Here is a 288,358-nt window from a genome sequence, read left to right on the forward strand (position 1 = left end):
GAAGACCAAAATGGACTAAAAGGAACTACAGAAGGAACTGGCATGATTGAGTGAACAGGCAACTAAATGGCAGATGAAATTCAACATAGATAAATGTAAAAGGATGAGCCAGGGAAGAATAAACACAACAATAACTACAGTATGATAGGCCCTGCATTAGCTGTTACCAAACAGAAAACAGATCTGGGGGTCATTGTAGACAGTTCAGTAAAAACACTGGCTTAGTACTCAGCAGCTGTCAAAAAGGCAAACAAAAAGTTAGCGATTATTCAGAAGGGAATTGTGAACAAAACAGATTCTAGCAGTCAACCGGAGCCCAGCAGCACTCAGCCCCAGTGGCCCCAGCTCCCAGACAGCACATGGCATTCTGCCAAGCCGTGCTGCACCCACACCATGTGGCAGCTGCCACGCAGGTGCCAGGAGGAGGGGTGATCCCCACTGCCCCCCCACTATCCCACACTACATTGGGAGGGGGTTCTGCCACGAGCCTGCTGAGGCCCTGATCACTGCTCCTGCAGCCGGTGAGTGCCGGGCTTTTTTTTTTTTTAAGTGCCAGGAAGCTGGGACTGAGCGGGGGATGGGGCCGGGCAGGGCAGGGCAGCCCTGGGGGCTTCTCGCATGGCTCCCCTCCATTGGGGAAGAGGCAGGCATGGCCAGAGGAGCTGCAGAGAACCTGCAGCCATCCAGCTGTGCCTGCCTCTCCCCAACTGAACCGAATCTGTGCCGAATCTCCGATTCTGATTCAGCCAGATCGAAATGGGATTCGATTTGAATCGCTGAATCAAATCACTGTCTTCTGAATTGGGAATTGGCCGAATCTGACTCAAATACTTTCCTCTTCACACAGGCCTAGTATCAGTAGCTATTGAGCATGGGAGCTAGGGATACAGCCTCTGAATTAGAACTTCCTAGACCTTAAATGCTGGAGGCTGCAAGTGAGAGAGGAACAGTGTAGGGAAAAAAACCCTGGTCATACCCAGTTCACTCTCTCAACATCCACTCTCTGCCACTGTGTAAAACAGGATACTGGGCAAGATAGACATTCTTATGTTCTTATAAGGCCACATTTTAATCTGGTTGATACTGCAGAATCTGAGAATGATAGTTTGGCATCTCCCAGGTTAAGTACTCACACCTCTTTGCCCAGTTGTGCTTAAAATCTTTTGGCTTCAAGGCAGCAGTACACAGTTGTTACGAATATGAGAAGCAGACAGAGGCTCCCAAATCCTGAAAGAATTAAACAGAGAGAATTGTTTTAGTAAGCATGCAGATATTTGCCTACAGGCCCAATCCTGAGAAGTGCTGAGTGCCCTTAACTCCCACAAGAGCCAACACATCTGTAACTAAACCCATCAGTAAATTTCACTTAAAGCTGCCGTAATATTTTAAACCTCTCTCTCTACAGTTCTTATGCCATTTCTTTATGAAGCCCTTAAGAATGCTCAGTTTAGTGGGACACAAGGGCACTCAGCACCTCCAAAAAGAAGGGCTCTCATAACTTAAACTCACCATCCAACAGACCCTCTGCAATGCACTGGGCTTCTTTGCTGCTAGGTGTGTATCACTGCCGTTTTCCCAGGTTTCTCTAGAGAAAGAAAACAAGAGAAAAGTTCATTGTTTCCCTGACAATTTGCAAGAATATCTGAATTAAAAATGGAAGTTCTGTCATTTGCATGGCAAAGAGAGAGGGGAAGAGAGGAAGTATTGTTAGGTGTTGGTAATGTAAAAACATAAGTATGCTGTTATTTATGTAATTAGTTATTGCTTTCATTATGGGTGCAGTCTTAATGGTTATAGTATTTATGTATAATTACCTTAATATTCACTGAAATTTCCAAGTAGCTCCCTAATTAACTGTCTCAAATATATAATTACATTGAATCTTTACGCAAGACTTGCCTAATTAATGTAGTTACACCACTTCTTTTGTGAATGTGCATTATTAAATGCTCTTTGCATCATTCTTCTGACTTCTTGTAATTCACGCTTTACAAAAATTAAGACCCTGAATTAGAAACCTTCATGAGCAACCAACTCCAAAAGCAAGCGCCAGATGACATCTTTTCTTGGAAAAAACAAAATCTTACTCATCCTCATTACCACTCCTCCCCCTCCCCTCCCTTTAGAAAAGCTTTCCATCTGGGGCTGAAAGAAATCCCAGGTACCATTGTCTTTCAAGAGGAGAGAAGATGAGCTTACTGCCAGCAATGGCTACAGACTTCTAAAGGGCTGGCCTCCTCTGCCAAACCCATCTGTTGTGGGAGGGAATAAACTTATAACCTAGCAGCGCCCCAATTACTTAGCAATATCAGGAGATGTGGGGGGAGGGGTGTTCAAAACCATCTAAGTGACTTAGGAGCACAAGTCCTATGGAAAGTGACTAGTCTGCCTCAATTGTGTAAGACCTAGGGCTAGCAGCTCTAGAGGACAGGGAACTCACTACTGCTAGTGAAGAGGGGAAAGAACAAAAGCTCCATGTAGAGGTGTCATTAATTCTCCCTCCCCTGAAGATTTTAGAAGAGATGATGCTGAGGCAACTCTCTAATGAGAGGCAAGGGCACAGAGGTCCCTTTGCAGAAGTTGCAAAGTGTAGCAACAGAGCTGAGTGAACTCCCATGAGACAATAACACTGAATTCACTATAACTGCATTCAGTGGTAGAACCTATCATAGGAGCAAGCAGCCCTTTGCCAAGGCACAAGAAATAAACCTGCCTGAGTGCACTCCCAGACTCTGAAACCCCACTAGTTAAATGACACCAACCCATGTGTAAGGTGTGGTGTTGTGGGGAAAGGAGGAAGTGAAAAATAAGAGGGGCATTTGCTTATCAAATGTTCGCACTGACAGGTAGGGAACTAAGTTAAAGAACTATTGCCTGAATGCAAGCGTGTTTTATTTATATTATTTAATTTACACACACACACACACACACACACACATACACACACACACACACACACGCACACACATAATATAAAACACCCTTGTTCTGGAGCAGTAGTCCTTTAACTTCGTTCCTCATCTGTTAGGGCTTCGGTAGCTGATTTGATTCGGAGGAGATTCAGCCCAATTCGGGGACCAAATCTCCAAATCCAAATTGAATTGGGAGACCAATTAAAAGCTCTGAATCGATTTGAAACATCCAAATCAATTCAGAAAAGCTTCGGAAAAGGTTTGGCCACTTCAGAGATTTGGTCATAAACTAAACAGGCAGCTGACACAGCTGCCTCCAGCTGGTAAGTCTGTTGGGGCTGGGGGAGGGAGGGATTGGGGCTGGGGCTGGGACAAGCTGCCCAGCCGGGGCAGGGGGTGTGCGTTACTCAGGGAGGGAGGGAGGGAGGGAGGGAGGGGGGCACAGGATGTGGGTGCAGCAGTGCTGGGAGCAGAGGCTCTGCCCTGCTGCTGCTTGCCCAGCCATGGCAGGGAGGTGGGATGTGGACACAGCTCACTCCAGGCAGAAGGGGGCAAGCAACAGCAGGGCATAGCCCCCACTCCCAGACCTGTTGTGCCTGCATCCCATGTCCCTCCACACCAGGTGACAAGCAGCAACAGGGCAGAGTCCCCACTCCCAGCGCTGATGCGAGAGTGGCAGCACTGGGAGTGGGGGCATATTTAAGTTATGAGAGCCCTTCTTTTTGGAGGTGCTGAGTGCCCTTGTGTCCCACTAAACTGAGCATTCTTAAGGGCTTCATAAAGAAATGACATAAGAACTGTAGAGAGAGAGGTTTAAAATATTACGGCAGCTTTAAGTGAAATTTACTGATGGGTTTAGTTACAGATGTGTTGGCTCTTGTGGGAGTTAAGGGCACTCAGCACTTCTCAGGATTGGGCCTGTAGGCAAATATGCCTTGCTGCCACCCAAAGCAATCCATACCTGCATCAGCGCCCACCCTCTCCTGCACTGGCCAGGCAAGTGGCAGCAGGGCATAGCCTCTGTGGCTCCCCCAACTGCGGCAGAGGCAGGCACAGCTGGAGGAGCCACCAGAGAAGCCCCCATAGCTCCCCTGCCTGGCCCCATCCCGCACTCGGCCCAGGCTCCTAGCACTTAAAAAAAAAACAAAAAAGCCCTGCACTCACTAGCTGCATCAGTGTCTACTGGGGCCTCTGGGAGCTTGTGGAAGAGCCACTCCATGCAGTGCGGGGCAGCAGGGATCACCAGTCCAGACTTGGCACCCACACAGCAGGTGCACTGCAGTGCACCTCAGCAGGATGCTGTGCACTGTCTGGAAGCTGGGGCAGCTCCACATGTCAGCTGGAGCCTGGCAACACTCAGCCCCAGTGGCTGCAGTTCCCAGACAGCGTGCAGCGGCTTGCTGAGCCATGCCAAGCAAGGGGGGTGAACCCTGCTGCCCCCCAGTGCTCCATGCTACATGGGGGGGCTATGCCATGAGCACCCAGCGGTCCCAATCACCGCTGCTATAGCTGGTGAGTGGAGGGCTTTTTTTTTAAAGCTCCACACTCATTGCTGCTGCAGCAGCAGCAACTGGGGCCTCTGGGTGCTTGTGGCAGAGCCCCCCTATGCAGCACAGAGCAGTGGGGGGCAGAGGGGATAGCCCCCCCTGCCTGGCACCGACACAGCAGCTGCCCCATGGCAGATCTCAGGAGCTTCTCTAATTAAAGCACCTGCAGAGTCTTATATATTTAGCATCCCACACTTCAAAATGGCAGTAGGGGTGCTGTGACTAAAGTTCAATGAGCTTTAGTTAAAATACTCTTGCCACCATTTTGAAGCACAGGGACATAGAATACATGAGAAGCCGAGGGTGCTGGAGCATGCTAATTAGCACCTTCCATCAGACTTGATTAATCAAGTCTGCTCTGACGTGTGCCAATTAGCATGCGTCAGAGCAGGTGTCAGGCACAGGTTTAGGTGCCTTAAGGCAGGGGTATTCAACCTTTTTTAACAAGTGTACCCCTTTGGTCTCAAAGTTTCAGCTCATGTACCCCTTTATATATATATATATATATATATATTTTTTTTTTTTTTTTTTTTTTTTTTTAATGGCATGGTGGGGAGACAGAGACCCCCATGCTGAGGGAGGAAGTGGGGCTGGGGCAGGCACTGCATAGATGGAGGAAGAAAAAGTTATTTGGAGGGGGCTGAATGCATGTGTGTGCACCTCCCAGCAGGTAAGTCTGTGGGGGAAAGAGAAAGGGCCATGGGGGGAAAGCAGATCAAGGCCCCCACAGTGAGGGAGGGAGTGGGGCACAGGAAGAAGCAGGGGCTGGGGTGTGTGTGGCTCCAGACAGGCCAGATGGTGCATCCCGGGCCTCCACTTGTCTCACCACCGGCCCGACCAGGCCCCATTCACCCTAGCCTCTGCTCCTAGCCCACTCCCTCCTTCACTGCAGGGACTCGATCTGCCCCCCTCTATGGTAGTGAGGGAAGGAGTGGGGCTGAGAATCAAGCCCCCCACAGCGCAGGAGAGAATGGGACAAGGGCAGGGGCAGGGCCGAATCATTCACCCCTGCCCCACTCCCTCCTGCACTGTGGAGATTGTCCCACAACCTGGCCCAGCCAGGACCCCGTTCATAGAGAATGAGGTCCTGGCTGGGATGGGTCATGGGACAATTGGAGCTCAGTGGCTCATCCAGGGGCACAACATAGGGAGTCATGTGCCCCCCCCTCCGCCAACTACCCTGTGGTATGCGCAGCGGTGGAAGCTGCCCACCTGTGCCCCTTGATGAGCCACTGGGCTCCGACTGTCCCATGGCCCAGCACCCCCACCCTCCCCAAGCCCAGTCACAAGCCCAGGCTGGGGGGTGGCTGCACTGGGAGGGGGCTACAGGAGGGGCTGCAGCCACCCCAAAATTTATCATAGTCCAGCCAACCCCCTCCCAGCACAGCCTGCCCCAACACCCCCATCAGGAACAGCCCAGCGCTGTCCTGACCCCAGCCCACAGCGGCCCACAGCCCGCCCTGCTCCATGTGCTGATGCAGGGGCACATGCCCCCCCTGCCCTCCCAGGGGTGCACCTAGTGGCAGCACTGAAAAGGGGGGTCAAATGAGGGGGAGGGCTCACATGCAGTGGCCACCACCACTGCCCTATTTGGCCGTGCACTGTGCCACTTTGCCATGGCCAGTTGCGTCTCCACGGGCTGCTGACTGACCTCACGCCTGACCTATCACATGCCGCCAGGGGTGGACACAACCACCCCCCACCCCCACCCCCCTGCCATTCAGACCCTCACAGCTCTGCTACAGGAGTAGCGGCCAATCAGGAGAGTGAGCTAGGGTGGGGGGTGGGGAGATGCTGCAGTGTGCTGTGCAGGGCCAGCATCTTTCCCCCTGGTAGGAGGTGAACATGCCAGGGAGATACCACTGCCATGCCCCAAGGAGCACTCCATCCCCACCCACCCACATGTACCCCCTACCTTTCTAAGTACCCCTAGGGGTACGCATACCCCCAGTCAACTACTCCTACCCTAAGGTACTATGCCTCGCTGCCTTCTGCCTTAATTTGAAGAGGAACCCTTGGATATTTTAACCTAGACATTTTGTTGCTACTGGGCAGGTCTACATGAGATGGTTTACTGCACAATAGACCAATCTACTGCACAGTAAATTGTCACCGTCTACACATGTGCACCACTTACTGTGCAGTAAATTAGTCTACTGTGCAGTTAGCTACTACCTAAAAATACAGGTAGTAAACTAACTGCACAGTAAATACTGTGCAGCAACAGTCATGTAGATACTGACTGGGAACATATATGAAACAAGGGGCCACACACACAGGGAGCTCTGTCTCCATTCCTGACATTGCTCAGCTCCTTTGCTTCCCCCAGGAGATGGAAGCTGATCAGTGCTGAGACTGGGGAGCTCTCTGCCCCCTGTTCCAGCTCCCAGCATGAAGCTGGATGCTCTGGAAAATGAACAGTGTCTGGGAATCCAGCCTCCACCTGTCCCTAGGAGCAGCTCCATGTGGCACAGAGCTGGCTGCTCCAGGATCCCCGCTCTGCTCCCCAGCAGTAAGCTTATTGTGAATTAATAGCATGTGTAGGCATGCCCATTGACACTTTGTTACTGAAGTAAGGGTTACAACTCAACAAGTCATTTTTTGTATTCAGCTGTCAATAGAAGCTAGTTATATTTAAACCAAGTTACCAAACTGCATTACAGATCCATAAAGATATAATCCTTCATTTTGAACAATGTGGTTGTGCAGATAGGCCCTTATCAGGTCCTCCTTCCTGTTTGGTGATAGGCCAAATTTCATTTTAGTGACTATTTTTATCTGTGAACAACAACAAGATTTCAAAGTTGTGCTTGTGCTAAAGACATGACATGCTTGAAGGAAGAGAACTAGGAGGCTGATTTATCTAATTCAGTCACTTATCATACTTTAGTGCTCACTCTTCAACCCCCTTCCTCTCCACAGCTTGCTCATCCTCTTCTCAGGGTCTTACTTTTGTTGCTGCCATGCTCTATCACAGGGGTGGGCAAAATATGGCCCACGGGCCAGATTCGGCCCACAAGGCCATTCTATCTGGCCTGCAGGGCCCCTAAAAAAATGTAGAAAATTAATATTTCTCTGCCCTTGATTCCTGTCAAAAATGCAGGAAGCAAGGGCAGTAGGACCCAGCAGAAGTCCGGCGGGCTCCAACAACAGCAGGGCCCGCCTGGCCCCACCCCCCAGCCGGAAGCACCAGCTGGGGTTTCTGGGTTGGGAGCATGTGGCTGCCCCAGCGCGGGAAGCTCAGGTAAGTGGGGGGGGACCCCGGGCAGGGAACGAGTGCTGGGGGGAAGCAGACTCTCCCTGCCCCACACCCGGTACCCCACGCTGCAGCTGCTTGCAACCCATGTGGGGCTGCCTGTGCCTGCTCCGGACAGCCCCATGCAGGCTGCAAGTGCCTGCAGGGTGGGGCACCAGGAATGGGAGGGGCTGCTTCCCCCCCCCGTGCTCAACTTTTCCCCAGGCTCCTTCCCTGCACAGAGAAAAGCGGCCCCTCACCCGCCCCATGGTTGGCACTCCCTGCCGCAGCCACTTGCAGCCCACACAGGGCTGTCTGGAGCAGGCACAGGCAGCCCCAGGCTGCCCTACAAGCTGCCCTATGAGCGGCTGCAGTGTGGGGCGCCGGGCACGGGGCAGGCAGGGGGCTGCTTTCTTCGCCCCCTGCACTCAGCACCACCTTGTAACCTGGCCCCACTGCCAGGGGGCGGGTTACAAGCTGGTGCTGAGCATGGGGAAAAGGGGCCCCTTGCCAGCCCCATGGCCAGTGCCTGCATGAGGCTGCCTGTGCCTGCTCCAGACAACCCCGCATGGTCTACGAGCACCTGCAGCAGAGAGTGCCGACCATGGGGCGGGTGAGGGGCTGCTGTTCCTCGTGCTCAGCACCAGCTTCTTCACTGCCGGCGAGCAGGGGGTCAGGGCTGTGCGTTGCCCCCTGCCTGTACCACGGGGCTGAGGGGCACTGAGTGTGAGCAGGCAGGGATCCAGTGGGAGCCTGGGGCCTGCACTGATGTCCCAGAACCAGTGCCAGTGGGGCCCAGAGCAGGGTAGCAGGAGCGTGGGGTCCTGGCTGGCAGGGGCTCTATGGAGCCAGGCCAGCACCCCCCTCTCCCTGCTGGTGCAACCCAACCCAGCTCCACAGACTCCTGCCAGCCTGCGCCTCACTCTGGGCCCCACCGGTGCTGGCCCTGGGACATTGGTCCCAAGATGGTTACCAGGGGGCGGGGCATCTGTCAAGGGGTGCGGCAGCTGTCAAGGGGTGGGGCTACCCATGCAGCCCTCCACAGCCTGCCAAAACTAGGTAAGCGGCCCTCCACCTAAAATAATTGACTGCCCCTGGTCTATCACCTCACCTCTCAGCCTTGGGTCCTCAGAAAGGCTGTTCATAAACTATTACATAAGTCAGTACAGAATCCTATGAAAGGCACATAATCTATGGATTCCAGCTCTTGGGATGGTTCTAGATACATAGGGGCTCTACAACATAGGTGATCCATAGGACAGGGGAAAGCCTGGGCTACATTCAGAGTCCAGCAGCTTAAAATACCAAAGATTTGAGCAGCTGGGCCACCTGACAGCATTCAGCTAAGTGACCAGTAGGAGGTCTTGGTGAGATTCTATCACAGGGGCTAATTTCTTGATACGGTTCAGAAGCTAAACCCCAGATTATGAAATATCTAGCTATTGCTCCCAGTTAAACCTTCTACTCCCATCCTCTTCCATCAATCAATTTGGAGTCCACTTGATTCTTTCCTTCCCATTCTTTCTTTATATTAACAATATATTCCTGGAATTAAATTTTGAGTTTTGCATTGTCATAACAGATAAATCTCAAAGGCAAAGTGTGGTTGGCCTTGGAATAGGAGTAAATATTGAGGGCACAGATTTATTGTACTTTTAGGTTTACGAAGTGTGTAGCAACTAGCTGTTAAATATAGGGAATATAGGAAAAGAGATTAACCAAAGAAAGATGTCAAAATATATATAAGTAGGCCAATACTTAAAAAGAGAAGGATCCTGAAGTTAGTCACCTAATTAACCTGATTTTCAGAAGTGCTGAGCATTAAGAACTCTGACCTTATTGTGATACTTGGAAAAAATGCTAAGTATATGGATTTACTGGACAAACTACTGAAGCATTAACTATAGACATAATTAATTGTATTGAAGTTGACTGTAAAACTTGCACTGACTTCAATTGGCGCAGAGTTAAGCCAATGCCAAGAACTTTTGCAAATCCCACCTAATTTTAGGAATCCTTTTTCTAAAATCTTGGCCAGATCGCATTGCCCGCAATGTGGACAACAGCAGCCAATGGCCATCACAAAAAAATAATTCTCTTAAAATCAGAGTTCAAGTTTTTTTAATTAGTAGCATGAAACTATATGTAATAAAAGGGTCATTTTTCTCTACTAATATATCTTCATTATTAGGTAAATAGTTTGTTATACTCTAGGTTCAAGCACACAATAAATATTAATAGTTTGCAAGAACACCAATGTTAACAAAGTATTCTTTGTTACAACAACCTTTTGTCCCTTAAAATACTAAATACTAACTTACATGTTGAGTGCACACATTAATAAATACTTCAGTTAGTTCTCAATTCATTTATGCTTTAATGTGATTAAGCAATGGCCAGTGCTGCAATAGTTTAGACAGGCACATTTAAAATATTGTTGAAATGTGTTTTATCCAACCTGTGACACGTGCCTAGACTTTCTCCAGTATGGGGTTTTTCCATTACTTTTTTTTTTTTCAATACTATAGTACGCAAAAGAGTTACTGAAATAGCCAGCCATACAACATCTGGGAGACAAAACACACACAGGAAAATACAGCAGAAGAGGAAGATTCATGAAAACAGGAAACATTAAGAGGAGAATGAAAATATGTCAAAACAAAGGAGGTAATAGACTGTCAGGGCAAATAAGTTCACCAATCAGCAGAAGTTCCTCAAGAGCCTTCAGAGACCGGTAAGGTGACGTACCCCATTCCCTGCACAAAAGAACAGCAACCTTTTTAACCTCCATTTTTCACACACTCTATGGTGGTCTCCCTATAAACATGCCAGTTTTGCCCTAGAGAGATCAATTATTTTACCTCCGTTTCTGCAGCATGTCCTACAAGACAATAGGAAACACACGTATTTAAAAAATATGTTTACTATCGAAGCAATATGACTTTGTTTGTTGTTCAATGCTTGTTTAGAACTAGGCAAATACTTCACAGAAAGACATTCACAAATGCCCAAATTTCTCATGTCTAATTCAACTGTGTCCATAGCCAGCTCATCAATGTCTGCACGAATATATGGGAAATGGCTATTTTTTTCTGCATTGCCCTTACATTCACGTGTGGGTGAGGATATTCATTTTGTATCATTTGCCTTTCCTCATTTTATTGTTCTGAATGGTTCAGTTATCCAATCAGAGAGCTGAAACAGTATGCTGTGACTTGGTAACCAGTCATACATCCTAATAAGAAATAGCAAATATTCAAAACAAATACTTTGTAAACAACCCATGGGCAGAACTCTGTTACCCAAACTGGTCAGTTAATACCTCACAATGACTAAAACATTTGCAGAAATCAGGACATAGTGCAACATGAGGAGCTGTGAAAGCAAAGATCATTCTGCAAGAGATTACATAGGCTTTACAGCCTGTTAAAGCAAAGGTTCAGCCTGCCTTTCGAGCAATAGAGGAAGCCTTCAGACAGAAGAAACCTTTGTCAAACGTTGTCTACTCTTGCATCTTTAGCCTGAAAAGAAGCTAGGTATCCTTTGTACAAAAAGAAACTCCTTGTGTGACTTTTGTCCCCTCGGTCTTATCCTTACAAAAAAACCATCCAGCAGGATTTGATTAAAAGAGTTAGGAATCTCATTGCTGTTTAACCAACCAAAATCCTGCTCATGAAATATGAATAATTTGGAGGCGATTTAAATAATAATACTTCAGTGGAACTTCACCAGTACTTTAACATTCATACCAAAAAAGATCAGTTGTTCCCACTTCTCAGCATAGAATTTCTTAGATGCCAAGGACAGTTAGACACCTTAGGTAAGAAACTTAATGCCATTTGTGCCTAAGGAAATCTTCCCCTATTAGTACAGGGATAAAATGTCATCTTTAATTACTAAGACTTTGGGGCTTTTAAAATTATTTCATCTATACAATAAAGTATATTTACAGGTGCACTGGAAAGTATCAACTAATTAAAATCCAATGTACATGTCAGAAATGAAAGAAATATGTAGTGACACAATTTTATTTTTGCTTTTCTATTGTATTCCAAACACACTCATAGTTATTAGGTTATGACAGCAAGGGTTTATTAAGTCAAGCAAATATTCTATGATCAATGACCTCAAGAGACATGACCAAAAGGCAGAAGTGAAGAAAGGACATCCAAACCTGGTAGACTGTGTGCGTGTGTATAACAAGCAGTCTTTATGCCCTGGGCTGCATCAGCAGCCACCAACTTTGCACGTCCTGCAAGTCAGCCGCCAAAGCTGGTGCACCACTCACCCCTACTTAAACACTAATGGGGTTTCTATACCACTTACACAGCTTGCAAAGAATCCAAATTATATGAAAAGCAGACAAACAAGTAACTGGGATGGAAAGTATAAATGAAAAGTTAGAGGGCCTACAAAGGTAATTCTTTGTTGCAAAATCCTTTACAGTACATCTGTGTGACCTGGACTATAAGTGGTTATGGCACTAGCCTTAGAGGAGACAAATAATCTCCAACATTTTACAATGGGATCTGGTTTAACTGGTTAGTGAATGAATATTTTATCTATGTCCAACCCACCACTTCTTTAATACAAGTTAATTTTTAATTCCATTTATTGGTGGGTTTTAATTACAGTGCAAAGGTTAGTTTGTGCTGTGCCATGGAATTAATGCATCCAACTCTTTGAAGAGCTCCTGTATATTGGGACTGTGCCTAGCTACCCTGGACTTGGAACATCCTCAAAGGAGCCTGGTAGACAGTCATCATCCTTAGATTATTTGAAAGAACTGGCCTTACAGTCCCTTTGATAATAAAGGATAAGGGTGCTTAGTGCCTTGGAAATTGCCCTTGGAACTAGAGAGAGAATCTTGAGCAGCCTCCAACAGTCAGCAACAATCATTTGCCAAACCTGCAACTCCTCTTCCCCTAGGCCCACAAAAAATGCTATATTAACAACTGTCCCCCTCAGGACCTAGCAACAAAGTTTTCATTTCGAAAGCACGCCATATACACACCAACTGCTGCAGCTTCCTTAGCCTGACAAAGGGTTTTTGAACCCGAAAGCTTGCTTAATAACTATTCTCCAACCATTTGGGTTGGTCTAATAAAAGATATCAAATTCACCCAAGGAACCTTGTCTGCCATATACACACACATTCATCAACATGTATCCTTTGAAGGAGGAGCACCCCACGCTTTCTGAAATGGTCACCATTCTCCTGGTTGAGTGCAGATTATTTTTAGCCTCAAAGCACTGTAAATCCTGGGTATTTTACATGCTTCCTCATCCCAGGGAATGCTGAGGGAACACTTCATTCAGCATTCTGCAGTTTGGATGCTTTGTGATAGAGGCATATCCATTTGGAACATGACGTCCTGTCATTCTCTCAGGTATACCATTTTGCTTTACAGTGGTAAGGCATCTGGTATACTGAGACTTTTAATTAATTGAGCTCCATGGTGACAGGATCATACACAGTTTTACTTTGATATCAAAGTAAAGTGGCATTCATTGACTTCTGTCAGGTTCCAAATAAATATGGACCTTTCAAACTGATTCTAGTCCAGGGCCAGCTACATCATCATTATCATATTACACACAGGCTAGTCCATCTCTGAATGAAGATCCTCACTATAATCCACAAAACAAGGAACAACCCCTTCCCAAACCAAAAGTCCAGTGTTAGTTGCAAAAGCTCTGCCCTGAATTCACATACACACACACATATGCGTGCACACACACACACACACACACACACACACACACACACACTCTTCAGATGTAAAAATCCAAAGTATGCATGACCACTCTGATCAGTATAACTGAATTGTAAAGTAGAGCAATATTTTACTTGTGTTCTGACTGGACTGTGGGTGAATTGGATCCCTGGCCAAAAATATAATTTATAAAATGTTAGTTGCAACCACTACCTGAAAGGTTTTTCTAGCATAAAGCATTGATCATTCCCCCCCAAAAACAGAGAGAGAGGTTTGCAAAAAATAAGAATAATAATAATACTTGCCTAATTACATACAGTGCTGCATGACTTCACAGGGCAAAGCCTTTCTTTAAGATCTTAAGACCACCCACCAGCATAACACATGGCCTGGAACCTGAAGTGAATATCTGAACAGGGGTCTCAGCATAAGGATGGGAGGCTGACAGTTTTGCCTGGGCATATGCAAACGTTTGTTTCTACAGGAATCAAAGAAAAATTAACTCTTTGTTTTGTCTGATTAGTTAATCATTTGTGCAAGTTGAGGCTTAGTTGGTAAAATATAAAGAAATAAATCTTAAAAACCTGTAGCATAGGACTATTTTTTTCACTGTGCAAGCCTGGTTCAGTAATCACGTTTTTGGTGTTTTATGTATGGATGTCGCTCAAGAATAGGACAACAAGGGCTTTGTTCAACTTGATCATCTCATCAAACAAGGCAAAAAGAATAAAAGTTGGGATGCAAGACTAAATGGATATGATCTGAATGCATATTTGTGTTACATCTAATACAACCAGCATCATAGATGAACAAGATCAAATAAATGGTAAAACCTGACAAAGAGAAGAATAGATGGTATGTGGAGCCATCTGTTTTGGAGGACACCCAAATCTGTCTGAATCTGCAAGGCCAAACTACCAGCTATTCTAAGATCCTCCATTCCAAGAGTGGCCTAATACGCATCTACACAATCAGCTTCTCTCACCATCACTTTGGCTGCAACTTTTTTGTGCAATTAAGTAATTTATTCCTTTCTTCATCCTCCTGATTCTAATGAATCCAAGCCACAAACAAGCCCCAGTTGCTCCTATTCAAGGAGTCTGATTGCATCTGGCAGTAATTGCTGAAAATCCTGAAGAGGAAACAGGGAAGGAAAGCATATTGTTTGTGGGGGTAATAGGTGAAGACCTGCCTCTCTTGACCTATAATACATTAGTGTCAGTGAACATTTGGCAGCCTTCAGATGATTAGCAATGAAGATGAATCAAGCAAAAAAGAGGTAGAAATCTGCCTCATCTGAATCGCCAGAACTGCATAAATTTGCATGTTGATTAGCTGTTCTTTTGTCTGTGTTCCTAATTATTATGACACATTATGTCTTCATCATGCAAGATTCTGATCTGTCTTGTTCAAAATGCATGTAGAAAAAAGTGCTGTTTATTGATTCAACATGTAACTTTAATTTTTATGTTTGCTTTAATTAAATACATATTTGATTGCCTTTGACTGGTGTCTCAGATTTTTTTAACTCATATTTACTTCATCTTGTTGACAAACAAACAGGTAACCTTTCTTTATTCTCAGATCACTTGCTGATTAAAATCCCCCCTCCTTTCTCTCACACCAACCTTTGCTTCCTTGTAGAGCAAGGATTACCAAAAAAAAAAAAAAATCATTATATAACAAACGAGGCGCACAGCATTCATGGTATCTACAGGGCTAAGAAGAAATGTGAGGACCGTAACAATGTTATGATAGCAAAACAATATTTGTATTACAATGTCAAGGTAATTTTCTTATACCATAGATTCATTAGCAAGAAGGCTAAAAAAAAAGTCCCTGGATACAAAGACAATTTGTTTTGCAGGCTTACCTACTAAGGGGTTAGATCCTACTTTGTTTAAGGCAATTTATTTTTTGCCATTGGTTTCGGTGATAGCAAGATTACGCTCAAAGGGCCTGATACAAAAGCATGTGAAGCACTCACAACCCCACTGATTTGCCTGCATGGTTCCAATATTCAGCTGGTTTTATAATTTTGTTCCTAGTCACTAAGAAGTTTGCATTGGAATCTATTCCTGACTATAGTCATGCAAAGGAGTGGTTTTTTCCAGTTTTGTGGCCAAATAAAAATTATAATTTAGCATTGATATAAAACAACATTTTCAAAATCTTTTCAGTGGATGCTTCTACACATGCCACCATGGCACTGCTGTTACTGCACCTAAATGACAGCGCAGTACCAACCCGTATTGTGCCATGCCAGCGGCGCATGGTTATTTTTAGCTGCTACGTCACCGTAGCAACATGCTATACTGCGGGAGCATGTTGCTACGACAACATAGCTGCGGTGTCATGGTTTGTGCCTGCCAGTGCTACATCCTCATAGCGCATTGCTACAGTAATGTAGCTTCACATGTAGACACGCCCAATGACTCAAAAAATATTTCGGGTTGAATGAAATATTTTGTGCAAGCAAAAATATTATGCCAGATGTTATATCACTTGGTTATAAAAGTAAAGTAAATTTAGAAATTAAACCTTGTTTGAACTGAACCATCAAAATGTTTCATTTTGAAAATGTTGTAGCAAAACATGTAGCTTTTTTGGAATTTTTCCAGGTTCTTCAACTAGAACAATTCACCTTAATGTTTCATTTGACTCAAAACTACATAATAAATGGGGAAAAAAGTTTGGGACACAAAATTTTCCCAGCTGTATTCTCTAGTAAGTAAGATTAGTTTGTCTTCATGAGTTGCTTGGTTAGTTGTGGGCCTAGTTACTGAGTCCTGGATTGCTGGTGATGGGGGACACTGGATTCCCATAGATTTTTTTGTTTGTTTAAATGAAAATCACCATACTGCCTGAGGCAATTTTGGGAACACCTACATGTTTTCTTAAAGCTTAAAAATAGCTATTTAGTAAGCTGGTCATTTATTTTTACCATAAATCGCGACCAAGTCCCTTTCCATTTAAAACAGCGCATGAAAACTATTAATTTTCTAAAATCTACCCCTTGTGAAAATAAGTCTGTAACCTATCAATATTTCTCTAATGCTGGACATATGATAGTCAGTATACAAACGCACATTAAAAGATTCTAGAAGAAAGAAACACTGTATATTCAAGCAACTGATTTAGTCTTTATTTTTAACCATTTCACTGTTGTAAATCCAACTGAGATTTGAAGCAACAATGCCTACAGTTATTCACAGATCATGGCGCATGATTGGCTAGAGGCATAATCAGCTGCTTAGAACCCAGTAATCATCTTGAAAGTCAGGTAAATATAAATCCATATTCAGAGATGATGATCAAAATGTTTACTAAATATGTAAATATCTGACCACTGCCAGTAAGTTTGTCATATAAAACATAGCCATAGGGATAGATGGCAACACGCAACCTCCTAGTTGAGTATAAATTATAAGAAGCACTGTTGACCACTCACACTATGTGGACTTCAGGCAAACAGGGAAGCTGATAGATCTAAAATAGTCATACCTCTGATTTCCATTCATCCCTGGAATTAACTTGTTTGAACTATGAAACTAATGTGATCTCCATACTTCATACCACAACAAATGGTGAGCCAAGGAAGTGTGAAGATGACAGATGTTGCCAGACATTTTCATACAAAACTGTTTCAGTAAAGAGATCAAATCCTGAGTGGGAGCAGGTGGGGTGTTAAGGAAGAATTTCTATAAAAGTCTAAAATGTACTGTCTTTAAAAAAGCTGGTCTTCAAAAAAGTGATGGAAAGCATCACTACAAGAACCTATTTATAAGATTCTACTAACAAGCAAAGACATGGTTTTAACTCACATATGTAATGTAACTCAGCACCATTAAGAAACATCAACTGCAAATCAAGAGAAGACCCTATATTTTTGTCCCCTTCAGTAATGTTTTCCCACAAAAGGAACAAGAGCCCTATCTTTATCTTCAAACTGCCATTAAAATCCTTCTGAAAGAGGGTTATATATAAATTGCACTAAATAGAAATGAAAGTATTCACTAGGGATGTGCGAAACAGGCCCTATTCAATTCAGATTTGGCCTAAATCAGGGACAGACATTCAATTCATTGATTCAGATCACTGTCCCCGATTTGATTCGGCCGAATCTGAATCTGAAGGTTCGATGCCAATTCGGAGAATCAGCGATTCGGCCATAGACACAGCTTTAAATGTTTTTTCTACATACCTCAAGGTACCAGGTGTGGCTCATGAATGCTGCGAAGCTGTGGCAGATGGAGAGTCCCACAGGAGCATGGGGGGGGCGGGTCTCCCCGTTTGCTCAGTGGCGAACCCGGAAGTGGACCGGAAGTACTTCTGGTCCACTTCTGGGTCTGTCGGGGAGTGCATGGGGGGCCCTCCACATGTTCCCCGGTGAACTCAGAAGTGGCCCAGAAGTGCCCCTGGTCCACTTCCAGTTCTGCTGCCGAGAGCACTGGGGAGCTCCCCCACACTCCTGTGGGACGCTCCATCCTCCCCACAACTGCAGCATTCATGAGCCGTCTGCTACCTTGAGGTATGTAGAAAAAACATTTAAAGCTGTGTCTATGTCCGAATCTCCAAATCAATTCAGAGGGTTCCAATTCGATTTGGAGAGACTAAAGGGTCTCCTGATTTGATTCAGATTCATAGATTTGGCCACCAAATCAGGCTGAATTTCCACCAAATTGAATCAGCGACTAAAGCTTTGCACAGCCCTAGTATTCACCAGTAGGTTTGCTGATCAGGATTTCTAATCCATGGCTGAAACAGAACCTTTTACCTTTGAAAACCTAGTTGTTGTGGCTAGAACTAATAGCACGGTGTCTTCCTCACACTTCTCTCTATCACAACTCCAGCATCCAGATCATCCATGAGAATTAAATCAGGAAAGAGAGTGCTCAGAGACACCATACCTTCACCAAAATAGCTAACAGTTCAGTCAGGGAATACCTTTCCTCTACAAATATGTAACAGCCTACCCCTAAAGAAACCCACCAAGAATATATTGGTTCACCCCAACTGCTACTATTTCCAGTCCTCCTGTTCCTAAGTAAGCTCATGAAGAAACTAGCCAAGACAACTACAGTCTCGCATAATTTTAGATGTGGTACAATCTGGTCTAATTAATACCAGGACATGGATCTGAAATCACATCTCTTAGGGATTTGAAAGTTCTATCCTATCCTGGTGATGATGACCTTGCCTTAGGTCATGCTTTTTGTCATTTCTCAAGTGGACTACAGTAATATGATACATTTAAGCATGGAGCCTTCCAGACTTAGGAAACTCCTTCTAATAGAGAATGCTGTGTACACCTTCTTTGTGAGAAAGGAATGCACAAGTGCACTAAACCTGACCTCCACTCCCTATACTAGGTGTCCATAGCATTTTTAATCAAGTTCAAGATCTTCATTGCTAGCTTCAAGAAGCTTCATGGACTGGGCCCAGGATAGGTCTAAAATATTGTTTCAAACTCCCAGGTGAAATATGTGCTCAACAACTATGCTCCTCTAGCACCAGAGAATTCCCTACCATTGGAGTAAATCTCATCTGTGCAGGGGCCTTTTTTCAGAGGCCAATCTAAGACAGTCAAAAGTATTGTCCCCAAAATTAGGGCCCAACGCAAGCCCCAGTACCTTCCACTCCAAACATAAGTGCATTTCTTTGACCTTCTCTATATAAAACACATTGCACACTTTTTTTAGAACAATCAAACACCTAAAAAACTTACTAAATATAGAGACCCTACAGAACACATTTCTCCCACTGGAGAGAAAGCAATAGTCATATCACTTAATACATTATTGAAAGGGGCTTCAATACTGTAATGACTAGCATGGCAAAAGAAGATTAGACAACTATTCTGGGCCCCTGGCCCATGATGGAGATGGAGACAGAGATGGAGCCCAGGGCCTGCTAACCAGCCCTAGTCCCTTGAACAGACTAGTAATAGCAAAGGAGGTCTTAAATAAAATAGCTACCCACCACAGGTGCAGGTGGTGATTTACAGGCCTGGGGCAGAAGTAGAGGGCCAGGTGACAAATTAGGAACTCAGAGTCAGGCTCTAGCACAGAAGGGGTAGTCTGGCTGTAGGAGATGCAAGAGGCAGAGCTCCAGGGAGGAGCTGGTCCAAGCTGCCTACAGAGGGATGACTTTGTGCCACAGAAGAGTGGAAGAAACCCAGCACCTCAAACAACAAGAGGTATGTACCTCAAGCCTTTGTGTTGGGACTACCACAATATGAGATTAACCCTGACTGGAGAGCCTTTTGTTTTGGGAATGGCACTCATGCTGTGATCTATGTTTATGCTGGAGGAATGGAGACTACTGGGTGCTGCAGGAGTACCCAGCACAGGGCACTTTCAGGGCCTGAAGCCCAGTGGGTAGTGTGAGGCAGAAACCCAAACACTGCAGAAAAAGGACTGCTGTGTGCTGCAGGACTAAACATCTGGTGGCAGAGACTGGTAGGCAGGGGGAGGAGGTGCAAGCCCAGAGCCCTGCAGGGTGCTTAGGGGCATAGAGCCCAAGGGGGAAGCTGGGTCTGGAAGTCTGGGTTTCTAGTGCAGTGGACCTTGAACAGAAAATCCCAGCTAGATTAAAGTGGACCAAAGTCAGAGGGGACCTCAGCCCAGACAAGGATCTACCTCCAAAATCCACTCCTGCCTCCTAGGGGCAGCTTTCCTATAAAATTATAACATCATGGCATAGCAGGCCAGATAACAATGGGAGACAGGGCCTGAGAGGCCAGAGGGGATAACTAGGTAGTGAGCCAGGAAGAAGACCTTGCTGCTCCAATGCTGGGCATGTTACACCACATATTAATATAAACTGTATTATTTTCATTTTGTCTTGCTATGTTCAATCTCCAGCTCAACCTACAAACACATGCCAGAGGCTCACACAATTAATCCTTGAGGACCCCTTCCAGGAGTGCCTACCCACCCCACCTTCACCCTGTCCTCCTCAAGCTTCCCATCATCCTCCCCATTTAAAAAGCCTCCTTTCCCTAACCAATTAGGGAATTTATTTATTTTGAGAATCTCTCTCTGCCACAGGACAGTATGTATGACAACAAAAAGGGGTCCATTTGTTGCTTGCCTTGCATTGCCTCACTCTGCCTACATACCAGCTGCATACAGTGCAGCAGAAGTTTCATTCTGCAAACCTAGGCAAGCAGTAGTGCCATCTAGAGTAGAGATGATACTAGTCCAGCAAGACCCTCTAGTAGCTTGCTGAAGTCTAAGTGCTAAGCACAAGATGGCTGGGCAGAATAGAGTTATTATGGCTGTAGTCAAGGCACAGCCCACACTTAACCTGGACCTGACTAGCACATATGGAAATCTGCATAGATATAATGGTCTATTCAGGCTCTTCATTGTCCCTATGTACATTATGTCTATTTAAATAAAGAATCTGCATACAATCTGTAGCACCCAAGCTTTTCAGCATAGATATTACGTTATCATTTAAATTGTGATTTTTTTTTTTTTTTTATACATTATACTCAGTGTATTAAATGAGCTTTAAAAAGGATGATGACAAGCCGTTTGGCCTTTAAAATTGTATATTCTTGTCTGGAATGTGATCCCTAATCCAACTAAGGCATTTTTTTTAAATTGATCCTTCAAGCACTGATTTTTTGATTTTTTGATTTTTTTAAGAAGCACTTAATGTAAATCCTATATCCAAATACTGAGCCAAGCAGAGCACACTAAGCTTGTGAGATCTGACAGGATCACAGCAGAAGTTGGTAAGGCTGTAGGCCACACTTCAAGGAAGCATATGGAAACCAGCTACCATAGAAAAAACATGTAATATAATGAACAGCAATATTAAGTACTCTGCTGAGGAGCAATGTTCACTGAAATTCACACTAATTAAATTAATATGGCAAAAGTCACTTGTTAGAAAAGCTCCCCCCTCCCCAGGATAGGGTCCTTAGTAATGCCAGGCTATGACCATTATTAAATATCCCCATAGAATTGAGGTGAGTCTGACAGCTGTGGGGTTTGTTTGCTTGCTTGTAATTTAGTAACTGTAATAAACTACTATATTTTTACATTTAGGAGAGGTAAAGCCCTAATTTGTATAAGCCTACACAAAGATTTTGTATTATATGACTGTCAAGTAGGAAGGGAGTATTCTTAAAATAATATCAGTATATTGGCACAACCCCAAGTTGTACACAGTGTGCAACTGTGTGTACACAGTTATATTGGTATGACAAAGGTACTTTATAAATTATTAAGGTAATTGCCTGGCACAGGAATGCATGTTATACATGTATAACTGTATCACACTAAACAAATCATTCCACATGAACTATGCCACTATTGTTAAAGCAGTACAAGTCTTGTACAGGAACTACCTGCTACCAATGTTTCTTCTTGGCTAGGGACAGAAGTTACACATTAACCGGTTTAAGTCTTCAGAAACCGGTTTAAACCTGTAACAGAACAGAAGTTCAGTGCACATAAACCAGTTTCAAAATGGCTGAAACTGTTTTAAGATGAACCTGGTTGACCAAAATCAATTAAGTCTGATACTACATTCAAACCAGTATATGATACTTCTGTCCCAGACCCCTTCCTGATTCAAGTTAAATCAGAGTCCCTCAGCATCCCAGCATAGACTGTATGTTCACTTCCTCTTCCTGCGGCCCCCAAGGTTTCTGGGATTTGCAGTCCAAACCCACAGTAGCTCAACTCTGCAGGGCTGCTCATTACTTCATCTTCACGGTTTCAGGTGCCTCTCAGATTTGTAGTCCATGATCATAGCCAGCAGGACTCCACAGGGTTGTTCCCTTCTGTTCAATACATGCTCTCTTCAGAGAAAGGACTATTCTTGTTCAAGCTTTTATGAATTCAATGCCATTACTTTTTTCCTTCACTCACCTCCTCAGCCTGGCAGGAGCTGCCCCCACCCAGGCAGACTGAATTGATTCAGACTCAGGCTTTTTGACTATGTGTACTTACTATGTGTACTTAGTCCTTGAGGGAGACTATGGAAATTTGTTGCAACTACAACCTCCTATAGTGCTTGTAGGGGTGTCTTCACTGTATTCCCAACTGGCATCCCTTTATTACCCCCTCAGTCCCAACCACACCTCTGTACTTTTGACTCAAAAACAGTTGACCCTGTTTTTCATTTGGCCTCCCTCTTTGAGGAGGTGGCCATTTTTTGATGTGTGGATTATTTTGGACACTTTTCATCCCCCCCTGGCAGGTCAACCAGGTTAACACCTTTTATGAAGGGGCAAGAGCAAGCATGGATGCAACGAGAGAGAGTGGAGAGCGTCATTTCTGGAGCTGTTGCCATATAAGGATCGACACTCCGAGAGAGAAGGGGAGCAGTGGGACATGAGGTCTGGGAGATAAGGGAGAAGGGGAAAAAAAGAGAAGAGAAAGGAATGATGAAGGACCCATTGGAGAATCAGTGGAGAAACTAAAGTTGGTAGCTGTGGGAGCGAGAAGGAACTAAGTGAGGGGCAGATCCCCAGGAGGACTCCGAGGGACGTGGAACATCCATCCGCAATAGTAAAAAAAAAAAAGGATTTTTATAGCAAACTCTCCTCCTTTGGTAAAGACTGGTTCTGTTTAGTCACCAAGAGGATTCAAGTTTACAAGTTAAAAAAGAAGACTAATTAGTGACTCTGACATAAAAAAAAAGAGAAACAGATTGCATGCAGGGAGGCCTGAAAAAATAAGATTGCTCTTAAAATTGGGAGACATTGAACCAAATAAAAGAAAAAGAAGAAGATCCTAGGGAAGAGTTAGCCCATTAATGCCAAGTTCAGTTCAGTCGTGTTTTAACTGTTAAAGGGTAGAGTCACTCCCAGTAAGAAGAGTTACAAAGTTAAAACTTTAAGGGATGCAATGAATATCCTCAGTTTGACAGGTGTGGAACTTAAATGAATGTTGTAAGAGAAAAATAAAGAAAAGTCAATGATTTAAACAGACTGTGCTTGGATATCTAACTTCAAGCTCGGTCGTATATACGAATGAGCGGATCAGCTGATATATAGCTCTTGCACGCAATCACCATTAAAAGGTTATAATAAGGGCAAGCTAAAAAAAAATAACCCTCCTGACTAATAATATTTACAATTAATATTGATATTAATAATAATAATATCAAAGACATGGTAGGCCGGAAAGTCGGGGCATACTGACAGTTCATGACACAGCGGCAACCGCAGGTAAAGGCACCATAAGCAAAATCCCGACACCTTTCATCAGCGATCTATCCACAGTGTTTTATTTTTAAAGAAGAATTTCATGGCTTTAGGTGCATTCTGTCATTAAAAGATTTGCAGACATATCAGAGCTGCACAAAACTCAACAACTTTCATTTTAAAAATAGACTATAGTTGGAGGTAAAAAGCTTTGATATCTGTGAAGCAAAATGCTTCAAAAAGAAAAAAAACTCAATGTTTTGGAAATACATATTAAGTAAAGGCGTTTTGTTTTTTGCATGTGTTTGTGGTATATTTTTTTTTTTATTGGGCACAAATCTCTGAGCCTGGATCTCCACCTCTGGAGAACATTACTTCCACAGTCCAGATAATTGTTCTTCCTTCCAAAAGGTTAGGAGATAGTAAGTAGCTCCACCATTACAGCACTCAGGTAATGAAAGGTTTAGTTGTCTCTAGAAAGAATGCCTCTTTTAGTCACAGATTATTGTTTGTCATATTCCTTTGTTTGCCATTGTAATCTCTGTAGTCATTCCCATTGATAAACAAACAAGTAAAAAGATGCAATGAGGTGTAAGAATAGATTTGCACAGGGCAGACAACTGAACATTTAATTTATTTACCTCTCCTAACAGATACCTGGGGTGACATTTATTAATAAACGGCATTATCAGGTGTCTGATATGTAGCTTACAGAAATTAATTACCCAGCCCATGGTAAAACCATAACAAGCCTGCAGTGCTGTAACATTTGTGCTAATTGAAAATGAGATAAGTGCTGTGGGTGCAATTTGCATTCAATGCAGTGTATTAATTATCTTCAGTTCTCTTCATGATAAATATACCTGACTGAAACACTCTGCTAATTTACAGGGTAATAGAGTCATAAGTGGATTCCCTTAGGTGACCAACTAAAGGCATCGGGCTCTTTGCAACATCAAGGCCTTAGTCTTTTCCAAGCACTTAAATTGGCTAGCAAATGTTATATGATTTTCTTCAGACTGAGTTGAAAGTACACAGCAGCAAACTCTTATTATGACCTATTCTATATTCAATATGAAATTAGAAAAAAATAACACTTTTCCATTTCATAAAGTTAAACTAGATACATTTCAATCCCATTAATGACACACCACAAAGCTTGATGTTATCCCCACAAAGGGACCCGTTTTTTCCCCTCATTCATTTCAGTGTCATATTATCTTGCAATTTAATTACATTTTTTGTGTGGAATATAAATTAATTTACTCTTATAATACCAGTAATGATGAGGAAAATACAGATTTAAAGATACTGTGTAGTTCCAGAAGATTAAAGCACTAACTGTTCCACTCTCACTGACTATGATTTATACGGGGATCAGGTTACAAAACCAATATGTGCTCAGGTCAAAGCTCCGTGGTACTACCGTACAATTAGGAATAATGCTTTTATAAATGGGCCCAATAATGCAAAAGCTCTTCGCTAATCCTGGCCTCTTTAAACCAGAGTTCATGCATTGTCTAAAGGCAACTGCTTACATTGTACACAGTCATTGTCTTTCAATCATCTTCGTCCTAGTTACTTGTGATAGCCTGAATTTATCACTAACATTGGAGGTGCTGTTAATAATTTAACAATGAATTATATAAAGATTTGCCATGAATAATGAGGAGCACTTTCCTGTGCTGCTCTTGTAACAGAATGGGCCCTTACGTGCTCAAGTCTTTTTTTGGCCCAAAGACGGTGATCCAAATGGCCCTTGCTCAAACTATCTAGACCTGGAGGTGCCAAAACTCACTTAGGCCTTTCATTTTGAGCTGAAAGTTTTGTAGGCACCTGGATTGCAATTCTGTGCATGCTCTGGACTCTCTGGCCTAAACAGATCAGCACTTAACTGTGACATAAAAGCTGGAGTCCAGAAACCAGGTAGAGCAGCATGGAAGTCTCATAAGGGGCTTGATCAGGCATACTCAGAGCAAATTTAAGCCACTCCAACAGGATCAGGCCCCTGACAAAAAGCAATCACAGGTGGCTTCTTTTTAAATGCAGCTCGAGGAGGAAACAGAACTTTTATAGTGGTGAGAGGACTCTCCCAGGAAGTGGGACACCTGGGTTAAATGTCCTTCTGTGTCTGAGGGTATTCAAACAGGCATCTCTACCTCCCAGAAGTGCACCCTAATCACCTGGCTATAGCCGATTGTGAGTGAAAGGCACCCTTTCAATCCTTCCTGTTGAAGAGGTGCCCCTGGGCAGAAAGAAATCCAGATTCCTTTCAGAAGTACAAACAAGATACAGTCTGGCTTATTAACCCTTATTAACCTACTGATTAGTGCAGTGACCTATGAGGAAGCAGTTCTGGAGAAGCAGCTCTAGTTGCTGGTGCCTAGCTGGTTCCAGTCACTGCTCTCAGGATAGCATTTTATATTATATATACATGGGTAAGGAAAAAAATACTGCTGGTTGAGTGCTCTAATCATAAGAGTATTACATTAGAAGTGGCTGGAGGCAGTACCTCCTCCTCCTCTTCCTCCTTCTATGGCTGCACTTTGAAAGAAAGAAAACTCTCAGGAGAGGTTTCTGGGCTCTGGTTCTTTAGTGGCTGGAAGAGCCCCCTTGCAGCCCGGAGTCAGGAGTTGATATTCTGGAGAGGAGCAAGAATTCAGATACATCCCTGTCTTAGAATTTCCTATCAGGTAATTCTAGGCATCTCTCCACATAATGGGCAGGTTTTTTTGGATCCCATGCTGAGGTTCCTAATTCACCCCACACAGGGAGCTGGGACACTTAATTCAGAGCTATGATTGAGTCCGCTCTGTGAACCAGATGCCCAGAAGTTGGGTTTTTCAGAGCCTAATCTGTAAGCAGTGAAGTTCTTTATGGACCTAGACTACAGTGCCTTATGCTCCTATACACTTTCTGCCACCACAAAAATCAAGCCAGCTTTATAGTTATTGTAGAACAGGGATTTTAAAAAACTCACAAAGGTGTTTAAGGGACTCATATGCCAGCCAAGGGGCAGTCAGGACCAATTTGTAACAGAGGCTGAGAGAGAGATGCTAAAGATTTAATTTGGTTCAGGAGGAATATAAAACAATCCTTTTAAACACATTATCTCTGATGGCAGCACAGGCAAAGGGATCCTGCACATATTCTAAGAGAGATCACCTTTCTGTGTGCTTTTTAAAAGAACAGTTAATATGGAGAGAAAACCCTTGAAGCTGTTATTGTGTCTCTTTAACACACATCATCCAGAAACATGTTTCTTTTGAAAACTTTTTTGCCTCAAAGCCAATAATCATTTTGTCAAATTAATATAAAAATTCAGTTCAATAAGAACATAAAAGAGTGACATTTCAAAGCTATTTTTGTTTGTGATTCACTAACATCTACCCTGTCATCTATTATATCATTCAGATCATTTTCTTGCTCTCTGTTAATGAATGTTTAAAAGAAAAAAAAAATCTATTGTTCCTCACAGCACCTCAGAGTTTACTTGACTGAAGTGTTTTCTTCATACAATCATCTTGACCAGTAGTGAATTTTCTGGCACCCCACACTTCATATTCAGTATCTAGTGCAAGAGAAAGAAATTGGTCATATAGTTAAGGTCCCTGTGTGCCAGTACAAAAGTTTGTTGACACTGATGTACCTATGGGAGGATCACCTTGGTGCCAAGTTTACCCCCAGCTAGTATAAAGCCAAATCAGCGGGTTCTGCATCATACTGTGCTTTTGTATTTCAATAGCTGCCTCTGAGGCCATGGGTGTCCCACACAGTTTAGAGCAGGTCTTAGGCTGTCTTGCCAGGGAATGGGCTCACACACACACACACACACATGCATGCATGCATGCTTGCATGTGTGTGCACCCACATACACATTTGCACGCACACACGTGCACATGCACACACACACATAGGCCCTCAGGAGTATTCTGGTTACTATACATATAACCTACTCTCTAGCCATATGCTTTTCAACGATAGCCAAATATATTCATTAAACAAATATAAATACCCGTGTGAAAACGGGAACTTCTCAAAACACCTCTGTGTAAAACTTTCCACATGAGGTACATGAACTTTCAAATAATGCAGACTGGGTTTTCCTCCCCTATATTTTCACAGGGCTAAACAGGACAACATTATTGGCAACTACAACTCTAATTAGTTAATTTCCTCCAACCACCTTACAGATTACACTTAAGTAATAACACTTAACAAATATAGGCATGGCAAATTTTGATAGGGATTCATTTGCAGTTGATGCGCTTCCAGAAATAGACCTGATTTTGCTGGAATTGTAGTTCAGAAGAAAATTTTACAAAAATTCTGACCAGCTTGAAGTTTTGTGTTTTGAATTTTTTTAAAACATTTTTTTATACTCACAATCAACCAAAATGATTTTTAGCCAGAATTTCCTTTTAAGAATTTAGAAACTTTTTGGTTTTGTTCTAATTCAAAATGAAGCCAAATTTTGAAGTCTTAAAACCCTACATAAGATGCAATTTCCATCCTCTAAACAGCTCTAAAACATACAAGTAATAACAGCAACAACTAGCTTTTATACAGAATGCTTCCTTGGTAGACCTTAAAGTGCCTTATACAAGAGGCTAGTCTCCTTATCCCCATTTTACAAATAAGTAGTCTGAGGCATTAGAAGATGGAAGTGACTTGCCCAAGATTACCCAAGAGGTCAGACAGTAGTTGTAGAACTGTACACTCCAGAATCCCAGCTCAGTGTTCTGAGGCAACACTTTCTTCTTTATAATGTCTCTTTACATTTTTACCTCAACTAAAGCAGGACACCCAGTGTGATGATGGAAAAAAAATATTAACAAAACCTTAACTTTTAGTATGAAGCACACATTTGTTAAATAGACATCCTAATGGCATTATTGTAGCTAAAAACAGAGACTTGAAAATGCTGTATACATTATTACTCTCATTATCTACCAACTGCAAGAATGCTGTACTAAACTAACTCAAAACACCTCAGGTAAGGTAATTGCTACTAATGGATTTGAAGTGTCTAAAATTGAGCGTTATTACCCAGTCATCACATTCTGGAATCGGTAAAGCCGTTGGATATTGCAGTTACTAGGCTCGCTCACCTCCCAATCATAGGAGAAATTTGAGAAAAGGGGCTAGCTCTCTTTCATCCTGCATTGGAAGAAAAATACAACAACGACACAATATTGAAGCAGCCTGTTTGTACTTCTCTAGTTAAGAAGGGGTCAGTACTTGCTTTATAAGCCACTGTTTTCAGTTTGGAAAACAAGTACAAAAGTTTGCTCTAGAATAGAAGCTCACATAGAAGATCCAGGCCTAAGGCTTACAAATTTTCTCACTATTTTTACATTTAAATAAAAGAATCATTCAGGCCTTCAAAATTAAATAAAGATGAATACAAGCCTGCGAGATGTATTCAGACACTAGGCTAGGTCTACTCCACTCCAGCAAACTTCCAGTCCAGCAAACTTCATCATTTCTGAGCCCCTGTGGCAATCAGAATTACTGTTACTTGTGCTCTATATTATTTAGAAGACTGATACAAAAATCAGTTTACAGAGCTGGGGCATGGATCTGAGCTTTTTTCAAAGTTCATGGGTAACTGAAGTAGGGCATCTTGGCTTCTCTCATAAAAATGTAATAAAATAAAATTTTATTACACCAAGCTGAGAGGGGTTGCAAGCATTTTGAGAACAAAAAGATGTGGAGAAATTCAAGAGATGGTTTTAAATCAACAAGATAATTCAATAATGATACATACAAAGTGCCTCACTTATGACAGCGAAATCAAATACACCAATGCAAATACCATATTTATTCAAATACAATATAAGGTTTTTCCTCCCAGTTAGCATGGGAGGAAAAGCCCCTCATCTCATATTTACATACAAAGAAACCTCTTTAAAAACACTGTCTATCATTAAACTGCTGCCAAAAGCAGCATGTGCTCAGTAATGGAAACTAACTATGATCTGATTAAATGCAGCCAGTACTTAGCGTGACTATAAAACATATGGGCTATATTGGGTAAACACGCTGATGGGAACCTACCACAAAGACAGATTAATGAAGCCTATCTGAATGAGATATATATGGCAGTGCCCATTGCATGCCGTTTGCTTACTGCTGACTCATTTTCAAGTCATGGTGAGCCACTACACTTCCTCTTCATTCCCATAGCTAAGCTGCACCTTTCTTTCCCATTTCCAGTGGTTCCCATTTCTTCAACAGCCTGAAATATCTAGCAAACATCACAAAGTGAGGCACCAAACACTTTACCCAAAATCCCTCTGTCACCCCCTTTCTCGGCGTATTGCACATGATTAATGTGGCCTTGCCCTCCATGAGATGAAACTAGATCAGGTTGCCCTGTGCCTCATCTGCATATAAATTTTTGGAGGATCCCAAGACTCGTGAAAAGAACACCTGGTTCTAGTTAGTCATGGGTAGGGGACTAATTAGCACATGGATACTTTGTGGGCAACATTTGGAGTACACACACATACTGAGCAGTGCTGAGCTGTGGAGTCATCATGGCTTGAAATGCTATCGACTCTGCTGGGGTCCAGCCCAATGAACTATATGCTAAAACATGAGCCTTTTGGCTTTGAACTAATAACATGCATAGTTTGTAGGGGTGCGCTGATAGAGATATTTTGGGTCAATACTGATAGCCACTTTGCAACAAGCCATATCAGCCAATACCAATCCAATTGCCGATATGCAGCAGGGCAGTTTGCAGAGCAGTGTCCAGCTGGCAAGTCTGTTGTAGAGGAAGGAGTGGGGGGGGTAGATCGAGGCCCCTATGGTGAGGGAGGGGGGCTGGGGCTGGGGCTGCACAGCCAAGTGGGGCATAGGACAGGCTCATCCAGAGGCCACGGGGGGGTGGGCATCTTCCACCACTGCACATATCCCAGGAGGGCAGGGGGAAGGCGTGTGGCCCTGGATCAGCATGTGGGGTGAGGGCAGGCTGCTGCTGCAGGCTGGGGCCAGGGTTGTGCTGGGCTGTTCCCAGTGGAGGGCTGAGCTGGGCTGCACTTGGGGTGGGCAGTGGTGGTGCTGGGAAAGGAGATATTGGGCAGGGGCTACAGCCACCCCAAAATTCACTGTAGATCTCCCAACCCCTGTTTCTAGTGCCGCTGTTGCCGCCCACCCTAAGCACTGCCCCAGCCCAGTCACCTGCCAGGAAGAGCCAAGTGCTTCCCTGGCCCCGGCCTGCAGCAGCAGCCCGCCCTTGCCCCGCAAACAGATCTGGCAGCACTCACCCCCCATGGTTCCCCTGAGGTGTGTGTAGTGGTGACAGTTGCCCCCCACTCTCCACACCCACCAGAAAAGCTGCTCACAGCTCCGTCCCACACTCTGCCCCAGTTTTGTAGCACCTGCCCCTGCCCCACTCCCTCCCTCACCATGGGGTCCTCAACCTGCCCCCCCACCACCACCGCTTCCTTCCCAACAGACTTACCAGCCAGACCCAGCTGCTCCACGCTGCCAGGCTGCATTCATGTTGGCCAAAATAATATAGTTTTCCAGTGGGGGGGACCCTATAAACCAAAAATATCTAGATTTTGATTTTAATTTTTAATTTAATCTCTATCTTTCATCCCCCTTTTCCCTTGGTGAAAAAAATTAAAAATGGGAAAAGATGGGGAAGGCCAGAAACTTCAAAGCATTCCAGATTTCAGGAATCAAAACATGTAGACTTTTTCAAATGCCTGAAAAACTCTGCAATAGTGCACCTAAATGAAAGTATATGTGCCATTGAGAAATGTTCATAAAAATTATTGATACTTTCCAAACATACTCCATAGTCAAAGTCCAAAGAACTTCAGTGACTATAGAAAAACTGAGGTATGTGTATGCTTGGCATAATGCCTTTCCAGTGTGATGGATAAAAAATAAAATTGAATACGATGCATAGGTTATGAGAGAACAAATGACAGGAAAGTACCTTGGAGAGGCAGATTCCCTTATGGAAATCTGTCTTCAACAGGACAAAAGAAAGATCGTTCACTCCATCCTTTCTAAGTGGCAGAGAAAGAAGAATATTGTGCTAATTTTACACCCCCTCCTTTTTTCAAAAGATTAAGTAGGCCACATTTTCAATAAATTGTGATGTGAAATACTGAAAAGTCTTGACATTAAACACCTGAATAACAATTTTGAACTCTCTGAGATGCCAAGTACTCACAGCCCCTACTAGAGTCAATGGGAATCTTGTGCTTTCAGCCCCTCAGACAGTAGGCCATTTTATTTAGATGCCTACATGTAAATCTAGGTGCTTGCATTCAGAAAGTACTTTACAAATTATGACTAAAGTACCAAAATAAGAGAAAGCAATAAGCAGGTTTACTAACAAAGAGAAAGCAAGTATTGTAGCATGCAAGAATGGGGTTTTTTTTAGCCGAGCATGAACTGCACTTTTAAATTCAAGCAATTAATTTCAAGTTTCAGAAATTGATCCAAAGTCTTTTGAAGTCAAATTTTTAAAAAATTCTTCCATGGTTTCAGTCTTTTTTTAAAAACTAGGCCCTTAAGAATACTGAATTATCCTAGCTCATACCTCTGTATGCTCTACAAATCAATTTACAGAGGAAGAAGTTTAAGCATGCCTGTTTTTTTAACTATAAAAAGAGGATGTTTCTAGAGTATTAGCTAGCTCATAGTTTGAGTTGTGAATAGCATAAATAGCACTTAGAAAAGGGGTGGGCAAAATACAGCCCGTGGGCCAGATCCTACTTGCCAAGCTATTCTATCCGGCCCATAGGGCTCCTAAAAAATTTTTACAAATTCATATTTCTCTGCCCCTGGCTGCCTGTCAAAGATGACAGGAGTCAGCAGCAGTAGGTCCCAGCGGCAGCAGTAGCAAGTGCCACCAGCATCACCTCACCACCAGCCCCTCTGTCCCCAGCCTTAGCAAAAGCTTCTGGCCTGGGAGTCTGGAGCTGTTCCCTCCACCTAAGAAGGAAATTCAGGTAAGAATGGGCAGAGGGCAGGGAAGATCACCAGTGCAGCAAGAGCCAGCTGGGTCCAGCTGGCACCATGTAGTTCCCAGCTGGCAACCACACGGTTCTCCCGCTGCATTGCATCGTCCTGGCCCTGCAGCAGGAACCATGTGGTGCCAGAGCTGTGGGTGGTGAGCGGCAGGCAGTGGGAGGAGTGGTCGGGGTGGATGGGGAGGGAAGGAAAGTGGTGGGGGAAAGGCAGTGGGGGCAGGCATGGGGTGGGGAAGTGGCATCAGGTGCGAGCACGGGGCCACAGGTGTCAGGGCCCACAGCAGCAGGAGCCAGCTGGGAACCATGAGGCTGAGCTGGCTCCTGCTGCATTCTGCAGTCCCAGCATTGCAGGCAGGAACAACACGCTGCTGGGAGGTGCCCAGCCCTGCTGCACCGTGCCGCTTGGTTTCCCAGCTGCAATGCCAGGATCACAGAATGCAGCAGGAGCCAGCCCGATCCCCATGGTTCCCACCTTGCTTCTGATGCCACCTCTACCGTGGTATGCCTACAGCTCCTGCACTCGCAGCAGTGAAAGCCCCATGCTGGAGCCCACTGCCTTCCCCATCCCTTGCTAAGCAGATCTCTGGACTCCACCTGGGGTGGACAGAGCCTGTCCCTCACTTCCCTGCAGAGTCCAACACGGGGCTTCCCCATGCAAGGTCGGGAGCTGCAGGCACACGATGCGGAGCCTCCATGATAGAGGCAGCTGGGCAGGCTGCGCTTCTTGTCCCCATGCGCAGCACTGCCCAGAGCCGCACCCCACCAAGTACCAGTGCCTGCACCAGGCACAAGCTCCCTGAGCCCCCCCACCTTCCACCTGCTGGTGCTGCCGGCAGCAGGGGCGATGTACCATGTGGGGGGGGGGCCTGCACCCCACAAATCTCACATACCCACACCTGGCCCCCACTGACATATACACACACCCAACATACCCTGTGCCCCCCCACACACACCCCAACATACACTCACCCCACACACCCCCACACACACAATATAAGAGTGAGACTACACCAGAGTTTATTCCTCCTGGGTACAGCGTTTACACTTATGCTTGGGACTGCAACACGTTGAGCCAGAGTGGTGCAGCCCTGGCTGGCAGGGGCCCCCAGGGGTCAGCCTGCCAGCCCAGAGCTGCTTCACCCTGGCTCAGTGTGCTGTGGATGGTCTAGCTGGGGCACAAGAGTGCTACAGTGTGGAGCTAGCTGAGAGGCAACCCCAGCACTGTAGCACCTCTCATGCCCTAGCCAGCCCCAGTCACCATTTACATGTGCATTGCAGTGGAGTAAATAATTCTGCCATAGGATAGTACTTGTGTCAGGAAGTACTAACCTATGACAAAATTAATTAGTTTACTCTAGCCTAATAGCTCCGCATGTGTAGATGGTGATGCTTTACTGTGGAGCTAATTAGGCAACTCCACAGTAACCTTCTCATGTAGATGTCCCCAGTATTTGAAGTATGGCAAAAAAGCAGATAGTGATAGAGTGGAATGAAACAAATAAATATAAAAGTATTCTTAATTTCAAGAAGTCACATATTCCTGACAGAACGGTCTTGTCTGTGCAAGCAAAGCATCCCATCTCTGACAGCAGGCAGCAGTAACAGGTGCAGCTGAATCAAAACCAAGCACAGATTAATGGCAGGTGTTGTGCAGGGCAGACCATACTTAGCACCATTTCAGGAACAATTGTTAAAAATAGAACTGGTCAAAACTTTTACTCCAAAGCATTCTTTAAATCAAAAAATCTTCTATGAAAGCAAAGAGGTTTTTTTTTAAACAAGCTCTTCTTTTCTCACAATGATTCAGCTTTTGTTCAAACTAATAATTCCTGGGGAGGAGGGGGGTTTCCACTCCTCTTTGTCCTCTGGTGCTCTAAAATAGAAAAGACAATTTTTCCAAGTGAAACTAAAGCCTGGGGTGTTTCTCCAGTGTTCCATATGGATAGAACATGGTAACAGAGAGACCTTGAGACTCAGATACAAGATTGCTTGATTCTGCTCCTGACAGTTCCACTGATGCACAGGCATGTTTGACACATGACTGTGTCTCTCTGTGCCTATAAATTTGCCCTTTTGAAAACAGGGCTAATACATACCTGTCTCTCAAGCATGTATGAGGTTCCAGTCATGTTTGTGAAGCCGTCCAGAAGCAAAAAAGCATAATAGTGTCAGTGTGTTCCACAGAACTGTTGAATCCAGAAATGACACAATAGCCAACTGCCTGACCAAAAGATTTAACATGTCAACAGGTGTTATGTTATGCATCAGCAAGGTGTAGATCACTCGAATCTAAAGAAGAGCCATGCCATCAGTTCAGTTATCAACTAAAACAACATAGCCATAAAATCCTAGAGCCTCATGCAGTTGTTACAAATAGTTTTATTCATTGACATGGTCAAATTAACAGGCAGCAATATTTTTTTATGATAGTCTTAGTGAAAAACTTAATCCCAGCATTCATTTAGTAGTAGTTTGTTATGGGCATTTAGTTGTGTTAATATTTATTTTAAAATCATGAAGCTTTAATCCAGGTGACTCAATCAAGTGAAAAACGTAAGTCCTTTGCAGTTATACTTCTTTTTTTACTGTATTTCCAAATGACGTAGAACTAGCTGCAGCAGTGAAGATAGATAAAATCTCAGGGCAACTAGTGCACACTCAACTACATGCCTGACCTCTGCATTAATGTAGTTGGAGAGAGAGAGAAAGGACTATTTTGAGTCATAAGAACCAGCATAAAGCCCTAATGATGCAAAAAAAAACCCCATTGCTACCTGCAAGGGGTGAAGAATGATTGACTCATGACTTGCTGGCAACAGAATTGACTGGTCAGGATGTTTGTATTTCCCACCTCAGAACAATAACCAATCTTCACAACATGTGCAAATGTCTACATCCTAACTGGCACTTCAGCATATTGAGGATGCAATGTAGACATTTATCTTGATTATCTTAGCAGTCAGCCAATGACAGTTTATGCCCATCCTCTTGTCATTTTGCCTCTCCTGCCTCACTGATGCCAGGCTTTACTGTCCATCTGTCCACTCCACACTTTCTTCCCTACTGCTGCTTCTGCCTTCATTAAACCACTGTAGTAAAATGATCCGTTCTTACCCTCTGGACTCCTTTACCTTCAGCTGATCTCTCTGCTCCCCCCTAACCCTCCAAGACCTACTTCTTCTATAATATCTATAAAACATCTACCTTTAATCTACAAGATGCTGGCTAGGCTGAGAGGAATTGGTGGGCACAGAAGGGAATTGGTGAGGTTTTATTCACCAAGGCGCCCCCAGGGGTTACAAGAAATAATGGCCACAAGCTAGCAGAGAGCAGATTTAGACTGGACATTAGGAAGAACTTCTTCACAGTTCGAGTGGCCAAGGTCTGGAATGGGCTCCCAAGGGAGGTGGTGCTCTCCCCTACCCTGGGGGTCTTCAAGAGGAGGTTGGATATTCATCTAGCTGGGGTCATCTAGACCCAGCACTCTTTCCTGCCTATGCAGGGGGTCGGACTCGATGATTTATTGAGGTCCCTTCCGACCCTAATATCTATGAATCTATGAATAGACTATAGTATTTTATCTATGCAAGATTTCAAAAACAAGTGTATAAAAAGTTGTTGCTATCTTTTGTCCTTCTCCTCTTCGTTATCTGAAATGCATATTTTGCATTAGAAATGGTCTCTGCCACCAAGAATTTACAATATATAGATACAATATCTAGCAGAGTAAGGCCCCAAATGTAGCTACGGTTCCTTGACATTTCTATAATATAAACATTTAATATATAAAATAAGCAGGTAGTATGTCATCTGTTCTTCAAAGTATTTATGGATAGCTTTCCAGATATTATTGGTATTTATTTGAAATCTTCTAGTATTCAGAGGCCTCAGTTTAGAATCTGTTTATCCCTAGGGCCCACTTTGTAGTAGTAAACAGTTTTGGGGTGGAGGGAGGAGGTAGACAGATCTTGCCCCAAAGAGCACCACATCTAGGATAGAATAATAGACAAGCTGGTGACAGATGCAGACAACTTAGAGAAATAGGCTCACACAGGATGGTGTGATAGCGCAGCAAATGTTACAGCATTGCAGCCATTCCAAAGTGTAGGTAATAAACATTGACGTTTTGGTGAATGAGGTTTGTTGCCCCTCAAGATATAAATGCTGATGTATACAATGTGCCCTTCACAAACAAAGCATTTTGCTGAATTACAAACTTTAGCTATACGGATTGATGCCCCTTGCCACAGTGGGGCACTGCCTCCACCGAAGTTGGTGAGATGCAGCAGCTACAGTGCACAGCCATTATATAATGGCGGCAGCCACAGTGCACAGCCTCTATGGGCCACAGTTAAACAATATCTCATCCCATTAATGGAAAGGGAATGTAGGTAGCCATTTAGCCATTGGTCTTGGGAGACCATGGGGATTGCACCCTTGGTAGGTTACTGCATACCACCACAGCTTCTTGAGTGGCTGAGGAGTCCGATGCGTAACAGGCAAACCCTCCGGCAAGATGCACATCAACTCGAGCTTGCACTGGCATGCCGAGTACCATTTTGTCTACCCTGCCTCTAACACCACTTCTCTAGCTCATCATCGACCCTCTCCATCTCGAAGCCATGTAGGCCCTTGCTTCACAGTGGCTTTCCACTTGCAGCAATCTGAAACAACTGATTCCTAGCATTCCCATTTAGTGAGATACATGAAAAAAAAAAAGGTCTAGCTGTAGAAATGTGTGGAGAAATTGGCATATTAGGCAAACACTTTTAATAAATATGAATAAATAATAGTTGGTTTGGGTTTGTTTCAATAAAACTATTGGGAGCCAAGTATGTTTCAAAAGAAAATCATCACTTCAGGTATCTAGATGTTAACTGAATTTGGGCATCTTTTTAAAAGTTGTCCACTCTTAAAATTCCTGGTCTGTGGATTTTGACTGGGATGGTTTGATTTAGTCAGAGATGAGCCTGCCTTGAGCAGGGAACTGCATTAGATGACCCCATGAGGTCCCTTCCAGCCCTACTTTCCTGCGATCCTATATTAGAGCATTCTGAATTCTGTGAAGAAAACACTTCATAGTAACTACTCTGTAATATGTGAGCAAACAAGCTACTAGAGTGGGCAGTACAGCATACATTTCTGCATAAATTATTATAACATGCTGTGCATGCTTCCTCTCTCATGTAATGTCATTTTCAAAGTCCCATTTTCAGAGTCATAAGCTCATGAATCACTTTTGAAAATTCTGGTAGTCTCATTTAGGCACTTTGAAAATTTTGAATATAGTTCAGCTTGGAAACCTGAGCAGATGGATAATACCTTTCTTGGGGATCCTTTGAATCATTTATGTTTGTCTGAGCATGTATATACCCCCTTCCTGCCCCCACCATACAACATAGATATATAAAGGAACATGAAAAACACAAAATAAGCAAACACAGTTTTCATTTATTTCAGGAACTAGTGTCCTTACAGCTCAGAAATTTTACCTGAGAAGTTTCACGTGGTCAAGTCACTGTTTTAAGATAAAACAGTAAAGTAAAAATAGGATTTAAACTAATGAAGGTAAAACTTAGACAACACTTAATAAAGGTAGGGCCATGCATGCTTGCACATGAATGAATGGAACAAGGGCAAGTAATGCACTTAAGCAGTTTAGTAGTGTCTAAAGTAACTTTGATATGATGCCATATAATTGTCTCTAAAATGCCATCTGATCCTTACTAAGTCAGGATGCATTTTTTGCTTCTATAGCCTTTCTTCAAGTGATAGTAATATGAGAGGGGCAAAAAGGGAAAAAGCGGTTTTCAATGTTTGTCATTATTATAGGTTATATATACAGAAAGAAAGTTAATTAAGCTTTAAAAAATCCATCACACATCAATGGCTGCATTTTAATGAGTACAAAAAGTTGAGGTGTTTACTGCCAATTAAAGTGGTTTTTAAATAAGCATTAATTAACACAGAAATTCAGAAGAAAGTTATACCTTGTCAAAGCAAGGCCAGTGCAGGCTGTGCCCACTTCTGCTCCCATTCATATTCAGATAGTAATTACCACCAACCCTATATTTTCCATAATAATGAGGAGAGGCTGTCATGTCTGTCAAACAAAAACAAAACAAAAAAAAGTAGTGGGCTCAGAAATATTCTCAACCTGAAGTAAACTTTTAGAATTTTGCTGGCAAGAGCTCCCCCCGCTACACCATAGGAAACTGCATTTTTAGAGCAAGGAAACAAGTGAGGCCATAAGGGAGTTGCATTAAAAACCCTGGGACCTTATCCTCAGAGTCAGCAAGTGCTGAGTGATTGGGGGCCAAGCTGGTTGTACATCACTTTTGCTCCCGCCCCCTGCCTCCACCTGGGCCATTTGAGCCCAGCATAACAGAGGCATCTCAGCTCTCTTCCGATATACACCTGGTTGTGACAGCCCCCAAAGCCTGCTCCACCAGACTGAGATCAGTGGATCCCAAGGACACTGTGGTCACTCTCCTGTATTGGAGATTGGGTGGGCCAAGGGAAAACATTACCTAGCTGTGCCAAATCTGTACAGTCTGGGGAAGGCCATGTGCCAAGGGAAACCTCAGCTTTGATTGCTCAAATCAATCCCACAGTCTTTGACTCTGCTGGAATAATGCAAAATGCCTAAATCAGGGCCAAGGGTAAAGCAGTCATCTTGTTCCAGCACCTAACATCATAGGCTGAGGTGGTATCAATGGGAAATAACAAATCAGTCACTCATGGCCCACCTGAGCCGAAATAGCCCTGAACAGATAGCACTGTTAAGCTACACCAATGTCCTTAGAGACAAAGGAGTAATGTGGCTAGCATTCATGTCTGGTTGCCTCTGACCCACCACCCTGAATGACTAGGTACCCATTTACAGCTGGGTCAGCTGGGGAGAGCCTTCAGCACAAGTTCAGATTGAGGCACATACCTCAGGAACTGTCATGAGACATCTTAACCACTTGTTCATCCCATCCCCAAAAGAGAAATTAAGATACATTATCAAATGTAGGTAGACAGGCATCTTACTTCCTTAAATCAGTTAGAAGTAACTTGCTTAAAGACTTTCTAAAAGCAAAATCAGGGGCATTCTTGCTTTCCTAGGATGCAAAAAGAGTCTCTAAAAGGGGGTTTTGTTGTTGGTTTTCTTTTCCTTAAGATATTTTGTAATAGTCCCCCGTATTGCAAATACTGGGAACATCAATGCTGGCATTCCCTGACATTCCTAGAAAGCTTCTTTGATGGGAGGAAATGAGAAGGAGAGGAACAGAAATTTAAGAGTTGCTTTTTGTGAACACTTATACTCGAATGCTAGGGGGTGGGAGGGGCTGTATTTTTCCACAAAATATTCCTTTCACTGAGAAAGTTTGTTATTCACTGGAGGTAAATATATGCTTTAAGAAAATAACAGGCTGATTATTTTTCCCCCCATTGTTTAGCTTTCTGCCCCCAATTATTAGAAGCACAACAGCCAGGGTCTGGACTCTGGGTGGCAGCAGAGGCCAGGACAGCTTTGGTGGCCGGGCGGGCAGCTGAGATGGCTGCATTTCTTGCTCTCTGTCTAAGTGAGTGCCTGGGGCTGGTGCTCCGGTTACCACCCCCCCAATCCCTTGTTACACTACTGCCAATTATATACAAACTTCACTAGCTTTCCTGCTGTCAAGCCAAACAAGATCCAACAGAAAAACAAGCACTTTCAGGCCTTCTTCGTAGATCATTTTATAAAGAAAAGACCCCATCCCCATTACCAGCCCTTATCAGGTCATCTTTAAGAGTTATTTAATTAAAAATAGAGCACAATTATTAAGTACATTACTTTATCTATATCTAGATGCCTTTCTCCAGTACTTTTTACTCTGACGAAGTATGAGAAGTTTGTCTGGCTGAGGAATGCTGAACTGGGCCCTAGAATATTGCACTAGTTTTTCCTATAACCATAGTACATTTGAAAGAGATGGAGGATTACTTTATTGCTAGAAATAGTTGAGTGATTACTTCAGAGAAAGAACGGACGTAACACAAAGGAGTTTCCACGTACTGACAGGAAAGAGTGTTGCACATTTTAAATTCCACATTAAGCAGTACAATAATAATAAAAGCCCCAGCAACCCTTGTGATGTCTGAACTTGCTGACACTGATATATGGAGTGGACAACAGAGGAGGAAAAAAGAAATACAGCCCAAAACAAACGCTCAGGGATGCTTAAGAGCATGATACAGAAACCGACTGCCAGAAATGGACTCTTTGTTTGTAGTGAAAGTTTTCCACTCAAGGCAAGTATATTTAATAGTTTACATCTGGTTATGACTGTAGTGGATAAGAGGCAGTATCACACTACCCATGACATTTGAGGTAGATTAAAGAGAACTTCAGCTAAGAACCAATTTTAGTTTAATATGAAACCCATCAGCATACATGTGTGTATTTATATGTCGCTTGGCCAATCTCTGACTGAGGGTTTCTACAATAGATCTGTCCATGTATACACACACTGTAGAAACTAAACTTCTTTAATGACAGGCAGGTATAGTTCATCGGAGGAAAATGCTCATCCCTTGAGTGCTGGAAGTTCCAGGTACAACCGTAAGCTAAAAAAAAGCTGATAAATCACTGGCTATAGGCACTGAGAGGGGTTTAAGTGGACTCACAAAGATGACAGGCAGGCTGGGCATTTTCCCCCAGTCCTCCCCTTCCCCTGAGCTTGGCATTTTCTCTCCCCAAGGCTTGGCAGTACCCTCCTTTCCGGCTCCCAGCAGGGTTTTACCCAAGGTGCAGGCATTGCTAGTTACGCCTCTGCAATTGATGACTAAACAGAACAGGGTTTGTTCTTGTTGGTACTGACCACAAAGACCCAGCAAATGTTGCATCAATTGACTTTTCTCAATTAGTTGCAGTGTGGACTGGCACAGGGATGGTGGCTACCAACAAACCCTTTATCTGGAGAACAGCAGGTATGAAAAGTGGGGAAAAATTGCAGTGTGAGGATGTTCAGGGACCTACCGCTTGCCCCTCAGTTCCTGAGCCCCTCCCTTTGCCCCAAATCTGGGGAGAAAAATGTGAACAAACATGGCATTAGAGGAAAAAAACAGGCATAAATCATCTACACCTTATTTGTAAAATGAATATGCAGCTGATTTGAGAAGCATATGGCCTAAGCAAAAAGCACTTAAGAAATGGAAGAAATAATCATTCTATCTGTACTCAGACAATCTGGCCCTGGAATAATAATCCTAGCATGGGACTTTATGGTTTCAGCTAGATTTGTCCAGCCCTTCTGAGGTAAGATTATTTGAATATTAAATTCTGTTTCCGCCTTTATGTTTGCAGACTGCCTGGAGCATTTTGGGTGCCACTAGAAATTGACTGTAAAATAAACTATATTTTTCTAAGTTTGAAGTAGTAGGCCTTTTTATTTCATCCACAACCTGTACTGCTTCGCCTTTTTCTGAGGCAGCCTTCAATACCTACCAAATGAGTTTGCATGCCACTGACCTTTTCCTGAATTCATTACCAAAAGCATGAAAAGTGGAAGAATTTCTCGCTCAAGCTCACTGTTCACCACCACATGCATGCAGTATGTTTATTCTCTGTATTACACTCATGTTGAACATTTGGGGTCAGATCCTAATCCACCTATTATGCAGCTAAGCGGTAGCTAGACATCTGGGCTAGGCACAGACATCCCAAAACCCGAGGCAGAATCGATCTAAATTACGCGGTTTTCTGTAAGCAGCGTAGTTTAGTTCAGTAGCAAACAGAACACACATTTACTCTTTGGTGGGGGGAAAATCTTTCACCAAGTTCTGCCATTTTAAACCAGTCTATGTATGGTGAACTTCTATCCTGTTACAGTTATAGACCAGTTTCCAATCACTTATAGAAGTGTAATGTCTGTACCTGGTTCAAAGGCCTAGATTCCATGCCACAGTGTTGTACCAATTCAGTACAGATGCAATTTTATACTTGTTCAGTTGTATCAGTACAGTATGCATGTACACTCTTAAATAAACTTAAAAGCTCACTTTTATTTGTTAAATGTGCCCTGTAAATTTGAAGGGGCAAACGTGCTGGATATAATCAGCTTTAAACCAATAATGTATTTCTGCCTATAGGTCTGCAAGCATAACAGTCTAAACATAGCCATTAATACTAATTAGAAACTACACTTTTGCTGCATCATTAATGGTTTAAAATGAAAATGGCACCTTTTCTGCTTTATGGAGGATTTTAAAAGATTTCCTAAATCAGTGCCAACACTAGTTCAACCCACCAGTAATATCAACCCTACTGGAAAACAGCTTCAGAACTGCCAATACTATTTTAAGCATGTGACCAATTAGGTCTCTTTATGAGTGGGACTTCAGCTCCATTTACTGAGTGGACATAAAGGTACAATGACCAGTATCTTTTAAGATCGGTGCTTGGAAAATTCACCGTAAAATGTATATTATTTAGATGGATAAAAGCATATTTAGGGTAGGGTATTTAGGGTATTATCTTTTGATTACCTTTAGGCAGTTCACCTTTATATTTAAAAATATACCACTTGATAAAAAGTAAGAGAAGATATTATAGATAGACAGGATTTGTAAAAAGTCTCAAATAACACTTCCATTCTCCCCAGTTAACTTGGCTAGAATGAAGCCCTTAGTTTTCATCTACCTCTCCCCATTTTAGTGACAAGGGTCAGTTAAAATTTTTCAAAATGAAAATAAATCTTTAATTTTAGATACTATAGTTTCAAAGATCATGCCGACAATGTAACAAGATAGCACTCTAGCACTAATGCTGATGCTGTTGTAAAACAGCAGGGAGGTCAAAAGCCATCCCCTGAGGTGTGGACACGAGGAGATTGAGCAGCCCAGATTCCACATACCATGCCAGAAAAGCCAAACCAAAACATACAGAAAATCACGTGCCCACGTGCACATGCTGTAACTCAACGGGTATAACTCCTCCAGGGACCATCACCACTGCTGGTAACGTATCACAGGCACATAGCACTACAGCTGCCAAAACCCAACACTGATCTATATTTTAAAGCAAAAGCAAGGTTTGTAAACTAAAAAAAAAAAGCAACAACAAGTGGCACATGCTAGCAAAAGAAAGCTAGCATTAGGGAATAATATTGCAGTACTATAGTTTAACAGGTTTGTTTAAAGAAGCTGAATTGAAAGTACTCTGTGTGTTTACTTATATAAGTGTAAATAAAATTGCACGTTCATTATAGCTCATATTATGAAGGAGTAGCTTATTGTGCATCTGATTTGTGAAACATGAAACAGCATACTAATCATTTAAAAGTCTGGGTTTTACTGTATTGCCCTGCCTAGGAATCTATCCCCACAGTCTCAGTATTTGTGCAAGTAGAATTTACTGTATGATTCAAGCAGCTGACTATTGAGAAAGATACTCCCTTTCTGTTGTGGAAACACAACAACACAGATCTGGCATAAATCTTACAGACCTTTTTAAGATGAATTTCTTCCCATCCCCTTTGTCCTGTCCTTCACCAATAAGCTCTGAAATATAATAATAATAATAATAATAATAATAATAATAATAATACCAGTAGCGGTAGTAGTAACACTAATAACAGAAGTAGTAATAATAGTAATATCCCACAAGAATCTTCACTATATTAAGAGAGACTTAATCTTAGGCAAGACTGTCTACACGTGTGAGCATGAACAAAAATTGAGTTAAGGAAAGCAGCTTTGATTCTTGGAACGTAAAAGGCTACAAGCAATTCTTTTCAATAGAGCTTGCATCATTAACACAGGCTAAGTCCAATATGAGACACCCAGTAGGGACAAAGAAGGTTACACGCATGTATTTCAAGGAAGATGATATTCCCTGAACCCAGAAGCTGTTTTCATTACAAACATCTAATATATAAGAAGACAGTGAAGAGCTTAGTTTTTAAAATGCATTTTTTATTATTCAGCCTTCAGTGAAAATGTCACCTTTCTAAAGCAAGCTGTTATCATGTGTTTCCCATGCCAAACACATGGCCTCTAAGGAGAGGATTTTATCTCTACATTTTAGTGATTTGTATTTCTCTTTCAAGGAGCTCCATGCCTTAAGGCACCTGAAACACTAACAGCACAAGAAGGTAAGGTTACACGAGTCACTGCCGAATAGGACATAAAACAGGGCCTGGAGTCAGTAGAGCTTCAAACTCCAGTCACCTTACCCAATAAATTCATGTCCTTTTGTAAGCTTAATTATTACTAGTTTCCTTGGTTGGGACCATAGTCTCAAAGAAACACTGCGCCCATCAACAGACTAAGCCACATAACAGGCTCGGGAGCAGCCAGCACAACTGCCCGTGATGCCTGCCAACGAGCCAGATGCTGCCACATATTGGCATCTGGGGCCTGGAATAGCAACCACGATCTCGCTTTGGCTATGGATTCTGACCCTGATTGCTGAAGGAGACAAAAGGAGACGGGAAGGGAGGGGGAAGAGGAAGCATTGCCTAATAATTACCTAGGTAAAGATTTAAACCAAAACCCAATTATTTAAACTACTCTACAAAGAAAGGCATTGAAATGCAAAGCATTGCCTATTCCGGGCTAAATGTTGCAGGAGGCCAGTTTGTAATGAGTAGAGATTTAAAAACAGAAGCCAGCAGAAAACCCAGAGTTTCTCTTTCTCAGCCCTCTTCGTTCCCATGTGCCCATGTATACAAGCAGATAATATAGAGCACTGACCTGAAAGGTTTCTCATTTTCAAAATGCACTACAAATGTGAATTAACCACCTCCATGAGTTAGCCTAGTTCACCCCATGTTTTAGAACTAGACAAATTGCCCAAGCACACGCAAGTCTGTAGAAGGGCAAGAATTGGGGCCAAAGCAATTCTGTGTCACACTATGCAGAGCCCACACCCAGCAGCATAGGCCACGTATGGAGGGGGCACATGATCTCTGCACCAACAGCAGGGTGTGGGGTGCAAAGGCCCAGCAGCAGCAGGGGTGGTGGTTGTGGTGTGATTTCTGTGCTGACAGTGGGGTACAGGGCTGCATCCTGGCTGGAGCCAGCACCTGGTAGCAGTGGGGGCAGAGGTGTGGAGTTGTGCCTCCCCACTGTCAACACTTACGCATCATCTATGACCAGCAGGCCATATTGAGTGCTTTAATCTAGCATTTTAGAAAACAGTTTTGCTGATCTTGTGCTGGAATGGAATTTTAGAATAGCATATCAAAGCAAATGTAGCTGCCTGGGTTTGTTTTTGGAGAGCTGACCCCCTCCCCTCCTACCCCATGCTATTCAAGAGAGAGAAATCCTGGCCCTTTGGGTGTCAAGGGCTTTGTTAGCTATTACCCCTGAGCTCAATGGAGTATCCCAGAAGAAAAGTAACTTGGAGAATCAGTGATGCTAAAACTAATACCTGCTGCTATAATAGTGAGAAGGGTGAAGGCAGAAACCATACAGTGAAACTTGCTGCCCCAGGCTGTGCATTGTGACCTGGAGGTTACCTGTTTTCAGAGGACGGGCAAAGTTGATGATCATAAAAAAGTGGAGTCTACCAAAAAAAAAAAGTACTTAGCCATTAGTCTGCATCACTGAATTTAGTTGTTATACATGCCTGTGTGACTTCACAAATGTCACCCTGGGCCACAAAGATAACAGCAGAGTTAGCTAGCAACCCGCTCTAAATCATGACACTGCATTGGCCCTTTTTAACATTCAGCTTCTTGCATGCTACTCCAGCAATGTGCAGGGCACTGTGAAATGTGTGCGACTTGCTTGCTCTGGACGCACATGACTGACTCACTCTTTTATGACTTACCTGAAACACTCATCTGTGTTCATTTTGTGGAACTAATCCTCTTCATTTCCACTGTTACCTGGAGACCATGGCTGCATCTGACAAGCCAGTTCTGAGTTCTAGTTCAGGTATGATATTTAAAAAGTGAAGATGCAAATTGGGCAAGAAAGCCTGCCACCACTGTCGTAGGATACAACATACAAATTAAAGGAGTTGAATGTAGAGAGACTAAAAGACTATGAGGGGGAAGGGTGGAGCATAATCTATAAAACACCCTGAAGATAAATAACCTGACCAAGGAAGGGAATTCCAAAAAGTGATAGAATAGGGGACAATGGTTTGCTGCTGAGGATGCAGGGTGGAGGTGGGGGTGGAGGGAAATCTAGGTTACTTCAAAAGGGACAAGAGATCTCAACAGCAGTGAAGTGGGAATACCAAATGTGAATAAAGGTTTCTTTACTACACAGGTTAGGTAACAGGGGAGACAAGGTAGACAATAGCACCTACAAGAGTAGACTGTGTCATTTTGCTAGCAGCCATTCATATTGCATCTGTAAAGAATTGGGTGTGACCTTGTCTTTTGTCTCCTAGTGCTGCTTTCACAACTCTTCCTTTTGCATAGAAAGTGCTGCATGTTAAGACAGTGAGCGATAGAGGTCTCTAGATGTCTTGCATTTCATTAGATCCTGTCCTGCGTATATTTAAATTTCTATCTCTGTCTTTTGATCACATTTCAGGGTAGAAAGTTCTTAAGTCAAAGTCAACTCAAAACAAAAAAAACTGTCCAGATGGACAATGCTGACTACAAGTCAAATCACAAAGAGGGTAGCACAGTTTTATTGAAGAGGACGTACTGACCAAGACAGCATCTGTTATTTTTCCTGACTGGCCTCCTTTATTCAGTCCCATTATTTGCCAACTGGCTTGCCTGGTTTATCACCCCCAGAAGGACTTTTCCCAGACCAGCCAAACTTAGGATCGCAGCAGCAAAGAATCAAGGCTATTGTGCAAACCATCACAAGAGCATACTAATTCCTTGCTGCCCTCCATTAACATAGCTCCACCAATGTTCCTGCCCATCACAATGCCACAAGAGCCCTCCAGCAGGAGAGCTCTAATCCCTTCTGACAGCTCCCTTGGCCAAGAAGATGGAGGAGGAGTCTGCCAACAGCCAGTAAGTGCTGCTGGATCAGTGCATTAAACCATCACCCACCCCCCGGAGTTATGAGCATTATCCCTGCTGTGCTCCGATTAGCCTCCTTTGTCCTACTAGCAAGGACACAGGAAATTTATCTCAAGCAATGGAATAACACACTTGCCCAGATCTACTTCAATTTCTTTTACATCAGTTCTCAGAGTACCATTGCTTTTCCTCTGCCTACTTCCCCGGGCATTTGAATCAGTTACCTGGAAGTCTCTGACTAATATAGGATTGCAACCAATCAGACCATGTTGACAGGAGTCCTGCAGTACCTGTATAAAATGCTACAACTAAATATCAGCCACTCCAAATACTTTACCCATACTCCATGTAGTCTTTAGCAGGCATCTACAGGCTCTGCATCCACAGCCAGAACAAGACCAATTGCTATCTCATCTCATTACTACCTATCCCAAACTCCACAAATTCCATAAGCCAGTTGATCTCTTTACACATTCCTCCTGCTCCCTACATTCGCATTTACCACATTGACTAAATAGAGATAGTCAAGAAGCCCAAGGCTGAACTGATTTAATCTTTGCAGTTTAGTCTAAACTGCATAGATTGAACTGATAAGCAACTGAACAGACTTTCACTCTTGATTCCAGAAATGCAGCCATATACCTACACTGGCCCAGGCAAGAAGCCTGGGGGTGCTACAGCACGTCTCCCTACTCGGCTGGAGCAGACAGCTCTGTCCAAGGCTAGCTCACCCACCCTGAAAAGAGGGGGCAGGCAGGGAGGTGAAAAGTATCCTGGGATGCTGGGGAACTGAGAGTTAACTTAAATTTAGAGGGGATCTGGGACAGAAGTTCAATAAACTGATTTAACCTAAATCAGTTAATTCCGATATTATGTCCATCCAGTTTATCTTAAACAGGTTTCAGCCTTTTAGAAAGTGGTTTATGTGCACTGAACTTCTGTTGTGTTACAGATTTGAACTGGTTTCCGATCACTTATACCGGTTTTGTCCCTAGCCACTGAGCCCACATGCACTTATCTCTGTCCTCAAGTCACTTTTGCTCCAAAGTCACTCAACAAAGTCATACAAGCAGAGAACATGATTCATAGATTCATAGATGCTAGGGTCAGAAGGGACCTCAACAGATTGAGTCCAACCCCCTGCATAGGCAGGAAAGAGTGCTGGGATCAGATGACCCAACCAGATGCCTATCCAGCCTTCTCTTAAAGACTGCCAAGGTAGGGGGGAAAGCACCACCTCCCTTGGAAGCCCATTCCAAATTTTGGCCACCCTTACCGTGAAGAAGTTTTTTCTGATATCTAGCCTAAATCTGCTCTCTGTCAGTTTGTGACTACTGTTCCTTGTTACCCCAAGAGGCGCCCTGCTGAACAGAGCATCTCCAATCCCTTGCTGTGTCCCCCTAATTAATTTGTAGGCAGCCACAAGATCACCTCTCAGGCTTCTCTTCTGGAGGCTGAAGAGGTCCACGTCCCTCAGTCTCTCCTCATAGGGCTTGTCCTGTAAGCCCTAACCGTACGAGTGGCCCTTCTCTGGACCCTCTTGAGTCTGTCAACATCCTTCTTGAAGTACGGCACCCAAAATTGGATGCACTACTCCAACTGCGGTCTGACTAACGCCGCATCAAGGGGAAGTATGAGGAAACATGGAAACTACATAATGCGTACCTTGCTCCTTTAACAACCCTAAAACCTCACAGACATACTCTTCCTCACCACTGCTCTTTCATTTCACATATAATCAACCTAGTATCATAGACTAAACCAAGGACCAGCAATATTTTTGGCTGGAGTGCCAAAAACACCACAACTCTCCCCCATGCCTCAATTTGACAGGCTGGGGCAGACTGCAGGGGAGCCATGAGGGGCCTGATCCTCATTGCTGGTGACAGCTACATGCATTCATGTAGGTGAATAACAGGCCCAAGGCACACATACAGTCAGCACCAGCATGGAGCCAGTGCCAGGGCTCCAGAACCTGGTGCAGCTGTTTGCAGCTTCTTGGCTGCCTCCACAGCTGGCCTGGGCTCTGGGCAGCTGTAGCAGGTGGTTGGCAGGCTGCAAACAACTGCACTAGGCTCTAGAGCACCACCTCCATGTGGACAGTGGGGAAGGGGCCAGGGTTGCACTGCCCAGGTCCCTCCCTCACCATCCACCCAGAGGCACATAATGTAGCAAATGCCACCACAGAGCCCAGCTAAGCCTCCAGAGCCTGGTGCTGCTGTGTGCAGCCTCCTGGCTGCAGCCAGGATGGGCTCTGGGCAGCTGCTGCCAACCACAGAGCGCATCCACTGGAATCTTTCCAATTTCTTGAAGTACGGTGACTTAAACTGGATGCAGTGCTCTAAGTGAGGCCTCAGTGTTGAAGAGAGTGGAAGAATCACTTCCTATTACCTGCATGCCAGCCTCCTGCTAATACAATCCAGCATGCTATCGACTATTTTTCCAACAATACTACACTGTTGACTCACAGTCAGCTTGCAGTCCACTATAATAACCCTCAGGTCCTTTTCTGCGATTCTGCAGCTTAGTCAGGTGCTCCTCAGTTTGTATGTGTGTAGCAGATTGACAGAAGTGCAGCACAAGAAATCCTGGCAGCAGAAAGTTTAGGGAAGCACCAGAAAATTTGGAAATCCATTTGGGAATAGACATGCAACACAATCCCTTCTGATTTCCTCTCAGCTCATGCCAAAAAGATAAAGGGTTTTGATCAGAAAACACCCATAGCACAGAAAGTCTAAGTCACCAGATTTCAGTGGTACTCAGCACCTGCAGAAGTTGTTGACATCAACTGGAGTTGTGGGTGCCCAGCAATTAAAAGATAACGGGCCGTGTGAGAGAAACAGATTTCCAGATTACATATCCTAGTGGGGTGGGGGGGCATAGCTTCTCCTATCACAGTGCCTATTACATCAGTTTTAGGGAGCAAAAAACTTAATATAGTATTAAGGGCAAGTTGTATTGCCAAGCGACAGCTTTCTTACACTTAATCAAATTTTTGCCCTGTCAAATTGCTGAAGCCTTAACATTTGCCTTGAATGAGAATTTCCATGTCAATCATGAAAGTAAGTGCCGTCCACTAAAAAATAAGTAGCTATTTAGTCCCTTCTAAATTAATGCTTTCTTTTTTTAATATGGATTCCTCCAGGCTATGCTTGCATACTATTCCGTATTGCCCGTGGTCACAAATGGCACTCGAGCCTAAGTGGTTAGAACAAGACAACATTTAAAAGGTCAAGATAACATGAAAATGTTTTTAGGTTATTGGCAAAACTACTGTATGTGGATGGGTCGGCAGACTGACAATAGTTATCTGGTGGCGTCCTACAGAAAGAACCCAAGGGATCAAGTCAGGTGGTTGAGGGAAGGGAGGATTCACTTGATCGATGAGCTTTCCCCCCCAAAGTCACAGCTAGGGCACTGCTGGAAGGAAGCTCTGCAGCAGCTTGGACTGAGCATTAGAGATTTCCTACCAGCTCGGCACAGGAAGTTGTTCCTGTGGCTCACCTGAGGGAGTTCCTGTTATGAAGCCAACGGGTGGTAGGTTGAAATGCAATTTCTGAGAGTGATGTAATCCTGGACACCACTCCATAGGCAATGATACTGGTGACCTGGTTACAACCTGCACTGTTGTTGTAGCCCCTCTGCTGGAGTTTTGATCACAAGAAAGAGAAGAAAAAAAAGAGAGAGTGGAATAATTTAAAAGGGGGAAAAAAAGGTTTCCAGATTTCCTTTGTTTAAGTGAAGTGTTTTCCTTTTCCACTTTATTTTAATACAGCAACCTAGTGCCTAACAGATGGAGACAGGACAGATGCACTACTGGGAGTGCCCATAAAACAGGTTGCTAAAATACAAATGGGGTAATTCTTTTTTTTTTTTTTTTAATAAAGTAACCATTGTTGAAACCTCCCTTTACCAAAAGAATTTGCCCTTTGGTCTCCGGATAAAGCTGGGGGGAAAGAAAAGAGGACAGTAAAAAAAAAAAATCAAATACATTATCTGTACAAGAAAATCCCATTGTACTGTATTCATGCATGTCAGGAGCACAGACTGGCATGGTGGAATAGCAGAAATAGGTGTATATTTCAAGAGTTTTTAAAATTTGATGATAACTTCTCTGCATTTCTTAGGACTCTTCTCCCACTTCCCTCCCTCAAGTCTACTACAATACAGGTCACAAAATTTTCTCTCCTTCAGTTCCCAATCCTCAGGAGTTGTTTAGAGTTAAACTTCCCAAATGAGTGACAAGTGGGGCTTCCAGCATACAGTACCTTAACATGGAGCTAGTGAGTGATACAAGCCATTCTTGTGTAGCCATTCTTGCGATCATCAAGAAACAAACAGAAAAATTCAGGGGATTCATCAGAAAAAGGGCATGAAGAGAGGGGGGTCTCCAGAAGGGAGTGGATATCGGTAAAACACACAGAGAAAATAAAAGGTTTGTTATGTGAAACACTGGTAACTGCAATTAAGAGAGAAAAGCCTCATTTCCATATCCATACATTTATTTAGCATCTTGTTTTCTTGGTCCTTATTACATTACTAAAGTAATATTTATCTGGCTAAGGAAGAGAGTTCCCTTTTTGTAGTGACAAACACATAACTTATTCAACGTTATGGAGCCAGAGTTCACTGCCAACCAACAAAGCACAATGTTGATAGAGTTGTTTGGTTTTTATAAGCTCTTTTCACCATTTGAAATGATACGCAACCACTTTCAAGATACATTCCACGGTATTATTAACAGCTTTCCTAATTTGTAATGGATACATAGTTTTAGTTTTACATGTCAAGTTTTGCATGAAGCATTTTATTATTTCATTCAGCATATGCCACTTATAAATAATTTGATCTTTTTCCCCCGGAGCTGCCTCTAGCATAGGGAAATAGCCTACTGACACTATAAAAGACCCTACCTTCCACTGGTATACATACCCTTCCATCAGCAGACAAAACACATAGACCGTGTGCCTGGCCCTATTTAATTCACAAATTGGCAGTTATAAACGTGCTACCCAGAATTTTCAATATAGACTGCACCTTTGATGAAAGGGTTTCACACAGCAGCCACTTGCAATAAAACATAAGCTAGCACCCTGTCCAGTTAGTGATTTGTGTTAGAAATGCTTGCTTTTGGCATGATTACTCCAGTATCCTTTATTCATGTGGTCCAAGTGAGTTGGTGGTCCTTAGACTAGCGAGTCAGGGTGCCTCTGTGCCAGAGATACTTGTCCATGAGAAGACCTGAGCATGTTCAGAGGACCAGTTCCTTTCATCCCACCAGATCTGCCCAATTTACAGGTGCAAAAAAAGGGTGAGATTTGATGTCTTCAGCACCAGCTGCTCCAGCCCCAAGACGCTCCACAGGGTTAAACTGCAAAAGCTTAAAAGATCCACAAAATTTAAAATCAGTAAGAATGAGGACTATTGCTTAAAAAGATCTAAGAATTAGATACATCACTGCCCGATCACATAGGCAACTTTTCAAGAGCTCAAAGCACAATACATAAATATCTGTAAGATCCAGGAGACAGAATACATCACCTTCTTGGGAATTATTTCTTTATTTCAAAGGCATGCACTTACACTCTGCTAACACTACATATTCTACCATACAATCCTCTGGAAAACTGTATGCTTGGACTTCTATTCTCCAGAAGCTGTAACCTTATTTTAAAAGACAGACTCAACACCATAGCTGGCATTGTAGAACTGGGTGTGCTGACTTCAGGATACAGTCACCCTTTCATTACCATCACAGTTAGGTAATACCACAGATGATGGACTTTAACTGTTCTCTGCTTGAAGTTTCATGAAAAGGTCACTGCAGTACTAGAATACTGTACCGTGGTGCAAACAGCTTTTATTTTCTGAAGTGCTTCTATAGCGCTTTTCTACAGAATCTTTAAAGTCTTATAGCAAATGTAAAAGCAAGATCTTGGTGAAAATTGGTACAATAGCTTAATGGAAATTTGTTAAAATTAAGCAGCTTGTTTGCTTTTTACTGTTTATCTAAAAACCATACAGCATACTCACAAAGGCTCAATTCACGAGGAAGGAAAGTCTAGTATCTTTAGTTGTTTGATTGGTCTCTTTAAAGGGATTGTAAAGGAAATCATGCAAACAGTCTAATAAAGAGCCAGCCAATTTTTTCTAGTCTTAGATGCTTGGGGTTTTTTTTTGGGGGGGGGGGGGGGGGGCAGGGGTGTTTAAATAATATTTATTTTTCCTTTCAGTCAGAATGTTTCAGATCAAAAGTCAATCATACAGCTTCTTCTCCTAGATGTCATGATGAGGTAGTCTGCCTTCTCATTTCAATGCATGCCAATGTGTAAATCTGAGAGTAAAAAAGACTATATACCCATATGCATTTTAATCAGCACTGTTGGCTCTACCATTTAAACAAATAATGTCACTGTTACAAGTAACTGTGTTACTTGGATGTTTTACACTGGCCAGCAAATGCACTTGCAATCACTGTCATTCTGTTGTCTGCTGAAATAGAATAAGTGATAGCAGTTGAAAAAGTGAACATGAATAATTTTTTATTTTAAAGTTTTGTGTTCCAGGACAAAAACTTTTAACCTTGGAAAGTAAGTGGCATCAGCAACTACTCTAGGTACCTATGTTATCTATTTCAACATTTTCTGTGCTTAGATGGCAAAATCTTGAAGCAACACACAACTTTGGTTGTATACAAAATACCAACCACAATAAAGAAATGTAGTTAATTCTTTTGGCAAAAGATATAAAATACAATTAAAAGAGATCTTTGCTTTCCCTTTAGTGAAAAACACTTAAGTTAGCTAGATGAAGAAGTTAGTTACAGTGGAAGCTATGTGCCACAAGACAAAGTTTAGCATGGTCTTCCATGTAGCTGAACACTGATCCCTGCAAGTTATTTTGTAATGTTATGACCTGCATAACCTATGCGGGGGTGGAAGAGGAAAGTCAAAATGACAAATTGCTAACCATGCCAGGAGACCCTTTCTTCCTTTTCCTGACAAAGCTTCCTCAACAATGAATGGTAGTTTCCTTGGACAGTGACACAACAGAAATTTGATTTACTAACCTATGGAGCTGAACCTCTATCCGCTAAGTTACCAGACAGTACTTGAGGGCTTAACCTGATCTGACACACTTCCTAATGGACATAGTGGTGACTGCTTTCTTTACACATAGGACCTTATTATCTATATGAAATGAAATTGGGCAGCTGCCTCAAAGCAAAGGAGTACTCTATCAGTCTGCGACCTCAAACTGTGAGTGGTAAGAAGTCTGTTGATTGGAATAGTTAAAAGTAGACCAAATGATACTTTAGTTTACAACTGAGACTAATCTAAGAAGTGGACTAGAGGATTTATAGTTTTACAGCTACAGGAGTGTATGTGAGCCATTTCCTTCATTGCATATTGTTCAACTGTTACACTCTTGGGTGATGTTACACACATTGGTGCTACACTAGCACTCAATTTGGTGGCATATTGCAGCATGAAGTACGCTGGATTTATCTAACTTCTAAATCTGCTTCCATCCTTCAATAGAGGATATGCTAAAAAAGATATCTACCTGTTGCAAAAAACAGATTATTTACTATTTAAAACAGGAGTTATATTCTTAACAAAGGATGCCATGAATATTTCTCCTTTCTTGAAGAGTAGTGACACATTCTCAATTATAGCAATGTCACAAGGAATGGTTAACATATAGCAGCAAGCTACAGTTTAAGTGGAGCCAAATGGCTTCGCTATTTTTTGTACTGAATTAAATCCATCCAAACAATCTCTTTTAACATTTACGGAAAAAATCCTACAATAGTTGCACGACACCTCTGAGATTTTCAAAAAAACGTCAACTTTAGCTTACCTGTTCTCACCTTGAAGTCAATTCTTAATCTTTTACAAGGTGTTTGGCATTTAAAAAACCAGATTATTCCAGAACAATACATTCATGCAAAATTCATTAGTGCTGGCAGGACAGGTACCGACATCCCAACAACCAGCTGTCTGTAGTTATATTTATTTTACCACTTCATTAGTTAGAAAAATGTTTGCACATATAGGCTTGCTTACATGTATAGGATAAATTCTCAGTTAAATTACCTGCTGAATGAGTGATCTGGCCTCCTCTGATATGTGATCTGGTACATTCAGAGAAGTGTGAGTGTTTATTCCTGCTGGATGACATTCAACCAGTGTCTGAAACAATCAATCAGGAACACTTTTTAACCCACCTCATGTTGTTATGTTATGCTTGGTTACATGATAATATATGTGACCATTAAAGGACTATAATTTTAAATACAGTGTTAGCTTTTATCTGGGTTCTGGATTCTGGGACTAAATGATTCCTTGCAAACAACTTAAAGTCCACAAAGAAAGACACCCATCTCCCATAGCCTCAATATAAAGCAAAAGTCAGAGGAGTGTATAAAGGTACTTGAACTCTTCCTGAAAGTATACGAGTTCTACTGTAATCTGCTTGTAGCCACATCCTTCTCCTACTTCTGCTACATTACAATGGCCTTCTCCGTTGTTACAATCCTTTTGAACCATATAAACTACATTTTCTTCAAATCTAAACTATTAGGGCTATACAATAAATCAACTGATTGGATGTGGCCAAATACTAATTATTTTAGAATATCAATTAACATTCCTGATAAGCAGTATTTTTCTTTTGACCTGTTTGAGTATTTGCCAAATATCATCATAGAAGCATATTAGCCACATACATTCACTTTTAAAATAATGGATTATGCTATATGCCTGCATTAGTTCAGACATTAGACTGCCTCATATGAGAAGACAAAATAGGAGGAGAGGAGATTAAATCCACTTTGCTCATTGGGTGGTAAATACTTACAATAATTGATTGATGAAATATAGGTATCTCAACTATGGACCCAGCTCTTATCTGGTTATACACTGCACCATCTCCTACCTTCCCTGTGAGAAGTTCAAACAGAATGGCACCCAGACTCCACCAGTCACAGGCTTCTGTCTCTTCCAGGATAGCTCCAACCTCTGAATACAAGCCATTTAGATGGTATGAAAAAGATCAATTACACATTCAAAATGAACATATATATTTACAAACCTAATAGTAAACATTGACTGAACATACACTAAATAATACATAGCTTTCAAATTACTTAGCTCTGTAGTGTCCTATTAAAGATTCATTTTAAGGGCACCTACACAGTATCCTTAATACATGACTTGCACAATATGGATAGTTTCAAGCCTAGCAAGCATTCAAGTTAGGGTTCTTCTACACTGGATTTCAATTTTGCCTTGTAAAATGAAGTTTGAGAGAGATAGATTGATCATTCTTCTGAAAGAACTCCACTCATCTACAAAATAGGGAACTGGCAAAAACAGTCAGCTAATGTCCTAGAGAGTGAAAACATAACTCAGTTAGCTATCTCTTGGCCAAAGGGCAAGGAGGAGATGAACATAGTTTGTCCATGGGGAACTGGACTGAGATCATAGAATGCATTTCATATAGGCTACTCAAAGTCATCAGATGGTAGTAACTAAAAGTTACTGATTTGATTAAATTCAAATCAACTAACTTGTTATAGGAAGTTCCCATCCCTAATCTCCAGCAGCCACCCAGAACTTTTTTCATTATTCTTTATCCTCAGAAAATTGCAGACAGCAAGGGAACAGCAAGACTGATGTACACGCCCATTATATGCATTCACATGCCCAGAGTTGTGGAAAACAGAGAGCATCTGGCCTTGACAGACAGTCTCATTTAAAAAACACAAGTCTGCCCTAAAATATGGAGTATAAGAAATCGCAGGGAAGATAAAATTTTAATTCTAACGGTCAAATATTCAATAGCTATACTAAAATTGCTTTTGTATCAAAATCCACATCAGATTCCAAGCAGAGCACATTGATTAGTATTTAGTTATGTAGCAGTTGCTATGAAACACATTATGTCAGTTTAGAAAACGCTTGTGTATCTTTTTATGGTGACAAACATGTGGATGACAGCAAAGGAACTACAAATGCGTCAAATCATTGTAGCAGGGAATAGAAAAACAGTGACTACAGTTCCCCAGCTGACCGAAACACTGCCAGCCCAGTCACTCATGGAACCATGAGCACTGCCACTTCTATTAGCTACAATGAAAGTTGATGTTCAACACCTTGATGATTGCACTTTAACACAGTGGTTACAAGACAGCAGAAAAAGAAAAAGATTTGCCACGCATAGGGTATGGACATACATAATTTAAATGTTTCCCTCGCTTTACGTGGGCTCTGTATGTGCGAATTCACTCTTTTGCAATGACCCTTTTTATACCAAAAATTTGTTATTTGCAAAGTAAATTTACTTTTATGCACTCGGTGTGGTGGAAGCCCACAGCCAGCTGCTTTGTGCAGTGCGCTGTGGGAGTGACTCCATAGGAGGAGGAAGAAAAAATTATTTGAGTTGGGTGGAGGTGCCCCAGCCAGGCTGCAGCACCAGCCCCTGCAGCCTGGCCTGGTCTGGCCGCATCAGTGCAGCACCCCAAGAGCTGTGAGCCGTGAAGCTGCCTGGCAGTAGCACCCGTGTCTGCCGCTCAGGGTAGCTGGTGCCCATGCTTCTGAAGATGTAGCTGTTCTGGGAGCGTCGCAACACCATGTCCGTACAGTCGATCTGGTTAGTACAGTTGAAGTCTTGGAATGTACCCTTACTTGTTACATTGTAAAGTGGGTTCCCTTTATGCAAATTGGTGTTATGCACCATTTTCCAGGAACGTGTACAGCATAAAGCGAGGGAAACCTGTATACTAGTATTCAACTACACCGCTATAAGCTGTTCCAATATAATTATGTACTGTCTGCTCCCCTATACAGCTTTAAGTAGAGCTAAACCTCTGTAACTTTAAACCTAAATCAAACAATGTTAAAGTTCTTTTTTAGCTTATTTATACCCGTATAGGAATGGACAGACCTAACAGTAAAACCAAAGTGCTTGAGACATGCCTCTTCCCTTCTTAAAACAGTTTAAAATTACATCTGTCCATATCCATAAGGCAGGGGGTTTTTTTCCTTTTTTAAAATTAAGACTGTATCTAGTTAAAAAAGAAAGTTTACTGGTATAAGGAACTTTTCATACTGGTATAATTGAGTACTTGGGCTTCTTTGAGTATATACCTCCTGTTAAAAAAAAAAAGAAAGAAAGAAAAAAAGAAAAACATCACACCCCAGCTAACACAGCTCCACCAATATAAAGTCTGTATGTCTACAGGTCTGCACTATACAGTGCCAGATACAGAACTGCATCAGAATCATAAGCACATCTTTTCTAAAAAGCCATTTCTCTTTTCAACGAGAGAGACCTTCTAGTTGCATCCCTTTAAAAAACCCAGGCCATTCTACTTGCAGTTTGTAGAGTCCCAAAACATCTTAACACAAACTCCTTTGCATGGGAATGCCCTTTACCGTTTCCTGTAGAAAATGAGCTTTCTGCTAAAAATTTCCACTAGAAACGATTCCAGGAGACAGAGCAGTACAGGCATTGAAGCTTTCATCTGCCCCCTCTCCCTTGCTCTTTGCACTGATCCCTGCCTGGGGAAAAGCATGGGGAACAGAGGCTGCTCCAGTCCTCCCATTCCTGAGAGGACAGGAGCAGTGGGGAAAAGCTCTGTGCCCATGCCTCAGACCAAGCACTCTAGTCTAGGAAGTGGGCAAGGAGCACCAGGACTATCCTCTAGTCGGCTCCCAGTGCCTGGGAGCTAAGTGGAGTAGCAGCCTGGCAAACTTCCCTCCCCTACTCTTCTCCCTTCAGAGAGGGGACTCCAGTCCAGGGAGTGGGCAGGGAGCTGCGGGGGAAGGGGTGCTGATCTGTTCAGCTCCTGGCACCCCCACAGCTGGATGGCAGGGGCAGCTGGGACAGCCTCCCCAAACCCAGTTTCCAGATTTTGCAAGCCTACCCCAGCTGGGTGGTGGAGGTGGCATTTAAAGCCCAGGGTACCAGGAACCAGGCAGGGAATAGTTTACCCAGTTCCAGTTCTGGGCCTGGGAGCTTTCCAATCCCTACCCCTATTGGCCAGGTAGGTGGTTTGGGTGGCAAGAAGAAGCCAAAGGAGCTAGCAAGTTGCCCAGCCTCTTCCACAAACTAAGCGTAAGAAGAGGCAGGGGAGCAGTGGCTGCTGATCCCCACCTCTCCCATCCATGTCACACACTAGGGTCCCTGGTGTGAGAAGTGGGCAAGGGGCTTGCAGTGCTGCTCCCTGCCCTTGGCTCCCAGGAGCCAAACAAACTAATCAGCACCACAAAACCCCTGCCTTCTCCTCACACCAGAGACCTCAACATGTGGGAAGCAGCTGGCAGCTGCCCCTCCCCTCCCCTCTCCTCCCCTCTCCATCTATGGGAAGGGCAGGAGCAACTGCCCCCTGGTGCATTCTCTAGACCAAGGCGAGCCCAGTCTCCAGAAAGTAAAGGAAACCTTTCCCCACAGCATAATCCCCTCCTGGTCCTTAGGAGGAGTTAAGCTACAGGGAGGTGTAGAAACATTCATTTTCCTGGGAGAAACTCACCAGAAGCCATTTCTACTGGGTTGGAGTCAGGCTATTTTTCTCCCGGAACCACCATTTTTGGTCCAGGACAAACAACATGAATGCTTGCACACTTGTTGTTTCTATTACGAGAACAGGGATTCTCTCAGTAGAAACATAACGCTTGTATGTAGCCCTAAAGCGAACCGTACACTTTGATTATAGTTCATTAAAACCAAGGCAGCATGAATGGAAAATAGGATTTAACAAAACACTTTGGACTCCTCTACACAGGCAGTTATTTTAGAACAGTCTTATCTGATTAACTCCCTGTGTGGATGTTCTTACTCCAGATTAAACATAATGGAAAGCTGAACAATTTACTATTAGATGAAGAGAGCGGGATTTTTCCACACATCAACCACCCTGTGATAACTGCCGGTGTACACATTGTAACCCTTCATTATGTGGAAGCTAAACCACAGCTGTTTAACTCCTAATAAAACAGGGATAAATTACCAAGATTTAGCTTTGACTTAGCAAAGAGTGTGTGCAGCTACAAAAGATGTTTACTGCACAGCTGCCTAATTAGCGCCATGCTAAATTTGCAGCATCTACATGTGTAGCCCTATTACCCCACAGGAAACTAATTAACTTCACCAGATCACTTGTGTAAACACAAGTACGATCCTATGGCGGCGTTTTTCAGTGTGCAGCAACACACGTGTAGACACTGACAGGGCTGGCTGGGGCATGAGCGTGCTTCAGTGCAGCGGCTGTCTGCCGGCCAGCCCCACAGGAGCAACCTCACGCCCCTGCCAGACCCTCTGCGGCACACTGAGCCAGGTCGGAGCAGCCCCAGGCTGGCAGGCTGACCCTCCAGGCCTCCTGCCAGCCAGGGCTGCTCCAAACCAGTTCAACATGCTTCGGTCCCAGAAGCAGGTATAAACACAGCAGCTGGGAGCAACAAACTCCAGCACAGTATGCACCAGAGTTTACTGCATCGCATTATTTTCATGTGCAGACACACCCAGTATGTACATGCCCATAGGCGGTTACAACAGAACAAGTAACACAGAGTAAATCTGTGACCTATATTACCCTCTGATAAACTGTTTTTCAGCCCATCCCCTAAGAGTGCCTTGTTCTGAACTAGTTGATTATTAAAATTATTATTAGAATTTCAACTTAGAATTATAAATAAACTGTATTCTGAAATAAGAGCATCCACACAGGAAGTTAATCAGAATTAACCATTCTGCTTTAAATTTACCCCTTTCCTTAACACAAATCTACTTATGTGGATAACTAACCCCTTATAACATGATAGCGCCATACAACACAGATAATCTAGTCCCTAAAGACATGGAGGGGTGGGGGAAGAAATCCAAAAATAATGGTTAGTACACAATGATCTTCTCAATTCATTGACACATTCTGTTTAATAAAAACAAATTCCCTGAGGTCAGAAATCTGACAGGACTGGTCCAAGGTAAAGAAGGAGATTATAGAAAAGCTTATTCTAAACAACGATATTATTCCGTTATTTTGCTTTGATGGGACTCAGTGGTGACCAGTTCACTGAAGAATCAACCCCCCAACACCTTCAACCAGAGAATCGCAAAGCTATTTGTTACAAGAGGTTGGTAAATATTACCTCAATTTACAGATTGGCAAAATGAGGCGCACAGATATTAACAGACAGAGGACACTAAAGCCCAGCTCACCTGGCTTTAAGGTCAAATCTAACCATACAAATACTGGTAACTTACGACATAAGAAGAGTTGTATCAGTACAGGTCACTTTCCCTATATTGACACATCTCCCAAACACCAAAATGAGATAAAAAGCCACTCAACAAAGGATTCAACTTATTTTTTAATGGAGGCATGGCAATACCATAAGCAACAGTAACAGACTCCAAATGATCAGTACCAAACTGAGACAATTTTTTTTCTCTTAAAAGTCATGTAGGTGAAGTATCCATTAAAGTTAGCTTCACTTTTCTCCCAAACTACCCAGTGCTTCCTCTTCTGCTCCTATGCCTTCATCAGGCCCACTCTTTTCATTTACAGAGAATAAGACATTTTCTTTTTTTTTTTTTTAAAGTCACTGAAAATATGTAAACATGTACTGTTTACATTCCCTTACTTTGAACAGGTCACATTACTTTTGAGGTTATATATTGACAGTAATAAATGCAGAATGCTACATCAATGTTACTGCATTTTATCTCAAATTCACATCATAGGAAAATTTAGAAACTATAGATTATTAAGTGTTTTCAAGTGATACAAAAGTAGCTAGCTAATGTAATATGCCACACAGTGCATATGCTTTTTTTAAAGCTTTAATAATGCAATAAATCTAAACCACAATATCTGCCTTCATGAAGAAAACATTTTCAACTCTATCCATCAGCAAAGTAAATTAGACAATAAATGGTAGTGACCTATAAGCTTAAGTGAATAACATGGGGATAGTTGTGCCAGTCCTTTATAAACCTTGAAATCAAGGACCCTATTCACATTCATATACATATAAGCAACAATGCTGGGATTTCTAGAAATAACTGTACAAACTTATGGGAAAATTCTACAAAGGATCTTGTAAGCACAAGAGCCTTTCAACTGGAAAAAGATGCTAAGGTGAACAAATCAGGAATTTTTTCAACTTTTACACAAGCTAAGGAGAAGAGCTATTTTCTCTCCATCCTCCAATCCTCATCCATGGGACAAGCTGTATTAACTAATGCAAAGCAACAAAAGTGCTACATCCCTGTACAAAAGTATCGGTAACCCTTACTGCTAATTGAAAATAGCTAGTTTTGTGAAATGCTCATCAAGTTCACTTATGTCTATAAATGATACGGATAAACAGTTTCTGTAGAGAAAGCCAAAACTACTCTTCTAGTATACCTGCTGGCCTTGACTGAAACACTACTTTTATGTTTTCCATATTTATCTGAATATTTATGTCATAAATAGCAATATTTTGTTTTCTATGCCACAAATAATGTTGTGTATTTTAAAAATAAATTTTAAAAGCCAAGTCTAGAGAAGAAAGTAGAGCTTAATCTAAGCTATTTTAGAAGTAAAAATGTTATCCTTTATTAATATTATATCCAAGATGCATTCTTTTGTCCTCTTTTAAAAGTATATAATCATGGTACAATACCTCAAACAGAAATATCAACCTTTATGCAAAAAAGGTATACGTGTGTGCACACACACATGTGTAAACCTTTTACTTACTGCAGACAAGAAGCTTTTCTCCCTCATCTAACTTCTGTTGGATAAAGACCTGTTATAAACAACACACAGCAACAGTATCCAATCTTTAGTTCGAAAGATACTAGGTTCAAGGCCAGATGAGTAGATGTGAAGCTCACTGTGCAACTTAGGAGAGGTCGCCTTTTCTTTCAGTTCATCTGGAACAAAAATCAAGCAAGTTTTCCACAGGAAAGCTCTGAATTAGGAAAAAGACTTCAAGGAAGCATATAAGAAAATATTTTTAATGCTAGTGGAAGTAAAATACCACTTAGTATCTAAGACAGTAAAATCACTGGCTCTAAAATTTTGCATTGGTATGTTTTTCATGAGATTAAAAAAAAAAAAAAAAACTATTTGACTCATGACTGGTTATAATTTCAACTAGTGATGTGTCCCTTTCACTTGTTCTGCATTTTTAGTGGCAATAACTTAACATCAAGCATAGTTTCCCATCAATAACAACCCAAAAACAGCAGTCTGAATTATAGTCAGGTGCCACAGCATTATCCAACTAAGACAATTACGGAGAACTGATAGGGGGGCAAGAGCTACTACAAAATCCTGAAAATAAAATACAGGGTTTTCCACTTTCTTTTGCTACTCAGAATACAGAGTACTACATGAACAGCCATTAGACTTGCTTCAGAAATTCTATTTTCCTTACAGTCATTTAAATTTTAAAGCTTAGCATTTTAACTTATCTTAATATTTATAAATGTAAAGAAGCATTTGCAAAGAGCTATATAAAATAAATCCAAGCCAATTTACTCTATACATATTTAGTCAGCCAAGATCTCCTAAGATACAGTAACTAAATAGTACATCACAAGTGATTTGGCCATAATAAAGTGCTCTGGCAATTTATAAAACACAGTACTGAACCAGAGTTAAGTATCAAAAATATAGCATGGTCTTTACACAATAAAGTAGTGAAGCAAGTCAAATGAATATCTGCCATGATCAAATGGAGTATGCAAATAGGAAGCATCCTATTTAAGATATTTTAAATACATGAGCATGAATGTTCCTTTTTAGAAAGAATTTCCTCATGTCACTTAAGGAAAAAGTAACCTTTTTCCTTAAGTGACAAGGAAATTCTTTCAAAAAAGAAAAAGAAGTAGAGGAGATTTTTTTTCTTCCTTTTAACAACTCAGGGTAAAATTTAAACTTCCTCAAACAATCTGGTGACATAACAGACAAAAAGCCTGTACTTCTCTGTTATCAAAAGAAGGCAAACACTTTTTAACCTTTCAGCTCTGTCTGCTCACATTAAAAGCAAATCCTTCTGCACTAACTTCAGGTTCTATGCCCAACTTGAAGAAGAATGTCTTGCATCTAAAAGCTTGTCTAACTATCCCAACTCCATAGTTGGTTCACTAAAATATATCATCATAAGAAATCCTTGCCCCTCTCTCATACTTTCTGGACCATGATGGCTATAACATCACTCTTACATAAACTAATGCACAAGCACTTTGGGAATTATGCCTTCTCCTGGAATGTTAACTGGATTCTGCTCTGAACAAACTATAAAGCAAGTGACTGTGAAGTCAACAGTGTTTAACACATCTCATTGCTTACAACACTTATCATATCCAAAAAAAATACAGTATAAGAACTTATGAAAGGAGTTACTTAAAAACAAGCCTGGGGCGGATCCAGGATTTGGCAAAGGGGAGTGCAGGAGCTGCACCCTGCCCCCCATTGCAGAGGTAGCTGCACCCCTGTTTCCCAGCCTGCCCCGCTCCCCACACTGATAGGACATACCCCACCCACTGTGTGTGTGTGGCGGGGGGGAAGAAACATCCTATCATGTACACCACTGTAGCAGCCTACAATGACTTTTTTTAAAGTCCCTGAAGTACACAAGAATCCCCGCCTTCCCCTCCATGCTTAGAGGCACATACTGTTCCTTTCCCTTCTCTCCCTCCCTGTCTGCTTCTACGGCTCTCCCTGCTGACCTAGGGGTGGGAAAAGCTTCAAAGCCCCTCCTGCTGTTTCAGCTAGGCTGCACAGGGGTTGGGAAGAGTGACAGCAGTAGCAGCCCAGATGAGAGATGGATTCCCTCATCCTGCCGGGTCCCCCTGGAAGCAGGCATGGGAAGGGCAGAACCGCCCTGCCCACCGCTCTCCTGCTGTCACTGTTCCCAGCTCAGCCCAGCCCCTGCACACCCCAGTGGAGCAGGTGGGAGCAGCTTTGAAGTTTCCAGTACTCCCCTAGACCACAGGGAAAGCAGAAGAGGGGAAACAGGAAGATTTTAAGTGCTTTGGGAACTTTAAAAAATCCCCAGAGACTTCCAGCTGGATCCAATCTGAAAGGGGGGGGAGATACCACTGCACTGCCCCTGAACAATCCTTACAGGCAACTCGCATACATTATTTGTGGAAAGTTTTTATAACTCCTTGTAAACTATTTTCTTCACGAGCATCTGTATGCATGACATTTTGCCATTTTGGATTGGAGAACAGGGGCCTTTGAAGAACTCTAAAACATTTTATTCCCCCTCTTGACATCAATCATCTTTTGTCCACATGTCTAGATTTTTCACCTGTATTTGGCTCATCTAAATTATATTCAAGGTGCTCTACAGACTTGTTTCCCATTTTCACTGTTCCTTAAATCAAACTACCCATCGCTTCTATCATTGCTACTCATACTATCTTTATCCTGCCTTTCTTTTGTTTTCTTTGCATTTAAAATCAAAGTGATATACTTGGGACATGTAGGAAAACAAGAATAGAACCAAAGAGATCTGTCTCTCACTACAACCATTAGACCAATTCTTCCCTTGACTTTTAGGGGTCAGTGAAATTTTAATCTGCCACAGCTTCTCCAAATCTTAAACAATCTGCTTCAAGAAAAAATCACTACAGTATAGAACATAATTTAATGAGACTCTGTAATCTCAATCCAAAAATGATGTACACAAATACCAAGGGCTTCTACCTTAAGGTATTAATTTAATAAATTGGTGCAGGCTTCATTTTTCTTCCCCAATTAAAATTATGACATAAAACCTAATGTGGCTGGCATTTCTGGCAAAATATTTTTTAATGTTGTATGCTTCAAAACATCAGCTGCACATTACTACCTGACATGAAACTGTGTAACAACAAAAGTCAAGCTGGTTTTTGGAACCAAAGCAATGAGGTTATGGTGTGAAAAATTTGGGGCTCTTTTGATTTTTAACAAATAAAGCCTTTGATTCTTGAAGGCTTCCTGTGGCATGCAGTAAAAATTGGCTTAGACCAAACCATATATATGATGTCTTTGCATGCACACTTATACAGAGAATGTGGACAATGTCCTGATCACATCTAAGTAGGTTGTGGAATTATCAGAACACTAGCACGTGATTATCCTGTCTATTTCCTCCAGCTACCTTCCAGATCATGCAGCAGAAAATATAGGAATTATGTGGACAGATGCCCTTGTTGACTTGAAATCTCAGCCAGTGTGCATTTCTGCACATTCATTTTGCTGAAAGTTCACTACTGAGGACAAAAACCATACACATACAGACACAAAAGAGCTGGTGGGGAAAATGGAAGTTCAGAATTCCTCTGTTAGCTCATTATCACTGTATTATCCAAGTTCCAGGTTTCACAGATGTGAAACCATTTCAATGGTAGGTGGTAGAATAATAGCAGAGATCATTCCTCCAATCATAATTTTATTTAAAATTAAACTGCTTTTCTGTGATAAAAATGATATAAGTGATCTTTGATTTTATTTATTTATAAAAGGCCATTGCATTTCACATCAAAAGGGTAACAGCACTGAAATACAGCCTTCTGATAATATCACAGTCATGAAGTAGAACTTCTCTTTAATTGGTAGGAGTATTTAGATGTGTTACATATACAGTGTGCGGGGGAAAAGATACTGGTTCACAGATTGTATCAACACGTTATGTTAAAACAGTAAGTCTTCTCTAGAGCATGGTGCTTCATAATGTAGGTATAAAAATAACACGTGGATTTGTTTTTGCTTTATCAACAAGACCTAATCCTGATAAATTATGCCCTAAAATGCTCTTGATTAGGCTACAGCTGCTGCTATTTATATTTTGGCTTTTTCATAGGTATAAACAAACTTAACTATGACTAGGCTGCTAAAAGACTTCCCATTTTTAATTTTACAAAAGTTGAGGCCTACTGTGTAATACAATTATTGCCTTATTTAAATAGGAATTACTTTAAAACTAAGATCATAAAGTTGGCAACAACTATACTTAAATAACAGAAGGTGATCATTTGCATTTCAAAATTTATCTAGTTTGCTTTCCCCTCAATTAGACCAAAACATGTTGATTCACAGGTTTGTGTGTGTGTTTGTTTCTTTTTTAAACTTATTTATAGAGCAGAATAATGGCCCCCCTGCTAACTTGGCATTTGCTCAAGTTTCTGTCCATGTAAATTGAATCTGTTACTGGAATTTTCCCCCCCTCAGAATACCAAGGCACATTAACCAAGAGATAAAAAGATACATTACCGATATTATCAAGCACAGGGCAGGTGGATTATGTGTGGGTTTTTCCTTCTTGCTTTTGGACAAATATGTGATAAAGGTTCTCAGAGGGCACTGAGAGCAAAGGGCTGTTTAAACAAAAGTGAATCATTCTCATCGTGTTCTGATGACAACTTTACTTTTTATTCAAACAGCACCTGCTTAGCACTCTTTAATATTATTTAGAAAGCAAAAAAAAATTAAAAGCAGGATGGTAAACAAACAGAAAGCACTTCAAATAATATTAAGATAGCAACAATTCTCATCTATGAGGTTTCCAATATTTTCTTAAAATATGGTAGTGTTCTTCACCAAAAAAAAGAATATTACTCTTAATGGTGTTGAATTTAGGGTGAATGATTTATAAATCATCATTTCTCTTGTGGTTTAGAGAAACAAAATCTGACTTATCATGGGTGGCCAGCAAAGATATGGTTTGGCTATTTATCAAAGTATAACACACACACTATTTTTAAGTATCTGCAGATAACTCTTATCACATTATATGTTTCAATATGAACTTTCTTTTTAATAGAGCAGATCTATCTAGGGTGCTAAGGTACCTTATGCTTTTACTGATGTTAGTACTACTTTTACTCTACAACTCAAAACTTGAAAGTTCCTTTCTTGCTACACAAATAATTACAACAAAGCTCTCCCTCAATCTACAGCTCCTGTCAAAAGTTAGGCAAAGAGTGCCAGCCAGTTCAAGAGCAGAAATCCATTAATGGTACAATGCCACCTGCTGTCAATTCTGAGAAATGTAACTTCTGTTTAAGATTATATCCCTGATGAAAGAGGCTTCTAATTTATTAAACATACAAGACTGTGTGGCGGTTCGACATAACTGTGTTTACGCAGTCATAAGGATATGCTAGGCAGCTTTTTAAAACTTTATTTTTTCCCCATTTCTTTGATACTTGACCATTTGTAAGGAGCACTTTTGTTTTATAATATAAATGATATGAGAAGAATACATACCTAGTCATATTTCTTCTCTGCTCGATGGTTTATGGAGAGCCTAGCGACTCCTTATCTTTCAGAATCTGAAGGTTATAATGACTATTTCTATTATAGTCTTAAAACACGTCTACTCTAAAACGGCATAGTGATAGACAACTTATTAATGGACACCCTAACTCCACCCAACCCCCCTGAAAATTAAGCTTAGAAAAGGACCCCATCTTGAAATATAGACAATCAAATACAGATATATAAAAGAAGCTGTTTCAAGTAGTACACTTAAGCCAATTTTCCTTTCAATAATTATGCAATCAATTTATTCTTTTTAAAACTCTTTCATCCTCTGTCCCCACAGCTCTGAAAGTCCAACACAATAAATCCAAGAAATTAAAAATCAAAACTGTACACTGAAAATAAATCCACTAAACAGATTTCTTCTGCAGAGCTCTTTCATTTCTAGTTATTTTTGTTGTTACTTGTAAACAGTAGTAATAAAAAAAATAACTTTTATGCTAGCAAGATTTTAAATTTGTGACATCCTGCTACCAATAGCTGCCTTTTGTTGCTCTGAAACCTACTCCAAAAATTGATGCAAATATAGTACTGCACCCAACTGTATTCTTTATTGCATTTGAGGGCAGGTGCCAGAGATTATTTTAGATATGCTCTGTTCACACATTTTCTATAGCATCTTCTACTGCCACTGTCAAAGACAAGATAGAGGACTAGACTGGCCATTGGTCTGATCCAGTGTGGCACTGTTTATGTTTTTATTCATAATAGCTGGCTCTAGAAAGCCAAGTTTGTATACAGTCACTCTCTTCATATTGCAAAAAAAAATAATTAAACATCCCAATAATAGGGCTGGCCAAAATGTAGGAAGCCTGTTTCATGAACAATTTCAAAACTTCTAGTTTGTCCCAAGATGGGAGGAAAGTGTAAAATTCCAAAATTATTCCAACCCAATTCTTGTAGCAGGGAAGGAATAGGGGGAAGGTTAAGTGTCCCTAGAGCAGGGGCGGACAACTGTTTTGGGTGGAGGGCTGCTTACTGAGTTTTGGAAAGCCATCGAGGGCCACATGACAGGCAGCCAGGAACAGATAAATATTAATTTTCTAAATTTTTTAGGGGCCCCACAGGTCAGATAGAATGACCTGGCAGGCTGCATCTGGCCCGTGGGCTGCATTTTGCCCACCCCTGCCCTAGAGAGAGCAAAATAACAGAGTGCAGGGAAAATTAGATCTAAGCCAGGACCATTCAAAATAAAGTGAATTAAAATATCAGGTATTATTGCAGTTGTTCTAGGAATTGTTTTATGAAAAGAATGGTCAAATTCAACACAATATTGTGGTTATTTCTTTTTTGTGCAAAAATAATGTTTGGCAGCTCCTATACTTTGGAAGAGTCTCTCACAGCAAACTGAGTGAAACCCAACCTGTATTTAAAAAAATAAGCCACACAAAGAACAGGGTGAGGAAGATGCTATTATACTGATATGGGAACTTGAGTTCAGGAACACTCCTACAGTACTAAATAGAATGCTAATCACTCAAGTACCATTTACTTCCCCATATCTTGGGAGTGTTCCCCAACTTGTAGGAAGCCCACTAAAATTAACTGCCTGAAGTTGAGGAAGTGGTATAGAACAGAATTAAAAAACAGGAGCCCTAAAGAACCAGACTGGACTGAGTAGCACGGGTTATTACTAGCACAAGTATGAAACTGTTACTTGATATAAGCTGCCAGTCCACTCAAAGCAACATTGTATTAATTTACTGCAAGCATTTATATAAATATGCAAAGTTAAATGCTGAAAGCAACATTTATACCAGGTTAAACTGCACAAATATGAAAAAATGAGAGTATGCTGATAAAAATCCTTTTGCTGTACTTCAGACAGGCTGACCTCAGTCACCTTGCATGTGCGAGCCCCGACCTGGTAAGTGGAAGTGTGCAAATGCACGCTTACACCCATGAAAGCATTGCAATAAGCTCTAGGAGACTCCAGCAATCATGGTGGCTTGTCCACATCAACTGAATTGCAGGACTGGCAACTTAATCTAAACAACTCCAGCAGACTTACATATATGCAGTGAGGCCAATGTGTGAACGGTGCAGGAAACCTTAACCCTGAATTCTATGTATTTTAAATCTATTTCAACTCTGCTCTGACCGTGGGGCAGTGGTGCAGGACTTGCTTGTTTGGAACTTAATGGGGCAGAAAGGTCTCCTGTCTATATCATAATTTGCATGGCTAAAGTCAGGCTCTGAAGTCCAGACCTCACTACAGTGACAAGGTGGGAAAAAGGCTCATGTTTCTATCTTTGCTATCACTACTCTTTGGCTGCAGAAAGCTTCCCAACAAAGCTAAGTTAACAAGACAGCAACACATCTATTTGCATTATGAAAGATGTACTCTGGCAACAAAGACTTTTCTCCTCCTTTTCAAAAGCAGTAACAATTACTGGAAATCTGAAGTGAAGGGACTTATAGGCAGTCATGTTCCTGGAGTTAATGCAGTGCAATATTTCGTTTGTTTTTAAACATAAAAGTATTTAACTGTGTTTCTCTGAGACATTTATAATCTCCCTCATGCAAACTGACCCAGCAGCAGCCTACGTGCCAGTCAGGCTCAGCAGAGAGAATGTGCAGTTTCACAATGGGGGTCAAAATTCAAGTCTTAGCAGCTGCTAATGGATCATATTCTGCCACCTTTATTTCTAACGAGTCACTCCTTACCATATTTCCTTTTAATGGGACTAACTCCTAGAATAACTACTCAGTGCTAAGTTTAGTTCAAAATACTTTTTTTTTTTTTTTTTTTTTTTAAACAGGCTCATAAAACCATTCTTCAACCAACCTTTGTCAAACTCGGTCAGAGACTATACACATGGCTTGGTTATACCATACCTAGAGGCCACGTTTCAGAGTTCCATCGATCCAGGAATTCAGCCAGAAAAGAGTTATGGCAGTTTAAATTTTAAAGTGAGAAAGATTTCACTTTTCTCAGACAACTGAACTACTTGAATGGATTTTGCTCAAACATCTTGAAACAGTCCTCTTTGAACTTTTGCAAGTTGAAACAGAACCCACGCATGAAAAATCCTAGCCCCAGAGTTTGTTTTTTTTAACTAAATATAAAATTTTGAAAACAAGAGGTTATAAGTGGAAACTCTTTAGTCACCCCTTTCCAGACAGTCACTATCATCTGACAACTATAACATCACAAAATTAAAATGAGGATTTTTCAGTTTCAAGCATATTTGTCACCATAAAAATTTCTGAGATACCTATCTGGCAACCTTGCGATTAATAGCAATAGTTCTAAGAAAAGAAATCTCTACACTACTTCAAAGTCCATTTAGTTCATCATATTCCATTATGTTTCTTACATTTTCAGATCTAAAGGAAGTCAATGCTTATTTTTCTATTATTGTTGCATAGTTATGAAGCCTGCCATTTAAAAGCTCATTGTGACACTTGATCAATCTGAACTGCCCTCTTTTCTTTCACTGTTCTAGTCAATGCTCACTGAAACAGCAAATAGCTAAGTTAAACAAAGTGTTTCTTAAAGTGTCTTAGAAACTACAATTTCAGTACAACGACATTTGGTACAGGTTCTATAATATATCAGACTACAATACAGCTCAAGAATGATACCGTTACCTGCTCTTTCAGATTCTAAGACAGTCAGAAAAAGTCCTATCAGATACTGCATGAACTTCAGCTCCCAATGAGAAGTATGTTATATAGGCTCCATGAGAAAATGAAGACTGCTAATCTATTTTCCAAGTGAAACATTTTAGGTGATTGCTCTAACCTGGGGCACAGTACATTCTCTCTATGGCATCGTTGTCACAGGAATCTTCAACCTCACTCCACCTGCTAAAATACGTTAGCTGAATGTGTCCTAAAAACAAAACGACAGGAGAAATCAAAACATTTTTCCCTTCCATTTTCTGCAGAAGTGAACTGTAATTACTCCTTTTGTAGCTAAAAACAGTATCATTAAGAATAATGGCATCATTAAGTACTAGAAGCTATTACTGGGGGTGAATTTGCTGCACTGATAATGAAGCTCTAGACAGGAAATGAAGATACTAATTACAAGATAAAACGCCTACTCAGTTAATTGGAAGCAACAGCGAATAAAAAGAAATGCATTTGCAAAAGTTCCTGACCTCTATCATTCAATAAGATGTTGTTTGGGTTCAAATCGCGGCACACAATTCCTTGTCTGTGCAAAGCATCAAGGGCTACAACCATTTCAGCTGCCCATCTTTGAATGCAGTCCTCTGGGATGTGAAACCTGGAGGTTAGTGCCAGTCTGTTGTCAAGGTCCTGAAAAATTTGATGTATTTCCATCTCTCCTTCTGTTGCTCTTTCACTCTTGTCCTTTGACGCTGTTTCTTCACTTTCAACCTTTGGTAATAAAACAGGGTTTGCGTCCTCGTTTCCAAAATCTTCAGTTTGATCAGAAAACAGTAACACTGCTTCACCTTCTACAGCATCTCCATCTATGCTATGCTCTTTAGCACCTGAGAGTGGGTTAGAAATAAATAGGAAACTTTCCTCTGTGTTCGCTGCGTTTAACGATGTGGAAGAGTTTGCTCCAAGTCCTTGAAACTGAGCCACATCTTCTGAGCTCCCTAGATCAAAATCAGATCTAAATAGTGTCTTAACTTCCTGAGTGACAACACAGTGCCCTTCTGACTCTTTCCTAGAAGAGTGGCCTAGTTCAGGCACCTCATGATTTAACTTGTGATCAAATGTTTTGCATTGTTCTGTTGTATTATTCAATTGTAAGACATCAGGGGTTTCTAACAGTTTGCTTTCTAAAATATCTATATCAGTCTTTGTAAACTTTGTTGGCCTAACTTCTGCTGCTGCTTCTGTTTGCTCTGACATACCAGGCAGATTTATTAGCAGATCCGGCCTTCCTTCATCAACACTACTAACATCATCCACAGCAGCATCCTTAAAAGAAATAACCGGCACAGAGTCATTTGAACCCCTGCTTATGGTGTCATGAGCTCTAAAGCCCACTCTGCTTTCTATGGCATCAAGACTTCTGTCACGATCTGGTACAGAAAAAAATGGCTTTAAAGGTTCTGATTTTAAGCTAAATAATTTATCTCCAAAATCAAGCCCCAGTAGTTCACTGGTGCTATCTTTACTGTCTATTCTGAAGAGTTCCATGGGGCTGTTCTTTGATCTATTTAATGAATCTGATATCCTAGTAGGACTAATGATTTCTGGGTCAGCATCTTCTGTGAAAATCTTTACTTCCTGAGACATGACCTGAGAGCTGAAGCTATCATTGCCAACTACAGTATTTGCCTGTAAGCATTCTAAGTCTTTGGTATTAAGACCTCCTCCCTCTATTTTCAGCACAGGTTCCTCATTTAAAGAGCTAGGATCAATTTTTTCTTGTCCATACTCATTGCACAATGTTAAATAGCTACTAGTGCATTCTTCTTCTGAACTTGACCCAGAATCCATCCATTTGGGAGAACTTTCTTGGCCATCTTCCTGATTACTACTATCATCTTGAGAACTTGGGGTAAGACTGCTCTTCAGTGGTATAACTTTTAGCATGTTCTCCCCATCACTTGCTCCAGAGCAAACACTGCTACTGATTTCCTTAGGGCTTGGAGACGGCTGTTGCAGGTAAATCTTAGTAGAACTGGATCTTTTGAGCTCAGGGATTTCAAAACTTTCTTCAGGGCTTCTGTTTAAGAACTTACTGATGTAAGACCACAGTTTGCCTCCTATGAAAAAGAAAGAACATCTCAGAATGTAAATCAGAACAGACTCTGCTTCATTATGAAATATAAAATACATAACTCAGGAAACTACTTCCTGATGCAAATCATAGCAGGTTGGATGTGCTAGTTCAACAGGGAATATGTCAACTAGGCTTATGGCTTCAAATAAATGTATTAATGCATTTATGAGTGGCACCCTCTTAGATTAAAATAGAAAGAATATTTAAAAACCTATTTGATGACATGCCCCAAGTTGCCTTCATGTCATGAGATAGCAACACCAGAGAAAGTAAAATAGATTCCTATCCCATCACCATTCTGCTTGTCCTGAGATGTTTCTGGAGAACAGCTCCAAGCTTCCTATCTGAAAGTAACATCAGGGGAAGGAAGAATCATTACCCAGTTCTTCAGCCTTTGCTTCTTCACAATTGTGTGCATGCAGGTGGTAAGTGCTCCATGTTCATAGGATAAATATATATTTTCTTGCTTCTGGAAGGTATCTTACCTGCCCATTCTATTAGTCTTTCTACTCCCCACCCCCCCCCTTTTTTTTTTTTTAGGTTTCTTCTTTCACCTCTTGCTGTATTATGTAGCATTTATCAGTGCTCCTTACATGCTCATTGTAAACAGAGATCAGCATCTCTCTCTCAAAGGAAAGAACTGCCTGCCCCATTTCTGGCTCAGTTCACTCATTCTGGAGATTCATAACAATCTATAGCTCTAAGTGAAGCCATTGCTTTGGCTTCATTTAAAACTGTGAAAATAATAAAACTGGATTGTTAGTCTTCAAAAACCTGAACATAAAAACTGCCATTAACAAGATCAGACCATAGATCCATCTTGTCCAGTATCCTGTGTCACACAGTGGCAAAGAGTGGATGCTGAAAGAGTGAACTCGGTATGACCAGAGAGGTTCCCCCCACCCCGCACACTGGTCCTCTCTCACTTGCAACCTCCAGCATTTAAGGTCTACGAAATTCCAATTTAGAGGGTGTATCCCTAGCTCCCATGCTCAATAGCTACTAATGCCCTTTCCTCCAAGCACTTGTCCAATCCCTTTTTGAACCTGCCATTAAACAGTCATCTTCCACAACATCTGGTGGCAATGAGTTCCACACATTGATTGTATGCTATATAAAAAGGAACTTCCTTTTGTTAGTTTTAAAACCTACTACCTTACTACTAGTTTCATTCTGTGACCCCTAGTTCTTATATTGTGAGAGATAATAAATAATACTACCCCTACTTACTTTCTCTTTACTATTTCATATTTTCTAAACCCTTATGATGTCCCCTCCCTCAAATGTTGCTTTTCTGAACAGAACAGGCCTAGCCTTTTCACTCTCTCTCTCACATTTCTTGTGAAGAATTATAACTCATGAGTACAAAGTACAGAGTTGGACAAAAATTAAGCTGGAAAATATCTGATATCTTGGCTTGCTTTGGCCAAGGAACTGTAGGTTCAAGAAGTCCTCATTTAAAAGAAGAGAAATTCCTGAAAGCATAGGTGACTCAATGGGATCTTTGTTAGAAGGAAAATTTATACCACCCATCAGTTTATCGTGACCTGTATCATTGGGTTCCAGAATTTTAAAATTAATAGTTTTGTTTTGTTTTTACTTTTCTTTTTTTTAGAAGGAAGCTCTATTTCTTGAAAAGTTACACTGAAAGAAACAGTTACTTTTCCCTGTGTGGAACCAGGTTTCCAGGTGCTAAAAAAAAAGAAGAATTTATCAAATGCATTAATTAGAAAGTAAAAATGAAAAACAAGGCTTAGAGAAGAGGTGTCAAACATCTGTCTTCCTAGACTAGATAGGCCCGTGGAGCTCCTAGGAGGACCAGGAATTCAGAGGCAGGGCTTGCCACCCAATTCCAGGTGACAAATCCCTATTGGGGGTGCATTTTGGTGATCACAGCGGGGCATGCAAAGCCTCTGCTAATACCCCACCCCCAACTCCCTCAAGCTGTTCACACTACTGCCAGAGGCATCTCCGAATCCAGCCTCCAAGGAGATCCACTGTCCAGATCTGGGCCAAGGGATCAAACAAGCTTGATATGCCTGTTGCTGGAGGAACCTTCCTCCTTTTCCCCCCGGCTGGGATAGGAGTTGTTTTGAATAGGAAAACATTCTTTTCACTAGCTATGATGAACAAAGTGCATCAAAGAGTATTAGAGCATTTTAGTGGGTTGAATCTACGGTAAGAATGACAACCTGGATCTTTAATGTGCATGCTTTCAACCAACAAGTTTGAAATGAACTGGTAACAACCCATCCTTCCAATATAGCTATATATGAAAGAGGCTCACCAATTCAACAGGAAAAAAAATAGGAGAGATCCTGATATAAAAAAGGTGAAGAATCACTTTATCAAACAATTCATTAAAACATAATAAAGAGTTACTGGTTTTAAGATATATTCACAATATTCATTAATGTCTTTGTCTTTATAGAAGTCAGATCAATGTTAACTGATTTTTTTTTTTTATTAAAAACACAGATTTACAGCTGGTCAAACTGGGGACAGTTGAAGTTGGTGAAAAGTTTGAGATGTGTTAATTTTCTTGTATATATTTTTACACAAAATAATTAAAAATTATTTTTTCTTTTAAATTACAAGTAGTCTAGGGTAGACAGGAGGAGGAAATAAGTAGAAGTCATAAACAAGAGAAAGCATGGGGGAGCAACCACATTCCTTCGTGCCTCCTCCCCAATTTCTCCCAGTGAAGAGATGAGCAACAGATAAAGAGTGAAAGTGAAAAAACTAAAAGTAATAGAATGGAAGTGGGATTCTTATCTCAACATTTTGAATGAAAAAGTAAATAAATGACCAGCTCTTTTACAATATATGTAAATATTCTCTTATACTAATAACACCACACATACCAATCCTCCCTGATCTATGTCATTATAAAAATATAGGTATGGGGGGGGAGGGGGAAAGGAGTATCAAACACTTTTATTTTATGTAACTTTTAAGTGGCCACATATCACACATCTGTTTTTAAGAAAATTCCCCTTCTAAGGTTTCAGATGGTTTCCCCAATAGTATGTACAAAAACTGGAACTGGTCTGTAAGTCCAGCTCTTACACAATGGGCCACTACCTGCAGACATCACTGTAATAAAAATATTAGTACTGCTTAGCCTTCACTACATACTGGAAGGGAAAAAAATCTAGAAAAAGAAGAGCCAGGATTGCTTGGCCAATAAGAAGAGTGAAGAAGTTCCTATCCCCATGGCTTCCCCTCCTGGAGAAACTGGCCGGCTGTCTTCACAACTCTCTTCCTCCTCTGCCCCTACTTCCTGAAGCTTCTTGAAGCCAGTTGTAAGGGCTGGAGTATCTTCAGCTATACAGGAAGTAGACTCAGAAGGGAGGAGGATGAACAATGTGTTGATATGATCTCCATGCCCCAAAGAAATCTCTCTGCACTAGTTAACACAATTTAGGCTATATTATGTTCTGAACACAATTTCTCGCACATATGTGAATGATGAACTGCAATGGAGTTTCCATACAAGTGTAGCTGTCTTCCTACAGTGAAGAGGTGCTGGAATTAGAGCTGAACTTCTACATGCCATCCTAAAACCCAATAAACCACCAGAGGATCTAAAAAGCTACTGACCTATCTCACTACTCTGTATTACATACAAACTCAAGAAGCACATAATCCTGAATAAAATAGAGAACATAATTGATCCCCAGCTCCCAAAAGAACAAGCTGGCTTTTGGAAAAAAGTGGTGTATTACTGACCAAGTTATAATACTTACATCCAACACAATAACCAGATTTGAAATGAGGCAGAAAACAGGCATGGTCTTCATCAATCTTATAGCCACCTATCACACTGTATGGTATCAAGGTCTCAAATATAAACTGCACTCACTCCATGATACCCAACTACAAACCATGTGCTTTCATCCCAAACATGATCTCTAGCAGATCATTCAAACTCACTACCAGCCAAAAAGAAAAGGGGAGAATACGAACCCAGAAAAATGGAAGAATGGAGTCCCCCAAGGGTTAGTGCTAGCATCAATAAATAAAGTTGTGCATCAATAAACCAGTATCATTACTCTTCCACCTGGACAATCATCAAGCCAAGAGCACAGTGAACATCAGTGTAGGCAACTACATCCTTCCCAATGAACATAACCCAACCTACCTGGGAGTCGCATTAAACCGTTCCCTCACCTATAAACACCACATTCAAGTTAGGGGAAGACATTACACATAAAACTTTTTAAGTGATCAGAAACTGGTTTACACCTGTAACAGAACAGACATTCAGTGCACATAAGCCAGACTGAAAATGGGTGAAACCGGTCTGAGATAAACCTGGTTCAATGTAGTATCAGACTTAACTGATCTGGGTCAAACTAGTTTATACAATGTCTGTCCCAGACCAAAGTCCCCCAAACAACCTAGATGCTTTGCAGCCCTGGGCAGGGCTCTCTTCTCCATAGCAGGGCTGGCCCCTCCTCTCTGCTCCCTGGCTGGTGCTCCAGCAGAGACCTGAAGAAACAGCAGGGTCTGCCTTGCTTCCCCCTAACCCATCCCCCTCAACACTCGCTGCTCAAACAGGGATCCCTCCCTCCCCCCTCCCACAGCACAGATAGTACCCAGCCTGTGGTGAGCTAGCTAACAGGGGTGTGCAAAACGGGCCATATTCAATTCGTATTCAGCTCAAAATCAGGGACAGTGATTCATTGATTCGGATCACTGTCCCCGATTAGATTCGGCCAAATCCAAATCTGAAGATTCGATGCTGATTCGGAGAATCACTGATTCGGTCACAGACACAGCTTTAAATATTTTTTCTACATACCTCGAGGTACTAGGCAGCTTGTGAATGCTGCGATTCTGGGGAGGATGGAGCGTCCCACAGGACCGTGGGAGGGCCCCCCTGCATGCTCACTGGCAAAGTTAAAACTGGACAGGAAGTATTTCCGGTTCACTTCCAGGTCCTCTGGGGGGCCTCCCCACCTTGGCGATCAGCTGCGGGGGGACCCCGGGTGCCCCCCCCGACCCAGAAAGCACCAGTTGCCAAGCCAGGGGGTGCTGAGGGACCCCCCCCAGCATGCTCCCCGACAGACCTGGAAGTGGACTGGAAGTGCTTCTGGTCCACTTCCGGGTCTTCTGCCAAACATGCTGGAGAGCCCCTTGCACTCCTGTGTGACACTCCATCTGCCCCAGCATCTCAGCATTCAGGAGCTGCCTGGTACCTTGAGATATGTAGAAAAAACATTTAAAGCTGTATCTGTCCGAATCATCAAATCTATAAGGGTCTCTGGATTTGATTTGGATTTGGAGATTCAGCCACTGAATCTAGCTGAATCTCCCCCGAATCGAATCAAAGACTGAAGCTTCGCACAGCCCTACTGGCTAATGCTGAGAGATGTCTGTGTAAGGCAGACAGGACAGTGTTCACTTAGGGCTTTTTTGGAGCTAATCAACATGTCAGCTGGTAATGTCCCTCCATTCCTTCCTTGGAAAAAGTTAAGAAGAGCTTGAACTAATGAGAGAGGCTTTTTTTTTGCTGATGGGTTGATAAACCCCATGTAACTCCGTTCCATGTAAGTAAATGCTGTGTAACTCCCTGCTGGCTCCATTGCTGGTCAGAAGAGCAGTGGGGGAAGTGGGGCCACCCTAATCAGAGTGTACTGCAGGGGCCTGGCCATGCCCTTTGCACAGCTCAGCACTATTGAAGGGAAGGGAGGGATGATCTAGTCGTCCCCCCCCCCCCCGGCTTCTAGCCTGAGCCACTGCAGGCATGTGCCTGCATTCCCTCAGTCCAGAGGGGATGTCTGTACAGTTACCAACTGATTCAGCCTAGCCAGGTTAGACTAACCTGCAAAAATTGAATCAATTCAGGCTCAGGCCTTTTGAATGTTTGTCCCTAGCTTCAGAAAGTCTGCAGTAAAGTCTCTGCAATAAAGGCAGCTGCCTTAAGATGTTTAGCCAGCACAACACATGGTGCCAATGTCAAAGTGCTCAGAACCACCACACTTGCAATGGTAAATGCTCCAGCAAAATATTGTGCTCCTGTATGGTCTAGAAATTGTCACACTCAAAAGCTTGATATTGTACTTAACAGTGTACCGAGACTCATAATAGGCTGCACAACTTATACACACATAGATGTACTTCCTGCACTCTCTGGCATTAGACCAAGTAACACAAGAAGACAGGCCCTAACATCATTACTGGCAATAGAGGCAAAAGATGATGAAAACCACTTGTTCCATCAACAGGTAACTGAAGACCCAAACAGATGGAAGCTTAAAAGTTGTAAACCATTTCTACATGAAGCCCACAAGCTCCTGGAAGAGACTGGGGATGCTAAACCAAACCTATGGACAGCAATGGAGTGGACCAACCATTGGGAAAGGTCAGACCTATTCCTACAGCTTTTTATACCAACACCAAACAAGTTTCCCATTGAATAAGATCTTGACAGAGAAGCATGGGTCAAGCTGAACAGACTGAAATCTTCAAAACAACACTTCACAAGATGAACATCTTGAACAGCCCCCTGTGTAAACGTGGAATCCAACAAACAGCACAGCATTTAATCAAAAGCTGCAATCTCTACAATGCCCAGATGGGGTAGATGGAATCTGTACATTGAGAGATAATACAGTGGCTCATAGATTTGGAAGTTGATAGCTGACACCATATGAAAGACACAGCAGCCTTTAAATTAATTACATACTTACAAGGGCATTTCTCCATTGTCAAAAGACTGTGCAAGACAGCACCAGAGTGAAGCACAGAGTGTGTGTTTCATATAAACTACACTTCAGAAGGACGCAACGTAGCTGTCCATAATGCAGCACTAGATGCACATCAAAAAGGATCTTTGCTTTGAGTGTGCTTCTTGACGTACCAAAGGCCAAGTGAAGAGTAGCTCCATTACATCCTTTCAGGACATGGTAGGCCTGGAGTGAGTGTGCCATGTTCCACACTGGTGCTCCCCAGCATAGTAATTTCAGGGTGTATTGAGGGTGATGGTCACATTATACCAGTGAAAGCATATAAAATTGCAATAATGACTAGACTTCAATCACTGTGTTTGTCAAACTTCCCTTTCTTTAAAAGATGAAGAGGAAAAGCCACTCTTTAACTACTTTCATAAGAAAAACATGATGAAAAACTATTGCTTATTGCTACTCCTATTTAGAGTTTAGTGCAACTAAATGAAAAACATTTGATTATGTCCAAATCTGTTTATGTATAAATACTTCAAGATTGGCCTCCTGGTCAAGTGGAAATACGTAAATAAATGTTGTTCAATAATTGTATTCTATACTGAAAAACAACAATTTTATTCCTTTTTTGAAAAATGCCCAATACAGGGTCAGGCAAGAGCGATATTTCTATCTGGGTATATAATTACGCCTTTATGAATGACATACTAATAATCTTTCCCCCTCTCCCCACGTGTTGTGTAAGATCAAGAAAACCCATTAGCAACCCATGCTAATATAGTATCAGGAATCTATAAAAAATAAATTACAGAAATCAATCCATGAAAGTGGGCTTCAGTCACTGTCTAACATACTAAGTAATTCTAAAAATATTGCTGCAAAACTGAAGTTCATTAGTATTTCACATGACTGCAACAAATTAGGAAAATTCAACTGTGAATTACAATTCTTGTATCTACTCATTCACCCCAAAGTTGGCAGCCATTCTACATATTTCACAGTATAGTTTTATCAGTGCTACCATATTTATTCAAACCCAGGATGAGCCCCCCACCCTCATTTAACATGGAGAAAAGTTCCCTCTTCTTGGATTAGAGTACAAGCCAGCAAGAAAAAAGGGGCAGGGGTAGGCAGGTGCTACAGCTCATTTTCCAGCCCCAAGCTGGGGTGGCAGGGGGACAGGCACTGGTGGGGGAGGGCAGGTGGCAGGGTGGGGCTCTAGGCGTTAGGGATGAGGGCAGTTGCCAGAGGGTTCAGGTATGAGAGGGTAAATAGCCAGGGGGAGGGGGCAGCAGGTGTTAGGCGGGCAGGCATAGTGGAGCCAGGCAATTGGAAGATGTGGAAGGGCTGCCTGCCCTCCACTCCCCCCACCACCACCACATAGAAGCATAGAAAATTAGAGTTGGAAGGGACCTCAGGAGGTCATCCAGTTCAAGCCCCTATTCAAAACAGGACCATCCCTAACTAGATCATCTCAGCCAAGCCTTTGTCTAACCAGGTCTTAAAAATCTCCAAGGATGGAGAGTCCACAAACTCTCTGGGTAACCTGTTCCAGTGTTTTACTACCCTCTTAGTGAGAAAGTTTTTCCTAATATCCAAACTAAACTTCCCTTGCTGCAACTTGAAACCATTGCTCCTCGTTTTGTAATCTGCCCTTGTTCTGTCACATGTCCCCTCTGCCACTGTTTTCCCCATTGCAGTGGTGAGTGGGATGAATTTAAAATGACCCTCCAATCATTAGATTTTATACATGAAAAATTATGACAAATTATAAATTTTACATGTATATAATCTATTTATTGGGGGGAGTGTCTTAAATTCAGAGTCATCTTGGATTCAAGTAAATATGGTAATGTACTAAAATGTATTTTAGGAAAACAGGAAGTAACACTACATGCGGTAGAAAAGTTAATATCGCAGCAGGAAATTTTCAAAAAAAGAAACACAAAATCAAAATCTAGTCTGTTTAAATATTAAAGTATTCTGACTTTTGACATTTCTACCTAATGATGGCTGAATTTTAGCAGTATAAGGCCAATAATTTCAATCAGAATATAAAAAAGTTTATTTTCTACACCTCAGTAACTTAAAAAGTATCCAGCTCGATGTTAGTCAAAGTACAGGTGAATATTCCAGAAATTTGTTTTGTTTTGTTTTTTTAAAAGTGACAAGCAGCTTAAAAGTCAATGCATAGGATGGACGTGCAAATCCAGTCGTTATTATTCTTGTTACAAAGAAATACTGCAATATGAATTGAAGGGAAGGTGAATTCTAAGAAAGTTTTAACCTAACAGTGTCCCAGTGAACCAGAATAATCAATACTTAGGCTTCTAAGTAGCATCTTTCAGTCATAGACCTTAAAGCACTTTACTACTAAGAGTAAGTATTATGCGAATAAAGAAGTTGAGGTAAAGTGACTTGCAAACTATTGGCAATAGCAGATTCAGTCTTGGTAGGTCCAATGCCATAGCCATGTAAGCACATTATATACGAGGGAATATTTTTAAAACCAAACTTGTTAGACAAAAATACAATGTGCATATATATTGTATAATATGCTATGCCAAAGCTGGAAACATGTGGATTTGGTATATTTTAAAGGAACAGGACAAGTAGCATATGGAAGTAAAAGGTCACCTTGCATAGTCCCTCACTGGACATGTTATGTGCATACTGCCCTGGAACTTATTCATTCAAAGGTTACACTATCATCTCATAAATTACCATTGCAACTTATTTTAAACACAAGAAGAACCAAATATTAAACATACTTTTGTCAACATAGGAAGTTATAAAGCGGCTTCCAAACCTAACACAGGTGAAACATATTTAATATGTTATCTGATTATCTTCCAGTTGATTCCATTTTAGTCCTACATTTGTAGTTCTGTTCCTACATTTTATCAAATTATTGCTAGAACTGTAGGTTTATTACTAGATAAAAATGCTTCTAATGATAGGTGCTCCTAATTTCTTAAACCTACAACATACCCACTGCTTTCAGCACAGAACTGCCCCAAACCAAATCCTGCTCACCCTTTCTAGTTTATGAAAACAGTGGGAATACAAATTCCAGACCCAATTCCACCTGATATTATTCAGTGTTCAGTTACTTTATTACGTGTACACATTTATGTACCGTTAGGGCAGCACAGACACTTATGACAGTCTATCCTCTGCCCAGAAGAACTGCATCTAAAAGCTCAGCAGGCAAATAAAACAAGGGACAGGAAACTTGAAGGCAAAGTAGCCAAACAGTGAAGTTAAGCAGGAATCCTGTTAGTTCTGTTGTGTTTAGATTTTATGTAGATATTTGAAATTAATATTACTTTGAAGCAGTACCAAAGATGACAGGATACAATGACTTTTGGATATGCATCAGAAGGATAAAGAAAACCCAATCAGATCAGCAAATTCGGTCTCTTAACAATTTTCTTATAGCTTACAAGAGGAATATATGACCCATTTGATTTTTTCCTCATCCAATATTCCTGCACCTAATATTGTAAATTAACATTTACATAAACTAAAAGGATATATCCTAAAACAAAACAAAAGTTTTTGCTAGCTTGGCTCATGAGTCTGCTCTGATTTGGGTTTCTGTAGAATATGAATATGGCCAAAGATTATCATAATCACTGTATTTAGGGAAGCCCAAACAAAGTCAAAAGAAACAATCTGGGTTCCCAGGAGACAGAGAAGGGGAGCAGGTCAGTAGTATCGTTGGATTCACTGTCTGAAACCTTTGCCAATCTCTGTACTTCACTGAAAAATCGGGAGAAAAAAAGCTTTAAGAAAATCATAATATTCAGCCAGTGACACCAACGTATTTCATTTAATGCCTTTTAACAGGAACCTCATGAAGCATCACCTCATATGTTGTTATTTATACTACTGGCAACAAAAGATTACAACTTGTAAAGCGGATATACAGCCATTTATAGACGTCATAATTTTAATAACATAACAATAATATATTCTCCTAACTAATAATTATGTTAGCATGGTACCTAATAATAATGAGGACATGGAATCAGGCTGCTTCCATAATATAATAATAATAATAATTCAGTGCAATAATAGCAGCAGTAGAGGCTATGGTGTGCACAGAAACCAGGAGTTAATCGCTCATCTCTGACACAACAATTTAAGACATCAGAGTCTTAAATATGCTACAGCTTCACTGCTGTTTCAACAATTGGTTAACGGATGCTACCAAGTTTGCTAGCAGAGACAAGGCCTATACCCACTCTCTGCCAAAGACAGAGCCACCAGTACTACACTCTCTGGACCAGCAACAGAATAGGAATGTTATCCATTCCCACCTGTAAGTCCCTCATTGGCCAAGAAAGAATACCACTGTGTTATTTTCCACTAGTTCCTGTATGCTGAAATCCTCTTAAATTTGAAGTTTCTTGAGCACTCTCCAGACTGATACAAACTCCAGCTTGTATGTACTTACAGAAAGTTGACAGTTTCCAATGGCCACTACAATTTTGATGTCCCATGAAAGCCCCCCAGCCTGCTTCTGAAGCATCTGTTTCAAAAATTTCTGGCTCTGATAGTGCCAAGAAGAAGTAAGGCCTTATTAACATCAGGCTGGCTCTCCACCACAATATGATCTTGCCAAATGCTTTCTGACAAAGCTATCAAATAACTTTATGGACTTTCTTGCTTTCAATATGCATCTTGGAAACCCTCTCTATTGGCACCTTGGGAAAAGCCTTTGAGAGTATCCTTTAGCCTCATTCACTATAACTGGCCGACTGACAGCATCACCACTTCTTGGCAAAACAAGGTTTTCTTCTTGATTAAGGAATATCTGAAATCAATTTTTCTGAATCCATGGGGGGAAAAAAAGCATCAGTTTTAAATCAGATAATAGACAGAAGTTTTGCAGTAAAAGGGAATAAAATAAAAAACAAATCCTTTAGCAAATAAGCAGTTCCCTTCATATGCAACTTTAAAATCTTTCCTGAGTATATCATCATTCAAATTGTTGTCCAGTTAAATTATTTTTTTTCTTAAATTTCATACACCCAGGTACAATTCATGGCCTCTTTACCACCCTGGGACAAATATATAAACATATTACTATTAAAAAAAATGATCCTTTCTAATAGAATAAACTTTTAAAAATTTGCTGATAGAGGATTCATAAAACAGTGAAACAATTTTAGGCGCTAACAGCCAAACAGGTATCGTTCCTGAAATCTTTCACCTTTCCCCAAAAATAACTAATGCATATCCTGTCCTGTGTGTGTGTGTGTGTGTGTGTGTGTGTGTATGTGTGTAATATCTAGATAGATTGATAGATCTATATCTATCACTGGTTAACAAAATCTTCTAAGCTAGGAAAGTAGACATTCTTACTAAAAATGCTACAGAAGTCTTCTGAAATTATAGCTACTTCAGACTAATTTCTTTAAAAAAAAAAACTTTTTGCTTGTCCTTTAAAGTTTCCTTGCTCACTCAAAAGGCTGAATCTTTTGCTTGCTTAAAAGTTTCTGATCAAAAGATTGAGAATTTACTCCCTAACTAAAAAAAGTCTGTTTAGCCTCTCAAAGGTGCTAGCATTACTTCTGAGTTTATGTGCAGGGAAGTGTGTGCGCGTGTATGTAATATATATAATTATATATAATATATATTACACACACATAGACCTTTCTCTGAGTTTGTGTGCACATATATACAACCATCAGTTTGGTAGTTCTGGTGAACTGGCCTGAAGTATTACTTTCATGTATATTCTTGTAAAGGTGCAGAGAGATACCGGTCATATATCAAACTGGCACCAATAACAGGAAAGTTAACATCATTGGCAATCAACTTTTCTTCGCCCATAATGTCGCTGATAAAACATTGCTGCATGCATGCAGCCAGGAATGGAGCTTGGCAGCTTGGAGAGCAGCATCCTGCCAGTAAGTCTGTGGGGAGAAAGAAAGGTGGGGGGGAGGGGTAGATTGAGGCCCCCACAGTGAGGGAGGGAGTGGGGCAGGGGCAGGTACTACCAGGACAGTGTGTTTAAAGTGACCACAGGGCCAGGAGCAGGATGGAGCCACAAGTGGCTTGTCCAGGGGGCATGGGGAGGAGGGGCAGCTCCCCGCCACTGTGTGCACACCTGAGGATGGGGTGCCCACTGCAGGCTCGGAGCCAGGAGCTGCATGGACAATAGCAGCTCTAGGAGGAATTTGTGGGGGGGCTGTGGCCACCCCAAAATTCCCCATAGCACCCCCATAGCCACTGCTCCCAGTGCCACTACTGCCACCTGCCCCATGTAGCTGAGCCTGCCCCCGCCAACTCCAAGTGCAGCCCCAGCCCAGACCCCCGCCAGGAAGAGGCTGACACTGCCTTTGGTCCTGAGCCCACAGTGGGGAGCCAACCCTCACCCCATGCACATATCTGGGGGGGGGACAGGGGGGGACGACGGGGGGGACACATGCCCCCTATGCCACTTCCCCAGGGTGCACACAGTGGTGAGGAACTGCCCCTCCTCCCCACCACCCTGCACCCCCTGAACAAGGTCCCCACAGCTCTGTCTTTCTCCTGGCCCCAGGGTCCCATTCACCACCCTGGCTGGGCAGCCCCATCCCCATCCTGCTCCCTCCTTCACTGTGGGGACCTTGATCTTCCCCCCACCACACCCTTTCCCTCCCCCACGCCCCTTCCCCCCAACAGACTTGGTGGCAGGAGGCTGCTCTCCAACTGCCAGGCTGCAGTCTTGTAAACCTGCTCTCAGATCGGTAGCAGCTGATATGGCTGGTTAATAATTAGCTATTGGTATTGGCCAAGAAAATCTTATCAGTGCACCCCTACACTCTTGTTTTCTTTTCGACATTATCCAACAATTTTAAAAGTTTTACTTAGTCACTTAAAACTGTACCATTCTCATTACCAAAACTCCCCGTTTTGATATCAAGCACCTCCCTTATATTTTTACTGCCAAACTTACAAAAAAGCTCAGAGCAGGGCTCTATGTCAGTCAGAGTTCCAACTCTAGTGTCCAGGCAGTTTCAGCGCTGGCTTTATGACACAGAGGTGGTAAATTACCTTTGGCATGCAAACCAGTGACTTGCAAAACCCTGACGGGTGGCATCAATGTAATACCCTGGACATCAGAAAAACAAAGACAAGTTTTCTCTAATTTCAGTAACTGACAGTGTAATGGAGCACAGATAGTTCTGGGTCAAGCAACAGACAGGGACTCTGGAGATTGAAGTTAGGCTCCTAGATCTTCTACCCATTTCCTGCGTACAGCCTGAGGCAAGTTACTTCAGCTTGTAGTGCCCACTCCCTAAATAGGAATGCCCCTCACATCCTTACTCCCTGTTTGTCTATCCTAGATATTTCAACTATTTGCACTTAGCAGGGCCACAGACTGTTTTGTTACGTGTGTGTATAGGGCCCGGTACAATGGGGCTTCAGAGTGCAAGTGGGGCTTCAGTGAAGGATAGAAAGAGATGGTTAGGGTCATTTCAGGCTATGAGAGTCTGCTTATATTGCTTTGCATAACTGAGATTTAGGAAAGAAGCAGTAAGTGCTTAGTTACTGTTTTGCCCCCCACATAAACAAACAGTGCTTTACCGTAAAACACTGTATCTGACTTTTTAAATACAAATGTCGAGGGAGGGTGTATTTAACTGAACATGGACAGAGCTAAACCTGGATACATTTCTAAGTGGTAGGCTGCTGTGTTAAACCTAATGTACAAAAGAAATTGGAAATAAAACTTTTTGTCCTATATAATTTATACCAAGTAAGGATTTAGCAGCAGTTTAAACAAATTAAATTTCTCCTGGGGAACTTTAAACACTTGTTATATTTGGTTTCAGCAAGAATGAGGAAGCCAGAAGAAATTGCTAGATTTGCAGTGACATTTAGCATGATCAGGAGAGTAGCTTTTCCTCTAATAGCAACTGCCCCATGCAGTCCAAATATTCAGCCAACCTTTCTGCTTTTACATACGAAGTGACATCTCCATTTTCCCTTTTCCTTCATTATAGCCAAAGTTAAATATTCCTTCCTGGAAGCAGTAATTTTTCAATGGATTGTGCTGTGCTGTGGCAATTCGTTTGGCAATTCAAACTCTTTTTAAGGTGTTTGCTTATTCTCCACCCAGTTAATTCCCCACTGAATACCATTTCTTCCTTACCTTGTCATCATGTGTGAACAAAAAAAGTTTTTCCTCCAAGGACGGGCTAATTCTCAGGTTCTCTTAAGTGGGAATGCTAATGATATGACTTCATTTGGATATTTTTTTCTCTCCGCCCTGCCCTCTTGAATTTGCCATGAGCACCAATGGATTCCCAACACTTTTTCTAAGCTCTGTACACATTCAAGTCAGAACTCAGCTGACAGCTTTCAAATTCTCTTGATGAATTCTCTGTACCTCCAGAAGACAATGTATAATAGCACTCTAACCTTTTGAGTTCACCACAAGGAAGCTTAAAACCGTAAGGTCTTCCTTTATGGGTCACTGCCCACTGCAGAATCAACACAAACACAGGGTGCTAAACATGTAACTGCTCACATTATAATGTCAACTTTCATTACCTTGCAATTTTTATTGTAACACAAGTGGTGTGTGCAAAGATAAAACCTAAATAATTGAAAATAAAAAGGAATACAATTCATTGTAATAAAATCAGTCCCTCTATAAACCAGTTCAGTGCCTACCAATCATCCATTATGGCTGAATTAGTAGTATCTCCTTATATTAGCAAAACCAAAATTTATATTCTGTACTCATTCTAAACAAAAAGGGATAATTACATTTAGGGAATATTTAAATCCAGGTGTTAGAGCAAAAAATCAAAATGTAATTATTTGTTGCCACCTGCTCCCTGTACATATAACATGAATTTTATAAATAGTTTGAAGGCACAACTCTGTGGCTCTGCTTTGAACTTCTATATGATGCCATTGGCTATTTTCTTAAAAACCCAGATCAGAATAACTATGTAATATTAAGTAGTAGGCAAATGTTCTTGTTTTTTTTTTAAACAATTATTACATTCTTATGAAGATGAATGCCTGTTTAAGTACAGAACATTAAAAAAGTCTTACTTGCCAAAGATCACAAAAGTGGCAAAAAATGTTGCCCCTAGAGTTTACTTGTACAGATTGCAGATTTCTGTTTCAGTCAAAGCAGTTACTCCTCCTGAAGAAAATAAACGATTAGAAATGTTCAATATTATTAAAGTTCAAACATCTCATCAGGTTTCTGAGCAATTCAAAACAAGAAAGAGATTCAGAAAAAGAAGGAAAAAAAGAATAATGTCATTACTGATACAGAGACTGGAAAGATTTTGTACAGAAAAATAATATATAAGAAATTAACTTGACATTTAAATATAAAATTGATTGAGAGCTAAACCTTTGATTCTTTTTCACTATGTACTTAAAACCATAGACAAACCTTCTGCATGCTGCAACACAAGAAATACAGACTCCTCAGAGATGATGTACTTGTGCAGACACACCATGTTGGGTACACAGCGGGGGATGATGGTCTTTCTGTTCCTGCTGTACTCACTACTTTTCCTTAGACCCTGACAGAGAACAAAAAGGTCAGTTGTACCCTCAGTTGCCTTTGGAGCCTGCTGTGCTCTGTGTTTATCAACCAAACTAATCTATCCGAGTTACTCTGGGCTTCAGAGAAACCACTCATCTGCTGCTCTATGCCCCTCAGTCCCCTGAGGCTCTGCTGATGGCATCTGGCACATTTCCAGAGAACAGAAGATGGCACAAAGCTGCCATTAAAATCAATTACATGGGTCAATGTTTTTATTAGAATCTCTCTCAAACTAAGTCATCAGGATGACACTCAGTTATTTCCCTGTGACCTTTTTTTTTAAATTTTATTTTTTTGGACCAAAAGACACTGTTAAAAATCAGTCTGATTTCTAAAGAAAAAAAACCCTCAGCTTTATAAGTTATCCTTACATTTCCACAATATTTTAAAACAAAAATAATAATAGGAGAGATCCATTTCCTGAAGGAGGCAAGGATTTTGAGAGGGGACACAAACTGAAGTTAAAAACAGAAAAGAACTACTGTGGAAATGTATTTCAATATTTTGTTATTGTTCAAGAGAATGACCTTCTATTATATTGAGAAACAAAATCTAACCAGCTAAATGGGAATTATAAATTTATTCTATTCGGCCTGTAGATGCAAAGACGTTTTTTTAACCCAGGGTCTAATATTTGAATGGTATAATATTTACAAACTGTTAACTTCTAAAGTATACATTTGAAAATTTTCTGTATAGAAAGCGTACTAGGATTTCAAAAGCAAGATGACTACAGTAAATGCAGAGTTCACAGTGTGTACACAGAGCAGATATGAATTTAAGGTACAACTACAGAATAATCTGTGGGCTCCAATTCTACAGCCCTTAACCACATTAGTAGTTTAAGTTGAGCCAATATAATGCTGTGAATAAGGACTGCAGCATCGAGCTTTCAAACCAGTTCCCAGCATCACAGATTCACTAGTCTGGCATAGGAATTTTTATTTGATCTTAATGATTCACCAGAGACACACCTGAAGGATGATCCCACACAGGAAAGACTTTAATCTAGTAAATCAGAAGCAATATCCTGTAACCTATAGTTACCAGAACATAGAAACTGCTACACGAGATCAGGCCAGTGGTACGTCTCAACTATCCTGCATCTCACAGTGGTCAACACCAGATGCTTAAAGGAAAAAAAGCCACAAGCAATGGAGTAGACAAATACAACTTGTGCAAAGGAAAAGTTTCTCATCCTCAATTAATAATTGGCTTACACCCAGAAGCTATCTAACATAACTGTGATTCTTTACTAAATCCTAGCAAGGGTCTGGCTTCAATGATCATGCTGCTATCACTAGCAGCGAGCAACACAAGAGGTATCCAACATGAGAGAGAGTATAAAGGAAAAGGAAAAGAAAGGAGATGAATGCTAAAGAAAATTAAAATATATTTCAAACCCATTTAAATGCTACAACTTTTAATGTGCCAATATAATTCACAGAGGTGCCAGCAATAAAGAGGGGGAAAGTATTTTTTGTGTAGAGTAAGTCAGCAGGCCAAGTATAAGGAAAAAAAGGTTTTACTTACTTTCAGTATCAACGTTTCCTGTGTTCTAGTATCCATTACGAGCAAAACCTAAATAAACATAATATTAAAAGAAAATTTTAAAATACATTTCCCATTAAGATAAAACTACTTAAGAGCAACTCTATCAACTTCTAAATATTTTCACAAAAAAAGTATACAATGTATTAGTAAGACCTCTATTGACCTTTGTTTAAAGAAAGAAATATGCTTGTAGATGGAAGGTGTCTCTAGAGTACTGCAAGAATTCATGTATTTCATACCCATCATCTTCCCAAAGATTTAAATCTAGACCTAATAAAATAAATAACAGCTTTGAAACAAACGGTATTTTATGTTTAAGACTATAATTTATCAGGAGAACCCAAGTTATGAAAATGTAATAGTATCTGCACACACAGCATAAAACTAACTCCCCCTACTCCCCATTTTCAATGTGAACTGTTACATTACCTCAGTTTAATCCAAAACTCTTTTCTCCCAAAAGGTATCTTATTTTCACACTACCAGATTTTTCATATGCAGCATTTCTTTCCTACCAGGAGGTTATGTTTTGAGCACAGGACTACATAGTCCCTCCTAGGATGTCAAAATGAAGTCTGAGCACTCTCTGAAGACAAAAACCTACTCGGGCACCAGGAAAACATGCATTAATCAGCTCTATAGTCACTGCTGTGTAACTCTTTAGCATGCTTTTTGTTCTGATGCATTCAGAACTAGCAGCAGAAACTACTGCAAGCAGAGGCGTAACAGCCCAACCAGGTGCCCGAAGCAGCTGTGACATACAGGGGGAGCAGCAACTTCTGCCAGCACAATCATGCAGCTGTGGTGGCAATTCTTTTTTTCCACCCCTTCCCCCATCCAAAAAGTCAGCACCTGGGACAGCTGTCCCAGTCAACCTGCCCTAGTTACTCTACTGCCTGCAAGGAAACACTGCTACCAATGTTACAGTATTACAATCAGGTGCAGGGAAAAGAAGATTTATATAAAAATGAACAGATATAACTTAAAAAGGCAGTCTCTATTACAATGCATTAACTCTGATGGCACTACATTACAGATTTCTCCCCTTGACTCCATACATGTGAAATATGGTGGAGAAAGAATCTAATGAGTAAATTAAGTATCAGTGCTGGTTTGGGGGGGAACCTCTTTCAGATGTTCAAAATTCTCCAAATTGCTCTTGCAAACCCCTATACTTTTGAGGGTACTGCCCTAGAATTACAAGAGTACAGAACTGCAGATGCATTGCATATGGACCAGTTGTAAGACAAGAACCTGGATGGGACATGCAGAAGATCAATGTCCTAAAAGCAAAACCCAGTTACAGGATATGCACCTTCTATAGCACATTCAATTTTTGTACTGTTCTCTTAAATGCACCCTCCTAAATTTCTCCACTATGCTCCTAGGTCCAAATGGAAATAGTTGCATGTTTAAAAAAAGAAAAGCTACATTACTTAGGCTGCAAAGTCTAGTGCTCTAAAGACAGGAAGTGCCAGTTTTACAGTTCAGCAAACTTCAGCAAAGAATGCTAAAATTTAAGCTACAGAACTAAATAAATCTTTTGCTTCCATTTTATTTACTGCAGAGGGATAATGTGCCATTAGCAACAGGTGTGGGGACCAGTGGGCAACAGGAGGCGTACAACACAGATGTGGAATGCCTGGTTCCCTTGAAAGGAAGGAGTCCTGAGACTACATGCTGGGTACAGGAATTGCGGTACTCAACTTCTCTTTTTCCCCAGGAGCTGGGGAAACTCTCATCCAACTTGGGGCCCTGAGGAGCCAAATGAGGGGGATACAATCAAAGGCTTCCACTGGATCCAAGAAGCGTAGTCAGCAACTTGCAGATTTTTCTAATATGGCAAGAGGGGTGCAGGCCTTTGTCCACATTTGTTTATTTTGATAGCATAAGCAAGAGAAAGGTAGTGAGAATTTTGTGATTTATAACACTGTCAACCCTGAACAAAATTTGGGGATCTTTCATTCCAAGATATTCTCCCTACCCAATTTCAAAGGCCAAATACAAATAAAAAGTGTGTTGGAATATTTCAAGGATTGATTATAAGGAAAATATTAAGCAATCCAAAGATGTGTCATTACATGCTCTTCCTATAATACCAAGCGTATAACATACAAAAATATGCAATCATTTGAACATGAAGATTTTAAAATAGAATGCATGCGGGCTAACTAAAATATACATTATTTTAGTTATTTTATTACAGCCTTGTAAAAATTCTTGCCCACTCACCCAGATTTAATTTTTCTGATGGATGAGTGAAATGTAATTTTCATCATAATGGAAAGGGTGGGTGAGTAGATAATATGGCTAGGCAGGTGAATTTTCATGATGATTTTGCAAGCCTGCTGCATAGGGCTCTTAGAAACAATAGAAGCCAGCTGAATAAATCATAGCAATGAAACTGGTTTTACTGTTCTTGCTTAGCCACAAGGCATAAAATAAAAAACTTACAAGATATGCCAAATTAAGATGGATAAAATGGTTAAGAAGTGGGGTTTGTTTACAGTTACTTTCTGATCTTCTTCTACCAAGTTTATTTGTAGCTAGATACTGTTCACATTGAGGCAATAAATACAAGAACATATGTGATTTTTTTTTTAAATGTGCCCTTTGACTGTCAATTTCTCCCAAACAGGTGTTGGCTAAATGATTATAAATTGGCCTCTGGATACACCTCTTCAACTGAGCCGTACAGGACTGGCGATAATATAATTAGACCTAAAAACATCAGGCTGGTGAATGCTTTCCATCTGTTTGGCAATAATGTGTAGTTAACAATAGTCTTTAAAAGAAGCACCTTCAAGTTCAGTTCTTAAAGTTATTTATAGGGCTATTCTTAACACACCAGCACTCTTGCTAATAAGAGCTTTAGCCACTTGGAAATTATTAGCCATACAGCTGTATACAGAAAGGAATGGCTGCATTTAACATCTGTATCTCTCCAAATTTACACGTGTCAACCTCATTTAAAGTCGTTTCTTAATGAACAGTCCTGTGGTTCTGTGTTAATATTATAGTTGCATGCACAAAGATCATAAGGAGCCAAACATTTTTTTTAATACCAACAGTAGGCCAATCAGTAATGAAGCTGTCAGCATAAAGGACAGCATAATAGCTTATTTAACCCTCAAACAGGGTTTATTCATTTGTAGAATAGAACACACCAATTTAAAAACTGCTCATGGGTTTGCTCACCTTTATAAAGACAAAAATCTAATTTGGTACTAATTTGATACAATTGTCTTTCCAATAAAAGGCTCCTAAAGCCATTTTTTATTTCATGATAAAACAACTGCTATAACTAAAACTGTCATGAAATAATTACCTTTGATAGCATACCTTATTGCACGAAAGTAATTAGTGTATTCCTCCCTTTCATTTTTCACACTTGCTTATCAGCACTGTTTTAGCATATGGTGCAACAGAACAGATTACCAAGTCTTTGCTCTATAGTTACATATAGAATGACTGCTGCTAACTGGACTAAAGCAGACAACCTGTCCTTTTAGGGCTAGCTTCATCTGTTATGCTACCTCATCACAAATAATGTAGAAGCATTTACAAAAGTAATACAAGAGATGATAGTTTTGTGCCTTTGAAGTTAAGTAGCTTGACTGATTAGCCAATCTTTCTAACCATCCAACTTTCCTTTCTTTTTCTTTCAAAATGAGTTGTCCTGGTTTTCAATTTTTCTCGGATTTCTTACCATAATGCTTGTGGCTTCAAATTTAGTTAAAAACTCAGTTTTCTGAAACAGAAAATAATTTCTTTATTGAGTCTCTCTCTCACATACAACAATTTATTCTGTTGGGGGATTTTTATTTTGGAAACAGGAGTCATAAAAGAATTTTAGAAAAAATACTGAGACCACATCTTTGTCTACTTACTGGGCATGTAAGTGGGCTTATTCCAGGTGAAATCCTTGAAAAAGTAATAATGCCAAAGTAGGGTGGATTCTCTTCCTCCTCATGTGGGATGCCTGCTCTAACACACTGTAATTACAGTGCATCGGAGCAGATGCTATTAATCACTCCAGCAGCCTTGGCATTTCGTGTATTCAGCGTCCCCACATTTCAAAATGGCAGCTGCAGCACTTTAACTAAAGCTCAAACAAGTTCTAGTCAATGCACTCCCACTGCTATTTTGAAGTGTGTGACGCTGACTACGTAAGACGCAGTGGGTGATTTAATCAGAGCAGCTTCCGAGAGCACTCAGGACCGCGCACGTGTGTGTGTGTGTGTGCGCGCACATGCATGTGTACACACACACACACACACACACACACACAAACAAAACACAATGGCAGTACCTACTCTTGACTACTATCAAAATATTTAAGTAGGTGTTCTCATATAATTTATCAAGCCAGTCTCATCCAAGCCGATTCTAAAAGAACTAGTAACTACTCCACCAACCATGGGACAGCTTACTTAAGAGGTGATGAACTGGGGGAGACGGGGAAAGGCTGACACTTCTTATTTAAAATTGCCCAATGCGTGAGCTCTTCATAACATCATATTTATGCACCACAAAAAGTCAACTTTAACTTTTGCCTGCTAGACAGGGCTACAGCAGAAATATGCTTTTGCACAGATGAAACAAGTACAAATGTCTTGAGTGCTAACTTGCTCTCAGTGTTCAAACAGACATACTTGCCTCTCCTCACCTCAGACTCTGTGGGCAAACACTGTTTAACTGGCAAAGACCCAGCAAGTTATTTATCCTTGCGTTCCTCTACACTTCCCTCCTACCGAGTGCATATGTACACTCTTCAGTAGTTTGTGAACTTCCACATAAATCAGCTTGACTTGGGAACACAAAGTTCCATAGCGCATTCCTTGTCCCTCTACTCCATCCAAAGTGACGGCATCAGGAGCATCAGTATGAGCAGATTGTGTAGAGGCACTTATGTTATGTTGTGAAGCCAATCTGCTCCTGGCTTTCACATGCTGGTGGAACCTGTTCTTGTGATAATGCCTACAGTGTGAATTGCAAGTTCTAATACCTTATAACAATTAATCATCATCCACAACATTTAGTGTTTACTCATAGAAGGGAGCCAAAGCAAGTACAATGCAATATATCAACTCTACAATGCAAGTGAGACCGTGACACAAAAGAAAACAATATATAACCCTAATAATGACACTAATGTGATAACACTTCCTGTTTCCAAACTTCCTGACATAGCATGTGAACAGAATAAGTAGGCAAGGTGTTAGAAGAGTCAATCCCTGAACTGACTGGCAAGTAGAAAGGCAAGGAGCAGAGCAACATCAGGGCAAATAAATATCTTCAACTGTATGCTCAAGCATACTTTGTAAAGAACCTGAGCTCTTTATCGCAGCAGTGCCACATCCCAAGGTGCATGTAAATAAACCACGATTGTTTCCTAGCTACAGCAGCAAAGCAGATATTAGTGATAGCCAAAATAATTACATGCCAGTGCTTTGTATATCTGCAAACAAGATTTTACATTTATTTTTAAAACTGAGTTAATGCTCAAGTGAAATTACTTAAAAATGGAATTCAAACACCTTAAGAGAGTTGATTTATAACACTACACAACATCTTAGCTTACAAATAACTATTTAAATCCAGTAGATACTATTAATTAGAGATGGGGGGGAAAAGCCTAAAAACCTGACTTGTAAATAAGCACAGTTTAGCTTTAAGAAAACAGTTAATTTTTCAGATCCTTTAAATGCATAGAAATTAGCAAATGTTTCAGTATGCTAATTTTTTAATTAAAAGATATTTCTGCAGTAAAAGCTCTTTCATATGCACTACTGATTCTTCATCAAACGTTAAGTTTCCAACTTAACACCAGTATCGCCGGTGGCAGCCTGAAGGTTTACCATCTGCTGCCACCCAAAGTCGCGGTGGCCACCTTCAGAACATATGCATCAAAGCCCTGAGATAAGAGACTGAAGGAATACTGCAGAAGTCAGCATAAGGGGAATCGCAAACCCAGAGGCAGGCAACAGGCAAGTAACTAGGAAAAAAAGAACATGGTGAACCATTAGTCACCCTACAAAACACCCAACCAAGGTCACCAGGGACACTGTTGGATGAACAGAATGCCGCTATAAATGCACTGCTCTCTCGGATGGTTTTAACATATATGCAACTGCCATATAAACTGCAATTGTATGCTGCCTTTTTTTTTAATTTCTATTCGTTTCCTCAGCTCCACGCATTTTCAGAAGAGGACACAGAACATATTTAACCAGCTTGAGTTCACAATTCCATTTACTGGAGCATTTTATATTTAGCAAAATAAAAAGTGGTTCCTTATAAAAGTCTGAGTTTAAGTCACAGGTGTAGGCTACAAACACCTCCTAAGTAATCAGGTGCAATGAAGTATATACTCTTACTTCATTTATTAGTAACATTAGAGTGATGTTGTAGCAACGATGTACCGGAAAATTCTGTGAGAGGCAAAGACTTTTTTGGGGTGATATCTTGTATTGGGCATGGTTAGAATCAAGTTAGACAAGGGTCTGAAGGAAAGCCCTTCTTTGTCAGATATTGATAAAGTGACCTGACACAATGAGGAGGTGACATGACAAAGAATATCTTGATTTGAATGCCTGTCTAACATTATTCCAATTATGCAGTTGGTCCAATAAAAAATATCACCCCAAAAATATCTTTGCCTCTAGTATACTTCATTTACTGACAGATTATGGTTTTTGGAGAGAAAGCTATCAACCAGGTATGGCCTCACTTTGAAAGGCTGGCTTTAACCCTTACTTTGAAAATACTGTGTAATAACATTACCATTGGACTCCACGATTATTGTCTTCAACATCACATAAAGCATGTTCTATTTATGAGACACGCTTTCTATTGTAGTCCTGCTCAAACTGGCAAGGTGAACTTTTTCTTCTTTGCGTAACATTTCCTGTGATTTACTGAACACTTTATTATAGGAAGTGATACGCAAACAAGAAAAAGTCCAGCTTGCTCATCAGATCCCAGCTTGAGTTCAGATTTAAGGATCACTGCCTAGAATTCAGTATATTGATCTGTTAAGGTTGCAGAAGCAGGGGAAAAAAATCTTCATATCCTTGGCTGTGATACATATTCAAGGCTAATAAGAATTAAATGTCTACTTAATACACATTTACTTTGCCACTAAATATAGTCACTTCTTTGAAGAAAGACCGACCTTCCCCCACCTGCCTCCTTTTTTTAAAAAATGGTCAAGCAGGCAACTCTAGCAAAAACTTGGTTTACCCCTACGAAAAACTGTTATCAGTGCTCATCCTTGTATACATGTGCAGCATGAAACCCTTAGGTCTACAATTATCCCCTCTTTTTTCCTTTGTTGTTTAGTAATTATCCATAAAGAAGTTATGCTCTGCATAGTCTACTGATGTGTAATAATACTGTAGTTAAACAAAAGCCCTATTGATTTAACACTGTGAATGCAAGAAAGCAGCAAGTGTCAAAACTCACTTTTTTAGACTTTTGGTTGTGCTGCATTAAGTAAAATTATAAATGTCTGGAGTACACTGAAAATTGGCCAGTGAATAATAAGGAGCAACATACTAAGCTGAAAGAGATGTCCAGATATAATAGAAGGTATCATCCAAGATCAGATAGTTATTAATTATATGTCATCAGCTTTGTGCTATGCAAGCATTAGGAAGACAAGGTACTTTTCACAAAGTGCTTACCTATATAAATAGCTTTTTATGTGGAAGCTGGCAGATGGGAGATAATGAACAAGTAAAGTTTAACATGCATTGTTAGTTTCCTGATTTGAGGAGGGGATATAAAATTTATGTTATTTTTCTCTGGATTAAAAACAGGTTTTAGGATTGGTCATAGTTCTATTGTTAATGAGAATTAACAGTACAAGACAATATCACAGTGAAAGCAGACAAAGCACAAGGACCCACAGAGACTAGAAACACATGTAAACCACAGATTCAACTGGAAGCATTCCAATAAATATGGAAGAACTGAATGAAATGGCATGAACATAAAACATGGAACGAGCACTGAGCAGGGTGGATTTTAAAAAATATATATTTTTTAATCAAAATTTTGATTTTTTATTTAAATCAGATTTTTTTGTTTAATCTTTTTTTTGCTAAGATGCTTTTTTTTTAAAAAAAAAAGCCTATATAAAATAGTTTTAATTTAAAATATGTTAAAGATCAAAGATAAATCATCATGGTATAGGGATTATAACTTCTAATTATATACTACTTAAGACAATATTGCTGGATAAAGTGTACGAGAAAGAAATTGAACAGTGCAAAAAGTCTGGAGGGGAAAATTGCTCCATCCATCAAGATTCAGGTTAGCAATGTCCACAACGATCCAGTAATATGTGCTTGTGTAACAAGAGAAGAAGGGGCTGTCTACCTTCCAGAAACAATTGATTCATCAGGAAATGCGTGCACAGCAGAATATTTACAAGTAGCAGCAGCAAAAGCTATAACAAACTGAAAAAAGTTCAAATGGCTAGCGCACAGCTTTGTCACAGACGGTACTGTAAGTGTATCAAAGATGAGAAGAAATCTAGAAGAAAGTGAAGAAAGCCCCAAGCTAATAACATACGGCTGCAACGCTCATTTGATGCACTTCTTAGCCAAAGATTTCAGTGCTCCAGAAATAAAGGCTAATGTTGTTGAAATTGCAAAATACTTCCATAATAACCACTTTGTAGCAGCTGCTCTGAAGAAAGCACAAGGAACAAAACTAACTCCAGCTAATTTTCTTGCCAATATTCTCAATACTCAGTACAAGGGTCAATCCTTAACCACTAAAGAAGAGTTGGCTATGATATGGGCATCTAGCAATCATCCCTCCATAATAACAACTACAATAAATTTCAGGGCTAAGGGTGAACCATTCAAGAAATATGTTTGCTGATAAGTTTTAAGGAAAGTCACAACAGTGAACTAGTGGAAGTCACTTAAGCACCTGGATCCATCAGAGACTGTTGAAGTGATAATCCAGCTTTTAACAGCAGTAGCTTCTTCTGCAGGTGTAGAAAAAATATTTTCTTCCTTTGGACTAATTCATTCTAAATTGAGTAATCACTTGGGAAATGAAAAAGCAAGAAAGCTTGTCTTTCTTTTCCAGTTTAGGAATAAACGGGAAGAGGAAGCTGAAGACTGAGTTTGCAGCATAACCCAGTATTTTCTCATGTTGATCTGGCTGAAATAATCTTTTGTTGTGGTTAAAAACACATTTCACATAACCAAAATAGTTAAAAATTCAAAAATACATATGCTTGTTTTGTTAAAATAATTATAGGTGTTTGTTGTTGAAGAAAAATATCCAAACTACACAAACTTGTTGTTTTAGTCAAATAAAACAATTTAAATGTCATAATTCAGTTTTCTGATGTAGCTGCAAAAATAGTCTGAAAGAATATCAAAATTAATTATTGCTCTAAAATATATAGGGTATACCTTCTAAAAATGAAACCTACATCTATGAGTTGTGAATAACATGTATTAAGGTTATGTCAAACAACAAGAATGCACTTTTTGTAGAAAACTATGATTAAATTGAGGCTTCCTGACCAGTAATTTAAATCATGATTTAAATCAAATCCACTCTGGCACTGGGGTTTAAAAAAGTCCTAATTGTGTGCTATATTATATCATGTTGTAGACTAGTTTCTTTAGAGAAGTAGTAAAAGCTTTATCACTTGGGTGTAAAAGTACACTAGCTATTAAATGCATTTTAAGGAACAATCCTGTGCTAGGCAGGGAAATGGACTAAGTGATCCAATAAATCATCTATATTTTTAACTTCTCCAATTCTAAAATTCCAAAACAAGAAAATTACCAAGGACCCTAGCAGATTACCAAAATATAGCTGCTTTTAAAATAACTTCCCTTATTTTCATTACCAGTATTAACTAGATCACTCAAATATGAAACATCACAATGTATTTATTTTTTAACAGCTTTTATATTTCTGGGTTTTTTTCACTTAAGTTACACTTGGGCCATAAAAATGGACTAATCACAGTTTAACTTTTGTTTATACTGAGTTACTAACTGGTTTCTCTTTCAGGTTCTAAGGATCACAATAACATGATACAGAGAATGTCTAATTTCTGTTATGCCGGTTTTTTCTAACTCTCTTATGCAAACAATTAACTGTACAAATCCATAAGATAGTTAAAAAAAAAAAAAACTTAGTAGCATTTACCCAAAAGCCACTGGCAAAATATCAGCTAATGAAAATTTAAACTTTGGAACTGCAACGCTATTTAAACTCTCCTCAAAATAAAACCAAAGATATTTAAGCTTCTATGGGGAATTAGTTAATATGGAGTGAGACACAGCTACTGCCATATTAAATATTCATAGGCAAAAAAGAACTGTATTAACAAAAGACCACTTCTCGTACCCTCCAATTAGACTGTTACCTGTTTGAATTCAACTATGATTCTGTAGTTCATTTTAAAAATGCATTATACATGTAAACATCACATCAAATTTGTGCTTTTTTTGAACTTCTGCTTCAGAGGCTGACATAAATAATAATTGCATTGAACTTTTTAAATAATTAACAATGCCAATTTGGATATCATGGAGAATCGGGCCTAAAAATACTGCATAATGAATTCACATTGTTATATAATGTGAGAAATCATAACTCCAAACACTAAAGAGAATACCAACACTACAGTTGCAAAAAGCATTTTTTTCCCTCCAGTTTTTCAGGGGGGAAAAATTACCAGAGATTTACTTCTATGACATACGCCTGTTCAAAAATTGCTTAATTTAAATTATAATCATCAGTGTCTTGTTAAAATTAAGTGAAACATTTGGAAAGCTTAACAAAGAAGTTATTGAATAATAAGCCTGTCCCTGAATTCAAACAAGTTCTGACAGATTGAGAAATGTTCTGATCCCAGTTCCATCAGTGACAATCCAGAGAAAATTCCACTGGAAACAATGAAGTTACTCCAGATTCATATTCATGTTAACTGTATTAGAATTTGGCTCTTTAATAGGGGTGCACCAATAAGGATTTTTTTGGCCGATACCAATGGTCAATTATTCACCAGCCATATCGGCTGATACTGATCCAATAGCCAACGTGCAGCCCAGCAGCTTAGAGAGCAGAGTCCAGCCAGTATGTCTTTGGGAGGGAAGGGGTGTGGTGGGGGGAGATTGAGGCCCCCCACAGTGAGGGGGGGAGTGGGGTAGGGGCAGGGGCTGCCAAGCTGGGGTGAGGCGTGAGATGGAGCCACAGGTGGCTCATTGGTGGAGGCAGGGGGGGATTTGGGAGGGTCATGGGAGGTTTGGCAGGGGGGGGTCATATGCCCCCCATATTTGTACACGAGTCAAAGATGGGCTGCATGCTGTTCCCTCCCCCAGCAGGGAGGGGTGGGCCAGGTATGCAGTGGGGTGGGCGGGGTGGGCAGTGGCGGTAGTGGGAGGGGGGGCTACAGGGTGGGCTACAGCTACCCCAAAATTTGCCATAGCCTACCCTCTTAGCACTGCCACTGCCCACCCCCAGTGCAGCCCCATTGCAGCCCTCCAGCCGGGAAGAAGCCAGCACAGCCCCTGACCCCAAGCCCACAGCAGGCACCCTGCCCTTGCCCCACACACAAATCTGGGGGGCACATGACCACATGTCTCCCCCAGGGCTATACGCAATGGCAGGGACCTGCCCCACCCCACTCCGGCTGAACCACCCGCAGCTCTGTCCTGCACCCCGCCCAGGTAGCTCCTGTCCCACCCCCTGCCCCACTCCCTCCCTCACCGTGGGGGCCTTGATCTGCCCCCCCATGCCCTTTCCCTCCCCACAACATCCTTTCCCCCCACAGACTTACCGGTCAGAAGCTGCTCTCCAAGCTGCCAGGCTGCATTCCTGGTTGTGTGCGTGCTGCATCTGCGCACATTCACGCAGCATTTATCGGAGACATTAATCAGCCACATTAATTGGCCATGTCAGCCAAAAAAAGCCAGTTGCTGATAATGTCAATTTACCTTTTATCGGTGCCAATATGATATGGACTGATATATCGGTCCACCTCTACTCTTTCAGGAAAAAAAATGTATAAGACAGCATTGGTAATAGCTGAATATTACTTAACAAACTCTGTTTCCTAGAACCTGTGAGAAGAATGAACGTTTGAAGGGCAAGAGCCTCATTTTCAACTAAACTAAAATGTTGTTTAAAAATAAATAAATAACTTTTTAGAGAGAGGCACTTCTCCTTGTAAATGTAAAATCTCACATGCCAGTTAGAAAGGAATTAGGATGCAAATAGCCTAAATGAAGAAAAAAAAGTTTTGAGGTCAAAATTTTCCAAAATGACTAGTAATGTAGAGTGCTAAGCTTAAAGTAGATTGAAAGAGCCAGCGACTCAGTCAATAATGAGCATATCCTTGCTGAAAGTGAGGTTGCTTCAAAACATCGCTAGCTGAAAATTCCAAAACTGCACTACTCACTTAAAAAAATCTTGGTCAGTGTTGCTACCATGGGTGCCAGGATAAGAGGCAGGGCTCTTACGGTGCTTGAACAAGCTTCCAGAATTACAACTTTTTCTGAATCGCCATAGATATACTAGTGGTACAGCAATGTAACTTCTAGCAACAGCAAGAATAGTAGGAGTGTGTGTGCACATGCACGTGTCTCAAGTCTGAGGAAGTTGTTTCAGGGCTAGAAGAACAGTAGGCAATTTTCGAGAAGGCTCTGTGTGAGGCAGTCCTAATTGCATTCTTGTCCCTAAACTATTTTTTAACATGTCAACTAAGCTATTCCTAAAGATCATGCTCCATCTTCACAGACAGGTAACGTGGTGCCACATGACACCATCCTTTGGGTCAACATGTGCTTCAAATGGGTACTCTCAAAGGTATACAGTAGATGAGACTGGTAGCCTACTGATCTGAAACAATACAATACAGTGTACTGGATTGGAAACATTTTTCTGTTTCTCAGAACACCCTGATTATCTGTATGTATGTATCGCAGATGTTTCCAATACTAAATCTCTTACTACTGCCACCACTATAGAATTTGTGCTGAAATGGGACAAAGTTAAGTGCAGGATCTGGACATACTAGTCTTGTGTCTGGAAACTTTCTAGGTATGCATTTTATGGTACTTGAAAAATTCAGTTAGCCCGTGGATCAAGCCTACAAGGCATTGAGCATACCTTCACAGATACTGATCATTTTCAGAACTTTAAGCCAGGTATATTCAGTTTCTCCTGAAAGTCACTGCTCTCCCAGGAGAAACCACAGGTGCATGGATGTTCAGGCTTTTTCTCCCAGAAGAAAAATAGGTGCTCCAGAAGACAAATAACCCAGGAACAAGGGTTAAATCATTCTCAGGAGAGTTTCTCTTGAGAAAGTGAATGTCTGTACATACTCTCTTCTGACAAAAGCCACAGCACAGTTCTTCAACATCCCAGAGTGCTTTGCTGTCACTCACTGGACTCTGCTGCTCCAGCTTACCACAGGACAGAACACACCCCTTTCAAAAATCCCACATTGGGCTTCAGGGGGATACAGGCAGTTTGGGTCAGCCAGTCAGGGCTGGCCCTGTGCACTGTTGCCATTCCAGACTGAGGGATCCTGTAGAGTATGCCGAGATGTGTCCAGAGAATCCCCTTGGCTGCACAGCATCAGCACTGCAAGCTCTCAGCTAGTCAGGGGCTGAGCATTCAAATGTCTGTTTAGGGATCTCCTAGTAAGATTTTCTACCAGGAGAACAAATTTGGGAGAATTCTCCCAAATCATTTGAATGTCTGTATGTAGCCTTAGTTTTGTTTGATACAAGACATCGAAAGGGGCTCCTCTTTGATAATGTTATGGTGTTGTATTACCCACAAATGAAAAATTCCCAAGTCTCATAGTTAGCTGCTTTATTTCTTCTTAGGAAGGATTATGAAGCAGCTCTTGGAATTTCCCATGGTCTTAAAATTCATACAGTATACAGCAGAGCCAAAAGCTATAATCATCCTGGAAAAAAATGTTCTTTTAATCCTGGCTATTCCATAATCACCTAATAATAGAATTTGATCACCTAATAATAGAATTCAACATAAGACGGCGAGTGGGTAAGGTAACTAGTAGGGTGAAAGTGCTAGACTTTAGGAAAGCTGATCTCAATGCACTCAGGCGATTAGTCAAGGAAGCACTGCAGAGTAGGAGTTTTGAGGGGATGGGAGCCCAAGAAGGGTGGCTGTGCCTAAAGGAAACGATCCTTCGGGCACAAAGCAAGACGATCCCCGAGCGAGGCAAAAAAGGGAAAGGGGCCAGGAGGCTTCCCTGGCTGACCAGAGAAATCCAGGGCAGCCTAAGGGCCAAAAGGGGAGCACATAAACAGTGGAAACAGGATCACTAAAGATGAATATACCTCCTCTGCTCGTGCTTGTAGGGAGGCAGTTAGGCGGGCCAAAGCTACCATGGAGCTGAGGATGGCAACCCAAGTAAAAGACAACAAGAAATTGTTTTTTAGATATATTGGGAGTAAAAAGAAGGCCCAGGGAGGAATAGGACCACTGCTAAATGGGCAGAAACAATTGGTGACAGATAGGGGGGACAAGGCTGAACTCCTCAACGAGTTCTTTGCCTCAGTGTTCCTAAGTGAGGGGCATGACAAGTCTCTCACTGGGGTTGTAGAGAGGCAGCAGCAAGGCGCCAGACTTCCATACGTAGATCCTGAGGTGGTGCAGAGTCATTTGGAAGAACTGGATGCCTTTAAATCGGCAGGCCCGGATGGGCTCCATCCGAGGGTGCTGAAGGCACTGGCCGACATCATTGCAGAGCCACTGGCAGGAATATTCGAACGCTCGTGGCGCACGGGCCAAGTCCCGGAGGACTGGAAAAGGGCTAACGTGGTCCCCATTTTCAAAAAGGGGAGGAAGGAGGACCTGGGCAACTACAGGCCAGTCAGTCTCACCTCCATCCTTGGTAAAGTCTTTGAAAAAATTATCAAGGCTCACATTTGTGAGAGCCCGGCAGGGCAAATTATGCTGAGGGGAAACCAGCACGGGTTTGTCGCGGGCAGATCGTGCCTGACCAATCTAGTCTCTTTCTATGACCAGGTTACGAAACGCCTGGACACAGGAGGAGGGGTGGATGTCGTATACTTAGACTTCAGGAAGGCCTTCAATACGGTATCCCACCCCATACTGGTGAACAAGTTAAGAGGCTGTGATGTGGATGACTGCACAGTCCGGTGGGTGGCGAATTGGCTAGAGGGTCACACCCAAAGAGTCGTGGTGGATGGGTCGGTCTCGACCTGGAAGGGTGTGGGCTTGGTCCTTGGACCGATACTCTTTAATGTCTTCATCAGCGACTTGGACAAGGGAGTCAAATGTACTCTGTCCAAGTCTGCAGATGACACAAAGCTATGGGGAGAAGTGGACACGCCGGAGGACAGGGAACAGCTGCAGGCAGACCTGGATAGGTTGGACAAGTGGGCAGAAAACAACAGGATGCGGTTCAACAAGGAGAAATGCAAAGTGCTGCACCTACGGAGGAAAAATGTCCAGCACACCTACAGCCTAGGGAATGACCTGCTGGGTGGCACAGAGGTGGAAAGGGATCTTGGAGTCCTAGTGGACTCCAAGATGAACATGAGCCAGCAGTGTGACGAAGCCATCAGAAAAGCCAATGGCACTTTATCGTGCATCAGCAGATGCATGACGAATAGGTCCAAGGAGGTGATACTTCCCCTCTATAGGGCGCTGGTCAGACCGCAGTTGGAGTACTGCGTGCAATTCTGGGCGCCACACTTCAAGAAGGATGCAGATAACCTGGAGAGGGTCCAGAGAAGGGCAACTCGTATGGTCAAGTGCCTGCAGACCAAGCCCTACGAGGAGAGACTAGAGAAACTGGACCTTTTCAGCCTCCGCAAGAGAAGGTTGAGAGGCGACCTTGTGGCTGCCTATAAGTTCATCACGGGGGCACAGAAGGGAATTGGTGAGGATTTATTCACCAAGGCGCCCCCGGGGGTTACAAGAAACAATGGCCACAAGCTAGCAGAGAGCGGATTTAGACTGGACATTAGGAAGAACTTCTTCACAGTTCGAGTGGCCAAGGTCTGGAATGGGCTCCCAAGGGAGGTGGTGCTCTCCCCTACCCTGGGGGTCTTCAAGAGGAGGTTAGATGAGTATCTAGCTGGGGTCATCTAGACCCAGCACTCTTTCCTGCTTATGCAGGGGGTCGGACTCAATGATCTATTGAGGTGCCTTCCGACCCTAACTTCTATGAATCTATGAATCTATAATACAGTTATACAAAGAAAAATACTGAAAGAACATGCAGTGTATACAGAGATACTGCTGGAAGGTTCTGTGTGTGGTGAAAACAAAGTTAAACATGAATGTATGTATTTCATAAGAGAAACACCCAAACATACTAACAACACTCTTAATTAAAACAGTACAGTCAAGCAGAAGGAAATCAACTGGCTGGATGGCAGCACTACAAAGAAGGACCTAGGAATTGTGGTGAATCACAGACTCAATGTAAGTCTGCAGTGTGAGACAACTGCACAGAAGGCGAATGTGATTTCGGGCTACGTTAGTAGGATCTGTAGGTGCAAGACACAAGACACAAATGATGGTGCCTCTTTACTTGGCATTGGTTAGGCCTCATCTACAGTATTGTATGCAGTTCTGGGATCCACATTTTAAAAAGGAGATGGAGAAGCTAGGGTCCAGAGGCAGGCAACAAAAATGATAAGGGCTTGGAAGGCAAGCCATACAAGGAGAGGTTAAAAGAAAAAGGTATGTTACAGAAAAGATGATTAAGAGGGAAAATGATAGGAATCTTCAAATACCTGGAGGGCTGTCCGATACAGGGAGACCACATTTTCTTTCTTGCTTCAGAGAACAAGACAAAGACCAGTATCCTGATGTTGCTAGGTTTAGATTGAGTGTTGGGAAAAACTTTTTCACTGTTAGAACAGTGAGGCAGTGGAATAGACTGCGTAGGGAAGTTGTGGAATCTCCATCATTGGAAGTGCTCAAGAAGAGTGTGGATAAGCATTGGTCAGGGATGATCTAGGAGTAGATATGCCTATGCTATGCTATGGGTATTACTACTGGACTTTGCTACTGGACTTTGATGGTTGATGCAAAGGACTAGGAAGGAATTTTTTTCCACTTTCATTGCTACATGTCAAGGGGTTTGCTTTCACCTTCCTCAGAAGGAAGGAGTATTGGCTGCAGCCAATTTAACTCAAGTGTGCCAACACTCTTGCTGGGACTAAAACCCAGAGGGGTTCCTGGCTAGAGTATCCTGCCCTTCTTCTCAGGGTCAAAACAACTGCCACCTCTGGGGTCAAGACGGAATTTTACCCCATGGTCAGATTGGTATGGACTGTAGGGGTGTTCACCTTCGTCTATAGTGGGGAGTGTGACCCCTCCCCCCCACTTTTTTAATCTCTTTCAAGTATTTTAACAACCCTTGCAACAGCAGGACACTTAACTACTCTCATCTCCCTGCTTTACCTGTGCTAGATTAGGGTACTATGCTTTGTAGATTGTGTAGTTTTAGTAACAGGTTAGACAAGGATTTGTATGGGAAGGTTTGAATAGGGACTGCTCAGGCAGGAGGTTGGACTAGATCAGAGGTAGACAACATTTTTGGGCAGAATGTGAAAAATACCCGCAGCCTCGACCTGTAAGATATTGGTGTGCCAAGGGCGGATAGCTGGGGAGATTTAAGGGGCCTGATCCTTGTTGTGGCAGTGCAGCCCCAGCCCCTTCTCCACTGTCTATCTTGACGTGCGTGTGCCAAGCAAAATGCCTTCGCATGCATGCTCTGGCACCCATGTCGGAGGTTGCCTACCCTGGTCTTGATAACCTTCAGAAGTCCCTTCCAGCCCTACTTTTCCAAGATTCTATGATTCTAAGCTTAGTTGTTATGTTCAGCCTAACAAAAAAATAGGAACAAATTCAGAACTACAAGTCTATCAGCCATTTCTAATAATGCAAGTTATGAATGCATCAAGTGACCTGATGCACAAAGCGCACAAATCATGGATCACTCAAGGAACAATCAGAAGGCATCAGGGGAACAAGTATCAACAAGAAAATGAGCCTTTACATGTTACATTATCCCTTGCCTCATTACTGGCTAATGCATCATCTTAAATGTACTTAGTAAGGTGATAACTAATCAGTAATATCAAAACAATCCAGCTACTTTAAGAGCTAATATTCTTTTGGTCCCTTAATTAGGCTTGCAAAAGATCCATATGCTCCACTAATGTTCACACATGACAGAGGGATATTATCCTGGGATTTTGGATGATACTGTTTGAAGAAGTCAAAAAATTTAGCTTGGCTCATTCCTGTCTCCTGCCTTGGCTGGCTGGGAATTTGAATTCCAAGTTTTAAAAAGGAAGAGTGAAAATATCTTATCAACTATGTTTCCCCACCCCAGGCTTCTGTGGGAAGTATTATTTTTTACTATTTCAAATGTCCATGAGTTTATTAAACTGAAAATGCATTGCCACGTCCTTACCCCAGCCTTGCAATCATGACATTATTTTCAAAAAACAGGACCCATCAGATTGAATGCCACCAAACATGTACCTTATTCTTTAGCTCAAATATATTTTGCATGACCTTACATGAATTGCTTAGATAAAAGCCTTTTTTCTTCTACTTTTGTTATTTTAAAGTGCAGATGCATTTGAGTCATTTTCCCCTTTTGTTTCTTATCCTTAAGATCCACAGCTTCAAAGACAAAATGTCAGCATGCAGTCGATTGATGACTGAACTCTTGAAGAGACACTGAAGAATTACCTTGTCAATCACCCCAAGGACTCGGAAGGCCTTCAGTTCCTCGGCAGGGCTCCTTAGGTTCCAAGAGGGCCTTGAACTTAGTGATCCTAGAGGCTAATGGAAGATATCAAAGATTATACATCAATCAGGGTGGTACTTGAAGGAAGACTTCCTGCTGAAGCAAATGCCAGGCCGAAGGAAACTAAATTTATCATAAATCAGAGAGAGTGAAGATGAAAGGAGAAGTTTTCTGTTTATCCTTAATGATAAAAAAGAAAGAAAAGTAAAAGTTGCAAGTAAATAAATCAAGATAACATTGAAAACACAATCTTAAAAAAGAAAAAATAATGAGTTTATATAGTATCCAAAGCTTTGCAGATGATAAAACTCAGTAACAAATTGCTGAGCTCCCATCCTACCCAAATACTCAATCACAGCCTGAGAGATATTCAGGATACAAAGTAGTTCAGGGCCTACTGAAGCTTTGTATATTATAAAAAACAAAATATAGAATTGTAAACTATGCCCTCTTGTTCAAGAGCATCTGTGCTCTGCTTTTCTAATAAGATGCCCATCACAGGCGAGCCCCAGAACAACCTTAAACAAAGGTAACTCTCCTTTTTAATCTAGATTTGCATAGTATTAACTGGCTGTCAGCAACCTTTTACTGCCTTGGGTTGCCACTTACAACCTGATCCATGCCGTAGGCTGCAAATCTCCACCCTCTGGATTGCCCAAGGCTCTTTAGCTTGCCCTTGCCACTGATACCCATCCACAAGAAAATCTCCACCTCTGGAGTGTCCAAACCACCTCAGTTTGCCCATCACCAATGCCCACTCACAACAGCAATGTGGCAAGGGTATGTGCAGATACAAGAAAGCAATAGGAAAGAGTGTGGTGGGGGGGCATTGAGAAGGGGATAGGCAGCAAGGTGCAGCTGCAAGGCACCCTGGGCCAGATAAGACCTTCACGGGCTGGATCCAACATCTTCATGGGCTGGAAGTGGCACGCAGGCTGTAGGTTGCTAACCCTGGGTGTTAACTAAAGATGCATCTCATAGATGCTCCTCAAAGCATTTTATAACCTAGCAGCAGTTTACTTGCCAAGCATTTTATCCCTGCCTCTACAAGGGATAAACCCCTATCCCTGCTGTTCTTTCAACCTCCTTTGCACAAAATTTAACCTAAACATTAACAAGTGTTAACTTTACAGAGTCCTACTGTAGGAACAAGGCAAGAAAGGACAGTCACAGTGTATGCTGCTATCTGTAACATTTGCTGAACTGCAGAATCACATGGTCACCCCAGCTTGGGGTGAGAGAAGATGCTATAAGCTATTAGACACCCCTTCCTCCATTCATTGAATGGCTTCCATGGGCTCAGTGAAAAAAGAAATTTAGGCACTGCCCTTGCTGCAGCCACCTGCCTCCTGGTACTAGATATCCAGCTGCTGACTCTTCGTCATAGCAGCAGTGAAGGGTTCCAGTTGTCAGTAATTTGGGACCGGACCTACCATATTACATCATGCACATCTATGGCACATTTCCAAAAGGCTCTTGCTTATTACTTTACATAACAAATAATTCAAGAATAATTATCAGACCCCTCCCTCAAAATTCAATATGCAATTGCTGTACAGAGCCACAGTCCCAGGTCTCTTCCCTTACCATAAAACAGCTTCCAGCTGTGTTATAGATGAAGTAAAGCTCTTCTTTAAACCTTTAAACTTTAAACCTTTACTGCATGAATGCAAAGAGCAAGATAAAGTTTACTTGACTCTTAAATATAATGGATTGAAATTGAACTCTAACAGGCAAAAGTTGGTGATCTTATTTGTCAGGATCACAAGACAGCACTTCAATAAATATTAGACAGCTGCAAGCTGCTGGTAAGCAGTTATACTGTTGACTAAGCATTTAAAAATGGGGAAAAACAATAGGCTTTTGTTTAATCTGGGTTCTCATAATGTTAAGCAGGTGTTGGCAACCTTTTGCCACCACAGGCCGCCACTTATAACCAGGTCCCCACTGTCAGCCACAAATCTCCATGCCCTGGAGTGCCCAAGTCACCTCAGCTTGCCCCTGTCACCAATGTCCACCCACAAAAGCAATGTGGAGGGGCAAATTCTGTGGCAAGGGTACATGCAGGTATGAGACAGCAGCAGGAAAGGCTGCAGAGGGGGATGCTGTAGAAAGGATCTGAGATCCAAGAGTCTCAGACAAAGCAAGGTTCCCAGGAATAACCATATCCTTCTAGTATTTTCAACTTGGTTTCCATTTGTCATGGTGTACCATATACACCGAGTTCTCTCCCCATCCAAACTACTGTTCTCTCCTCATTCAAATCCCTTCTAAAAACCCCTCCTCACTCCTGCATCAGCTGCAAAGTTCACTGCTAAAAGGACAAAGAAATATGTGCAAGAACAAATAAAAAAATTGTCTCCTCTACGTTTATCATAGAATCATAGAAAACTAGGGTTAGAAGAGACCTCAGGAGGTCATCTAGTCCAAACCCCTGCTCAAAGCAGGACCATCCTCAAATAGATCATCCCAGCCAAGGCTTTGTCTAGCCAGGTCTTAAACACCTCCAAGAATGGAGATTCTACCACCTCTCTGGGTAACCTGCTCCAGTGTTTTACTACCCTCCTAGTAAGAAAGTTTTGCCTAATACCTAATCTAAACTTTCCTTGCTGCAACTTGAGACTGTTGCTTCCTGTTCTATCATCTGCCACCACTGAGAACAGTCCAGCTCCATCCTCTTTCAAGCCACCCTTCGGGTAATTGAAGGCTACTATTAAATCCCCTCTCAGTCTTTGCTTTCCAAACTAAATAAGCACAGTTCCCTCAGCCACTCCTCAGAATTCATGTCCCCTAGCCCCTCACCATTTTTGTTGCCCTCCACTGGACTCTCTCCAATTTGTCCACATCCTCTCTCTAGTGGGGGGCCCAAAACTGGACTCAGTACCCCAGATGTGGCCTCCCCAGTGCTGAATAGAGGGGAATAATCACTTCCCTTGACCTGCTGGCAACACTCCTATCAATGCAGCCCAGTATGCCGTTAGCCTTCTTGGCAAAAAGGGCACACTGCTGGCTCATATCCAGCTTATTGTCCTCTGTAACCCCCAGGTCCTTTTCTGGAAAGCTGCTGCCCAGCCAATCAGCCCCCAGCCTGTACTAGGACTGTTCCATCCTAAGTGCAGGACTTTGCACTTGTTCGTGTCGAACTTCATGAGATTTCTTTTGGCCCAGTCCTCCAATTTGTCTAGGTCTCTCTGAATCCTAGTCCTACCTTCTAATATATCTACTACCCCCCAGCTTAGTGTCATCTGCAAACTTGCTGAGTATACATCTTCCAGGTTGTTGATGAAGATATTGAACAAAACTGGCCCAGGACCAACCCTTGGAGCACTCCACTTGATATCAGCTGTCAACTAGACATTGAACCATTGATTACTACTCTCTGAGCAGTAAGGAAAGTTTAGCCCCTAGCCCCACCCCCAATCCCTCCCTCACTGGGGGGGGCTCAATCTGCCCCCCACCTCCCATGCCCTTCCCCTCCATAGACTTACCTGCAGGGAGCTGCTTTTCATTCTGCCTGGCTGTATTCCTAGCCACATGCATACGTGCAGCCATGCACATGCATGAGACGCCCCCTGCGTCTGACTCCCAGCAGCCCTATTCTACCCCTTGCAAGCTAGAATGCTGCCCACCTGCAATGGGAAACCCACCATTTCCCAAGGGAACCCAGGCATCTGGGGACCCTGGTTCCACAGGCCAGAGGGAACCCAGGTGTCCAAGAGCCCTGGCCAGAAGGCATAATTAATTATATTTATCAGAGAACATTATTGGCTACAACAGCCAAAGAAAGTCAATAATGTAAATTTCCCTTTTATCGATGCCGATCCGATATGCAACTGATATACTGATATATCGGTGCACTTCTAGTTATGCTGGTGCAAAATTAACTCAAGATTTCTAAAGCTGGTTAAGGGAAATGAAGTAAAGGGTCTCTAAATCCCTTAGGCCAGATTTCAGCAACATTTTCCAGTAGGGGGCTGGAATGACCCACCTTAGGTCTGACATAGGCAAGCACCAGGACCCAGCTGCCTCCACCACTTATGCCAGAGACCTAAACACCTGACTGCAGCATGGCCCTGGGAGAGCTCCACCTCTGCCAAAGCTCCAGGCACCAGAATGCACCACAGCATGAGCAGAGAGCCCCTGTGGCAAAGGGGCCAAAGCCCCTGCTACTGGAAGTGAGTGGGTGAAGTGCTACAGGGAGACTCCAAAAGAGTAAGCCTTTTGGAAGGAGAGACAAGTAGCAGGTGTAGAAGAGGTAAAAGAGGCAGGCCAGGAAAATAAGCCTGTTAATTAGAGACGAAGAAAAATCCCTGAGCCTGACACTGAAGACTGGAGGTCAGGCGACTGGAACCAGAGGAGAAAGGACTAGACTATATAAACCTAGCCCAGGGCTAGAGGCTCAGATTAGCTCTGATTCTGCTAAAGAGAAGAGCTTGGCTGAACACCTCTGAAAGTTAAGCAGTTTGTATTATAGTTATTTACCTTTGGAGTTTATGTTCTGGTAGGAAGCCTGGGAGGCTCTCTGTGCCTAAAAGGGACTAAAGTCCAGACACAGCTCTGCAAGGTCCAGGATCAGTGGGCTGCATGGACTGAGGCTGAGACAAAGCCAAGGGCCCAGTAAATAGATAGAGACCTTCTAGGACCACGAGTCCGGTGGGTAGAGTGAGCTGAAACCAAGAGAGCAAACACTCAGCCAGTGCCAGGAGCCTAAGGGTGGCTCAGTGGACTGTAGCCAAGGTAAGGTGAGAGAACTGGAAGAGGAAGACCTGTGAGGCATAGGTGTGGCTATATAAAGGCTGGAGGCCATGATTGGGGCCAAACGGACCACAAGTGGCATCAGCTGGGGAATGATTGTAGCCTACATCTACAATCAGGTGGGTAGCTAGAGGGCCAGTAGGCCCAAAGCAGGGAGGCCTGGAGCAAAAAGGTAGAGAAAAAGAATAAGAAGAAGAATTATCCAATTCTGGGCTCCACAATTTAAAAAGGATGTGGAGAAGCTTGAGAGAGTCCAGAGGACAGCCATGCGCATGATCAAAGGGCAGGAAAACAGGTCTTATGATGACAGGCTGAGAGCTATGGGACTCTTCAGCCTGGAAAAGCACAGGCTCAGGGGGGACCTGGTGACTGCCTATAAGTATATAAGGGGTATACATTAGGATCGGGGGGAACACCTTGTTCACCAGAGTGCCCCATAGGATGACAAGGTCAAACAGTCACAAACTCCTCCAAGACCGTTTCAGGCTGAACATAAGGAAGAACTTCTTTACTGTCCCAGCCCCCAAGGCCTGGAACAGACTGCCACTAGAGGTGGTGCAAACACCTACTATGAACTCCTTTAAGAGACATTTGGATATTTATCTTGCTGGAATCCTTTGACCACAGCTGACTTCCTCCCCCTGGGGCAGGGGGCTGGACTCAATGATCTTCCAAGGTCCCTTCCAGCCTTAATGTCTATACGTTGCTCAGACAGAAATTGGGGCCAGAACACAGCTGCCCAGGGATGAGTAGAGCAGAGTTAAAGCACTCAAAGCTACTCTGAGGACAGCCTCCAATATTTCTTATTCAGACAACAAGGCATGACAAGTAAGCATAATGAGGTGGCCTAAGAGACCAGTGGAGCAGGAGAGGGTCAGTGTGGTCCCTGGGGGCACCACAGCATCCTCAGGAGGCAGATCCCATCACAGCCCCTACCACTAAATGCTGACAAAGCCACAGCTCCATGGGCCAGACCCAAAATCTCTGGCCCATGGGTCATAGGTTGATGACCCCTGCCCTAGACTGCTGGGGAAGGAGAAGGGGGGGAGGATTAACCCCCTTTTTGTATACCATTATTTTTCATTAGAATTTCCCTCCAATGGTCCCTTTTTCATATTCTCTCAGTCCAAGCATGAAACTGCATGCCTACTGTATCACTACTGAAATTTAACGATGATACATCAGGGATGAAACTGTTCCAATAATGGTACAGATGAGCCAAATAGGGCAGCCCAGGCAGTAGCTCCCAACCTTTTTGCCCCACAGGTTGAATGGGCAGTGCCTCGGCCTGATCCAGTCAGTGGGATTGATCTGTCGTAGCGGGGAACCAAGACAGCCACGCATGGAGGGGGACACAACCCAGCCCCAATCCAGCTGTACGAGTGGAGCAGGGGGGTAGGGGAAGAGGTCCATCCCTGGTCTGATCTGGCCACAGAGTAATGGTGCAGTCCAGTCATGGTTCAGTTGCACATAGGGCTTGGTAATTTGGCAACGAGAGGGGCTGCAGTACAGGCAGTCCTTGGGCTTATGACCCAATTTGTTACTGAAAACCACATCTCAAGTTGAAACGTTGTAAGTCAGAATCAATTTTTTCATAAGAAACAATGTTATAAATGGGGGATTGGATCCTGAACCAAGGCCCAATACCCTATTTTCACAAAAAATACCCCAGAATTTTGTACTAGATCAATTATAGATGAGTAATATAGCTACATTATGTGTTTATATTGTAAATAGCAATTATATTGATTTGGAAGGACTTCTTTGAGGTGACTTTGCTGGACTTTTTGAAAAGCTCTTGGTTGGACTTTTTGAAGGGTTCTTGGCTGGAGTCTTCTCAGGAGTCTTGGCTACATGCTTTTCTGGAGTCTAGTCTGCTTTCTTGAAGAAAGTGTCTAAGGATGTTTGGACAGATGTTCTCCAGGGAGATGAGCGATGCAGTGAACTTGTTCACTGGCATGATGTTGCATCGGATCAAGCGTTGTAAAGTTGGAACTGACATCATAAAGTTGAAACAGGATGTCAATTTATAAACATTGTAAGTGCAAAACGTTGCCGAGGACTGACTGTATTAACTGCCTTCATTTCCCCCACTGCCAAATTTTGCAAGGCTCCATAGGTTGAGCACCCCTGGTCTAAGATCCCTGAAATCATGTGATATGAATTTTCCAATACCTCTTTCATATGGATGTGGTCATTTGCAGTACTACTGTTCAAAGTAAACCACTGCTGTGTATTAATCTTTGCAACCTTAGAAAAACTTACACAGGCACTTCCACCCATTCCAGCTCCCAACAGCCTTGCCATCTTTCATGTCACGTTTCATTTTTGCTTTGTATCATACTTCAGGTTTTACTATTAACAAAGCTTCCTAGTTGAGCTCAATATTGGGTGTGGCCTCAGATTCTGTTGTGTGGAGCTACCTAGGTTGGAAGCCAAGTTACCACTGAACTACCAGTTCTCAGAGCTAATGTCGTGGTACCTTGTGGAGCAGCCTAAATTACAACTCTTCCTCTGAACAAATGGAAGAAAACTCCAATCACATGCCTTTCAAGAATCAGTACTGGGAAGATTAACTTCAAAAGAAGCCAACCAGCCAGCCAGATAGAACACAATAGCTAATAGGAAGGAAGAGAAAACTGAAGGCTTGCCTACATAGGGAAGGTTAATTTGCACTGAGCCATGGTATACTAACTGTTGTAAATTATATTGTTAGGTGACAGCTGTGTCCCCTGACCAGCTGCCTCCTATGAACCTCCAAAATCATTGTTTTCACACAGTGAAACTTTGTATTAAAACAGTCAGCATGACCATTTGTCTTACTGCTGAGTCCTATGCATTGTGGGATTTTTCCCATAGTGCACTGTGGTTTGCATAGCAAAAGCCAGCTGGAACCAACAGGAATTAAAGGGACTTAAGGGTCAAACTCAAAAAGTCTCAAGCTGACTCTGTCACCACCCCACAATCCACCACTGCTTGGCAAGCTGCTGCCCTTTTTGGCATTCTGGTCATCACAAATATGCAGCAACTTGCGGCAGCATATTTGACATCTTGCCTTTGGGTGCCTTCAGCTTTGTAAGTCAGATGCCTGGCTACTGAGCTTCTTTGGCATCAGTACCAGAAGCAACTCAGCCAGCAGCTGTGGGAGGATATAAACCAGCTGCTTTTGGAGGAACTTTTCTTGGATCACCTTCATTCATGACAGCACTGTTTCTGGACTCACAAAACAAAGACTGGTAGGGAAGATAGCACAGCACACCTAGGAGCCTGTTCAGTAATGGCTGCAGAATTTCAGGATGATTCAAAGCACTGTTCTGGAGATTGGTAAAGAGGTCACCCAAAGATGCAGCAGCAGCAACAAAACATGCAAGTTCCCCTAACCACTCAAAAGTGTATGGGAATCATGGTCTTCAAGCTCACCACCCCTACTTGACATGGGTCAGTAGCTGACTGATTGATTGGGCTTGGGCAGATCTCCTGTGGGATCTGCTGTAAAGGAGATATGCTGTGTGACTAAGAAGGTACAGTTGGCACATGTTCTTACCAATGCTCAGGAGGTTACTGATGCTTTGCAAGCACATGGGCCCCTAAATTATACTGGGGCAATTTCTGGAACCTGTACAGCTATTCTTTGCCCCATGTGCCAGAGTAGTTCATAAATAGAAACTAGTATTTCTCCACTGTGCCCCAATGCCTGGTTGATCATTTTAGCAGGTTCACCAACTTAATGCAGTGCAGTCTGAAAAGGCTGGTGATACTCAGTTCTTTTGGAACCCACACATAATTTAATTTTAAAAAGGGAAAAAAAAGAACAGAATGATTTACTCCCACAGCTACAACTACAGACATTAATGGTTTTGACATTCTTCATCATGGCCCAGATAATTCTCTACTTCCCTACTGATGAAGCCTTTTACTAGTCAGTTAAATAGCAACTTTCTAACACCCATTTATCAACTAAGTGGCTGCAGGATGAAAGGAGTGGCATTCACAATACTGCATCAGCTCATGACTAGACCAGAAGCTGTAATGCTGCCTTATGTTATAAATGCACACTGTTGCACAAATATCTGTTAAATCAAAAGACAGGGACTCATAGAGTATTTCAGGGAGCATGAAAATTTGTGAAAATTATGAAGTCTGAGCTACATGGACCTCTTATAAAAAACAACATCAGGTTAAAAAAGCATTCTTTATTTTCATAAAATTCCAAACAGCAATTTGTAATGTAATAAACTGTGAGAAAGTGCAAACCAAAACCAAAACTCATAAAAACAGTTAAATTAAATCCCAATATCAGCAAAGTTCAAGACCACAGGTGTTGTCAAAAAATATGACACACTCATTGGGCTTTGCAGATCACAGCCAGGCATCACTAGCACTCTCTGCCTTGATAATCTGAAAGCAAGAAGAGTAGACCAGAACCCCCACTCAGCCTTGAGGACTTTTAGGTGAGCTCCCTGAAACCACTGTTCTTAACGCCCTGTGCTAGGCTCTTATGCCGAGCTGTAGCTGGGTGTCCTCATAGCCAATGCTATTCCCAGTATACAGAGTTATGCTCATGACTCTTGTACTGTGCCAAAGGAGGAAGAGAGGTAGAAGGATACTTTCCAGCAGAAGTGTTAGTCTGTTGAATTAGCTCTCAGTTCAAGGTAAGGATTCTGCTGACCAAGTTCACCATCCTTTTCCATCTCAACCTTGAGCAACTTCATCCATTCCTGAACCATCTGTCCCCGCTTCTCCCACACAGCTGAGCATTCTCCTCCTATCTTCTTCCCCACTCAGATCTATCAGGTACTGAGAGGTTGATACAGCTCCTGTCCTTAAGGGCCACAACATCAGCTTTGGAGCTGTTTCTGTTAAAGGCAATAAAAGTAACAAGCAGTTATTAATGTAGACTGTGGAAACTTTGTTCAGTTTCCACAGCATCCAAGATTAATTTCTCTCCCTCAAAACTGAGATGTTCCATAGCTTCTTCCCAATCCAAGAAGATGGTGGAGATGGTTTTTGTGTCTCAGCTTGGTCTTCTTCTGCAACAATACTCTGATCTGTGATGTTTATTATGGGAGCCTGTTATGAAGTTCTGACAGTCACCATTTGCTTTGCATATTGCTGGGGCTGGTTGGTGCACAACTTCCAGGGAGACACGCAGGGCAGGCTGGTAATTGCACACTGCTTCAGCAGGCAGTCCTTATATTGGAAAGCATGTCACTGAGAACGTCATATGACAAGGAAGCAGAAAACATGCTGGTCTAAGGCAAAGAAAAGTCCAGTAAAGTATGCATTGCTACTATTCGTCCCTTGTGAGGTTCTGATGGATTGAGTGGCCACAGCTACGTATGCTGGAAAAATAAATTAGACAGCTCTGCTTTCTAATGTTAGAGCTGTAATCAAGCCCTTTCTGTACTTTATCCTGTTTCGCTTCCCCTGCAGACAAGCACAAAGGCCACTGAAAAATAAATGGAGTTTTACAATGACTATCTGGAACCTTAGGGGATAACAGTGTCCTCTGCCTCTCACCTTATTGGTGCTTCTATTCATTTTCATGTGCATCCTAAATAAAGTTTATTTACAGTTTGGATGCTATGCTTTGTGCCACAAAACATACCTAGACAAAACGTTATTCAACAGTTCTTAACACACTATGATGCAGGACTGTGAAGTATACCCAATGGGGTTAGGAACATACCCTGGTAAAGTTATGAGGTGCTAAGGTATCAGTGTTCTTATACAATGCTGAGTGATGTTAACTCACTGAGAGCATTGAGCAAAATATGAATGAAACACTGATTTAAACGATTCCTGTTGTTAGAGCACTAAAACACTTAGGGCGCATCCACACAGGCAGGCACGTGCACGTACAGCAGCTCAAATAGGAGAGGCACAAATTTGTGCTGTGAATTTTGCCCTCAGTGCATGTGCCTAGACATGCACTTTGGTGTGGGGCAAATTGTGCCACTTGAGGCAAAATGACCCTGCCCAGCTACTCCCAGATCTGCAGCCAGGGAGCTAGAGCCTGGGGCCAGTACCTGTGCTGGCCCCAGCAATGTAAAAAGCTGCCCTGGCAAGCAGCTCAGGGCTAGCTGCACACAGGAGCTTCTGGGGCACCCCAGTGGCTAAGCCTGTACTCCACTCTCATCCCATGAGCCACTGGGGACTTCAGCTGGTGGCTCCTCCGTGGAGCCGTTGCCATAGGCGTGTATGTGACAAGCTTCACAGACACCCTGGTCTCCTGCCCCTTCTGCAGGCAGAGGTAGATCCTGACACACATAACTCTCGAGTGCGCCAGGCTACAGCCCCTCCACCTCCAGAACCTCCTCCTGAGGTTCTGGTTGAACTTCACCCCACACCTTTTTATTTTTGGACACCCCATCTGCAGCCCTACCAAGTCCCAGGACCTCCTGGTCAACCTCCTCCTAGCTTGGGGCAAGTGGGCCCTGTACTTGACCAGGAAGGAACCTCTGGCTGGGAAAGTGCCCAGGGACTGCGAGGCTGCATTCCCTTCACTCATCTGTGCATGTTTCCAGGCAGAGTGCCAGTGGGCAGTGTCCACCAGCTCCTTGGATGCCTTTGAAGACCAGTGGGTACAGCCCATGGGGCTCTGCTCAGTGTCCCCCTCAGGAGCACTTATTTTCACATTTTGATCCTTTGACCCACACAACACTCCTACCCTGGTTTTTGCCTTTGATGTCCCATAAAATAATAATTTAGTTGCATATTTCACCCTTTGGTCCCTGTGGCAGGGCACTGTTGGTGCCTGCCACTTTAAGGGCTGAGCCAAGCAGCCAGCAGGTGCTTGATTGCGGCGGCCATTTTAGATCTCTGGCCACCCATATAAACACAGCAGTTTGCTGCTGACAGGCCAGGCAAAAACACTGCCTGGCTGCAAGGCTGCATGCAACATCCTGGAGGTAAAGGCAAGAGCTTAAAGGGATGCTTTGGAGGCTCCTGGTCCTGGGCATGATTTAAAACTGCACCCTGCCAGGAGTGGGTGGCCTGGTGGGGCTCCCAGTGGTGCAGGAGTCCCCAGGAAATACCAGGCCAGTTACCACCCTGGTGAAAGGCGGGTCGGGGCACCTTAACCCCAGCTCCCACAACCAGGTGGGTTACCCCATGGTAGGGCCAAGAAGGCGGACCCAGGGAGGATTCTGGGGCCCAGTGTGGGGCCAGTAAGGTTAACATCTGTGGATGCCATCTGTGAGGCTTGGGCTGCGGTGTAGGGGAGGAATGGAGCCGCAGGTAGCACCCCCTGGCATCAGGGCAAGAAATGGGCAGCCTTCCACGTAATTAAGATCATAATTATATATCATCAAGGCATGGCAGGTGAGAAGCTGAGTGGTTGGCCGAAAAACAGGTGGGAAGGCAGGCAAGAGATCGAGCCCCAAGCATGCCCCCTGTTACAGTCCCACACAGTAGGGGCTATTAGTTAGCTGGGTGGGCCTTAAGGCCCACATTAACTTGGAAGATACAAATAGACAGGAGCTTCTGGGGAGCTCGGTGACAGCGTATTTGGGATGCCCCAGTGGCTGAGCCTGTACTCTTCCCTCATCCCATGAGCCACTGGGGACCTTAGCTGGTGGCTCATCCATTGGCAAGCTTTACCAATACCTGGGTCTCCTGCCCCTTCACAGAGGGAGACCCTGGCACACATGACCCTCAAGTGTGCCAGGCTATATCCCCTCCATCTCGACTTCCGAAACTTCCTCCTGAAGGTCTGGATTAACTTTATCCCCCACCTTTTTATTTTTGGACACCTCATGCATGGCCCCACCAAGTCCTGGGACCTCCTGGGCAACCTCCTCCTGGCCCTTGTACATGATCAGGAAAGAGGCTCTGGCTGAGAAGGTACCCAGGCACTACGGGGCCACTTTCCTCTCACTGGTCCGCACACGCCTCTGAGAGGAGCACCACTGGGCAGTGTCCAAAAATGACAGGCTCCTTGGATGCCTTTGAGGACTGGTGGGCACAGCCCAGGGGGCTCTGCTCAATGTGCCCCTCAGGAACACTCATTCTCAAGTTTTGACCCTTTGACCCTCACGTCACGCCTGTCCTGTTTTTTGCTTTTGTTGTCCCAAGAATTCTGTTGTATCTTTCACCCATGAGCCCCACACAGCAGGGGGCATTAGTTAGCCAGGTGGGCCTTAGGGCCCATGGTACTTTAAGTCAACAAATAGACAGAAGCTTCTAGGGTCTGGCCAACTGGTATCTGGGGACACTAGCCCCTTGTGCCAGCTGGACTGCTGAAAGCCCTAACTGCGAGTTCCCTGCGCCCTCTACCCACTGCAGCAGTCTGGCAATAGGGGCTGCTACCTGGATATGACCTACTGCCACCTGCGACAGCATGTGGCCCCCAAGGCTGCACACCTGCCAGACCCAGACGAGGACCGCACGGCCGCAGCAGAGGCATCTGCACCTCTGTGCCAGCTGCCAGCGGGACATGGCTGAACAATAGGCCTTTTGTGTGGTACTGATGCCATGTGTGTCCCCACCCTGCCATCTGAGCAGCTATTGACCAGAAGATGTTCTCAGCATGGTGGTCTGCTTTGAACTGTCTAAGTATGTCCTCCTGGCCCCAAATGGCCAGGAGGTCAGCCACTTCATATGCCCTCTAGCTGGGCCCTGGCTGCCAGCCCTGAGCAGGCTCCTCTGTCTGGGTCCTGCCACTTGCCTCACTAGCAGCAATCCTTGTGTCCCCTATTTAAAAACTCCAAATTCTTTGATAAATAAATCCCAAATTCACTCTGTAAAATACTCCAAAATCCATGTTCTTGCACAATTAAAACAAAAGACCACACACACATACACGCATATGGTCTTTTGTTTATATATATTTATTTCAGTTGGATAATGTTTTATTGATCTATTTACAATTTTAAAACAATCTGGAAGCCTACCAGTGTCTCTATCATTATAAAATAAATTCTAAATATCTATATGCTTTGATGTTTGCTTTTGACTTCCTTATCAGAAAAATTAGAGCTCTCCCTGACTCCTTTACTAACCAGGATATGGGGACAGCTACCCCGCAGCCACAGCTCCTGCTAGCAGGTCTCATCCTGTCTGGCAGCTGGGCACACTGGGTGTGTGATGGGGGGATGTGAGGTTTGTAGGAGCGGGATGGGAAGAGGTGTGGGTGGACATGGAGGGATATGGGGAGATGTGGGTGGGTACTGGGATGGTGTAGGGTTTGCAGAAGGAGTGTGGGGGGGTTGCAGGAAGAGGGTTGTGTTGGGCGTGTGAGTGGGTATGGGGTGGATGTGGGGTTTGTGGGGGTGGGTTGCCACATGCCCACCCCCCACCCCCACCCCCTGCAGTGCCAGCCAAGCCATGCCAGTGGCAGTGCTGCCAGACCTGCGCTCTATGGAGGGAGAAGGGGCCCAGCCGGACCCGATCTGGCTCATTAGCACACCTTTGGACAGGCCCCGGACGTGTGGCTCCTGTCCAAAAGCACAAGCTAGCTCCATGAGGGTCAGGTGGCAATGCACAGCCATGTGGCTGTGCCTATAATGGGCCATGGCACATTGCCGCCTGACCTTCATGGAGAGCGGGTCTGGCCCAGCCCGGCCCGACATGACCCAACCCACTCAGCTACCATGCACCTTTGGACAGGTGCCGTGTGTTCTAGGCCTATCCACAGGCATGCTAGCGGGCCATGCCAGGCCGGGTTGGGTCGGTTCCCACTGGGCCCATTCTCCCCACATAGTCCATGAGTCTGGCAGTGCTGCTGATGGCACGGCTCAGCTGATGCCACAGGAGGTGAGGGTGCGGGAGTGTGGCAGCCCCTCCACAAACCCCACATCCCCACTGCACACCTCCCCCACCACTCCCCACACACCCCACACCCACAACCCCCTCCCCCCTCAGAAACCACACAGCCGTCCCACCCCCATCCCTGCTTACCTGGGATAGCACCTGGGCCAGGTCCCACCACAGCCTTGCCCTGCTTCTGTTTGCCTTGCATGCAAAGGGTGCATGCTGGGGAAACAGAAGCACCATAGAGTGGCTGGATACCAGAGTGTCTCTGGAGGACCCACCTGCCCTGCTTTTCTTCCTTGGGTTTTTTTTTGATACCTGGATTTCCAGGTATCAAATTTAGAGTCAGTGCTGCAAATATGCATTGCGGGGAAGGTTTTTTTTGTTCCCAGGATGCCTACTGTGGCATCTCAAACTGCTTTGAGATGCCACGAGAGGAACGTGCGGGCTAGTCTGGGCTCAACCTTAGAGTCTGGGGAGAAAGTGGCCATGAGTTTGCCACCATCAGTATGTCAGGGCCCCACTACAAGTTCAAAATTGAAGCAGGATAGAAACCAGCTATAGAGTTGTTACACATTTTCAATCCCTAACTTTGTAGCTGGTTGGCTCTTTTTTATAGCTGGATAGTTATTTTTATGGTGTGGTTAATTACTTCACACATGTGGCTGGTTTAAATTTATTGTGCAATTAACCAGTTAGTTGTGCAATTACTTTGTACTTCAGGCTGGTCTTACTTTGCACATGTGGCCAGTCTGAATTTATTGCGTGATTAACCAGTTAATTGCGTAATATATGCAACATAGCAGGGGCCTTAGGAAGATGTGGACTGCTGCAGTGGGCCAAAGGAAACTGGACTAAGAAACAGAAGCAGGGGAATCAGAGTGGTTGAAAGAATTTTTTTAAATCCTCACAGCATGACTTATTTAACTATGCTCCCCTTCTAAGGACACAGGGGATAAAAGAAGTTGCTGTGGCAGTCAGCCAGCTCAGAGCCAAGAAAGGGAGAGGGGCAAGGGAGTTTACAGGAAGACACGGTCTCTCCAAGGACAAAGGACTTCAGAATTCACAAGTGAAGTGTGGTTGCCATTTTGAGCATGCAAAGGGGGAGGGCAGAGCTCAGAAATGCTACCAGCTCCCATTTATCCAATGAGGCAGCATTATCAGGCACCCAGGGGAAAAAGACTACATTACAAGAATATCATAGTGCTGAAGGCTGCTTGTTTATTTTAAAATTTATTGGATTATGTCACAAGAAAGAAACTTACCTCTCTGGGACTGTCAGGCTGGAATCTACACCAGCATCCTCTTGGTCCGACTTGGGCTCTCCCACTATAAAGAGATCCTGTCCTACAGACAAAATCACTTCCTCAGAGTGATAGTCAAAGTCATCACTGTCCCTATGCTGTCTGCAATAAAACACTGCTTTATGGTGGCATCCTGTTCAGCTCATCATAATATGGATAGGTGGAAAAAGTACTGCCCAAGGTCCAGTTTTTGTCACTGCTTTTTGAACAAGCTGATTTTTGCTCCTTGCTGTGATCTGGCTCTCCTCAGTCAGGCCATCTCTTTAACAAGTTTTGCACGCATTGTTGTTTCAATGGGTAGTCTTTCCAGAAAGGAAGGAGATCCAATATCTTTTCATAGCTCAAGTTGGGTGTATGGTACAGTACTACACTACAATAATACCAGCTATCGGGAGTGGATGCCCACTCCAGAAGTGTGCAGATACAAGTGCCCCAATGCACCTGCATGGCAGCATTTCAATAGGTGTCAGTCTGCCAACATGACCCAGAGCTGTAGAAGATACATCTATGAATAGTTTGCTCATACCATGACAAGCAGCAGCAATGGGTGTTAACTAAAGGAAAATCAAGCTAGAATGCAATAGAAATGTGCACCAGAGACATTACTCCATGCTAACTTACTACACTTTAAAACAGGCACAGAATCCCACCACTTTATATGCCCAAAGAAATGCACCTCATGGGTGCAGAACATTTCAGTGCATATAACCTGTGCTTCAAGAAAACAACACACTATGTAGACAAGTTCAAGCTGATCAGAGATCTAGAATGAAAAGGATGAATGAGACTCAGAGCCCAGCCAGCAGACCCTATCAACAGTAACACCCTTCATCCAAGCAAACTTTATTTCCACAACATGTCAAATGCGAAGCATACCAACACTTGGTGATATCTGCCACTATTCTTATAAGATTCGTGCTTACAATACCATCAGAGAAGCAGCTTAGCCACCATACCTCAATACCTATTTATTTTCAGGTACAAGTGTGTAACCAATGCCCCCATTCTCTTTGTGCCCAGAATTATGCCTTTCTTCACAGCACCATTTCTGTGAGTGCCTAAACTGCCACCATACTCCCATTTCTGCTTATAAGGTCAGAAGTCAGTTCGTCCTCTACAGACACCTGAAACTGTTTGCACTAGTGTAACAATCCATTCAAGTAATCCCAGGGATCTCAAAAAAAGCAAAATTTATGTAGCAAAGGAGTAGGAAAGAGACAGAAAAAAACTAATTAAAATAAATCCAGAGATATTGTAACAATAGTACCACTAGATGGACACAAAGCCTGTGCTACAAAGTAAGGAGATTAAACTAAGAGCTGAATTTGCTCACTAGGCTTTTCCTGGCTCGTCAATTTTGAGTTTCATCAAGGAGTAAATGTGTGTTGAGCTATTATCTCCCTATTTTCTTCAATGGTAACCCACTTATCTTTTGATCTGCAAATGAGGAATTTGTCCCTTGCTATACAATAATCAATACAATAGAATACAGACAATGCGCTGACCTTTAAAGTCCATTTGTTCAACCATAGTTTTTGCTAAAAAAATAGGTTGTTCATATCATTTTTCTGTTCAATTTCCAAAAATACTGGATTTGCGTTCAATAAAGATTTTTCCCCACTTCCAAATGTATTTGACAGAATGAAAAGCAACCAACTAGAATTCAAACTGTTTCCCCTTGTTACCTCCTGGCTCAAAATGGTGCATCCCTATGCACGTGTAGGTAATAGACTACAGTAATAAAATGTTCCAATGTAATCACAGCAGCAGCAAGTAGTAGGAACATTACCAACAGATTAAGGGAAGCGATTATTCCCCTCTAATCTGCACTTGTGAGGCCACATCTGGAGTACTGTGTTCAGTTTTGGACCCCCACTACAGAAAGGTGGTAGATAAATTGGAGAGAGTCCAGCGGAGGGCAACAAAGATGGTGAGGAGGCTGGGGGACATGACTTCTGAGGAGAGGCTGAAGGAACTGGGTTTATTTAGTCTGGAGGAGAGAAGACTGAGAGGGGATTGAAGAGCAACCTTCAACTGCCTGAAGGCTGGTTACAAAGAGGATGGCGCTAGACTGTTCTTAGTGGTGGCAGATGACAGAATAAGGAGCAATGGGCTCAAGTTGCAGCAAGAGAAGTTTATATTAGATATTAGGAAAAATTTCCTTACTAAGAGGGTTGTAAAGCACTGGAACAGGTTACCCAGAGAAGTGATAGACTCTCTATCCTTGGAGGTTTTTAAGACCCAGATAGACAAAGCCTTGGCTGGGATGATCTAGTTGAGGCTGGTCCTGCTTTGCGCAGGAGTTAAGACTAGATGACTTCCTGAGATCCCTTCCAACCGTAGTTTTCTATGGTTATATGATTCTAATTTGCAGATGTTCACAAAAAGTTTGGGTTTTTTTTATACTTAAAATTAAAAATATTTAAAAGAAATAAGATGAATAAGATGAAAAAAAAAATTTTTTTAATGTGTGGACTTGTACTGTAGAAGGAGTTTTCCATCAAACTAATTATTTGATTTTTTTTTAATTTACTTTCAACTAAGTAGCATAATTTTACCTGATTTTATATGGCTTTGCTTTTTAAATAGCAATGTCTCCTTAAACCACTCGTAGGACTGTGCAAAAATAAGATGAAAGTCTTATGCCCTTTTTTATCCTTATTTGATATAAATATAGACAGACAAGATGTTTGGAACTTTTATGTTTCCAGCATGAGAGCCGTCAGTCATTGACAATCTCTCAGTTTAGTCTGCTGGCAGCAAACATCTAACCAGGTAAGTACCAAAGGAACTGACTGGGAAGGCAACACAGAAATTCCTTTAGGATGTCTTGGAACATGATTTTTTTTTTGCTCAAGTAAAATTTGCTTAAAGAAATGAGAGTACTTACTTCACCCCTCAAAAAGAAATGTAACAGAGTTAGAACACTGAATACCCAAGCATAATCATGAGACATGTGGGAAGTAACAGTCCAACTCATTTCAGACACATTAGTTCACAGTGAGCTGATGAAGCTAATAGCCCCTGCACTCACAGGATGATCAGGTAATCTGCTGATGGGGACAGGATTTTTTAATTCAATATTTTGTAGATTTCTGAATATTTTAATATTGTTAAAATATCATTTACAGCCACTAAGTATAGCAAATGATGAAAGACTATGAAAATCCCACTCGCTTTTTACAAGCCAAGTGCACTGTGTAAATTACAAAACATAAAATGAATCACCAAGAGGCTGCAAAGAACAGACACTTTTCTTTTAAAACTATAACAAGTGAGGCCAAACTATTTTAAGTTGATGAGAATTATACCCTATTTTAAGAAATTCAGTCTTGCAGAGATAGTTTCAGATAAATTAAATCAAAGCCTACCACAGAAAGGGATCCATCTTCAGTTGAGGATTTTTGGTAGAGGGTGGAAATTTTTTCAGCACGCATTAGATATTCTGCAGTCTTCCTTTTCACTGCTTCTCGACGTGTTGGGCTTGATTCACCTAGATTGAAAAACAGAAGGCTGTTACTCTTTAATAAAGGTGTACAAATATTTGGGTTGCCTGCATCTTGGGTACTTTGGATTCAGACAAGCCAACAATACACTTCCTTTTAGGTTTTATGTTCTGAGATTTAGGCAAAGATTCCATTTAAGCCTTGTTACGTACTCAAATACTTAAAATCTCTTACCTTAGTTTCCCAGTCTGGAATTAATTCCTATGGAAACCAAAGCAAGAAATGAAACAAACAACTGAAATGGACTTTGTACCCATGAAAATGAAAGTAGCAAAGATTTGGTATAAACGACTGCTTATTAAAAGGTGGTGGCAAAAAACTTGCTTATTTCTATCAACCTAACCTACACGTCAAAGAAAGAAAGGTCAAAAATGCTCCAATTAGCCAACATACAGCAACAAGTGAAAGGGAGAGCTCTCACTTGCAGCTTTTTGCTGCTGTTTACAACCTTCCTTTTCAACTTAGAAACAAGTATTTCAAAATAGAAGTAGTACATGAAAAAACAAGTATTTCAAAATACTTTACCTGGTTGAAAGCACTTGGTCTTAAGATTTATCTTTCCCAACGCGGTCAATGTGTGCATGTATCTCATGTATGTTACTGCCTACACACACATCCTAAAATAAGGCCAGGATAACTCAAAGACTTGATATGAGATTTCACTTTTCTGTTCAGACATTCGCATGCTAGGATGATGAGCAGCAGATAATTAGCAGGCCCTACATCACTAATCTGAATTCAGACCTATTTGGTTGTGACCAAGAGTCATTTGCTAGCCTACATGAAGACAAAATGATTGTCAGTCTGGTTCCTACAGTATAGAGTTCAGAACACTGTGCTAAATAAAAATATAGCCATCACCACAAATGACAGTCTCAGAAGTCAGAACAAGGGCCAAGATTTCATAATGAATTGCCCTTTCAGCCCAGGAGATGGACTTCTCAGATCAGGGTTGAATCATATAATTGAGGCAATAAAAGGCTTGCACAGCTACTGTTTATGCTGTGTGTCGGTCTTGTGACTAAACAGAGGACCACAGGCCACAGTGCTGGCAATCCAGCACTGTTCATAAGCCTGAGCTCTGACAAGTAATCAAATCTTCACGCCTAATAAATGCTAGTAAAATAAAGTGTTGTTTTGGGGTTGGTTTGGGGGGGTCTTTTGGCTGTCTTCTAAGACTGTTTACAGGCTGGAAAACCAGAAAAGAAAAATGGTAAAAAAGAAAAAGCTAAAAATTTGGTAGGCGGACCAAATACTAATTGTGTGTGTGTGTGTGTGTATATATTCATTCTTATTCCATAACAGTTATAGAATAATGATAATTATAATTCTACATGGTCTGTACGTCTTTAGGAAGTCCACGGAAGGAGACTTGCCTCACAAATAGTGAATAATTGCCCATACCAAAAGCAATCCTCTGGTTCATTCACCATTCTCCTTATGGGGATACACAGTGACTGAGACATGGGCTCAAAGGCACCTTTTTACTGTGCCACCAAGTTAACCACAAAAAGAACAGCCTTCACTAGGTGTATACCTTAGCCATGAGAAAACTGTAAAATGAACTGTTGTGAATCTTTTCCAATGGATCATACCCCTAACCCAAAGCAATTTTTCCACCAGAACTCCTGGAACACCGAGTTCAATAAGGCCCATTTCACACATTAAGTTTCTATTTTCTAGCTCTAGTCACTTTGGCCTTCTGAAGTATTTCCCTCTCTTCCAAATAATGGCTCACAGACATCCTGAGAGGCAACAGTGGCTAGAAAGGGGAGTTAAGTCTATGCTATTAGAGGTTTTATCACAAGCGATAATAGAAGTGACTTGAGGGGGGGCAGCAGGAAACATGTGCTCATCTCCTGATGAAGGGATGCTCAGTGATGAGATTCTAATTCACAGTCTCCTTGCTCCTGGATGAAGCCACCCTCCATCAGGCTAAGGACTGCCATCTACTCACCTCGACTCCAAGCAATACAGCAGAACCACAAGCCTGGTGCAACTGCTATGTCAAAAATACAGTAAGGATTTATAAGCTATTAAATGGGGAGAGGAAAAAATTAATTAGGCAATCAATGACAAGATGGAGCTCCCCAAAAGGAGTCAATGATAAGGAGATGAAAATTCAAGTCCTTTCCCAAGCACCAGAAGATAAAGAGCGGACCTGTAAAAGAACACAGCGTGCCTAGCTATTACCAGCAGCTTCAACATCTTTCATATCAGCATCTGCTTCAGAGGAGCCTTGTAAAAAAATTTCCAGACCACACTGTCAAAATAGTCTGTCCCACACAAAAGAAAAGTAAAATGTGCACTGTTGGAAACTCGGGCTTTGAAAAAATCTAATGCAAACTGTAATTACAGACAGTCTGTAAAAAAAATGCAAAACAGAGTACTTTCTAATTTCTTAGAATTTAGTTCCAACCCTGTCACTTCTGCCATACATTTAGTTTTTCTAAGGCAGAAAACTTGGCTTTGTACAAATTTTAGAGTTGCTTCATTGGAGTCCCTAAAATTTCCAGCAAGACCTGGTCACTCAATGGAAGACAAATGAGCTGTCCTTCCTATTTAATTTCTCTTCAGCCAACATTTTCTTGAAACTAACTAGTATGGCATCTAGCAATTCAGCAAAGCACTGAGTTTAGAGCTATCATTAAAAAGGTCAAATTATTGCTAACTGTCAGTTAAATTTTTTAATGTGGAAAGTTATCACTCTTCAGCTATTTTTCCTATGCTTCAGTAATTTTTGAGTAATTAGACATGAGACAGGATGTCCCTTTTCAGGTCTCTCTGTTTTCTCCATTTTCATTAGAGATTAACTTCACTAAGAGAGAGCACATGAGAGAGAGAGAGGGTGGCTATCAGACACTAAATCTTAAAGAGTTAGGAGAGGAGAGGAAAGATGTTCACTCATTAAGATCTTTAGCCACAACAGAAAGGACTTTATTTGCAAAAATTTCTATTAAAAAAGTTTCACATCTCACTACGGACTGACAGACCAGAACTCATTACTTCCTTGCCAGTTCCAGCTCTAAGCACTTTAACACAAGGTATACTTAGAAGAATAACTTAGTTTGTGGAAGTAAAGTTTTGTTTCCATTGTATTAGTTTGGCCAAGAGCAATTTAAAAAAAAATACTAGCTACATCCCATCTCAATTTATCTTTTAAATACTAACATTTCTTGGCCTTAGACATGTATACTGCAATGGGGAAAAAAAAGTCAGCCACCAAATACTAAAGATATTTTACTTAAAAAAAAAAAAAGCCATTTAAAAACCCTGAGCAAATCACTTAGAGGATGGCAAGTGATGATAAATTATCCGATAAGCCAAATTCAGTCTTCTGCATTTACCCCAGTCTCTCATTTCTTACATAATTTAACAGGATACTAGTAAAAACCCTTATATTTCAGATTTTTAAACAGCAATACATATTCATAAATGCCGAAGAAATGCAAGGAGGTTATATCTGTATGTTAGAGGAATAAAGGGATATTCAAGTCATCCAAAATACACATTTAAAAAAAAAAGTGGACAAAATTTTTTTTAATAAAAGTGGGGGGGTGAGAGGTTGTTTTGTTTTTTAATGGTTCCAGCATATTCCCAGATACAATCATTTGGAGAGCTTACAATGTCTTCATCCCATATATATCTTTTTCTATGATTATTTACACCTTGGAAAGAATACTTTTTAAACCATAAAAACAGGAAATATTTAGCTGTGTCAAAGCCTTTGATGAATCTTCACAACTGCGCATACAAGCTTATCCTGCTTAAAACTAATATTGATTTTTCATTTAGGTTCTTTCCTACATACTAGAAGATTTTCGTCTGATCAGGATCAAAGCTTTTTCCCCCCTGATCATGGAGATTAAATCAGCAATGTCATTTTAAATGTTTAAAAACTACACTGCTAAAGCAAGATATAAGAGTGTGGTAATGCTGATGACAGAGACCTTCAAATAAAAACCCTTCGAGATTCCTCATCTCAATCTCTCTCTCTCTCCCCCTGCCTTTGCTATAGAGCAGCTGTGCCTCACGCAGATTCACATGAATGAAAATATTAAGGCGAGAAACCACCCACTTAGTTTATTTTCCATATGACTTTCCTGTAATTATTTTGTAAACTGTTCATACAACAATATATAAAAACATCTGCAAAAACAGGTAATTAATGTGTCAAGCCAAACTAATGCATTTTTTATGGTGTCCATGCTTCGTCAACTGTAATTATAACTCTTTTTAAGCAAATGATGATGTGTTTGTTGCAATGTGCAAGTGGTTATTTTAGATGCTCTGTTTACTGTTACTGCAAACAGAATATAAAAACTCTACAGCTACTTTGCCACACATACAAGCCTCCATCTACACAAGCAGGCATAGGCTGCTCTCTCATTTTCCAAAAGCTTGGTATATTTCAAAGAAATAAAACATTTCTTAAAATGAAAATGGATGTTGGAAAGGCTGACCAGACCACCCTCAACCAATTAACGGTAGCCAGTAAATATAGGATATTAAACCGATATCTAGCAACTGTTCTTTTAATTTTATATTTAAGGACTATTCAGCTTTGACATATTCACTAAAATTAAAATTCCCAACAACATTCCAATTTTCTTGAGGTTCCAACATACAGTAAAAGCATGAATCTCAAAGTTAGCATGCCACCTGGGACATCTTTACTTCACCCTATTCCTTTTCCTGTGGTCAAGTGATGAAAATATACATAAGAGCAAGAAGCATTTCTACAGAATAGATACAAAAAAGGTAGCAGATGGAATACGAGGAATACTATCAACTGTTCCAGTCAAGTATCTCTTTCTCATTCAGGATGTCTCTCTTTCAGATAGCAACCACCAGGATGGTGATATGCTGGTTACCTAAGCCAGAGTTAGTTACTTGTTCAGGGTTAGTTACTTGTTCAGTCATTAGAGCAGATTTCCATGAAAGGGAGTTCCCCATGTTGAGCTGTTAATAACAAGCCACTAAAGTGATTTAAAAAAAACTAAATCTTTTCCTGATCTATAAACTTAATCCAGGGCTAACCCTCAGAGATAAAATATATTCTTGATTGGAAAGATCTCATGGTATTATCAAAATGCATTTCAGATCCTTGCACAAAGAGCCCTGAAGCTGGCTTAATTAAAAATTGTTAATGACCTGGTAAATTTCCTCAAGGAGAAAGGCCAGCATGGACTAGGATGGAAGATTTGGACCATTCCCCAATTTATAAGCAAGTAATAAACACAAAGAGGAACAAAAGTCACTGAACAGTTTACAAGATACTTGCAGTTAGATGTATATGACATCGCGTAATCATACAAATGGCATTATCCTCCAAAGACATCAAATCAAGAAAATTACAAAAAAGGGAGAGAGAGGGAAACTGCCATCGACCAAACAGCTGAACCTCTGGTCAGGCACAACCTCTCTCTCAAGTATTCCTTTCTTTCACAAAGGCCCTTAATTCTCAACCCATCAAGAGCTTGAACAACAGCTTCCAGACTTCTACTTGCCTCTTAATACTGCCGTATTCACACAGTAGCTTCAACAAACCTTCATTTACCTTGCAAGGACACATGTCATTCTCCACTTCTATCCAATACTGTTCAGTATATTTAATACTTTACATCAGGGAGTCACACGGGGCTGGTCTGCAGGCTGGATCCAGAGTCTGGAGCCACAACATCTGGTTTGCAGGGCTGCCCATAGGACTGGAAATTTAGCAACAACAGCTTTAATTGCCACAGCTCCTGGAGCCACAACAGCCACCACTCTTCCCACAGTCAAATTTCTGGCCTCATGGGCAGCCTCAAAGGCTAGATGATGCAACGCTGCACTCTGAATCCAGCTCACGGGGCTCCCCAGAGGACTGGAAACTTGACAGTGGAACAAACAGTGGCATCGTTAAATTATGATGGCTTCAGGAGCTGCAGCAACTAACCCTGCTGCCACTCATCCCACTGCCAAATCTCCAGCCCCATGGGGATCCCCACTGGTCAGATGAAACAGCTCTGTATGCCAGATCCAGCCCATGGACCAGATCTGTGACACCCGTTTTATACCTTTAAAGGACATGTTAACTACCTTAACCCTCAAAGTAGCCCTGAAGTATTAGTTTGATGTAAATGAGAGAGGTTAAACAATCTGACCGAGAACATATTAAATCAATGAAATGTGAGGATTAGGATTTGCAAGTCGCTGGCTCTCCACCTTATTTTCATGTGCCAATCAAGAAGACAGTGCCATCCCACTCGATTTGCTTTGGACATTTCATTTTTTGTTTAGTGGGCCTGTTCAGATACTCAAGAACAAGAAAAAGGTTAAATCTCATTCTGAAGTCTGATGGACAAGGTTCCAAATGAACATTCCCCTCAGAAGCTGCTCATCTCACCTACCTAGATCCATCATAGTGCACAAAGTGCTTCATCTTTCAATCCCAAAATGAATTACAAAAGGGCTACTAGCCTGATTTTACATATGAAGTAAGCAAGCTACACAGCAGCTAAGATGCTTGTTCAATGATACACAAGGCAATAACAGGGCCAGCACAGATGTGTATACACTGGACCAGGCTTCCCAAGATATTTCTGCTTATTTCTTGGCCATAATCATGATTAAGTAGAATACCCATCTCTTGACAAAGGACAGAGAGCTTTTTATAGATTGTAAGGCTGGAAGGGACCCCGTAAGATCATCGGGTCCAGCCCCCTGCACCAAGCAGGAAAGACAACTGGAGTCCAGTCTCCTCTTGAAGATTTCCAGGGTAGGCGATTGCACCACCTCTAGAGGGAATTTATTTCACAGTCTGGACACCCTACTTGTGAAGTAGTTTTTCCTAATGTTGAGCTTGAAACGGTCTTCAAGGAGTTAGTGAATATTACTCCTAGTTTTCCCCAAGGGTGCCCTGGTGAACAGTTGTTCACCCAGCCCTTGATGTATGCCTCTGACGTATAGAGAAAAATAATTATTCACCTGATCACATTAAGTGCTTCCAGTAATGAGGATAGAAATCAGATTCAGAGAGGGGTTACCAACTATGTGAAAAACTGCTGTTGTCTAATTCTGCATCTGAGACTCCTGCATGGATGTAAACCCTTCTGAAGAACAAAAAACTGCATATTTATAGATACAATAATAAAATAAGCTTATCAATGCATGATTCATGCACTGCCTCTGCTGGAGTATCTTTAGCTGCCTTGGACCTGGGAAAACTGTTGACTGAACAGCATAGAAAACACTATGGAAAGAGGAGATGTACATGATCCTCAGAGATTCCTCTACAAGTCCTCCAGCAAAACCAGAGTGGACATCCTGATATTCCTCTGGCACAAAGCCAAAAAAAAACATTAAATGCAAACATACCTCTCAAATCCACCTTTTAAGTCATAAAGTGACAAAGGAGATCACAAGCCCCATTCTGTTTTTTAAAAACCTTTGCAGGTCAGGATACCCATTATCTTTACTTTTTATACAATTTTACAATGAAGAACTTGCCAGAAGTTCAAAAAATTAAATCTTTTTTTCCTCTACTATTCAAGAGAAATTCTTTCTTAAGTTAGGATCCCATGTATATTTTTTAGATGAGAGAACTGGATTCTTCATTTATGCTCTTAATTCTCAAAATTAAACAAACTCCGGTTTCCTTCTTAACCAGCGTTGAGCTGGGGCACATCACCTCACATAAGTAGGTTATTCATGTAACATTGTAAATTTTATGCTTCAGAACAAAACTAACATTAAAAAGGTCAGTTAACTTTCCAGAATGAGCTTGTCACATCTTCAATGACACAATGGCATGGGGTGTTGATTTTCAAAAAGTGAGACTGGCAAAGTTATTTATCATTTAGAAGGGGAGACAGATTTAATATGGAATAAAGTATTACAATAAATTACCTGTCTTACTAAAAATGAACAAGAAATCAGAATAAAGAAGATATTAACCATAAAAGCTTTGAGGCTCCATTCATGTTCACCTTACAGACCAATAGAGCCTAGTTAATTTGTGTTTGTGATACTACTGCTAGGATCCCAGACAGGAAAACAGAAGGGAATTGGGCTTTAAGGGCATCTTTACACGTGCTCCAGGATTGGCAGGGGGGACACTTTAATTAGAGCGGCTCTTGGGAGCCACTCTAATTAAAAGGGCCCAAATCTCATGTATTCAGCATCCCACACTTCAAAATGGCAGCAGGAGTGCTTTGACTAAAGCTTATTTGACGAGCTTTAAAGTGCTCTGCCACCATTTTGAAGTGTAGGGACACTGAAAACATGAGATGCTGAGACTGCTGGAGCATGCTAATTAGCACGCTCCAGCAGACTCTATTAATTGAGTCTTCTCCGATGCACTAATAACAGTGAATTGGAGCAGGCATCCTACATGTCTACAGGCACCTTTGTCCAGATGGGCTCATAATGATCACCTAACTCATGTTAGGATATTCTTAAAAGGTCCACTTCACAGGTACCACAAAACATCAGGGAGAACAACACAAAGTGGTCTCATTCAACCCAGGAAAAGCATTTGTCAGTGTTGAGTGGCACTTCCTTTTGGAATCAATATTGTAAGTGAGAGTTGAGAGGGGCACAGGTTTATGACATGTGCCTATTTATCTGGCTTCCAGTCTGCATAATGTTGCTAAGGCCAAGATTTGTACAGATTAATGGATGCTGATCTCTTTTGTTTAGCCAGAAGGATTTGTCAGGAGAACTCCTCTACTATCCCTAACGAGTGACCAGAGGAAAAACATCTTGCATTTGAAAGCTTGTCTAACATTATCCCAACTACACAGTTCACCCAACAAAAGCTATCATCCTGAGAAATCCTTGCCTCTCATATAATTTCTGGACTATCATAGCTACAACATCACTCTTACACTATCATATCCCTAATGAAGACATTTCCATACAAAGCAAAAGACTAGAAAGCTATCATCATTATCTCTTCTCTTACTTTTACTTCTTAAACCCTTCTGTTCCTTTCTCAGACGTACTCAAATAGTTTGGACCCTATCTTGCTTTCAGAACCAATTAAAAGATGCTAGAAGTTTCTTCTCTTCTATAACATGCTACCAGGAATTTGTTGGAGACTCAGTCTGTGGGCTCCCCCAAACTCCAAGTATTTAAACTCCGATGATTTAAGCAGTAAAACTTTCTCCAAAGGCTGAAAGCTTGAATCAACCATTAATAATTGCCCAATGTAACAGCTACAATACTCTTTTCATAAAAAGTTTCTTTATGTCCTTCACACTCTTCCTGCACATATCACCCAGCTGGATTTTGGATTTTTCAAAGAATGACTCTCCTTTCTATAAAAATGCAAGGGGGTAAGCCTTAAAAGACTTATTCTTCTCACAATGAAAGGAGGGTTAGCAGCACCTTCCTTATTAGTGGGTAGCCCAGCTGTTATTTTTGCTTAATTGGTTCAAAAGGACCTCTGTTCTTCTTAGTGCAAACACTTCTTACATCGCATGAACAGGCTGGCTTTGTCCATATTAACTAAACATAATCTGATACCCCAAGTGACAATGCAATCCCACAATCTAGCACAAGATTTTTGGCTAATTTTGACAGTGCTCTATAGTCCCAAAGTTCCTAGCCCACTTCTAGAAATGAGTTTTAGCTGCTGAAGACCCCATGAAACTCAGCAAGCTAAATTATTTTTTAACTGATCACATCATTGCCTTATGGCTGCTGCATAGGCAAGTGGACATTCTGGTAGCTAGGAAGGAAGTAGTTGGAGCCTTCAACATACGGGGGCAGATCAGGGTTGCAGGACAACTGTTTCTGCAAAAATGTCAGCAGCAAAATATAGTAAGTGTTGCCATTTTATAATCTTAAATTTTCAGGCTCAACAATGGGGTAAAATAAACAATGTAATTCATGCCTTCCTTTCCAGCTATTCAAAGGTTAGAGAGGCCACTTTGTTGGTTATCTACAAAACCATGAAAAATAGCAACTTGTTTAAGCAAAACATTATTATCAGAAGCACAAATCTGCGGCAGCAAGTGGACTCGGCTGAACCCTCATTCTAAACTCTAAAACTGTCCATGAGAAGAAAACTTTAGTAGTTTTTAAGGGCTCAGACCACAACACAGTCAATTCTCTAGCTAATGACAGCTCACATATTTCAGTGATGTTAACAGTACCAAATCCTACAGAGACACCAAAGTTAAATTGCCAGTGAGTTTTCACAGATGTCTACACATACTTTGGATAAAATACACAGGAATTAATAATAAAAGTTAAGGCTGAGGAAGTGATCTGGATATATTGTGCTCAAGGGACAAACAAGTGGGAGTCCGTGTAGTACCATAATCAACACGGTACGTAACAGGCATGTCTTTTCAAAAAGTTTGATCCAGAGAGTATCTCACTGAAGAAATAAGTGTAAATCTAAATGCATGAGAACAACTCTTTTAGGTAAGATAGAAGTCAATGCTCTCTAGGGGTCGGTGTGGTTCTCCAAAATACTGGAGATGTGCACGCATAGCTAGCAGATGCATTGACACTGAGCCACAGCTCTTCTTTCCATTAATCTGTTAAAAATCATAGTCTAACCACAATAATGAGCTGCAGGAGGATTTTGCAGAAGTAAGAGATCTCCTTAGAGAATCTGCTATTAAAAAAAAAAAGAAAGAGTCATGGAGGGGGAAGAGAAGGAGGGGGGATTGGTACTCAGATCAGCACAAAAACAGAAGGAACAGAAAGCAGCCTGGTAAGAAAATAAGATGGTGCCAGAGCATGTTCTCCAACACAAGGACAGCAGAAACAGGAGGAAACCACTTCGGCAACCAAAATAACGAAAGGCATGATACAGCACCTTACCAAAGAACTGGAGAACTGAAGGCTTCCCAGCCTCTCCACATTCTGGAGGGACTTTCTATTAAACTGAGAGAGACAACAGAGAAAATCCTATTATTGCACTCCAACGAGGCTCTGAACTGCCGAAGAGAGGAAGAGGGTCCCTGTCTCTAAATTTGGATAAATACCAACTTTCCAATTGTTAGCGATTTTACTAAAATTTGCATTCCCCAAAATCAAAGGAAAGCATCCTTCTAAGAGAGCACAAATCATGCTGCTGTAGTCCCAGAGCTCAGAAGCCAAGTGAACTGTGTTGAACAGCTGAGAGTTTGAGAGTCATGACACAGTAGCATGACTTCTTTGATTTCCAGGACTTTTCTGTTGCATTACAGGGCATTCAGGCTTTAACCCAATGAAGAACTTCTTTGAGGAATGGGATTACTGACACAGAAGGAGCTGAGTGGATCTTGCTATAAGTGTTGCCTAGGGAAAAAAATTAAACTCTCACAAAATCCTTAATATGTGCTCAGAATTGCGTATAACATCAGCACAGAGATGGTTTTCTAATATATGTGCATTCTGCCAGTTGCCAATAAACATACCATGTGGGAATGAACCCAACTTAACTGAGCCTAAATGTCTGCAGATATATTTTACATTATTTCACATAGTTGACAAGAGAATGTTACAGGGCAAAGTGGGGTAAGGAAGAAAAAACAACTACACATTAGGCAGCTCAAGCAGATAGCATTAAATTGGAAATATAATTCTTCAGTGTAATGATCTGTTTTAAAATATATTGTTTGACAATTTTAGGATGTCAGTGTTTATACTCCTTTTGAATTATGCACTTTCTATATAAGAAATTAAATCACCATTAAAATGATTATGGTGCATCCGAACAGCACACATTATTTTTTATTTTTTATTAGCAGCAAAATGCTTGGGTGGTGGGGTGAGGGGAATAATCTTTTAGAACATCCAAATCACTCAGAACCCAACCAAAGAAAAAGTATTTTTGGGAGATTGTTTCTCCTTTAAAGTTAAAGTGTAAATAAATTAGCCTACTGCAAGAAATATACTAAAAAGGAATTACAGGTTGGTTTGGACAAGCCTTCTGCATCTCATTCAGTTCTTGAAAGATCTGTAAGATTATTTTTTATATACTTATGTTTACTAATTGTATTTGACAACACTTCTATAGATACTGAAGACAGGCATTTTGTAATACACTGGCAGGATTGATCCTCCCTCTGTATGCTATGAACATCCACTGTTAAAATTTTAACTCAAACTAAGTATAGCAATATTTCCTGCAACCAAGTCTAAATGCTAGTTGCTATGTAGCATCAGACCCAGCAATGGACCCAACTGCAAACCTATACAAAATTTTCCTACGTTAGGATAAACACAGCTAGAGACAAATCAATAACAGCACATAATGCCTGTAGCCATTTCATTCTAGTGATAAAGCCTTCAGTTACTTTGCCTGCAGGCAGCAAATACACGCTAGACTAGACTGATTTCTGTCTACATTATTTGCTGAAAAGGGTTTGGTATCCCTATTAGGCCCTGCAATGGGGTGTATAAGCCTCATGGTACAGCAGTCACAAGGGGATCAAGGGACTGAGCTGAGTTTAAGCAATTTATTAGCAACAATGGGGATTAAACGCTTCTGTTCAAGTAAGGAGGTATGGCTGCCAAGGGGGTTGAGACATACCATCAAAAAGCTCCTCAGCATCAGGCTGGCAAGGAGCTGCCTTGAGAACAAACCAAGAGATACCACAAGGAAGGATGTCAACCAGCTGGGGAACAGTGACAGGGATATCCTTACCCCACAAGGCAAAGAAAAGACCAGATTTTCTAAGAGCTACCTTGTTAGGTACCTGGGAAAATGAGTGCCAGGATTAAAAGTGTAGCCAAAGGGACCAAAAAACTGTGGCCCTAAAGTGGCACAGGAAACTTGGAGAACTCCAACTAATCCCTCATCTAGAGCGAGTGTGAAGCAACCTCTCTCATAGACCCATAATAATTTTAATCATATAACCCTCACTCTCTGGGAAGACGATTTAAACACTAATCTATCCCCAACTGAGTGGATAATTCCCATTTCAACTCACTTATTTCACAAACTAAGCATCTAGTTTGTTTTCAGGATGGTCAGAAGTATCACCTAGGTTTACAGACTAGTGCTCATTTAACACAGCTCTATTACATTTTTTTTTTACAGACTAGTGCTCATTTAATTTTTTGTGGAAATCTGCATCATAAGATAATTTTTTAATAAAAATTCAAAGTTGTTTTATTGAGCCTCCTATCGTTTCTTTTAAATAAGAGTGGAAATAATACATAAAAAATTTAGTGCCAAAATGTCACAGAAGTAGAACCAGGGAAAATACAAATGTGGTGCCATTAACAGTGCCATACTTTCCACTGCATACACAAGGGAAACTGAAAACGAAGTCAATGTAGATTTGTCTCCTTGGCTCCAGTACATACAGCTCTTCACCTCTGGAGTAATGTCATTAGTAATAGAGCTGAACTGTCCATCAGAAACATGAGACCTCCATTAGCAGAGACCACTTTTGCAAAACAGCAAACAAATTCTATCCAGCTACCTTAAACTGAAGAACAGCAAGTCTGTAAGATTAAAGGAACAACATTAGCAATATTTAAAGTTAGAAAAGCATAGGTTATGCCACTAGGACAGGCCAGCAGTGAGAGCCAAGTGGGAAGAAAACCTGAAATTGCTGATCCATGTGTTCAATTTACTGAGGTGCCATATGAAAAGATGTCTAACAATTTAGTATGAAGTTATGAAAAGAAGGGACAGATTCTTTTGCTTGTGATATAGACAGCATTTTATGATTCTGGTTTTATGTCAATTTCTATTTTCTTGGTGCCACCATGTGGCAGCAGTAAATATTGTCATTTTATACTGAAGAGAGATTAAATCCCAGTCAAGAAGTAGTTCTCAAGAAAGGCTATGTGTTGGGTATTTGCATCTTGTTAATAAAAGCCACTCCAATATCAGGGAAAAAAAATGTTTTGGCTAATCTAGGAGGGAGACAGGAAAGAAAAATATTTTATTGGCGCACAGGACCACACCACCTTTACAAACTATTTCTAGATCTAGGTCTAGATTTTAGCCATGGTAAGTGAATAATTAGTGAGGTATAGGTTGGAAAAATTAAATTAGCAGGCCTTAAAAGTCAGAATCAAGGTTACAAGTGCAAAATACCATGAATGTTTCTCTATCACTGTCAATTATAAAAGTAATAGTCTATTTAAATGAAAACTATCTGATACTAGAGAAGTGTACACTGAAGAAAAAGAAAATGATGAATTAGAAACAACTTCCAAGTGGGGACTGAGAAAAAAGTTATTCAATCTATGCTTTGGGGGTACCAGTGTCCCTTGAGGGAGGGAATTACAAAAACTTGTATTAATTATGAATATTCTGAGCTGCACCATAGAATTTTTAAACGGGTGTATTTGAACACCCCCATAGCTATAGAGGGGGGTGAGGATTTCCCTACCATTCTGCAGAAACACCAAAACCAGCAAGACTCAGGATCAATTAGATCCGTCGAAACCAAGGAAAAGTGCTTAGCCAAGAATGGCTTTCCTTTTCCATCCCTCAAGAGTCACAGAATAAAGGGGAAGGGGCAGAAAGAGGAAAAGCTGAGAAACCAGCCAGATACAACTCATAAACGCTCTGCCCCTGCCCATCTTAGAATTAGTCTAACCTGAGCAAGCCAACTACAGACTCTAAGGGACAATATTCTAGCAATAGACAGCTGGAGTGCAGGCCGCCCTAAGCACACTATCTGCCCACTTGATATAGCTTCTGTGCTAGAAGGTAAGAAAGCATAGGTGCCGGCTATGTTAATTCTGCATCCACCACTGCATCCGCTGCATACCTTTGCAGGTCATTTCTATTCCCTTTGTGCTACACAAGTGCCACGAAGGAGGACAAACCTGCAGAACAGCTGCTGCAAAATAGTGAGTGGGATCCCCTGATCTTTTTCACATGCTAACTTAGTTTTGAAGCTGAAAAGGATGGATAAAAAATAAAGACTGAGAATTAGGATTATTCTTCTTGACTAGCTGGTACTAAGGAAAAGGGAAGGAAAAAAAATAAGATTTTGTAAGAAGTTCTGAGCACAGGAAAAAAACCCTAAGAATTTAAGGTGGATAATTAGGGAAGGTCTTTCAAAGCTGAAGCTGCAAACACTATTTTGAAAGTATCTTGGATTGTGATAATAGACAGTAGTAGTTACGATACAATGGAACATCCTTCAGAAGAACAGCAGTGAACAGTGCACAAGCCTGTAAAGTGTATCAGTATGGAATGAAGAGCAGGGCTGCTTCAACAGAAGGATCCTCTAGGCATTTAATGTCAAGAATAAAATGCATGTTGATAATACAGGTAAGGAGAAAAAGGATACTATTAAAAAACCACAACAAGCTACAGAGCAGCCAGCCTGCTGACATCACTCCAGAAGAAACAAAAGAGAAATCTTTACCAGCTCTTCTCCAGCATTGAAGCTCTCTAGCAAAGAACATGCACTCTTGACCCATCCCCATACTTTTATTTACACCAATACTAAACCAATTATTTTTGCCTGCCAGTGTTCAAAGCAACACATGGTGTAATATCTATTATCAGAACGATACAAGGACAGCTCCAGAGGATGAGCGCTATATATCTATGAGTGCTATATAGCTATGTGAACAAGAGTAAATATCTGCAAGCCAGCCTCTCCATTGAACAATTAAAATTAAATTCCCAGTGGATTTCTGGTTAGTGCTTTCTAACAGTTAAATGAAGTCTAGATTTTATTCTTACTCAGACAGTTGGTGTGGAGTTGGAGTACTATGTAGGAACTGAACTCACGCATAAACACAACCTACAGTTCTACTGAATAGCTTCTAGCCCCAATACCCCCCCAAAAATTGCTGTAACTGAGACATTAGGGAGGAGAGGTGAAAGAGGAAGCATCTTCTTTGAGCAGCAGGGGTAGACCCTATAGAACCCTCTTACCAATATTAATCTGGTTAACTTCAACATTTTCAGATACACTGACGCTTTACAGAAGCAAAGTGCCATGCTATGTCTACAGCTATGTTCTCTTCTGTAGACAAAAGAAGCTCTATAATGCAGAATTTGGAAGCTTGTGTGTCTACTTCCTAGAAGAGGTTGAATTAAAATCGGGTTAATTAATCTTCACTTAACTATGTAAATAAAGTGACATTTTAACAGTTCTGCAAATGCCCCAAACTATAGTTAATTATTTCAAATATTATGTAAGGATTGAGGTGCATGTAATAAAGGGGGAGGTACAGGAGCTGTACTAGACAGCAAAGCCTAACTACAACTCACTTTTAAGCAATTTTAAAAGAAGAGCAAGTATCTGGCATTTTGTAGATTTGCTTCTGAATCACTGTTCAGGCAACGAGTTTCTCATTAAAAATGAAATCACAAACACTTTCACGTATACACATATCCAGCATGTGAGCTCACTGCCACCTGAAAACCAAGCGTGTATCACTCCCATTTAAAACACCACTTCTTTACAAGATAGTAAATTGTTGTCACTGACAGGTGATTAACACATCAAAAGATAAGTCCAATGCAGTGGGACAAGCCTTACCTTGAACACCTTCCAGGAGCAGATCAACCCCTTTTCTATAAAAGCCAAAGGCAGCTTCATAATCTTCTTCTTCCTCTTTCTTCAAGGCCAGCTTTATCAGCTCCCCTGCTTTCTCCAAGTAATCTTGTTTGCCAGCCTTAGGTTTTACGCTCCCAGTAAACAGACTACGGTTCTCCCTCTCCCCTTCAGGTTTGCTCCATTCATGCTCAGAAGCAACACTGCTTTGTGCTAAGGCTTCAGAAGGAAAACCAAGACCAAAAGCTCTACTGGGAGAATTTTGGTCAGATGCCATTCCATCATCTAACTCGGGAAGAGAGTCTACATCAACTGTCAAAGAGATCAGGTCACTGTCACTGGAGAAACCTGGAAGCATGATCACAAATATACAGAGAAGTTTAAGTAACTAGCTGCTAAGTATTAGTATTTCTACTCATGCTCTTAAAGTCAGCAAATGTTCTTGATATCCACCAACAACATTCAACTTAAGCCAATTTAAACCATTTGTTACATTCCTAATGTAAGTCAGAAGGACATCCGATGCTCTCATTTTCTTTTCTACCACAAGAGACTTTCAGAATTTTTTATCACAAGGCTTTTCTTTTAACAACAAGAATTTTTTATCACGTTTTATTCCACTTCCATTTTAGTTGTCAAGCACAGACTACTTAGTTTCAATATTTTGGATGAAGGATCTCTTAATACTTTTTGTGTGGAGCCAGCCTTATATACAAGGCTAATCTTGAGAACTCATGGTTTTGGAGATTATACAGGAGCTCAATTTCCTCCAAGTTACCAACAGCCTCCTCAGAACAATTCCCAGCTCAGTTCCTCTTTTCAATACAGAGAACTGTAAGCAACCAGCATGCAATCTACACTTTCAGAGTCCACTCTCCTTTGGGCTCCTGGAAAGTACAAAACTAAGCCTGTCTGTGTGGAAGAGGATACATAACAAAGCAATTTCAGGCTAAATTACAGGCAAAAAAATTTTGATCCATGCTTTAAGTAAGTAAAACTAAGCAGATCAAGATCCTGAAAACCAAGTGGCTATTTGGGACTCATGTTTTTCAAAAGCCTGTTTTGGCATTTAAAACGTGTCATGTATATAAGAATAGCTACTTATATCTCACCTCCACATTCTGACTGGCTGGTAAGTGTCACATCATCAAGTCCACTTAGATCTTTTCGAACTAAAAAGGGTAAGAGGAGAAAGATATTACTGGCATGTTTCTTCTAGCCTATAACATAAGATGATGTAATGTCAACAAAGTGAAAAGGAGAATGATCCAGCCTTATCACAGATGGAAGTGTGTTACAGGCAACTGCACTCACGTCCACTATCAGCTGCATTCGTTTTGGTGTCAGGTCATCAAAACATCAGCATCATGACTACATTTTTAGTTTTTTCAATTCCTTGCTGCCTTAAAGGTTATTAAAAGACTGAACAGCACTGGTGCCTGCTTAGCAGGACCACTTGCAAGCCTCAAAGCAATACTGTCCTATCTAAATGCAACTGAGATAGCATTTAATCCAAGTATGAGATGTTTGTCATTCTAGAGATGGGATTTGTGGGGGGAAAAAGAACAAGAGAATGAGAACAAGATAACACCAACCTATCGATCAGGGATGAACAAGAAATCTGCCTGGACAAGTGGTCTGTGGAACCACTGATTCACTGGAGGCAGCAATTCCCAACCTTTTTGGGTTTATACCTCACTGAAAAAGTCAGCTACTCTTGTGCTAATGGAAAAGAGGCCTAGAAGTCAGGAAAGCCAGGGACAGTAAGGGACTTCATGAAAACACAGATGCTGAGGGACGACCCAAAATTCATGATTTACAAATAAGTGATAACTTGAGCAGCAGGGACTCAAAATGCACAAAATAGGCTATATACGTGTCAGTTTGTTTTGTTTGCATGTGATAGCTAGGTGACAGGGAAAGTAATTGATGGGTGAAGATACATTGATATGGCAAAGCATGTTAACTGGTATGGCTTTGAAAGAGGAGCATACTGTCTCCCCAGGCAATCAGACTTTGGCCTCAGGCAACCAGGAGAATGTTCTTCTGATGAGTAAGAAAACTGAAACGGACCTTTTTTTTCCTATTAATGTCCTTAAATGGGGAAGCCTTGGCTACAATTTCCTGTTAAAAATCAATAACGATGCAGTATTCCAGAAATAAGAGCTAAGATATGAAAAAGTTCATAAAAATGAGTGAAAACCTAATTTCTAAAACAGCCCTGAAATATTATTCAACTTCCAGCTGGTTGAGACATGAATACTCTGTGTCCTAAGAGCTGCAAGGGGTATACATTTCTGGTAGGGAGAAGATGGGACATAATAGCATGCATAAAGGAACCCTGTATGGCACTTTTCCAGAGGATTTGTCAATTGGTTCAATAAGAGAATAAACTGGGAGGTGGAAATTAGGATAATGTTTGTAGGTATATGCATGCAGAGTACACAAGAAGTCAGTAAACGGCAGCCAATTGAGGTGGACTACTCTCTTAAGCTTACAAAGTAACAGGCCCCAGTTCAATTGGGTTCAATGAGATTGCACATAGCTTTTCGTGTAGATTCACCATAAAATTTGGCACCCTTTCTGAGACTCTTGTTAGTAATCTACAATTATACTGGGAAGTAGGAAAACTATTAATCTCCATTCTTCATGCCATCACCTGCAAGGAAGTGGTAAATAAAAAGTTACACAAAGTGGGCAGGTATATTATGACCAAGGAAGGCACAGATGCCTGTAAAAGCATAGAGTATTATTAATAGCAACACGATTCTCTGGCCTATTTCTGGTACATGCTTTTCTCCAGTCACATAGTTTAGTATTTGTCATGGAGTTTCAGTGTCTGATTCAACCAAACAGAAAGATTTCCTGTGTGTATCTCCCAAGGTAATCTGTCTGGTTTCGATAAAGCTGCGAGACAATACAGGCCTTGACTTTTCCCCTCTAAGCTATTAGATATCCATATGCTTTTTGCCATAATATTGAATGGCTCAAAGTAACATCTGCAGTTAAAATGCGTTTGCCTCTTTAAAAAAAAAAAAAGAAAGAAAAAAAAGAAATTAAGCTTCTACTTCTATACTTAGGATCCAAAGCAGTAAAGCTAACAGAAGCCAGCCAAAGTAATGAAGTGGATCCAAGTATTTACATGGCTTCCATCACTGTAGTGTCTAAATAACTGAAAAACTAATGCCTAGATAGGGAAAGACAAAGCACTCAGCTCACTCTTAAATATGCTGCAGTGATCTCACTCAGCCAGTTTAACACTACTGGAAACTGTGACCTCTTCCCTCTACTCTTGAGTTGTGCAGCCTAACCTTAAGACACCCATTGTTTAGCCAATTACTTGTGTAAGCACCAATTAAAAAAAGAAAAGCAGCTGAGCACCAATTCACTGGTCTAGTGATAGCGAAAGACAATGCTTTGCCCAAAAATGACCTGCAATCACATTTCAAGCAGCAGCCTTGCAGGTTGCTACAAAGTTACAGAGCCCACCCTTCAGGAACTAGAGGGACAAGAGTAAGAGAATGCTACAGATCCATCCTAAGTAAACTCCATCATCAGCTAAAGGGTGGTCTTGATGCCCTGCAAAAATGGAAGTCCTAGGGTAGTTTGGAGGATCAATAGATATAACCAGGTCCTAAAATAAGAGGAAAGCGTAGAGCAGTGGACCACTATTATCCAACAATGATAAAATAGACTTGGAGAAAGAAAACCAGATTAGACACTTTAGTAGATTTCAGAAATGGGGTCAAATCACAGCTGAGTACTAATACTGCCATCTACAGGACTACAATATAGTTGCTTCTGTTTTATTCTGAACTTGACATTCTATCAACTTTTAGTAGAGGCTATGAGAAAACATCAACCTGAAAGTCATATTTATGTCTGAAAATTCTATATGTAATTGCTAATACTTTATCTAAATGGAGAGATTGTATGTTTCTGTATTTTTCAAGTTTATTTTGTGTATTCAATAGACAATAATGTCTAATTTATTTCGCTGTTTCTCTAGAACATCCATAGATCTTTGTGAGCAGAGACCTTTGTAAACATCTTTAGAGGGCTCTTTATATATGTTACAAAAGATAGATATGTTATATTATATACACATGTACGTACCACAAAACATGTCTGCATTATAAGAATATGGAAATTTCAAAAAACTGTTTAAATACTTCATATAAATTAAGAGTAGTTATGTCTATGTATGTGTTACAAACATACAACTGTATGTAGTTCAAAAGGAACCAAACTGCCTTGTGGTTATGTACAAGTAAAATATTCATGAATGCATTATTACATTACCATCTACAAGTTTTGTTTTGTTTTTTTAAATAAGGTTAACTTTGATGCATTTATAGAAGATATTATACAAGGATCTGTAAGATCCAGACTTTAAAGAAGAAATGTTTATGATTAGCCAGACAAGCCTGGTTTTCTAGCTGCTACATTTTTTCTAAATTAAAAAAACAGTGCATGCAGATAAGCATTGCCTATAAAAGCAAAGTTTTAACCCAAAGCAAAGTTTAGAATGAGAGAGAGTCCCAGAAAATAAAGATCTAGTCATGGGAAAACTGGATTAAGCAGCAGCAAAGTAGAAATGTGCAAGGACAGGGAAAACATTCTTAAAATTAACAAGAAATTAAACTATTATTAGAAAGTATTCACACATAGCTAAAAGTATGAATGTCAGAGAAGTACGGAAATCAAAAGAGATCTTCCAATGATCAGAGCACAGTAGGTGCAGCCCACACATTTTTCAAGTACATCTGGTACACAGAAGGGAACAGAGTAAGGTTTACCCAAATTTTGAAAACTGAGCCTACTTTAGGAAAATTAACCAGTGTCAGCTGTTGTGTTAACTATGACACACACAGCTTACATATCTCTTAGACCCCTAGGTAGGCCTTAACATGCACCACATGTGCAGTTTTAAAAACACTGATAAATCTTCATACAATTTTTCCTCTGTTATGTGTTTTGATGAGAAATGAAACAATAATGTTGACATTTGAAATATCATCACTAGACTCTGAGTTAGCACCCGCTGATATTAATGGCACGGTTCAAACTGTGTTTACAGTTTTCTGGTCAAACTCTAGGAAGAATCCACCAGGGAGCAATCTTGCACTCACAGGAGACAAGCTTTGATGATCCCAACAAGATTTTCCCATGCCTAGTTTCCAAAGCCCTATCAAAGTAAAAACATAGTGAAATTAGAAGCCAACTTTCCTACCAGTGCTAACACATCAGTTGCATATTATACACATTGTACCACAAGACAACCAAACAGCTTGCATCACAGAAGGAAGCCAACCTTCAGAACTGCAGTCAGACAAACTGTCAATCAGGGAATCGGATAAAGGTTCAACAGGACCAATCAATTCAGATCCATCATGCACCTCACCACCCTGAAAAGAAAGGGAGAGAAAAGTCTGTATTCAGTTATTATTTGTTATGGAAAGTATCATTATCATACAGCAACAAGAAAAGTAGCCACTGCCAATTAAAATGAACAATCTATTCTAAGCTGGCAAATCTTCCTATTTTAGAACTAATTCAATTGTATTACATACATCTGTGCTGCACTAGCCCATTTACCTTTATGAAAGCTGCTGGTCTATTTTCTAACAAGGTTTTTCAGTGATAAAATTACACTAAACTATGAGGGTTATCAAACATTGGAACAGACTGCCTAGAGAAGTTGTAGAATCCCCATCCCTAGAAGCTTTCAAGTTTAGGCTGGACAGACACTCGGCTGGGATGGTTTAGTCAGGGATGATCCTGCCCTGATCAGGGGGCTGGATTGGATGATCTTGCGAGGTCCCTTCCATCCCTACTTTCCCAGGATCCTATCTCCAAATTATTCTACACAAACTATGAGGTTGTTTCAAAAAGTAATGGCAATTTTGCAATGATCATTTACTGGAATGCATCAGCTCTCTACATAGTCATAAACAACGGGTGCATTCAATAATGCCAACATCAGTGTTCCCTGCTGCTGTGCAAAATGGTGCAATTTAAAAAAAAAATCGCTGTTACTCTCTGATCCACACAACTGAACTCAGCTACAGAGAGGTGTTTCACAGTGCTATCTTACGCTCAAAAACCAATGGAAAGCAAGGCTCCAGGGAAAGCAGTTTCTGGTTATAGCATGATTTAAATCACTTTGGAGTCATGTTAAGCCAAATTAGCATAAAGCAGCTCCCCTCTTCTTTTTGGAAGGAGAAGAGGTTTCAATTAAGTAAGCGACAAGAAAGACTGGACAAGCAAAAGTCCACCAGAACTTTCAGAATCACTGCTCACCAACCCAGCTGCATGCCTTTCTTTGCACCTGTGGTAACAACCTATGCCAGCAGTGCTCAAACTTTTTTTTAAACAAAGGAAGTGCACCAAATCTTAAAATAAGAAATGGACCAAGAGCTGCATGGTAAAACATTATAGCTCTATGCTTTGGCATATCCTAACATCCAGTATTTTAAGTAATATTAGAAAGGAAAATGCATGGTTTTAGTAATTTTAAACTTATTAATACAAAGTAAAAAGTTCAATATTCTGTAGTATTATTTTATAAAAATAATAAAACTTGCTAAAAGCCTGCTGTGTACAACTGAGGAGGTACTGAAATTGTCTGGACTGGACTGAGACTGAGCGCCCAGCTAAGTACCCTGTTCAGCAGTAGGAATTGAAGTTGATGAGCCACTGGCTTGCAATAGCCTGGAAGGAACTGGCTGGATTCCAGGTTCTTAGTGTTAGCAGGGGATTGTGGGAGGAGAGGACAGAAGTAGATCACCCTGTGACACTAGCTGGCAGCACTGTTCCTTACCTCAGCTCCCTGCACTTCCCAGTGCCCTGCTAGTGTCACAGTAGAGTGGGATCATGCTCTGCCACAGAGCAGCGTGGCTTTAAAATATCATATATATTTATTTATATTTATTTATTTTTGGTGCTGTAGCCAACCCTGTGCTGTTCATAATTGTGTAGTCGCTGCCTTTCCCTTTCCAGCTGCAAGGTTTTCACAGGGCTCTGGAGTATTGGAGTGCAGGAGCTGAGCCCTTACTGCTGTCTGCCTCCCTCTCACCTTAGTATCATAGAAAATTAGGGTGGAAGAAACCTCAGGAGGTCATCTAGTCCAACCCTCTGCTCAAAGCAGCACCATCCCCAACTAGATCATCCCAGCCAAAGTTCTGTCTAAAAACTTCCAAGGATAGAGATTCTACTACTCTCTGGGTAACCTGTTCCAGTGCTTTAATACCCTCCTAGTAAGAAAATTCTTCTCCCACACTGAATTCAGCTGCAGGGAAAAGAAAAGATGAGCAGCAGAAATGGCCCTCAGCCCCTGGGCTTGGAGTTCCACAGAAACACTGAGCTCACTGGCATGTTAACCCGGGCGCTGGATGGACCCACAGTTTTCATGCTGGGTGATGAGCAGTAGTGGCAGCAGTGCTTAGCTTCTGGGCTCCAGAGCTGCACAAAAACTGTGGCTCCAGTCAGAACCCACACTGATATGCCAGTGATATCAGAGGGTTCATGGAGCTTCAGAGTCCAGGGCCTGAGCCCAGCCACTGCTGCACATCACCTCTTTACCCTGCCTTTGAACTCAGTGGGAGAGGGATAAGAAGCCAAAAGGCAGTAATACCCAGCTCCTGGACTCCAGAGCTGCATGAAAGCTCTGACTTTGCCAGCCTGTCAGCAGGAGTGAGAACCATTGCTGCTCATATCCTCCTTTCCCCCGTTTCTCAACTCAGTTGCATGGGAAATGAAGGGAAGAGTAGAAAGAGCCTTTACTTGGGTTGATGTGCCACACCCGGTCCACAGGGTGGAGGCTGAGCTCCCCTGACATACAAAGCTAAATCCGAATAGGACATATTTAATACTGTTTGCCCCAGAAATAGTCCAGTACATACATCCACACAAAACTATCCAGCTTGTTTATGTCAGCAATGTGCTGACATAAATCCTCTGGCCGTTTCTGGACCTGTGCAACGAAGCTGTGTATCTCACACTTATCTAACAGACCCTGCACAGGTGAAGAACCAGCAGATATATTATTGTATGGAGCTGGAGAGAACAAGCAACCCTGATGTAGCAGTAAACAAGAACTAGTGACTGGCCAGATCTTAAAACTTTTCTACACAAGAAGTTGTTCAGTGTCCGATACAACTAAGAAGCTGAAAAAGGACTCTTTTCCTTTAGCTTAACTGGTTATAAAGCAAAATAAGTGAAACTAAGAGATTCATGCTTTTATACTTAAAGAGTATGCAAATAGGAGAGTTATACCAGCACAACTTTTTATGTAGACAAGCCCATAAATAAAGTATTTTGAAAATCTACTAACATCTAAAAACAAAGGCTGACATCTTATGGCAATTAAAACTCAGAATTAAACCCTGAGTAAGGTTTAAATTGGAAACAACTTTACCTTAACATGGACTGTCATGTACTTTAAGCCATGATCTATGTTTTTTGCTAGCAAAGGAGTGGTTTTGTTTTGATACTTTCTAAAAAGAAAATATTTTCTGTTTTATTTAGGCTTTGTTCAATTAATGAAAAATTCTAACACAAACACAAATGCAGTGTGAGCTGCAAGACAAGAATCTAAGTAGTAAAACAGTCCAATCTACTAACAATGACACTGCTAAAGCTGAAAAGATATTAAACTGGTAGTAATCTAAAACATTCTTAAAAAATCATAAGACTTAAAAAAAAAAATTCCCATATATTAAGCATGATTTTTATCTTTAGTAACACGTGAAACACCTAAGCCCTGAATTTTAAGTGTTTGCAGGATTCAGGACCCATAGAATCCAATAAAGCAATTATTTAAACATTTATTTTTATTAGTTACTGTATGTACGGTGCTTTGAAGATGGAATAACTATGTGAAAGCACTGAGAATTTGTTAGGAAAAAATCCTACACAAGTTATAGCTCTAAATCTATAACCAAGCACTTGGTTACCATAATTTTTTTCATGTTCCTAACTCTACATTATATTTGCAACCCATTCCCTATATGTAATTTGCTGTTATAGAGTTCCAGTACAATTCCTAATAATAGGTTAATACAAAGAAGTCTAACTAATTTTCCTTTGGAGACAAGTGTATCAGCTGCATAAAATATGGAAACAGCAAATTATTTTGCTCCAGAACATCTTGGAACAAATAAGTACTGGTTTTGTTCTCCAGATATCCTGTATGTTAGTCAGTGAAAATCCAAATCTCCTGCCCTGAATTTTCTCCAAAATGGTTGCAGTTTACAGAACAGGAACTTATAGAACGTTTCCTATTCACTAAGCTCCAAGTACACAGCTAGAGTCAGTAGAAATTCTGTATCACTAGGCAGCAGCTATTTAGAAGAGACTCCATTGAGATTTGCTCAATATTAACAAACCTTAAAGAAGTCTTCAAATTGCTTGCTATTATAGAGTGCAGGGATGTTAGCAGAAAACTGCAACAGATCTTCAGCACACTGTCTTCTTTCTTCAATCACAGTTTCATCAAACCTCCCTGGAACAGAAATATGGATTGACATGCTTTAAAATAATTATAACAATTATAGTACAAGAAAAAAATCCTCTGAAGAAAATGCCCCGCATCTATAAGAGTCATTCAAATGCTTCAGGAGACTGTGGCAATCTTCACACTTCCTATTCTTAACTGTCCCTAGAGTCTTGTCTTCTGCAAACCACTTAAATGATGAAAGCTGGCAGTCACAACAGGAACCCTTGGCTCTCTCATCCTAAAAAATATGCGAGGCAACACTCTTCATTAGCCAAGAGACGCTAACGTATGTCCACAGATATCTGAAAGTAAATTATACGTGAACAATTTGACAATATGCCTGTCAATGTCAGTCTTAATTAGGGCCCTAATCCTGTAAGGAGCTGAGCACTTTCCACTCATTCTCAAAAAAAGAAAAAAAATGAGTCAATCTAGAAAACAGGTAATAGGGCTCCCAGATGCCCTCTGTGGAAGCTGTAAGGAGCTGCTTTCAACAGCTGGCTCCCCCTAGAAGGCCTCTAGTGTAGCCAAGCCGCAAGGCAGAAAAGCACTTGTTCCTAGGATAGCTCCTGATTCATATGGTAAAGGGTGCTTTTTCCCCATAGATACAAAAAGTTTAGAGTTAGAAGGCAACACAGCCTCCAACATCTGCCTTTCTTCCCTTACCACTTCCCCATTCTGTGCCCCAAACCTCTTCCATAGAAGGAGAGATGTTAAGGAAGAATCCTAAAGCTTTTGCTTGGTTTTCCTCTCCAATCCACTCCTTCTCCCAGAAAAAGGACAGTCTAGCCTCTAGCTATAGTCATACACTATGCAATTGAACCCAAATGCCCATAGCCTTTCATACCAGCTATGTCACAGCTACCATATCATGTGAAATCCATACTGAATTTACTCAGTTTCAGGACTAGGTAAAGCCCTCATCTTGGAATTGATATAGGGCAGCAAGGGGGTCAGGTAGCTGCTGCAGCTCTGGCTCCAGTCCCAACTGCAGACCAGGGCTGCAGCCACTGCTGCCGTATGCCCTGCCCTCTGCCACCTCTGCACCCCCTGCCTCTCTCCTGCTACAGCCTCAGGCCCCTGGCCCCTCTCCCCTGTCTCCTCCCCACCCATTTCCCCCATCTCCTCCTCCATGCTGCTTATATCCCCACCCCATAGTCTCAGGCCCCTTTCCCCCCATATCTCACCCTCCTCCCCACTCTTCCCCTCATTCTTGCTCTGTGCTAGCAGACTTCATCCCCGCTGCAGCCTGGAGCACAGAGTATAGCCCTAGCCCCACCCCAGAGCAATGGTGCTGGCTCTGCACGACTGCTATGGGGCTGGGATGGGGCCACGCTTCATGCCCCAGGCTGGAACAGAGGCAGAGCCTGCCCACACTGGAGCAAAGGTAAGGGGTTGGGGGTGGAAAATGAGACAGGCAGGTGGCGGAGAAGCAAGCTGCAGGGGCAAGCTGTTTGACCCCCCCCACTGTCCCCTAGTGCATGCCTCCCTGCAGCAATGCAGGGGATGAATTTAATACAATCCTCCAATAATTACGATTTTATAAATGGAAGATTATAGCAAGTTTATGTATTTTCCATGTATAGAATCTAATTATTGGGGGGGTCACTTTGGATTTGGGTAAATACAGTGGTTACATGTTCAAAATAAATAGGATAGACATTAACAGAAGACTAGAAAGAAAAAACAGGTGGGAAGGTCTTCTACATATGAAAACAAAAGACTGAGGCACACCTGTCCAAGAAATATTGCCCTAGTACATTGGCAGTAAATAAGAGTTACCTGACAGCACCATGAAACTTACTCTGAAGATAACTACATAGAACATAGAGAGAAATTTCACTTATGCTAGGAGCAAGCAAAAAAGCATCAAAGTAAGATTCCTTTCAGAAATCATTCAAGTGAACACTTCCCACATGGAACTAGAGGAAAGAAACAACCAGAAAAACCTAACAAATAAGGAAACCCCACACAGAGTCAACAACCAAGTCCACAATTTATTGTCTTGGATGTGGAGTGGCTCAGGTTTCAGAGTTAAAGGGGCAAGTACAAAAAAGGGAACTCAACTCTGCAAGTGGCAGCAACCAAAAGAAGCTGAAAACAGGATACAACAAAATATTGGATTTGGAGCAACAGAAAACATTGAGAAGTTGTCAAGCAGCCAGCAAGGTCAGAACCTACAACATCCACAAAACACACCACAAATTTTACCTGTCCCGCTGAAAAAGTAGTTACCGTCTTTTTAGCTCATTAACTCATACCATCTCTTTAGGACTAAAACTCACGCACTGGCAAAGTATCAAGCTGTATTTACATTGATAGCCATCATGGAAATTGATTAAAGTGATGCCTCTCATGACCTGCACTCCTGTCTCACACCATCTCATTTTCATACTCAAGTCAGTCTGGTGCTGCTTCTATATACAGATCAATCTCCCAAGCTTCTACCAGCTTTTCGAGATGGTTAGGTGCCTATCTGTTCTTCAAACAGTTCTTTTCAGTGAGGCCTTTTTCATGTTAAATCAAAGTTATCTTCTCTCTACGTCTCTTGTCCAAGTTAAAATTCCAGACAGGGTGCACAGGTGGCAGTGCTGTGACCATGCCTTACTCTGCAGTCTGTCAAGTCCTCTCACTTCCATGGTACTAGATAAACACCACAGTTCCAAAACAAGGTTATTACTGTTAACCACTATATGGTTAACAGAACAAGGCCCCCATGGTGAGGAAGGAGTGGGAGTGGGGCTGGGGCTGGTGCAGGGACAGGGGCAAGCACTTCCCAGCCGGGGCAGGGCAGACGGGGGACAGAGCCACAGCTTGTCCGGAGGGCAGGGGGGACGAAGGGGGGTGGCTCCTGCCACTATGTGCCACCGATCCAGGAGCTGCTGGTCTAGCGCTCATCTACCAACTCCCACCACTGCTCCCATCGCTCATCTGGGAGTGCATGGAGGGGGTGTGTGCCCCCAGATTTGCACAGGGCAGGCCAGGAAGAGCCCCACGCAACCCCAGCCCCAGCCCATCCCACCCCATACAGATCCAGGGGCACACGCCCACCCCAACCATGCCCTCCTGGATGAGTGGGTGAGCGCTGGACCAGCAGTGTGCAGCAGTGCAAACCACCCTCCCACACACACTCTCCCCACACCCCCCAAATGAGCCACAGCTCTGTCCCATGCTTGCCCCGCCCCAGGTGGGCTTCACTTGCCCCAGCCCCTGCCGGGCTATGCTCCTCTCTATGCTGCTGGGCTGTGCTCCTCACTGCCTACATGCTGTGTTGTGGCTGCACACACAGGCATTTATCAGCCAAATTATCAGCCGCATCAGGCCGATTTACAATAAGATCAATTTTCTTTATACTGGTGCAGATCCGACATCGGACTGATGTATCAGCGCACCTCTAGAAAACACCTTATACTATTTTGTCCTAATCAAATAAAACTATCCTTAATCCAGTCTCATAATTTAGTTTTAATCTAATCCAAACCTGAACCATTCCCCTGACAGAACCATTGTTAACAATATTTAGGTTTTAAGAAACAGCAAGATGCCTCTTTTCTTCATGAGGTAGAAAGTAAGTAGGAAAGGTAGATGATGTATTTTATATATTGGTTCATTTATGTTAAGCTGTTAGGCATGTGACTGAGCCAAAAAAGAAATTACAGCAAAGCCATTCTTACAGTACAGTAGGGACTGAGCATGGTCATTCCCTAGAAACAGATCCAATAATCCAACTAAGATTATGGTAACAAGAAGATAACAATAAACCACATAATTCAAAGAAGTTTAAACAGCTGGCACTGTTATCATCACTTGAAATTCCCATATTTCATGCCAATATGTTTTTCTGTGAGGAGGGTGGAAAAAGTTCAGGTGAAGTACAGGAAATCAAAATGAACTTTTTCCAAGAGGTTCCATCCTGCGATGAAAGCAACTCTACTGTAACAGCCCAGAAAATAAGTACACTACATGAAAAACAAACAATCCAATTCTGTAGACTTCTCAACTTCTGTCATTCTAAAGGCAGATGTGCATCACAGCTCTTCCATTTCCAGACAGTTTTCAATGTCTTAGCGTCATTAACACTAAAGTACTTGGGAATGTGTACAAGTTAATACTTTCTGTGCATGGAAATAAAATAATCTAGAATGGGGGTGCTCAATCCCCAGCCCACAGGCCAAATGCAGCCTGTGGAGCCTCGGAATCTGGCCCACAGGCCTCCCCACAGGTTAAGAAATTTGGCAGTAGGGGAGCAGTGACAGTATTGCCACCCCTCCCTACTACCAATATCATAAGACCCACAGGGCAGATAACAGCTGGGCTAGGACCACTGCCCTGAACACCCCAAATGAAGCCAGGCTGCTGTGGCACTCTGGGATCCTAAATCTATCCAGACCCTACAATCTGCCTAGCTAGCACCTATTCTGCAGGCTGTTTACACAAGGTTGCACACTGGAGGGTAGGAAGGTCACACCCCCAAGATCAGGAGGGGGAGTTGGCTTGGTGCCAAAACCACCTCCTGAGCAGCAGAGTTCATGGGGTAGAAAGTCTGCCTACACAGAACAGGAGGGCAGGGAAGGAGATACCTCATCCTGGGATGCTGAAGGACTGCAACTTGGGCAGCTCATCTGTGGGAAGTGGCCAGGCATTAACAGACCACAAGCTGGGTAATACAGATCAGAGATAAACAGGCCCTGGAGTGATGTAACTTTAAACAACCTAAAGTGTGTTTAAAACTAGTTTCAGGTGTTAATGTGTGGACAATCCAGGGACAATCCTAAAATTAATGTGCAACAAGGCCCTTAGCTGGATTTTGGATGAGAAACCCAAATCTCTGCATTTTACAAGATTTTACACAGATATCCATAAAATCTACGTTTCGGATCAATTTTCTTGGTAATCTATTACAGGTTCTGCATCTCTCATGGCCAGTTAAAATTAAATGCCATCCTGGTTTAGTGTCAAAGATCAAGTTGCAGACACCATTGTTTCAAGTCAAGGTCATTTAACCCTTTGTGTGAAAAGTCCTTTTTTTCAGTTGCTTATAAAACTTTTTATCCGGAATGGTTAAAGCATGCACTTTTCTGTGCCGGGCATCTACCTTAAGAACAGTTTTGTTTGTAAATTTTCAGCTAAACCATTCTCAAAATGCAGCAGAGGCAAAAACAAAAGTATACAACCATGCAACTAAAGACTAGATCATAATGCCTTCCACAACAGAACTGCATTAAGGCCAAATATTTTGGCATCGCCCAATATTTACATGCTTGACTTTGAAGTGTAGGTTTTCCCTGTGCAGCAGCAAGTAGAGAATAGAAAAAAAATGTGCAGTGTATTCTGAAAAGACACAACTGAGGTGCACGGTAGCTCTGCCCTGAAAGACTGATCAGGAATGGGACCCAAGTCAGGAGTCACTGGGTTCCTTCTCTACTGACACTGACAGAATCTGACTCACACAAGTAGAGAGGCCACCAAAAAAGCTATCCCAAAACTATTATAACAATCACAGCCTTAAAGTGCTTTTTAGTCTCCAATTAGTCTCCCAAAGCAATACCTCAATGAATATGTAAATAATGTAAGATCCAACTTTACACAGTTCCAAACTGATGAATATGCTAATTATAGGGTAGCATACAGATTATGGTTCCTTAATGTCCATTCCAGGCTAGTTAAGCATATAAAAGCCCATCTAAGGAATACATGTTTTTATACTAACAGCATTTCTTTAGTTAAAAAAGGTTTCCTTTTAAGCAGACAGACAGCATTTTCAAAAGCTCCTTAGGTGCTCAAAGGTATAGCTATGATACAGTCACAGAAGCAACTGCAGCATAGTGAAGAGATACCAGAGCCAATTTCAAATGAACCAATAAAGAAGGCTGTACTGGCTAATTTACTACTGCACATGCAACACAGATGCATCCTAATTCCCACTGACTTAGGTTCTGTCTACACAGCAACTATGCAGACAAGTGCTAAAGAAACCCAGTTCAGGATCTTAGTTATTTACTCAGCAGTTGAAGCCTATGCTGTGCAGTTTTACTGCTGTCAGTAGCCAAAACAGTTCAAGTGTGTCCACAATCACACCTCTGACTGCAGCACAGACGTATCCTGAGTTGCTTTTGAACAGGAACTTAAATGGTTTGGGACTTCTTACCTTAGGTTTGGATTTTCAGCTGAGAGCAGTGTTGGAATTTAACAGATGAAACGTGGCAGAAATGTTTGCTCTATTTAACTATGCTTAAATTTAAAAAAACCAAAATTTTATAAACTGTCATTATATAATCACATACATGTACATACGTGTTTTCATGCTCAAAACAGGGATAAGCAAATGATCTAGTACTGACAATGGCCTGCCCTCATGCCAATGGTAGCTTCAACCATTCCTAGATGCCACATGTAAAACCTCTTTTATAAAGAGAATTAATGGAATAATTACCTTAAAAAAAGAGAGAGAGGCCTACTTCAGTCTGTTGAAATAATGGTTATACAATTAAAAAAACAGATCAGAACAGAAGCTTTAACTTTTCAGGCAAAAGTGTAAGAAATCCACTATCTTGTCACTGATTGTTGTGAAATAAAGCACTAAAACAGGAATGTCTAACAGAGAGGTAAAGAAGCTCCTACTATAAGCAGACTGTAATAATTATGTAATACATAATATGCATAGGGAAGGAGCTTATTCTTACTCATGTATATAAGAGTATAAAAATGAAGTCTATTCTCCTCCTGATGTTTAGAGCTGTATGCACTTATTCAGATGACATAAACTTTGTGTTTTAGAATTCTCTATGAAAAGTTACAGTAAGATTAACATACCAAAAACACAAGTAACTTTACAGTGAAAAAGACATCTATTACACCTTTAAAATGGAGCACCTCAGTCTACAATATTCCTTAATGTTAACTTTATAAGCGATTCCTTTTTATTCAGCTTTTTTCCTACCTCTGACCAAGTGTAACAGCTCTCAATATCTGCAGTTGTTCCACTTCATTAAAAGTTCACTACATTTTACTTTAAACACACAATCAACTATATTAAATGCTAATTCTCAATCAAATACTTCTTACAGGGAAGAGAAAATATTATAAATGTACATTTCCTTGAAGAAACAGTTCCCAATTAAGATCTTGTATCATATTTTCTGAAACTTTTTCTTCCTTTATTTGTATTTTGAAGGATGTTTATATTAAGATCTTTGTTAAGATTAGTTCTTCCCATGTATTCCTCACCCGATGTTATAATCCTCTGATGCAATAAGTAGTTGTTTTGATGCTCTAATTCACTATTACAATGTCAAAAACATTACTAAATAAAACTGGAAATTAACTTCAAATGTGGAATATTTCCTAGGACAGAGTTCCCATGACAAACATATGATAATTACTTTAAAGGATCACTACACATTACAATAACTTTTACTGTCCATATAACAATATGTAACTATTTTGTTTTGTTACTGGCAGCAAGCAAGCATTACTCACATGGCTAACATTATAGATTGGAACCTGCTGAGGGCAGGGACCTTGTGTTTTCCCGCTTGCAAAGCTCCATGCAAATCAATAATTATTTTTTATCCAACAAACTATGACCCAGCCATGCTTACAATCGTTGGTATCTTCATGTCAGGCCAAAATGTTGACTATTAAAAGCAAAGCATATTTTCAGTGCAGTGGAAACAAAAGTATGTCCTGGAACTCTGCATTGAGATGTGTTTATTATCAAAGTAGCTATTATCAAACAATTTTAGCAAACCAAAAAGAAAGTAAGCTTACCAAAAACTATTGCTTTGGCAAAAGGTGGAAACAATTCTGTATGTCTGTATAAATTTTTATGAATTTGCCAGAGATCTTTGTGCAGCTTCTTAAAGTCACTGTATCTCTTCCAAACGACTATCTGAAGCAGAGAGGGAAAAAAAGCAGGAATGAGTTTAATTGCTCTCACACACAGAAATATTTTATTCTAGGTGTGACTAATGTTAAATGCATTTTTATAAGGAAATTTGAGGATTACCTATAGCAAATGTCTTTTAATTCAAAATATTTTTCTCCATCTGATAAAATTACACACTATATTGTTCAATTTAGGTATGACAGTATGACAGCCATAGATGATCTTTACATATGTGCATACTGTCCCCAAGGCCCATTTTGACTAAAAGGACTGCAGCAGAACAACATATTAAAACAAAAACCTAAAAGAATGTGATGACAGGGAGAGAGTAAAGCTGCCTAACAGGTCAGTCATAGCTCTCTAGTGCTGCAACGAGGGGAGAAAAAGAAAGAGGAATGGGAGTTATTTTACAATCCACCACTCAACAACATTGAGCTGTTCTTAGAGCATCAGCTAGGGGTTTTTTGTTTTTTTAAGAGGGGGTGGGAGGAATGCTTATAAACAGGACAGAAATACTCAGAACAACAACCTAGCCTACAACAGAGTCTTCGGTAAAGGTCTGATGACATAATTTAAAGTTCAAATGTAAACAGTTTATTGTTATCTTTCCTTAAAGGAAAAAACCCCAAAAAACAAAAACTGAAAATCTGACACCACTGTTGCCTCTAGATAAAACATGCATCTTCAGGAAAACACTGAGACATTATGCCATGTAAGGATAAGGATTCACATATAAAACCACAATTGACAAAAAGTAACTAGAACAATGTAGTTGAACTAAATACTGTATCAGTTATTAACATACAGTTCCCACTCTTCTTTCCCAGTGACTTGTTTTTTTCCCCTACAAAAGGATAAACAAAAAATGAATTCTTTGCTTTGCTCTGCTTTTTCTCCCAGAGTCCAAATTGAATTTGGACATTACTGTGCTAAAACTTTGCTTTGTGAAAGAGATGGAGGCACTTCATGTGCCAGCTCTTGTTTCGTTCAGACTCTTTGCAGTGTTATGACAAGCCTTAATATTAATGCGGAACAACAGTGAAAAATGCCTGAAATGTATGCAACTGCTGATCCAAATATTTTATCCAAACATACCTACTGAGTTGTATATACTGAAACACAACAAAATATATTCTAAACTACATATTCATTCATTTGACTGATGGGAACAGTTACCTTCTAATTTCTACTCCAAGAATAAACAAAATCAAGAAACAATGTGTTTAAACAAAGAAAATTATATTAAGAAACTGATAAACAGAGCTAGTAAGAAGATTTCATTTTCATTTGGTAGAAATTTCTTACTTTTCTGTAACCAGATAGCATTCAGCATGTCTTAATATTAGGTTTCTAAAAAAATGTAGGCAGGCATGAGATATAGTTGCAGAATAATCAAAAGTTTAGGTCAATGGGACCTACATATTTTTTTCATAACCAGACTAATAATAGACTGTTTAATCTAGTTGCTTCCTGGCCATACTAAAATTTTCACCATGGTCACTGGCTCGCCTTATTCAGTTATACCAGTGCAACATACCAGTACATTCAAAATTCAACTGCAGTTGGTAGCTGACAAGTCTCAGGAGATCAAATAAAGAATGTAGGACTCTCTCAAGATGTGGATCCCCTGAGACCTGTCTGTTCAGTATTTTGTTTTGGATGCCCTCATTTTTTTATGTCTATCAACTTTCAATATTTTCCGTGCAGTATATACTGAAAAGTAAGAGCATAAAACTGCGCAAGAGAATGTGAAGTCTGGCCATTAAGGTACAGCAATGGGGATGCTAGGATACGATACCTAGGCTGCCAGGAAAAAAGATCCATTTTCACTCTAATATAGTATTGTTTTTCACTGATGCAAGTGATTTCATATTAGGCAGGAGAAGAAAAATAATACTTCCAATATGTCTTACAAAACAAAAGATTCAAGGTCGCCCTGTCATCCTCTGACCAGCTCAGGAAAATCATGTCTTTGCAGGGATGCTGCCTCAGCAAAGCTAACAAAGTTCCTATCCTGACATGTTGGAGGGGAATCAGATCTGAAGGTTGGGCAACACCACAATGCAATCTGCTAGCTAAAGAAGTGCAGTACTAAAGGATATTTGATGACAGCTTATGCTGTAAGAGCCATGCAATACTTCTGTAGTAACATGCTACTTGCCATGGTTAGAACAACTGAATCACTTGTAACAGTTTTCACAAAAAATATTGGTTTCTCCTCCACAAATGAACACTGAAAGAAACTCACAAGAACTTCATTACAAGATATTAGGGGTTGCTACCCCTACATTACTTTACTGACACTAACCCACAAAAGCAAGGAAGCAATTAGTACAGAGCCATCTACTCCTCCAATTTACAATTACCACTTTTCATACTTCTGCCCACACCCCTTTACTAAATTACCTCCCTCCTGTCCCAACAGTTTGGGGTGCTTCCTGTAGTAGCTGGCTGCATTAGGAGAAGGTAATTTGGGAAAAGGTAACATACAGAAGAGCTATTAAAAAGTGGTGACAAAAGACTGGCATCTCTGAGGCAACTGCAAACAGAGTTGAGTTTGCAATGCCCTCTGTAAAGTAGTCACATTTATATTAAGGCACACACTTGTAAGTCAAGTACAACATATGTTAAGCTGACCGTTAAGAAACTGTTCACTTTCTCCTGAATTTGGTTGGAGCCTGTTAAATGTGTAGCAACCTTAACTGCCTCACAACAAAGGGGATTTTTTGGTATCGACTTCTTAGATGATTTTTCTTCTTAAAGGCTAACAGGGATAGGCCATATTTCTTTGGGGAAGAAGACAATAGCAGCTGCTGATGGGGAATATTTCTTAAGAGCTGCAAATGATTCCTTCTCCATTACAGCATATCTAATAGAAAAACATCTGAGGTTAGTGTTTTTGTGCATACCTAGCCCACTGCCAGCTTTGCATGTACACTGTGCTTAAATTTCTAGTTATTATGTGAATATGGCTAAAAGTGACTCTAAATCCAGTACTTCCACTTGATCCTCTCAGGTTTTATCATATTTTGAACAGACTACTTATGTTTAAGGTGTAAGTCAACAATGAAAAGTATACCTAAATAAGGAAAATTTTCATCCAGAAATTAAGTTCAGGATGATTTCCTATTGAAATGCATCAATAGAAACCAATCAACCAAACAAACGGAACACAAAGAACAGTCAATGAGCATAAGTATAAAACTTATGTGACGTTTCATAATAAATGACATACTATTTTTTTTTTTAGAAGAAATAAAGAATTTATACCCTACTTTAAAACACAATTCCAAGTACACACATAGTACCAGGTACCTCGACAATTATATAAAATTTAAAAATGGCCCAACTTGGGGCTTTTTCTTTTTCAAGCTTCCTTCCGAAAACATCTTCCTGGTAGAAACTGAGTAGCAGCAGCTAGAGAACTGAGCCTGCTACCAACCCTGCACACTGGACGAGGCCTGCAGATCAACCCAGCACAAAGGATCCAGGGCTGTATGCTGGATCCAACCACAGACCAACCCCATGAAGTGGCCTGACTTGGCAGGTAGGGCCATGTCATCTAGCACATGAGCTCCCCCATGAGTTCAGAAATTTGACAGCGGGGGAGCAGTGACAGCATTAACTGCCATGGCTCCCAGAGTAGTGACAATAAACACTACCATTGATTCATAGATTCATAGATTGTTAGGGGCTGGAAGGGACCTTTTAAGATCATCAGGCCCAGCCCCCCTGCACTAGGCAGGAAGGACAACTAGGGTCAAGTGACCCCAGCGAGGTGACTGTCCAGTCTCCTCTTGAAGATTTCTAGGGTAGGTGATTGCACTACCTCTGGAGGGAGCCTATTCTATGTCTGGACACATAGTTTCATAGTTTGTAGGGTTGGAAGGGACTTCGACAGATCATCAAGTCTGACCCCTTCCATGGCAGGTAAGAGCACTGGGGTCAAATGACCCCAGCAAGGTGTTCATCTAACTGTGAAGAAGTTTTTCCTAGTGTTAAGCCTGAAACAGTCTTCCAGGAGTTTGTGGCCATTACTCCTGGTCTTCCCCAAGGATGCCCTAGGGAATAGTTGCTCACTGAGCCTCTGCACCAGGAGGGCAGCCTCCTGTCCTTGGGCCTCTGGCTCCTCCTGCCCAGCCAGGCAATCAGTGGGGGCTCCGGTGCTCCTGTCCAGACCTTCCCACATGGAAGTGGTTCCCAACTCCTGCCCAAGAGTCTCGGTTTCCTCTGCCACTGACTGACTGGACTCCTCCCCTGGGCAGTTACTCAGCCTGACCTCAGGGTCACCAGTTTCCTCAGCAGCTGGCTGGCTGTTGCAGTTAGGAGAATTATCTTCCTTCTGTCACAACCCAAAGTTGTGATTTGTTGTTTGTGTGTGCTTCGGCAACACTAAATTATGTTCCTGTTAAAATTACAGCTTCCTTGCACGGTAGAGTTCTCTGCTGCGGGAGAGAACTCTGGTGCAACGGGGGATTTCCTGCCAATTTGCAGCTTCTTTGCATGGTGCATTTCTTTTGCATCTCAGAGATGCACGGTGCAAAGGAGTTCCCGCCATTTGTATTTAGATTCGCGCCACATTATTGGCCGGTTCTGAATGAAGGCATACGTGATGGCTAGCTATTAGCTTGCTAGCCGTACAAAAGGCTTGGGTAGTTTCGGCCCAAGCCGGAGAGAGAGAAAAACTGGAGAGAGACAGAACTCGCCAGGAGGAGGAGACTTTGCGTTGTGTGAAGATCTCTAAGTGATGTGGACCCTTGCGGACCCAACGCGCCTTTCTTTAGCAGGCAACAGAAGTCTAAACAGCCTCTGGCCTCTCCCCGTCGCCAAGCGCAATCCTAGACGTATCCCTATCCTATATACCCAATTTTCGAACCCACGGAGTCTTAACAGCTCCGGGGGCCTGGGAACCAATCAAAACCCACGGAGCTTCAACAACTCCGTGAGGAAAGAATTGCCAAACCCGCGGAGCCTTAACAACTCCGGGGCCAAAGAACCGAATTTGTCAGAGTCCTCCAACGAGGATTTAAGTGGAGCTGCACCTGGAAAACTGTCCAGCCTACACCGCGACCATCTTGGGTGTAAGTAAATAATCTTTTCAATCAACCATTACGCCTCTGTGACTAATTCTAGCCCATGCGTGCCTTGCTGTCCCGCGGTTTTCTCCGGCCCCGCGTGCCCGGGCTGCTGGCCACAGTCCGTGTGCGCAAAGATGGGCCCGGCTCGCCCCCGGCCCGCACACCTTCCTCCCTCCTGCCTCCACAGCCAACAGGGTTACCTTACTCTGGGCGGTTTCCCCATCTCCTGTCGTCACCTTCTTGCTGTGCTGGCAAGTCACCGTGTCAGGGAAGTTACTCAGAAACACCTCTGGATCCTCCCTGCCTTTATACAGCTTGAAGATTGGGGTGTCTATTCTGGGGGGGTGCAGCTGGCATCTGCAGGGACAGACCATCCAATTGCTCTGAACGGTGTGCCTCGAGAGTGAGCTCTTGCTGACGCTCGAAATGGGCCTCATTAGCCTCATGCTTGTACTGGAGCTGGTCAACCTCTCTCTTTCAATTTCTCCACCAGTTTGGCCACAGTCATGTGGTCATACTCGTCAGACATCCTAGCTAGCTACTCTATCCAGTTGACCTGATGCCAAATTAAGGATTTGTTTGCTTAAGGGTCTTCAGTGACCCTACTTCCTTTTCCCAAATTATGCCTTCTAGACAGCAGGCTGGGGGATCCCACCACCAACAGCATGTGTGGCAAGCCAGTAGGATCCCCACTGCCAAATTTTTGGACCTATAGGGATCCATTTTCCTTGCATACAATGCATGACCCAATTTTCACCAGCTGCTTTTAAGGGAGAAGGTATGGGGTATATGTGGTAACATCAGCAGCTTTTACCCACGGTGGCAACTTGCTGAAACATTAATGCTAATACAAATTTTCGCTGTGCAATTCACTGCTAATGGTACATAAAACAAGTAGTACAATGTGTACATAATCTGAAATAACTAAGTAAGTTTTACACCAATATGTGGTGTTCCAAGCTGTTCACTGTTTCCTCAAAAGGACAAGTTTCTTTTTTGGTCTGTATGGATAGTAAAAAAAAATCCCATAGCACTTAAGTGGGAACATGGCTTAACCAGCGTGCCACTTGACAATTTCCCTCCTTTCTACCCTTGAATAGCATATACTAGTTGCCTCCCCTCAACCCAAGAGCTGAATGTGTTTCCTTTGTATGCACAGTTTGGAATGCTAGTGATACTAGCAATTCTTTTTCCCTATGTCCCTTTTTAAGAAATCTGAACATATATTTAAAAGCAATTATTTTTCCACCAGCTCATAGCCCTTAGCAGAGAGCAGCATGAGTGTACCAAAGGATGCATCGAGCCACATCAATGAAATAGAAGCAAAAAGTTGGTCCATTAACTGGAAAGACCCAATTCAAAGCTAAGCTGGTATCTCCCCCTTTGCTAGTTAACATGACTAAAAGATTACACAGCTGTCACTTTCTTCAGTTAATTCTTGACTGCAGGTGCTTTTACAGTTTTAAAAGGAAACAAGTGGTACACAATAGGCAAAAATATTTTTAAAAAATATCTCTCTTTCTGATACCACTATGACTATTTCAGATGTTAACAGTATACGCAAACATGGTAATTTTACCTCCTGCTTCAGTTTTGTCCAAACATCACTGACCCAATTCCTTATTTCCTTTTGTCAGACCTTCAGTAGTTCCCACATTCAAGTTGAAGATATAGGAGGCAATAATTGATTGCCTGCGGAGTTGCCTTTGACCTATTTTAGCGCACAGACTGCTAAATTATTTCTGCCTTTTTCAGGAAAAGTACTTTACAATTTGTCTGGATTTTCAGAAGCGCTGACTTTAAATAATTTATGGCTATATCCCAGCATGATTAAAATGCCTACTGTATTCAGCCACTCCTCCAGAATCTTCAAGTCCCTCAGATATTCTGTAACGTACCAATTTGCAATGTGATCAACTCAGACTATTACTAAGACAAAACTTAATTCTATATTAATTCTAAATTAATACTATAGTTCAGAGGTGTGTATGCCTTATAGCTACAATGCAAATGACATTCACCCTTGTGGGAGTGAATCCTATATGGCATGCTTTTTAGAAGTGAGTATGTTACAGTAACCCCATAACAGCTAACACCTGTGCTACTGCATGCAAAATATGCCATATATTTTACATGGTTTATTAGAATTGGGAAACCATCAACAAGTTATGGACATTTTATGCCACTTCATTCACTAGACTGAGGAAGAGTCCACCCATGTTCTCCTAGTCATACGTGAAGGCAATGATTAAACAGTTACACTAGAAATAAGGCTTTATATTTTCACAACCACTTTAAGAATAGAACCATGCAATATTCTAACTGAAAGGCACTTACAAGGTGTTTTTTCTGATGAATGGCTCACGAACAGTTGTTATAAAATGGTTATTCCCACAAAATGAAGATTAAGGTAATGGCAGAGTGTGTTCATGGATAGGTTCAATTCAGGATTCTCCCTGGAAAAGGTGAACATCAAGCTACAAACTACAATAATGCAGTTCCAAAAAAAGATTCCCCGGTTGACTTGCTAACTGTGATAGGATATTTTAATTTTAAAAAATAAAGTATGAAGAGACCTCACAGTTTTCCTATACCAGTATTTCAAAGAAGTGAACAATTAAAGTTATATTCACCAACTCTCACCTCTGCAAAGTCATTAATAACCAAAGCATGTTTAATCATACAAGATTTTACACTCACTTATAGGTTTGCCTTTCACAAGGTATCAACCTTACCCTTAACTGTGGGAAGAAGTCCATGTTTCAGGGCTTTAGAGGGCTGGGCTGCCTGCAGAGGCCAGGAATGAATTTGTTTTCCCCTCATAAATAGTTTGGAGCTTCAGATGATTTTTTGTTTGTTCCTTCCTGTAAAGTAGTCTCTCTCAACCTTGTTATACTCAAGGCATTCATCTTTATATTCAAGGCACCCTTTAGAAAATGTCAGCTCTTTACTTTTGCTCATGTTTTTACTACAGACAAATAATAGAGCAAGACTTTTCTGTTGCGAAGAACTCAGAAAAACCAAAACAGTTTTTTTTAACATTATCAACTCCCATTTGAAAGTTCTGGGTTTATCTTGTGACTTGTGTAGGTGTTTGTGTACCTACCAGTGCTAATATTAAAAGAATCTCATGGCACTCCAAGGCTCCTCATCACCCTTGTTGAGAATCACTGCTCTAATACTTTGATCACTGGTCATAGCTAAAGATGGGAATTTTGACTGGCATGAATTGGCACACCTGCTAGTATTTAGAATCACTACAAGGACCTTGGTGAAAGGTCTTGGCCTTCTGCTCAAACCTAAAATTTGGGGTTGGAAGGAATTTATCTCCCAGGCCCAATGGCAAGGATAGTGAGAGGTTTTGATTTCCTTTGTATCATGAGGTATGACCCTCTCCCTGTGATTCTTGGAGCATACATTTTTTGATTCTCCACTTTTGCAATGACAGGACATGCCCACAAGCCCTCATTTTACCTGTGGCATACTGTAGGGTGGTTTTTGTTTTGTTGTATGCTTTGTGGTTATGGTGGGTGAGGGGTTGGAGAGGAGGATTTTTAGGACTCACGGATACATGGATGCCTGGACTTGATGTCCCAGAGGGCCATTTCAGGCCTGTTTTCCTATGTAGCTATATCAGAAGTTTGATACATGCATGCTTTACATGATGCCTGAAAAGTCATCATGTCACTTTAGGTTCAAGGCTTGGGGTTGGAGAAGTACACTCATTTAGGTAATGAAATAAGCCACTCTCTGAACTTCCAAGCCACTAGTCAAGCAGAAGCCATTGAAAAGTAATGTGATTCTCTTCTGAAAAAAAAGTAGAGCATATCATGCATACTTCTCTCTCGCCGGCAGCTTTTTGAAGTTTTTAGGAACCACAAGAATACAGCAGGCCCTCTTTTAAAAAGAGCCAAAGAGCAAGCAATAAAATGGTTTTATTTAAATATATGACAGGCTACTACTTAAGGAGACTGGCAGAGAAATACAGTAAAAGAACTGAAGCCTCCTAACCCCTTTCTACCACCCCCATACTCTTCAATTCACCCTGTTCAATTAACAGACAGTAATGATGTAAGTTTTTCACTGAAGTATTGGGTAAGGTGGGAAAGACTACCTACAGCTGAGTCCTAAGACTTAAATTGTGAACTGATCTCTAATTTTACCAGTAGGGGTTAAAGTAGCTCTCAATTTGCCAATTCCAGCCCTGAGAAAGGAGCTGCAAAGTTATCAAAGTGGTTTTGCCATCAAAAGACACTTTACTCCCTCAATTTTTGTTTCAAATCACGGTTCATGATTTTCCCTACAAATCACCGATAGCAGAGTTGCAACATGCTACATTTGCTATGCTGCTTTGAACTATTAAGGCAAAAGACAGATGAACACAGAAAAAGGTTTGCTTAGTTTCAACGACAACACGCACAGGAATTAGTAAATTAAGTCAAAGATACTTCAAAAGTTAGTAATGAGAACGTGAACAGAAGCATTTTCACAAGTGTCAGCATGTTACCTCCTGGACATCCTCTGGATTTCTTCTTGAAACAATCTGAAAAACAAAAACAAAAAGCAGATCAGTGCCTAAATTTCAGTTTGCAAAGTTAAAAGAGGAACAGACGGTAATTTGCTGGTGATAAAAAGAAACCACACAGAAGGTGCAGTTATTGCCCTCCCTTTTCAATTTGTATTCAGCAGATTTAAGTTATGTCCAATTTTAGTAAAAATTATCAAAATACAAAGTAAAAACTCAGAGTATCTAGTAATGCAGAAATTGCAGTCATTCAAAACTGTACCAAAGCAAACATGTCATATGGCTTGCTACTTGTACTCTTTTTCTAAGATCTAAATCTAAAAACAAATTTAATATCAGGGACCACTTAAAATAAAAGTCACACAGTACACCTTCCCATCAATCTTGTCAATCCTTCTGTGCAGCAATTTATTGCTATTAGAGCCACATTAATGCATGAGGTGTGGCTTAGTTATACCCATTCATTTTGAATTGAAGTTGTACATAACCTCTCCTTTGTTGTAGGGCTTTCAGTTTGTTAAAGCAGTACTTCCCCGCATTATCCGCAGCCTTCAGTGAACATTTCTCTCCAGGGTACTTTGTAGTTCTGCCTTTCTGCTGTGCCTCAAAATGTTGGCACTGCCTGTACATTTGACTATGGCTGACTTTTTCCCAAAGAAATTCCAATCAAAAGCAGACACAGCAAAACATGTCAAAGAAAGTTGTGTTTTCTCTTATTTTCTTTTTTAAAAAAGGGGTCTCCAGTAGCATTTCTCAACCCATGATCCACGACCCAAAAGTAGGTCACACGAATATACGAAAGGATCGAGAACAAACTTCAAAAATGGATCAACAAATTTAAAAGATGGATTATACTTTAAAGGAGAAAACACGAGAAACCTTCTTTCTTCCCTTGTGGGCTTTCAGAGCTACAGCCTGCGAGGGGCTGCTTGGGGCCCCCATGCCTCACACCCACATACCCACCTCCCACCCCAAACACTTGGGGGGGGCTTTGGCATGAGGGGCACTGGGTCAGGACCGGCCATCGATGTTTGCAAATGGGTCCTGGTACAAAAAAGGTTTAGAACCACTGGGCTAGAGAACCATTAAAACCCAGGTTCTCACTTGGGCTTGTCTACACACACAAGAAATTCAAACCAAGTTCATATCTCAACCAAGTTCAACCAGAGTTCATATCTCTATCTTGGCGAATGTCAGCATGTATGTACATAGTCTTATTTCAGAGTAAGAATATCCTTAATAAAACCCACTTATGTCAAAATAAGAGATTTATTCCAGAATAGATGTCTACATACCACTGTGCTTCAAGATGCGTCTACATACCACTGTGCATATTAACTTTGCTGACTTAGTTTGGTTCGTTCACACGTAGACAAGTTGTAAGGTGCAATGCTGCACCTGCCTCACAGGTAAAGTAACTACCTGGCTGCATGCCTCAGGCCACTTGAAAGTTGCTGCTCTCAGATACATAAAGGGTCTTCTCCCCACCCTCAGGCCCGGTCCTCCACCGCATCAGGCCCAGGCATGCTCCTCCCCTCCACCTGCCACTGTGAGCAGGCCCAGACCCCAAGCAGCAGAAGGGAAGTGGGGAGCGGGCCTGGATGTGGGGGGCATGGCGCTCCATCCCCGCCTGCTCCCCCCCCCATCATTCTTGACAGACAATTGGCTAGTTAATATATATCTTCCTTGAAATATGGTGCCCAGAACTAGACATAGTATTTCAGATTAAATCTCACCAGTGCTGAACAAAACAGAAGACTCACTCTCCTTGGCTAGGGACAGAAGTTATACATAAACCAGTATAAGTGGTTAGAAACTGGTTCAAATCTGTAGCACAACAGAAGTTCAGTGCACATAAACCACATTCAAAAGGGTCAAAACCGGTTTAAGATAAACCTGGATAGATGTAGTATCAGACTGAACTGATTTAGTTTAAAATGGTCTACTGAGCTTCTGTGCCAGATCTCCTCCAGTTTCAAGTTAATTCACAGTCCCCCAGCATTAGGGGTGCACCAATAAAAACTTTTTGGACCTATACTGATGGCTGATTATTGACCAGCCATATCTGCCAATGCCGATCTGATTGCTGATATGATTGCTTGGAGAGCTATGTCTGGCTGTTAAGTCTGTTGTGGGGAAGGGGTATGGGGGAAGCAAATTGAGGCTTCTACGGTGAGGGAGGGAGTGGGGCTAGAGCTGGGGCTAGAGCAGGGGCTGTCCAGGCGGGGTCGGGTGGGGCAGGGCACAGGACAGAGCCAGCGGCCTGTCGGGGGTCCACGGGGGGAGGCTCCCACTGCTGCGCATACCCCTGGGAGAGATATGGGGGGCACGTGCATGGGGCAAGGGTGGGCTGACATTACACGCTCACGGGCTGCACCGGACTCTTCCCAGTGGCTGCACTTGGGGTGGGCGGCAGTGGCACTGGGGGGGAAGCTACAGGTGGCTACAGTGGTGGCTCTAGCCCTTTCCACCCCCCATAGCCACCCTCCCAGCGCTGCCCGCCCCGAGTGCAGCCACCAGGAAGAGCCCGGCAGAGCCCCTAAGTGTGAGTAGCAGCAGCCAGCCTTCACCCCACACAGATCCATAGGTCACATGCCTCCCCCACAGGTGTGCACTGCAACAGAAGCGACACCACCCCCATGCCTCCTGGATGAACCACCTGCTCTGCCCTGCACCTTGCCCTGGCTGGGTAGTGCCTGCCCCCGCCCCAGCCCCACTCCATCCCTCACCATGGGGGCCTCAATCTGCCCCCACCATGTCCCTTCCCTCCCCTACGCCCCTTCCCCCCCCACAGACTCACCTGTCAGACACTGCTCTCCAAACTGCCAGGCTGCACTCCTGGCCGCGTGCATGCTGTGGCTGAGCACATGCACACGGCATTTATCAGCAACATTAATCAGCCACAGCAGCCAAAAAAAGCTGATTGCCAATAATGTCAATTTTTCTTTTACCGGTGCCAATACAATATGGACTGATGTACTGATGCACCTCTACCCAGCATCCCAGGATGGTTTGCACCTCCCCCACAACCTCCCCACCTATGCCTTTGCAGGATGGATGGGGTAACTTTGGCCCAAGCTGTCTGCTCCAGCCAAGCAGGGAATTGGCCTGAGTCACTGCACACATGTGGCTGCATTTCTGGAATAAAAAAAGAATGTCTGTTCACTTGCTTATTGGTTCAATCTACACAGCTTAGACTAACCTGCAAAGATTGAATCGATTCAGCCTCAGGATTTTTTACTATACTTGGCCCTTGAGTTGTGTGCAATACTCTTGTTAATGCATGCTATTAGCTTTTTTTGAACAATACTATACTGTTGACTCAAAATCAGTTTGCAGTCTTCTCTAGCTTCTAGGTCCTTTTCTGCAGTACTGAACCCTAGCTAATTATTCCCTATTTTCTATATGTAATTTGATTGTTCCTTACTTTGCTCTTGTCCTTACTGAACTTCATCAAATGCATTTCAGACCATTTCTCCAACATATCAAGTTCATTCTGAATCTCAACCCTATCCTCCAATGTGTCTGCTACCCAAAGTCATCTCCAACTTTATTAAATGTACCCTCAATTCCATCATCCAAGTCATTAATGAAGATATTAAACAGTACCAGATTAAGGACTGACTCTTGGGGACCTTTACTCGATAACTGTTTGCTGACTTCTTCCTTTAGACTTCCCTAATTTCAACCTACTAGCCAATTCCTTCACTATAATCCCCCTTTTCACCCCTATATGATTTTTGGAAAAGAACAAACTGAAGTGGAATAGGTCTTTTTTCCCCATTGTTTCTACTTTGAAACCTTTTTCTTCCCTTAAAACTCTCCATTAGCGTAGACCTGACAAAACTTTATTCATTTTTATCCTTGTGATTAGTCTCAAAGCTTACTTGAATTTTACTTCATGGTTATCCACGCTTTTCATTTCACTCTTTGGTATTTTAGTCATTACTTCCACATCCCTATTTCTGTCTGTAAAAAAACCCAGTGCAAAAAAATATTTCCACTTTCCTTAGTAAGGGGCTTAAGGGTCTGGGGGCACAGGTGGTGTTCTTGTCGATCCTCCCAGTCTCAGGCTATGGGCTGAGAAGGGACAGGAGGATCTATGTGGTCAACCAAAGACTGCGGCGCTGGTGTCGTCAGGAAGGCTTTGGCTTTCATGACCACAGCCCACTCTTTGGCGAGAGAGGCAGCGAGCTGCTGGGAAGAGATGGTCTCCACCTCTCTCCCCTAGGGAGGAGGCTCTTCTCAGCCAGACTGGCTGACCTGCTCCACAGGGTTTTAAACTAAGCCCGTTGGGGGACGGGGGGACTACTGCCACTGCTGGCCCGCTGACCAATCCTTGCAAAGCCAGCGGATCACGGCACTCAAGGGAGCCCACCCCAGCCCCAGCCCTGGTAAAATCTGTGGGCAAGGAAGGAGCCCCCCCCGGGGGCACTTGCCTGCCTGTACACTAATGCCAGGAGCCTGGGGAATAAGCAGGAGGAACTCATTCTCCTGCTCAATGCAAACAATTACGATGTCACAGGGATAACGGAGACCTGGTGGGACTCCACCCATGACTGGACCACGGGGATAGATGGCTATACCCTGTACAGGAGGGATCGTGTAGAGAAAAGGGGTGGGGGTGTAGCTCTCTATGTTAAGGAAAGCTACGCGTCCCTGCAAGCCGATATTGGCGACCAGGGTGGACGGCTGGAGACCCTCTGGGTTAAAATCCGTGGGGAACACGGCACAGGGGACACAATGGTGGGAGTCTATTACAGACCTCCCACCCAAAGTCCTGAGCTTGACCAGGAGTTTGCCCAGGAACTGGCTGAGGCCGCCTTCTCCAGGACCATGGTTGTCATGGGTGACTTCAATTACCCAGACATCTCGTGGGAGGATCGCTCAGCAAAATCTGAGCGGTCGCAGAGCTTCCTCTCGTGCGTGGATGACCTCTGCCTGACTCAAGAAGTCTATGGGCCAACGAGAGGCAAAGCGCTGCTCGACCTGGTGCTGGCTACTGGGGATGACCTAGTCGGCGACCTAGTGATCGATGGGAAGCTGGGTGACAGCGACCACGAGCTGATCACCTTCACCATCCGCCGAAAAGCTGGCAAGTCAGTCAGCAACACGCAAGTCCTTGACTTCAGGAAAGCCGACTTTGACAAGTTCAGGAGGCTTGTCAGTGAGGCCCTAAGGGACTGTGACCACAGGGAGAGGGGAGTTCAAGAAGAGTGGTTGCTCCTCAAGGGAGCGATCCTCAATGCACAAACTAAGTCTATTCCATCTCGGAGGAAAGGCAGCAAGAGGGCACAGCAGCCCCCCTGGCTCTCCAGGGACCTAGCAGACCTCCTGAGGCTAAAAAGAAAGGCCTACAAAGGATGGAGGATGGGAGTCACCTCCAAGGAGGATTATTCTGCACTGGTCCGGTCCTGTAGGGAGCTGACCAGGAAAGCCAAGGCTGCAACTGAACTCCAGGTAGCTTTGAGCATCAAGGACAATAAAAAGTCCTTTTTCAGATACGTGGGGAGCCGGAGGAAAAGCAGGGGCAACGTTGGGCCCCTGCTGAACCAGATGGGGCAACTGACAACTGACGCCCAGGAAAAAGCCAACCTATTAAATAGGTACTTTGCGTCAGTCTTTCATCAGCCCCATGGGACGCCCATGCCCACTACAGGGCCGGGAAGTCCGGGTGAGGGTGATCCCCTGCCCTCCATTAATGCTGACTTCGTGAAGGAACATCTTGAGAAGCTGGATACCTTCAAGTCAGCTGGCCCTGACAATCTTCACCCCAGGGTACTCAAGGAGCTGGCGAGCATCATAGCCCAGCCTCTAGCGCGGATCTTTGAAAACTCTTGGCGCTCTGGTGTAGTGCCCGAAGACTGGAAGAAGGCCAATGTGGTGCCTATCTTCAAGAAAGGGAGGAAAGTGGATCCGGCTAACTATAGGCCCATCAGCCTGACTTCTATCCCGGGGAAGATCTCAGAAAAGTTTATTAAAGAGGCCATCCTTAATGGACTGGCCGACGCCAACATCTTAAGGGATAGCCAGCACGGGTTTGTTGCGGGTAGGTCTTGCTTGACCAATCTCATTTCCTTCTACGACCAGGTGACCTATCACCTGGACAAGGGAGATGAGATTGATGTCATATATCTTGACTTCAAAAAAGCCTTCGATCTGGTGTCCCATGATCGTCTCTTGGAGAAACTGGCCAATTGTCGCCTTGGGTCCTCCACGATCCACTGGCTGGAAAATTGGCTCCGGGGTTGGACCCAGAGGGTAGTAATTGATGGAAGTCACTCATTGTGGTGTCCGGTGACCAGTGGGGTCCCCCAGGGCTCCGTCCTTGGACCCATACTGTTCAACATCTTCATTAATGATGTGGACACTGGAGTCAGAAGCGGACTGGCCAAGTTCGCAGATGACACCAAACTTTGGGGCAAAGCATCCACACCAGAAGACAGGCGGGTGATCCAGGCTGACCTGGACAGGCTCAGCAAGTGGGCGGATGAGAATCTGATGGTGTTCAACGCCGATAAATGCAAGGTTCTCCACCTTGGGAAGAAAAACCTGCAGCATCCTTATAGGCTCGGCAGTGCTTTGTTGGCTAGCACTACGGAAGAAAGAGACTTGGGGGTCATCATTGACCACAAGATGAACATAAGCCTGCAGTGCGATGCTGTGGCTAGTAAAGCGACCAAAATGCTGGCTTGCATCCATAGATGCTTCTCAAGCAAATCCCGGGACGTCATTCTCCCCCTGTACTCGGCCTTAGTGAGGCCGCAGCTGGAGTACTGAGTCCAGTTTTGGGCTCCACAATTCAAAAAGGATGTGGAGAAGCTTGAGAGAGTCCAGAGAAGAGCCACGCGCGTGATCAGAGGTCAGGGAAGCAGACCCTACGATGACAGGCTGAGAGCCCTGGGGCTCTTTAGCCTGGAAAAGCGCAGGCTCAGGGGTGATCTGATGGCCACCTACAAGTTTATCAGGGGTGACCACCAGTATCTGGGGGAACGTTTGTTCACCAGAGTGTCCCAAGGGATGACAAGGTCGAATGGTCACAAACTACTACAAGATCGTTTCAGGCTGGACATAAGGAAGAATTTCTTTACTGTCCGAGCCCCCAAGGTCTGGAACAGCCTGCCACCAGAGGTCGTTCAAGCGCCTTCATTGAACACCTTCAAGATGAAACTGGATGCTTATCTTGCTGGGATCCTATCACCCCAGCTGACTTCCTGCCCTTTGGGTGGGGGGCTGGACTCGATGATCTTCCAAGGTCTCTTCCAGCCCTAATGTCTATGAAATCTATGAAATCTATGATAGTAAGTTTTAGGATACTTCCCATATAGGACTTGCAGGAAACAGAAAGGGATAACTTAGGCAATAATTGCACATCACAAAGGAACAGCAAAAGCATAAAATAACATTTTTTTGCTTTGCAATTCACTTTTAATTAAAGCCTTACAACAGGTAGGCAAGTTACCCAAACAGAAAAAGGGAGAATCAGAAAAATGAGTGTTTACACAGCCAGGTAGTGGAAGCCAGCAATAAGGCTGAGATGCTCCATTTCACAGACCCCTGCTCCACAGATTACATTGTCTTCCATATCTAGTGGCCTTGGCAACTTCAGGACATGCTGCATTAAATTTGTTCCCCATGCTTTTTCAGGAAGGTCAACAAAAGCTAGAACCTCTGAAGGATCCTTCACTTCAATCCAGCCCATCATTAATTCATAATTTTGACACCAAATATGTGCATTAATATCCACACAACATTCATACTCCAAGACTTTCCGTTCAATTTTTTTATCTTGCAATCAGCATCTTTTGTAACTCCTTAATGCAAGCAGCTTTCATCACCAAAAAAAAGTCAATCCAATATTTACTAAATGACATAGCTCATATGCAAACAGATCGATGCATTATTATTATTTCATGGTCTGGAAATCTCTCACATAAAACAGACCCCACAACAATCTTCTACATTGTTATTTAAAAGAGGCAGAGTACCTGAGTTTTTGTCTGTTCTGCAAATATTCAATGTGAATAATGAGAAACTCAATTAACACTATCATGATTTTTATTATAATAAGCAGTATTTTAATTAGTCCATTTTTAAATATAATGCAGTAGTTCATTATTTTATCTTGCCTTCTTCATATCTTTTCTTTGAGGGAACTCTTGGAAATCAATACAGAAATGACAATATTTCTCTAACTTTCTACAGATTAGCGTGCTTTCACAATTTAAAATGAAATAAAATAAGTTTAAATACACTTTGGGAGACAAGGGTTTTTTCTTATATCTTTTGTTGGGCCAACTGTACAGTTGTAAGAAATGTTGGATAAGCTTTTGGACACAAAGGCAAGAATTGTGTGGGTAATATCTTTTATCCCAACTATGCAGTTGGGATAGCCTTAGACAACCTTAGACAAACTTGGAGACCCAAGGGAGGGGACTGTGATACCTGAAAGCCAGCCTAAATCCAACCCAGCTAGGCAGTTAGTCAAATAAACAATCTGAACCACAAACACTCTTGCATATATCATAGACCATGGCAGCTACATCACTCCAGCACTACCAAAACACTTTGGGCGCACACAGACTCTGTATTTAGAACCCCTGTGCATTCATTTTCAACATTACACAAGCTTTGCTAGAAATTAAAAAGAAAAGGATTTGTTCAGGGCTTCCATATTGCCAAAGCTGGCTATCTTTTAAAGTCAACCCCTAAAACATACTTTTAGAAAATCATAGCAAATAAAGTTAATCTATCTTAACATTCAGGAAAATCTATGTTGAAAACTGTACATTTGAGTCAAATGTTTATTTTAGGGCATGTCAAACATATGAGCACTCTCACTCAGTAACATTTTAATATATGATAGTAAATTTCTCTCAACTTAAAGCAGTTTTACCGTCAATCTACAAATATGTAAACCAAAAGAAATAATCGATTTTCAGTAAAATGCACTGAATATCCTAAGTAGCTGTCAGAAGATGGGTATTCAGTACATTGGGAAGGTCAGCCTTACTTTTTTCCAGGTAGTCCCCCAAAGCTGCAGATCACCAGTTCACCATGTGAAAGAGAGAGCCCCAGCAAGCACTGTGTTAATGATGTCCTATCAACCACGGAGCCAACCAACTGCAGGGATGGGAGGGAGAAAAAAAAAGTGGTGGGGTCAGTGCCTGAAACAATTTTTTTCTTTGGCACATAATTTGGCACAGTTTCTTTTATTATTCTTCTCTGTCTCAAATTTGTACCCACACCCTTCATAGCAAGTCTGACAGGAATAGGAGCCCTGCAGAGGCAAGAGCTGGGCACACCCCAGCAAAAAATATTTCATCTTTCATGGGGTCTGAGATGCTAAAATATTTTTAACAACTAATGCATTGGTGATTATTTTATTTTTTTTAAATAAAGAAAATAACCAATTTACTCTGCCTGCAGGCTGACTGGCTCCTTGATATGTGGTCAACTGAACACCACCAGCAGACTGCACGACTCTGGAACATGTCATCTGGAGTAAAAGCTGGGAATCTGCAACTTCAGGGACCTGGCAAAATGCTAACATTTCCCATGAGTTAGATATGACTTTCACACAGATTTGGGGCACTCAGCATATGCTGCATCACAGCAAACCAGAACAGATTTTAACTGACCCAAGCCAATCATTCTGAACAGTAGTTCATGTAGGGTAAAATTAAGACAAACACAAGCCTGGGCTTGTGTCCTAGATATTAGATAAGTAAGCATCACTCCCAGTTTATTTCTTCAGACACACTGATAGAATTACACCACTGCATTATCATCTCAGACTAAGCCTGTTAAATGGGGTTCATCACAGTTAGATGAAGAAAAAATGAATGCATTATTTTCCTTGCCGCTGTCTCAAGAGAGGCTTCATTAGCAGTCGGGCCCAGGGGAAAAATGTTTTTCTCCCGAACTCTTAAGGAACAAACAAAGGCCTTGCTTTTGTTTAACTTAACAAAAATATCTCATACATCTCTCTTACGTTAGTGTATAATAGAGCAACGTATAACCTATTTTATAGAAGAAAAAAGTATCAACATAGTGGTTTAAGATTTTAAAGTTAATGCAGAAAAGCTTCACAATAGTCAAACACCTTGGGAGCTCTTGATCCTCACTAGGTAACTAGGATCACTAGATCCTCCCTTTCATACAGGAAGAGTGTCAAAGTAAATATAGCAGCGGTTTAGGTTGTAGCCGTGTTGGTCTAAGGACATAGGCAGACAAGGTTCCTTGGGTGAATTTGATATCTTTTATTAGACCAAAGTAAATACAGGTCACTCTCACAGGCAAAAAAATCTAGAGCAAAATAAGTGTAACAACATAAATCATTCCAATAAAATACTAAACTGGTAACATTTTATATAGATTCATAGATGCTAGGGTCGGAAGGTACCTCAACAGATCATCGAGTCCGACTCCCTAGCTAGGCAGAAAAGAGCTCTGGGGTCAAATGACCCCAGCCAGATGCCTATCCAGCCTTCTCTTAAAGCCTCCAAGGTAGGGGAGAGCACCACCTCCCTTGGAAGCCCATTCCAAATTTTGGCCACCCTTACCGTGAAGTTTTTCCTGATATGTAACCTAAATCTGCTCTCTGTCAGTTTGTGACTATTGTTCCTTGTTACCCCAAGAGGCACACTGGTGAACAGAGCATCTCCGATCCCTGGCTGTGTCCCCCTAATGAATTTGTAGGCGGCCACAAGATCACCTCTCAGCCTTCTCTTGCAGAGGCTGAAGAGGTCCAGGTCCCTCAGTCTCTCCTCCTAGGGCTTGTCCTGTAAGCCCCTGACCATATGAGTAAGCCCCTAACCATACATCAAGCCCCAACTTCAACATGTTGTGCAGTATTAACAAACTCAACTTCACAATTCCTTTCCACCCATGACCACCAAGCATTCATGAAGTGAAAAAAAAGAAAGGTATAAAGAGTGACTAAGTACCCCAAGGTTACATAAGATTTTCTCAGAACTAGAAATAAAGAACATCTCCTGATTTCCAATCCTTTGCTTCAGGCACATGACCATCATCCTCTCCCACAGGGGCCAGATTCTGACACCTGTACTCAGCAATGCTTTGTTCTAGTGATACTCCCCAAGTGGGAATGAGTCTTCTACTGGCTCTTTCAGCTTAAAAGGGAAGTGATCTATGTATGCCTCAATTCAAATAGCTCTGCACTTGTAACAAAGGGGTGCTGTTAGTGTACACTCCACTTATTAATTTTTATTCCTTAACAGGTTTAACAGTAGGGATAAAGGAGAAGATAGAATAACTCAACTAAGAAGCTTTGAAGTTTTGTGTTTGTTTGTTTGCTTGTTTGCTTTTTAATTGCTCTTCCATTCTACAGCCTGAGAGAAGTGCCACAGAGTATCTGGGGGTATAATAATATTATGTGAAGTCGAACATACAGAATCTTATTGATACCCAATTACTTAGCCAATAAAATCTTTCTGTGTTCTATACTTGCTCTTTTCCTGAGAAGGAAAGACAGCTTTCTAAATCCTGATCATTTTATCAACTCTAAAAGGGGACATAGCTGAGGTCTACAGACAGTCTGTGGACAATTCAAGGAAAAAATCTGTGTTCAATGCATAGCAGTAGTCTTCACAGCAAAATACGGGTTAAGAAAAATACAGAATGGGACAACAAACATGAAAACACCGTTAACAATTTAAGCATGTGATATACATAAAATGAAACAGACACTTAGATCAGTGGCACATCTTTACTTTGAACAGCATTCAGTACAGCTCACCCATATCAACAGAGAGATAACAGAAATAGATTGCCCAAAGATGGGTAACCAAGATGATTAAAAATACAGAGAGAGCGTCATACTTGACAAGAGAATAGAAAAATCAGGACTGCCTACTTAGCATGGAGACTCCTAAGAAGGGACAAAGGTACAGTATATATAATGAATCATATAGAAAAGTAACTGTGCTGAGCTCTCCAAGTTAACTTCTCATACAACATGGAAATCAAGGAATATTCACTTGAATTGAAAGGCAATACATTTAAAATCAATACTCAGCTATCTAAAATTAAACTTTCCCTATTCATGGGTTATTATATAACTGCTTATTACAGAATTCAGAGATCTTGCATATCCCTCTGAGGTATTTAGTAACACCCACCCATGCCAGATGGACAACAGAATGACAACTGAACTTAGCCAGTAGCACAGTTCTGACTTTGCTAACATTTTCTGGTATGGCCTTAAAAGTTCAGTCAGCAGTAGCATAGGTACGGTGATGAGAGCAGGACACCAGCCCCAATTATTAAGGGATACCAGAATCCTGCCACAAAGCCTTTACTACAGCAGGGGCAGCCCTGTGCTGCCTCCACCCAACCATGCAGCTCAAGAGAGTCCAAAGGAGGGCCACACGCATGATTAGAAGCCTAGACACCAGGTCATAAGAGGAGAGGCTAAAAGATTTAGCACCGCTCAGTCTGGAGAACAGAAGACTCAGAGGGGACTTGGTGGCACCCTATAAGTATATCAAGGGCACACATCAGGGCCTGGGGGAGCATCTGTTCACCAAGGTCCCCAGGGAAGGACAAGAAATAATGGACACAAGCTGATTGAGGATTGCTTTAGGTTAGACATATGAAAAAATATTTACAAGTTGAGTGCCGAGGGTTTGGAACAGGATCCCCCCCGAGGTGGTACAGTCATCCACCCTGGCAATCTTCAAAAAGCGTTGTGACACCCATCTTGCTGGTATCATCTGATCCCAGGAGTCTTTTCTGCCCAAGTGCAGAGGGGCTGGACCAGATGACCTGTAAGTTCCCTTCCAGCCCCTAACAACTATGAAGCTCTGCTCACAGCAATGCATCTGGGAATGGCAGGTGAGTGGAATGGTGTGTCGTGTCTGCCCCCCATCCATCCCCCCGCCAGGGAGTTTCTCTCACAACAGGTTCAGTGCTGTGCCCAGCAACATATCTGGGAAGGGGGTGGGAAGTGAACAGAACCCCAGAGGCAGCTCCCAAGGTGCCCATGCCGCATAGCTGCTGTGCAGCAATGGCAACACGTAGGGGGGTGCATGGGGGTTCCACTTCCAGAAGCACCGCAGCCACTTTCGGGAGCAGCATGGCCACTCACCAGTCGGTACGTTTTGCCATGGGGGTACCATCCCCCGCAGTCAGCGAGATTGGCCACGGGGGGTTCCCCCCCAGTCACTGACTGGCTGCTGGGGGGGACACATGCCCCCCCTAAGGTGGCACCAGTCACCCATGCTGTGTAGGACTCCCTCTCTCTGCCACTGCTGCCCTGCACAGGGGAGGCAGTGTTAGCTGCAGCAGCAGCTGCATTCTCTATGCAGAGAGCCCAGGCAGGTAAGACCACCCACTCCCTCCACCCCAACCCCCACTCAACAGTGGTCATCATACCCCTCCACCCCAACCTAGGCAAGGTGCTGAACAAGCTTACTACTCCTGCCAGTCAATCACAATAGCTATTTTTAATCCTTTGACATAGTGGTTCTCAACTTTTTGTAGACTCAAGGCACCCCTAGGACAATGTCAGCACTTAGCTTTCACTCATTTTATGACTACAGGAAAGTAATAGGGCAATTTTTCTTTTGCAAAAAACCCAGAAAGACTACAACAGGTCAGAATGTTTTTGACGCTACAGATTCCTCTTTGAAAACTCTGGATTTATCCTGTGAATCATGTGTTAAGTGTTGGCACACCTAACACTGCTAATATTGTATGGTATCCCATGGCACCCTGTTTGAGAATAACGGCTTCAGCAGCATTACATCATCCCATTTACCACACGACACCTGTTGGAGGCAGAGATTTAAAAACAGAAAACAAAACTGCCTCATCAGTTTTTGCATTAAACACAATTGAGAAACATCAAATGAAGAGTTATTGTATATCTACCAAAGTCGAAACGTGAGCCAGGATACAGAGCATCATCTTAACTCAAGTCCCAGGAGTACTGATAATGGTGTTTTAAAGATTTTCATGGCACCAGTATACCTTGCCATGGGCATTCATTTTGTTTACTCAGCCTGCCTTACTTCTGCTTTATTTTTTTAATTACAGGGTAAAGAAGTTAAAACTAAAAGGAAACTGTCAGCTCCAAGCACTAGTGCCAAAGTGGCAAACGGGCAAAGTCACATTCGTTTGGGAAAGAGCTCAGAAGTGTCATTTGGAAGACAGCTACTGGCTGTTACCCCCTGGTGACAAAACTAACCTCCCCGCACTGCCAAAAAAAGAAAAAAAAATCTTCCTTCAACACTTGAGAGCTTGAGACCCAGCAAGTCGGACACCTGGTGGTCACAGACTGTGACACATGCTTTTAGAGGTGGAAAAGGCCATCAGGAAATTGACCAGTGATATTAGAAAAAACGCTCTCACAAGAAGGGTGCTGAAGCACTGGAAGAGGCTACTTAGAGAGATGGTGGAAGCTCCATCCTTGGAGGTGTTTAAGACCCGGCTTCACAAAGCCTTGGCTGAGATGATGTAACTGGGGCTGGCCCTGCTTTGAGCAGCAGGTTGGACTCGATGAGGTCCCTTCCAGCCCTCGCTGTCTACAATTCCCTCTTCCCAAGGTTGCAGGTGCAGAGCAAACCCAGCCTCCCCTCGGCACCTCGCCCACGAAGGGCACCCATGAGGCACAGACTTCCCTGGAGCCAGCGTTCCCTTTCTCGTGAAGGGGATGAGCAGCCAGTAGGGTTCAAATTGGGGGGGGGGGGCTGAGCCGCCCCATAAGAGAAGAGCCTCCCTGTAAGATTTGAAAATAATAATGGGGGGTGGCTCTGATTTTATTATGGCATGGTGGTAGGCAGCCCCATTTCTGTTGCAGACCCCGCCCCAAGAATCAAAGTATAACTGGAGCCCTGGAGCGGAGGCCAGCACTGCAGCCTGAAATAGGTCCTGGAGACCGCCCCTAGTGCCTCCTGCCTGGGGGACCCTTCCTCTTCCTCCTCCCTCCAGCCCCCTCGCCGCGATACACACACATCTGGGGGTTGCACATCTGGAGGGCTGCGCGGGAGGACCGTGGCCGCGGGTGCGCCGGCCGGCCGGGCCGCACTCACCCGCGCGGTGACCTTGTAGACGGTGTGGCCCCGGGGGTGGCGCCGCGGCTCGCTGACCGTGTAGAAGCGGGCCAGCTCCCCGGGCCGCTCCCGCGGGCACAGCATGCTGCTGCCGCCGCCGATGCACGCCCGGGTCAGGCCGCAGCCGGCGGCGGAAGCAGCTACGAGCAGCCTCCCCCGCCGCTCCTCCTCCTGCCTCCGCCCCGGCCTCCCCGCAGCCGCAGCCCGAGCCGGCCGCTCCGGCCCCTCTGCCCCGGCGTGGTGCTGGGCTGGCAACCGGGGCACGCGGCCTGCTTGTGGCAGGGGGGATGTGTCCCCGTCTTCGCCCGCAGGGAGAGGGAGGGACAGCACAAGCTTCCCGGAGCCGGAGCTCACCTCGTGAGCTGCTGTGAAGGGGTAGAAGCTAATGAAGTGGATTTGAGTTCACTAAAGCTGGTCACTCTCTCTGTTTATGTAGAGATTCGTCCAATCGAGAGAGAGAGAGAGAGATTTGTGTGTGTGTACGAATAAATGTATATAGATACTAAATAAGTGCTATATAGAGACTAAGCAGGGGTTTAGGTCGTAGCCGTGTTGGGCTAAGGACATAGGCAGACAAGGTTCCTTGGGTGAATTTGATATCTTTTATTAGACCAACCCAAATAGTTGGAGAATAGTTATTAAGCAAGCTTTTGGGTTCAAAAACCCTTTGTCAGGCTAAGGAAGCTTCAGCAGTTGGTGTGTGCTCTTCCTGGATACATTACAATCTGCCTGGCAACTGACTCCCCAGCCCAGCCCTTGGCTTCTTTACTTTTCATTCCATCCAGGAAGAGCACACACCAACTGCTGAAGCTTCCTTAGCCTGACGAAGGGTTTTTGAACCCGAAAGCTTGCTTAATAACTTCTCTCCAACTATTTGGGTTGGTCTAATAAAAGATATCAAATTCACCCAAGGAATCTTGTCTGCCTATATAGAGATTAAGTGCCATATGTATATATAGAGAAAGAGAGCGAGAGAGACAGTAAGTGCTCTATACATATATATTTGTGTCTGTGTGCACACACAAATAAATATATATAAATTACTAAATAAGTACTATATAGAGACTGTCATCTGTATATATATGTAGAGAGACACTAAGTGCTATATATATATAAATATATATATTTGTATGTATTTGTGTACATGTGTATATACACACACATAAATATATAGCACTTAGTCTCTATATAGGCAGACAAAGTTCTTTGGGTAAATCCAATATCTTTTATTAGACCAACTCAAATAGTTGGAAAAAATTCTTCTGTGCAAGCTTTTGGGTACAGGTTTCTCTTGCTTTATGCTGTACGTGTGTTCCTAGAAAATGGCACATAACTCAAATTTGCAAAAAGAGAACACTCTTTACAACATAACTAATAGGGATACATTCCAAGACCTCGACTGTGCTGACCCCCAGATCCATTTCTACCACTTCTACAAGATAGTTTTGGTACTCGCCAACAGCAAACAGTACACACAAGCACAGGGTGGTGGTGAATGTTACCATAATGGATGGCAACTAGAGAAACACGTGTCACACACAATGAGCTAGAAGCGCAGATCCACACAGCAAACTATATTTTAGTACACGTCCCTCCCACAATGCACTGCACAAAGCAGCTGACTGTGGGCTTCCACCATACTAATCACATAAGTGTGAATTTACCTTGCATATAACGAATTTTTTATATAAAAAGGGTCATCACATAAGAGCAAATCTGCACATACAGAACCCACATAAATCAAGGGAAACTTGTACAAATACAATTCATCAGGCTGAGGAAGCATCCGCAGGTGTTGGTCTGTGCTCTTCCTGGATGGACTTCTTTACCATCTGTTCCATCCAGGAAGAGCACAGACCAACTGCTGATGCTTCCTCAGCCTGAAGAAGGGTGTTTGTACCCAAAAGCTTGCAAAGAATAATTATTTCCAACCATTTGAGTTGGTCTAATAAAAAATACCAAATTTAATGAAAGAACCTTGTTTGCCTATATCCTTAGACCAAGACGGCTACAACCCATACCTTAGTCTCTAGATAGCACTTATTTAGTTTCTCTTCCTCTCTATAGCACTTTATATCTAGACTATAAATATATAGACTATATATATAGGACTTCATATAGCACTTAGACGAAGTGCTGTATTGAGAAACTGAAGTGCTATATATATATATATATAATTACAGCACGTTAAATTTTAGTACCTATAACAACACGTACTAACTTCACGTGCTGTAACTAGCACTACTGTGCATTAGCACAAACGAACACTTTGTGTGTGATGCTTAAAGTTTATAGACTAATTACACATTAGCACATTAGCGCAGTTTTTGCCAGCCGTGCTAATGCTCAGCAGAATTGGTCCAATGGGCACTGAATATCTCATATAGATGCACCCAGTGAGATACTAAATAAGTACTATATGTATGTATGTATGTATGTATGTACCAAATAAGTGCTACAGAGAAATTAAATAAGTGCTATATGTATGTATATAGAGAGAGACAAAGCCTAGTAAGTGCTATAGAGGGAGAGAAAATAAATAAGTGCTATATAGATTTATGTGCATGTGTGGAGAGAGAGAGACTAAGTTTTATAGAGAGAGACTAAAACAGTGTTGTGTGTGTATGTATATATATGACTAAATAAATGCTAGAGAGAGAGACTAAATAAATTATATATAAACACACACACATATATCTTATTTAGTTAGTCTATAAAAGTGCATGTTTACCCTGCCTTCTGACCGCCTGCACACTAACACAGCTAACCACCTCTCTTACCAACCTGTTTTTGAAATCCACAACCAGGTGTTCCCCACTGCAGAGTGGCTGTACGGAGCATGATATTGTTAGCAGTACTCAGATTTTAATATCTATCCTAGTGGTTCTCAACCTTTTTAGACCCAAGGCACCCCACAGAAAAGTCCGGCTCTTAGTTTCACTTGGGTTTTTTTGTTTTTTGTTGGGTTTCTTTTTTAACTACAGAAAAATACCAGAGCAATTTTTCTGTTGCAAAGAACTCAAAAAGACCACAAGTCAAAATTCATTTAACACTATTGATTCCTATTGGAAATCTGTGGGTTTATCTTGTGAATTATGTCTGTACACCTCAGTGTTAAAATTTCATGGGACCCCCGTGGCTCTTGAAAGGCTCTCAAGGCACCCCAGTGTGCTGTAGGACCCTGATTGAGAATCACTGCCGTCTCCCTTCCTGAGTCAACCTGCTCAGGTTAAAAGCACTACAAGATTGCAATGTGATTTCTTGTGTGTGGAGGTGAGTTGTGTTAAGTGGAACTATAAAGAAGATGAGGCCAAGGAGGGCTAATACACACAGAGTTTGGTTATCATAATCATAAATACATTGGTTTAGAAATAAATGTAGTTTAAGTGACATAACTCCCTAGTGTACCACTTACTATGTCTGTTTCTTAACAGTTGCAGCATCACAAAAAGTGTTTGGACAAGATCTAATCCTTTAGAGTTAAGAGGTCTTAGAGGCTTTGTCTGCACTGGAGAAACTGGGCCCATGTTAACATGATATGCTGAACATAGTTTGCCTTTACTGGAAATGAGGTTCATGCATTTAAACATGTTAGCTGGCCATGAAGTGATCTGGAATTCTTTCCAAGGGCCTCCTTTCCTCCACATACCAGGAAAGAGTGTTACTCCAAATCAAATCCTGCTCACAATCCGTGATATTGTACCAAAGGTATTTTGCATCCATTCTTTTTTTCAGTGCATCTACTGTCCTTGTACATAAAACTTCAACAAAATCTTACATAATTCAGTAATGCTTTTAAATGACTGGTGATCTTCCTTAAAAAAAAAAAAATAGAAATCACCTTAAATACACAAACCTGTATAAAGCAGCTGTATAAAGCAAGCTGTGCCATTGAGGTTCCTTTTTGTGGTTTATTTTATAATACAAAGATACAACCCAATGTTTACAGGGTTAAATAAACAAGAGGTCATTTTGCCCATTTAATCTTTTCTCTCCCATCCTCTGCTTGTAAGTGTGTTTAGACTTACCTCTAAAGATAAGGTACTTACACAGGTATAAGACTATAGAGCACCAGACTATCATTCAGAAAGGTAATAATTATGTGATACCCTATTTGCAATTGCAGAAGAGCAACCTTTTGTGCTATGAAGGTACCTTGAATTATTTGTTTGCGGTGAGATCTAACGAGCAAAGTGTGTTTCATATTTCAGATGTCACTAGACTAAGAACCTGTTCAGATTCAGAACAGGAGAGCTTCTTACATCTTAATAAGAAAATGCATTTAGTATCTTTCTGTATAGATGTCCACTTGCACATAAATCTTCAGCATAACTTGCTAATGAAAGAATTAAAAAAAAAAAAAATCAAGCTGCTACTGTCTGACGTATACCTTCATAAAACAAAAGTGCACTCTGTTTTAAATGCAAATAAGATATTTTATAACCTGTATAATGTTATCTTACCAAATGTTAGCTTAGTGTGTTACAAACAAGCCTTTCCTTCAAGGAGAATTACACTTTGTCACTGATCTTTACAATCCTCTCAGTCGGTTCAGTTTAAGCAAAAGCTATACTGCAATAGTTACATTAATTTTTCTGAGCCTGTATCACTCCGATTTTTTCTACATATTTGGAAATGTTTTATTTATTTACTTTCAAATGTTTATGTGATTTACAAATTCTCATGTGATTTGATATTTGGAAATAATGTTAAGACACTACAATTGTCATATTTCCTACTTTTATTTGTAACATTGCCTCTCCCAATTCCCATTTCTGAGCATACTATTTAGATACTTGACATTTTCAGCAGCTCACAGCTGGCAGTTTACTGCAGAGATTCTTTATTCTTTTGTATTTTAGTTGGAAAAAACTCTGGGCATCTCTGTATCCAGGGTGATCATATTTAGTTCATTTTCTTAGTAACAAAAGAAAGCATAGTTTATGCAGAAAGTGGTACAATTAATAGTCTCCATGATCTTCCAGTAGCAAACCTTCATTTGAAGCCATTTTAAAGTAGGATGCCTAGAGGGGTGAAAGTCTGGACAGGCAAAGACCTGAGTTTCTTTCCATCTCTGGAATTAAAAAGAGCCAAGAGAAGTTTGCCTTTCCCTATTTTGCCCCCTGGAAAGATTATAAAAAAGAGCCAGAATGCATTTGTAGCCACATTCAGAAAGATAAGATTCTGGTGGAGGAGAATAAACTCGATCTTTTTAAAAATCAAGGAACCCAAACTTTCTAATATGCTATATGGTCTCCAAGCCTAGGGACAGACATTCAAAAAGCCTGAGCCTGAATTGATTCAATCTTTGCAGGTTAATCTAACCTTCAGAGGTTGAACCAATTTGCAAGTGGATAAACATTCACTTTTGATTCAGGAAATGCAGACATATGCCTGCAGTGGCTCAGGCCAAAAGTTGGGGGGGGGGCACTAGAGCATGCCCTCCTTTCCCATCTACAGTGCTGAACTGAGGGGGGTGTGGCCAGGCTCTGGCAGGATGGTATGATTAGGAAGGGGTTGAATCCTCACCCTGGCCTGCACAGTCCCCAGCCAGGGTGTACCTGGAGGTGGAGGGGGACAGGGAGGTGGAAGCAGCACTCACCAGGCTTCCCTCCCCCCACTCGCTGCTCAAGGGGCGGGGAGTGTAGCCAGCCCTCAGCTAGCACTCTGAGGCAAAGGGCTGGGGGGGGAGGGAAGGGGAGGGAGGACTGCATGCATCTGTTGATGATACTGAGCTTTTCAAATCTCCCTCTCCCTGCTTCTTCATACTGTCTGCAACAAACGGACAGGCATTGCAAACCAGGTCACTTCTCCCACTTGTCTCTGTCCCCTGTTGAACACTGACAGTAAGCCAGCAGCTAGCAAGGAGCCGATCCCAACACAAAGCTTATCAGCCCATCAGGAAAACAAAGCTTCTGTCTCATTAGTTCAAACCCTTCCTAAACATCTTTTTGCAAAGCATTTGTAAGGAAGAATGGAGGGACATTACCAGCTGACCTGCTCACTAGGGCTGCCAAAAAGCCCTAAGTGGACACTGTTCTGTCTGCCTTTGTTCCATTGAAATTGGAGACACACACACAGACACCTCTCAGCATTAACTAGCATGGGGGGGTGTGTCACGACTGACCAGATGGTGGCTTGGGTCCGTGCTGTGGGAAAGGGGAGGGAAGGAGGGAGCAGGGATCCCTGCTTGAGCAGCTAGTGGCAGGGGGAAGGGGGGTGAGGCAAGGGGAAGCCAGCCAGACACTGCTGTCTCCTGGCTGTAGTCTCCACCTCCTTCTCAGCCAGCCAAAGCTTTGACTAGGGAAGAGAGGGGTGGGGCCAGCCCTGCTTTCTGGAGCAGACAGCCCAGCCCAGGACTGAAAAGCATGCTGGAGGACTCTGATTTAATTTGAACCAGGAAGGGGTCTGGGACAGAAGTTCCACAAACCAGTATGACCCAAATCAGTTAAGTCTGATAGATACTATATTCAACCAGGTTTATCTTAAACCAGTTTCAGCCATTTTGAAGCTGGTTCATGTGTGCTGAACTTCTGTTCTGCTACAGGTTTAAGCTAGTTTCTGATCACTTAAACTGGTTTATGTACAACTTCTGTCCCTATCCCAAATGTTCACTCAATCCTGCATTTATTATAACCTATAACCCAGGCGGACTTCTATATAATAAGCTAGTCAATAAGCATTTCTGGTTTAAGTCCACTTACCAAAATGTAGCTTCGAAGGGTATATGAGAAACCACTGGAACCAGAGACAACATCAATTAACTTAGAATTAATTTAAATCCAAATAGTCAGCCACAATATTCAACAAGACTGCCACTCCATTTTTTAAATTTGTTTCATTGAAACAGATGAAAAACCTTATAAAGCACTATTTTCTTTGGGTAGTGCATGTAATCACCTGAAGAAAGCAGCAGCATCTTCAACCCTCTATTATTAGGTCAAAAGAAAGGCTTACTCAAAAAATAAAGCTCTTTTGCAGGTTGTTTTTGAAACAGTACAAAAAGAAAACTTTATTTACATGTACTGACACAACTCTCAGAGTTCAAACAATCAATGTTCAGATTCAAATAACAATGACATTTATTAATAAAAAAAAAAAAAAAGGAGTGGCTTCTTTGGAAATGTTTAACTACAGAACCTGAGTAGCCCCAAAGTTCCAGGAATGGCAGCTAATTTATAATAACCCCACCACCCCCCCAAAAAAAAAAAAAAAAAAGTTCCTATTGGGAATCTTATACATTTTCAAAATGAAAAAAATTTTGAATGTGGCAATAGGGAGCTAAATATTCAGTTACCACAAGAAACAGACATGAGAAGTGTCTTGGCTACAAGGGAGACTTCTTCTGAATTTCTTCTACTGTATGTTAGTTTGCATTTCCTCCTTGCCATCTCAGAGAGGTTTCCTTTGAGTTCTTTTCGTAATAGAAATAAATGCAATATAGACATTCATTTTTCTTTGTGTTTGGTTTCTTACCTGGATATTATTAAATTAAATTATTTACTCCTAGTTTTAAAAAGTGAAATACATGAGACTCTCTAGGCCCACAAGTTTCTCCATTCAGCCAATGTATTTCTTTCCTGCTCTAAAGTGAAAGATTACTTTAGCTTCTGTCTCTATTCAATCCACAGTTTTCCCTTACCTACCAAAAATATGTCCATTTCTAAAAAGGAGATAAATTAGAAATGGAGTATTGTGTGGGTAACAAATATCCCTAAACATTTATGCCTCTATTTTGTAATATTTGTTTTGGTTTTCAGATTTATCAGCATAAATTTGCTCTTTTACATGCATGCACATACAATTATATTACTATATATTTAAAAAAAAATAATCCAGATATTTTGGAGTCAAATCCAAAAAGGGTTACTTTGGATGGGTGGTTTTATCTAGCTGAAAAGGGCCATTTTATAATATTTAGAGTCTTGTTTTCTAAGTGACGCTCTGAAGAAAGTTTGCCTGTTAGGTTGAAGGGTTTCATTTTTTATTTTTGTAAAAATAAATGTAAAAAAAAGAACCACTGACTATGACATTATTATTGAGATAATAAGTGTACAAGAGTCAGGAATTTAAAAGGTATTATTATTCTTACAGATTTGCATGTAACATTTGCCCTTACAATTGACTTCATAGTTTAAGATTTACAGTACTATATGTGCACTGTGGAAACCAGAACTTTGAATTTCATCAAAATTAGCACAGATTTCAAAACCCGTGTGAACTTCATCACTTTGTCCAAAGATATTAGAAAAAAAAGGTGTGGAATATTGAAAAGAAAAGAAAAAATAAACCCAGTGCATGTCTTTGTATACTCAAGCTACATTAAGTTGCATGGAATTTTCATCACCACATCACAGGATGTAAGAAGTCTGAAACAACACCTGCTAGTGTGAAGAAAAAGTAGAATCGGGATATTATTAAGGGTCCTAAAAAGAGTATCTGTTTGCAGGCATCCACTAATATAGTCAATATTAGTATGAATTTGGTAAGCAAGTGCCTACCAAAAAGAAGTGCACGACTGTTTCACTTATTGTTTATCATTTACTCCATGCTTGGCAATATACATATTTTTGGACTCTGCCACTAGCTAGGTTTGGAAATTTAAAGTCCAATTACTTTGGTTATTGCCTTGCAAAAGGACAGTTGCTCACTTTCCCTCCCCCATACAGCAAAACAAATGCAGTGATAGCTCAGACATACGTTAGCCTTCCATTCCCACAACAGAAAATAGTTTCAGAGCTGGGTAGAGATCAAACATGAGAGCTTCCCTGAAAACTAATTTTAAAGGAAAGTTATAAAGCACTGAAGCTACAGGTTTAAAATGAAGGTGCTTTCTCAGCTATAATTTCAGTGCATGTGCTGGGAAGGTGAGTGAATAGAACAGCAGTCCATCTTCTTTTACCATCTTACTGTGATTGGGTCCCATGCAGTCTACAAGAGCTGAAAAATATCTTGCCCATGAAACTGCTCTTCATCCCAATATTATTTCCTGGTCCTGATGAGGGGTCAAGTTCTCAGAAGTCTGCTATTTTTACTAATTAGTCCAACAGAGAACTTACCTTCCCTCTGTATTTGCTTTAGTTTTGTGGCAGCCTTGATAGTACAGATATACAAGAGAAGCAAGATTTATAAAGGTGAGGATCTCTCTTATTGGACCAGCTGCACAGTTGGGAGAGATAGGGAACAACCTTTTAGATTTTAAGCAGCCTTTCTTAGATCTGGGAAAGAAGGAGCCACAGTCCAAATTAAAAACAAGTTAGAACAGTTATTTAGTTTAACTTAATTGTGTTAATAAATTCTCTCACTTGAAAGGGAAGTGGAGGTTTCTTATGTTAGCACTTCTGAGCGTGGTTTTCTCCTTTTCTCATGAGAATCAGTTACATAGAAGCAGTATTAATGCCAGAGGGCCTCTCCTCTCTAAAGAGAAACAGCACATCTCCCAGTAAGTTAATAGCATGCCCTGGGTAGGGAGCGTTAAAACCCTAAATGACCAATACAATGGTTAGTCTACAGCTACAGAACAGGGCGTCAGAGAGAAGAGACTATTCTTGAAGAATATTTCTTTAACTCGACTTCCCTATTTAAAGTTTCATGAAATACTACATAGCCAGAGCTCCCCCCGCAAAAAAAAAGAATGAAGCAAAGCATCTATGATAAAGTGTTATTCACATTTAAGGGTTCAAGTCAACCTAGGCACTAGAAGTTTAAAGGATCAGTTGAGAGAACAAACAATTTCATTTATTTTGAATAAATAAATCTTTTAGGTACCTTTTGCTTTGTCTATTAACAAACCCTTCTCTTTATTAGTGTGTCCTTGATTTCCTTTAGATGAGCTTCTTTACCTTCATAGTTCTCTTTCATCTAAACTTTTTATAACCCTCTTCTTCCTTACCATGAAAATCTTTGGTATAACCCTATTAAATCTACTGACTAAATTCTTTCAATGCTTTTTAAGGTGCCAGAGTAGCACAGGTATCTTAAATATAGTCCTAAATAGCAATATAGCGATTTAAATTCCACATGAGGACTTCCCCCTGTAAGGGAAAAATATTTAAAAGTAGTTGTGTTTACAGTGATTATTGCTCAACTCTTAGCATTTCATAACAATGCATATAGCAAATACAGATCTTTAGATGGGTACTTCCCTTTTTCGTGCCCTTATAGCAAGATATTTAGCAGAATTTGCATATTCTGACAGGGCCGCACCATGAGTACTTCTGGTATGGCCTCAAACCTGCAACTTCTGGGCTGTCAATTGTATGCCTTAGCACCTGCCATCCTAGCCCTAGAAGCTACTTGATAGTATTAGTGTGTTATGAGTAAAATTATGGAGGTGAGGGTTGTTTGTGCATAAAGTAGAAAAGGGAAATAGTCTTTTAAGTCCAAAACTTTGTGGATACCTTGATTCCTTGATTATTTGATTTTTTTATGTATACAGTCTAATAGCCCTGCTGTCCTAGGAAGTTAAGAAGCTAACTGAAAATTAATTAGCATGTTTACCATTCTGAGGTAAGTAAACTAGCTTTGAAAAAACATAACTTGGTATGTTAATTGCTCTGTGCCCTCTTTACACTATCACATGATCTCAGTTTCTAAGTCCAGTCTATCCTCTCAACAAATGGGAGAACTTTAAAAATGCATTGAAAAGTCACATGCATATAACAAACAACAACTGAAATGTGGCAAAAGTTTCCTGTTTGATTTATTCCTTATGCAGCAATTGCCCTATTTTACTTTATCAAAACCCAACATGTTTTAATGTTCACTGTACATACTATTTATTTTAACCCATAGTCATGTTATTAAGCTGCACACCTGCATTCGTTCTGTCCTCAAATCACGTTAGTCTAGCATTTAGCTTACATTGCATAGACTGACATAGCGATGGCAGCAATTTCCTTATGTTGGACATTATATAGCAGTAGTTATTTCTAGGCAGAAACCTTCATAGGCTCTGAGTCTCCAAATTAACTCATGCAGCCAGGTCTCAGTGGCTGATATGGAGCAGTTTGCAAAATGAGGATTGATAGTGCCTCAGGGAACACTTTGGATGCATGTCCTTCACATTCTAAGATGAATAGAAGAATGTTATATTTATGCAAATGTCTGTAGCATCCATTATTGAAAAGGCCCCTTGTTACTGTACAAAAAAACCCCAAAGAAGTATCTAACAAGCTGCCCCTACTCCTCCAGATACTTTGGTTCCTTAGCAGGAAGACAAAAGAGCAGGGAGCTCTTAAACCTTTGCTCGCACTCATCTTCACCCTGGCTCTGCTCCCTCTCCTACTCAAAACTAGAGCTAGACAACGTTGTTGGCCACCCTTCACTGGTGAGAAGACTTGAAGGCAGATACATTTTTCCCTTCAGACAACCATGATGTTGTCCATATCACAGCACAGAGCTGCATCAGTAATGAACAGAAAGAGCAACATCAAGTGAAAAACACGGCTGAAAACTGTGTTCAACGCTGCACTAAGCCCCAAGGGCACAAGAGAATCAGGAGGGCCCCCTAAAAGGTATGAAGGTTTCTTAAATAATGATGGGGGGGCGATTTGCCTGTTGGGCTTGTGCTTTCACGTTTGTTTCTGCTGCCGTGCGACCCAGTTAAGTGCTTCAAGAAAGAAAGCTCGACTTTGTGCAGAGCCCCACAACTCCAGGACCTGAGGCCTGAAGGGAAAATGCCCAGGCAGCCTGTGCCCCACACAACAGGTGTGGTGTGCTTGTAACTGTGCCAAGCCACAGCCCTGAACACCACCCAGCCTTGGCCTTTTTGGGCAAGGAAGGCCAGCTACCACGAAGCACCTGTGACCTGGGAACAGGAAAGTGGACAGGCCCTAGTTTCCTGATGAAGCCAAACTCCTCTGGGCAGAGTAAATTTCCAACGGCCTTTACACCGCTGCACTGCAACCACGTCTCCACTCACACCTTCCCCTTCGCCTCTTGCCCTTGCATTGACACCCAGAGTGAAGCTGGTAACTCAGCTTCAGCCCTTAACTAAGATGGCGGCACTGCCCTATCACGTGATGCCTGCCCCTTCAGCCCTTACCTAACATGGCCGCAGCAGGGAGCCACTTCCCTAACCCAGCTCAGCTTCAATTTCCCATCAGGCTTGGCGGCCGGCTTGGATTCCCTTCACAAAGATGGCGCCTAGGGCCGCTTCCCGAGCGGGGTGCGAGAAGCCGCGAAAGCGAAGCCGGACTACAGTTCCCAGGGGCCCCTGCGCGCGCGTCGTGTTAGCCGGCGCTCATGGGAGCGTGGCGCGGCGCTGCGCGGGGCGGGGCTGCAGCGGTGCCGGGGAAGCGGCGCGACGGAAGCGAGGGCAGTAGGTCGCGGCGGGACTGGGCGCTGGCGGCGTCGCGGGATGAGCGAGCCCCCTCGGGGGAGCGGCGTAGCGCACTGGCCGGAGCCGAAGCCGGAGCCGGAGCTGCGCGTGCCGCCCGGAGGGTTCCAGCCTGCCTGGAGGTAACGGCCGCTGGGGGGGGAGGGGCGCCGTGGAGCGTTGGGGGCCGTGGGCGTGCGACATAGCTTGTACACACGTCACACACCTTGTAAACACGTCACCTGTCAACACACACGTCACACACACCTTGTCAACACACACGTCACTTGTCAGCACACACACGATGTGAACACATCACTTGATAGCACACACGACTTGTTAACAAGTCCCTGGAGTGCTGTCTGCCGCCTTTGGAAACCTCCGTGGCCCTGGATCTCACAGCTTCAGGGAACCCCCCAGCCAGGTGCTGGCTAGTCGCTCCCCTGGTATCTGGAGCAGGGAAGGTGGATCTTTGATGCCTTGCAAATCTCCCTGTAACTAAAGACATTTCTGCCAGTGCCGCAGCTTTATACTGTTGCTCCCGCCCTGCTGAAGTTTTATGCCCTCAAAACAGGAGCCTCTTCTTGGGAAATGTTGGTGCTGATCCTTTAATTTTTTTACCGCTTGTAGCTCACTTCTAGTTTTTGTTTTGTTTTGAGGGCTTTTTTTGGTGTCTAAAGCATGTATCCAAATGTATTGTTGCAGACCAGTAGGTAAGTAGAAAAGGGGATTAAAAAGACAAATGACCTGTCTAAAATTATTCTAACTGGAAAGAAGTCACTTCGGAGATGAAAGCAACTACATTTCTGTTCTTGTCAGCTTCTTGAAAAGAAAGCAAGCTGTTTTGGAGGGATTTTCAGACCTCGTAATTGCTGCAGGTCATATTATAGCTGTCAATAATGCTATGAAGAAAAGCAAAAAGTATAGAATCTCCTCCCTCCCCTTCCATCCCAATTATCTGGTGTCTTCCGTGGGCTATAATTTTGATGCTAAGCTTTGTAATCTTTTACTTAGGAAAACGTAAACCTTTTTGTGGCAAGAGCAAAACATGTTATGATGTAACCCAGGGTGGGCAAAATGGCAGATCTGGATGGTGGATCCCTGCCTGGGGCGTGCAGAGAGCAGATCACAATCCAGACCACAATGTCACTGTTGCGGGATCCTGGTCCCAGAGCAGCTCCCCACCCAGCTGTGCACCCTGCCAGTGCTGCTGGGGCCAGTCTCCATGGAAACCCTGGCCCTGCCCTGCTGCTCCTGGGGTCTCTATGGAAACTGGCTGCCACAATGTAGGCAGGGGCTGCTGGGAAATGAAGTCCACTGTGGGCCCAGTCTGGCCTATGAGCCAGACTTTGCCCACCCTGATGTAAGCCTACTTCCAAAAGCATTGTACTCCACTTACCTGCCAGCTAACTCCATGATTTGCTTAACTGCCTAACACTTGCCCGTCCCTGTATCTCACTTACTGCTTATGCTGTAATAAACTCCAGTTATTTGCATGTTAATTAGATACATAAACTGGTTAAGTGTATAGCATCTTTCAGTATCCCCGCTTTCTAACTACCGTAATCCTGTTCCAGGTAACTGCACATTAAGTGCTGTGTGTACTTTGCAACTAAATGAACTCTGTTTAAATTACCCCCCAAGATAGTGACTAGGAAGCAGCTATCAAAGGGGTACCATTAGAAGGCTTGTAAGTGAGGAGAGCTGGTCAGCTCAGGCTATCTGCTTGTGTGGAGTATACTATACCTTAAAGGGTTACTGTTCCTCCTCTGCAGGAAACTTCTTTGTTGATGTGTAGTAAGGAACCTGCGTAGAGAGGCTGGCATCCCAAACATACTGACACATTTCACCTGCCTGCTGGGCTCTTGTTGTGTATGCACTGAATATAAAGCTGTGACCAAATCTGAAAAAAATTACCATAAACTAACCTGTTAGTCTACAATTTTTTTCTTGAAGTAGGTCAGGTATGCACATTCCAGCTGAAGCATAAAGGGAAAGACGTTAACTGTTTGGCTTCTAAAAATCACATTCTTTTATCCTGTGCATATGACCTTTTAGGTGGAACTTAAAGGGTAAATATTATCCCCCATTATGTTTGTGTGAGATGATGCATGAAAAACTAATATGTCTTAATAAATTATGACCAGTACCTTGGGGCCAGTCATGCCTGCAGACTGTATTCTACATCTCTTGTTCTGTAGTCTTAGTTGAATAGAAAACAGTGTGCTTTTAAGTAACAATATATTCCTTTGTTTTCTTGTTTAATAGACACTCCATGCTGTTCCATCGTATGCAGACGCTAGGCAGAGACTGGGTTGCCCACTGTGGTGTATCTCAAAGATTTTGCTGGAACAGTCAAATTTCCAGTTGTAGGAGGTGGATTGGACACTGTACTTGGGCTCCTTATCCGTTTCTCGGTACAGGGCACTTCTCTGCAAATTGGAGTCTGCCTCCATTTTTTGAGCCTTGGAGACCGCACCACAACTGGCGCTGGCAACCCAGTAACTTCACACAGAGCTCTCTGCTTCATATTTCTCATCCCAACATGAAATCTGAGGGGGATGAACCTTGTTCAAAAAGGAGAAGACATAGTGGTGAGAGTTTTTCAAGTCCTGACGAAGAAACAAGCATCTCTAAACAAAATGAAGTTACAGGGCATGTTACAGCACCTGAAACTGAAGGGAGTCTTTCAAAGGAGAAAGGTGAAGGCAGCTTTCGATATTTCTCTAATTTTGTTCCTAACATTTAACACTGTTTAACAAGCCATAAGGTGCTATCACCCTGTGTTGTGTGCATGCATGCTGGCAACCACACTAGAAAAGCGTCACACTAGGACAAGTATTGAAATGGCAAATATTGTATTTGGTATTTAAACAGTCTAAATTTTCTGCTGTCAAAACCAGAATCTTCCAGAATACTCAGTAATGTAGGCCTGACACTGCCTTGCCCCAGGGAAGTAGAAGTAACAGGGTCCTCATTCATTGTTTTGCTCACACCCTGCAAGAGAAAGGCAATGGTAGAATCTTTTTCATTGTCTTACACATCCTCGCATTCTCTTTTACAAGAGGATCAGGGTAGCATCAGCTAAAGTGTTAATGCTATTTTGAGCCTTGTGTTGATTAAGAAAGAAAACATAATTCACAGAATCCTTCATTACTTTAAGTGCAGTGACAGAATTATCTCCCTGCCCATCCCAGAAGATTGCCTTTCCAGGTAAAGTAGATTAACCTAAATATAATTAAACAGTGGAAAGGAACTACTAACAGCAGTATGTCACCAGTGCATAGCATAGGTAGTTAAATTCCAGCTTCCTTATACAGAAGTAAGAGGCGTAGAGAAAACATTGACCTTAGGTTTCCTTATGCACACTTGGTCAAAATAGACTTACAACTCAAAAGCAGCTGCACTAAATAATCTGTAATTCAATAACTAGTCAATGTTTTTGTGGACATGCTCTTTCTCTGACCAACTCCCTTAGATAAGGAATTGAGCTTTCTGACTGCCTCTATTTCATCAGCTGTTCTTTTAATATGTTATATATTGCAGAGAAGTAAAACGCATCAAATCCGTATGGTTGTAACTCCAAATTCCAAGGCATATGAAAGCTTTCTGAGGGCATTTATACACATACCTTTTAGTTCTCAGATGCTTTGGAGATTCGCTGCTTCAGAGTAGACTCAATTAATCAATTCTGCTCCTTACAGGAGCTGACACACCATGCTGCACCACTTGCAGTTGTATAAGTGGCAAAATGCGCATCAGTGCAGAGAAAATGGTGGCAGTGCGCTTTTGAACTAAAGCACCTCCAAGGTATTTTTGTTCAGAAAGTGCCCCACTACTGCTTTCTCCACACTGACATGCATTTTGCTGCTTATACAACTGTAAGCATCACGGCGCCGGGTGCTTTTCAAAGCACCTGGCAGTGCGGCTCTTACACATGTAAAAATGCCTTCTGTGTCTCAAGTGCCTTAACTCCCCAGGTCACTTAAAAACTCTTGGAATAACATATATGTCAAACTGACCATGAGGGGTTCCATAGGACATGAGGTTTCTCTAACCATCAGAGAGGTCTGAAATGTGGAGTGCACAGTGACTACAAGCTTTGCAATTCATGTTGATGAAGCTTAACCTCAGTCTTGAATGGAAGGTCTGAAATATTTCAAAACATGCCAGATACCAACTTGGCTATAAGTTTCCTTAGACAAATTGAGCTAAATTGAATAATTTCTAAGGTACAGTAGTAGAACAGAAGTTAACAACACATTACATAATTGTATTTTACTGTTTAATATTTTAACAGGAATGATCAAGAGACACTGGGAGTATTTCTGTCACCATAAAAAAAAGAAGATCCTTGAAGATAAGGAAATTGACCAAAACAATATAGAAAATGAGTTTGATTTTACAGTGATGTCCTACAATATCCTTTCACAGAATTTATTAGATGATAACTCCCACCTGTATAAACACTGCAGATGGCCAGTATTAATCTGGGGTTATAGATTTCCCAACATTCTACAGGAAATCAAAGAACTGGATGCGGATGTAAGTGAAAAACAACACCGGTATTGCTGGGAAAATATTCACTAATGAGTAGTAAGTCCTTGCAGATTTGACTTTTATGTGATCTAGTGAGTGTACTGTCTAGTAAATTCAGCTGTTGTTTTGAGTTATAGCAAAATACTTTATTATTAGTTCTAGTTCGTGTTTACCATAGTAATCTTTTCTGGGTGATCTAAGCCTGAGACAGAGACCATGCAAGAGGTCACCATTGTTTTACACACATACTTCTGAAGCTGTCTCTGAGTGCTTTCTAACTAAATTTCAGGGCTAGTACTTCATTTTCAGTTTCTCTAATCTATAAGCTGCTTTTGATATTCAAACTCTTCCTCATTATCCCATCATACCTTCCATGACACTTTCCTTTCCTAAATCTCCTCCTTTCGTATTAAATGTTAAAATTATAAAGACAAGTGCTACAAAGTTAGGAAACGCCAAGATTAAGTTTGCTGTTGCAACATTAATTCATCCTCTTTGTGCTTCTGAGTTAAGACACAGTTCCTAACTGCATGATCACATTCTTTCCCCTATCTACCACCCATAGGAACTCTGCCCCATTCAGTGCATAGGATGGGCTTCCACAGGGGTTGAATAAGGGTTCTGTACCAAAGGATGCTGCTGTCTGTAGGCTGTCTTGCCTCATTTGTTGCAGAAGGTAGAAGGTGTGTAATACATGTGAAAGATACAGAATTACAGGTAGAGAAAGGAGAATGTAATGGTTAAAGAAAGCTGTTAGATGCTGCTCTGGAGAACTAGGTGCCTTCTCTGATGTAGGGTTTCTATGCAACGTCATTTTTATTTTCTTTTTTTTCCCTGCAACAAACCTTTTTTTTCCTCTCCCCCCATCCCAAACTCTGGATGTTCTACTTGAAACCCTAGCTTCTGGTTTGTGAAAGTGCTGAATAGAGCTAGCTAGGGAAACTTCCATCTCTAGCTTTTGAGATTACAGAAACCCTTCTGTCCCATTTTGGGGTAAATGGAGTTCATCCCAGTGTTTTTAACAAAAATCAGAGGGATGACTCCCCTGCAGCATTAGAACATATAGCCTGATATAATGCTTATCTGGGATTATTTTATTCCCTGATTTGAATCAAGGTGAGTGCCATTGCCAGCAGGCTGTTAGCTGTTCTGGGGTGGTCTTTCCTGTTGGGGCTGTTCCACTTTGCATAAATTAAATGTTCTTTGGGCCAGAGACAGAGAGAGATTTTTATAATCCAGTGGGTAGGGCATTTGCTTGGGATATACAAGATACAGGGACTAATACCAAGGTCTTCCACTTCTCAGATGAGTGCTATGACCACTGGGCTGTTGAATGGTTGGGTGCATCTCTGTTTCTGACTCCATTGTAGGCCTGAAAAATGTTCCAGTAAAAAGTTTCAGTTCTAACAAATTGGCCTATGCCACTAAAAGTTTTCAGCCAGAAATCCTGAGCATTCAGGTGCAACTGACATCTTTAGGAGCTCAACATATAAAGTGTTATATAATGCTAAATATATTGAAAAATCATGTCCTTTTAAGAGCCATTCAGAACTAGTGAATGCTTTTGACATAAATATTTATGCTTTGGTTCCCCATTTTATAAAATAAGGGTAACAGTACCTTCCTAACTTGCAAAGGAGTAGTGAAGCTTGATGTTTATGAAGTGCTTTGATAAAATGAAGTGCATTACCAGGAAAATAATCATCTTAACCTCAGAGTAGGTTTGAATACTAGTTAAGGTGTTTGGGCCCCATGTTTTCTCTTCAATATAAAACAATACCAGTATATTGAATAGCTGTTCATTTATTGGGCATCAGCTGTCCTATGCAATGGATGGGGCAGGGGAAAAAACAGTATTTCATTATGTAATTACAAGCTGTATCAGGATGCATTAAGAGGTGTCAAATTGAGGTTGCATAGGAATCTAACTCCTGTGCAACCTTATTCAAGTTCTTTGAATTCAATTTTATGTGTGTTTATAGATAGTAAAAATATTATGCGTTTCAGGCTGTAGAATGAATATTGGGACCCTACTGTGAAGCTTTGTTTCTACTTTAGAGCCCTTTGTTCAAATGCTTGGTCAAGCAGCTATACCCCTCTGGAGCCTTCCTTTAGAAGGCAACAAGTTTTGCCCTTACATTTACTATGTTGATTTTAATCAGCTTCTAAATAAGGGGTGAGCAAAATGGTGGATCCGGCCAGCAGCCATACTCTATTTCCCAGCATCCCCTGCCTGTGTGGCTGGAGCCAGTTTCCATGGAGACCCCAGTAGCAGCCATGCTGTGCTAGCATGAGACTGGGGTTTCCATGGAGACCAGCCCCAGCAGCACTGACAGGGTGCATAGCAGGGCATGGAGCAGCTCTGGAGCCAGGCTGGGATCTTGAAGCAGTGACAGTGTGATCCAGAGCCAGGGCAGAGCTGCAATCTGTAGCCTGCACGCCCCGGACAGGGACGTGCAGGCAGCTGATCACAGCTCTGCCCTGGCTCCTTGCAGCGGTGACCATGGTCTGAAGCTTAGGGGCAGGTTTGGGGGGTTATAGCTACCCCTCCCAGTGGCGCCACCACCACCACCACTGCCTGCCTTGCACAGGTGGCAGCAATTGAGCCTGCCTTACTCTTGCCCGCATCACAGCACCCCTTCAAGCCCCACCATCAGGAAAAGGCTGGCACCACTGCTGCCCGCCAGCACTGCTGGGGCTGGTCTCCATGCAAACCCCGGCCCCATCCTATCACACCCAGGCTGCTGCTGGGGTCTCCATGGAAACTGGCCCCAGCTATGCAGGCAGGGGCTGCTGAGAAATGGAGTCCACTGCCAGATGGATGCAGCCCACAGGCTGGACTTTGCCCGCCCCTGTCTGAAATGATAAACCTGAGACCCATTGTGGTTCTATAATATGTAGGCTTCCAGGCTTCACACTCATCATGGCGAAGTACTGGGTCCTTCTGCAGTAAGAGAAAGGTACTTGTTTGCAGCATGAGTCTTTCATATGACACTTGTATTGTGTCATTACAATAGATATTTCTCTTAGCGTTCTCTTCTTCCCACTCCAAGTTGCTCTGCAGTAACTAGGATGCAAGTAATTTTTGCTACCTCCTATCCCAGAAGCATTGGGCGGTTTTGAGCTGCAGCTTACAGCCTGAAAAAATGTACATTGCCTATGAGAAGTAGGAAACTTTCTGGCAAGCAGCCTGGCATACAGAATCTAAGTGTAAACTTTACTAGCCTTGTGGTAGTATCAATAATGACCTTAATGTAGGAGGCATATAAACCTACATGGTGCTTTCTTCAGGCTTTGGTAAAGAGAGCTTCAGAGCGTCTGTTCCTGGAATTGTCAAGCTGAATTCCTTGAATTTATTCACATATGCAGATGTTTACTGGTTTGGGGGTTAAGTGCTGATTTGTTTTCAGTAAGACTGGGACTTCCCAACAAGTCATCTCTATTTAAACGTTAGATCCTTGTCTTGTATATTTTGTCACTTAGCCATTTAATAAGTCTTCATGACAGGTAAAAAAAAAATCCCCCAAAACCCATAAATGATACATATTTCAGTATTGATTTTGTTTTTCCCTTTAAGGTAAACATCCCTAACAATACTAAGCAGTTTTTATGTAGCAGAGTAAGCTTTTCTATGGCACTATTTATGGAGGTTAAAAACCTAAGTTTATGGGAATATTGTAGACTTGCCAGTTAACAAGTCAGCATTTATAAAATATTTTTTTGTTAATATATTTAAATTCAAATAGGACAAAATCTTTTTTCAGGTACTTTGTTTACAAGAAGTTCAAGAAGACCATTATAGAACACAAATCAAGTCAAGTTTGGAATCCTTGGGTATGGTGAAATGTTTTTGCCCCACTTGTTTGCTTCCTCCTCACTAGGAATGAAGAAACATAGGACTAGAGGGGAGTTCCTGGGTTATACCAGGCAACTGGACTCCATTACAGGCAACCACATAACATAATCCCTTCTGTAAGCTCATCAATCTCCATCTGCCTTGAAAGCTAAGCAGAAGGCAGGGCAGAGTGGCAGCTTAGAGACTATCTGGTTCAGAGGCCTACACTTTTGTAGGCGAGAGCCTACTTCATTATATGGTAAGTAGACTGCAGCCTTTGAAATCTCATGCCACTCTGAACCAGTTAGTCTCTATGGGTACTTTTACACGTGTGCCAGGGTGGGAGGTCAGCGCTTTAATTAGAGTGGCACTAGTTAAAGTGCTGCCATGTCTCATATATCAGCATCCCCTCACTTAAAAATGGCGGCAGGGGCACTTGAACTTAAGCTCATTCGACAAGCTTTAGTTCAGGCACCCCCGCCACATTTTTAAGTGCAGGGACGCTGATGCACCAGACGCAGGAAGCTGCTGAAGTGCAGTAATTGCCCTGATCCTGCAGACTCAATCTAGTCTGCTCTGATGTGCTGGAATTCCAGCGCATCGGAGCAGCCTCCACGCTCGTGTACAGGCACCCAAAGGTGCCATAACCCCCCATCCTTCTGCCTGACTTCAGACTAACACGGCTAACTATCTCTACCTTAACAAGCTTGTTAATTTTTAGAACCTGCTATTCCCATTGGAAGTCTGTTCCCAAGCCTCACTCCTCTGATGCCTTAACATTTTGCTAATTTAGTCTAAATGTATTTGTCCACGTGCTAGCATCGTCTTTTAGCTTAAATACTGTATTTACCCGAAATCAAGACCCTGAATTTAAGACAGGCCCCCAAAAATTAGATACTCTATATGGCAAATGTGTAAATTTGTTATCATTTTCCAGGTATAAAATCTAATTATCGGAGGGTTGCCTTAGGTTTCCCTGCTACAGCAGGGAAATCAGTGTGGCTGGGGAGTCAGATGCTTGAGACTGTTAAAATCCTCCTTGCCCTCTGCCCCCTCCCTACTTCTTTTCCTGCAGCCTTCCTACCATCCCCTCCTCTCCCCGCCACTGGTACTCTTCCACCCATGGCGTGGCAGAAGCTGCAGAGGGCAAGTGGAGTGCAGGACACATGGCTGCTGTGGCTCTGACTCTGGCCCTGACCCAGGTTCAGGGCCAGAATTGGAACCATAGCAGCTGCCTGCCTCCCTGCTCCCCTGCTTTGTATGCAGATCTGAGCTGAGGGGCTTTCCCGCCCATGCTGATTGGGGGGAACCTCATATTAGATTTGAGAAATATGGTAGTTCTCCTTCTTCTCTGGTGTTACCTCTATCCTAAAATATGTAGAGAATATACTTGCAACAGTCCATATACCACTGGGGGAAGAGAGAGGGATTTTTTTACATGTCAAAAACTGGACTGTTAAGTATTACTTCAGAGCCTGCTTATGTACTCCTTATCTTAAACTTTCACGTTTAAGTTCTGCCTGTATAGTGTAAAACTAGACTCGCAATTGCCTTCCCTTGCACCTTGAGCTCTGATCCTGTAAATTGCTGAGTGCCCTCAGCTTTCATTGGCTTCAGAAATAAAAAAGAGACAAACTTTAAACAATCTGGTTATTATCACATCATTGCTGTATTAAAGATGTCTGAAACAACTCCTGTGTTTTAAAGCACTTCATGTAATAATTCCTGACCTGCAAAGACCTGTCAAGTATTGTTCCTCATTGGAATACTTCAAGTAATGAATCTCCAGTGCGCTCCAAAGCAGTGCAACAATACTTTAAAGCACCAGTCATCTTGCATATGACTTGTCTGATGACAAAGGGGAAAAGCATAATGGCTATCTCACATTATCAGTTCAGAACTGCATACACCACAAAAGATACTGGATTAGATTTATTGTTCAAATTAAACTTAAAGAAATGTCCTGTGTCCAAATTTCTTAGCCACAAGGAAATTATTCTACAACTGCAACTATAGCAGGCTTGGGTATTGACTGCTTTGGATAAAACAGCAATTTTATTTTTCTCAAAATTATTTAGATTTATACAGTAGCATCTTTTGATGTTTTTAATTATTTTTCTTATAGGGTATCATTGTGAATATAAAATGAGGACAGGAAGGAAACCAGATGGCTGTGCTATTTGCTTCAAAATGTCCAAATTTGATCTGGTCTCCTCAAACCCAGTAGAGTTTTTCCGCCACGATATTCCGCTCTTGGACAGAGACAATGTTGGACTAGTTTTGCTTTTGCAGCCCAAATTTCACTGTAAAGCTACTGCTGCAGTCTGTGTAGCCAATACGCATCTGCTGTATAATCCAAGACGAGGGGATATTAAACTGACCCAACTGGCAATGCTGCTGGCAGAGATTGCCAGTGTTGCCCATCAGAAAGATGGAAGCTTCTGTCCCATTATCATCTGTGGTGACTTCAACTCAGTTCCTGGTTCTCCACTGTACAGTTTTATAAAGGAAGGAAAGTTGAATTACGAAGGACTTGCTATAGGAAAGGTAGGTGTCCTTTTTGCCTAGCACATATCAAAGTTAATGCTGATGGAAAAGCAGTATTTCTTAGTTAAGGTCACAGTTGAGTTTACAGCACTAACCCAGTTTTGACCTCCATTTTAAAGTCTACAAAGGAAACTGCTACAAAGGTAAGTTAGGTCTGGTGCCAAGTCTGTGTTTTTTTTGAGCAGTGCAACTTTTTAACTCTTGGTTTTCTGGCTCTGCCGACACAGTAGATCTTGAAAAACTGTATACATCCTATTAAAGGTAAGAACCTGAACCCCGCCTCCCTCTTAATTCAGTTTGTTTAAAATTATTCCCAAATGATTTGGACGTTTAGAAAACATTCCTCTTCTTTCTTAAATCTTCTCCCCTACCACCTACAAAGACTTTAATTTTACAGCCAGCATATAGTCAGGCCTAAATTTTCAGCCCAAGGTGCCTTTTTATAGGTACTAGTTGTGCTTATCAGAATGCACCCATATTGTAGCCCATAATTCAGATGTGAGCACCACATTAGAATTTCAAACAGCTCAGGTAAAAGTTGCCTCCCTGAGAAGTTTATTAAAATTCTGAAAATGTGGCTTACGTATTAATTACATTGACTTTATTGGCACTTATAGTTGTATGCAATGCTGTGCTGCTTTGCATCATTGTTACAGAAACTTGGGACACTTTGAGGGGAGACCTAATCAGATGCAGTTATGTCCCTTTTAAGAAGCTATAATCATATTATTATAGCTGAACTAGGGCTGTATTGAGTAGCATTACTGTAAAACGAGAAAGGTATGGTTATCAGGTGACCAAAATAGAAAATGTGTTAATGTGATGACGTGTTATAATATTCTGCGAGTTTAGCGTACATATTCCCATTGCTTTAAGCCCAGTTTATGGAAATGGGAGTCTCCTCCCTTGCTTGCTCTGAGGGCCTTATGGCTAAGGGCAAGAAAAACTCAGGGGTATCTGGACCCCAAGCCTCCAGGCTTGGGCCTACAAGTAGGATGCCTGCCAAAGGTTTTGGAAACATCTGAAGCACCAGATTGGGGTGGAGAATGTTTGCCAGTAGTAGGGTCACTTATGGTTCTGGACTCTAGGATTTGAAATTAGTTTTGGCTAATTTCACGTCAGATGCAAATTATATTAAAAAATCCCCCAAAATATATACTCATTGGTGAGGTGTCAAATGAGACTTAATTCAAAGCAACAAGCATCTGTGTTAGGGAAAATTTTTCTGTTGGTGGTGTTAATTGCCCAGCAGAAACCAACACTTTCTTTAGTGCCCGTGTTGAGTTGACTTGTTTCCAGAAGATTAAATGCCACAGTGTTGAAAACAGCATCAGCAATAAATGAGCTGACTTAATATTGTTAAAAACTGGTCTTGGCATTCTCTCAGCTTAATCTCACATGAATAATCATAGAAAATCTTTATGTAAAGATGATATTTTTTATTTACAGTTGCTTTATTTTTGTTTATTACTTTAGCAGAAAAAGCTTTGAGGAGCTACTATAAAAAACATGCTTTTCTTCTGTCTCTAGCAGCGTGGTGGTTTTGTTTGTTTAGTTGGATCACAGTTGATGTTAAGAATACCAAATAAAGTTTATCCTGTGGTCTAAATCAGATCTTGTATAATACAGACATGTACATTCTTCTGTAGGTGTCTGGACAAGAACAGTTTCCTAGGGGACAAAGAATCTTATCTATTCCAATTTGGCCTCAGAGGCTGGGCATTTCTCAGAACTGTGTGTATGAAACACGACAACAGCAAAGAGAAGAACATTCAGGTAAGTTTCTGAATAGGTAAATTGATGATTCTCTGAAAACGTCATCCATATTCTCAGTTAAAAGCCAAATATTTTTTTCCATAAAAAACGTTTTGGCCCTGATACTGCAAACGTGGATTTATTGGAACCCCTCAGACAAAGTTATTCACCTGCCTCAGTATTTACTTGGAAAACTAATGTCATTTGAGATGAAAATGCAGAAACTAGCTGGAAATATTAAAACATTACTTTTGATTATCTCTAAAACTGTCCCTCTAAAACTTCCTGTCCTTATGTCATTTAGATACATAGTATACCACTTGAAGGGGTATATATATTTTAGGTAAAATATTTGGAGCGGTACAAATTTGTTTGAAGGGACTGTTAGGAAAGAAACTGGAAATTTAATCTTAATGGATTATTTTCCCCATTAAAATAAAAAATAGTATTTGAATATGTTATGCTAAACCAGGGCTATCCAACTGGTGGCCTTCAAGCCACCTGCAGCCTCCAGACTGCTGGTCCAGGTGCTACTTTCCCTACTGCTCTCCTACCACCCTGGACTCCCTAGGTTCTCCCTCACTCCCCCAGTTTCTGCTTCCTGCTTCTACCACCTCCAGGGGACTGGGCAGTGCAGTGTGGACGAAGGAACCAGTAGGGAACTCAGGGACCTAGGGACCTTGCATGGCACAACAGGGGTTGCCTGCCACACAGTGCAGTGCAGCAGGGGAGCCCACGTGGCATGGCGGGGTGCCAGCGTGAGCGGAGGGGGACACAGTGTAGCATATGGCACAGGGTGTTTGGCTGGAGAGGCATGCAGCACCCACCCACCCAGAATTTGGATAGCCCTGTGCTAGGCTACTTTCTTTGCTAGTTTTCTTTAGCGAGATCTGACTGCCTTCATTTTGTAGCATTGATTAGAAAATCGTTTTTTTTTGTAGGAGGAGAGATGAAAGAAGCACAATTGGAGAACTCTCAGGAGATTGTGATAGCAGCTGAAAAGTACGTTTTGGAAAATCTTCAAGGTCAATTGAAAGATGCTTCCCCCCACACCACCAATCTAAAACCCAGGGCATGTGTTATATGACTTCAGACTTTAAAAACAGAACATAACTAAAACTTCTGAGGGCTTTGTATTTTTTCCTCATAGACTGCTGAAATGAACATGCGCATAGGCAATAGAATTATTGTTCAGGAAAATTTGTCAAAATGGATAGAATCTCTCCTAGACCCTCCTCTTCTCCAGTGGAAATGAGAAAAATCAAGTCAATTCAACTACCAATTCATGCAGTATGTCTCTTTTATCAAACACTGCCTAGCAAGAGGCTAGCCAAATTCCACAACTCTGTTCTGGTGGATTAGCCTAGGAGGTATAGCATTGTGCCAGGCACTTTGATTTACACCTCCAGTTGCTCTGACAATATAAAATTACATTTTTAATGTTTCAGAGTTCTTATAATAGTGGTCTTATTTTCAGTGACTTTACTAGAAACTGGAGACAGCATGCTTTTGAAATATAAATTAATAACTTGAAAATAGAGACTAGAAGGAAAGTAGATTCAGGATAACTATGCAGAAAACCAAAATCAACTTTCATGTGAATGTGGAAGAAGATTATCACAAATTGAATGGGATTAGAATTAAAAGCTATAAAGGACCATGTCCGTCCAAGGTAGCTGATGTATATTGTTCCAAACTAAGGAGATGAGGTTATGTGAAGTAGCAAAGCTGATGAGTGAGCAGTTTCACTTCTGTTCGCTAGAAGATGCTTTGACACCTGTTTACCTTTGGATGCTTCAAGTCCTGCTTGTAGTGATTTCTTCTATAGCCAAGCCATTGAATTTGAAGGCCAGCTTCAAAAATCATTCTAAAAATTGGTAGTACTTTCCAGCTGCTTAAATGGTGGTATTTCTTCCCTTTGGTCATTTTGGAGATGCTGATCCAGCATGACAGAGAAAAGAACTTGGTAGATCAAATGGGAGAGCAAGAAAAAGAATGATTATTTGCTTTTCTACCCCAATAATTCCATAAGGCATTTGCTTTTTCTCTTACTGAAGTTAAGGAATACTAAGAATCACATTTGTTTGATTGGTTTGTTTGTTTGTAAGAAGGTAAGGCAGAGGGGCATGTTCAGTGACTTAATATAAAAATTTTTTTATCTTCCAGAAAGGTTTCTTAAAACGATAAGGAAGTTGCTGCTGGGCTGGATTGGGGTGGAAGGCTGTGCAGCTGGGTTTGGATGGATGGGAGAATTGTTATGGTCATGTGCAGAATAGCTAATCCAAATGCAGCATTATAAGAATCCATATTTACAGTTGCCAGGATCATTGCCTGAAATCCCAGGTGTGTTTGAAAGATATGATGTTGATGTGTTCTGAGTGTATGTAACATCTTACAAAATGTAAATAAGGTACATTTTTCATGTGAGCCTAAATCTTATTGAAATGAGAGGCTCCCAAGTATCTAAGCCACTTCTGAAAATGAGTCTTGGACAACTCTGAAAAAAATTGGTCTTCAGTCCTGGCTTTTCTTATAAGTTAACCTGTCTCAGTACAAAAGTGTATTAGCTCTTTGTTGTGTTAAGACTCTACAAATACAGATTTTATTGTTTCTTTATACTACAGTTTTCTTTCATAGCAATAATGAAGCAAAATGCTCTTGTTTAATTCCTGTTTAGGTTATCTTCAAAATTACAGCACCATTTTAAGTTATCTTCAGTCTATTCTCATTACCTACCTGAGAGTGGACTTCCAGAAGTAACAACCTGTCACTCCCGAAGTGCTGTCACTGTGGATTACATTTTCTATTCTGCTGCGAAGGATGATATTGCTGCCCCGCCAGGTAATAAAACTCCGTTCAAGTACTATACACTCCTAAAAATAATCTCCCAAATGAAAAAGGTCAGCATCTAGCACAGTTCAGTTCAGAAAAAGGATATGTACTGATCATTTCATAAATGTAAAATACACAGAAGATAACTTTGGTGATTTAAGGATGCCCAAACATGCAAGTGCCTGCCAGGTAGAGGCTCAGTTTTAGTGTTCCATGTTCTTCATCTTCTTACTAACATAGTGGCAGTCTTCTGACTGGCTTAGAAGCCATGATGTTACTTGGAGACATGCTCTGAAAAGAGAGACATAGATAGGTGTTAGTCTGAAATCAAGTAGAAGGCAGGATAGATTTGCACCTTATACTAACCAAAGTGTGCGTGTGTGTGCGCGCGCGTGCACATGCGCATGCGTATATATATATATATATATGTTTTATATAACACAAGCTTTCTTGAGCTGAAGCTCACTTCTTCAGATGTTGAGAAGAGCCACAGTTAGGTTAAGTTGAAGATACAAGTGTATCTTCACAACTGTGATCAAAGTACCACTGCAACTAATTCATTGCCCTGGTTCTCTGCTGAGCTTACAGTATGTGTTGGCCATCCTCTCTTGAGCATGGTTAGCGACCTGTGTGGACTCATACATATTTGCTGATATTTCTGTAGTTCCTTAACCTGGATTTTCAGGGAATTGGAGGCTTCAGACAAATGCTAAAGGACAGCAACCTCTTTCTTTCACTAGTACTCCACATGGATCTGGTGACTAGACCAGTGCGACAGATGCTTTCTCCCCCTCCATTTCACATACCCAAAGCTTCCACACTTTCAAAAATATGACAGTAGAGACTCCTCATGTGCACTGGAGATGATGACTAACTGAACTTTTCAACAGACCTGGAACAGTATTAGTGTTTGTCCCCAGCAACAACCTGCATGTTTCAAGGTGTCTCAGTCTGGTATGAAACTTCTCACTAGAGCAGCAGCTGTGTGTGTTCAGTTATGCAACAATTCCCTGCTTGTAGTTGCAGCTGAAGCTCACCAGGTGGTGCAAGAAAGACATGAAATGTCTAAGTATGCACCCCTTGGTAGCTAAGATGCTGTCAGTAGCACAGTGTCTTGCTCCATGGCAGAGGTGTAACAAGGTAGCTGGCATCCGGGACAGCGGGACACCTGGAGGCTGTGGCAACTTCTGGCTGCTGCTGTGCCACTGGCACAATTGCACAGCTGTGATTACAGTTGTTATTTTTCAGCATCCCCCCTCCATCCCTCCCTCTGTCTGCACCTAGGACTGCTGTCCCAGTTGCCCCACCTTAGTTGCGCTACTGGTCCCTAGATTTGTGATAGAACTATAGATACCCTTGAGTAACCAAAATGGCAGTGCTTTTCCTGAAGTGGCTGAATAGCTTCATCCATGAAGACCAAGATCTTTGCCGCAGCCGGTGTTGTTTTGGGTACAACTAGAATCTGCATGAAACGGTTCCAAAAGGGTTCAGGAGCTGTGAGCTGTGTTCCTGAGCTGCCTAAACAGTTCCATGACTAGTAGGCTTCTCTTTGAAATAATGGTTGCTGCTGGCTCATTAGAGCTCTGTGAAACTGCTCAGCTGGTTAAGGAGTGCGGTTTTTGAACCAGCTGAGAAGCTTTACAGTGACCCAGAGTCCTCTGAAGTTAGCTGTTGGCTTGTGAACATCACGAGCTCTACAAGATTGTTTAGCCACAGAGCTCCTACACTGGATGAATACTTTCATCTTTGACAACATGACAGCTTCTGTGTCAAGTGATGTTTGTGAAAATGTTCAAACTGGGGACAACTTTGTTATCAATTATCTTCAACAGCCACGGTTTCTGAATGCTCTCTCCTTCAACTGTTGTTGCTTCTGAGAGGGCCAGGTGGCTGGACACTTCATGTATAATCTGGTTCTTTGTGAAAATAGTCTTTGCTTGAGTTGACAATCTGTTTTAACCAAAAAACTGACACATGAGCACCACAAATACAGTTCTGCACCAGTAGGAATGTCAGCCTTCTCCAAATATGAGGGAGTGTGATTTTTCCAGAACTGTGCAAAACAGATAGTAGGGGGGATGCTGGATCAGGGACAGAGGAGAACTAGAGTAATGATGCTATAGTGGGGAAATGGTTAGAAAGCATGCCTTCTTATGGTACTAGGTTCTGTGGTTTTGCATCTTGGGGTGCAGGAATAAAAGGTATGTTCAATGCCTTAGCTTTTTGTTTCCTGGCCTTTGCATTAGACAGAGGTTCCCAAACTTTTTCTTATTGTATACCTCCTTCCAGATTTACCAGCTGCTCCCATACCCTTACCAGCATATATTTTATATTTAAGTCCTTAAATGCCAATGATTATTATGTTGGAAATTAAATCTGCCATTACATAATTTCTGCCGCGTACCCCCCAGAGATGTTTTGTATATCCCCAGGGGTATGTGTACCACAGTTTGGGAACCCCTGGTGTAAGGTAAGGTAAGGTTAGGTTTTGTTTTGTTTTGTTTATAGAGAGAATAACCATAACAACCCAATCTGGCCTAGAGAATAAAGCACTGGATTGAGACTTGAGACCTAAGTTACCTTCCCAGTTCTGTCACTAGCCCGTTGGGCAACCTTGTCCAAGTTGCATCATCTCCCTGAGCCTCCATTTCCATAGATGTAATATACATATAATGATTCTGATCTGCTTCATAGAGTACATTGAGATTAATGATAGAAACCTATGAAAAAGCTAGGTAATGGCTTCACTATTAAACTGTATAATGAGCTATGAAGCAATCTGCACAGATTTTTGTGTTTTATGTTTGTTTTTTTCTGTATAGCTGATTTGATACTAAAATGATATATTAACACATCAAGGCTTGCTGACTTCATGGATCTTTCTTGCCATGTTGTAGTCCTACTTCCAATGTAGGATGACTGTTTCTGAATGATTTATTTATTTAAGGTCAGTGGTATGTCCCTACCTAATTCCATATGCTTCTCTTTTTTATGTAGGAACAGAAGAGTCTTTTGATGGCAGCCTGAAGCTTCTCGGTAGATTATCACTTCTAACGGCGCAAGATTTATGGACTGTTAATGGTCTTCCTAATGAAAATAACTCTTCTGATCATCTGCCCTTACTAGCAAAGTTCAGGCTCATTGAACAGTGAAACAAAGTATTTTTATATATGAACTTACCTTTTCCTCCACCTTCCTGAAATATTTTTAAATTTGTGGACTGGAAGCCCGTTTACATTTTATTTTGCCTGCATGCTGAGTTCTTAGTGTTTTGTAAATTAGAATTTTTAAAGAGACTTTTGAAAAGTGGTTTAAATTTACTTTATGAAGACTTTTTAAGACAAAGAAATAAGTTTACATAGCTTTCTCCTTTTGATAAAGACAGACATCAGCACCAGCCTGAAAATGGCATTATTTTTCACAGAAATGATGTAAATATTTTTATTGTATATTATAGTAAAATTGATGCTGCTTTGTACAAACATTGTACTTTGTTTGGGAGTGTAACTATTTTCATAATCAGATGAAAGTAGCTTTGGAGGTGCTTTCACACTGCTTCTGTTGTCTCTCCCAAATTATCTACCTTTTGGGTTCAATTTCAGGAGTCCCTCAGCACAGTTTAGTAAAGTGGTTGCAGGACTGGGTCCTTATTAGGAAAGTTGTCCTTGCAGTATGGCAATTAATTGTGTTCTAAAAAAGTAATTGCACAGTGTTTAAACTTGCAAGAGTCCACTAGACTTTATCAGTATTCAAAGCTTTAAAACCATCCAAAATAAAAGCAAATATCTAACATGACATGTAAGTACAGGACAATATAGTTGGGAAAGACTAAATTCACTTTCTCTTTAAAAGCTGTTTAAAAATCAAAAAAAATTATCAGAATGCTTGACTTACTGTGATTTCCTGAATGTTTGCCAAATACATGAGAGGCTATTTTTCACTTGCTCTTCATTTAAAATAATGTATCAATACTGCAACTTCAGCATATTCAGCATTAAAAGATTCCCTTGTGTTTTCAATTTCCTATTACAATATGACACAGTATATATACTATGCAAAATATCTAGGGCTGACCAGTAAACCAAAATTTGCTACCTCACTAACAATAACCTTTTTGACATGGAGAGAAGCATTGGAATTGTTGTGACTTAGTCATATTGTTTATGATTCTCTCTATGCAACTGTTAGCTGCAAGATGTAATTGCTGTCTTGCTGTTGTGCCACTAGAAAAACTTATTCTAGACTTACTAAAGGTTCATCTTGATTTTTCCCCCCACTATTTCATTTGCAGAATCGCCAACATATAATGATCTCACCTTTTATATTCTGAAAAGAAAACAAAACATTATTTTTGCCCTGGGGGGATATAGTGCCAATGACAGTCCAGGTGATTGAACTAGCACTTCAATTTCGTATTTTTGGGATTAGATTTTCATTTTGGCTTGAGTCTCTCTCTCTTTTTTTTTTCTTTATCACTTTGCTAGATTGTGATTGAAAGATCCATCTGCACACTGAGCTAATCCATCTGTCTCTACATGCTAACAACAATCCAGTCAATGAATGCTGAACACTAAAGTTCAATACTAAGTAATTAGCTTTAAAAATATTCAGATGCAGACATTTCTCGAGCTGTAATGCACATGCAGTAGCTTGGTTTTTTGTCAGCATGCCCTACAAGACACCAGGCATCAGAGAAATTCCTAAGCCGCTATCTTAGAGCTTGTCCACATATCACACAAGCTTTGTAGGTCAGTGATTTATGCAGAAGTAAGGGTGAGTAGTAGCAGAAGGTGTTGAAGCACTGTCCAGCTGAGGGAGCAGGTTGCAGTAGCTGCCGTCTGAGATTTATGCACTTGCAGAGATTGGAACTCTGTTCTGGTGGAGCAAAAGAATCCCTGATACCTGCAGTATTTTTTTAACAAGCATCCCCTTTCTGTCCTGTAGGACAGAATTTGGCCCCTGCTGCTGCCTGCTCTGTTGTACACAAGGAGCTGCAAAAGTTATCAAATGATGATTCCATAATTTCACTCTACAACAGTTCCCTCCTAACCTCAAACTTAAATGCTGTTATTCTGGCATCTGCACTGGGAGGGAACGAGGTTCTTACTGCATAAATGAGGTGTAATATGCCATGAGTACAGGGTTGTTTTAAGTCTAGCTATAAGCTCATTGATTATGATGTTCTGACTATATGGGACTTAGTCTGTTAGAAAACTTAAAAAAAAACATACCTCAGCTTGCTTGCTATGCTATGGTCTGTTCTTTTGGTGCCAAGACAAATCCAGCAAACAAACAGCAGTGCTCAGTGTCTGCAGGGGCTGTCCAAAGAATAGTGAAGAAATGTGTACTAGCCCGTCCAGTTGACTGTACTCAATATTTGAATGCAGGAGCTTTGAATTTCAAAGGTTTGTTTTCTGGCTCAGATCAGATTTTTCTGTTTTCAGTTGATTGTTTTATTTTTTCAAATGCTCCAGTATGGCTTTTTAAATGGACATTACAAAAGCTGCCAGTTTTAAGTGAGCAAAAAATGAATGGATTGTTATCTTCAGCAAAGTAAAAGTTACCCAAATTGTATGTAACCTCTTCCTTCCATAGAACAGTGTGAGGTGGTTGTAATAATCAACAGAAGTGCTTCATTCTTATCACTTGAGGTAAGTACACATATTTGAATATGTAGTAACCAAAATTGTTTGCATCCATAATCACTGCTGGCAATTAAGGTATCTAAAACAAAAAAAACCTTAAGCTTCTCCTTCCCCCTCCCCAACACTTCTCTCCCCTCATTCTTCCATAAAGAATTAGCACATGTAGAAGTAGGATGGTTCATAATCATTAGCGTGTCCATCAGGAATCAAGTTGGTTGATTAGGTGGATCAGGGTATTCTAATCTTGGGAATCCAATGTGTAGTTGTGCTGCAGTTAGGACCAAACAATATTGCAGAAGTCAAGAAGGCTTAGTCCCGTCTCTCTCAGTATCAGAATGCCTCGTGTTCAAAGCATTTGCGGTATGTTGGAACCACATATCCCAACTGTGCAGCTGGAATCATAGAGCATACAGCACAGGCCCTTTTTATGTCCTTTATTTAATAGTGCTAAAGTATAGAAGTTTAGACCTTGTCTGTACATCCGAGGTTTGTAGGCCAGTAACTTATATAGAAGCAAGGGTGAGTGGTAGCAGAAGAAGTTACGTTCTTTAAAGCTCTTTGTTGGTTTGTAGATACTGCCTTTACACAGCAGTGTTTTAATAAAAATGTGTCCTGCCTAGGGAAAACAAAGATTTCCATTGAATCTGGAAGCTTTCCTTCAGCACAGTCAAGTTTCTTTTTTGTTGATCCAAATGTTTACAGGTTACATTCTTATGAAACTTAGTTGAATCTATTTATTTTAACAAATCAGGTTGGCAGAAAACAGTTCTGCCACCTTGCAAACAAGATGATGTGACCTGAAAAGTGTAGCCTAGTTAACCAGCTAAGCAACGGGTGGAAAACTACCATGGTCTGCAGCTTCCAGCTACATGCTTTGCATCCCTTTTTCAGCTACACTCTTGGGAGCTCAGACTACAGACCATAGAATTTAAATACCAACAGGGACCCGGCTTGTGTTTTAATGACTACCATGGTTCTTGCATTAAACTACAGTGTATTAATGGTGTAATGTTGCAGCATGTGCATTTCTATGCTTGTGTTATTATCATGTGCACAGCATGGTGCATTGTAACAATAGGGCTTGGGAGTAAAAGTTTCTTTGTCTTTTATCTTGAGTTGGGGGAGGGGGGAAGGTATTTATTTCTGCTGGAAAAGTGTGTGTCTTCTAGTACCACACAGCTTTTCTTATTCAAATCTCCATCCCTTGTGGCCTTGTAGCAGGTAAGGCCAATATGAACTGTAATCAAGGCCCTGAAAATCTGTACCCAGAAATGTTTCCTTAAACTTTGAGGTTACACATACTCCAGACTTTGCATTTGGTACTGCAGCTAAATGACTGCGCAGTCCCTGCGGTGGAGTTGTTTTTAGACGCTACTTCTCATGCTTTTAGACATAGCGTCTCATGTAGATGCTCCCATTGTGTTCTGAATGTAAACCCAAACTCCCATTCTTTGGAAACCTATACTAACCCTCAAAGCTCACACAAGAAGCTTTACAGGCCATAATAAAACTGTTGTGCACAGAGTTCAAAGGAAATGGAAAACATTCATTTGGAAAGACAACTGGTGGCCTGTGTTCTCATCTTCGCAGCCCCTCAAGCATAACCTTGAGCTAGCTGAAAAAGTACTTCTGCGATGCTACAAGATAATGAAACCTAGCTGAGAATTGAAATATTTAATGCTAGCTAGTTTGCATCTTATCACAGTTCTGAAAGATGAAACGTACCAAGACAAACATTTTAAACAGGCATATGTTTGGACCACATTTTCAAGCCAAGAGCTGCCTGGCACAGATAGGACTGCAGAGAATAATCCAAGTACAGGCTCCAAAGCTTGTATAGAACTTTTAGTTCTCATCACATTTAAATGCCTGTTTCACCACAGTCTCAAAGGAAAACACCTGCCTCAAGGACAGTCCATCTCCATAGGGCTCAGCTGTAAAAATGAGGGCACTAATGTATTTGTTCAGCACGGGTTATTGATAAAGGACCTCTAATGTCCCTTGCTTCTTGGAAAAGGCAACCCTCTACACCTAACAGAACTTCCTTTGGTGTGAGGACAGTACTTCAGAGACTTTACTCTCAGTGCAAGCTAGTCATAATGCAGCACTCAGTACTGCTGATTCTTTGGTACTTACTGAGACGTACAGCAAGATGTGCAAAACTACCATCTTCAGCTTTTCTCATCAGGCACCATCAACAGTAAAACAAGAACCCACCATATAGTTAAGGCTTAAGTGTTTAGACTAATTTATGTTAGTTGCCTTCAACTCATTTCATGTTGTAAGATCTTAGAAAAATATCCTATTTTATTGCATTCCCTTGATTTAGAGGTTATACAAAAGTAAATGATTTAAAAATAAATATTACAACAGTATTACATGACTAACTGAGTTATGGTAATATGTTGCCAAACAAACTGAAAAGAGATCATTTAAAAAGACTTCCAAGACATTTTATTAAAGTTTCATGCTTCATATAAATGTACAAGTGATGAGAAAAGCAAAAAGCAGAGCCCCCATGCACGTGTATTCTACAATATCATTTGACGTTTGCAATAAGCTAGAAAAATAGTCACTAGAATCACAGTTATGAGTCAACAGAAATGCAATTGTAAGAGCAAACAGCAAGAGGATGAATATTTGACTGAACTTCAAAACCAAAACATACAAAATAGCTTGTCACATAGCTCTACAGTTTATAAAAGCTTCAGTATAAGTTAGGTTAAAAAAGATGTAACCCAAAATGTTCTGAATACTGGTAAAAACTTCAGTTGTTATTAAGTGGGAAGAGGTGTAAAGTTACGGTATCTGTAAAAAAACCAAACAAACAAAAACAAACAAACAAAACCCAACTTGAATAGTTTTCAAAATTGGGCGTAACCTAATGAAAAAAAAATACAGTTTAAGTCCAGAGTTCTGTTCCTTCAGTAGTCTAACTTTCAGAATCTAGACACCTATTGTTTAAGCGAACAAAGCTGATCTCTGTTTTGCAGAATTGGAACCTATGAAGAAGCATTTATTGCTTTAGAACTAAAATTTGAACCTAGTTGGAATTTCAACCAGAAGACATGATCTTTTTTAACTTCTACCTCAGCTGTACCCCCCAAACTCTATTCTTAAAAACTTAAAGGAAATAAGAGCTGACGCTTGCAAACAAAGCCTATGAGGGGCCCTGTCTACAACTTAAGTTATCCTGAAAATTCAGTTATGCCATCATCCCTAGTGCTGATCTTTAGAGGAGGGAGAGAAGACAAGCCATGATCCAAATAAAAGCTGGAGAGGTGCAGAGTAAACATTACCAGCCAGTTGGTTTTGTGGGAAGAGGGAAACGAAGGGGGAAGTCTAAAGGTAGGCTTGCACTGAGCTTTGTACAAGCCTGTAGTGAACCACATTCAATTTAAAACAAGGCATCCATTAAAAAAGGCCTTTTTCTTTTGTTCTTTTTCATCTACAAGCAACCAGACATCAGATCAGTACATCATAAAGTTTATTCACCACCATACCTGTGGTGGTGAGACTTTAACACGACAATAAATTAGCTGGCCTGCTGCTACTTTACAATTACTTTTTAAGAAACTGCAACATTCCTCACTCTACTAGTATCTTAGGGCCCAATTACACAGGGTACGTGGCTATGGAAGACTCATTTCTACTGAGCAGAGTGAGGAGTAAAGTTTCTTTCACCTGTTTGCACACATGAAAATTGCTACACCAGTTGCAAAGACAAGGAAAATCAGGGCCTAACTTTGGGGAACTGACTTAACAGTCAAATTTTTTTTGATAAAGCAGAGGCTCCTGTTGTGGACTGTAACCGAATAGCTATAAAGCTTGCTATATTGGAAGTTAAGTTGCCTAATGACTTATCACATATACAACTGAAATTAACCTGGATGTTGTATGCTCACATGGAGAGATGGGAGAAAGGAAGTTACTAGTTAAAGCAATAAACCCCAAGTTCATTTACATTTCTTTCTGCTGTGTTTTCAGCATCTAATGGTAGTGAACGGAAGATGTATTAATGTTTGGAACAGGATAACTTCTATTCCATATTGGTTTCCTAGTCTAGTAGTTCTTCACACTCAGCTATTCTGTGCAGCTTGAAGTGTTTGCTAAAATATCTTTCCAGCTGGGGCCTGGTTTTCCTCATGTTCTTTTTCCTTTTTACCTATATCCATTTCATTCATCTGCTGATTCAGCTAGCATTCCAGGATCCCAAATCCCTTCATTCACTAAGATTTTGTCTACCTCTCCCTCCTCCAAGAATCAAAGAGAGGTAATAGTTCAGTATGTTTTTTCAATGATATACAAGGCATATGTTGGACTTTCAAAAGAGCTCTGCTTCTACTTAGAAACCTGCTGAATTAGCTATATTTTCAAGTACTCCAAACCAACAGCTCCTCAGAGAGTTCAGGGAGAACTGTAGAGGTCTGAGCACTTAAGAAAATTTAAACCCCTTCAATTAGGTACCTCAAAGAGACAGTTCTCTTGATGATGTGGCCACATGGTCTTAGCAGTAGTTTTCAGTGGGAAGACACAAGAGGAAAGAACTTGATTTTCAGATATCATTTGTTAAAAAATATTATCTAATTTTATTGCTGAATTTACTCCAACATGAATTTCCTTCCCAACACTGTAGAGGTATGTCTCTATGATCCACAGCAAGGAAAACCTTCCTGAAAAACTGGTGGCAGCATGACTTCCTCAGTGATCTCTCACCATAAGACATCACCACCTTGGACTACTCAACCTTTCAGACACATGATTAGAAAATTACATGTGAAAAAAATTACAAAAGCAAAAAGTAAACACTTGAGCAAAAGCTCTGGACTCTGACATTTCTCTGTTATTCTGAGAATGTACACCAAACAGTTTGTCTCTACAATGCAGACACTTGTCTCTACAAAACAATGATCTCCGTGCCTTGTGCTTTAAACACTGTAGTCTGGAAAGTTTAAAAGCTTGTGACAAAGTATAAAAAACTTACGAAAATTTAAAAAAATCCATTATTGGTCAGTTATCAGCATTTTAAAAAAGCAACAAAAACCTCAAACAGTTTTTCCATATCTCTAAGATTATGTCAGTGCTTTTAAGAAGACACTTGCATATAAACATACCTTAACCTCTTTCATAGGCATGCACATAATAGGGTGGCAGGGTGCCATCTAATGCCATCATAAGTCTACCAAAAATGCTGGGAAACAGTACAAAGGAGTTACAAAATAATACTGTCAATCTTGCATATCTGTTGTAAGTTTAGTGAGGTAATGTTGACACTTTAAAACTCACACCCACCTCTGCACTGCTAGTTTATTGCTGAATTAACTATCAATATTGGACTTGATTTTTTTAATACTGCACCCCAGCACATTTTAACACAATGAGGAGTATGATTTAATTACCACTCCTAATACTACCAATGTAGCACAAATGTTCAAAGCCAGTAAAAAAAAAAAAAAAGAGAAACAATTATTTCAATTTTTTAAAAACCCTCTAGCACAATAGTTTTCTCCTATTTGATGGGGGGAGGAGGAATAAAAGTAATTAAATTTTTCGTTGATGCCACTTCATGAATTAAAAAAAATAAGTTACCACCACCTTCATTCTAGAATTCCTATTTCCTCGGTGAGACTTAAAAAAAAATCCAGAAGATCTTAATAAATAGTCCTTTTTCCTTCCAATGGGGCGCAGAGCAAAGTGCAGCGAGAAGCACCATGGAAGCCCTCAGTCTGGCCTATGGCTTTGTTAGATGCGCAGTTGATAGCCGACATCATTCAGCGTAGTGAGGTCACCCCCTTTCTTGTCCATCACTGCAGGCCTGCACCAGAAGAGGGAAAAGAAGGCTTCATTCAACATTTCTTGGATCTGCTGTAATGAACAACCCCATTGCAAACCCAGACACAGTTCATTATTAAAAGGAAACTAACAGAACAAGGCTTCTCATCACTTAATCCAGGCATAGTGTTAAACAAATGGCCATGTTATCAATTTGACTTTGTGTGCAGATATGTCTGTTGCAGGCTTACCTCACCTCACGTGATCATCCTCAAAGCCCTATGCCCATACTTGCTTGCTTATACATCTTGGGGACAGGTTAGGGTGGCCATCATAGACATTGGCGACGTGCAAGGGGTGCATGTAGGTGCACATGCACCCCCCTGAGCTTGGCGGTGCACCCCTGCAAAAAGCGCCGCTGACACTGCCGGCAGCGCCTGTGGGCGGTGGTCACTCGCCACCACCCCCGACCCGACAATGCTGATGGTGTCTGCAGGAGGTCCCCAATCGCTGCTGGCTGCTGCCACCAGCATCTGCAGGTGGTTGCACCTCCCCCCCGCCAACAGCGCCACGGCCACCTGCGGGAGCTCACCACTTGCCGCCACCGCCGCCGCCACCTGCAGGAGCTCGCCATGCCCCCCCAGCCTCAGAGGGCATGTGGCATTCATGATCATAGAGGACATTCCAGTTTTCTGCTACTCTGTCCTCTATTGATACAAAACCCAACACCTTTATGTCTTCTATTTTTCTCTTCAAGACTCAAAGCAGACTCAATTTTTCTTGAAGAGAAAAATAGAGGACATAAAGGCGTCCGGTTTCACATCAAGACAAGACAGAGGACAACCAGACTGTCCTCTATGACGGCCACCCTAGGACAGGTTAATGCACAAGTTCTCTTTAAGGGGAGCTTCAATCTCCTGTCTTTGCATCCAGTGCATGGCTAAAGCCTGGGTAGCAGAGCTCAGGGTGTGATAATCCATCAGCACCATCCTACATTCCCTTGGACCTGCATTTTATGTCTGTTCTGCCTACTCATGTCCCACCTGCTTCCTGTGAGCCAACTGCAGCTGTACCTATAAGCTAACAGAGTCATCATTTAACCCTTTCCCTGCACACAGTTTCTGTCATCATGAGCTCAGTCCAACCAAACAGCCTTAGAAGTGATCCTCTGGCCAGCAGGCAGCATCAACAGTTCTGCTTAACCTGCCATGTAACTACAGCATGTAACTACATGGGCTGCAGCACCACCTCCCCAGAGCAGATACCAGGAAACCAATGGAAGATGAATCCTTGTCGGAAGGCCCACATACTGCTTCTATTTCCCCAGCCTTCAGAGATGATCCCCACAGTGGTTGCCACAGGCAGGTGGTAGGCTACCTTTCCTATAAAGCAGTGATTCTCAACCTGGTACTGCAGCACCCTGGGATGCCTTTCAAGGGTGCCATGCAATATGAGCACCGTTGTGTGCAAACACCTACATGATTCACAAGAAAAACCCAAAGGGCATTTTTATATATATAAGCACCCTGTAATGCTTGCATTTGTGCAAGTGGCAAAATGTGTGTCAGCACTAAGAAAATGGCGGTGGCACACATTAGAGGTGCTTTAGCTCAAAAGAACACCGCTGTCATTTTCTGCACGCTAACGTGCATTTCGCCGCTTATACTACTGCACGTGGCACAGCGCAGTTCGCCTCAGCTCACGTGCGGAGCGGACTCGATTAATCGAGTCTGCTCGGAAGCGGCGGATCTCCGCCACGTTGCAGGACAGAAAAGTGTGTGTATAAATGCCCAAAGATTTCAAATAGCAGGCCATTGTGTCAAAAACATTCTGACTTGCTGGAGCCCCTGTTCTCTGCAGCAGAAGAATTGCTCTCTTATTTTCCATAGTCAAAAACCTAATGAAAGCTAAGAGCTGGCATTTTCTGAGGGGGTGCCTTGAGTCGAATGAGGTTGACAACCACTATTCTAAAGGCCCAGTGCAGGTGGAAGGACCATACTCATCCCTGTGGGCATTGCTGCTTAATGATCCCAGCACTCAGGACTCCCTTTCCCAGGCTGAGAGTAAAGCATGGAAGCACTGACAGGAAGGCATCAGAGCCCTGTTCTCACTCAGGTGTGGAGCAGCTCACCCATAGAAGTCTCTTCTATGTGGATTACAGGTATACAGTCAGGTCCAATGTTTGCAAAGCACACTGTGCATCAGCAGTATTGTATAATTATAGGAACAGCCCAGATCTTCTTGACCTAATAAATGCTTGTCAGGCTGTACCTCCTGTTGGAATTGCCATTAAAAATGTCAGCAGCTGCCATTACACAGGTGCTGAGTTCAGACCAATCATGAAACATTGTCAGGTATTTTAAAATACCACTTCAAAAGTCTCTATACATGTGCTAACAAGGAACACAAATCTCTAGCCTTCTAAAGCAGCAGTTTTCCTTTCAACATCCAAACAAAGCCAGAAACAAAAATGCACTATTACTGCCCTCACAGAACATGCATTCAACTTCATTTATTTGTGGAGAAGAAGAAAATAGACCTTGTCAACTGACATTTGGCAGCCAAAGCTGCTTCAGACTTGCATTACATTACATCCTTGTTCCAAACTAGCCCTGATATTAAAAAAATAAATAAATAAAATAAATCGTTCTTTGCTTTGCTGGTTCTATGACACTGAATCTGAATTTACCAAAATAAAACATGATCAAAAGCAAGGGGAACGTTTTGCATTTGAGAGGATCTTTGTGCTTTATGTACTATTTCCAAACACAGATACAAATGTGCAGCATCTTCACTCAATTTCATACAGAGCAGCTTTTGTTCTTCAAGCCATTGGTGGTTTGATTCTCTTTCCACTTGTGTAACTCTATCGATCCAGTGGGGCTGCTCCTGTGCACCAGTGAAAACAAGTGAGCATCGTGCCTTGACCCCTACAAACACTCCCCAAGATGTGTTGCTGGACACAGATAGTAGCAAGGAGAACATCCAGCAGGAAGCATTGGTTGGCTCTGATTTAGATAAGCCTTTGAAATGCAACAAAAAAGTGAACATTTCAGATTAAATTGTTTCAGTAGGAAGCAAATCAACTGGAGAGAGCCTTCCCCATGGTGACATGTCAGCTGCATGGTGTAATTAGGAGTGTTCGTGAATTAATCTAGCCCTATTGTACCTCCCTTGTATCCATGCTAAATGTACAGAAAGAGCTTAGAAGAGATTTAGTTTAAAGAAATCTGCTCTTTAACCATTTAACAAATTTTGTATTTTGCTAATGAACAATGGGAGAGCTCCTTTTGACTCGTGTTTACATTGTGCAGGGGTTCCCTGTATATTCAAGAAAGCTGAACCTAGCAATATCAGCAGGAGTCGAAAATGGCAGAACAAAGCTTCTCTGGGTGCCCACACAATATGTATCGATACGTGGTGCTGACTTGTTAAAGCACTAGCAGGCAGGCAAAAGGCTGGAGTAGACAGGACCCATCTCTGAACTAAAGCCACAAACTGGCTCTTAACCTCAAAGAAACACTGTAAGGAGAAACCTTTCAACTTTAATGAGCTAAGCCCTAAGCATTTTGCTTTAGATTCCCTTCCCAGGAAGGGCCTATATAATTTTATTGTCAACAAAAGCAGTCTGTAATAACAGCTTGCCATTAGCAGGTGAACCCTCTTAAGCGACCAACCGCCAAGTATCTCGTGCAGCCCCTGCCAACTAATAGCCTAGCTCAGACTAAAATGGATACTGTGTGGCGGGAAAGGTCTCTCCCTCTCCCCCGGCAAACTCTAATTAGCTATAATTAGAGCATGGAAATAAAAGATTCATAAATAGACAAAATGCACAGTACCCAAGTACACTGTTTAGCTAGGAAGATAGATGCCTACTATCTTTCTTGCCAGATTCATGACTTTAGGGCCTTCCAGTTCCCAACCAAAAGAACAAAGGAAATAAAAGAGGGTGCACTAGTGCACAAGTTTCCTTTTTTCTCACCTCCCTGTTTAAATCAGTCTTTGGAAGTTAAGCAACTGGCACATGACATTAATCCACCCTAGTCACCCAGAAAATGGCATATGACTCACATCTTATACCCCCACTGCTTCCCTCCCTTTTTCCAAGTTCTCCCAAGTCTTCAGACACCTCCCAGCAGAATGGGTAGGAAGCAACTGAGTCTGACCACAGAAGCAAGCTGGCTCAGGAAGAGAGGGACTCCTGTATCAGAAGGAACTGATTCTCCAGCATGAGCCTGCCAAGAGCAGCAGCCTCCCCAATGTCTTATAACGGACAGCCTGGAAAAGCAAGGCCCATGACACCAGTGTAACTCCATTGATTCACCCTTGAGTAAGAGAGAGCAGACTCAGGCTCTAGGGGCCAGCCCGTTAAAGGTACTTAGGTCCCTATCTGCATATTTAGGCATCTAATTGGATTTTTCAGAGGGTCTACGTGCCAAGATCCCATTGACTCAATGGGAATTCAGTGTTTGGTGAGATTTTCATCTGCTAATCCCTACTGATTCAATGGCCCATTCCTGTATCTTTAGGCACCTAAATACATTTGGAAACCTGGTCCCAGATGACTTAAGTGAAACATCCTGTAATACAGAGAGGGTGTATCTACACAATACACTTTACTATGCAGTGGATGATTATACTGTGCAGTAAAGAGTCACTGTGCAGTAGCGCATGTGTAGACTGCTGACCAGGAGCAAATTGTTCCCAGTCGGCCAAGACAGCAGGGGCAGAAAAGCTGTCCCCTCCCTTGGACAGCTGCTTCCTAATTCTGTTCCCCAACTGGCAGATCGGGGTAGGGGCCTGGGAAACTGTGCCCTCTTGCAGCTGCTGCTTCCCATCTCCCCACCCTGATCAGCAGGGGCTGAGAAGTAGCAGCTGCAGAAGGACACATTTTCCCAGCCCTATGTCCCAATCTGGAGACAGGGCATGGGGCTGCGAGGCAGCTGCTCTGGAGGTGGGACAATTTCCTCCAGCCCACAGACACTAGGGCCTGACTTTGGTGCCCCCTGCCAGCCCAGGTCTGGCACCCGGTGGAGCCTGGAGCTCTCCATGGCTGCTGTAGGTGGGGCACAGCAGGACTGGAGTAGCCCTACACTAAGCTGCTCCCAATGGGAGCACGTGTAGACACCTTGATGGGGAAAGCTTACTGTGCAGTATTTTACTGTGCAGCAAGCTTTCTGGGCATTAACTGCATGTGTAGACATGCCCAGAATGTATGGGAGAGAGGCACTTTAACACCAAATTTTTCAGATGGGAACTGCTAAACCCAAACACTTACTTTCAGTGGAACACACAAGTACCATACAAGTCAATGAGACCAGACCACTGATCTAAAAGCCTTGGCATGGATGTAAGCATGAGTCTCACATGGTAGAAGAGTCCCTGAGTTAAAGTGCAGTTCAAGATCAGGCCTCCTTACTTGGTCCTTCACTGCTAGAAGGAAAAGCTTGGACCAGAGGTCACCAACCAGTGGATCTCAATCATGGGTGACTGGTCTGGCCTCCTGAGTCGGGGGGGAGGGGGGGGGAAAGAAAGCTGGTCACTGACCATGGGGGTCCCCTAGCAGCCAATCATGGACGGGGGGGGGGGGCGGGGGGGTCCCCCTAGCGGCCAATCGCTGACCCTGGAAGCAGCATTGGCAAAACTGGAAGCGTCGGCAGCAAAACTGGAAGTGCCACTGGTGCTTCTCTCGGCGCCCCCACCAATCTCAGGAGGAGCACTGGCCGGAGCTTCTCAGTGCCCCCAGTCCCCAGCTTGCGAGGGCCAATCTCAGGAGGGGCACATGGTCCCCCCCCCCCCCCGTCGCCTATGATCTCAATCCACTGGTAGATCTCATAGTTTCATAGATGTTAGGGTCAGAAGGGACCTCAATAGATCATCGAGTCCGACCCCCTGCATAAGCAGGAAAGAGTGCTGGGTCTAGATGACCCCAGCTAGATACTCATCTAACCTCCTCTTGAAGACCCCCAGGGTAGGGGAGAGCACCACCTCCCTTGGGAGCCCGTTCCAGACCTTGGCCACTCGAACTGTGAAGAAGTTCTTCCTAATGTCCAATCTAAATCTGCTCTCTGCTAGCTTGCGGCCATTGTTTCTTGTAACCCCCGGGGGCGCCTTGGTGAATAAATACTCACCAATTCCCTTCTGTGCCCCCGTGATGAACTTAAAGGCAGCCACAAGGTCACCTCTCAACCTTCTCTTGCGCAGGCTGAAAAGGTCCAGTTTCTCTAGTCTCTCCTCGTAGGGCTTGGTCTGCAGGCCCTTGACCATACGAGTTGCCCTTCTCTGGACCCTCTCCAGGTTATCCGCATCCTTCTTGAAGTGTGGCGCCCAGAATTGCATGCAGGACTCCAACTGCGGTCTGACCAGCGCCCTATAGAGGGGAAGTATCACCTCCTTGGACCTATTCGTCATGCATCTGCTGATGCACGATAAAGTGCCATTGGCTTTTCTGATGGCTTCGTCACACTGCCGGCTCATGTTCATCTTGGAGTCCACTAGGACTCCACCTCTGTGCCACCCAGCAGGTCATATCCCTAGGCTGTAGGTGTGCTGGACATTTTTCCTCCCTAGGTGCAGCACTTTGCATTTCTCCTTGTTGAATTGCATCCTGTTGTTTTCTGCCCACTTGTCCAACCTATCCAGGTCTGCCTGCAGCTGTTCCCTGCCCTCTGGCGTGTCCACTTCTCCCCATAGCTTTGTGTCATCTGCAAACTTGGACAGAGTACATTTGACTCCCTCGTCCAAGTCGCTGATGAAGACATTAAAGAGTATTGGTCCAAGAACTGAGCCCTGCGGGACCCCACTGCCCACACCCTTCAAGGTCGAGACTGACCCATCCACCACGACTCTTTGGGTGCGACCCTCTAGCCAATTCGCCACCCACCGGACTGTGCAGTCATCCACATCACAGCCTCTTAACTTGTTCACCAGTATGGGGTGGGATACCGTATCGAAGGCCTTCCTGAAGTCTAAGTATACGACATCCACCCCTCCTCCTGTGTCCAGGCGTTTCGTAACCTGGTCATAGAAAGAGACTAGATTGGTCAGGTATGATCTGCCCGCCACAAACCCGTGCTGGTTTCCCCTCAGCATAATTTGCCCTGCCGGGCTCTCACAAATGTGAGCCTTGATAATTTTTTCAAAGACTTTACCAAGGATGGAGGTGAGACTGACTGGCCTATAGTTGCCCGGGTCCTCCTTCCTCCCCTTTTTGAAAATGGGGACCACATTAGCCCTTTTCCAGTCCTCCGGGACTTGGCCCGTGCGCCACGAGCGTTCGAATATTCCTGCCAGTGGCTCTGCAATGATGTCGGCCAGTGCCTTCAGCACCCTCGGATGGAGCCCATCCGGGCCTGCTGATTTAAAGGCATCCAGTTCTTCCAAATGACTCTGCACCACCTCAGGATCTACGTATGGAAGTCTGGCACCTTGCTGCTGCCTCTCTACAACCCCAGTGAGAGACTTGTCGTGCCCCTCACTTAGGAACACTGAGGCAAAGAACTCGTTGAGGAGTTCAGCCTTGTCCCCCCTACCTGTCACCAATTGTTTCTGCCCATTTAGCAGTGGTCCTATTCCTCCCTGGGCCTCCCTTTTACTCCCAATATATCTAAAAAACAATTTCTTGTTGTCTTTTACTTGGGTTGCCATCCTCAGCTCCATGGTAGCTTTGGCCCGCCTAACTGCCTCCCTACAAGCACGAGCAGAGGAGGTATATTCATCTTTAGTGATCTCACCCTGTTTCCACTTTTTATGTGCTCCCCTTTTGGCCCTTAGGCTGCCCTGGATTTCTCTGGTCAGCCAGGGAAGCCTCCTGGCCCCTTTCCCTTTTTTGCCTCGCTCGGGGATCGTCTTGCTTTGTGCCCGAAGGATTGTTTCCTTTAGGCACAGCCACCCTTCTTGGGCACCCATCCCCTCAAAACTCCTACTCTGCAGTGCTTCCTTGACTAATCGCCTGAGTGCATTGAGATCAGCTTTCCTAAAGTCTAGCACTTTCACCCTACTAGTTACCTTACCCACTCGCCGTCTTATGTTGAATTCTATTATTAGGTGATCACTGTCTCCCAAATGGCTACCGATCTGGAGGTCCCCTATCATGTCATCTCCTGTTGCCAATACCAGATCCAGTATGGCATTCCCCCTAGTGGGACCATGCACCTCCTGTGTCAGGTGGAGGTCCTGTACACAGGTTAGAAACCTGCGTGAGCGATGGGACCTTGCTGTCTGCGTCTCCCAGCAGATGTCCGGGTAGTTTAGGTCCCCCATGACTACCTCTGACTATCTCAGAGCCTCTTAGAGTTGATCCAAGGCTGGGGTGGGGGTCTGAGTGCCCGTGTTCATGCATGCCATGCCCCAGCCCAGCAGGTCAATCCATGGGGGAAGGAAGGGGAAGGGGCTAGATCAAGGCCCCTGAGGAGAGGGACAGTGCTGCAGAGACAGGAGAAGAGGTAAGTTGAGTGGGGTCCTGACTGGGTGGGACTTACCTGCTGAGAAGGTGCACCCCAAATAATTTTTTCTCCCTCTGCCTCAATCTTCTCCCCGCCCCCCACCTTCCCTCCCCACAGACTTACCTGCTGGGTGGGGGTTGGGGGGCTGGCAGCAGTGCATGGTAGATCTTGGGTTGCTTTTAAATGCCAAAGGTGATCTCCTATTTAAAAAGGCTGGAGACTGTGGCAGAATGCCACCTCTGTCTCTCCCCAAAAACTCTGCTCTGTGACAATTTGGTTAACATGGGCACTGCAGAGGGCAGACATCCCACCTCTTAGGTAACCTGAATTGGATATATTTCTAAGGGAGGGGGGAAACCTGCTCCCTCTGCCTAGGTGACTGGCATCACATACGTGGGTGAAGGGCTTACACTCTCTATTGTTCTAAGCCATGCCAACCTGACTGGGAGGAGGCTAGAGACCCTGCCAGTCTACCCGGCAACCAGTGATGCATTTCAAATTGGCTGGCTGGCAGCCAACAGGTACTGGCTTCCATTGTACCCGGTAAATGACGTCATAAGGTCTATATAACTAAGAACTGCCCAGGAGGAGAGTAGTAGCCACGATGAAAACTCAGAGAGAGAGGAGCAGGAATATCTGAAACTTGCTCTCATTCTTGAAACTCATGATCAGTGACCTGCCTGCCTCCAGAGGGACTCTCCACCTGCCTCTGGATGATACTTGTGGGTAAGCTACCCGAGATCTAACTAGATATACAGCTTGCAGTAACTCAGATGCATGATCAAAGGCTACCCAGCCATGGGAGTTTGCTCTATGGGATTTCTCTGATATTGCTCTACCCTGTACCCTATTCCAAACCTACTCCTTGTAACCAATAAAATTCTCCTTTGTACCTAGCATGGGAGACTTATTGGGAGAGGGGCTAGATTATGCCTCCGAGTCCCCTCGGTTTGGCTGACTAAGGGAAACCACTACTTGTGCTTCAGACTCAGGGAAGCACCCCAAGTTCCTGAAGTGGGTCGAGTACCCTCGAGGGCTAATAGGCCTGTGTTTCCCAGGGGTCACAGTGCCAGGATCAGGCCAGACCCCAAGTGATGGCAGCGCTACCCTCAGGCTAGTGGGTGTGCTCCAGGAAGGGGATTGGCCAGACATGAGGCGCTCCCAGGTAGGCACTCGGAGCCTGGAAGGTGGTTGGGCACAGTGAGGTGGGTGGCTCAGCACAGGAGCACCCTCTACTGGGTCACCACAGAGACCACTGGCTTAGACTGCACAGATTTATTAAAGCCTCCTCATGTGAACACATGGCTCTTGGGATATAATATCTAAGTAAGCCCCATTTAATCCTTATTCCAGACTGAATGAGCACCCCTGACATTCCTCCTTCATAGCATGGCAGCTGCAAACGGCAGGAGGCATCTGATGGACTTAAGGTCAAGAAGTTAAATAGCGGGAGTTCCTAAGTCAACTAAAACACTCAGAACTCCATCACAGGTGGCAGCTTTAGTAACTTCTTCCTCTCCTTCTCCCATGACCCACACAACAGCCCATTTACTCCAAACAACTAAAACAAGGAGAACAGTTTGATACAACTGTACGAAACTACTTCCTTCCTAGGCTGATCTGGTTGCCCTATGGTCAGTGTTTTGCATCATCCAGCATGGTTCCCCCACTGAGACTGACTACTATTCAGGCTGCCAGTGTATGAGGTGTACCTCACCATGCTTGTAATAGAGATAGGGTGGCCATCATAGAGGACAGCCCAGTTGTCCTCTATTGAGACAAAACCCAAAGCCTTTATGTCCTCTATTTTGAAGAGAAAAATAGAGGACATAAAGGCATTGGGTTTCGCATCAATAGAGGACAGAGAACAGCATAGCAGAAAACAGGAATGTCCTCTACGATGGCCACCCTAGCTGAGCATTCAAAATGCTCTGCAGCAACCTCCCGAGACTCACCACCTGGAAGGTAAAGAACAGAGGTACACCATTACAGCAGCATAAATTAGGCAGGCAGATGGGAGATGGAGACCATATGGAATTCTCAACAGTCTGGCTACAGAATGAAGGATTTTTAAGGAGACTGGGAATTTATTTACTTTCAAAACACACTTCAAAAGTGCTTGTGGTTGTCAGATTCAGAAAAACTAGGTGTAAAAAAGGGTGATCCAAGTCAGCTAACAAATGACAACCCAAAAGATAATCTTGATCCAAATACTCCCCTGTCACTGTCACCAACTGCTTTGCAAATTCTAAGCTCCACGTTGTTCCACCCAAGTATATATCACATAATTTTGTAATGCTTGGACAATGGTTCTCAACCATTTTAGTCTCAAGGCACTCCTTGTTAGATTCAAGGCACCTTTCAGAAAATGCCAGCTCAGAGACCTGCATGGGTCTGATTTTAAAGGCCCACTTCCAACCTACACCAAATATTATACAACCAGACCTGAACCCACAAACTATTAGCAAGTCTTCTTACCCACAGACTAACCTGACCTGCTTTAGGCAAACCCATAACCCTACCCACGCGGCTGACAGACACGTTAGTTCAACCTCCCCCACCGTGAATCAAGACAGACTCAACAGGAACGCCTCCAGACCTAAGGTTGAGGAGGACCGGGTTAGAGTGCTTCTGGAGGGGCTGGACGTGTCAAGTCAGCAAGTCCAGATGCTCTCCACCCCAGGGTGTTGAGGAAGCTAGCAGAGGTTATTGCAGGGCCCTGGGCATGGCTTTACGAGCGCTCGTGGTGCTCGGGCCAGGTGCCAGATGATTGCAAGATAGCCAATGCGGTCCCCATCTTTAAAAAAGGGAGGAGGGAGCACCCGGGCAACTACAGGCCCATCAGTTTTACCTCAATCCTGGGGAAACTCTTTGAAAAGATCATCAAGGAGCACATCTGTGATGGGCCGGCATCAGGGATGATGCTCAAGGGCAACCAGCACGGTTTCATTAGGGGCAGGTCATGTCAGACCAACCTGATTGCCTTTTATGATCAGGTCACAAAAGCATTGGATGCAGGTGTCGCCGTGGATGTAGTCTTTCTGGACTTCAGCAAGGCCTTTGACACTGTCTCCCACCCCATCCTCATTAAAAAACTAGGTGACTGCGGCATCAATGCCTACACAGTCAGATGGATTGCAAATTGGCTGAAGGGTCGTACTCAGAGGGTGGTGGTGGACGGGTCATGTTCAACATGGGGGAAAGTGGTCAGAGGAGTCCCCCAGGGCTCGGTCCTTGGGCCTGCACTGTTCAATGTCTTTATCAGCGATTTGGACAACAGGGTGAAAAGCAACCTGTTTAAATTTGCTGATGATGCCAAAATTTGGGGTGAGGTGGGCACGTTAGCAGGGAGGGAAAGACTGCAGCAAGACCTGGATAGGTTGCAGGGGTGGGCTAACAAAAACAGGATGTGTTTCAATACTGACAAGTGCAGGGTGCTGCACTTGGGCAGTAGTAACCAGCAGCACACTTATAAGATGGGAAACTCCCCTCTTGAGAGCATGGAGGCAGAAAGGGATCTTGGAGTCATTACTGACTCCAAGATGAACATGGGCTGACAATGCAAGGTCACGGTCGGCAGGGCTAACCGGACCCTATCGTGTATCCACAGGTGCATCTCAAGTAGGACCAAGGAGGTGATCCTCCCCCTCTATGCAGCACTGGTCAGGCCACAGCTGGAGTACTGTGTCCAGTTCTGGGCGCCGCACTTCAAGAGGGATGTGGAAAACATTGAGAGGGTCCAGAGGAGGGCCACCTGCATGATCCGGGGACAGCAGGGCAGACCCTCCAATGACAGGCTACGGGACCTGTTCAGCCTTCACAAGAGAAGGCTATGGGGGGACCTGGTGACCGTCTATAAACTCACTAGGGGGGACCAGAAGGGTTTGGGGGAGACCTTGTTTCCCCTAGCGCCCCCTGGGATAACAAGGAATAACGGCCACAAGTTGTTGGAGAGTGGATTTAGATTAGACATCTGTAAGAACTACCTCACAGTCAGGGTGGCTAGGATCTGGAACCTACTTCCAAGGGAAGTGGTGCTGGCTCCTACTCTGGGGGTCTTTAAGAAGAGGCTTGATGCCTACCTGACTGGGGTCATATGAGCCCAGTTTCCTCCTGCCCAGGCAGGGGTTCAGACTTGAAGATTTACAAGGTCCCTTCTGACCCTACTTCTATGATTCTATGAACCTGGATCTGCAGAGTCTGTATAGATCAGGTGCTTCAGTGGAACTGTTTAGCGCTTTTATCTAAAGCTGATTTAATTAGTTATTAGACAAAAGTACCAAAAAAGCCTTGCTAAAGTGCCTGATCTATATAGACGGGTGAGCTGGGTCCAACTGATGCGCTGCTTTTTCTGGACATGTGTTGGGCAGCTGCTGACAGATGTTAAAAAAAAAAAAAAAAGTGCTTTACCAGAAGAAGCAGCACATTACATGTGTTCAAAGTAGCTGCAAAGGAGACTAAACAGAAGATGGATCGGGGTGTGACACTCTGGGTGCCCTTCAGGAATCTGTAGCTCACAGGTACCCTTCAGAAACATGTGACACACCCTCAGCTATCTTTTGCTCGATCTCCTTCGCAGCCATTCTTCCTTCTTTATTTGATCTCATTCATGCTGCTTCTTCCAGTAAAGCAGTTTTATTGTCAGTGGCTGGTGGTAAGGTTTACCCCACCCATGTCTAACCTGAAAAAAAAATTTCTGACCTGTACCCAAACTGCAAAATGTGAAGTAGTTTATAGTCCCACCTAAACCCCACCTGCTTTGTGGGTCACTCATGAGTACCTGCAGGTACCCAACCCGATGCAGGAACTCTATGCCAGCTCCCAGTTTTCACTTGTTTGACTACAGAAAAATACTAGAGCAATTCTTTGTTACAAATACCATATTTACTCAAATATAAGATAAGGTGTCCCGTCCCCCGTCCCCCCCCTCTCAATTTAGCATGGGGAAAAAAGCCCCTTGTCTTATAATCATATACAAGAAAATCTCACTAAATACACTGTCTATCGTTAAGCTGCTGCCAAAAGCAGCATGTGTTCAGCAATGGAAACCAACTATGAGGCTGATTAAATGCAGCCAACACTGAGCATAACTATAAAATACATGGGAGGGTGGGTGGGGGGGTGTGTGTGTGTGTGTGTGTGCACGCGTGCATCTCTTAAAAAAACAACAACAAAAATCAGGCAGTTGCCCTTCCGAGAGGGAACTGGCACAGGGCCTGGAGATACTGCAATACCAGGCTGGCACCAGGAGGGCCAGAGCCAGCCCTGACACTCCCCCTGGTGCCAAAAATTGCCAGATTTGATCTTAGCCAAAGCAGTTATGGAGTTCAAAGGGTTGGGGAAGGAGTGACTGGGGGTGTACCTAGGAGTGACTTCTGGGCAGGTTGGGGATTATAATTTCTTCTCAATCCAGAAAAGGGGTGACCCCCTGGGGGCTGGCAGAGATTTCTTCACTGTGTGTGCAGGGTCCAGTACAAGGGAAGTGGAAATGAAGCATGCTGGACTAGGGAACTATCCCAAAACAACCTCAGTCTGTTCCTTGAGGCAAGTGGCAGCATATGGAGAATAAACTTGGAGCTCCCCATGGGCCACTTTGCGACACTGATTACAAACCATCATTCTACAGTCTCAGGCTTTGCTTTATTATAACTATATTCAATCTCATCTGAGAGGAAGCAAACACAGCACCACAAATGAACAGTGTGTACTGAGCATGGAAATACTGCAGGCAAGGCAATGCAGTCCCTGGAGTCTCTAGAAGCCTCCAGTGATAAAAGACAGACTGCTTTTATTTGGCTTGTCTTTTTATTTTAAATAAAGCAATAATCGGGGGGGGGGGGGATAGGTTGCTGTACAGCTGCCGCTTGCTCAGCAGTTGGCTGTCAGGAACGTGTTCAGCTGACATATCTTTGTAAACCCACAGAGGCTCACACTTCTCTCAGAATAAGCACTAGTGCCCTTCTAACAACTGCAGAAGCAATGCTAGCAACCCAAGGATGAAAATATCCCACAAGGAGGACATGGAAAGAAAAAGAGCCCAGAATAGCAGGGCCCTTAACTACTATAATTATCTAGGTGCTAAATGAAGAGCTGCTGCGGATCGGCCTATATGTAATGATGCAGCTAGGATAAGTATTCATGTGTAAGGTATAAACCTGCTGTTAAATCATCAGCTGCTACATTCACCAATGTGTATTTAGAAAGTCAGTCTAATTTTTTTTATTAGCTGCTAAAAAAATATTTGAGACCATGAATCCCTCTGGAAACCTATTTAAAAAGTGGTCGTCATAAATGTGTGACTCATCTGTGGCCATATAGGTACTTCACACTTGTCATAGTGCTGAACAGCGGACCTGTTCAGAATCACACTGCAACAAACATGGCTACAATACAGACCCCCCTTCCCCTCCACAGGCACCAGGCCTTGAACCCACAAACTACAGGTGAATCTCCAATACCTGCTAGTAGTATTGGGCTTAAGGGGCACATAGTTTTGATTTTTTCCAGGAGAGCAGCGGGAGTCAACTTTTTTGGTGTCACATATTAGCCCCTCACCCACTCTGAGAGCCACTCCGATCCCTTTCCCTGACCCGATCTGCTGCTCAGCTAGTTGTTGTTGGTAAACAAGTTCTCCCAGTTGAATGCATTTTTTTTTTTTGTGTTACAGGCAATTACGCCACCAGTCCAAGCTGGCTCCTTCACTCCCACTCTTCTCAGAAATTGGGTTATATCAACATTTAAAACTAAATGGTTACAGCTCCCACTTCAAACCCCCACAGCAATTCCACAAGCTGAAATTCTAGGCTGAACTTACCAACTTCAACTCTTCAGCAGCACAGTTATTGAGAGCCTGGGTAACACTGAAACTTGAATGAAAGGGACCCGCTGACTCACCACGTCCAGTCCCTCCTCTATTGTAGGTAGCCGTGTTGCAGTCTCTGTCCCTTCCCCTTAAGCTGTTTTCTGCTTTGCCCCTAATGTTCCACTGCAAGGCCACTTCACAACCTCAGTCCTTTTATATTAAGGAACCATCTTCTAATTTCCAGCCTAATTTGTTCGTGACCAATTTACAGCTATTTTTTGTGTGCCATCACTGTCCTTTCACTTAAATAGTAGTGCTTCCCCTCTGATGTCTAACCCCATCCCATGTATCAATAGAGAGCAGCCATATCCCCTCTTAGACTCTTAGAGTCTAAGCTCTTAGAGTCTCTTCTCATTTGATGGGGTTTTAGTTTCCCTGAACTCCCTAGTTACCCTCCTTAGTAGTCCTTTCTTTCAAAATTCTGGCATGGAAATTAATCTCCCACCTGCCTTAAGCTCTTTAAGGTTCGGTTCCACCTTGGTTCTGGTCATTTCATAGAATCATAGACAAGTAGGGCAGGAGGAGATCATCTAGTCCAACCCCCAAATTATCCCTATCCAAACCATCCTATACAAATCCATTGTCTAATCTCTTAGCAAAACTACAGTCAACCCTGACACAATACAAGACATACCCTAACCTGCCATAGGTAAAACAAGGGGACCATGGCAGCCAGCATCCTGCTGCTGTTCATACACACTCAAGAGATCCCAGGTAGAGGACCATGCTCCCCACTACAGAGAAACCACCACAGTCCACAGCAATCCACAAAACCACCACGGTCCACAGGAATCTGACCATGGAGAAAAAATATTTTTTTACCCTAAATATAGCTATTGGCCTGACCCTGAGCAGAGGGGCAACCCTCTACCCAGGAACCTCTGGGTTTAAATCCCAGCAGGAGCACTGGCACAACCCAGTCAAAATCCCCTGTCTTGGCCATGGCCAACACCCAATGCCTCAGAAGAAGGCTTAAAAAACACCCCTGATACATGTAACACTGTTGCTGGGGGGAGTTCCCTGTAAGCCCCATGCAGCAACCAGCAAAACCAGGACACATGGAAAATACCCATTTCCATTTCCAAACCCTCATTTCCATTGCCTCCATGGTCAACATTATCCTCCATACTGAAAATGTTGCCAAAATGTGGAATATGCTTCCAAGGGAGGTGGTGCTGTCCCCTTCCTTGGAGGTATTTAAGAGGAGATTGGACAAACACCTGGCTGGGGTCATCTGACCCCAGCACTCTTTCCTGCCCAGGGCAGGGGGTCGGACTCGATGATCTAATAGGTCTCTTCCCACCCTAAAATCTATGAAATCTATGAAAGCAGAGGCAAAGCATTCACTTAGATTTTGGGCCGTTATCTTTCATCACTATTCCACCTGTACTGCAGAGCTTTCCCACTTCTTTCCTTGTTTTCCCTTTACTTATGGAGCTGGAGAACATTTTAAAGCTTGTTTTTATAATATCCTTTGCAAAGTCTAAGTTTAAGTTTTGGCAATTCTTCCTAACCTACTCTTCTTTAAGACACTGTTTTCTTTTCTGATCAGTCCTTCTTCCTCATTCCTTGTGAGTTCTCTGCTCGTCCCAAATATGTTTACTGAGGAGGATTATCCATCCAGTCAGGTCTGGAACCCCTCCCTATATCTTTTTGCTTGGGATATAAATTCCCAGTAGTTTTAGCATCTTTGACTTGAAGAAATTCCTGAAGATATTCACATCCCTGAGTTTCTCAGTGTAGTTGCCTTCACTAACTAGTCCATCCAATTACGGACCCACTTCTGTTTCTCCTTCCATTTCATTTCAACTGTAGCAAGTAAGCAGCATGCACAACAATGCTGCAATCTTAGCACTGATGGCTAGAGCCTCAGGTAACCAGAAGCTCCACAGCACCATGTCAGTACATGTTATGGAGCACTGCAATAATTCTTCTGCTCCTCTCTGCACACCCACACTTATATATTAGTTTACATTTGCTATGTTTTTTACCATGTCAGTAAATCTGACACCAGCTCAACAAGAACACAAGAAGGAGCAAAGTAGCAATACTCACGATTTGTCTCTTCTGCATGCCCGTCTCTGAGGGCTGATCTGCCTTCGGCGAGGGGACAATGACTTACCCCGTGATCTGTCTTTTATTGGAGAATGGGCACTTGCGGGTTTCAGAATCTAACAGAAGGGGGGAAAAACAGATACTAAATAAAGACATTTATTCAGAGTTTAAAAATAAAGGCCTTGTACAGTAGCAGGGAGCAGAGACAGTACACAAAGGGCCTTTAATCTCAATGTTTTTTGAACCCTGCCTAGGTTGGGAAGAACTGAAAGCCGTTATCATGTGATGACTGCTCAGTGCTCTCTTATGAAATTAGTTAGTGGCCTCAGTCCAGTTTCCAGATAAATTCACATCACAAAGAGCACCATCAAAACTGGCAATCACTAGAGAGACCTAGGACTGAATAGGGATGGAGAACAACATGTCCTGTCTCCTAGACATAGCTTCCCTCTACCCTCACGTAGCACATTGTGAGAGGAGCATGGGAGGATACCTGCACCCCAGGCATATATCCTGGAACTATCCTGTGGGCAAATGCAGATCTTCAGTTACTTTCTCTGCAACTGCAGGCCATTTCTTAGTTGCCTTGATCACACACAACTTCCAGCAGAGTGCCCCTTAAGCTGAAAACTTTCTTCAGTACTCAGTTCACATCTTTATTTTTTGGAGCTTATCTTTCAAAGATATACACCGGTGACTCTACATACTGTGAACAGCTCCATTGAAGTATGCAGCTGAAATCCTGACCTTGTTGAAGTCAATTCCACTTATTCACTAGGCTAAGGATTTCACCCAATGAGACCACACGTATGTGCTAAGTCATGTAGGAGCTTAAGTCTTCATAAGATCAGAGCCTCTCGCCATCAGGACCATGCCTTTTCTATCATCTGCACAAAGATCTGACTCAATGTCAGAAGTCAGGAAAGAAACACAGGCCTGATCCCCTTATCAAAGCAAACTGCATAAATGCAAAAATAGTAGCAATCTGTGCTTTATTATTTGTGTAGGTTACTAGCTCTCTAGAAAGGATTAAAAAATGCACTGGTGCAAGGGTTGGAAATCATTCTAATGAGTAATGACATATGCAATTAAACATGGTATGTTGAAATTAGCATATAACATAAACCTAAGATTTCATGTGATCTCACTTGCTCAGTTTAACACCAATTTAATTCAGCCAATTTCATTGGAGTAACTGGATTTACCTCAGTGAAGCAGTAGGAAGAATCAGATTCATTATCCTACATTTAAACTGCAGGAAGGCCAGCCTGTTATGGAGTTGTCTAAAAGAGCATGTCAACTGGCAGAAATCAGCTAGCTTCCCTGAAGTCAAAGAGAATTGTGCTGCTTTACATCGACTAAGTGCCTGGCTCTTAATTTCTCTCTCTTTTTTAAATTGTAATAGTAATGCAAATTACACACGTTTCATCTCCACAGCATAATAAGTGATCACAGTGGGACAGACTCAAGTGCAGTAGGTTCACTTAATGTTTAATCATGAACACTAGGAAAATTTAATATGCATCACAGAAGTGCAGGATCGCAGTACACTTCTCTTTGACAGCTAGAGAGGCTGGGACACGTGCTGCCCTTGGTTATACTGGCAAGTTCCTCTGGATTGACATTAGAGAAGACAGTCAGGAACTCCAGATATACACCAGTGAAACTGAGAGCATAAAGCAGCTCTCTGGCCATGCATGAAGACCAATCTGTTCATGATGATGTGTCTTTCTGCCTATGGCTCTGACAGACTGAGAAAATGATCCATTGTTAACAGTGCTTGTCAGCAAAGGGTCCTTTCTCCCTAGCCCAAATGCCTACAAAACCTGTTTGACAGGGGGTGTTGATGGGGACAAATCTCTCTGCTGTCACAAGAAATGCGCTAGACATTCAATAGGATGTCGCGTCTAGCACACTGCCAGGGAAAGGGAAGAAAAAAAAACAGATGGGCCTCAACCATGCTGGTTTCAAACCAAGAGAAAAGCCCTGATGTCAACAAAAGACAATTTCCCTAGTGTATTTAGACTCCCCTTTGTGCACATCAAAAAACCACCCAAGACTGTCAAAGAGCAGAGATGCTGCTTAGGATGGACGGCTTCAGACAGAACTGCCCACAGGCACCTACAAACAGCAAACCCAGCCGAGACAAGAACTGTTTAGTCCCTGGCTTTTATAAACACGGCTACATCATCACTCCAGCATGGCTGTATATAAATACTTCTGTCCTTCGAGATAGAAGTGCCACCCCCTTTTTCCCTTGGCAATTAAAGGCAGGGCAGGGTGGCACCTTGTAGGCTATCTCCCTCTTTTCTTGGTCAGTAAAAGGAACTTCGTTAGAAACGGTGAATGGGCAGCAGCAAGCAGCGCAAGATCAGGATAATGGCACTTGACCCCTTCCTGAAACACTAAAAGCTAGGAATGAACACCAATATTTAGGCAAGAGCTATTTGAATGATGAATGCAGGTATTGTGAGTGAATGGAGTAAGATCCACAAGTCTTTACATTCTTCATGCTCCTCCGCTAAACACGGCCTGTGTTACTTCAGTTCCTGCAGCCCTGTATTGCTTTGTCCTCTATCCACACATTTCTGTCACAGCACTAGCAGTTTTGAAGCAATTACAATTAGAGAATGGATCCTGCTGGCCTTATCAGGCAAGAAGTCCCATTGACTGCGCTGTGAGACCCGCATTTGTTCCACCGGGACTCTTTGTGGAAGTAAAGCAAACAGGGTTGGATTCTTGAGTATCTCTTAAAAGAAATCAGGTGTAATGTCTTATAACACTTTCCCCTTTTATCACCTGGGGAGGGAGGGATATTTTAATTGAATAAAGGCAACACTACACCAGTTGGCTGGCTTCTCCATGCCATGGGAGGCCATTGCAAACTAATACCCCCTTGACCTATTTAGGCAGGAATACAAGCTTTGCTGCAGCAGTTCTACCAAAGGGCAGGGATGCTTCCCAAGCCTGCACTGCAAACTCCCAAATCAATTTTGGTCAAACTATAAAGACACCACATAACTGCACAATCCAGTGATGGACCAAATTAATAACTGGTGTAGCTCTAATGAAGTCACTTGAGTGTCAGAAAAAATTGATGTCATCAAACAAATGCTCAGGAAGGTAAGGTCTCCATTTCCATTGCTGTCTGTGATTCATATATAGGCTATGCATAATTCACTGGCGTTAACTTTAGATGACCAATCTGGGTGAGGGACATGCTGAAGGGCAGAAGCCACGATGGGGTCTACAACACCTCAGACCCTCCTCCCATCACCAAGACAGTGGCAAGGGATGGCAGAGGCATTCAGCAGCTGTAACAACTGCACTAGGAAGTCTCCATATAAGGCAGAATTGCTACCCATTTTCCATGGTTCTAGCCAAAGCAGTGGCACTTATATAAATGACAGATGCAAATTTTTTAACACCATTTCACTTGTAAGAAGCACTCGCCCTCTTATTCAAATGATTCATTCTTCACAGGAGAAGAGGAGGAAAAAATACCTTGGAATTGCTTTCCAAAATAACTCACACGTGATGCTCCATACCTCTCAGGAAAGAGATGCAGCCCTGAACTTCATGAGTGCACCTGCTTTACTCTAATTGCCAACAGATGGTCGGAAAGACATCAAAACCTATTTCTCCACAACTGAAACCAGCTCTTCACCCACAGCTGCCTGGGAAGCACACTCAGGATCTCCAATGACATTCTCCAATTGAAATTCTCACCCCTTTGGCAACTGCAAACCTTTGTCTGTGAGTGTTTTTCTATACTCTTCAATCTGACTAGACCGCTGGCTCTTCTCAGCTGGCTAAGGATGATGCACTAATAATGTTGATAGAGGAAAGTTAATCTGTTTCTGATACAGCTGCTACCAGGGAAAGGCAAGACTCCAACGAAAACCCAAAACTACATGCAGTGAAGTGGAAAAGCTGGGTCTAATAAACGACAGGGCAGAACTCATTCACCTGATACCTTGGAGACAGCATGAGTGCTTTAAGTACAACTGCTCTACAGACTTAATCTCACGTCTCTAATTGAAAAAAGGCAACACTACACCAGTTGGCTGGCTTCTCCATGCCATGGGAGGCCACTGCAAACTAATACTCCCTTGACCTAATTAGGCAGGAATACAATAACTCAAGAATTTGCCCCAACCCCTTCATGACAAGACCCACCCCAGCACAACACTGTCCATTCCCTCTGCAGCTGAGAATGATCCAGGAGGCTGTTGCTGGTGTTTCTGGTAGCACAAAGGGAACAGGCAATAATCCTAAATTCTTTGCTGGGGAGTCACAGGGGTACAAAGAGTTGGCACAGCTGGTTCCCACACCTGCTTACCCACTGCAGAGGAAGGGGCAGGGCTAGATTATGATGCCTGGGCTACACACAGCTGGCAAATGACTACCTAGGGACCACTGTCAGTTGGTGCATATTACAGCAGCTTCATGGTTGCTCTATTGTGCTCTGAGGGCAGGGCAGGGCAGGGCAGAGGATCAGCAAGCCAGCTATGAGAAGATCTAGAGCACAAATATTTTCTAAGCTGAAGTAGAGGAAACCCTAAAAACAGAGTTATAGAAAGCAGAATTTGAAGGCACAGCGCAGGTTAAACACCAAGACCAAGACATACACACACATGCACAGAAGTTGGACAGACACACCAATAACCCCCACACATGCCTACAATTATAATTCCTTTCATACTGGTTTTACTCCAGGGAAAGTGTTGATATCAACAGATTGACATCAGCTAATCAAGATCAAACAGCCCCCTCCAACCCATTTACAGAAGTGCTATATTTGCATGCACCTACCTTCATTCTCATATCCCTGGCATATTTCTCCAGCTCCTTTCTGACATCTGTCCGCATCATTTTTGATACGTTGAGGACCAGCTGCTTCCACTCAATGGGTTGAAAGCTGTGTGGCTCATGCGGGACATATAATCCGATTTTTACTTTCTTGACTGAGTGTAAATACTTTTTATAGGAGTCTTCAAATTCAAAGATGAGGTCACTCAGAGTTCGGTAGGTCAAAGGTTTGTCCATCAGATCTGATCTTCTGCTCATGCCCAGTGAGCCATACCGGCCATTGCAGTAAATCCCGAGCACCACATGATGAAAATAGTTCCCTGAGAAGTGGGTTTTAAAGCTGATTGGGAATCGTTCCACAGAAGGCTGCCCGTTGGTTAAGTATCTTTGCACGTGTTATGTCAAGGCAACACTGAGCAAAGGTTGTGAAATAAGACCACTAACAACTTCTACCCAAAGGGATGACAGAGCTTTAGAAACATTAATTCACCCCCAAAATACCCCTGCCAGGGCAGGGCTGGTCTACATTAGAGAACTGCTGCCACCACAGCTTTGCCAGCAGAGCCCTCTAGTAAAGACATAGCGTATGGCACCAGAAGGGTTTTTTCTACCAGCTTTGTTCCATCACTTAAACCAGCAGAGCTGCATCCAGTTGAGGGGTTTTGCTCACATCACATGGGCACGTGATCTTTTCAGATCCATGCCTAACATAAGTGTGAGCAATACTCTGCAAGACAGATCAAACCTTGGTGTTATTATATCCATTTTACTGATTAGAAAATAAAACAGAGAACATTGTCAATTGCCCTGGATCATGCTGGAAAGGGCCTGACTCCCAGTGCCCCAGTACTCTAACTGTGCTAACAAATTAAGCAACAGGAAAATAAAGAGACTGATCTTGGGGATGCTGTTTTATTTAACACCAGTGCAACATTCCTCAGCTCTGCACTCTCAATACAGGATAAAGTCTTTTCCATGTTCTATTCTGAAGCTGAATGTTGCTCAGGATCTTAATATTTGGCTTTCAATGTTTCTACACCCTTTTTAGATACTACAGAAATACCAATCCATACGTCTTGCCTTTGACAACTGAGTTCTAGTCTTCTATAAAGGGGTTTGTACTCCTCCAGTTTATAAACTCACCCTTGTTCTGTCAACCAGTGGCATCAAGAGTTTTTAATGATCAAGTAGGAAATTATTTCCTCCAGGCACTGGCACAGAGATAAGGCAGAAGTAACCATGTTAAAACCAGAATTTGTTACACAAGTGCTAGTCAGCTATTCCAAATGCAGCTTGAGATGTCTCCAGAAGCAAGACATGGTAACAATGTAATAAATCCTACATGAAAACTGAAGTTATCTAGCACACTTCCTCACTCCCTGGCTGGGATCACTTCCTGAGGATCATTTTTTGGAGTGACTCCCTTCAGAACAGCAATCATATTGACTGACTCCAGGGCCAGCTAAATCCAACCATCCTTTGCCATCAACGGGAAAGTGCCATGAGGCAGGGTCTTGAAGGAGGAACATGGAATATCCTGACATCTATGTGCCAGCAAATCTAATACAAACACAGACTTGGGAAGGACAGGAAGATCAGGTCTTGAGTTCTACATTTCAGGTTAATCACCACAACCTGGTGATGCCCAGCCCTTGCCTCAAGGTATCATAGAATCATAGAAGTAGGGTCAGAAGGGACCTTGTAGATCTTCAAGTCCAACCCCCTGCCTGGGCAGGAGGGAAACTGGGCTCAAATGACCCCAGCCAGGTAGGGATCAAGCTGCTTCTTAAAGACCCCCAGGGTAGGAGCCAGCACCACTTCCCTTGGAAGTTGGTTCCAGATCCTAGCCGCCCTAACTGTGAAGTAGTTCCTACGGATGTCTAATCTGAACCTACTCTCCAACTACTTGTGGCCGTTATTCCTTGTTATCCTAGGGGGCACTAGGGGAAACAAGGTCTCCCCCAAACCCTTCTGGTCCCCCCTAGTGAGTTTATAGATGGTCACAAGGTCCCCCCTCAGCCTTCTCTTGTGAAGGCTGAACAGGTTCAGGTCCCGTAGCCTCTCATTGTAGGGTCTGCCCTGCTGTCCCCGGATCATGCAGGTGGCCCTCCTCTGCACCCTCTCAATGTTTTCCACATCCCTCTTGAAGTGGGGTGCCCAGAACTGGACACAGTACTCCAGCTGTGGCCTGACCAGTGTTGCGTAGAGGGGGAGGATCACCTCCTTGGCCCTACCTGAGATGCACCTGTGGATGCACGATAGGGTCCAGTTAGCCCTGCCGACCATGACCTCACATTGTCGGCCCATGTTCATCTTGGAGTCAATGACTCCAAGATCCCTTTCTGCCTCCATGCTCTGAAGAAGAGAGTTTCCCATCTTATAAGTGTGCTGCTGGTTACTACTGCCCAAGTGCAGCACCCTGCACTTGTCAGTATTGAAACACATCCTGTTTTTGTTAGCCCACCCCTGCAACCTATCCAGGTCTTGCTGCAGTCTTTCCCTCCCTACTAGCGTGCCCACCTCACCCCAAATTTTGGTATCATCAGCAAATTTAAACAGGTTGCTGAGGTACTTAAGCCTCTCCCAAGGAGTCCACAAAACCCTCTGAGCACTGGTTTCTTTTTCCTTCTGGCCATTATAGATTCGGCAGCTGAGGTTTCTCACGCTGTTTTGTGTCTTCTCTAGCCACATCAACAGTTGATACCCAATGCTGCCCTATTCCATGTGTGCCTGGAATACCAGCTTCCAGGTGCCATGCCAAAGACTGCATCTGGGACCTTCAGCTACTTGGTTTAGATAGAGCTGTGAGCTGGTACAACTCACCTTTTCTGCCTACGAGTACAGAGAGAGAGAGACCTGTAACAAAAAAATGCCAACTGGCTCTGTGTGCAATGGGCACAGACAGGCTTAGCAGCGTAACAGTCTGAGCAGGGGAGACACAGGGACTAGAAGGAAGTGCAGAAGAGGTGCTCTAGGTCAGTATTCCTCAACCCATGGGTCACGACCAAAAGTTGGTCACAAAAATATATGAAAGGGTTGTGAACAAACCTTAAAAATGGATTCTCCTTTAACGCAGAAAAACATGGGAAACTATAGCTTTTCCCTTACAGAGTTCCAGCCTGCAAGGGGCTGCTTGGGGTCCCCATGCCCCACATACAACCCACCCTTCCCTATATACCCACCCCATGCTCCACATACTGGGGGCTGGGAGCCTGGGGGCAGCGGGTTGGGAGTGAGGGGCACTGGGTCAGGACTGGCCATTGATGTTTACAAATGGGTCCTGGTACAAAAAAGGATGAGAACCCCTGCTCTAGGCCTTCTCTGTAGCACAGGTAGGGGACATGGCTTTGGAAATGGGAACAGTGAGGGCCCCACTGATTGCCTGCTGTTAGAAAAGTCCTGAGCAACTGCAGAAGTAGCCATGGAAGACCCTTCAAGAATGGCTTGAAGCTATACTGGGTGATGGGAAGACAGGCCAAGCACAGATTAGCCTGGTGTTCCTCCGTGTTCTTTCTTAGTCCGTGTTTGTGTTCTTTGTGTACCGGCATGCTAGCAGGGGATTTTGTTTGCTGTGGCTGCTGGTGTTGGGGCATGCAATGTATTTCTCTGGAAACCTCAACGTTACACAAAAAACTGACCACGAGGCTCAGTTCAGCGGCAAGAGCTCAGCCAGGTTTATTACCTACACAGAACCTACTTCCTCGCATGCCTGTCCAAAGCTGAGGCCTCCACAGCCTAAGATCCAGAGGGATCTTTGTACCGTAGCCTCTCAGTGCCCCAGTGCAGCTCAGGATCTGAACCAGGATCCTATCTGTTAAGACAGGACCAAGGGGATGACCTAGCAAGGAAAGTGTTGCCTTTCAGCAATTACTGATCCTGAGTTCTTTAGCATCCCTCCTCCAGCCTCCACCAACAAAGAAATTCTTTAACTCAAACAAGAGACATTACACAGCTGAAATGGCATGGGATGCTACTCTAAAAACTGCTGCCTGCCTGGAGCCTGTTCTCCTCCTCCTTTTCTGCATACCAGGAGTGCCTGACAGCTACTTGGAAATTGGAAAGCACAAAAGACTTTTTACCAACACAATAAAGAAAAGACTTGGGGCTGGATGCTGATCTCACTTGACCAGGCCAGTATAACACCAATTATAATCACCAAATTATCCAGACTTCAGCCCCTTCAAGAAGCTGAAGGAACCACTTGAGAAAGGAAAACAATGAAATGAAATGAAATGAAATGCTTAACATCCAAGCAAAGAATCTTATAAAGAGAAAACACATTCAAAGGAAAAGAAACAAACAGCACAACATTTTCCGGCCTACAACCTCAGTACACTAGTGTAATCTTCTCATCAATTAATTTTCACTTCTTGTCATATTGAAGGAAAAGCAAATGGGCTAACTTAGAACCTGTAAGCAGCTCAGTCGCAACACATGGTAGAACAGGATAAGCCATGGCTGCATAAGTATCCCTTCATCCATCTGCTGCCTCCAGACTACATTAAACATAAATGCTGAACAGGGAACAGAAGGGCCAATTCTGATCTTAGCTCTACCAGGGTAAATCAGCTGTAGCTCTATTGTACACTGCAGTCTTGATTGTGATTCTGCTTACACTAGTCCAAATCAGGATTAAGCCCACTGAAGTCAGCAAAATTACCTTGAAGTCAGGGCCAATGCAGTCAGACCACATGAGAATCAGACCCACATTCACTCACATTAAAATGTCACCTAATTAATTTAAACAATAGGTCATAGATGGAATATTCTGTCTATAGTAATACCAAGTTACTATAATTTTGTCCCCTGGGTATATTCTTACAAAGGCCTATTGTATTTATTATTCTATGTAACTGCCTAGGCCAATGCTTTCTGCTAGCACCTATTAAGCTGTCAAGTATCGCAACGATTGTTCCCTTCATTGTAAGAGGATTTCAACTCTGTTTCACTGAGTAGCCCTCTATTAAGTCCACACAAAGCCTCCACGGCCACCTGCCCATACACACACTCTTCTGCCACAAAGTCTTGGAGAAGATGCAATTTAATCTCATTAAACTCTATGTAGGAGTAAAAAAACCTTTTGAGGAAGGAAATGGCTTTACTTATCATCAAATATCACAGCAACACCTGCTGTGGAAATTAACCTGTAGGTACATGATGCATCTATTGGCTAATGAGAATCTCCACCAGGGATGAAATGCACAGCAGACTGGTTAGAAAGGCAAGTCAGATCTTTTTCCCTCTCCCTGGGTCATAAATCATTTCCTCTCCTTTTCCTTATTGCAAAGTACAACTGTACTGGAACAAACAGTAGAAGACATATCAGTATAGCTTTTTGTAATCAACTTTTGAATGAAGCATATACCTACTTACCTGCAGGCCAGGGAATCCAAGTTAAAATTCTGTGCTACAACACAGGACTAATAATGTTGATAGAGGAAAGTTAATCTGTTTCTGATATAGCTGCTCCAGACTAGAACTGGAGAAGACAGAAGTGATTTTAAAACAACTTTTTACTCTTCAGTTCCGGGACTAGTGCCGGAGCCAAAGTAGCTCCTGATGTAGATTAAAGTAGGCTCCTCAGCCTTGTCCATGAGCTGTACAATGGAATGGAAATCCCTCTAGCACGCAAGCATGCTGATCTCCAGCATTCCTTGTCCTGTGCTAACACCAGTGCTGTAACTAGGAGTAGGCAAGCAGGGCACCAGTCCTGGGAGCTTAGAGGGGGCACAAGGTTGGCAGCCACTGTTGCTGATGGCTTGGCTGTTGCCACTGCCCTGAATACAAAAACTGCTTGTTATGCCTCTGTCTAACCCAGGGATTATGGGAGAGGGGCCCAGGGCTGGAATCTGCATCTTTGTTAGCCCTATGCAACCGCAGATGCACTTCTATTCCTACCTGTAAATCTGACTCGTTGGGTTTTTCATTTCTGATTCCCTGATTCTAGTCCTGAAAGGCAATCACCTCTGGACTGAACTGGGGCAACTGTTTAACAAACCACAGCCATGCTTTTTAATGTTTTACTATGGGAATTAAAGCAAAATATTTCATCCTGCCATATGATAGCATATGAATAGCAGCTGACTAACAAGATTGCAAATGATGTGAAAGAACTGTTTTACACGCTATCCTCCCACTGAAATACCCTGAAGGGATGGCCAGACTGGGGTGAAAAAAGGGCTTGTTATTTTAAAATATATCACTATTTATACTTCTGTTTTCCTTGGTTTAAGGGTTGCACAGTTACTAGGGGTGAGCCCAAACCTATCTTCCTGAACTGGACTACTTTGATCCTTGGAGAAGCTGAGATCTAGACCCAGAGGCACAGTCTGTCATTTGCATTTCTCTCTGAAATAGGTCTGAATCAGAAAACAACAAGCTCTGGGGCCTGCCTGATCTTCCTTACATGTTGGTCTAAATGAAGAATAGCACCACTGAGGTCAATGCACAAGTCCAGAATTGGGCCCAGAATCTCTTTGCTCTGGGCCAGCGTCTGTTTGCATTGGCATTGGTAGTTATTTGAAAGCAACTCACTGATGCTGCAGGGTGTCCCTTTCATGTTCCAAACCAAGGAGTGCTCAACCCCTGGACCAGAAGCCAGATTCGGCCCACAGAGCCATACCGTTTAGTCCACAGGGCTCCCCACAGTTCTGACACTTAGGCGGCAGGGGAACAGTGGCAGCAATTGCCACCCTCCTGCTGCCAAATTTCCAGACAGATGAGCAGCTCCACAATCCAGACAGCACACTTGATTAGCATGCAGAGATGGCCCGAGCCTGATCCAGGCACATGGGGGCTGGCTGGAGGTGGTGTAGGGCCTGATCCTTCATCATAGGGCTTAGCAGAGGCATTACAAGGCCCCAATCCAGCACCAAGGGATCCAGATAGGCAGTGTGGGGCCCTGACCTGGTGGCATGGGGCTGAGGGAAGTGGCACAGAGCCTGAGTCCAGCAACACGGGGCCCAGGGAGGTGGTGCAGAGCCCCAACACAACAGCACAGGCCCCCAATCCCATGACGAAGAGCCCTTATTCAGCTGGCACTGCAGGGTAAAGGGAGGCAGCTCAGGGCCAGATCTTGGCAAACGAAGCCTGATCCAGCCTACAGATCAGCCCTGCATCATGCATCCAGCTTTGATTATCCTGTCAACTAAACAGACAAGATATTCCACTGACAGCATGTTCATGTCTTTTTAAAGGTAAAGTCTTCCCCAAGGTGCCTGATTTCAGCTAACTGTAAATAAGATATCTGGGGGTCACATACCTGTTTTCACACCTTGTTAGGCTGGCTGGCATATGCTCATGTAAAAGTGTGATTGGATCTGATCCTAATAATCATGCTTCCTACCATGCCGCACATGCATGGCAGGACCCAGGATACTGGGATCAGGGATCAGACCCCAGTGACACCAGGCTGCCCCAATGTGGCCCCAAGGCTGGGACCAACAATCTGACTGTATCATGGCCTGTCCAACCCCCTGCAGAGAACAAATGGGGAAAAAAGGCCACAAGACTTCAGCTACCCATAGGGAGAGAACAGGCACCCAGCCTGTTCATCACACCCAGGAGCCTATTCACTCCATTCTTGCAAAGAGCAGGGACACAGGGCCCTGTCACCCATCTCACCCATCGAGAAAACACAACAGATGCAGCTGCAAGGGCTTTTTTACTTCAGAGCTACAGTCTCCTTGGAGTTACTTACTCCACAGAGCCCAGAGCGGGTGCCCACCCTAACAAGGTTTCTACATACCACACACAAAAATGGAGACTGTAGGCACATTACTTATATGCATAGTCAACAGCGTAATCATGTCTTAATTGTAATCTCTGCCAGGGAGCTAGGTGAAACAGATTTGAGTCACTCATTTTTATCAGTATTCCCACACACCACTGATCCAATAATCTGCAACTGACTCAACAACAGCTTCAAAGTCAGACCCCTGTGCTTTCCACAATGGTACTTTTTCATCACTACGAAAGTCCCTGGACAAATAGTGCCATATTTTCTCACATACAACATGCCTCAAAATATAATATTCACCTTGTTTTTGAAAGTAAGAATGAGGAAAAAAAGATCTTTCCTTGTAGTATGTAACTGAGTTGCAGCAGCTACAGTGAGCCTACTCACTGTTCTGCTCCCTGTAGTCATGTGCAGATTTTATTTTCACTTTTGCCCACCAGCAGAAACTGTCTTTATATAATTATTGCACATAATGCCCACTGAAATTTCCAGCAGGTGGTTTTCATTGTATGTGAAAAAATATGGCACCTTCCCTCCAACGGAGATAAATTCTCTAAGATTAAAATGAAATATGCAAACAGAGGTTCTGGTCAGGAGAGGGACTATAAACCAATCAGTGCATTTACTCTCCAGCAGTTACTTCTAGATCAACTTTTCCGCTGCTTATTAATCTGAGAAGAATTTTTGAAGTGCCAATAATGCGTGCTGTTAAAGTCAAGCTGTATCTCTGGACTCAGTATATTAAAAATGTCGTTTCTGGAATGGTAGTTTCTGAAATGGGTACTTCCAGCTGGCAGTATCGCTGTGATAGCAGCTGGGTTTCCATGGCTAAATGAGCTCAATTTACTGCCCAAAAGCAAGTTTTTGTGGCATCCAACAAAACAAAGCATACAGGACTGGGCATACATGCAAGGAGACAAGTTCTGAGCACTTTTCCAGTTTGTACGTGAGCCAAACTTCTATTAAATTTAGGCCTGCTCTACACTACAGGCATTGCTATGCCAGCAAAACTGTGGTCCAGTTATGCTGACAGACGGTTTCTGTAAACACGCTTAATGTCACTTGGGGTGTAACTATGTTGGCTGAAAAACTCCTTTTACTAAATTATATCACATCTCCATTGGAGGGTTCTGTCACAATAGTTGTGCAACCATAACTATTGTGGCAGCACCTCTGTCATGTAAACCAGACCCCAGATGGGAATTTAAAGACATGTAACCAGAGCCAGCCTTAGGGAAAATGGTGCCCTGGGTGAACTTGTATTTTGGCTCTCTTTCTTTGAGTTTAAGTATGTAGTAGTATTAGCACAGGTTTCAGAGATAAAGCCCCAGGGAAGCTGCTGGGTTGGATTGAGAGACTTGCTTCCCCACAAGCAAGCACGACTCCTGCTGCGCAGGAGCAAGGCGGATGGAGTGGAGTAGGCACCACCCTGCCCACCTGTGCCCAGCCCAGCTCTTCCTGTGCAGTGGTTGAAGGCAGTGGGGGGCAGAGAGGGGGAAGTTGGGCTAGGCTAGGCTGGGCATCACTCCTCCTGCCTGGGGCTGGGATTGGCTGGGGCGGGATGAGGGGAGAGTGCTGCTGTGAGCACAGACTGCTCACAGGTGCGTGTGCAAATGGCACCTCCCTGACCATGGCACCCTAGACAGTTGCCCATGTCGCCCACACATAAGTCCAACCCTGATTGTAAGAACTGCTCCCCTGCCCATCTAGGAAGAAAGGAAAAACCCACAGACCTGGCAGACCAGGGGAAGCACAAGAGTGCCTGGACTATAGGGGCATTTACAGGAGTCTGGATTCAGAACTGCAGGAGATGACTGCACTTCTTCGCACTGCTTTTTCGCACTGCTGGGCTTCAGTGCTGACAGGCCCTGTCAGCCAAAACTTAAACCCCTTCCCCTTATGAAATATATTTTTTTCCCCAAAACAAGAGGCAGCCACACAGCCAGTAGTATGAAGAAGTGCCAGGAGGCCTCCAACTTAGCTCAGCTGGCTCCTGTATGGGCCAAATCACACCATTTACCAAGGGAATGGTCCTCCATGAGGAGACAGTTGCCTGGGTTTTGGTTTCCTATTGTCAGTATTCATCCGGGACTATAAAATTTAAGGGGGGAAGAGCAGACAGAACAGGAGGAGGTTTTATTTAGGCTGACAAGAGTGAAACTGCTAACTTTGAACAGAGAGAAAAATAAACCTCACTCTTGACAAGTTTGCCACATAAGGTTGAAGACTTCAGCAGGAACAGATAAATGATTTTCAAATCCATCATGAAACTGCTATGCAAAACTGAAGGACTCAAAGGGCCACATGCAACTAATCAGAGAGGTTCCAAACCACATACTATGGATTCAGCTCTCAGGTTCCCTAGAACAAATCCAAGGATGCTTAGATCTTGAGTTTTGGTCTAGCTCATTATTATGGAAGCAGACAGCTATAAAAGCCACATCTGGACCTGATCTGCTCCAAGTGTTTGTATATAGAGTTCTGGCTCATCTCTTCCTTCTCTACTGATAACAGCTGTGCATTTCAGCCATGGCTCCCACAGAAAACAGGCAGAGATTAAAATAGAGGAGAGGGAGAAAAGGGGCCAGCCTCTCCTCACAAGGCTTTTTAAGTGTTGTCCTTCAGGGCAGAGCTGAAATTAAAGATTCCTTAGGAGATTTCAGGCTGGGGAGATGACCTTGATAAAGATTCCTCTTACTTACTTTCACAGCATTTATCATAATCTGCCAGGTGATCCTCATCTGCTCCTAGCTACTGAAAAGAAATCTCCCAACAGCATTCCTATTAATAAATGGGGCTGTAGACAAGCTTGCCAATATTAGAAATGATACACTCCTCGAGCCATAACATACCAGCTACCCTGCAGCAATGAAGTAGCTTTCTTACAGGCACTCAGTGATAATCAAAGGCCTATCGCCCCATTCAGGCCAGTAAATCCTTTGCTATACAGGGGGTAGGAATCTTAGGTATCCAGGACTGCAGCTGTAACAAACATCTTGCAAACACCTAGGGCACTTGTACACGTGACACCATTAACACGTGCACGTGATGAAAATGTCACTTGTGTGGCTCAAGATCAGCCCCTCACCACTCCTGCCTTCAGCAGGAGCCTGCTGAAGGCAGAAGTGGTGTGGGGCCCGATCCTTGTTTTCTTTTTGGCGGAGCCTGCCCACCTCTCCTGCGGGCAGGGTGCGAGCTGCTAGTGGGCTGAGCAGCTCCTGAGCTGCAGAAGGCCCTGGTCCTTCCTTCTGCGGTGGTGGTGCCCCCCAGCGCTGCCCAGGTGGGCTGCTAGCAGGCTGCGTGCTGCACCAGCTCAGGGTTGGAGAAGAGATGGACTGGGCTGGGTGCTGCCTCTGAGCTGGGGTAGTACCTGGCCTACTAGCAACCTGCCTGGGCAGCCCCAGGGAACACCACCACCATGGAGGGAAGGACTCGGGGCCCCCACAGCTCAGGAGCTGATGGGCCTGCCTGCAGTTCACCCCTTAGCTGCAGGCAGGTTTCAGCTCCAACAACAAAAAAGGATTGGGCCCCTCGCTATAACATGATAGAAAGATTGAAATGGTTTAGTTCTCAGGGTTTTATTCTATGCCCCATGGTTTTAATTTAGGGGGCATAGAATAAAACCTTGGGGATTAAACCCCCGCCACATGTACAAGCACCCCTAACCACTAATTAAATACATGGAAGGCACCATATATTATATAAGACAGTAAATACCTCAGTTTTCACTCTCCTAGTATATTTATATGTTTGTGCTCTCTCTCATTCAGTGATTATTTTTTTCTTTAAATATATTTTCTGGGCCAGACCTGCACCTGATGTAGACCAATGTTGACACCTGCAGTCAGTGAAAGTAATTGGTCCTTTGATGACCTCCATGTATTTGAGGACCTGCTCCCATGTTTTATGTAGCTTCTTCCAACAGTTTATGCATTTGGCCATCCTCTTCCCTTCTGATGTACTACCTACACTTGCTTTCATAACATTAAATTTTGGGTGGAAACATTTCCTTTCCACATTTTGGTTAGCTTCGTTTCCTCAAATATTGTTTCCTTTTTTGAGTAAATTAGCTTTAACGCTTTTTCACAAAGGACATGGCATAAACTCTAGTGTTTACCTGATTTAGACATAACTTAAGCTTGTGCATGAGCACAGAGGCTGCTCTGACATGCGGTAATTACAGCGCATTGGAGCAGACTCAGTCAATTGAGTCCACTGGAACATGGCAATTACTGTGCTTCAGCAACCTTCTGCATCTTGTACAGGGGTGGGCAAAATACGGCCCATGGGCCAGATACGGCCCACTAGACCATTCTATCTGACCCGCGGGACCCCTCAAAAATTTAGAAAATGTCTATTTATCTGCTCCTGGCTGCCTGTTAAAAATGACAGGAGCCAGGGGCAGTAGGACCCAGAGGGAGCCAGCAACAAGGCCAGCCGAGCCCCACATAACCCCCCACACCCTATATATCCACACACACATCCCCACAAAAATATTTTTTAAAATTAAATTAATGAATGTTCTAGGTGTTCGATTTTTAGAATATAATTTGGTATTTTTCTGGTTCCAAGATGGCAACAGCCCTTGCTGAAAGGAGTATTTCTGGAGGCAAGGGGAAGGACTTCTGGTCATATGGCGACCAGGGGGTGGGGCACCCATCAAGGGGCAGGGCTACCAAAGTAGCCCTTGACGGCTTGCCAAAACTCGGTAAGTGGCCCTCTGCCTGAAATAATTGCCTGCCCCATGTCTTGTATATCAGCATCCCCACACTTAAAAATAGCAATGGGGGCACTTGAACTAAAGCTCATCGAACAGGCTTTAGTTCAAGCGCCCCTGCTGTCATTTTTAAGCACAGGGATGCTAATACACAAGACGCAGCAGCACTTTAGTTAGTTTAGCTAATTAAAGTGCTGCCCACCCTCCACCCCTGGAACACATGTAGAAGTGCCCAAGGTGACCATATGTCCCATTTTAGCCAAAACTGTCCTGGATTTTGGAGGCTGACCCCAGGCACTTGCTGGGAATTATAATGGGCATCCTGGAAATGCAGGGATGTGAGGCACAATCTGGTCAGGAGTTGGAGTGATGTGGAGCACCTTGCAGGTTGGCAAGCAGGCACCGCTGCTGACTCATGAAATTTCAGGGGGGGTAGGGACAGTGTCCCAGATTTCCCAGATGATGTCCTGGATTTTTGGGATTTCCATACGGTCAGCCTGTATAAACTGCACAAGGCACTAGGAAAAAAATCTTAGGAGAAATACACCTGGATTGGTGAAAGGGCTGTATCGGCTGATAGGTAGATTAGACAGATGCACAGACCAGGAGATCTCTTCACAGCTCTATTCTCTAGGAATCCCATATTCACAGATGTATGTGAATGTGTGCTAACAGCTACTTTCTCTGCATATGCTGGCACCACTGACTCTTCACTGAAGTTATTAACACATACAAGCACTCTGAGATGCATCTAGCATGAAACAAATTATGTAAAACCTAATTCTGCACAAAAAAAATGATTACAAAAGTGTTTTTTTTTAAAAAGGCACTTGGCAAAGCTAATGGAGTGAGCCAGCAAGCAGCCTGTTTAAAATGACAGCTCACTAATCTGCTCTGAGCTAAGAAGTCTCTGGTTGAGGACTTGCACAGAGGGCTGCTGTGCTAGTCTATGCCCTTTTTGGTATCCAAGCAACAGTGAAGCTTGTCAGCACACAGAAGTTATTATAACCAGTATCTTATTTCCACAGACAGAGAAGTGAACTGGAGGGCAACACAAAAAATTCAGGGATGCGCAGTTCAGATGTATTTGAAAACATCATCTTGACATTCAGAGGAGGGGGGAAAAAGCAGCGTCTCTTATCCACTGACAGCCTGACCTTGGAAACAAACTGAGAGAGGCCCACGCTTGCTGCTGTCTGCTCAGAGAGGTTGATGCTGGGGAAAAAATCCAAAATCAGGAGACATCAGGGGCCCAGTCCAAAGCCCACTGTGATCTGCAGAAATACCCACACTGACTAATGGATTTTGGATCAGATCCCACATGCCTGTCACAGATAAACCTCCCACACACTATATCATCTCTCTCTTCTTTTTTGGTGCACTTCAGGGAAGCACGTTTAAGGAGCCAGAATAGTATTAGATCTGATTCTCCCTGTTTTTTCTGCCCACCAGAATATGAAATACTGTGAGAAGAACAGAAATTTGTTTTTTTCGGTCCCATAAATGGATATCTGAAATAAAATCCCTTGCTTGCAGCCCAGCTAAAAGGCTGTTTATGTTCAAGAGCAGAGAATCCATCCAGAGGGAGATGATAAAACTCTGCAGACCTGATCCTGTACTATCAAGGTAACAGAGACATGACAGTGTAAATGAGCTGCCATAAATAAAATCAGAAGTAGGCCCAATCCCTCTTTTCCTATCCTGGTTTTCTGTTTAGATCCTTTTATCCAAGCATGAGCATATTATAGCCTTGAAAGGTTGCATGGGTGCCCAGATCCACTCTCTCAACAGTTGCAATCACTCTGGTTTTTGCTGGCTCAACAGGCAAAGGCAGATTCTTTTCAGACAAAGTATCTGGATCGCAAAAGAAATCATTGCAAATATTTTAAAGATTTGAGGCCAAATTCTCTTCTCAGTTTCCAGGGGGCTGTCTGCATGTAACTGGGAGGACAGCCTGGCTCTCACTCACAGAGACACTGTGAAAGACACTAGCTGGGGTGTTAACTCTTTTTTTTTTTTTTTTTTTTTTTTTTAATCAGTGGGGATGGCTAATGGCAAGGGGAAGGTTTGGTTACTCATCCTTCCCAAACCCATTCGATCATTTTTTTTGAGAAAACAAAAGATCTTACCTCACCCTTTTGGACTGAGGGCCCTCGATACTCTGCCACGCGCTTTCCATGGGATGAGGATTGGGCCAGGCAAATGCAGATGGAAGGTGGCTGCTCATGAAGTCCTACCTTGCTTGTACTGTTACAATAACTTGGGATAAATCAGGATGACTTGCTGGTGGCGAAACAAGAGTGCTAGGAAGAGAACCTCAGTAGAATATCTTTTAGCTATTGGGGTTTGAAAAAGAACCAGAACATCACTTTAAGGTGGTTTAAATGTATCAGTACAGTATGTACATACCAAGTTCTGGACACAGAGCAACTGCAGGTCAAAAGAGGCAAAAGATACCAGGACTCAGCTATGGACAAGCATGAAAGAAACCTCGATAGAACAGAACTGAATTTTCAACTCTTAACAGGCTCACACTTAATTCACCCAGGGTAATTGTGGGGTGAAGCAGTAGCAGAACCAGACAGTTTTTTATCTAGGCTTTCAGGTGGTGTAAGTCACCCTAGTAGTCAGTGGAGATGACTGTGCTGATTTATACCAGCTGAAGGCCCTTTATCACACAAAGCAAGTAGGCAGATATTCAAATCCTTGTTGAGAACGTGATCTGATTCAACAATTTATTGATCCATACCAGATGTGTTGCAAGCCCCTTCAACTTACCATCAGCTGGCACTGGCAAGTTGCATCCATGAAGTGCACACGTAGTCAGTAGGGTTTTTTAAGTGGCTATCTCCAGGGGAACAACCTGTACAGTAAAGGATACATCCCCAGGATAACTGCTTCAAGGCATTTGATAGGTAATGATTCCCTGGTCATTTCTTTCGCTGTCTCCATTAACCTAAGATAGAAACAAAGATATCTTCAGCCCTTTTGGTCAAAGCAGGCAACAAGAATTAAAGGATCTGCTCTTACTCAACTAGGGACCAAACCACTCTTGTGTCTTACTCATTCATACATTAAGAGTAGGCCTGATTTCCCCCTAACCACCTAGTGTAACCCAACTGATTCATTTAGAGATAGAACTGATTTATAGCAAAGTGGGACACAAAACAAGGCTTTGTTTCAGGGAGCTGGGATAGGATTGCAGCCAATGTCTTAGAGAAACCAGCTGTCTCAAAGCATTACCTCCCAGATATTGTTTCCTTACTGGGGACCAAATCCAGATCTTCTTCCATATGTTCATTAGTACCATCCACCGACTGGAACCAATGAGACTACTCAAAGAGAAAGGCAGTCTTCAATGTGAGGAATTACACTCCGATTCTAAGACTGGGAACTCAACTCACTGGGAAGGACTTTTATGCTATCTGCTTACACTGTATATAGAGCTCCTAGGCATTCCCATAACAGAAACACACACTGATAACATGCATTATTTTTCTACAGTGCCAAAGATATGCAGGGCATTTTGACTGGAAGCCAACTTAGGTTTTTGCTTAGTATGAACAAGGTGACAATTCTGCTTTGCGGGTATGTTTTCAAGATAGATTTTAGACAGAGTCAGCCACCACAGGAGAACTTAAGTTCAAGAGCTGTTTTCCAGCAGAGTCACAACCATGAAGATTAAAAATCTCCTCCTGTGGTCTTCAGCTCATGGGGTGAGCCCAGATGAACATGCATGTGCAGTTTGCAGTGCTTCAAAGCTGTCTGAGGCACCATAAACCACATGTGGAACATGTGCAAGCATTTGCCACATTGTTAATTTGCAGCGTGGTGCCAAAATTTGACATTAAGAGATCCCCATGACAAAAAAAGCCATGGGAAAAAAAGCAGTGTGGCACACGCAGCAGCAGCGTATGCCGCCAGTACCCGAGCCTGGCCATCCAGAGCCGTGCTGTGGCTGCTGGCCAGGCTCTGTGAGGTGAGATCAGTGCTGCCGCTGCCCCAGAAGGCCCCCAGAGCCCTAGGTAAGGCTGCTGGAGACAGCACAAGTGCTGGCCCCAGCCTCCCCTTCCCCACCCAGGACAAGCTGCTTTGCTCAAACCCCACATGCGGGGGCATACGCAGTGGAAAAAAACAGCAGCACAAATTTGTGCCACTGCTATTTTTGCCGCAGCAACTGCACACCCCTGCCTGCACACCCATGGTGTTCATACCATTTCCTATTTGGAAAGTGAGATTCCCACATAGAAATAGTAATAGGATAACACAAAGATGCAGCAAGCCTCGTGGTGACAGGATCAGGCATATATAACCCCTGACCACCACCACACACACTCAGCATGTGCATGTGCATGCTTCAGTGGCTCAGAGCCTCTCCTGGCCAAGGAGCTGGGGGACTGGGACAACCCCCAAGCCCTCACAGTGCAGCCATTTGCAGGGAGCCCCAGTGGAGCTAGGCTACTTGCCCTCCTATGCAGGTTCCCCATGCACTGCTTTTACCACCTCTGACTCCCTCTGTACCAGCACTAGCTAATGAAACTCAAGCTTCAAACATTTGTGACTAGAGACTTAGCCAGGAAGTATCCCTTACAACTAGAAGTAATGGGATGAGCTATGAGATCCTCACACTCAAGTAGTGAGATTTTCAAAACTGTCTAACAGGACTGGACACAATTTCCATGAGAAATTAATGGGAACTGGGCAACCCAATCCTTTTGCAACTCTGAAGACAGCCTGGCAATATATATCTATTTCTCCATCTCCTCTTCACTAACCTGCTCCCCTTCTGGGGACTGCATGAGCACTGTTTAGGGGTGCACAGACACGTTGCAAAGCATTAGTTCTGCAACAACCTGCAACAGGAGTGCAGAGCCTTCATTCCAAAGATAGCTGCTTTTAAACCCAGCCCTCTGTTTAAATGAAGGTTAAGTGCTTGATATGTCTTCCTGTGATGGGGCGGATGGGATGGGTTTGCAGCACTTTTAAAGAGATAACCAGGGACAAACAATCTGATCTCAGTGCAGCTAAGAAAGGGCTATTGTACTGGAGAACAGGCCCGATGCTATCATTCAATAAGTTAGTTCTTTTCTGGATACCCTGGAAAGATGGAGAGAGAAACAGAGCATGGAAGGGGACAGGAAGAGATCCAGGAAAGAGATAAGAGAAAGAAGAAAGTTGTGCCCATTAGAAACTGAAAAGTTTAAATACACACACCCCATGAACAGGAGGGAAGTTGTATTTTGAAAATTCTTTTCTCTAATCCTACCCCTTCCCCCAATCCACCCCACACCAGAGAGGCCAATGAAAATATACATATGCCAAACCACCACACTCCTATTTCTGATATCTTACAGCTTAACCCATTTTAAAGCCTGTGTTCTGAGCAGGAAGTCAGTAACAATGGCATCATGGGCTTCCTGTTAATTGTGCTAATTAATCCATATCCAGTTTACAAGGGAAAAGAATTTTGAATGACAGTCCACTGACGGTCCACTGAATGCAAACTCCACCGACAAATGTGAAGGGTCAAGCTGGATTCTATTCAGCTCACAGAGACTCGCCATCAGTAACACAGATGGTACCAGGGGCACTCAACAGTTCTGATGTTGGGGCAGAACAGAATACCATTCGTCTGGCTCCACAGTACTAGTCAGAGGAACCAATGGTTCTACAGTGTTAGCCAGAGAAACAAGGAAAGGAAGTCCTTTGGACTCCAGGACTACTCACAGCAAAATCTAATGGGGAGAAGGTGCCATTCTTTCAGCACCAGCCCCATCCTGATGGGCCTCAAATATGCCCTACAACACTACTGTGCCAGGGCTTACATGCTTCTATAGGAAGAAACACGATAGCTTTGAATTCTGGACATGAGTTGTAACAGAGACTCATCTCTTTTGTTCTGCCCAACATTAAGCAAATTTAGACAATACAGACACCCTATACAAGTGGTTGTCAACCGGGGGTATTCGTACCCCTAGGGGTACTTAAAAAGGTCATAGGGGTACACAGAACTGATATGGCCGATAATGCGGCCAATAAATGCTGCGTGCGTGCGTGCGCGCAGCTGCAGCGCAGCACAAAGGTGGCCAGAAGCGCAGCACAGCAGCGTGGAGAGCAGCTGGGTCCAGCTAGTAAGTCAGTTGTGAGGGAAGAGGGCAGATGGAGGCCCCAGCGGTGCGGGAGGGAGTGGAGATGGGACAGAGGTAGGGGCTGCCTAGCTGGGGTAGGGCACAGGACTGAGCCGCACGTGGGGGGGGTCAGCTCCCGTCACTGCACACATCTCAGAAGGGCATGGGGGGGTGCATGCTCCTGGATCTGCACGTGGGGCGAGGGCAAGCTGCCACCACAGGCTGGGGCCGGGGCAGCACTGGGTTGTTTCTGGCAAGGGGGTGGGGCCAGGCTGCGCTGGGGCAGGCGGTGGTGGCGCTGGGAGGGGGACTTCAGTGAACTCTGGAATGGCTGCAGCCCCTACTGTAGCCCCCCTCCATGCACTACCACTGCCTGCCCCAGCACAGCACAGCCCAGCCCCAGCCGGGAAGAGCCCAGTGCAGCCCCAGCCCCAGTCCACACCAGCAGCCCGTCCCACCCCACGCACAGATCCAGAGCCACAGGCCCTGCCATGCCCTTGTGGGATGTGTGCAATGTTGGGAGCTGCCCAGCCCCCCATGCGCCCCCAGACAAGCCACTCACGGCTCCTTCCCATGCTCCCCCTGGCTCTGCAGTGCCTGCCTCTGCCCCAGCCCCACTCCCCCCCACAGCAGGGGCCTCAATCTGCCCCCCTCTGCCCCACCCCTTAAAAACAAGAAAAAAAATATAAAGGGGTACATGAGCTGAAACTTTGAGACAGAATGGGTACACTTGTTAAAAAAGGTTGAAAACCCCTGGCCTATGCCCATGACAAGGAGAGCCCCTATCACAATGCCCTGCCCATGAACATCAAATACCAAAAAAGTGCCTTGTCCCCCCTGTTTGACATATGCCCCGGACATACCTACTGCCCCCATTAGGCCTCCCAGGCATGCCTGCTGACATGTGCTTAACAGCTCTCCAATAGCAGCCACATCACTGCTTTAGCATTTGGCATACATGGAACAGAAGTGAGCAGGCAAGGTCTTCTTTCATGGTGCCACTCCCTAGCACAAGTGGAGGCATTATCAGATTAAATATACGTGCCATCATAGTTTACAAACAGATAGGAGTTGCATAGGAGTCAGACAAGATGACACACACATTATGAGCCCAGTGTAACAGTGTCTCCACTGGCTACTGCACTGCATCCCTTATTGCCTACTTTTAAAAATTCAGTGTCATCATTAATTCCAAATGCAAGGCAGCATGGGTCCAATATTAATGCTTCCATGGCTGGGGAACCTTTGCAAATGAATTGACATAAACGAGCGACCAAATTAGTAGAAACTGATCTGTCACGGCAACATTCATATTGTTTAAATACCAAGTCATATTTAGTGTGTGCTCTGTTTACAGTGTATGAACTCATTTGTCTCAAATCACAGTTCTCCAAGACATGGAAAAGCCAGTAAGATCTATTTAAATTCAATCTGTGGGGCGATCAATGGGCTTATTACACAATGAACTTGTGGTCTGCCTCTCACAGTCTTGGGTCTTCTGCATCGGCATCAGAATCATGGAATTACAATAGTCTCTCACAGTGGAAGGCAGAATGGGATTTTAGAGCATTTTACTCTCACCAGTATGAAACTAAGCTAGGACACTAAGTACCAGTTACCATCAAATCGCTGTTCAGTTATATATATGGAGTGAGTTAGCTACTTGGTCCAGTTCACACTGACACATTTCTAGATTAAATCACAGCTGCTTGTAGTTTCATCAGTAAGGCCAGGGACCAATTAGCTAAGGAAAATGAACTATCTATGCTCTGCTACAGATGGTTTCTCCAGCTCAAGGTTGTGACAAACTGCTGAGGTGCTGTGGTAGAACTTGCCCTGAAATTGCCGAGGCCATATCTGGTATATTGTATATATTTCAGGTCACCCACATTCAGGAAAGATAAATTTACATGGGAACAAGTATAAAGAAGGACTGGTAGGTTGATCCCAGGAAAGGAGGGTGTTATATATGAGCAGAGACTAGAAGACCTGGCTTGCTTAGTTCAAAAAAACAAAGACAGCAATCATCTCCTCTGTAAAGAGATCAGGTATAAACACCCCCGAGGGAAAAGAACTATTTAAGCTAAAGGACAATGCTGGCACAAGAGTAAATAGGTATGAAGTAGCCATGAACAAAGTTAGGCAGGAAGTGTGTGAGTGTGTGTGTGTGTCCATGAACAAAGTTAGGCGGGGGGGGGGGGGGGGGGGTGTGTGTGTGTGTGTGTGTGTGTGTGTGTGTGTGTGTGTGTGTGTGTGTGTGTGTGTGTGTGTGTGTGTGAGAGAGAGAGAGAGAGAGAGAGAGAAGTTTTAAGATGGAGTTTGGATGGTTTTATAAAAGGGGTATATGATGTGGTTGCCTGCAATAGCAAGGGACTAGGCTCAAAGGTCTTTTCCAGTCCTATCTTCTTGTAGCTTTGTCTTCAGAAATGTCACTCACATACAACTCATTCCTGTAGAGATAGGTTTCAGAATCCTTGTTAGTACTGCAAAATATCCACTGGATGTTATTTTATTTTGGATTTGCAAAATGTTCTGCAGGGGAAAAAAGTTCATAATTAGAGGTTAATAAAAAATACAAATATTAAGATGTAACAGTCCTATTCTCCCCGAGGCCAATGGGAATCTTTCTGTGACTTCTAACAGGATTTGGGTCAGGTCTTTAAAATTTATTTGTTTTAATTCATCCTATTTGCCTTTCCTGTAATGATCCTTCATTAAATCCAAAAATTCCAGTTCAAAGGCATCTTCTGTAATAGACTAAGAGACGCTCATTCTGACCTCTCTCCTACCAAACAGCTGCATCTGATCCAATGGGAATTTTCCCACCAACTTCAATGTACTTGTCAGATCTATAGCCCCTGGTAGGCAAGGGAGAAGCCTTAGGTTAAGATTCTCTGTACTTCATCCAGCTTCCCTCCTTACTGGAGTACACAATCATAGTGGCCATGTCTACAGGAGATGCTGACTGCGCAGTTGTTAAAGCACAATCATTTAGTGCCTGTATAAACAAGTGCTAAATGACTGTACTGTAAATAACTGCACAGTAACCCGACTTACTGTGCAGTAGTGTCAAACTCCTTTTTGTGACACCACTGTGCTGTAGCCTAATAATATTGCACAGTAGTGTCACATCACAGTTTTTGCCACACAACACTACTGTGCAGTAGTATTGAGCTACTGCGCAGTCAGTGTCTCGTGTAAATGCAGTCTGGTTGACCCTACCTCCCAAACCTGCAAAGCAGATCTTCTCCATGCCGCAGCTGAATCACCAAATACACGAGCCCCACCTCATCAGACTGCCCCACTTATGATTCTCTTCCCTGCAGTTCTATCTCACATAGTGTGTCAATGGGCAAGACTTCTACGTAAAGTAAATAGTTTCATGTCTTTATGCCCTTACTTGGATTATCTCCTATTCCTTGTGTACAAAATGGAAACAGATGGAATTTGGGAGATTTCCTTTAAAGCAAAGGAAGCCCACCCTGGCTAAAATTAGTATGTCATTAGAGAGAAAGAAAGCAAGTAACTTTGAGTGAGAGACAAGAAGCAGATGTTCAAATATCCTTTCCAAGTTATTGTCTTTATACAATGCACACCAAGAGTTCTTTACAATCCCCTTGGGGTTCTTTGAGAATAGGTGTGTTGAAAGAGTGTTTTCTCTTGTTTGGTTAATTAACTCTCATTGGTCTGCTTTTGTCACTCCTTTATTAATTCTTTAATCAATTACCTACTACCCTCTCAGGCACAGAATTTCTCAGTTCTAAGTTCTTTGCAGATCAGTCTCCGTGCTATCATTTCTCCAGACCTTTAGAATCTGACTCAGGCATCTTGTCCATATCTGAGTTTTCACGTTTTGTTTAACTCAAATAAAATGACCAATCACTGACTCTACAGTTACAAGTCACCCTCAGCCATGTGTCTCAGGCCAGATGTGTGTTGACTTGGGCTCAGACAGAAGAGCAGCCCCACACTGTAATTCATAATGCTTTGTAGGAAGCAGTCTGAGTTACAATGTTCCCCGGGGCCAAACAGAAGTTCACTGTTGGGTCCAGGGGAAATTCACTGTGGTTGGGGAATCCTGCTGCTGGAGATAAGCCGGTTTCCCCTAGCAACGACCCCTCCTTCCTTCCAGCCTGGCTCTGGTTTCAATAGGGTGAAAAGGAAGTGGAGGAAGTTCAGTTTGGGGGGTTTTCAGCAAGCGCTGGAAGGTGGGGTTGGTGGATTGGAGCCCCACCATTTTGGGGGGCTCTATTCCACCCACCCCACCCTCCAGCGCCAGCTGAAAAAATCCCAGACTGAACCCCCTCTACTCCCTTTCCCCACTCCCATTCTGAAAACAGCTTCAAGGCTGGGACACAGACAGACACAAGTTACTGAAGATGCTATGTTTTGAAATGTCTTCATCTGAACCCTCATGTGTGGGATTGGGCCCTTTTAAAGCACTTTGCAGCCATGCACTTCTGTTTGGTCACACCTGTAGAGTGCTTTCAGGGCCAGATTGAAGGAAAACTGTCACGTCTGTCTACACCTCTTGTTGTGGTTCATGTTAGTGTCATAGAACAGTGCTTTTCAACTGGTGGTGTGCCGCAAAGGCCTCCCTGGTGTGCCATGAGTATTTTGGAATAATGAAAAGAAAGTTCTCCAGCTGCCTAGCACTGAGGAGTAAGCCACATCAGTGAGATATTCACAAAAGACTTGTGCATGTGTTGGCTGTGGGAGAGGCACAGTTCGCAAGGCTCTGAACAGCTGCACCACAGAATTGTGCTGCGGCGACAAGCTACAATGAGCTCATAAGTATGGGGGTGGGAAATACCTTAACCGGTGTGTTGTGGAAAATTTTTATTAATGTAAGTGTGCCTTGTGCTCAAAAAGGTTGGGAAACACTGTCCTAGAACAATAGATTTTTTGAGTCTCTCAACCTTCGTTTACAGTTGTATTAATTAAAGGCTATGACACAATCAAGTACTCAAAAGCAGTTATGGGATTTATTTTTAAAAGTAAAAGCCGTATGTGGCCACTGACTTCTCCATAGAAAGGCTTTTTCTCTTCACACACGGGACTAGATACACCAGGTTAGAGTATGTTTATACCAATACAGCATCCACACTAGGGGGTTGTATTATTGTGACTATCCAGTTCACACATAGTTAAAGTGATGCAATTGTCTGGTATAGAAGAGCTTTTGAGAATGGCCTGTGCTGCTGGTTAAGTGTAGAGGTACCCAAACTGGCTTTAAACAAGCTGGTTCAGGCACCAGTAACAGTGCAGCCACAGCTCTGACACTAAAACTTGCCTGAGGTGTAGGATAAATATAAGCTCATGCTGAGCTCTGTGCTGCTGTGCTAACCTGTTACTAATACTGAAGCCAGAGCATTTAAAGACAGCCCAGGTATCTGTAAGATACTATGACAATGGCATGCTCATACCATAAGTCTACACTGGCCTTACTTTTGCAGTAGAGAAATAGCAGCATACAATGCTTGTAAAGTGTGATTCCTGAAGATTCTTGCACTTCTTACTCCACACGCTGACCCACATAGCTGGACTGTACTACAGAACTAGGCCTGGATGCTTTTGAAACTTTTATTTCTAGTCTAGACAAACCCACAGGGTGTCTGGCTGTCTAAGTGAAAGCCGTCAGGCAGAGAGTTATCCTTAACAGAGTTTTTAAATATTGCATCATATCAAGCCTGTCTCCCTTAACAGCAAGTGTCACTTATATAGATAATTCATGCTCTCCTTCCTAGGGCTGAGCTATGAATTGTTATTCTCTCCTGAATCAGACTGATACAGATGATAAATCCCTGTCCTGTCTAGGCCTCCCTTCCACAGTGGACAAGACATACTACACGCCGTTATTGATGTTCAGTATCTCTGTAGTTTCTAACATACCACACTGTGAGTTCAAAGACCTAGGTCCAGTTCCTGACTATGCCACACTTTATAGTAACACACAAATCACTCAATCCACTTGTGTCTCCATTTTCCAGCAGCAAACCAGAGACCAGACTTTCTTCAACTTTTTGTGTCTTGCATAAACAAAATAAGGCTACAGCAGGACGTGTCCCTGCCCAGCCAAATGCACACAAGTAAGAATGAATACCTTTCATTGGCTGAGGGAGCCTGCCATGGGGCTGATTACCACTGAACAGCAGCAGATAGGCTGTTTTTCAGCTATTGTAAAAAAGTAAAGCTCGCCACTTACTAAACAACAACCTTTAGGTGGAAGTGTGGGGGGGAATTCCCCTCTACTCCCATGTAGCAGTAAAGCAGAGCAAGCCTTGGAAGATCCATGCCTTGCAGGCAGAAGCCCATGCAGTGGCGGCACCCTGACCCCCATGCCCAGCTGTAGGGGCAGGCACCCAGTATGGCTATGCCCACAGCCCCTAGGGCAGAGGGTACTTACCTGCTCTGCTCTGGGCAGGGCTTTTAAACTCCCTGCCAAAGCAGAGAATTGAACAACCTGATTCACTGCCCCTGGAAACACGTGGGACTTCCAGAGTGTTTCTGGGGCTCTGCTGTCTTTCTTGTCCAATTTTAAGTCTTTTTTTTTTTTTTTTCCCACTTTTTCCACACCCTCCCTGTCCTCTGTGGTTTCAGGTCATTTCCAGCCAAATCGCAGCTTTCCTGGGCTTCGGGGAAATGCTAAATTTTGGACTTTATCCTAAAATCCCCTGAAGCTCAAATTACAGTGGTCGCTCTCCACTACAGAAAGGTTGGAACAAACTTTGGGTAACTTTCTAGAGCAAGAGTAGGCAACGTTTTTTGGCCGTAGCGCTGAAAAAAAACACAATGTCTACCTTGGAAGGTGCCGGAGTGCCAACATGCTGGAGCCTGGAGCAGCTGTTTGCAGCCGGCCCACGGAGCCCGGCCTGCTTGCAGCAGGGCTTGCAGCCTCCCAGCTGCCTGCTGGGAGCAGCCTGGGCTCCGTGGCTGGCATCACCTGCTTAGAGCTCAAGCTGGCGGTGGTGTACTGAGCAAAATGGCTTTGCGTGCCGGGGGTTGCTGACCCCTGTTCTAGAGAGACAGACTTGCAAGGCCAGATTGCATGTTCTCCTCATGCAAATAAGAAAGCACTGATCTTAGGTGTTTGACTATAGTTACACAAATAAAGCAATTAAAACTCAGTACCATAAGGAATAGCACTCATTGTTAAGAGTCCAACCCTAACTGATAACATCTGAGGCCATCCTACTTAAACAGTTGTTAAGCATATACTGTATCACAAATTCTTCACTTAGCTGACCAGGGGGTCTTCACTTAGCCGAGAAGAGACAGGAGTGCACGATAAAGTAAGCTCCCTTTGTCCCAATTTGGAGATAAAGGCTTTGCCACAATGCAGCTCCTAATGTACTACAGCCATGGTAATTCAAATGGGTCTCTTCACAAAGGGGTCCCAATCTAAGGTTAGGCCTTTACCTCCAACCTAATCCCAATAATTTATAAAACAATTCATCCTACTATGGAGTTTTTGAACAAAGAACAAAAAACTCAGCTGTATGTGGGGAATTCGGTTCTAAACTGCAACTTCAGCAGAAATCCTAGAAAAAAAGTACAAAATTAGTCCTAGCTATGCTCCTGAACAGTCCTGAACACCCCCAGGGAGCTTTTGCAGTTCTGCTTTGTGATTTCAGTAATCAAAAAAAACCACAAACTTTTCATTTGAGCCTACAGCCTCAGGAAGTGTCCCTGAAAAGAAGGGAATTTGGCAGGCAGCATTTGCAACAAAATGGAAACCTTCACCTTGGCCAGTACCCCTTGATTTTGTTTTTTTATTATTATTTTCTTTTTTCCAGTGTACTGACCCTGATTTTGCAAAGTGCTGGGCAACCTCTGATATTTTTTTAAAAAAGTCCTCAAGCATGTACTTGTTCTATTGAATAAGGATAAACTTGCATACTGCTTACATGGCATGCTGAATGGGAGCCTATTCCCTGGCTTCAAGTTTCACTAACAGCTGCATAGGGCAGCTGGAAAACGCAAAGCCAACCAAGACACTTTTCCTTACGATAAATAAGAAAAATTCCAGTTTACAATCATAATTCTTAACACTCATTTGCTAACAATAACAAAGCAATTCCAGAGCAAGCAGGGTTTCCCAGTGTCAGTCATAATCATTCTAGAAGCTATCTGCATTGAAAAACCCAGAGCCCCTAGTTGATTTAAATCTGTGTAGTTCCACTCATTTCAATTTACGCTACCTGATGATCTGACTCATACAGTTTCTTGTATCAGAGTACGTTAGACCAATGTAGAAAGATGAGTTTTATTCCCAGTTTACAGAAACTCAGGTATAAAGTTGCCATGGTCAATATTTTCAAAGATGGGTATATGAAGATAAAAACCTAAATCCATATACAGGGCATGTCTACATGAGATGCTTTACTGCAGCAGAGCTAATTACTGTGCACTAAGAATCCACGTCTACACGTGCAGACACTTTCTGCACAGTAATTGGTTTATCTCCCAGCCTGAGCTCCACAGTCACAAAGCTTGGGCTGGGAGACTCTTATTTCCCAGTGCCAGCTCCACAACCATGGAACTGGCGCTGGGAGATAAGGATCTCCCAGCACTGGCCCCAGACCACGGAGCTAGTATTTGGAGATAAGGACCTTCCAGAGCCAACCCTGCAACTGTGGAGCTGGCACTGGAAGATAAGGATCTCCCAGCCCTCTGCTCCCAGATCGGATGAGCAGGGGGTTTGGAGCTCCCTGCTGCTGGGGCAAGGGGACCTAGTCCCTGCCCTGGCTTCTGTGGCAGAGCTCACCCTGGCAGCAGGCAGCTCCAGGAGCAGGAAGAGATCTCCCGCTTCCTGGTAGATGACTGACCAGGAGCAGATTTACTCCCAGTCAATCGTCTACATGAGCGTCACTGCGCTGTTACAAGTCAAATGTAAATTCACTACTTGCATTTGCAGGTAGCAAGTTTACTCACAATTAGTGAGGTTTACTGTGTAGTAAGCACGTGCATGAGTAGCTGCACATGCTTAGTTCACAGTAAACTATGCTACTGCGCAGTTAAGCATCTCTTGTAGACATGCCCAATGAGATCAAACAAGTCACGATGCTAGCTAGAGGTTTGAACCGTTCATCACCTGCCTCTTTTAGTTCTTTCATCATGCTATAATTATCAAAATTACCCTTTACTAAATATTCATTTTAGTTGTTTTCTGAGTAACCTGAGGATCAAATGCACCTCACAGGACCCCAAAATACAGCCAAAAATGGATCAAAACCTTAAGCAATGATTGATGGTGAAGCTCAAACAAAAAAAACACTTCTATTTATCTGTCAAGAAAGAGATCGACATAAGCAAACACGATTGCATGGGGAGTTCAAATTTTGTTAAAATGATGCAGTTTACATGCAGATCTGTGGCAAACCATTGCTTTTGGCAATTTGTCAACCATGTTATTGGATGTCACAAAGTGCAAGAGCATTAGATAAGAAATGTCTGTATAGGAGACAGACAGACAAAGATCTATCTACATGGGTAATTACATTCATCTAAAATTACTCCTGCAACATAAAATGTAATGCTTTATCATTCAGTTTCTGCCCTAAACTCCTGGGTAGTACTGCTGGATCCTGCTACATAGCTGCCACACATGGTGCAATTCTTATATAAAACAGGTCCCAATTCTCCACTCCGTTATGCTTTGTGTAGATGTTTAAACCTCTTCCAATGACTGCTAAGTGTAAAATGCACTCAAAAGTCTGTGCCTGCTGCATGCACAGAAGTAAGCGATCTGGGAATCAAGGCCACAGCTTGGAAGGGTCTTTTGTTATTCTTCAGGAAGTAAAGCTTGCATTCAAATAGTGCCTGTTAGTCCTGGAATAGTCTGTATACCGTCAGCTTTCTGCCACTGGAAGGTAATGCAATAAGCAAGCTGTACGCAGAAAAAGCACATTGGTCTTCTAAGCACAATCCACAACAGACCTGTAATACTTGCCTTTTCAAGTGTAAAAGCAAGTAAAAATCCCTCAACTAAATCCCTTGCCAAACCCTAGTTAGATCTTCTCAATGTCTGATGCTAGGAGCCCCCCCCCAAAATTAAAAGACCTTCCACTCCAGTTCTTTCAGTCAGTAAACAAAGGAACCTAGCAGAAAAGCACTAAGTGGGGTGGATCAGTCTGTATCAAATGTTTGGCTTTCCATATGTTTTCTGGCTGTCTGGCAGTAAGCCCTTGTCCATGCACGTTTCCAGGAACAGCCCCAGTGGGTGGCATACACCAGCTCCTTGGATGTCTTTGAGGACCAATGGGTGCGGCCTGCAGGGGCTCTGCTAGGTGTCCCCCTCAGGCACACTTATTTTCACGTTTTGACCCACACAACACTCCTACCTTGTTTCTTTCATTAGTTGTCCCATTCGTCCATTAGCCCCCACAAAAAGGGGCTACTAGTTAGCCAGGTGGGCCTTGCCCATGGTAATCAGATGGACAAACAGACCAGCAGTAAGCAAAGACCTTCTTAGTGATGTCAGGGAGAACAGCAGTTCATAGAGTCTGGCCCCAGCAACCAGCGTTCTGTGCCACGGCTGCAGCAGCAGCAGTCACTGCCCTTGCAAGGAAGGATGAACAGAGGCATCCTCCAGAGCCTATGCAATGGAGCCCTTTGCTGGTGGTGGGAGGGGGCATGCAGTGTCTCTTGTCGAATACAGAAGGGGCTGAGTCCTAACTGCCAGTGTGGCAGGCATGTGCAATCCTCCCAGAAAGGTGAGGTACATACAAGTTAAGGGAGATGGGGGCAAGGTGTGAGAGACAGACAGCAGGAGAAGCTCAGGAGACACTGAAGGAATCCACATGTCAAAGACTAGAGGAACAACCACCCTGAGCAAAAGCCTGTGACTAGAAGAATGGGGGAGGGAAGAAGGGGGTAGGTGTGGAAAGAGAACACACAAGATATAAAGAGGAGTCACTTTGAGTTGGTACTAAAACTCCTGGAGACTCTTCACAGTTTCCTCTGAAAAAGCCACACTCACCATCTCAAAATACCACCCTCACCATCACAAACTTCAGTAAGTTCATTACTCTACTTAACCTCTTATCCCTTTACATAAGCTACTCTGCTTGGAACATGTTAAAGGACCACATTGGGATTTAAGAAACTATCATCCACTTATCCCAGGTGCTCCCATCACACTGGCAAGAACCGTTCTGCCCTGAAAAAATAACCCCAGGGTAAACTGATGCAACACCCACTGACTTCACATTGACTTCAATGGGATTTACACTAGTTTACACTAGAGTCCTTGACTAGTAAAAGGATTTCATATTCAGCATGGAGATACTAGTGAGTCTCCAATGCAAGCTCAACTCAGGACAGATATTTGTGACTACATGTAGAGTGAAGTGCAGCAGACATAAAAACAAAGGACCAGATCTTTGGCTGATGACTTCACTGAAGTATGTGTGTTTGTCAGCCAATAAACTAGACATCTTTTGCTTAGATGTCTAGCAAAAGGACTTGCAGGCCACCTTGATCATAAGAGAATTAAACAAACCTGCAGGTAGGAGATGCCACTTACCCACTTAGAGGTCTTGTTTTTCTAATTTCGAAGAACTGAGTTCCTGTGTGATTGTATCTGGATTTTGTTAGTTAAAGTAGAGCTACTTTTTTAAAAAGTTAAATAATGTAACAGTATGCAAAGGTGTGCAAAGTCTCTTTTCATGTCCAGTCATAATTTCCTTTGGAAACATAAAACAGGCACTAAAAGCCATTAACTCTCATGACAGAGATGAAATTACATATTTTATGGATGAAATTAAGTTTATTTCCCAACTGTCCTGGTATGACAACTATTAACTGGAATTACACAGAGAGATTCAAGCAAATAAGGCTGTTGAACCTGATCCAATTATTACTTTTCTGGTGCCCCAAGAACCATTCCCCTCCTCTTCTATCAAAATGTAGGGAAAAATAAAAAGCAGTCATAGGCACAAGAAATAAAGTTTATAAGTCTACCCTAAACTATCACCTTGTGTTTAAAGCAACTTATGCAAAGATCCTTGATGCAAAGAATTGGTCTATTCTGTAAGTTCCCCTGTATACATGCAGATGAGTTATTAGTTTATATTTGGAAACTATAAATCATTCTCTGCTATGGAAAGACCCATGATGGAGTAAATAGCGCAAAAATGAGAGCATCTGGTAACAATATGGGGAGATGTGCCATCAGCTCATTGTACACCTCATGCTAGAGGCAACAGAAACTAAAACATGAGGATTTTTTGACTAAACAAACCTCTGACTCACAGCATCAAGAGCCAACATTTTCAGAACAAGTGACATCAGTTAGTTGAGAGTGCTCAGTGCCTTTGAAAAAGTTAGGTGCTGGAGGCAAAACAGAACCCAAGATCTGGTCTGATCTCATCTGCATTTCTTCTGTTTGGAGTATGCTGTGTGAAGTGACAGTGCCATTCCAACCCTCAACAAGAAACCAAAACCCTGAATCTCAGCCCTAGCAGATTTTAAAACTTGCTTGGACCTGGATCCAAAATTGACTCTTACACTCATTTCTCCCACCTGTCAGAGCACAGTTAGGAAAAACTGCCCTAAGTAGAGTTATGTGCCCTGTTAAATTAATACTCTCAGATGTGGGTATCACATTGTGCTCTAGCCTCCCGTTCTGCGTTATGCCACTTCTCTCTTCAACGCACATGCCAATAAGTTGTTCATAGAACCTGGGTAGCAACCATGCAGGAAAGAATGAAGAAATGTTCTGTCCGAGACTAGCTGTCTGTACCACAGACTGGCCCCATCACCCTGTCATGGGTTCAAGCGCAGCTGCAGGATCTGCTGGTGCTTTGATCTCAGCTGGTATTGGCCAAACCCTCTGGCTATTTTTGAATGCTTTTCTAGTTGCCATTAATCTCCCTCCCCAGATCCTCCCCAGCAGCTTGCACCCATTGGTTGCCATATTCAGCTTTCTTGGTGTCACAGAAAAATGAGAAACTTAAAAAAGAGAGTTGGACTGGCAAATGGAGAAAGACGAAAGAAGTTAACTCAATATTAAGGCTAGCGATTGCACACACCATCACTCCGTATGCATGCAGTGAATATACAGTAAGTGCTCCTGGTGGGGAGGGAGGGGAAAGACATGCATGGAGAGCTCTGACTGGACTCTCAGACATGGGGAAATTTAGAAGTGGGACTCCCCTCCCATCCCCTGCTCTTGCACTCTAAGCGTACAATTTCAGCCTCACTCTGAAAACTGGTTTGGAGAAGGTCAGGGCACTGCCCTTGTGCTAGGGCAGGAAAATTCTTCCTGTAGTGAGAAGGGGCAATTACCCAACTGAAGAAAGCATCACATTCAGTGTGGAAAAAAACCTTTTAGTCATAGGTGGAAGGAGAAGAAAAGTTTGCAATGGGTACATGAACTGAAAGTACTTTACTGTCCTGCTGTCAGGATATGATGCAATGCACAAATCCAAGCTCCATGAACTCTAACCATAATCACTACACATACTAATCTTAAAATGAATAGGTCTATTAACATATTACTTCAAGTAAATGCTTTTCAGTGTCAGCTAAAGCTAATTACACAGCCTAAACTATCAGCAATGTGGTGCTCAACACTAAGGTGGTCTCATATATCTTTGTGAGCACTGGAAAACTGGAGAGTGAATAATTCCCTCCCAAATTATCTTTTGCCCTTGGGACAGGCCCATGTTTCAACAAGTTACCCCATCAATTCACTAAGCACGTGATACAGAACATGATGACTCGGCCTTCTATCTTAAGGCCCATTTCAAGAAGGATACTGCAGCATCTTCATATAGTTCTGTATTGCCTGCAGCCATTCCGGGACAGACATGGAGAGCTTGTAGTTTGGCACTGGTGGCACTGAGGGCTGAACACAAAGAAAGATAAAAAGATGCTGTAAGTTATTTCTTCCAGAAAAGCAGCTAGAACAACTTGCATTTAGTGTGATACAATACAGAAATTAGACACCCCACCCCCCAAGATAGATGCAAGCAATCCCATAAAAGTTGATTCCGATTCTACTTTTACAACATGGACAGTACCTTCCTTCAGGGCAACTGCCAGACTTTACATTGGAACAACTGAGGTCAATAGGAGTCCCAGTGGGATAACAAACACAAGAAATTTTCAGGTCCTTGAACATCATCCCAGCCAGAGAAAGATTCTGGCACGTACATCCAAAGCTTTCCATTTTTATACTAGAAAAGCCAATTTAGCTCAGATAAAAGGAATCTCACTGCTGGCTTTGTTCCAGGCTTCAGAGCATTAATTTCAGTTCTAATCTTTGCTTTTATCTATATTGAGAAAGGGATAAACGGAGACAAAAATTCAGAAAGAGATAAATGATGCCTTTTATTATGACTATATACATTTTCTGTCTGCTGTGGTTTACTCGTGTGGGGGTCAGCAGTGTGCCTCACTGGATACTAAGTCTACTGTTAAGTGTGATGCTCAAGTATTTTCATCAGGCAGTTCAGCTTTTTCCACACTGCTCTACTGCGTTAGCACTGTCACCATGCTCCCATCTTCGCCACTTGTGAAGGACAAGCCCCAAGCAACTCCATTGTGAAGAAGGGCAAATGATAACCTGAAGATCACATAGGGCCAGATTTTTAGAGGTATTAAAGATAGAGATAATTGTATGAGTGCTTTTGGAAAACCTATACCATCTATTTACATCTTTAAATGCCTAAATATCTTTTTAACAACATGGCCCCCACTTTATGCATGCCTCCCACATTAGATGGCCTGTGTAGTGTAATTCTGGAGAAAGCAGGCTAGAAAGGAGGAAGAAGAGACAGAGGTTTGCCTTGACATCCAGGCAGCTAGCCTATATGATGGAGTCTTGTAGAGAGTCGATTCACCCCTGCAAAAGCCCTTGAGTCAGAAGGAACAGATGTCACTGATCTGTTGAATGTATGTTCAATAGCTTTTATTTTGGGTCAACAAAACTGAAGGTCTTCTGTTTGCATACATGCATCCCTACTTGAAGCCTATAGCAACAAAGACTCTTTTAGTCTGGGCAGGCCCCCAATCCATGACTATCACAGCAAAATAGGTTTAGATTGAATATCAGGGGAAACTTCACTGTTAGCAGAATGAGACAGTGGAATAGAAGCCTAGGAAAGTTGTGGACTCTCCATCATTGGAGTTATCCGAGAGGCTGGACAGGCACTGGGCAAGGATGATCCAGGCATAGCCATGCCTATGTTCTATTATGAGTGTAGCCCATGCTTCTGGGCTTTGTTGGTTGCCACACGGGGCAGGGAGGGAATTTTTCGCCTCCTGTTGCTATGTGTCAGGGTTGGTTTGGGTTTTTTTAAGCTTTCCTCAGAAGCACTGGGTGTTGGCTGCAGCCAAGGCTGGGGATTTTGACTGGGGTGTGCCCATACTCCTGCTGGGTCTTACACCCGGAAGTTCTTGGCTAGAGGGTCTTGCCCTTCCACTCAGAGTCAGACCAGGGTCAGGAAGGGATTTTCGCTCATAGTCAAACTGGTACAGATTGTGGGGGTTTTGCCTTCCTCTGTAGAGGGGGAAGGTGGGGAGGAGTTAACCCTCTTTCTTGGATCTCTTGAGAGGTTTTTTTTTTTTACCAACCTTTGCAGCTGCTGGACATTGGCCATCATTGTCCCCTTGCTTTACATGTGGCAGATTAGCATGTTATGTCTTGTGTGTCAGGGTTGACTGTAGTTTTGCTAAGAGGTTAGAAAATGGATTTGTATAGGAAGGTTTGGATAGGGTTGATCCTGCCTCAGGCAGGGGACTGGACTAAGATGACTCTTCCAGCCCTACTTCTCCATGATTATTGTCAGCCTAAAACTCCCACAGGACATTACTGCCACTGTTTCTATGTCAGCATTTGAGAGTTTGTTTTTTCACCCATCACTGTTCATTCTTTGATGCTAGTGGCTAATGAAATAACATGATACAAGAAATGAAAACAACAAAACAGCTGTTACTACTTCCCTAACCATTATGAAAGCCAGACACCAATAGTCCCTGAATTATAGACACAAAAACCTGCTGAAGGGAAAGCACTTAAACTAAGGCAACAGCATCAGTAAGAGCAGAACAGTTTATTTAAACTGTTAGGCCAACATTTTTAAATGCAGCTACTGTTTTTGAGCTTCTCTGAGTGCCCATGTTGAGACATTTTTAAAAAGGCTTAGCTTTCAGCTGGTGGATAACTAGCACTTTAAGATGTCTCAGGTTAGAAAAAAAAACAGATTTTACATTTTTTTTTTTTAATATTTCTGGCTTGACTTAATTCTGCCTTTCTATGGAATTCCACGGAAAGAACTACAGTGGTAAGAGTATTAGAGTATTTTGGGAACTTCAGTAACGTGTCTGAAGGAAGAATTAGACTTTATGAGTTACCTTTTCAGACCCCGTGATGATGAAATAGTTTTACATCACTTCCCAAAATCCTGAGTAGCTTTTGAACACACTCCCATAAAATATGGCTGGATGTACTCTACTGCAACTCTATCTAATTCTAATCTCCATTTCTTAACTTTAGGTACATTTGAATGTTGTACCAAGCAGGTAACAAACCTGCCCTACAAGAAGACGCTGCTTGTTTTTAACAATTGAATCAACACAGACAAGCCAATTCATACGTCCACATTTGGGGTATTAATAAGTACAATATTCCAAAAAAATGGGTGAAACCCACTGCAATGTCAACATTTTCAGTGAGTTCAATAAAACCAGGGATTCAGCCCCAGGTGTCTTCAGACAAGTTAGCCCCACACTCTCAGTTGAGACAATTACAATAGATAGCCAGATGTACAATAGCTCTTCTTTGGAAAAGGAAAGTTATCCCAGCATTAATGGCATTAAGAAACAAAAATAAATGAGATAATTTCAAAGGGAAAAAACCAACAAAATAGTTTTGCATCAGAATTAAGATGTTATGACACATGGTTGCCATTGTGGGAATCCAAACAGGACTAAGTACATAGCTAAGAAAAGGCTGACCAACTCCATGCTGGTCATTAATGGTAACAAATGAAGATTATGAAAATGATGTAATACATATACGAAAACTCCAAATATTTTAATACTAAATAGGTTTTTAGGAAAGAAAAAGGTTTTTTAGAGCCTTAATATGGCAACAAAAAATATTGCTCTGAATTACTTTCAAAGTCCCGTTATAAGGTTTACATTTGGATGCAAATATTCTCTTGTTGTTCTAGAGTGTGATGCTACCATATATAGACCAGATAGTATCAAAGCTACAGGGACTGCAAAAGGCAAGTAGAGGATGATGGGTGGCTAGGAAGATGGATTTGTCACATCCTTTTAGGTTTAATCATTTATACACCATTAGTACAGGAGTAAGACTATTCCTTCAAACAGCTCTCTCTGTTGGGTAAAATATTCACTTAGCCTAACTGCTCCCAAGGGTAAAACTTCCTTTGCCACTCATGAAGCAGAATTAGATTAGTGCTAAGCACCTTCAAGAATCCCACCCTGTGTTTGGACAGCATCTAATACAGGGGTGGGCAAAATGCAGCCCGCAGGCCAGATGCAGCCCACCAGGCCATTCTATCCAGCCCACAGGGCCCCTAAAAAATTTAGAAAATTAATAGTTATCTGCCCCTGGCTGCCTGTCATGAGGCCCTTGATGGCTTGCCAAAACTCAGCAAGCGGCCCTCCGCCCGAAATAATTGCCCGCCCCTGATCTAATACAATAGGGCCACGAATTCCGACTGGGTTGCGGGATACAACAGGATGTAGCATGACTTAAAAAATAACTACGTTTTACATGTTGTAGCCAATTTGTACTTCTATTTCTCTCTGTTTGCATGCATCAAACGTACAGGTATAATATGCACCATATTATATATATATAATATATATATATATATATATATATATATATATATATATATATAGGGAGGGGAAGGGAGGGGCCATCACAAGAGAGGGCTATACCTCGGTAGCTCGGGAATGTAGGGGGGTGGTCAGGAAGGCCAAGGCAGAAATGGAGCTGGGACTAGTGACCCAGATCAAGGACAACAAGAAGTCCTTTTTCAAATACATAAGGGGGCAAAAGAAGGTGCCAAGTAACGTGGGGCCTCTGCAGGACACGCTAGGAAATCTGGTCATCTCACCTGACAGTAAAGCTGACATATTCAACAATTTCTTTGCCTCCGTATTTCTGAGGAGGGACCCAGATATCTCCCCCACTGCCCCCCCCCCCCCCCCGAGGGCCCTGTGGGTGGCACACCCAGGCCTAGGATTAATTAGAACCTTGTCAGGGAACTTCTGGAGGGACTAGATGTATTTAAATCCGCAAGTCCTGATGATCTCAATCCCAGAGTGCTGAAGGAACTAGCAGGGGTCATAGCGGGACCTCTGGCACAGCTCTAAGAGCACTCATGGCGCTCGGGCAATGTGGTGGAGGACTGGAAAAAGGCCAATGTGGTCCCCATCTTCAAAAAAGGGAGGAAGGAGGATCCAGGAAACTATAGGCTTGCGAGTCTTACCTCGGTCCTGGGGAAGCTTTTCGAAAGAATTATCCTGGCACATGTCCAAGAAGGGCCAGCAGGGGAGGTTATGCTCAGGGGCAACCAGCATGGGTTCATTAGGGGCAGGTCTTGTCAAACCAACCTGGTGGCCTGCTATGACCAGGTCACCAAGTCCTTGGATGCAGGTGTCACAGTGGATATAGTCTTTCTGGACTTCAGGAAGGCCTTTGACATGGTCTCTCACCCCATTCTCAGTAAGAAATTAGGAGACAGTGGTGTTGATGCCTACACGGTCAGATGGGTCACTAACTGGCTGAAGGGCTGCACCCATAGGGTGGTGGCGGACGGGTCTTATTTGACCTGGAGGGATGTGGGCAGCGGGGTTCCCCAGGGCTCGGTCCTCAGGCCCGCACTATTCAACATTTTCATCAGTGACTTGGACGAGGGGGTAGAAAGCACCCTTTTCAAGTTCGCAGATGACACTAAGATGTGGGGAGAAGTGGGTACACTAGTAGGAAGGAACAGGCTGCAAGCAGATCTAGACAGGTTACAGGGGTGGGCCGAAGAGAACAGGATGGGTTCAACACTGACAAGTGCAGGGTACTGCACCTGGGGAGGAAGAACCAGTGGCACACCTACAGGCGGGGGAACTCCCTTCTCACCAGTGTTGAGACAAAAGGATCTTGGAGTCATCATTGATGCCACAATGAACATGGGCCGACAGTGTGGGGACGCGGTCAGGAAGGCCAACCATACCTTGTCGTGCATCCACAGATGCATCTCAAGCAGGTCCAAAGAGGTGATCCTCCCCCTCTATG

The 288,358-nt window shown here is 42.7% G+C and overlaps 3 protein-coding genes across 7 annotated transcripts in view; 1 reads left to right on the forward strand and 2 right to left on the reverse strand.

Annotated features, from left to right (window-relative positions):
* Window positions 1-52,034: 52,034 nt before the first annotated feature.
* RPS6KC1 (ribosomal protein S6 kinase C1) lies at window positions 52,035-189,221 on the reverse strand. Of its 4 annotated transcripts, XM_006268119.4 has the most exons (16): window positions 189,059-189,220; window positions 173,985-174,020; window positions 164,282-164,402; window positions 156,402-156,517; window positions 152,327-152,420; window positions 148,125-148,184; window positions 146,998-147,360; window positions 130,409-130,530; window positions 111,168-111,260; window positions 92,376-92,423; window positions 90,687-90,819; window positions 72,973-74,562; window positions 72,612-72,701; window positions 56,491-56,573; window positions 55,650-55,745; window positions 52,035-52,930 (listed from the first exon to the last, which is right to left on the reverse strand). In XM_006268119.4, exons 1-16 carry the CDS (start codon window positions 189,161-189,163, stop codon window positions 52,820-52,822), a joined length of 3,261 nt encoding a protein of 1,086 aa, XP_006268181.1. In that variant the 5' UTR covers window positions 189,164-189,220; the 3' UTR covers window positions 52,035-52,819. The 4 variants fall into 4 exon arrangements, with proteins under 4 accessions (XP_006268181.1, XP_059573889.1, XP_059573879.1 ...); XM_059717906.1 differs by lacking the exon at window positions 111,168-111,260 and having other exon boundaries at window positions 189,059-189,221; XM_059717896.1 differs by lacking the exons at window positions 173,985-174,020; window positions 189,059-189,220 and adding an exon at window positions 169,678-169,760.
* Window positions 189,222-201,345: 12,124 nt separating this feature from the next.
* On the forward strand, window positions 201,346-220,925 carry ANGEL2 (angel homolog 2). Of its 2 annotated transcripts, none has more exons than XR_009457229.1 (9): window positions 201,346-201,541; window positions 203,667-204,100; window positions 205,699-205,943; window positions 209,702-209,771; window positions 211,898-212,319; window positions 213,969-214,095; window positions 215,016-215,076; window positions 216,241-216,417; window positions 216,752-216,841. XR_009457229.1 is itself a non-coding variant. In XM_006268120.4 (9 exons), the coding sequence occupies exons 1-9, from the start codon at window positions 201,441-201,443 to the stop codon at window positions 220,056-220,058; spliced, it is 1,779 nt and encodes a 592-aa protein (XP_006268182.2). In that variant the 5' UTR covers window positions 201,348-201,440; the 3' UTR covers window positions 220,059-220,925. The 2 variants fall into 2 exon arrangements, 1 of the variants encoding a protein (XP_006268182.2); XM_006268120.4 differs by lacking the exon at window positions 216,241-216,417 and adding an exon at window positions 219,904-220,925 and having other exon boundaries at window positions 201,348-201,541; window positions 216,752-216,915.
* A 4,057-nt stretch (window positions 220,926-224,982) lies between these two features.
* The window catches only part of VASH2 (vasohibin 2), a 78,121-nt gene continuing 14,745 nt past the window's right edge, over window positions 224,983-288,358 (reverse strand). Inside the window, exons 3-8 of the mRNA XM_006268121.4 lie at window positions 282,843-282,931; window positions 280,607-280,663; window positions 265,833-265,907; window positions 250,500-250,881; window positions 245,685-245,800; window positions 224,983-228,366 (exon numbers count right to left, since the gene is read on the reverse strand). Of these exons, the coding sequence (XP_006268183.1) occupies window positions 228,294-228,366; window positions 245,685-245,800; window positions 250,500-250,881; window positions 265,833-265,907; window positions 280,607-280,663; window positions 282,843-282,931 (792 nt within the window). The 3' untranslated portion in view covers window positions 224,983-228,293. The remainder of the gene's footprint in view (window positions 228,367-245,684; window positions 245,801-250,499; window positions 250,882-265,832; window positions 265,908-280,606; window positions 280,664-282,842; window positions 282,932-288,358) is intronic.

The sequence above is a fragment of the Alligator mississippiensis genome, chromosome 1, assembly GCF_030867095.1.
Source record: "Alligator mississippiensis isolate rAllMis1 chromosome 1, rAllMis1, whole genome shotgun sequence".
Classification (NCBI taxonomy): Eukaryota; Metazoa; Chordata; order Crocodylia; family Alligatoridae; genus Alligator; species Alligator mississippiensis.

Excerpts from the sequence above, each read along its gene's own strand:
- ANGEL2 (XM_006268120.4), top strand. The coding sequence starts at position 201,441 with ATGAGCGAGCCCCCTCGGGGGAGCGGCGTAGCGCACTGGCCGGAGCCG. Across the intron at positions 204,101-205,698 it reads GAGTCTTTCAAAGGAGAAAG|GAATGATCAAGAGACACTGG; the intron begins GTGAAGGCAGCT and ends ATATTTTAACAG. Across the intron at positions 216,916-219,903 it reads TGATATTGCTGCCCCGCCAG|GAACAGAAGAGTCTTTTGAT; the intron begins GTAATAAAACTC and ends TTTTTTATGTAG.
- RPS6KC1 (XM_006268119.4), bottom strand. The coding sequence starts at position 189,163 with ATGCTGTGCCCGCGGGAGCGGCCCGGGGAGCTGGCCCGCTTCTACACG. Across the intron at positions 74,563-90,686 it reads TGTGTTGCAGCATGCAGAAG|GAGGCAAACTGTGGTCTTAC; the intron begins GTTTGTCTATGG and ends TCTTTTTCATAG. Across the intron at positions 55,746-56,490 it reads TTGAACTTCTCACAGGGAAG|ACACTGGTTGAATGTCATCC; the intron begins GTAGGAGATGGT and ends TGATTGTTTCAG.